The sequence below is a fragment of the Podarcis raffonei genome, chromosome 6, assembly GCF_027172205.1.
Source record: "Podarcis raffonei isolate rPodRaf1 chromosome 6, rPodRaf1.pri, whole genome shotgun sequence".
Classification (NCBI taxonomy): Eukaryota; Metazoa; Chordata; class Lepidosauria; order Squamata; family Lacertidae; genus Podarcis; species Podarcis raffonei.
Window position 1 is genome coordinate 56,735,139 of NC_070607.1, and position 254,827 is coordinate 56,989,965.

Consider the following 254,827-nt stretch of genomic DNA (forward strand, 5'->3'; position numbering starts at 1 on the left):
CAATCGTCATATGCTGTGTAGTGGTTTCAACAGCACCAGCCCAACAGTACCAAATGTATTGCTATCTCAGCACAAAGGCGGCACAAATTTCCATTACTGGAGCACAGGTACAGAGTTTCCTTACTTGCACACTATTACAAGGATCCTGTGGCTGAAGCCTACAGCCTGTTGCTACTACACAGAATAGCACAATACCAGGCTCATACACAAATAGGTCAGGGGGAAGAGAGAGGCAATTGTAAGGCTGGGGGGGGGGGAGGTTTACACAGCCAATCCAAATTCTTTATCAAGATTTGGACTCCGTTAATAAAGAAGAGAGGGTCCTAGATTAGTTTTGTGTTTGTTTTTTTAATTTGGGAAGCTTTAAATGCAGTAAACACAACAAACTGTAGAAGTAACAAAACATAACAAGTTTTAAAACACAAACAAATACAATAAGGTGAAAATGTTGTGCATTTTTTGATATCATCTTCAAAAGATAATGATGCCTTAGTGATTTTGACTGAAATCTTGCTCTGTACAAGTTTTGCACTGTCAGGGCTTTTATATGTTCCAGCAGAAAACATTAGTCAAGAAGGCAGAGGAATTAAGCCCTAAGACTTCAGTGAAATGAACCTGAAGCCCAAACATTTTATTCTTCTCAAATGCTTTTTGAAGATAGTGAGATGCCAATAACTTAAACACAGATAGGCCAACAGATAATTTATCTTGCTTGCTTCAACGAGATATTACATTTCAACCCAAAATATAAATCTCCCACAAATTATAGGATAAAATCTATAAAATAGATAACATCTACAACATTAATATGCAAAATTAAAGTTCCTTTAATAAAAAGCCATATTAACATATTTTCACTCTCATAGAAATTTCATGTTCACTCATAGCCAGTCAAGGAAATTAAGGACCCCCAAAGCCCATTCTCCTATTTCTATGCAATTTCAACCTGTGCTCCTTCAAGATGATTGTTTTCCTCCAGTTTCCACTCAGGGGCAGGAATCTTGCTTCAAGAGCGGGAGGCAGATCTCTGAGATAGCAGTCTGAGGCAAAGTATGCCATTATTATAAGAGAGGCATACCCCTGGAGGTTTGAGATGAGACAGAATTAATTCTACCTCTCTTAGGGAGACAGACTGCATTGATTTAATGGGAAACAATTGCGATCTGGACTACTGGGATGGAACTGCAATTTCAACCGACTATTCAGCAAACTGATTGCTCCCGTGAAGTAAGGCCTTACGAAGCTTTCCTCATCTGATTCCTGCGACAGGCACCTGCTGCTGCTTGCGAATCTTGTTGAAGAGTTCCATGTACTGGACCATTGTGTCAGCCGAGCTGTAGATGCTGTCGTGCTTATTGCCAAACACAGAAGGGATTCCGGGAGCGTGACTTCCCATGAAGCTTTGCATGAACTCCATTAACAGGTTCCAGCAGTCGTTGGCTACCACACACGGACAGTATTCCACCTGGCAACAGAAACAAAAGCTCTGAAGCAGCCAGCAGCCAACAAGAACTCTCCAGCGGGCAGTTACGATTCCATCCCAACCTCTCAAAAAGCATAATGTTTAGCAGCAGTGGAGAGGCTCACCCGTTCTTTGCAAGAAAGATTGCTGGGGGTTAATGGAGATCGTGAAAATCCTGAGGCGCTTGAGAACTTTCAAGCAGACACTCTCAGGTTCTAGCTCTATTTAGGGTTGTATCAAACACTGCTGTTTCGTTCAAGCAGCAGATTTCCATTTGTACTATGGAAATTTCCTCTCCGTTGCAGCCCCCACCCCCGTGTACCCTCAAAATCTGCTCCATATGGTTGCGGGGTGCTCCAGAATAGATTTTGGAATTGCATAGTGCGAGGAAGGGGAACTCCCACTGTGCAAACAGAACTCTGGTCATGCAGCACTGGCTACAACCCTTAAGCTTGCATGGGCTTATCACTGCAAGATTAGAATAAATGCCAAAAGCAAGGGCAAATTCAGTGCCTTTTCGGGGTGGAGTCCAGAATACTGGAAGTGTGAATATTATAAAGCAACCCCCTTCTTTCTGACTCATAGCAATTTTTTTTTATTATAAATAAGCGTAAGACTAAAATTAGCCAAAGTCACAAAACGTTTGCTCATGTCACAAATGTTGGATTAATTCTGGGTTCTGATCAAAACCAGGCTTTGGCAAACCTCTCGGGGGTGGGGAGAAACAGTTCCAAAGCTGAGGAATTGCCAGTCAAGTTACCTCCCTCTAGGATTTTACTGTTCATCCTCAGCAGATGGAGACACAGCTCTCAGCTGATTAGAGACAATTACTGAACCCAGAGGAGGAAGTAGTATTTATACGGTATAGCTGCAATGCCTAGGTAATTGACAAAGTGACACAGCAAATAAGTGCTAGGTACTGATATGAAAGTCTCAGCTTTTCAAGCATATGCCTTTGGTTCTGATCATTGGATCATTTCTTTGGCTGAGATCAACAAGGCCACCTTGTCATTTGTTTTAATTGGCATTCATTGCACAACAAAGGTTTAACGCTACAAATCCAAAAGAAAAGCTTTGTGTAGGTTTGTGTATGTTCAGAGCTTGCTAACCACTACCCAGTCAGTTCTCCAAGGCATTGGACTAGCCTTGTTTAAAAATCAAAACCATGCCCATAAATCGGCATAAACAACTCAAATTTAATTTGTGAATCACACCTTCTCAAATGCATTTTGATTAGTTCAGAACCAAAGATAGCACATCCTGTTCACAGGAAAATGTTTCATCTGTAAACAGGATTAGGTCTTTGATAATACTTTTTTTAAATTGTTGAAATTAAAAGACCTAACTGTCTGGATTGCCGAGCCAAAGTTCAATTAGTAACATAACCTCCATTCTAACAAATGTTTTACACTTTGAGCACAGGTGTAATATCCCAAGAGACTCTCCTGTCAACAATTCTGTTGTAGCATTCTGCGTTAATGGCAGTTTCTGGACCAAGCACAAGGGAAGCCCCATGTAGAGTGTATTCAAGTAGTGTAGCCTTGAAGTTACCAAGATGACTCAGTGCAGGAATGGTTGCAGCTGTCTGCCCTCTTTGCCACCAAGGACAAGGTTACATACCTGCTCCTTCAGAGGGAGCGCAACCCCATCTGTGGCAGGCAATGGACCAGTTTCTCAGACACAAAAACCACTTGCCCACAGAGCCTCTTTCTTGCCAGGATTCAGTCTCATCTTATGCCCTCTCATTCAGCCCACCATTGCATCCAGACACTGGCCCAGGATCTTCACTGCCTCTTGCTTTTAATGGACAACTAGGCTATGGACAACTAGAGCTGAGTGTCACCAGCATATTGATGGCACCTTGCTCCATTTGCCCCAGTGATAGCCCCTAATGGGATCAGAGATAGAAATGGCAAAGTCTGAATCTAGCAGTGTAAAAACAGCCACCAACACACATACACCATTACATTGCTCCAAGACTGCTCAACTTCTGGGGCACTGCCATAAACTCCACGATAGCACTGGTATGCATTAGCTTTTTAAAACGTCTTGAGGAAAAGCAGCAGTGGACTCTGCTGGGGCACTGACAACTGCCGAAGGATGTCACCCCACTGACACCAGGCTTTCCCTCAACTGAAACAGCTCAGTGACCTCGAGCTGTCAGCTGTCTGAATCTGCTCCGCCAAGAATTGCCCATCCATCCACCCAGTTTTCATTTTTCATGAACTAGGCATATATCCGCCCCCTAAAAAGCTCATGTTATACAATGCCTACAAAACACTCTATGGAGAACAGTTACACAGCTAATGTGCTACAACTGGTGCTTAGTAAGCTCGTTGTAACGGGATCACTTCTTTTAAAGCCTGTGTGCCAAGCAAATCAACCAACTTGTGGACCCTCAGGTTGAAATAGTCACGGCTTTGCACAGAGATAAAAGATCATGAAGGGAAAGACAGGCTTCTCAGCATGTGTGGAGAAAAAATGAGTACAACATAGCAATTCCCTTTTTGAGATACAACCCCTTAACCAAAGTGGGGTGGGGTGGGGGTCTGGACAGGGATATGGGAAGGGTTTGTGTAGGTTTCATGAACTCTGGACCACCCTGGTACCCTGCCTGTGTGCACAACCAGCTTTAGGCTCTGAGGGGAGAAACTAGGTACTGTAATGTCCTATGGAAGGACTGGGGAACCTGTAGCACTTCAGATGTTGTTTAATTCCAGCTCCCAAGAGCCCCAGTTAGCATGCAGTCCACACCACCTCAAAGGCCCACAAAGACCGTCTCACCTCCTATATACTTATTAGACATGTTTCCTGATTCAGTAAACTGTTTGCTATACCTGTCCTGAGCTGGAGCCATGTAATATATTACCTCATATGCTGACTTCCCCCCCGTTTGAGGAGCATCCTTACCTCCACAGATATACCACGGGCGCTGGGCCCCATGGTAACAGTGCCAATCTTCACCAAGAAATCGCAGTACTGGTACCGGGTTCCCCGGCTCTCTATCTTGTTCCCTTTGGCATTCTGAAAGAAGCCTTTCAGCTTCACCATAAGCACGTCAAAGTTGGCATCCGCTATGAGGCAAGGACCATTTTCAAAGAGAGCGAAGCAGCTGAGGGGATATTCGGAATTGTGCATCACATACATCAGCTTGGCAGCCTGCCCTGAAACAAGAGCAGCATTACTTTCACTTCAAGGTTGTTATTCCTTCCCTCTTAAGATGCTTTAAAATGAAACATCTGTTACATTTTCCTTTGTCTCTTTGCTGCTTGACAACCACTGGGGCTGTTACAGAATCTCTATGTCGCGCTGGTTGCTGAATGGCTTTTCCAGGCTAGCAAAACACAATCAATGTTATTTTACTTAAAGAACCACGATCTTGAGATAAATGAGCATTTGTTCTTTCTAGAGTACCGATATATACTTCAGATACACATCCGCTTAACCTCCTTACAAAAGTACACTCAACAACATTCTTTTGCAAGATGGAGAGAAGAGGGGTTTGACTATAATTTGAATTTGCAGGATTTGGGGTATATTTGTGGCATATTTCTTTCCAGTTTTGAGTGGTGTGGGTTGTATTAGACCTGTCTTTTATATATGTTTGGAATGGATGTGATTTTAGACTTCATTCTATTCTGTTTTTATATCTGATTTTAATGTCTGTAATGTAAGTTGGTCTGGGTTTTTTTTTTAAAAGGCAAGTACAATGATGTGTTAGCAACTGATGCAACTGTCCCCTGTGCTGCAACTGTTTTAGGATTCCAAATAAGATGCATCTTTATAACTAATCTAAATGAGGCTTTAGAAATACCTCTTTAAAAAATCACTGCAGGGTTTCGCTCCAGATTAAACTAGTAGTTATACAGGCAGCCTAATCCGATCTATTTTTAATTCAGATGCTCACTGTCACTGGGCTTACTCCCAGATATGCTTACAGTACAGCTCTAGTGGTGTTTTGCTGTTTTTCCTCCACAGTTTTAATGTGCTTAGTGAAAGCCAGGAGTAGGGCATTGATTCAAGCTCTACTGAGGAACTGTAGAAATATATGTATCTCCATGCTAGCAACCATGGATCCAGCCATGTTTATGAACCTGAGGCAAAAGGATGGGCGCCCAAGTACACTGCTGACATCTAGAGGGAAAAATAATTAACTTATGAGAAAGTGGCAAAGAATATTTGCTGGCAATCCAGAACGGCAAACTCCCTGAGCCATATTCCAGGGTAATGAGGAATACACTGAACGTTTCCAAGTTCCTTCAGGAAATCTGGCTTCAGCTACCTCTGTAAAACCTCAGCTCTGCTAATTATCTTCCAGATGAATTTAATTCAGGTCTAACAAGCATCACATAGCCTGTAAAATATGTTTTGCTTAGATTAATGGAACCTTGAATCAATCATATGTCATTTGGAAGACACAAACATTGCTGAAATGTTCATTTGTCAACAAGTTTTTGTTCTTTCAAAGACTTACTTGCAGGGTTTATCTGATGATGCTAAAAGTGCTTGGCACTAGTGGGTTGGATCCTGACTAATGATGCAAAGGTCCACTGAACTTTGTTTCCACTGCAGTCAGTGGAACAAGCAAGGATGCTGAAAAGGGTGTGTGTGTGCAAAGAGATACATCTATACCAGCCCAAAGGACAGTGGGTACATGAGATTTTAGTTTTTTAAGTAAGTCTCGATCCCTTTTAGAACAAAGATTATGAAGCAAAATGTATAGGTGCCATTCAAAACCCATTGCTTTGTGAGATATGAACCCACTGTGATCGCTGAGTGCTAGAGAGAAATTTAGATTCATACAACTTGAAGAGAAGACCCCCCCAAACAATTTCAAAATGACCCAGGAAGTCCTTCCTTCACTGTCCAGAGAAAGGACTTCCTGGTTCATTCTGAAGCCGTTTTTAGGACTTCCTTGGCCACTTTAAATTTCTCTCTCTAAATTCCTACAATGGAGAATAGACCAGTTCATATGGAAGTGATGTTCTCAAGATTCCTTAGTAGAGAAGTGATAGTTGCAAAAGGTAGCAGCAAAGACAGGAGTTCATGTTCTTTCTGATTCAGGTTTAGTTTCATGCCAAAACTGCTATTTTTCTGAGTTTGTGTATATTTAAGAAAAATACTCTGCTAATACAAATACAAATAAAATCAATCATTAGTATATTGATGATACAGGGGCTAGATACGGTGTTTGAGAAAGCATAAGTTACAGCCCTGCAAAGTACTCCAGTGCTGCCGTACTTTTTTTTCTTTTTGTGGGGGAGAGGGGATAGTAATGTATGACAACCCTGCAGTGTAGTCCAGGACTGTTAGCCAGCCTCTGGGTGTGTTGGATTTATGTATGTATTTAGGAAAATGCAGTTAAGGCCACTGTACCAGCAACACGGTTTGTGAGAGGAGAATTAATTAAGCTTTTCCATCCTTGAGGGGGAAATAGGGAGATTCTTGAGGATGGGTTGTTGCTACTTGCATAAACACTAAAATGGGTACACCCTTGTTAAGGGCTCAAATCCTTTTTGGTAAATAAAGAGAATGAACAGTAGCGGTTTGACCTGCTGTAGATTTAAATTGTAGGAAATTAAATGCTTACCTTGATTGCCCATTGTGGAGGGTGCAGTGTGGTATGTTTCGCAGTCTACACAAAAGGTTCCCTGTTTCTCTGCTCCAAGCAGCTCAAGCTTTCTTGTTAAAATTTCAACTGTTTGCTGGACACTCTTCCCCTCCGTCACTGGCATCTGGGAAACACTAATACAGGAGAAAGGGTTTCAACAAAAAAAACACCCCATTGATCAAAATCATAGCCACTATGTACTTTAGTTCTTTATATGCTACCCAAGGAAGCCCATGTTTGTGACATCTTTATTGTCAATATTAACATAGCACTACCAGTGCATATGACCCCTTTGCAAACTAGATTGTAGTAAAAACAAATTTAAGTTGTTATTACAGTGGTAGCTCGGGTTACATATTCTTCAGGTTACAGACTCCGCTAACTCAGAAATAGTACCTTGGGTTAAGAACTTTGCTTCAGAATAAGAACAGAAATCGTGCAGCGGTTGCCCAGCAGCAGCAGGAGGCCCCATTAGCTAAAGTGGTGCTTCAGGTTAAGAACAGTTTCAGGTTAAGAACAGACTTCAAGAACGAATTAAGTTCTTAACCCTGAGGTACCACTGTTTATCTATTTTTAATTGCTAACTGCTTTGGGATGTTTCATGGGCAGTGATAAACAAGTAAATAAACAAAACAAAAAAATTGTCTGCCCCAAGAGGCTTACCATCTAAGTTTCAATAGTGTGGGAGACATACCTGGTTTTTGTAGAATATCACACAATTTATCTCAAGCCACTTCTAAAAACTCAAATAATTAATAAATGGGGACTTATGTATATAGGCTAAACTGACATGGAAGAGTGTGGAGTGTTAGCTCAAGCCACAAAAATTCTCATACTGTGTGGAATCTGCTTTATAACCAAGAGCATTCTGTAACTACAAATACAGACTTATTAACAGTTACTTGCAATAGTTACAACTAGGAAGACAGACTGGAAACTAGAAGAGAGTTGCTGTTCTCCCACTGGCTGGGTTGATATGCCGCAAGTAACTGAGATACTGCAAGTGTGTGAGTAAACATTTATGGCCTGGTATCTTTTATGATATTATTTGCAAGGCTGTATAAAGCATTTGAATGAGACTGAGAGTGAGGTAGACCAGACAAAATCTGCTTGTTTCAGATGTTTTCCTACACACCTTGAATGTGCCATGCACTGGGTATCACTGGCAATGAGGCGCAAAACTAAACACATTGACAATAATTTATTCAGTTGGTTTTCAAGGCTGGTAGATGTACACACACACACACACACACACACACACACACACTTGTAATGGTGTACTAGTGAAGAAACATACATTTAGCATAGACACGATTTTTACCATTTAAAAAATGTTGCATGGCTGGTCCAGGTTGTTAGAAGAGAAATAAGGTACACAGTGTTTTTTCTTTGTTTTGAACCTGCCCATTTACTAAGATTATCACCCAAGGTCCTACCTGAGAGCCCCAAGTTTGAAGCGTAGACAAGACCTTCTCATGAGCATATGCCCAGGTTGAAGAAGAAATATTTGCTTGACACCTCTTTTTTTTGCTAATGTAAAATGGTTTTATTTGAAAGAGCTTTTCATCATAGATAGCATAAGGATGCTCTTGTTGTTTATATTTACTAGTTCTTGAGACTGATGTGTTGCATTTGGTTTGTTTTTCCTTTATGTACCACTGGGAGGAACCCAGAGAGAAGAAACACCATGGTGCCCCTTTAGCAGCACGTCCAGATGCCTTCATCTGCCCCACCTGCAATAAAACATATCTCTCCCTTATCGGTCTCTACAGCCACATCTGGCAATGTAACTCTCCAGTGGTCCTGCCCTTACATGAAAAGAAGCCCAGTGCAGCAACAGTATCATAAAAACACTGTCATTAGAATTACTTTTTGAAAGTCAAAAACATTCTAGGTTATAAGCATTCTAAAAATAGTTTAAAAACAATAGACTGATCTAAGCTAATGATTTCAGGATTTCCCGGAACAGTATCTTTCAGCCATCCATTGGCTCAGTAAGGAGGAATCTTTTCAAATTCCTCCTAAAAATCAATAATCATAGAATCATAGAATCATAGAGTTGGAAGAGACCACAAGGGCCATCGAGTCCAACCCCCTGCCAAGGAAACATAATGAGGGAGGGCATTTCACAGGTGAGGAGCTGCCACTGAGAAGGCCCTGTAATGGATCAACAACAACCCAGCAGCCCCCAGTTGTGGCACTAGCTACTTCAATATGTACCGGTATATTTTAATTGTAGTATAAAAATATTTTTTTATTGTTGTCTATATTTTTACATCATTCTCCTGTAAACTAGTGTGGAAAGGCTAACTATTTTAAATTAATTAGGGTGCAATCCAAACCACAACCAATGCCTGTCCCCCTCAAGCTGGTGGGGGAAAGAAGGGGGCAACTTGCTGTGGCAGCCTGGAGCTAGCACAGCAATCAGGCTCAATTCTGTCATGTGATATCAGTGGGGCTGTTTCCGGATCCAGCTCAGCCCTTCCCCAGAACTTCAAGGAGGCTTGGATTGCTATGCCCGTAATACTGAACTCTCTGGATTCTCATGGGAATAAAATGGGGAAAGAGAACTGTGTTTACCACTTTAACAAACAGCACTTGCCACCTTGGAAGAAAGGTGGACTTGCAATAAAATACTAAAAATCTGTAATTTATATATCTAAAGGTAAGTCAACAGCAATAATTGACCAGATCCCAGATGACCCTTTGTTAGACCTCATTGTACATTGTCTTCTCCCTTTTTATCTCCTGCCTTGAGTTTTCCACCTAGGTTGAGAGGATGTGTTACTAATGGGGCAACCTAGCCAGATGGGCAGGGTATTAATTATTATTATTAAATCCAGGGCAGGGGTGCGGTGAAGCTGTGGTGATACCAGCAAGCGCATGCTCTTGCCTACATCCAGCCTCTAATGTCAAATGCACCCACCCAAGGATCCTGACTCTCTGCGTCCTTCATCTTCTCAGCCAGAATGTCACAAACCGATCTCCTCCTTTCTCATAATCAGGCAACTGCCTCGGCTATTGCAACAACCCCCCATTTGCGGGGACACGCAATTCGTTCACACAGCCAGGTCACCTACTTACACCCTCCCCTCTGCTGAAGGCGTCTCAACGGCAGTTGCGTCTATTTGAACAACCCTGCCTCCCGCTGCTGCTGCTGCTTCACGAGCATCTCGACTCGCCTTGTCTTTAAAGCGCCGGTAAACCCAATTCTACTACAAAACCCGCCGCTCGCGTGTTCACACGTTACAGTTCTAAAACCTATCCTTCCCCAACTCCTTTTCGAAGTCTTTTCGGCTACTGATCGTCTCCCATCAAGCACCACCAGCCTGCTACAAACTCTGCGGCAGCAAAATGCCCGAGTCAATCAATACCCGAGTCAAAATGCCGTACCAGGTGACTCCCATGTTTCCGACGGCCTCCGCGAGAGACAGGGGTAGTCCTTGCAAAAGAAAAAGAAAGAAAGATCGATCGCGGCTCCAAGGCGCTTCCCTCCTGGCCTTTTAAACGCGTGCAAAGAATGCTCTTCGGGGCGTCTGCACAGGAGCCTCCTTGCCGGAACAGGGACGAAGAATCAGCCTCGCCTTCCACGCTCTCACAGAAGAAAGCCAAAAGGAAGTGATGCAACCGAGCTGAGAAAGGCCCCATCTAGAACCAGCCACCTGGTGCTCCAAGCAGGTAATGCAGAAGCATCGTCCAGAGAGGAGCAATGGGCATCTTATGAAGCCATCCTGCCCGATGAAGATCCGGGTCTGGATCAGTACCTGGATGAAATGGGACCAGAAGGTCGCCACGGTGGAAGAAAGGCGGGATTTTTTTTAAATTAAAAAATGTAATAAATAAGCGCTACAGCTATAAGCCGTAGTATGAATTGAGTGGGATTTTGGTTTGCAAAGCCAAACCGGTCTCAGCGCCAGCTCTAACCTGCGATGATATTGCAGGGTTGTGTTGCTGCCATGAGCTCCAGCTTCACACCCCACCTACACAGAGAGTATTCCTACACCGCAGGGTTGTTGTCAAGCCCCCAACGTCAACACCACAGAGCTGTTGTGGGGCATGTTTTTTCTCCGCCTCGGCTTGAAACACGGATCTGCAGTGTGAGGACAGGGGACTGCATCGCCACTGAAGTTTGAACAGGCAGAGCTATTCATATGGGGGTTTTCCTTTGAGGGGGAGGATGCTTCTTCACACGAAATAAGCTCTCCCTCAGCAAGGGAAAGCACACCCGACTTTGCCGCGGCCATTTGCCCCATAGCAGACACCGCAGCGCCGCCAGCGCGAGATCCCGGGATTCCTCCATTGATTGCTATGGGCAGCTGTCACTTCCGGCCCCGAGGGGCATTTTAAAATGGCTTCTCTGAGCAGAAACCAAGAGGGTGACCCACACTCGGGCAAACTCACAAAGACTCACTTAAAGACTAACACACTTTATTTATTTGTATTTTTTAAAAAAAACACACCACATTTTTATATTAAAGATTTCTTGGTTTGCTAAAGTATGTGCAATGTCTCTTTTTTCAAGTTACATTTTCTACAGATCAGTTTCATTTGTTGAGACATTAGTGTTACCTTAGGAAGAAAAGGGGGAAAGAGGTGGAGGGGGGCATGGTGAGTGGGGTCGGGGTCGGGTGGCAATGCTTCTGTTCTGCTTAATGTATGTGTGGGGTTTTGGGTCAGCGTCGCTTGTGCGAGTTCTCTTTACTATGCGCTTGTGTTCCAACCCCAACCTCTCTCACTACCAAAGGAGACTAACACAATTTATTTGACCGTCAACTTTCGCCATAAGCAGTGAGGCTTACTATGCCTCAACAGCTGGGGATGCCGCAAGAATCTCTGCTGCAGAGTTCAGCGGGAGCCCGGAAACCGCCTATCCAGGCAACGACGCGTTTCTCTGTATTCATAGCTCTGCAGTCGGGAGAGCGCGCATGCGCTTTGCAACTGCCCCTCCTCACACGTGTGCCGGCTCTTCAGCTCGGGGGGCACCATGCCGAAGGTGAAGCGCTCGAGGGGCTCCGGCGGGGCGGCGAAGGCGGCGTCCGTTCCGCTGGCCGAGCAGATCCTCCAGGGCGACTCCGTGAAGCCCGTGACGAGGGTGAAGCGGCGGGGCAAAGCGGGGAAGCATGGCGGCGGCGAGGACGAGTACGTGGACGAGAAGCTCTCCCGGAGGATCCTGGAACAGGCTCGGATCCAGCAAGAGGAGCTGGAGGCCGAGCACGGCGCCGCGGGCGGAGGCGAGCCCGAGAAGGCGAAGACCACCGTCCTGGGTGAGCGTCCCTTGGGTGGGGGGTGGGGGGCACTTGCTTTGCTTGACTCCAACCCCCTGCACCTTCAGGTGGGGCTGGGAAGGACCCCTCTCTGAGCGCCAGCCTCCTCCTCCCTGCTTGGTTCCCTCCAGGTGTCGCTGGGCTGCAACATCTGTTCTTGCTATGCTATCCCTGAAGGAGCGTCTCCACCCCCATCGTTCAGCCCGGACCCTGAGGTCCTCCTCCGAGGGTCTTCTGCTGGTTCCCTCACTGAGAGAAGCGAGGTTGCAGGGAACCAGGCAAAGGGTCTTCTCCGTAGTGGCTCCCGCCCTGTGGGACGCCCTCCCACCAGATGTCAAGGAAATAAACAACTACAATCATACCTCGGGTTACAGACACTGCAGGTTACGTTTTTTTGGGTTACAGACCGCCAAAACCCGGAAGTACCGGAACAGGTTACTTCTGGGTTTCGGCAGTCACACATGCACAGAAGCGCTAAATCACCCTTTGTGCATGCACAGAAGACCAAATCGCAACCTGTGTGTGTGCAGATGCGCTGCTGCGGGTTGCAAACATGCATCCTGCACGGATCACGTTTGCAACCCGACCGTCCACTGTATCTGACTTTTAGAAGACATCTGAAGGCAGCCCTGTTTAGAGAAGTTTTTAATGTCTGGTGTTTTATTGTATTTTTAATATTCTATTGGAAGCTGCCCAGAGTGGCTGGGGAAACCTAGCCAGATGGGTGGGATATAAATAAATTATTATTATTATTTATTTATTTATTTATCTATCTATCTATCTATCTATCTATCAATCATAAGTGGGGCTGGTGGGAGTTGTAGCTTGTAAAGCTCTAGGAGGCCTGTGGACAAACCCAATAGGCAGTGCTTAGTGGCCAGAGAATGCTAACCCACTTGGTTGGGGGAGGAACAGAAAAAAGTGACGAGAGAACGGGAAACATAGAATTTTTGGAGTAGAGTTGGAAGGGGCCCTGAGGGTCATCTGGTTCAACCCCCTGCATTGCAGGAATTTCAACTGAAGCATACCTGACAGATGGCCATAATAATAATAATAATAATAATAATAATAATAATAATAATAATTTATTATTTATACCCCACCCATCTGGCTGGGCCTCCCCAGCCACTCTGGGCGGCTTCCATAAAAACCAAAAATACAGTAAAATATCACACGTTAAAAACTTCCCTGAACAGGGCTGCCTTAAGATGTCTTCTGAATGTCAGGTAGTTGTTTATCGCTTTGACATCTGCTGGAAGGGCGTTCCACAGGGCGGGCGCCACTACCGAGAAGGCCCTCTGCCTGGTTCCCTGTAGCTTTGCTTCTCGCAATGAGGGAACCGCCAGAAGGCCCTCGGCGCTGGACCTCAGCCTCCAGCCTCTGCTTTAAAACCTCTCGTGAAAGAGAGTACCATTTTCCAAGGGAGTCCATTCCGCTATCGGAGGTCTTACCAGCGGAAAGATCTTCCTGATGTTTAGTTGGAATCTCCTTTCTTGTAACTTGAATCCATTGGTTTGAGGTTTACCCTCCAGAGCAGGAAAAAACGAACTTGCTCCATCTTCTGTGTGACAGCCCTTTAGATATTTGAAGAAGGAGCATTTCACACTTCAGTGCTTTGTTGCAGGTTCCACGTGTTATAGTTATAACTCTTTTTTGTTAAGTTTCCAATACCTGAAAGAAATAGCTGCATAGGAAGCTGCATTATACTAAGTCAAACCATTGTTCCATCTTGCTCAGTGTTTTCAACAGCAACTGGCAGTGGCTGTCTAGGATTTCTGACAGGGGACATTCCCAGCCTTATCTAGTGATGCCAAATATCAAACCAGGGCAGACACTCTACCACTGAGCCAGGATTTGTTTATTCTGATTAAATATCCAAACCTGTATTTGTTCTACTCTTTCCAGGACCTGCCTCAAAGGACAGAGATTCAGATACAGATGATGATGAGTGGCCAACACTGGAGCAAGCTGCAGCCATGGGGAAGGGAGAGTACTGTGATGAGGTAACTGTGAATCCAGAGGATGAAAAAGCCATTGAGATGTTCATGAACAAGAATCCGCCACTGAGGTAAACGCTGGAGTGCTCAAATCCTGGCAGTTGCTTAGACTTTATTTTTTATGTTGCAGTATTTATAGATTGCTTAGTGGTAAAAAGTTAGACATGGAAAGCAAGTTGACAAACAAAAATATAAATCATATCAGCAGATACACACACACACACACACACACACACACACTATACATGTCAACTTTACATGTCTGGGTAGGCTTCCCTAAACATAAATGTTTTTAGCAGGTGCTAAAACACTGTACAGAGAAGGTACTTGCTTAATGTCAATGGGCAGGGAGTTCCATAGTGTAAGGAACCAAACTTTTAGTATGGAAGTACCTACAAGCACAGAATGGACATTGTGTGGGACTTGTAAAAGTGCCTGAGTGAGCATATGTGGAGTAAAGCTGTTAATGTTTTTGTCTCTTTGAGTGAATTGAGCTTGAATTAGGCTATGTTGTTGGACAGCCTCTGGTAGGCAAGATGTATGTATACTCTTTCCCTTACCCCCTTGTCCATTCTCATTTATGCAGTTTTTAAGAATGTGTAATGTTCTACTTCTTGCATGACAGTTATCCAATGTAAAATTAAATGTGAGCCATTTCCTTTCTGGAAGGGGATAAAGGCTTGTTGAACTGTGTACAGGACTGTAAAACTATTTGAAATTGTTAGGCTTCTAGGTGACTAAGTTATCTCTGCTGTATGGTTTTACCTCCACCCCCACCCTGAGTTTCATCACTTCAATGAGCCCTGGGTGCAAGTGCCTGTTTTGTATTGGTTATACTTGAGAGGGTTCTGAGTGAAGAAAGAGAATATGAGAGAGTTTCACAGTGGTTGTTTTCCTTCCTTATGATCATTTGTGGTGTTTTATGTGCCTGTGGTACATGCAGATAGTCCATGAGTGGAGAAACTTTGACTCTCCAGAAGTTGCTGTACTGCAGTTTCCATCAGCCCCAGAAAGCATGGTCAGTGGCCAGGGATGATGGGAGTTGTAGTTCAGCAATATCTGGAGGGGCAAAGGTTGCCCACCTCTGATAGAGTTCCACATAAGCTGGTAGTCTCTGTACACACAGCAGATCTTGGTGCTGCTTTCTGAAGCCACTGACATCCCAGCAACAACTGCAGTCTTATGTAGTGGAATTAAAACTTGTTGTCAAGCTGTGTACAGGAAAAATATTTGAATTTTTTAGGCCCCCAGGTGACTAGGTACCTTGTGTTTTTCTATATCGGACTACCTGCACATTTTTGCTAATGTATGCGGAGAAGGGAACAATTGAGTAGAAGCCATTTAGTAGTACAGTGATACTTTTATGTGTGAACTGACCCTTAACAGAATATCTCATCTAAGAATTCTGGCACTGCTTTGCTTATGGAACTGGCATGATTTCATCAGATTCTCAGCAATAAGTAAAGTAAGCTAGCACCCAAGTATACTTTTCAATTCTGTTCTTGTTTTTGTTTTAACCAGCAGATGGTGCTTTAGTTATTATTTTAGGCATGCCGTCTTTGATACTGCACGGGTAGCAGGAAGCACAATTTTCAGCCCATTCTGTTTGGCATGCCCAGTAATGACCAAGTTTCCTTTCTCCAAGATTGGAATGCAGAGCAGGAACCTATGGCCCTCATATGACTTACCCACGTTAGAATTTCTTCATGCAAAATAGATTTGGGCTGACACCTCTCTTTTGGCATCATGTTATTTTTGTGAACTGAAATTTTAATTTAACCTTTAAAACTTTTGAGAGCTGCCCGTTCTTGTTGTCAATATCTTCATTGAGCTAGAACCCCAAGATCTTGATCCTCAGCAGATGCCTGTTGCCACCTTCAGGCTTATTTGTATTGCACAGCAGCCTTTTTCACTGAACAGTATGGCAGACAGTTCACTTAGCAAAGGTGGGTAGCCATGTGAGCAAGGGATATCACATGTGGAAACTTAATCTCCCCTGTTAAACGCTAGGCTGGGAATCAATCTTATTGTTGCCTCTGCTGCTTTGATTTGCCAATGAGCTTTCCAAGTTCCCTGATCCATATTGTTGCCTCTGGATACCCATTAGGCGCACCTTGGCAGACATTATCATGGAGAAGATCACTGAGAAGCAGACAGAGGTAGAAACTGTGATGTCCGAAATATCTGGTCGGCCCATGCCACAGCTTAATCCCCGTGTCCTGGAAGTCTACAAGGGTGTCAAAGAAGTAAGAGTAATGCTATTTCTGTGCAAATAGGTGTGTGTGCTTCTGCACACATCAGGTTGGACTTAGTCCAGCTGCTGCAGCGTTTAGAAATCTTAGTTTTGGGCAACTCTTTGCTTGCTCTGATTGACCACCCATAGCATGATTGGTGTGGGTGGGGAACAGCTAATGGCTGTGTTTCCATACTGGCACTATAGGTTAAGATGATGCATTATACATATGAATATTAACTAGAATTTGTTTCCATGCTGATAGACTGGTACAGATTTTGCTAGTATGTGGAAAATTAAGAATATCCTATCTGAATGCTTCTTAAAATACATTCACTGAAGATCTCTTAAACAATGGGTATAAACCCTGGAATAAAGTAGCCTTGTCTGCCTGTCCGTGTTAAATTCATCTCCCCCCCCCCCATTTCTTTTTCAGGTGCTGTCAAAATATAGGAGTGGGAAACTGCCTAAAGCATTCAAGATCATCCCAGCCTTGTCCAACTGGGAGCAGATCCTGTATATCACAGAGCCTGAAACATGGACAGCAGCTGCCATGTACCAGGCAACAAGGTAGGACTCCATCTGTGACACTGCAGGGAATAATGTGTTGTCTTGAAGGTTTCATCCTGACCCTTCCCATGAGCTGCCACAATTCCTTTGATTCTTGCTTTTTGCTCTGCTCATCCTGCAGTAGGTCGAATAGCCAAAATACAGCATTATGCAGCAGATGAGTCCTTATGCTCAATGACATACAGAAATGAAAGTCCTTGTTTCAATAATACTGATACTTATTTCTGCAATATCACTGACCTACACATGGGAAAAGTAAATGTGTGGATTGATTACAGAGCAGTTTGTGTTTATATTTCCAATAGCTCCTTTTCTTTCATTTGGGATCATAGCACTACACTGCACTTTTTAATGCATGCACATACACATCACCCTGTGCTTAAGTTTGCTGCTTTTCAGAAGTGGAACCCCGCCCCCATCAAATCCTGGGCACAAGATCAGATTCTGCCCCCTGTCCCACTCCCCAGTGTGTGGGCAGTCAGGTTGCTTTGATCTCACCACCAGCCCCCCTCCTCCCATCTACTCAACTACTCCTGCCCAGTATTGCAATGCATGAGGCTCCTCTTGTAAAAAGAAACCTGTTATTTCTATGGCAGCGTTTGAATGACCCTTGTCTAAACAAACTGTTAAGAAACTAGCAAAAAGGTACGAATTGTTGTAAGAAAGTACAGAAAGAGTAAGGTAATAATGATAAGTACAGTCATCACCAGATAGGTTATATGCATCGGGAAATGATAGGAAGTCTGTTCTATGTTAGCAAAAAGATAGGAAAAAAGAGATTGCATAAATTTAATTTAAATTTGATTTTTGTAAACATATATAAGATTATTAGTACACAATTGTTTTCATCTTGGTATATTGTGTATGTTATCTATGAATTTCAGTAAAGTATTTAAAATGGGGTTGGGGGAGACCTTTCTAGCACCATGTCTTTGAGCCAGGAGGACCTGAAACAGAGCATTAGGACCCAGAGCTCTTGAGATACAGCACAGTGGGCCCTGGGAGGAAGCTACAAGTGTAAATGCATCTGATGCTTCTTCCGTGTTCTCTCGGAGAGAGAACTTTGGTTCCTCTTCCTCTTTGGTGATACACAGTGCAGTGTGCAGCTCTGGCGAAAGACACAGGCCATTCCTAAAACGAATCTCCTCTTACACATAAACCATTAGGAATTGGTGTTTGTGGTGCATGACTAGTTGCCTGACTCTGATATATCTTGCATGGACATCTCTTTTCCTTTTTATGAGAACAAAATAATTTAAGGATCTGGCTTCTTGTGTGCGCTGCTGTCCTTGTTTCGGGTTGTATTTTAATTTTATACCATTGTAATTTGCCACTTTATTTGGTAAAGAGGAACCAAAACTGTGAAGGGTTAGGTTGAAAAGGCAGCATAGAAATGTGTAGATAAATAAAAATGATTCCGCAGCCTCAAAAGCTTGAAGTATAAAGTCAAGATGGGGGAGGGGCAGCAATGTGGAATGCTGCAGTTATACATGTATTGCATAGTGCAAGCACAAGGAGGGAAGTTGACCAGTTCCCCAACTATCCTAACTCGGGTCGCTTCTCTTTTTCTCCATTTCCACCCTCTCTCCCCAAATGCCTTTGTTCCTTTCCCTAGGATCTTTTCCTCTAACCTCAAAGAGAGGATGGCCCAGAGGTTCTACAATCTGGTGCTTCTCCCGCGAGTCAGAGATGACATTGCTGAATATAAGCGCCTCAACTTCCATCTTTACATGGCATTGAAGAAGGCCTTGTTCAAACCTGGAGCCTGGTTCAAAGGTGAGTGGAAAGTTGACCTTGGAGGACAAATACATGGAAATGAGGTTTATCCAGGGGTTCATATATTTCACTATAATAACACAAGAGCCTGCTGGATCAGGCCGACGACCCATCTGGTCCAGCATCCTGTTCTCACAGTGGCTACCCAGAGGCCTGAGAGAAACCCTCAAGCAGAATCTGAACACAAGAGCCCTCTCCCCTCCTGTGGTTTCCAGCAACCGGCATTTGGAAGCTTTGCTGCCTCTGGAACACAATTCACGGTAGTGGAAAATTATCAAAATATGCACTTGATAAATATGCATTTATCACATATTTTGTGATGGTTTGTTTTGTGAGGGTTTGTTTTTCAACAACAAAACCCCAAATACAGAATGGAATTATGAGTGAAATCATTACCAACCTGACACAAAGTGGAAACAAAGAAAATTGCTCATTCCTGCTGCTCAGTCCTCTCCCCCCCCCCAAAAAAAGTTGGCAGTTTTCTCTCTTGACAGGCTCCAGTCCCAGAAGTAAGACAGGCTAGGAGGAAAGCCTCAAGGGGAAGCTGCTTCTGGGTTTGATGAATTATTCTTAAACTTGATTTTATTGATAAATAATACTGAACTGTGCAGAGGTGTTGTTAGTGTGGTATGTGTGTGTTGCATATTCTTGCATCAGCCTTCTAGATGCGAAAGAACTGAATGATTCCCCCCCCCCTAAAAAAATAGTTTTAGCCTTTGATGAAACACTTTCTGTGTCTATATAAGAGATAACTATATGATGCTCCTTTCTCCCCACTTCCCTCATCTCCCCAGGGATCCTCCTCCCCATATGTGAGTCAGGAACATGCACACTTCGAGAAGCCATTATTGTGGGCAGTATCCTCACCAAGTGCTCCATCCCTGTCCTTCACTCCGGGTAAGAAGAGTTAGGCTAATTTCGAGGTGGAAGGGAAATTGCACTAATGATAACAATAATAAATAATTTTATTATTTATACCCCGCCCATCTGGCTGTGTTTCCCCAGCCACTCTGGAATGGTAGGACTGGATAGAGTTTCCTGCCCTTTCTCCCATGCATCTCTCCCCCCCCCCCCCGGTGCGGGGTCAGAAACACCTTTGCTGTCTTGGGGAATGTCTTCCTAAGCCTGCATGGGCTTCCCCATTACAGATTGTATTCTGAAGCCACGCTTGTAGCTGGGCTGAGGGTCTGCAGTGTGACTATCAAAGGAACTTGCCAGAGAGTACTTAACTAAACTGGGGCAATTTCCTTGTGTCACTTTTTCTCTTCCCTTGGCTTTCACGAGTGGAGGGTCATCCATTGATGTGGACCTGCAACAAAGCCTCATTTGCTCCTCCTCCTTTTCTTCCCCTCCTCCACCCCCACAGGGCTGCTATGCTAAAGATTGCTGAGATGGAGTACAGTGGCGCCAATAGCATCTTTCTCCGCCTGCTCATTGACAAGAAGTACGCCTTGCCTTTCCGGGTGGTGGATGCCCTGGTCTTTCACTTCCTCGCCTTCCGGACGGACCGACGCACCCTGCCTGTCCTCTGGCACCAGTGCCTCCTGACCTTTGCCCAGCGATACAAAGAGGACCTGTCCTCAGAGCAGAAAGAAGCCCTCTTAGAGCTGCTCAAGTTTCACAGCCACCCCCAGATCTCTCCAGAGATCCGCAGGGAGCTAGTGAACTCCAAGTGCCGGGATGTGGAGGGGATGCAGCCAGTGGCAATGGAGTGAACGGAGGATGGGAAGGGGGACTCCACAGATTGTGATCACAGCAGAACTTCTGAGTCAAAGGCAGCTGCTGGTTTGAACTTGAAGCTACAGCACGCTGGCGAACAAATAGGGTTTGTACCCTCACTGCTTTGATCCACAGAAGCCTTATTTATGCAGGGTTGAAAGTATTTGCAAGCCCTCTGCCCCCTTTTGACTCAACATGCATTCATGGTGATTAGAAACCAGCATCCCTCCCATGAGAAATGGGTCCCCCTTTTGAGGTCCTGGTGGATGCAAGTTGCTGATCAACAGCAGGGAGATAAACCGTTGAGCTGCAGATTAGTAGGGAGGAAAGAGCATCTACCAACTGCAGGGGGTTGTAATTGCTCTGTAGGATCTGGCCTCCAATGGAAATACTGGTAGTCAAGAATCTTACCCTTTTACAGCAGGGGGGACCAGTCTTGGTGGCCCGTGAGCTGTATCCAGCCTTTCTGGCCCGTTTGGCTCAGAGGTGGCGTCTGGCGTCTTGCTGCTGGTCTCGCAGGGGCTGTTGGGTTGACCGTTGCACTTCTGTGATGAATGTGGCCTGCTTTGCTTTTGAGGGTGACACAGCCCAAGCACCACACATTGTGTCTGAGAGCCATAAACTCCCGAACTGGCCGTCCACTTGCCTTTCCTAGTTATCAGTTGGGGAAAACTGCATTGGGGTGGGAAGTCTCTGGCCCTCCAGATGTTGGAATCCCCACATCCCGTTTGCTCCAGCCAGTGTTGCAAGTTGCCGTGTATGGTGGGAGTTGTAGTCCAGCTACATCTAGAGGGCCATAGGCTCCCCAGCCTTGAGCTAGGCCTAAGCTGTTTCTCTGAACAAGTCTTTGGGAAACCATCTTACACCCAGCTCAGCACAACTTGCCTGAGGCTTGTATGCTGCCTCTGAGCTGGGCGGTCTCCAGCACTGGAAGAGAGAGATGCTCCAGGGATGTGATGATATGAAGTCACCTCGGGCGTTGGGGTTGGGCTGCTCAACCCCCACATAGCTAGACTGGCTGAAGAAGACTTTGGACCCCTGGAACAAGTTAGCCATTGCCAATTGAGATGCACCGAGTCCCTGCTGCCCCATCCTTGGTTAATTTGATGCTCTTCCTATTTTTTCCCCAAATAAGCAGCAGCCATCATGTATGTCATCAGGTTACTGCAGCTGAGCACCCCATATTCTTGCCTCTTTCCCTGTCCCCTCTAGGTAGATGTTCCTAGCTAAATCTGTCAGCTGGGTATTTATACATTTGAAGGTTAGATTTTTGGCTTTCTGGGTTTCTAAGGCTATTCATAGTACAGCATTAAAAATAAAGGCATGCTAGAGCTTGGTTAATGCCCATACTGCTGGTATATAAACCCAAATGAGGTGCATAAGTTTGAAATTACACTTAATGCCAAGAATAAATATCTGAGTAACCAGCAACCTTTTTTCAGAAAAGTTATTAATTAAATTTGTATATTGTCCTTCATCCGAACAGCACAGGGCAGTTCACAACAGAAAAGTACACAATGAGAACACAAAATACATAAGAAAACAAAAGCAGGCCAATAATCCTGCTCTCACAGACACATTTAAAAAGGTCATGGAATGCTAATCAGACAAAGGCCTGTTTATAGAGAAAGGTTTTGATCTGGCACCTAAAAATATGTAATGAAGACACCAGATGAACCTCCATGGGGACAGCATTCCACAAATGGGGAGCCACCACAGACAAGGCCTGTTTTTGTACTGCCACCTTCTGGATCTTTCATGGAGGGGAAACATGAAGGGCCCCAGATGATGATCACAAGAGTCCCAGGTTGGTTCATGTGGGGAGAGGCAGTCCTTGAGGTATTGCAATCCTGAGCTGTTTTAAAGCGCTATATGTCAAAACCAGCACTTTGAATTGGGCCCATTAATTAATTGGCAGCCAGCGGTCTGGCCAGGATCGGTGTAATATGCTCAATACACATATTGCTGTGACAGAACATATGTGTAAAGAGCCCTGGATGTTCCAGTATAGAATACATATAGAGCATACATGGCTCTTCAACCGCATCTCCAGGTGCAAGGAGTTTTGCATGTTGCATTTTTGCCTGTCACACAACTGTTCAAGGTGAAGGATCTCCACTGGAGGCTTGTGGCTCCAAGCTCTTGCCTATTCCTTCCTCTGTGAGAGAAGTGCCTCTTCAAAAGATGGTGTTTTCTTCCTGCACTATTAAATGCAATTGCTTCCCAGTTAATCAAGGACACCTTGTTAAGTGATCAAAAGCTTCTTAAATACACCAACCACATTTGGTGACTAAAGATTGTGGCTCTGGTCTTTGTGTGTGCCCACCCCACCCACCACTTCCCTCCTCCCTCGTTACCAAAATGGTCTTGTAAATTGGACCATATTTCAAGTTGCAGCAATATTTAGGTTTTTGTGCTGAATTTGAGGCGTCCCCTGAGAACTAGAAACAGCTGTGAACAATCACTTGTGGTGCTTTAACAAGCCTGTTCCCATAATGGCTTCTTTCCACGGTATATTTTCCCTGGCTTTCCCTGGCTTCCCTCTATTAGCAGCATGGGAACGGCACTTTTCCCAGCTTGATAGCTAGGCAGTGGGGGAAAGTGGGCACAACTCTCTGGGGACTTGCCAGGCCAATGGGGGAGTGAAGGAAGGCTCTGTGCTGCCCTCTGGCTGCCCATCCTTGCTCTAGATGCTTGGAGTCTTGCTGCAGCTACGTTTCTAGCCTTGGTTAACAAGGAGAGGATATCCGAGGGCAACCCTCTCCTATTGGTAAGGCACCAGCAATGCTGGCCTCCTGTGCTTTGCAGCCCTAGGGCCGCATTAAATGTCTGAGCGTTGATGCCCATGTTCACAAAGCAGACGCTCTCAGTGCTATTCCAGCAGCAGCTGGGTAGAGAAGAGTAATTGGTTTTGAACAGCTTTTAGCTCCAGGGGAGATTTGGTTGAGTGGCTCCTCTGTGCAGTAAGTTTGTTTGCGCTGGGAAGATGTCCCCTAGGACAGCCTCTTGCCCGAGCGCAGATTACAGAGCAATTTGCACGTCTCCCATCTATCTACTTGGCATCACTTAGCCGAAGCGGTCACAGGCGAAAGCTGTTAACTCCACGCAGAGCTGGTAAATGAGCCTGCTGAAGCCGCCTAGTGCTGGTACGGCTGGAGATCTCCCATGCTTAGTGCCTAAGGCAAACCTGCAAGGATGGGTCTCAGACTGGAGAAAGATGTCATGCTAAGGATAAAGCTCTTCTGTATGCCAGGGCAGCGAGTGGCTTGGGGTAGAGCAGAAGGATGGCCAGCAAGCTGACTGTATCAGTGTCTTGGGTCACTTCCTTTGTATTGCTTGTAGGAAGCAGCAGCTGTGTGCTTGTCCTTGCAAAAATCATGAAGTAAATAGGGTAGGAGGGGGTAAGACTCATGAAGAGAGACAGGCATAACATAACACAAAGGTCTTACAAGAATACTGGTTGCTATAAACCTATATAGACTACTTGCTATCTAGAACAGCTAGCCAAAGTTGCTACAGCCAAGAGGCCTCCCGTGTTTTGAAATCAGCTTGTCAGAATCGAATTGTTAAAAGTGGATTACGTTAGCAAGGCAGAAATCAAGAAAGCGTTCTTGTTTTTTATTCTCAACAGGCCGATTTCTTAGAGGAACAAGTCAAGCAAGCTGTATTTTAGATGCATTTGGTTCTTTTCAGTCTTATTTCCATCACCCAGGAAAGACGACAAGAGAGTGCCAATTTTAAAAAATGCTTTATTGCAGTATGGTAAAATATCAGTAAGGTATAGTTTCCTTAACAGGAGGGTTTCGAGTGACAGTGACTATCATATTGACAAACTTTATTCAAAGCTCTAATATATCGTTGGGTGGATGTATCTATAAAATACATTCCTCTCGTCTTCAAACTTGTTTCAATAGACTTACTTATCAGAAATGCTGATAGCACATTAATTTTGACTAATCGGCATAAGCACAATGAGGGAAAAGGAAAGGCAAAAACATAGTAAGAGAGAGGCTTTTTCCTGTTGGCCAAGGTGACGGCTCTCCAGTGGTGTTTTAGGTAGCATCAGTTCATGTTTCTTTTTCCAGCTGGAGGGTTGAATAATGAAATGCCACTAGAATTCAAAAGACAAAGTTTGCTCCCATTGCTACAGTTCCCCCACACCAAAGGTTTCTAAAGTCTCTCATAAAAGCAGCATTTAGGAAAAACACATACACACCTTTTTCCTGAACAAAACACACAAGAACAATACAACTCTCTAGTCCAGTGCAGTCACAGCTCATTATATTGTAAACTCTTTAGGGGAAAGAGATCACTCTTGACCCCCTTTTTATTTGCTCAGAATAGATTTGTATAGCTGGACTTCCTTCTCCTCCATCACCCATCCCTTGCATGTAGCTCTCCTGCCCTTTTTTGTTTCTTTTTTGGCAGTGAAGACAGGAGGGATTTGTACATACAAGTATAGCAGCACTTGTTGGGTGTACTCTGATCGGGAATGACCATAACTCTATCAAAGTAAGCAGCCCAGAGAGGTATGAAGGAGGACGAGGAAGGACATTAAGGCACTCTGTTATATGGCAAAAGGGATGAATCAGGACGATATACCCTACTGAGCTTCTGATCGTGCTTTGTGGCTTTGTATGGTTTGATCCTCACAATAAATAAAGTAACTCGGGTCTCACAGGAGTAAGAGAAGGCAACTGGTGCAGCAAGTAGAAATTTTCCCCTTGGGTTTCTAGTGAAGAGGGGATTCTCCCCAACCCCCAATATTTTATATGGAAAGCAGCACTTTACAAGCACCTACAAAAAGCGAACCAAAACCCACTTATTTCTCCTGAACGGGCTAAAAGACTCTGAAGGGTTAATGGATTGTGATACTATTAATAATCAAAGGAGAACTAAGACTTCCTTGGGACTGGTAAAGAGATTCCAGTGCTGGACTTTAAATATAGCCTGGTCTCTCTACCAGGTGCCACACATGGCTGGGTGAGCAGAGCGGCTTCAGCCAAGGATGTCTCAGGTGCATGTTTCAACTTCTTCATGTGAAGGTGAAGGAGGTCTATATAACAAAAGTGCGTTTTCTCTCTTGACACACATGCAACAGGCATGCAGCAAAGATTGGGACAAAACAGCAGTGATCAGCAGCGCGTCCTCCAATGAAGCAAACCCAAACTGAAGAACTTTTGAACTGACGCTAAGCTCACCTATCCTTCTCAAGTTCAAGCGTGGCTCAAAACACCACAGGAAGGTCCCCTGATCCTAGGAAAAACCAGGCTAGCAAGGCAGAAACAGTCCAACTGCAAGGGGTCTATTCCCTTTTGGAGTCCCTCCCACGCCATTCCTCCAAGACCCAAATCCCACACGATCTCATTACAAAGGTTATGCTCATGGGGTCATTTTCTCCCACTCCCCTTATTCTTCGGTGATCACATGGCACAGGCAGAATGTTCCGGGAGGCTTCTTTTCCTGCGTTAAGTTCTACTTGCTGGGAGCTGGGTGATTGGAGGGAGGGGCTGGTCACAGGTTGATGTCTGTGACATCCGTAGGTGTGCTGGTCAGGCTGACATCCTGGCTGTCAGGGTAAACGGCATCCTTGGAGGGGCTGTACTCTTGGCGAGGCTGTGAGGTCTGTTTCAGGTTCTCTGCTAAGGCCACCTCAATCTGCTCCTGACAAGCTTTCAGGCAGTCCTGAGAAAGAAGAGAGAAGAAGGGGGTGCTGTTCATTTCCACTTAAATTTTCACTGCAGCAATAACAGAGCTCCTTCAAACATCTATGCTTTGGTTGGTTTGGACGATAGGCTTTTTGCTCCAGTGAAGGAGCACATTCACTGTGAATTCATTCAATATCATTCAAAGGGGTTTGCGGGGCAACTAGCATCCTAGTAGAGATCTGATTATTCTATTATGTATGAACAGGAAGGTCTTATGAAGTAGGGTTAGAAATACCTTATCCTTGTTCCGTATCCTAAGCCTGAGACCAGGCTCAAGCATTCTATATAGGTGACCAGTACCTGACGGCGGAGGCTATGCTTCTACTTGAAAAAAATTAAGTGTTTCAAATATGAATTCCAGCAGGCTAAATTACCCTAGTTGTGCCTCCACACATCTAGCAAATATTGAGTCTGAATGCGGCTTCTGTGAGTCTTTCCCTTGGAGCCTTTTGAAAATACTTATTAAAAATTCAATGGCAATAGTCTCAGTTTGCAGTTCTCAAGACTACGATGCCTGTTAGATCAGACCAAAGGCTCATCTAGATCTCACAGTAGCCAACATGGTGCTTTTGGGAAGCCTGCAAGCAGGACAGGAGAGCAACACCATAGCTGGTACTCTGAGACATGCCACCTATGAGAATGGAGGTGGTACAAAGTCACCCAAGCTGCTAGCCATTTCTATATCCTGTAGGGGCGAATTTCACAGTTTATGTGTGAAGAAATACTTTCCTTTGTCTGCCCTGAACCTTCCCGTGTTCAGCTTCATTGAATGACCTCTAGTTCTGGTATTATGAAAGGAGGGGGGAGACTTCTCTGTTTCGTTTCTCCACACTCTGCAAAATTTAATACGCCTCTACCCCGCTTCTCCTTACTTGCCTTTGTTCTTAAACATAAAAGACCTCAAATGTTGTAATTTTTCCTCACTAGCGAGTTGCCCTTTTCTGAACATTCTCCAGCTCTATGATACCCTTTTTGAGATGTGGCCACCAGAACTGAACACTGCAGTCCAAGTGCGGTGACAACATGCGTTTGTGTAACACTTTTCTGATCTTGGCAGTTTGATTGTTAGTCCCTTTTTCTAGTGCTCCCTAATACAGATTTTGCCCTTTTTAGCGCTGCTGTACACTGGGTCAACATTTTATTCAACCTAACACACCAAAATCTCATTCCTGGTCAGTCACTAACACTTCACACCTTACAAACTTTAATGCGAAGTCAGAATTTGCCCTAATCCTTATCATTGCTTTTTCTGCTCAGGGCTTGCAAAGCTGTGTTAATCAGCTGATTGATGGCACTTGAGAAGTCCTGTGCAAGGGGATTTGCAAGCTCTGAATTCAGTGCTTCCCGAGAAACAATAATCAGCTGATAGTCAGTGACAGGGAAATGCTGTCCACTTTTTTACCTTTGTGGTTTGGTTTCAAACTGCACAGGCAAAAAGGGAATCACCAGGTGTCACTGTGATATCAGCTGATTGACAAGTGGGTGACCCCACCCACCAAACTTCGCACATTGGGGGGGGGCCTTGGCATGGAGATAAAGATCTGGCCCACCAGCCAGATCCAATTCCCCAACCCTATCCTAGAGAGTGATCTAATTTATTGTGTTTATTTTACTTATATTTATTATGCAAAGCTAAAAACTTCAAAACTGTCAAGCTTGTCTCTTACTTATTTGCAACTGGCACCCATCCTTGTTACTAAGGAATTTAGAAAATGGAAACATTTCCACGGACAAGTAAGGCATTGCAAAAAATTCCCCTCCCCAAACCACTGATTGCTATATTAAGTACCTGAAATATGTAGGGTTTCAACCCTAACTACTCCACACATGGCGTATGTTCAGTCCCACCCCCAATTCACCCACTCCCCAACTGTGGAAAGCTTCCATTATAATCTATAAGCCTGTCTTAGAATATAAGCCCATGAACTTTTTAGAACAGTGGTTCTCAATTGGTTGGTCCATGGAACATACTTGTCAATTGTCCGGGATATCCCGTTTTGGGGGACAGTGCTCTCATATAGGTCAGAAGACATGTGCTCTGTCCCACCCCGCCGCACATAAAAACTACCACAGAGATATCAAAATTTTCAAATGTAGGGAGTCCATGGCCTGGCTTTTGAAAAATGGGGTCTGCACTACTTAGCTAATTGGGAACCACTGTTCTAGAACTTTCTTTGAAGGCTAATTGCTTTTACGTCATAGCACTAGGACGTGTTCAGCAGTACACTGAACCCCACCCCACTTTGAATGCACTAGCCTGCATGTGACTGAAAATGCTACTGCCAAGGCATTAATGCAAGGGGAAATCTTGACCTTACGCTTGGGAGGAGCCGCATACAGCAACGATTTGAGATGAGGAAACCCCTCTCGTTTTGCAATGAGTCACAGTGGTGAGCCCCAATGAACCCCATCGCTGCTGCACCTCCTCTAAAGGCCAGGGTTCGCCCTCTTGCCCCAGATTACAAGAAAACTGACATTTTGCACTGCAGAGCGCCGGGGTTCTGATTGGATCCCCAGCCGGCTCCCCGAGGCTGGGTCCATTTGCAGGATCCTGCCACATACATAATCTTACAAAGAATCCACGTTTAGTTCTTAGAAATTGACAGAGGATGTGGCAAGTAAAAATAGCAACACCCAACACTCCTTCCCCAAGACAGTTCCAGTAACTGTGGCCTCTAAAACCTCCACCCAACAGAAGCCAGAGCTCAGCAAAGGCCATTCTAAATTTATTGGCCAGTTTGTGGGTGCAAGGGAAGGAACGGGAAGCAATACTATGAAAGGAGGATTGATTAAAGGAATTCAGAAGCACTTGTATGGGAACCAAAAGCTGCTTTTTTGTTAATTGAACCTTGCAAGTCTGTTTTGCAGAGGGGATTCCAGCACTGTTCAGAAACCGAGGGACTATTAAGAGTGGTAGAATGCATGTGCTGCATGAAGAAAACCCCAAGTTGAAATTCAAGTTTCTTCAGGGCGGTCTTGTACCCTGGAGAGGTGCTACTGCTCAGTGGAGAACAAGGCAGCTAATATCTTTGGCGCTCCAGATAATGCTGAAATACAACCCCCATAATCCCTAACCACTGGCCATGTGAAAGAGCTGAAGGCCAGAAACATCTGGAGTGCCATCGGGTTAGCACTGATGAACCAATGGAAGGCACCCTTCTAAAGAACTTGTGATCTTGCAATGTGGCTATGATGAACCAGTGCTGTATGTCTACAGGAATAGCATGGCCTATTGACAGCCATAAAGAGTCAAACTGACCCTTCAAAGCATGTTTCTGCACTTCTGGAAGTGTCCAGTGAGTTGTAGGCAAGAGAGATGCCAGCACAAGACATGGGGCAACTCAGGGATGGAGGGTGGGCAGTAACATGCTGGCTAATGTGATGTAACACCAATGACAAAGCAATTCGTATCTAAATGTGTTTACCCTCAGCTAACCCTGACAAGCAATTAATGAAATGGATGAAACGGACATATTGATAGGAAAGGAAAGAATGCAGGTGTGGAGAAGATATAGGAGGTATAAGGTAAGTTCAGATCACACAAATCCTATTCTACATCCTTTTCATTTGTGAGCCAGTCTCCACTACCCTCAGTCTCACACTTAACTTTCTTTGACAGTGAGGACTAGAAACATGAGAACAAAAACTCAAGTCTCGGGATTTTAAAAGTTGTGCCAGGTGATGTGGCTTGCAACAGACAGATACCCAAAACAGGAAGATTGAATAACTACGGACAGCATATCGCAGTATGTACAAAGTCCCAGACTAGCAGCCTAAACTCATGTTCTGAAGTAGATACAGAGCATGTTCTCCTGACTCCAAGTAAAAATCAAGGAAAACTGGAATGCAGCAGAAATCAAAGGTTGATTATGACTGAAGTTGTTATCTAGCCTTGAGGATGCATGTTTACTACAGAAGATGAACTGGCAGAGAAAAAAAATAGGTACTGTCTGGCTCGCTGGAACCTGCACAGTAACCAACAGCTCAAGAGGTAACCAAAAAAACCCAAACCATGAACCCTTTGACTGATATTAACCAAACTTCTTGGTAGGCCCCAAGCACAACATCTTAATTGGACTGGTACCTTTGTAGGCAAAACATCATGGAAGCATCTATTAAAATGAGGCAGGCCTAATATAAATACCAGAAAGCCTACCCAGATATATAATTTAGTGATGTATGCTTCTTTAATATGAAGTAGCATTTTCACCTCAAGAGGGCCAACCAAGTGAGAACAGAGCCACAGTTTGAAGCCCCTACCCACTGAACCTTCAGCAAAAGCCTGTTAGGTGTGGCAGATGAGATGGCAGGGGACACCACAAAGAGGCATCTTCACCCCGAGCTTGTCTTCTAATTAACTTCAAAAAGACACAAAGAGCAGAAGTGCAGCCAAAAGGAATTGGGCAAAGGAAAGACCCTCCCAATCAGCAAGATAAGCTCAGCGTTCCAACGTAGGCTAGGCCCAAGCTTCTTTGTGGCACCAAGCCTTGGCTACTTTTAGTGCTTCTAATCTGCTCTTTATGGGTCACTTTTGTAATCCTCTCCCCACCTTCCACCTGTTCTCTGCTGTCTTCGATCAACTGTGCTCACAGGACCAGCATTCAAACTCCGCCTCATTCACAGCAGCAGCTTGCAAGCAGCTGGCTGCGGGCAATTCAGAGACTAGGGCAAGAGGCCAAAGAAAACCCAGCAAGAGATAAGTTTCTGCTCCACGACTGTCAAGCAGCGATGGCTGGATCTGCGGGAGAGGTCCAATCCCAGAGCCTTCGCTCCGCCTTTCAGCTTCCGCCAGGTAGCGGGAGACATGAAAAGCTCAGCTTCCCCCTCCTCTCTGATGCCCCTCTGGCACCCAGGGAGCGCCCTGGAATTCTGCTTGAAATGAACTTCTTTGGACTCCATGCTTGCCCCTGACAGGAATCTGACACCGCGCCACATGAACAGATGCTAAGCTGGTTCTATCCCTTCCCCATCGGCCAGCCCAATCCCTAACACCTGTCCATTGAGGTGAATGGCTGTTTTTCAAAGGCCTCCTGTGTACCCGGGACAAAGAGGAGCAACTGATCTGGGACCTCATGCAAGCCATCGGTGGGAGAGCCACCTGCATCATGCAGCCATCACCCATTCAGCAGCGGGCCAGGAGCTGGCACGGCACATTTGGGAAACGTGGTTGGGCTTTAGAGAAACAGCCAAATTCATGTCAACCCCCACCGGCCAGGGAAGAGACACAGCCACTTGCTGCGCTGGCTCTGGACCAAGAAGTGAACACTAGCTTGGGAATCAGGAGGGAAGGGAAGGATAGAGAGGAAAGCCTGCCAACCATGCAGTCTTTGCATTGAGTAGGCGAAGAAAGCCAACGGTGTCTTCCGTTTCTGGAGGATGCAAGCCCTTCCGCATCAGACGGGAGTTTAAGAAAGAATGGGCTCTTCTCAATGGATACCCGGACATGATGAAATAAGCTGTTCCGTGCAGAATCTTGTGCCAAATTAAGTAATTAGTCTCCAAGCTGCTGAAAAAAGGTCCATTGTCGACGTCACAAACTGGGATGGCTGCTCTTACAGCAGGGGTGGGGCGGGGAAGAAATGCAGCCCCCCAGACCTCTCTGCCAGGTCCTTAGGAGCCTCCTCAGGCCACGCCCCTAGCTGGCCCTGCTTTGTATCCTGAGCATTTGCAGGAATGCATCCTGTCTCCTGCTTGTCTGGATGGAGGATAAAGAGGGCTACAAACGTTTGTAGAATATAGCTTGCAGTACAAAAGTGAAATTTACATTTGGTTCCCCACCCATTTTGCCTCTAGCCAGGGCCAGAGCTTGTATGTGGCCCCTGAAAGGATGTCCATAAAGGGAACACAGCCCTCCGGCTGAAAAAGTTCCCCCACTCTGTCTAATGGGATAACACAGGTTATGGAACTGCCCTCATGCCACATCTGGGCTGCCCAGATTTCTCCTTCCACTGCAGCTTTTCACGCTGTATCCATCTAAGGGGGACCAACGGAGAAAGGAGAGGCTGGTGAACTCCAGAAGGACACCTTGCACAATATTTCTGGGCAGCATGAACAGGACGATAAACTGAACCACAAGAATTGTCCATGTCCAAAGGATCATTTCAAAGGATGGTAGTGTACTGCAGATACTTGTGACTACCCTCTCTGCACCTACAATAAGATGGCGCTATCAGCAGTATGTCTGTCCCATTCCCTGTTTATTTCTCTCTGATATAATGGGCCCTTCCTGCCTCACAGGTGTGCACTTAGGTTACAAAATAAGACAGCAACTTTCAGTCCTGAAGCCTTTCTTCCCAAAAGAGCAGCTACTCCACCAAGATGAATGGAGCAGAGGTTCTCTCCAAACATACGTCTCCTCATGTGCTTTGTACACTTAAAAAAAGAGGTGGCTGCAGCTCAGGCACTTCCTGGACTTAATGCTACTACTTTTAAAATGTATTCATTGATGTGATATGCTTTATTGCTACAGGTTTTCCTGGCCTTATTTCCTGTCTTGGACATCTAATTAACATAAAGGTTGGATTGAAATAATTGTCATCATAATACTGCATGGCTGTCGTCTGCCTCTAAAACAAAGAGGTTGGCAAGTAGAAGATGAGGCACATTAGGTCCATCCAATAGTTTCTGCAGAGAGATGCCAAATGCCACTTCATAAGTAAAAGCAAGATCTCTGGGCTTGGGCAGATGAAGCCAGAGTAAGCTTGCCTTGAGTCAAACAGCAAAATACAAGCAGGATCCCAACTCCCCAGAACCAGAGCCCTGTTCCCCACTGAGCCCATACTCACCACCTCTGTGCCAGTAATGCTAGCAAGCAGTTCCGTAAGCTCCTCGCCAGAAAAATCATCGGATGAGGTAGAGAGGCCATGGACTGCCGCTCCAATGCTTCCAGTAGCAATCATGGATGGGGGATACATAGCAAATGTGTAATCTACAAATTCCAGAAGGAAGAAGAGAGGGTGTCAGGAGAAAGGATGACACGAATTCTTTGCTCACTACCGCTTCCAGCCAAGTTGTGATAACAGCACCCCACAAACAAACACATTACCATTAAGGCCTTTCCTATTGTCCCTGAGAGGTCCTAGGACTTCCCACCATCCAGCTACAGTATCTTAAAAGCACGCAATCCATTAGCTTACAGAAATAGTTTGCCAATAGAATATTATGAGCAGGTTTTCCAGGAGTGGCCTGGCCAATGAACAGGAGGAACGCTGAAGTCCTCTTCAGGCATTTCTCATGTGACGGAAGAAAGTGAGTTGAGAGGAGCTCCCACCCCCACCGTGTTGAGGTGTTAACTTCAGATGGACAAATGGATTTTACCATTCTATTTGGTGGGCTTACACATTGCATTCTCATTTAAATCAAACAAAGACAGCACTCTGCAATGTTGTTGTACAAACTGTCCCAGCCCAAAAGACTATCAAGGGAGAGCCAATTACTTTAGTAGCCAAATGCTAGATGCTTCTGAGAGCAGAGTGCTGGGGTGGATGTGTCTTTAATATGCAATGTGGCTTTTTGTGACAAATTTCAACAAGGAAACCTTATAAACAATAGTTTGCCTAATATTCATCATCCTTGCCTTTCAGTCATGAGAAACCAAAGAGGTCAAAGGTTCTAGTATCAATGGGGAAAAGCTGGGTGTCTCTGAAAAATGAGATCCTAAGATGCCACTGATAATTTGTTTAGTATAGCTAGGGATAAAAATCAAGTTCTGTTTCATTTTAGCCCTGTAATTTAACTATGCTCCACCATTCCAAGGAAGTATACCTGTAGCACACAATGCAATGAACGTCTGTGCATGCTTCTTCACCAAGTCCACCTTCTGCTGGGGAAGCGAGAGCCGCTGGAGAATATGATCCAAGAAGTCATTGGCTATCACTGACACTAGGTCCCACTTTAGCTTCTCAAGGACTAAAAACTCCCAGTCCTGAATGAAAACACAATAGAGTGTTAAAATAGAATGGGCCTTTTTGACCAACTTCAAACTACAAAACAACAGTGGTTCAAAAGACACATGATGTATTTCGTAAGACATATCAATTACAACAGCCAATGGTCGGGGATGCAAGGGACCTGCTTTGCTGGAATAGTCCTGTGGAGATAATGTGGAATCTGCTAGCATTCATAAAGATAGGAAGATATTGAATCCTGCTGCAAGCAGAGATCACACAGTGGCTTGATGTATTAGCCAAGAACTGCAGCTTGTACACTACTGCACACTAAGTTTCATAACTTCTGCCCTTGATTAACCACAGAATGCCATGTTGTCCAGATCCAGAACTATGGTTAGTTTAAACAAGCCAGCTTCAGCCACCGTGGTTTGTAGCTGGCTTGTTTGAAAGTAGCTGCAATTAGTATAAACCTCAGTTTGCTTGTCTGGATGACACAACAAACAGGAGTTAGGTAAGAGTGGAGGCAAACATTTCTGAACTCCCCCTAGCCACTTGGCAGGACAAGAGAATGGCCAAACATGAGGTTCACTCTTTCCCATACATGTCATACAAAACTATAGTGAGTGTGACATGAGAATGTGGCCAATTGCTCTCTGCCCTCTTCCGTCCTTTAGTTGGAATTGCAGGCAAGTATGCCTTCTGCTATTGCTCGTGGTATATGTTGACCACTCTTCCTCTCTACTCTCCTAAGGAATGAATTTACAGGTTTAAGTAGAAAGCAGAGCTATACAACATCCAAACCCACTAATGATTTGTCATCTAAGCACAGAATACAGTCAATTAGACACATCAAAGTGGACTGGTGCACTAGCCCTGTGGAGAACAAACTGCATTCTAGGCTAACATTCACCAGTCAATGATGCCCACAGAAACTCCATGATGCAAGGTGTGCATGTGTTATTAAGACCCAACACTTCAGAAGTTCAGGTGCTTTTGGGGTCAGCAGCATGGAAGCTGCCTTCCTCTTTTGCTTAAAATGGTATCCCATTTTTATCGCCTCCTTCCACTTGTAGCAATGCCAGTTCATGGCAGTTTCCAAACTGCTTTAGTTGTAGGAAGAAGCAAGCCTGGCAATTGGAAAGGGAACAGAGGAGCTGCAGCGCTTTGCTCGAAACAGCAAACATCCTTTTCCTGAACTTTCCCCTGACACTTCACAGGCTCAGTTTGGGTCACTTAAAAGAAAACAACCACCAACACAGAACAGAAAACTGAGCATGCCGGACAGCAGTGATGTTACATAACTACCGCTGCAGTTCTTCAGATAGCGACAGGGGACCTGAATGCTTGCATAGCTGTGAACAGAAAGCCCCCACCCCAAACACCCACTTTACCCCAGTTTCTCCCTGAGGAGGTGCCCCCGCTCCAACACCGCAAACTGCTAAATTCCTCAAGTTTAAAAGCTATGCAGAGATCTGACACAAAAACCATTTAAGGGAGAAATTGTGGCATTCTGCATGCACGTGTCTCCCCTCCAATTTGCCTAATCAGCAGATTTTGTGCCTAAAGCCCAAACTGCATTCTAAACTCAAGAAAGCTGGATCCAAACGGAGTACATTGCAGTTAGATCCCATTTACTTCAATAGGAACAAAGTTTTAAGCCATGACTAACAAGTCGTGTTGATTTTACTGGGACCCAAGGGCAACTAATTTACTCTGGATCAATCCCAGAGCGATTCAAGAGCGGTTTTGCATTTCTTCTGTATCAAAATCCCTGGAGAGGGGAAAAATACAGACCTGGGCAACTTATGTGGAATTTGCACATGACCCCTTCTGAATCTTGGACAGGGCTAAACACACAACGTTCTGGAATATACTTTGCGCATGCCTGCCCTTGCTTTCTCATCAAGATTTTTTTCTACATTTTTTTCCATGGAACCCTTAGTTTACTTTCAATACCACAACTTCCTCTATAGACATTTCTCAATAGGCAGCTGATGAGCTGCATCAGGCCTCTAAAGCATCTCCAACTGGCTCTCTGGTTCTTGCCTGCCTTCACCACCCATTACTCTCTCCCACCTTTCTCCAAAAGCCTGCAGTGGATGCCACTAGGCCAGCTCCAGCCACCATGTTTTCTTATGACGCTACAGCTGCATGATCAGTCACTTGGGAGACATGGTGACCAGGACTGGGGTAGCAGAAGCTACTGTGAGCCACAGATATATGGACAGCGCTACATCACAGAGACACCATTTAAATTCTTTGGGTTTAAGATCCTGATTCTGAAGATGTCCCAAAGGCACTCTAACGGTGCAATTTTACACCATGTGTTACTTTATGGAACAGATTCCCTCTTCACATCAACAACAGCATATCCACACATCAAACTAGCAGAAAAAAACTGCAGAAAAGGACAACTATCCCAGATGCAGTTTGCCACCCAACCCTCTCAGCAAGAGATAGTGAAACAGGGAGGAAAGGAGTCCATTGTGCAAATAGGAAACTTCAGTTGAATGTGCACTGTTGCCTCTTCTGCAAGAAAGGAAAGCTAAAGGTGCTATAATCCTTGGTGAAAACTGAAACAACTTCAAGCAGTACCCTTCATAGCTTAGGGTACAGTCAGCACCCACAACCACATTACCAAGTTGAAAAAGAAGTATGTGTACTGGGTGGCCTTAAGAAACAGAAGCTGCCTGGTTTTTGCTGGCAGATGAATGAAGCGATAGAATCCTGAAGTAGCAGATTGGACCATCAGGCTGCAGGCAGAGGGGTGCCATTTTTTAAATGCTCCCCAATGTAAATATTCACCACAAATATTCTGCTCGAATATATGTGGTGCCTTTATAGATAAAAATACTAGCGTATCAGAGAGAAAGATCCTAAGTTAGCCCTCTCTTATTGTTATGCTTTGTTCCCCATTTGTAGGGAATGTTTTATATCGGGGAGCGTTAAAAATGTGACATGCACACATTCTTTGTAACCTGAAGTGGAACAGTTCGTTCTACCACTTCATGCCCAGGGAAGTTCATAAAGAGCCAATTAATGCCCAACAGATTTCTAAAACACTGGAAAAGTTTTCTTGCTCCCCATGGTGATGCCATGGCTTATGATCTTTGGGAAGAAACAGTCTCTGATCTCTATGGAGCAGTCCAGAGCATCTTAGAGAGCAAAAATCCCAAGTGCTAGGCAGACCAGATGGTTATTGAATGAACTGTGAAAGCAGATCCCATCAAGCCAAAGACCTTGTGACCTGTTGACATGAAATGCCCCTCTAGCCATCTCTGCAGCTAAATGTGCACGCAGCAAACTGGCTGAATGAATGAAGTGCAAGGCAACTTAGATAATACCCGTGGACGGAAACCCAGCTTCCTTCAAGTGGATAAATTCCTTGTTGCATCATTTCCTTCTGCTAAGAATAACTTCATCATGATCTTGAATGCTGAGCTGCTGTCAAGCAGGCATCCTCCTCTTCTGCAAGAGGAAATTGACCTACTGGGAAAGTGAGGCGGCTTTCCTTCCAGGAGCGGCTGAGGAGCTGGCTTGATGCTACATCCTGATAAGGCACCAGGATGTAGCCATTGTCCAAACCTTGATGAAGACGCTTTCTCCTTCCTATCCCTGGATCACTCTCACTGCCCCGTTGTGAAAGTAGAGAAGCATGGGACATTATTAGCACACAGGAGGGAAGTAGCAGATCTCTGCGGTTGTGTAAGTGAAGCATTAACACTCTCAGTCCCAGGGGCAGATGCCACCCAAGCGTTATCCAAGGGAGCCACTAACCCTCAGTCACCTGAGAGTCCCTTCCTGAAGACCAGTGTTTCAAGTGCAGGTCTGGGATCAAGGGACAAATTACCATCGCAACCTGGTCTCCTGGTTGTTCACCCACTGGCTTCTAATAACAGAAATCTTCTATTTTGTTTCTGCACTAGGCAATGTACAGCGACTCTGGGTTCATCTTGTGTTAAAGATCCGCTTCCTAGCATGTGTGATGCCTTTAAATAGAGAAACCCACCTTTTCTTCTTACTCCTGGAGACAGGCAGCTGTAGCTCACAGAAATATGGCCACAATGCATAGTTTTCCAATGGGCAAAGGTGGCCAGTCTCAAAACATTGAAAGCTGCTTCTTTATATCTGATCAACACATTTGGCCTAAGAACACTGCCTAGTCTGGACTCCTAACTGAAGTGGGAAGAAGCTGAGTCAAGAGGAACCGTCTCATTCTTCTTACAACTATTTTCTTGCTCTATAGTACCCAATGAGCAGAACCTTTGTCTTAGTAGCAATGGTTGTACTTGGCTATCTGTTGCTTCTACAACATCCCCCATCTTTACAGGTTCAAAGGAGTATTAACAGCCCAGAGTAGCTGGGGCAACCCAGCCAGATGGGTGGCATATTTTTTATTATTATTATTATTATTATTATTATTATTATTATTATTATTATTCAGTCAGATATCAAGATGAATTAGAGGCATTCATGAGTGAACAGGAACTGCTTGCATGGCCCATCCTACAAGATTAGGACCAAAGGTACAGACAAGTATGAAATTTAAATTCACAGCAGACCTAGATACCTTGCTAGAGAAACTTTTGAACACTAATGGGGCAGAACCTCCCCACCCCCGTGAACACGTAGTACAGCGGTAGCCAGCATGGTGCCCTCCAGATGTTCTGTACTACAACACCCATCATCCCTGTTCATCAGCCTTCTGGCTGGGGCAAAACATCTGGAGGGCACTACAATGACTAGCCCCGGCCTATTAAAACCCAGCAATGCTTTCTGTACAAGCAAACCTGCAACCACCTAGCCTGTACCAAAAAGGAAGGCCCATGGAAGCCATGGGGATTCCCCTGCTTGCATCTGCATTCAGAAAAATCCTAACTGCTCTGACATCATAGCTCTGTTCTTCTCTACCCACACATTCTAATTTGTCAGACAAGGTCATTCACAGATCATCTCAGCCTCCTTTCAGAAAATTCCAACCAGGTGGTGATTACCAATGTTCGCCTCTATAGGCAACCTTTCTGAAAGAACATCTGGCACACTGACATGCACTGCAGTCAAAAAGTGGCTGTATATATAAAGCCAGATTTTAAAATATTTAAATCAGATTGCAAAAAATTAACTGCATAAGCCTAGCCCCACAATCTGTGGGTTGGGATGTAGCCACTGCTGCACAAGACATGGCAGACTGAATGCTACTCTGCTAGCGGAAGCCAGAGTAGGGTCCTGAAACTGAGCATTACAGGGGTGGGATAAGGCTGGATCCTAAGCAATTCCATTCTCATAAAAGGGGCCTGGCATGGGGACCTCAATTGTGCCAGTCTAGAGATGGTGCAGCAAAAAATGAAAGACAACCTGCCTCCTTTTGCCCTGGTCAGCAGAAGCAGCAGAGCTTTGGATGTGGTGGCCCCCACATTTCCAATTTAGGCTTAGGATTGTTCTGCCTGGATTTCAGTTACATTAAGTATCATCTAAAACACACACAATATAAAATGGTATCTGAATGTAATACAAACAAGCACATTAAAAGGCTACATTCATCATCTTTTAAAAGTAAATCCACCACACTTTATCAAGAATATTGTTAACCTACTTCTCTATTAAGAATGACCCAAGAACAAAACACTGTACTTTGGAAATCAAAAGTTTAAGCATGACCCAATGGGCATTATATTTATTATTGGGCAAATTGTGAATATTTACCCCCAGCCTTTCAAGCACAATTTCCAGCCCTTGCTTAAGCAAAATCCTGGTTACGTAGTCTTCAAGTAAACAATTTTGCTTAGGTTCCTTACATGTGCATAAGGACAGCAAAACAGAAAACATACCTAAAATAAATTCTGTAGTGGAAAATGGGAAACCAGAGATTTTGTATTATGTGAATGACTTTGTTTACATGTTTATGAAGCTAAACAGAAAAATGCTGTCCTAAAGATTATAAAAGCAAGACTAGAGATGCTGTATTATGTATAGAAGCCCTATTTAGTGGCAAACTGATTATGATTTAATGCTTAAAAGCAACCAAGTAGAATGTTTATATGTTCAGGAAATATATGAATTAGGAAGTTGGAAAATTGGTTTAAATCAGTTGTTTAGTCCCTTTGCTTTGGTGGTTTAAACATCCCTGATTTAAATCAATCCATCCTGCTGATGTCAATGGATTGCAGTCTCCTAAAGTACAGTCCTGCAGAAGTCCCTCAAAGGGAAGACACAACTTTCCTTTCCCAAGGGGACTTGTTCTAAATGCTAAGAGCTCTTCACTGCCCTGACACACCAGCCAATCTTTCACCCCTAATTAGGCTCTCGATCCTAAATGCAATTATTAGGGAGGAAGGCCTTCTGTACACAACAGGACTTACCTCTTAGCAAACATGCATAAGATAACACTGTAAGTAACACTGCAACTCATGCTTGAATTTAACGTGCCTCCCAATAGAAGCTTTTGGTCTCTACAAGTCCAGCGCCACATTCAATCCAAAAGGTTCTGTCAGAAGACCCAGTGAAAACTCAGCAGCAGAGAATCTTTGGACTCCTTTTTTAACATTTTCAGAACATGCATTGCATTAATATGAAGTCCGCAGTTTGAAAGAACTGTCAGGTTATTAACCAGTGCACCCATCATTGGCTAAAAATTTAGATTAGCGCCCACAGCAGAATCCCATGCATGTCTTCTCAGAAGTATGACCCATTGAGTTGAATGGTGCTTACATCCAGGTAAGTGGGTACAGAACTGGAGCCTTAGTCTAACAACTGATGACTTACCTGTTGGTAGAGAAACTATTTGCCATCAGATCAGCACCAGAGAATATGGCCATACCTTGAGAACAGAGAATCCTGCCCATACTTATGGAAGCTCTAACTGAAGAAGTACCATTATCCATAGGATACATTTATGCCTGTTCATCATGCTACTGATTCACAACTAGACCGGCTACTGACAATGGCGATGCTGCTATAATGTCTGCACTTCAACAAGGACCGTTCAGTTCAGTAAATCAGATTTTGCTACCTCTGCAAAATTCAGTGTTTGTCCCAAACATTCCAGGGCAGCCAACATCAAAGGGACAGTGCAAACAGTTACTGGATTCAGAGTAGCGTGTTCTGTCCCAAATAGAATTGGTTAGCTAGTGTGTCCTCTTCAAACACTGCATCCTGCACGATTCCTTGCTCATTGCAAGATAATATGAGAGAGGCACAGGCTTCTTTCCAATATAAATTGTGCATTGGGAACAAACCTGGTTAAATGGGATGAGTGAAATCTCAGGTGAACTGTGCATACAAAATAATCAACAGCCGAGTTATTACGATGGGGACATAATCAAGAATAGAAAAATGGTGGTTCCCACAGGCATGGAAAAGCATCATGTCTACTTGGGTGTAGCAGGAGAAAGGAAACATATAGGATGCATGGAAAACAGCAACTAGAGCGCCAATCCATGCTTAAGTGGCAGCGAAATTAGGCCTGTGGAAACAGGGAGAAGGAATCTTGGAACTGAAGAGGAAGAAACAGCTTACCAAAACTTCACGCGGGGTGATGGAATTGTCTGTGTAAATGCAAAGTTTCTCCACTGTTAAAGGCATGGTTTCTCGCAGCTTGGAGGCCAGGAGCATACACACAGCCCCGAGAAGCTGCAAGTGGTTTTTGCGGGTGGGGACACAGGACAGGTAACGATCCACGTAATTCATGGCCAAGGGGAAAACCTCTTCTTCGCACTTCTGTTCCTCACAAACCTGACAAAAACAACAAAAGAGAGGGTTTATAAATAAAACAGTCATCCACTGTGGCCTCTGTATGAAGGTTTCAAAAATAGTTGCTATCCAAGTGCAAAGATAAAGCAAGACAAACTTAGTGACTTCACTGAGCCATACTTTCTTTTCTGTAAAATGGGAATAGTTCCCTTCTCCATAGGAACCTGTAAAAACACATAAAAGTTGACACAATCAAGACACTCAGGTACTGTAATTTTCAATTTTTTAGAGAAGGATTCGTAGCATTTTCTAACAGAAAATATCCATGTCATATGGTGATTTTATGATATTAACTACTTAAACCATGCTGTTGTAGCACTCTGATTTATTGATTTATATTTTACCTCGTTATTTTTCTTGAAGAGACAGTGAGGCAATTTACTGCTCTGTAAAATATGCGTATTAACAAACCAACTTAGTAAGCCTCTCTTTTTATTAATCATAACCCCACCTTTCCACCAAACAAAGTCAAGGGAACTAACAACATTAATAAAAACAACAACAGAACAATCCCTGGAGCATTTACCTAGCAGAGGCATTGAACACCCTCAGATTCCATATATTCAAGTTTCATGTACGAAGTGCAGAAGTCCAAATGTTTCAGATTTTGAATATCGAGTGAGGAATTGGGGTTTGAAAATGCTGGTAGCATCTCACACACAATGAGTAAGAGCCCAACCATTCAGACCCATCTTATCCCAAATTCCTCTGGCTGCAAAACAATATGAGCCCAACCTTCAACCTCTTAAGACTTGTGCCATTGATTTGACTGGTGCTTGCCCAAAGGAAGCCATCAGATGAAGACAGTACTGTATTAACTAAGACCTTTCTCTTCAAATGCAAACCAAAAAAACTTCTGACTTCCAGTCCCTTATTCCGACCACTGGCTAGACTGTTACCAAGGCGCTGCCCACACTGAATTAAGTCAGCTTAGTAAATGAAACACTGAGGTTTCTCCTTTTGCAGAAGCCCATTTTTCTTTGCTGGCAGTTTTCCTACATCCTATGAGGCAGTTTTTGTATGGATTTGCTGTCATTTTTGCGTCATCATTTTTCTTTAAGTGACATTGAAGCAATTTACACTTCTGTGAGATGGGTGCAATAAGGGAGGAACTTTCTAAGCTTTTGATATTAACCTCAGTCATCCGTTTTAAATATCTATGAAATTAAAAAAACAATAGCTCAGCCCTACAAATAAACCAACAAAATGTCATACTTCAAAAACCAAAAACTCTTTATTAGTCTACCTGCCTACAAGGACAGCCTAAAAAGTGTGCTTTGGGGAATCAATTACTTTCTATGGAGGCCACTCTTACCTACCACAGGCAATTGGGAAAGCTACTTTTTACAAGCCTGAATTTATTAACTTCCTGACACACAGGACAAATGACAATTTATTCTGAATACTTTTCAAAAGCAATCGTTTGCAGGGAGGAGGGGAGGAAGTATATGCATCCACACAGCACTTGCCTCTTAAAGAAATCAACTGCAAGGCAAGCATAACAGCCCTGTCTCCCATAGGCTCTTCAACAAGTGCTGCTCTCTCCATTTCCAAGTCTGGGAAAGCTTTGCCTGTTGAACTTCTGCCTGCAGAGCAGTGCAACCTGAATAAAGGCAGCGAACCTACCCCAGTTCCATTTCTGATACTAACCCACAACATTTATTTGCCTGACATGCGGAGCAAACCTTTACCCGACTTTTACTTTTGATGCAATACGTTTAAAATACCGCCCCCCCCCAAGGTGGAGACGATCTTAGTATTTGTGTCACCCTGTACTCGCAGCTTCCCTTGCCGCTGCCTCTTCATCCTGGCCCTCGTTTTGTCAATTTGTAGATTTTAACTGCGGGGAGATTAATCAACCCCATGATCTTGCGCACGAACCGGGCGAGCGACTGGCGACCCCTAGAGGTCACGTTGCACACTGCGGAGGAAAGGTGCATGCCAGGGTGCTTTTGAACTGCCCCTGCACCGAAAGACAGAACCGGAGGGGGACACACAGGCCTCTTGGAGCTCTGCTTTAGTCATTCCCATCCACGCTCATCACGACCCACCGGCCTCTCTCCAACCCAGGCAAGCTGGCCCACGTACCCGCCTGCTTTAAGACGCATCGGTTCCGGTTATAATAGGTCTTCGATCCCCCTCACCTACTGCTCCAAAACGTCCCCCCACCCCGTATTCAGAAGAGGCTGAATCCCCCACTCCGGCTCTCCCGCCGGATCCAGCCGATCGCAAGGCCTCAATCCAACGCGCACTTCACCTAGGGGCGCCAGTTCCATCGAACTGCACGAGATTTACTCCAGAGTAAGCACGCCCAGGATCGGGCTGTGATCCTAGACGTCCTCGCCCAGGGCAACCCAAAGAGCCTTACTCCAGAGTAAACCCGGCCTTAATGGGAAGTAAGGGAAAGGGTGTCGTGCGAGCCGGGATCTGATCCCGCGAGCGGAAGGGACAACGCAGGGCATGAGGGGGAGGGGGGGCAACGGGATCCCGGCACAGACCTCCAACATCCAAAAAGCCAACATCTTCCGCATGTAGGGCTGGATCTCCTTCTGCACGCACTGGAAATAGGAGACCCGGGGGCTGTAGCGCTCTTCCTGACTCAGGAGGTTCTGCAGGACCCGGCGGTCCCTTAGCAGCTGCGGATCCCGCTTGGCCCGGATCACCCCCTCCACGCACAGCAGTTCCATGTGTCCGGATCCGGGGATGGGAGGAACGGAGGAGCGGAGGGGATCCGAAGTGCCGGTGGGGGAATCTGGCTGCTGCAAGGCGGGGAGCTCGGAGGGAGGGAGGGGAGGGCTCTCTCGCGCTCGCAGCCCGGGAGCAGGCTGGATCACCCAGCGGCAGCACCGAGCCCAGCAAAGCAGCCTCCCCTCCCCCTGGCTAGGCTCCTCCAGGCTCCCGGCTGCAGAGAGGCGAATGAATGTGCGGCGGCGAGAGCTGCGGAGAGGCGGAGCCGGGGCCCGGATCCTCCTCCTCCTCGGGAAGGTGGAAGGAGGAGGTCTGGTCTGCTAGGCTGACTGATGCCTCCCTCCAGGCCACGCGAGGCAGCTGCCATCATAGGGGAGGAGAGACCTCCTTGCCACTCCACCCCTGCAAACTTTCTTTTCCCCCTACCAGAATGTTCTTTGCAGCAGAGGCTTTCAGATTTGCAACACCCCCCCCCTTTTCTCCATTGTCATTTCATGACCTCTTGCTCCTTACGCTCCGGCTTCCTCCTGACAAGCCAGGGGCATATTCTATTCCTAGGGATCACGCAGTGCGCGCTTGGCAGGGAGAGGAATGCCGCCAGGCTTTGTTGCGCATCGCTTTGCCATATGAATGGAGGAAACGCCGTCCTGCAGAATGGCAAGGCGCAACATCCGTTTCCAAGGAAGGGCCTTGAGGACGGCTCTGGCTGCAATAGCCCCGCCGCCCGCTGTTGGTTCCAAAGACGGGGTTCCCACGAATCGGATTACGTCCCTGTGGAATCCCAGATCTCTCAATGGAGCTGATAAAGGCTCCGCATTGCCATGCTATCTTGCAATACTCCCATTGCATTCTGCAGCTGCTGTTTTGCCTCTTTTCAAGGCTGTGAGAAAAAAAGAGGCTGTAAATTGGTAGTGGTGCAATGGCTAAATGTTTGCAGCTGCAAAAAGCAAAAACAACAGCAGAAAATACTGTGATAGCCTCTGGCATCTATATCAGCAATGTAGCCAGTTTGCTGGTTTAGGGAAACGAAAAGCAGAATCTATGCAGGGAAGGGGATCTTGTTCTCAGAGATATGTAGGGCCAGATTATGACTTTTAGGGGCCCTAAGCACTGAAAATATTACGGTGCCCCCCCATATGTAATACAAAATAAAATCTAAACTAAAATGAAATGAAAGTTTAAAAATCCCATAAATTTATTGCAGCATATGACAGGATCTGATTTCCTTGTACAGGTGCGCACACACACAATTTTGCACCCCTGCTTTGCTGGTTCCCTACACACAAAATGGGTCTGCCTATTGGGTAATCCACCACTGGTTATATGTGGTCTCCAAATAAGTGGACTATGGCTTAGGGTTACCAGATGTCCCCGTTTCCCGGGGACAGTCCCCGGATTTGTGAATAAGTCTACGGACAAATTCCATCCGCGGAATGTCCCTGGATTTCATCTAATGTCCCTGGGAAACACAGCAGGGCAGTCTCAGGAGCCCAGAGCAGTTGGCTCTGGCTGGCTTCAGGAGCTGCTCAGAAGTCCCCATATGATGGTGGTGCGGGGGCTCTAAGATGCAGGTTCCGGGCTACCTCCACCTTCCCTCACCCCAGCAACTCAGCTGTGAAGGGAGGCTTCATGCTGCCTATCAAAGCAGTCTCCCAACTTCTACTTGCATGCAAGCAGGAGCGGGGCAGGGATCTCTCAGCTGTGAAAGGCGGCTTCACGCTGCCTATCAGCTTGTGTGCAAGGAGGAGGGGGCAGGGATCTCTCAGGCAATGGGAAGCCTCCCTTCCCAGCTGAGGGATCCCCACCCACTCCTGCTTGCACGCAAGTAGGAATGGGATTGGGGCTGCTCCGATGGGAAGGAAGGCATTGCGCTGCCCGAGCCTCACCGCCACTGCTCTTGGCCCTCCTCAAGCCTTCCATGCCTGATCCACCGCGCACCACTTCACCACCACCACCACCACCACCACCAAAGAACCAACAACTCGGGGCTGCCCAGGCTCACGGAGAAAGGAGATAGAAGCCTCGGAGGAAGGGGAAATGTGGCGGTTGAGGTCAAGGTGGCAGCTGCCCCTCTGCCACCGCCATCGCTGCAGCATCAATGTCTTGAACGTGTAGTATTTATTTAGAGTGTCCCTGGATTCATTGAAAAAAATCTGGTAACCTTACTATGGCTATGTACTCATTACTAGCTTAAAACACAAGTCTTTCATTTTCTCAATTCAGATTGAAGCTGGTTTGGGGCGGGGGAATGCATCAAAATACAGTGGATGTGTACACATTGCACTAGCCCCCGCTGCTAGTGTTGAAGTCATGTATATGTGATGCTACCCATAGCCCATATCCTGTAGTTTCTTGACAAATGCTGTTTGATATGTTTCCCTTCAAACCAGATTCCATCCAATTTGAAAACGTAATCCATAATCACTGCAGTTAAGCTGAAGTATAAACATTTGAGACAGTCATTGTGCATGCACAGATGAACAGGAGTTTGTAGGGTGGGTGTTTTTTGTTTTTTGCTTGCAGGTGCAGAGAAACTAAGCAGGTAAGGCATACCGGGCAGAGACACCTCTGCTCCTCTGTGGTGTGTAGAGCAGTGTGCAAGTGTGTAACTTGCAACACATCAGATGGAAATTACCTTGCTGTGCTTGAAGCTGCTAGTGTGCACAAAGCCAGTATTTCATAAGAAACAAGATGAACACAGGATAGACATGGAGTGTGGTTAATGTCATGTGTGCATTGCTTGCAAACCAGTAGTGGGATTACACTGGATACAGAGTAATACGCAGTCTAAGAAGCATGACATAGTTCATTCTAAGCTAGTTCATTCAGAAGCAAGTGTGATGAAATAAACATGACTTATTTGCATTTTTTTTTATTGTTTCTATGGAAGCCGCCCAGAGTGGCTGGGGAAACCCAGCCAGATGGGCGGGGTACAAATAATATATTATTATTATTATTATTATTATTATTATTATTATTATTATTATTAATGTGTGGGACACTGCTTTCCATTGCTTATACATGGCTGCTTACAACAGTTTTTAGGAAGCACCTTTTCAGCACTAATACAATTGTTTTTTAGTTAGGGTAACCATCTTTGCCCAGTGCAGTACTGCACACAAGATTCTAAATTTCCAGAGATATAGTCATGTTGCCTATCTCTTGAAACAAAAGCAGAAAAGAATCTTATGTTATTATATTATAGTTTTCTGTAATGACATTATGATACTAAGCATTTTATTCTCAACCCTTTCCCTAAGCATCTCTAACACAAAAGTTGCCTTTTTAACAATTGCTGCCCAATGAGTTGATGTTTTCATTGACTATGTCCCAAGGTCTTTTTCCTGAGTAGTCGCATCCTGTTCTGATCCCATCAGCCTATACTGTATTTTAAGTTGCTCCCCCATGTGCATACACTACATTATAATGAAACCTGCCATTATTTGCCATTTTATTGCTCATTATCCAAATTGGAGAGATCCTTTTGAAGCAGATCACAGTCTACTTGGATTTTCACCATCTGCAAACTTGACTGCTTCCCCAGCTCCAGATCATTTATAAATGTTAAATAGCACCAGTCCTCAGCACGGATCCTTGACACATTGCTCTTTATTTCTCTCCCATTGTTCATTTCTACCACTAAGGAGGGGCCTACTGATTATGGGGCAAATTCCAGAACAGTAACCATTGTAGCAGCAAAAGGATTTGCCTGCCTTAGAGGACAATCACTTCTAAGAAACAAATAGTTGTCCTGTGGCACTACCTTTCACATGCAATGTAATGAATTGCTTTACTGTGGCACTAGCTTTCACATGCATTAGCCTGCTTCCTTAGACAAAGTATTTTTTGAAAATGAAGAGGACAGGTTTAGAAGACTGAACAGACCTTGAATACTAGAGCACTAAACATATGAATAGCTGTAGGAGAGAGAGAGAAGGTTTCTAGGACAGAACTAACCACCTTTGTACTGAATAAAGCCAACTGGCAGCATCTTCTGGACCTAATAACATTTGCTATGCAATCAAAGACTTATTCAGATAGTTTGATATATCCACACACACACACACACACACCCTGCCACTCTCAACAATGCCCTTCTATGTTGGCTAAGCATGGCAATTCCAGAGAATTTAATGGTCACAAAGGAAAGTATTTCATTGGAAACTCAGCCTGTTGACTTATTACCTGCTTAAAACACACCTAGGTCATTCTTTTTCTCAATTCAAATCAAAGCTGGTTTGTGGGGGAAACACATCAAAACACAGTGTTTCATTAGAAACAACAGGATAGATGCAGGATAGAAATGGACTAGCTAGTGTGTATATATACCATTTCCCAAGCCAGCAGTGGGAGTACATTTGCTGGAAGCTGTGCAGAGTGGCTGGGGCAACCCAGTCAGATGGTCGTGGTACTAACAACAACAAAACCAACAATTAATATCAAGTAAATAGGAGTATTGGAGCCTCAGCTTCACGATCTGTCCTTCCAGGGAGCACTCAGGGCTGATTTTACCTATCCATTCTTAAGGAAATGAGCCCTGAGTGCTCACTGGAAGGACAGAGGCTCCAATACTCCCTGGAAGAGACCCTGATGTTGGGAAAGATTGAGGGCACAAGGAGAAGGGGACGACAGATGGTTGGACAGTGTTCTTGAAGCTATGAACATGAGTTTGACCAAACTGCGGGAGGCAGTGGAAGACAGGAGTGCCTGGTGTGCTCTGGTCCATAGGGTCACGAAGAGTCAGACACGACTAAGCGACTAAACAACAACAACAAATAGGAGTGTGTGCATAGCCTAAGATACTTGGGGATACTGTCTCCCAAGTCACTCTCACAGTTCTTAAGGAGATATGCAGGGATGAAGCATAAATAAAAATTGCCAAACTGTTAAACTCATCTCCCTTTGGCAAGGGATCCTGCCATAACACATTTAAATATTTACCACATGGACCACATTATTAGTCTTTCTGCCCCTGCCCCAGTTTATTGACTGCTGATGACAAAAGCATGGAGATGCTTATGGGGAGAGATTTGTGCAATAAGCAGTTCTCTATATTATGGCCAGAATGGGAATAATTTGTCATGTGAAGCCTCACCCCCCCTGCATATTTCTTGGTGCAACAATAATATGTATTCCAGGTCAGGTTGAGAAGGATATAAATAATAATTAGGACTCAAGTCTTAAATTTGATAGCAGTTCTCAATGATAACTTCAGAGCTAAAAACCGAGATGGGGGATGGCAGCTGGTCAAAGTCTGGTCTAGACAGAGATTACTGTGATGATGACAAAACTTTACTCATGAAGCTTCTCTGGAAAGCTTAGTAATTAACAAGTAACAAAAGCATGGAATAATAATCAAGAAAACTCCAAGTAATATGAACACAAATACAAACAAATAAAAATACTCCATTAGCAAGTGCTGTGTCAATATAATTTCAGAAGGTGATATCACACTCATAAATCCATCTTTAATAGCTTATGCTTGGATTGCATAAACTCTTCCAGCCTCTGTGGCCATTAAATATTTGAAGAATCCATGAGCCTAATATCTGTGTTCACCAGCGCAGGCCAGTCAGCTGAATTTAAACTATGGTTACCTACCATTCCACTTTTTTGGCTGACATTGCTTGGTTTGCACAAAGGCATCAAGTTCTACATATTCAGTGAAAAAAGGCAGAGCCTGTATTCTTTGCCAAACATTGGGAAACCAGAGCACTGGATTCTCGTTCCTTAGGTTTTCTGGATCATGTATTTTGAAACTGAAGAGCCAGGCCACACACTAAACACAGTCATCCCTGGCTTTATCCAGGGTTGGCTCCAACTCAGCATGGAATATTCTGAAGCAAAAGCTAGCAACACTTAGAAGAACAGTAAGGAGGAGAAAAAAATAAGGTTGTTGCAAAATAGACCAAGTGTTCCCTCCAGATGATGACTTGGCAAAACCAGGGCACCCAAAGCCACAGTATCAGGCCAAGATGGCAAATTATAGACTGCAGCAACCCTGAAAAGCCCATTGAATGGCTATTTGGAAGGAAGGGAGAGGATGTTAGGGAAACAAGAGTTTGTTCATTGTTGAACAAGGATGGACAACTTCCTGGCTTTCCTGGCGCAGAACTTGGCAATCAGAAAAGGAAATTCTTGTAGATTTTTTTAAATGGCACTGGGGGTTTCTGGGCTTCCAATATAACAGCTATGTTTTTCTTTGATGAATCATAGAGAATTATCAAATTTTTTTGGTATGTGGATGTTGGAAGAATAATAGCCAGCTTAACTAAGGGTGACAGATCTCAAGCAATTGAAGTGGCCGGCTTTAGCAATCTGTCAGGAGGATGCTGACTGCCTCTTAAGTAGAATGCACAATTAATGTAAATCAACCTGTTTATGTGTATAATTATGATGATTTACAATAATTAGGGATCTGGCAAAACTAGAGATTTTCCCCCAAATGGGATTATCTTTTCCCTTCTGTCACAGTCTAAATGCTGCACAGAGATGAACCCCAAAATGCTGAGAAGTGTTCAGTTCCATGGGCTTTTTTGTTTTGTAAAATTGAGCAGTTAGACGGAGATCCCAATAGATGTAATCCCAGTTGTAGAAAGAACCAAGTTATTCACCCTACAATAAAAACAATGTATGGAGTATCTGAAGAATGTATGGAGTATCTGAAGAATATAGCAGAAAGAACTATGATTCATTATTGCCAGAGGCCCCTACGCCTACAAGGTGCAAGAAATTTCACAATCAAACCCCGCTTTGTCGAGGAAGGTAATCACAGATGTATCATGCATATCAGCAACTAATCAAACAGTGAGCAACGCGACTCCTATCTAACATGGTTTGAATTAGTACAAGGGTGTTTACGCACATTCCCATTTATGTCCAGTGTACCCAAACTGCTGGTTTGGGAAGCAGTGAACATATGATGCTAGGCACAATTCACAGCTATCCTGCTCTTTGCCCTGGACCAGCTTTGATCTATACTGAGATCTATACTGATCTATAGCTGCATTTTAAGATGGTAATGTGTACACAGCCCAAGTGTTAAAATGGTATTTCTTTTCAACATTCAGGTATCAAATACAGTGGCCTATTCTGCAAGCATAGTCCTCACTGATGATCTGGATTAGAAAAATGATCTCTACTTTTTCTTTTCTTTTCTTCTTTTTTTTGTCTACAGGATAAATTCCAGCTATTTGTGCTGCAAAAGAGACGTTTCAGATTCCATTCCTGTGTGCCTGCTCTAAGCAACACACACACAGCCTGGCAATGAACAAGGATCCCTGCTCCCTTGTTAAGGGTATGCTGCTGTGTGGTCCCACACATACTGCAGGAAGAACGGCATTGGCTATGAGTCGTTGGTGACAAAGTCGGTCTGTACTGAAAAGGAAAAAAATAGACATTTCAGCATCCGCCTCCAGCCATAGCATTTTGTGTACAGACATACCAGTATATAAACACAACTTTTTGTCAAGTCGGGGTCTGGGGAGAGAGCTAGGGGCATCCATGACTGAGAAGGAACAGTTTTCTTTCCCACTGCCAGATGGTTATAATAAAACTCCCCCAAGCTAGGTAGTTCAACCAGTTGTCCCTGGACCAAAGCAAGAAAACCTTTGCTCTATAGTATAGGTGTAAAACTCCATCTATTACATCAACAAGAAGAAATAATGCTTTCTTGACTGTTGACTACTCTGAACCCTATCTCGGAATTTAGAAGAAGAAGAAGAAGAAGAAGAAGACGACAAAGAAGAGTTTGGATTTGATATCCCGCTTTATCACTACCCTAAGGAGTCTCAAAGCGGCTAACAATCTCCTTTCCCTTCCTCCCCCACAACAAACACTCTGTGAGGTGAGTGAGGCTGAGAGACTTCAGAGAAGTGTGACTGGCCCAAGGTCACCCAGCAGCTGCATGTGGAGGAGCGGGGACACGAACCTGGTTCACCAGATTACGAGTCCACCACTCTTAACCACTACACCACACTGGCTCTCTGACACCACACTGGCTCTCTGTGTTTAAATGACACTGGCTTTAAATGACAGCCATGTCCATTAGGAAATCTGCCTCATGACATCTCTTCATGAAGTTCTCAGAGTCCACATTCTGTTCATCCTTCCCTCTTATAAGCATGACTAAAACATCATTAACAATATCATAATGAAACTTCTTAATATATCAACATGAAAACCTAGCCCACACATATCATCATCATCATATTATGAAGACTAGGGTCGGAAATACCCCAGATGACTCTTAAAAAGAAAGGTAGTTTTGTAATATTATTTATAATTTTCCACTTTGGGCACAGGATCACAAAATGTTTATTAAATTTGCAACCACTTCCCCTGAAGTCTGCAGGTAGTACATACTAGCAAGAACTGTATCACATGGCTCCTTTCCTGGCTCCCCCTTCCATTAGAGAGAGTGGAGCAGTCAGATTCTGAGTATTATCAAAAGACAGCAAATTGTTACTTATTTAGTTTATTGTATTTTTACCACCAAGGAAGGGGATGTGTTTGTGGGATTCCCCCCCACCAGGTTCCAAAATATCTTATCCTGCCTTGGATCCTTTGCCCTTGATTTGGGGCGGCAGGGGTAGGGGTGCCACTTTGGGCTCTGCTTCAGACAGCAAAATGTCTAGGGACAGCGCTGATGGCATGAATATTTCTATTGACTGAGGCAGGCTAGTGTGCCTGGAGCTTGTTAAGACTCTGAACCCTCCATCCACTGTCTTCTTTATCACCGTTCCTCATCAGTCTGTATTTGTGTAAATCCACAAATTTTCACAAAGAGATCACACAGGTGATCACTCATCTAAAAGAAGCTGACTCTACAAAAGACTGATCTGAACTTCCTAGCTGTCTTGGAAGGGGAAAGCTAACATATCTATGCCTATGCTCGTTTTATTGAAAACTGAGGTCAGGAAGTTTTACTCCCAGCTGATGATTAAAAGCAGAAGTCTTCTACCCTAGTTATATAAAAAAAGTAATTCCTCATACTTTTTCCTGTTGCTTTCAACTTAGTGACAGATGGATCCTAAAACATATTTGCTTAGACAGGTGACTCAGGTCCTAGCAAGTACATTCAGGGTTGCACCTTAAGGGTGTAACTACACATTCTGTCGCCACCTGGTGTCTTGAAACTCTGTCAATTGATTCTTCTTTGCAAAACAGCAACAGGGGGACAAATTGCAGCTGGCAGCAGTGCCCCCATCTACTACTTTCCTCTGCTAATTTGACTCTCACACCTTCCTTCCCTGCCCCCAGCCGTGGTTCTGGCTAAGCAGAGTGATTCAGGCAACTGATTTAGTGTATCTTGTTAGTACATTTATTACCACTATTATTTATGCCAAGGGTGGGGGAAAGTGCTTGCATGGTTTTCTGCCTCAGCTGCCAACATAATTTGACCTCACCTTGGGGACAAGGGACACCATTTGCTGCTCTGCCTCAGGCAGCAAAACGTATTTGGCTGACTCTGCTGTTTGTGATGCTCATCTTAAAGAAATTGGCCAACATGCAGGGGTGATGGCAGAGTACAACTGTGCCTCCACCACAGATTACAGCAAATAACTGCATGGAACACTGTTTCTACCAATGGCAAAAAACCCTGATGGATGCAGTAAAATATTGGAGGGATGAAACAACCCCAGCTTCCCTCCACATCCTCCAAAATGGTGGGGACAGTAGAGAACAGTTGCAACTCAATTGTTTAAGGCTCCCCAAGCAGCTTACATGAAATAAAATAAAAATAAAAATTAGGATTTAGTGTGGTGGGAATGAATCAAAGAACATTTGCTAGTTCTCACCCTCAAAGAATTCATGTGTGCAACTGTATTCTTATTTAATGTAGCTAGTAAGCTTTCCTTACCTCCATTAATTATCTGTTGTCCATATGACGTTCTCCTCTGCCTTCCCACACGTTCTGTTCCCTCAATCCAGATATTCCCATACCAGGAATACTCTGAAATGGAGTAAAAGAAAATCCAGGTTGAGGGAGTGGAAAATGTGGAAAGGCAGTCATTTGGAGAAGAACATCTTATAGACAATGGAGAATTAATGGAGGTATAGGAAGCTTCCTAGCCATATTAAACAGCTGTATGGATGAACTCCTTTAAGTGGTGAGGAGGCTGTGTTCATCCCCTTGTGGGGAGGGGGTCTTGCTTTGAGCTGCAAACAGGCTGGCTTCCAAGACTGCAAGGTGGTGAACTGACCTGAAGGACAGCCTTCAGCGGAGACCAACTTCCTTTCCCTTAAACTGATCTCGATCCAAATAAAGATGGAGCAGAGGGCATCATTGCCACATATCTTTCCACTGCAGTGCACCTAGAAAACCTCTACAACCCATTTTTGCTAAACCTACGTTTGCTGCCACCTCACCCCCCCAGTGTTTTGTCTTAAAGCATATTTCCCCTGTTATATTTAGTTATTGAAGCCTTTGGCTGTGTACACACAAACATTTACTCTGTCTCCAGTGCACTCCCAGTGCTGCTGTTTGGCATTAGCTGCGATCCACTGGATTAGCTCTGGTGGTACATTTGTAGCACGCTGATCTCCCTGCTGCCTGGCAGCAGCGGCTCAGCTGGTTCAGGAGGGTCAGGTGAGTGCCATCTCACTATCACACCAACCACTACGGCCACAGGATGTTACCTATGTAAAAATATGAGCAAATGGCCTTGGGGGGCAGGGTTTGGTCACTTCTAGTGGCTGATTTTCACTTTTCATCTGAATGGCTGCCTTGATATGTTACGCCATAGCATGCAGAACATTTTAAGCCACTCCTAAGTCTGCAGATAGAGAGGTGACTGATTTGCCTGGCAGGCTGCAGTCATTTTGCGTCAAGGGAGATTGCATATTCTCAGCATTTAAAGCAGGATATTTGGTACCTTGGAACATGAGATCCATCCCTAAGCTTAGCTGCTGTAATGCAATTGCAACGTGGAATGCAGCTCCATGCATTATCATGATGGACACTGATTGTATTGCACCTGAGATCGTGGGTGTAGCCAGAATTTTTGTTAGAGGGGGCAGGACTTTTTGCGGGGGGGGGGGGGGCAGAACCAACATGATTGGTCAGTTAGTTAAGTATTTCTATTGTTTAACTTGATCCAGCGGGTCCCCCACTTTGTCTGTGCCCATGCCTGAGATGTCATCAGTGGCAAGTGATTCTTAGACAATAGCCAAACCTTGCCCATTACACTGACACAATTCTGTCTGCCCTCTGAACACCCACAGCCATGTTGTGGCTTTCAAAAGTAAGTATATTTATTTATTTATTCACATTTTTGCCAAAGCAGAAAGGCATAAAAAATAGTAAAAAGTAAAAAATGATGGGGCACAATCATTTTGTGAGCTTCACTCACAAAAGTACTCAGAAAGGTAGCTGGCTTTCCTCTGCAAAAAGGAAATGCACACGCAGTCATGCACACAGGGCTCCAATGAACACATAAAATGATTTTTTTAAAACAACGAAACACATTTACAGTGGTACCTGGGGTTACAGACGCTTCAGGTTACAGACGCTTCAAGTTACAGACTATGCTAACCCTGAAATAGTATCTCGGGTTAAGATATTTGCTTCAGGATGAGAACAGAAATCGCGCAGCAGCGGTGCAGTGGCAGCAGGAGGCCCCATTAGCTAAAATGGTGATTCAGGTTAAGAACAGTTTCAGGGTAAGAACAGACCTCCAAAATGAATTAAGTTCTTAACCCGAGGTAGCACTGTATATTGCTTTCCCAAGGGATGTAGGGGATTGCACAAAGCAATGCACAAGAATAAAGCAGCAACTATCATTTTTAAAATGCATTTTAAAATGCTTTACATTGTTATTGGAGGGTGAGTGCTCCTTCAGTGCATCCCTCAAAAGTGAGAATGCACATTTAACCTTATTTTTAAAAGAAGCAAACACCAGTAAGGTTCCCTCAACCACTCTAGCAATGCTGTATTATTTTATGAACATATTGCTTCCCATTTTTTTTTAAAAAGGCTGTGTACTTCTTTCTCTAGATTGTACATCTGATCTTTCAGAGGTGTGATGTAATATCCTTGCATCACTATTGTGACATCTTGCTTGGGGTGTTGTACGGATGAAGCAATCAATATGCCCCATCCTCAATATTTATTTGCAGTGAGAGCAATTTGTTGGAGTGAGAAAGACAACTTGAGAAATGTAACTGACTCTCTTTTTGAAAAGCATAACTATAGGTTATTATTTGTTTTCTCTGCAGCAGGAGCGGGCAGACTTCAGTCTTGCTGGGTCTACCTTTTAAAAACTGGAATCCCAATAGCTGTGTCAACATTTTTCAGAATACATTTTTCCGAGAAAATTTCTGATGTTTGTTTTTCTTACCCCACCCCCAGACAAAGGAAGATGTTTGGCAGATCCCCCCCAATATCCCCCCCCCCATATTCTCCACCATTTTTGTCTGCGTGTGTGTGTGCTGGCCACCATCTTTCTCTCACAGTTCCAGAATGACATTATGCCCAGAATATTGTGGGGAATGCAAAATGGTCATAGAATCATAGAGTTGGAAGAGACCACAAGGGCCATCGAGTCCAACCCCCTGCCAAGCAGGAAACACCATCAGAGCACTCCTGACATATGGTTGTCAAGCCTCTGCTTAAAGACCTCCAAAGAAGGAGTGAAATGTTGTTTCCTCCCCGCACCCCCATCAACCACCCACTTCTCTGGAGAATTTAAAGAGGCCATTTGTGCATAGCTGTATTTGTTGTAAAGCATCTCTTCTCAATTGAGACATAACACCAATCTTTGTTTATATGTTCCTAATTGCACACTTAGAGAACACTTAAATAACATAAGAAGTGTGGCGAAGGATCAGATCAAAATCTAACTGATTCAGCATTCTTTGCAAGTATCCCAGCAACCAGTGAATCCTAAGTTATCCACCAGAAATCAACTAGTTGTCCATGATCTGCCCATTCATATTCTACACACTACAGCAGTTGCAAGTAGACAAATTAAGCTAGAAACTGTAAAAGCTGAATGAGGTGTGGAAAGCCCCTTTAGCTTATTTATAGTGAATTCTAGGGAGTTCTCTGTGGCAAGTTTTATGCAAATAGGGAAAGAGCTCTCAAATCTGTATTTTTAAGTATATTCCTGTAAATTCACCTTGTTATTCTCCAAGGCATCACATTGTTTAGATTCTGTCTATTAAAAAAGAAAAAAGGAGGAATTGACATGAATTGAGTAATTTAATTGCATTTGTAGTGCTACAGCTCAGCTCTCCGATTCAGTAGTAAATGCTACTGGTTTCAATTCAGTATTCATATTCAAGTCAATATGTTTTGCACTGATGTTTTAGTTACCTTTCCCTACATACAGTTTTTAGCACAACATGTTTGCATTTCTCATGCATTGTGCACAATGCTTACATCTTCTTCAAGTTTGCCAAATAGCTTGGAAGGAAATGCCTGGTTGCTTTATCTTCCTTGTGGGCCAATTGCCAAGTTCTTTTGTACAAAAAGTGTTGGAGCTTGTATTTTTTTAAAAAAATAATGCTGGCTTGTTTGCTTCTTTGTTTTTGGTAAAAGCATCCTAATTTTCACTTAGTGTGCATGTTTGATCTGCTTTGCGTAGCACTAATGCAGTAAGAATTTCAGCACATCATTTCACACCATAGAATCATAGAATTGGTTGGAAGGGACCCCAAGGGTCATCTAGTCCAACCCCCTGCAATGCAGGAATCTTAGCTAAAGCATTTGTGACAGATGGCCACCCACATGCTGCTGTGGACACTACCAGATGCCTTGGTTATGGAGTGTTCCTTCTGGTTTGTTTGATGTTGCACCAAGCAATTGCTATCCCACACTTTCCAGTCCATTTCCCCATCACTTTCCTTATTGCAAAAAGTCTAATGCAGGGGTTGTACAAGAGCCTGAAATCCACTTTAATTGCAAATTAAATCCACCTGGCTTTGCTACTATGCAATTGAATCCCACCTGCAAAATAGTGGAAGTCTGGAAGCGGCTTTAGAGACTGCAATGCACATATATGTCCTTCCTTTTTAGCCATTCCCCACAGGTTTTGGAGGCAGTCAGAGTGGGTGACAGTAGAGCAACATGGCAACAACAGCTGTGGCAATTGTTCTTGTGCCCACTTATCTGTTCACTTTCTTCACCCTGCTGACCTAAAATCAAGTGCAGGTTCAGCTGATCCCCTAATCTAACATTAACCACAGGGGTCAAAATAAAGCTTTAGATATTACTTCTACACCATCAGGAATGCAACAGGCTCTCCCCTAAGGCCAGTCCAAGGCACTGCCATCTGCCGTATGGTTCCGCTTAGGGAGCAGAATTATTCTTTCCAGTAGTCCTAAAGGTTGCATTTCTTCTGCAGAGATATCGTATTTCCCCACAACAAATTGCAGTATTTTATGCCGGGGAGAATGTGATTCTCCCCTAAATTCTGCAACCATTCTTACTATGATTCCTTTGTGGCAAGTGACTGCACAGGTGTCACAATCGTCACTGACATTTTTTGTGATGTACTTAGTGATAAGAGATAACAAATGCTCTCATGCAATTTTGTGAAGCTTTACATTTTTATTTTCCACTATTTTATTGTTTCATCTTTTAGTCTTTTAAAAATGTATTTTCTATTTTAAAAATCCTTCAGAGGTTGTCCAGTTTTCTTCTTCCACCCCCATCCCTTTCTCTAAAGTGGAGAACATCCAGCCATTTTGTAAGTTGGTGTCAAAAAACTAGAGAAGCACAGTTGTTTCAGCTTCATCCCTTGGCTCTTACTTTAATTCACTATTAAGGGTTGACAACCAATCTTCTGTTTATTATTTTTGCCTCTGGCTTCGTATCTGGCATTCTGATAAATAACCTAGGTATTTTATTAAATAAACTGAGGGGAATTAAATTCCCCGCCTCCACATTCACCACAGTACCTTGCCTGATTTTTCAGATTGCCCCTTGACCCACCAGGCCCCTCCTTGCCTTTAAAAAAGAAGCAAGCAGCAGGGGCGGCCTTCATTTCTAACTTGCCAGAACCCAACCTCTGCTCCACCCACTTGCTCATGTTAAGTTCCACTCACTGAACTGGTATTTTTAACTTGGCAACCCTATACATGGCATTGTGCAATAGTGTTTGGCTCCCAAATATGCCTTTGCTGGCCATTAGCTATTAACAACAGGGCAGCATCCACTGAGAATCTCATCACCTGAAACTGTAGCCTACCTGAAACTATAGGTGTTGCAGCCTCTGAGCTTTCAGGCACAGAAGGGGTGTGCCAGATCAGCCCCTGTGACTGGCAAGTAGTAGAACTTAGAAAAATTGCTCTCCCTTCCGGCCAGTTTTGCAGCCCAATTTGCAAACCGCGAAAGTGGAGGGCCATTTTGGCTCGCATCCCTTTTTGCAGGTGGCGAGGCCCGGGCACCTGTTTTGAGAGCGAGCACACAAAGCTCACCATCTCCTTACTGCTTCTTTGCTAAAGTCTTTTCTTTCCCAGAATGCTACACCATTCTGGGCCCTCACAAGCAGCTGCCCACCACAGATCACAGCACTGCCATCCTTGCCACTCACAAAGTCTGCTTGGGGACCACTGATGTCAACGGGTCTCACCAGACAGTAATTTCCCTGGACCTTGCTTAGATATAGTACAGTGGTACCTCGGGTTAAGTACTTAATTCGTTCCGGAGGTCTGTTCTTAACCTGAAACTGTTCTTAACCTGAAGCACCACTTTAGCTAATGGGGCCGCCCCCTGCCGCCGGAGCACAATTTCTGTTCTCATCCTGAAGCAAAGTTCTTAACCTGAAGCACTATTTCTGGGTTAGCGGAGTGTGTAACCTGAAGTGTATGTAACCCGAGGTACCACTGTATAATGGTTGGGAAAGGACAGTTCTCTTCCTCCCTATGCAGCACCCATTGGGTCCATAACATGCCAAGCATACTTTGTAATAGTACAGATTGGAATAGGGGTGGAACAGGCTTCTCCACCATTCACCGCTTGCCAGAGTCTGGTCTCTACACTAAGCCTAGCAGCACAAGTAATGGCTTGTGCCAAAGCAGTTAAAACCTCACGCAGTCAGCTCTCCCTGTACACTGTTCTTTGCATGCTTCAGCTTTTTAGATTGGTGACATCCTGCTGAAGATACTGTGGGTGACTGGGTGCAGGCTATGATCAAGTGAAAGATGAAACCCAACCCTGCAATCAGCAACATGGCATCCGTGGCCCCACTCCTTTTTAAAGTAGTGTGTGAATCTCAGGCAGAGAGGTGAACGGAGGGGGGAAAACCCACATGACAAGCTGAGTTTTCATTTCCCAGGCTTCAGCTCAAAATAGCACAGCAGACATCATTTTTCTGATTCTGGGGATGTGCCCAGCTTTTGATTTGCACCCTTTCTTTCTTTGTTCTCTACAAGGTTGCTCCAGACCAGCAAGAAATGGTTCTTGCAGAAGTCTTCTTGTTTTGAAGATGGTAATGGGGTTCTGCAGCCCCGTGTCCTCTTTTTGTTCGTTTTCACTCTTGGAGATTTTCTTATTCTTCTCAATTCTCCATGATTCATGCTGGAAGACTGGCTACAGCCCCAGATAGTCACAGAATATAAATTTTCCTTGTGGGGCTTCCTGCTTCATCCCATACAAAGGTGGGAGGGCGGGTTTGTGTAGGAACAATTGCTGGAGAACTGTTGTCTACTGGGCATAATGGTTGAATCAGAGAAAGATACACTTTCACATATAGAAATATTTTGAGTGTGCTTGCCTATCTTCTAGGTAGAGAACCTATAACAATAACTCGGGTCTTCAAAATCCATTGGATGACCCAAACTATCCACAGTATCATTCGGTAAACCTTCCCACTTTTCTCCTTCATCTGAGAGGAGCTCAACAATTTCAGATCAACTGTATCCTGAAGGATCTTTGAGAATTGTATCTGTTTCCAGGGTCCCCAAAACTCCTCTGTTCATATTGAGATAACTTATTGGAAGAGGCTGGTTTCTGGAATCAACAGATGTGGACTGGATGTTGGAACTGGGACAAAGAAACATGGTTACAAAGAGAGGAGAGTTTTGGATCTTGGATGGTTGCAAAGGAGTGGGTTCAACATAGCAGATACATAGAAGCATACCTAGGGATTGGTGAAACTGACCTTGGCTGAGGGCATAGGCTTGGGTGGGTGCACAAAAATCACTTGCAGACTATGGAGTGTATGGTGTCTATGTGTGTGGTGACATGCCGCCACTGTTGTCAAATGTGGGAGAAGCATTCCATCCTTCTCACACTGCCGTACAAAGACGTGCAATTTTTCGCCCTTCCTCCTCACCTCACCCTCCCTCTGGACACGTCAAGTATTTGGGTCGTGTAAAACGTAGGAATTTCTAATGAGGCTATTGTAGTAAAGTGATTTTTCAGGTGGGGGAGGCACTGCCGATACAGCTCCCTTTCCTTTGTGTTGAGGCTAAGCTTATGAAGTAAGTATTTAAAAATTATCTATGGTTCATGCTAGAACAATGTCTCTAGAGAGTGGTCTTCACGATATACAAATATTCATGTGGGGCTTCATCTCAAACAGAGGAGAATCAGGGTCTGGCTGTGGGAATATTTGCCAGGGACACATTGGGATTAAGCAATATAGTCGGATCAAAGGACATGGCTGAGACACTTTCACATAGTGGAATATTGGAGGGAGTGGGTGCCCATCTTTTAAGTAGAGAACCTGAAGCATCAGAATGGCTCTTCAAAAGCTATTGGATACCCCCAAATTCTCCACAGTATCATTTGATAAAATATTATTTCCTTTCTCTTCTCCATCTCATTGTTTAATGGTCTTGGGTCAACAGTCTCATTTTGTAATTCTACATCTCAAAGGACCCTGCAGCCACAGCACTGTCACATGGGTAGCCATAAGACCCAGACTGAGATAGCTCACTTGAAGAGGCTGATTTCTGGAATCAAGGGATGCAGACCCAGTTGCTGTAACTGAAGCAGAAAATGTATGCTTACACAGAGAGTGCAGTTTTGGATTCTGAAAGGGATGGATGCAAACGAGCGATTTTGATACGGGGGTGAATCAACTTTCCTTTGTGTTGAGCTAAGATTTTGAGTGATTGTGGAGTTTGTGAGTTATAGCCTTTATTTTATTTAAAGAAATATATTTTAATTCTGTAAATACATAACAGAGCATGGTAATATAGGGTTAGAATAATAGAATGATAAAGGTAAAGGGACCCTGACCATTAGGTCCAGTCTTGGCCGACTCTGGGGTTGCGACGCTCATCTCACATTTTTGGCCAGCATGACTAAGCCGCTTCTGGCGAACCAGAGCAGTGCACGGAAATGCTGTTTACCTTCCTGCTGGAGCGGTACCTATTTATCTACTTGCACTTTGACGTGCTTTTGAACTGCTAGGTTGGCAGGAGCTGGGACCGAGCAACGGGAGCTCATCCCGTTGCGGGGATTTGAACCGCCGACCTTCTGATCGGCTGGTCCTAGGCTCTGTGGTTTAACCCACAGCGCCACCCACATCCCTAATAGAATGATAGAATTGTATAATTGGAAGGGACCACAAGGGTCATCTAGACCATGCTGTCCATGCAAAAGCAGAGTGAACTTCTGCTCATATAATAGGACTTCACCATCCTCTCCTCCCTTCTACAGCCTCCTGTGTTCCCTCAAGATCTGCTCCAGAGTGTTGGGTATTCCCCAGAATAGATTCCGAAGGCACCCTGGTGGAGATGACTGTGGAGTCCTGTTGCATGAACAGAATTCCATTTCCACAATGCAGCTTTCAGTCATTATAAAACAAACATTAAAACATACAAATTACATAGTTCACTGCTTACAAAATAAATTCCTACCAACACTTTTGGACTGGCCCAATAGATTCAAGCTTTTCATGATATAATTTCATAAAAGCTACATCCGTATCATTTATACCAAGTTCATTTCTTATATGCTGCACCACAGGTTAATGCCTCTCTAACACCACTATTTCATTTGTGTACTTTGAAAGCCTGTAAGCTTAACAATTTCAAACTGATCCAAACATTTCCTGCTTTTGTTCTACTATGTTTTTGATTACACTTCCAAAATTATTGCATTTGTACTTGTATATACAGCTGGTTCTTATATCTCCAATGAAATAACAGTTTTCACATAATTCTATAAGCGTAACAACAGTTTGGATTCTACTTTTAACTGGAAAAACTCAATTATAGTTATCACCAGCTTTGTTTCTTTCATACATTTGCACCACACGCACAATATATATATATATATATATATATATATATATATATATATATATATATAAAATTGCCCTTTGCCTCCTGACATATTCAATATTTATTTTCAACCTTATATATTTTATAAATTTTTCATGTTGTCAAATGCCTCTGTTCTCTGTTTAGCCATCTTGTATCAGTTTTCTCTTAATTGCTACAGAAAGCAGGATCCTTTTCTAAATAAAAATTGCCATCCTTCATCAAGAAAAAACTGCACATACTCATGCCATTTAAACTTAATATTTGTAACAAATGTTTGTATTTTAAAAATGATCATACATAATTTTTATATCTTACGTTCTTCCTCCAATATCCATTTCTCAAATTCTTTTTCCCCCTTCTCATCACAAAGGATTAATATGATAATAAGTCAGTGGTCTTAGTTACACGCTCATAATGCTTTTGATTTTTGTATAAACCATTTCCCTAATTTATAAGATTTTATATATCTTTTATAATTACTAATTCTAATTGAGCTGAACTTGTTATTGACCTACTTTCCATATGCAGTTTCCCATTTTTTACTATTTCTGTTACACATTTGTTCGTAGTACTTTCTGTTTTCATTTAAATAAGCAGATGAACTTTTAAAAACCCCTTGCACAAAAGGCCAACCTATTGCCTATGCTATTGATTACCTGCTCCTGAGAATCGACACCATTGTATTCCGGTTTTAAACCTTACATATCATCCCAGCTTTTAAAAATTGCTTAAGTTGTAGCAATCTTTTGACCTTCCATCTCCATTTGAGTTTGAACAGACAAATAATTTTGTATCACCTAGTTTGGACATCCAATATGTAATGTGGTTGATGAGACCACTACTGGAGTTTTGTGACTATGTATAATCCTGGCCCTCTTCATTAATTGTCTGTTCCTCTACTACCTTATTGCCCATTCTACAATAAATTTATTTAATATTTGTCTTATATTGTTCTCCTTAAAATGTACTGTTCTCTGCAGCAATGATGGTGATGCAAGCTTTTTATGGAAAAATGAATGGATAGAGGAAGTTTGTGCATTAGCTCTAGGTGGCAGGTATAATAAGAATTTTTACAGGGAAAGGATAATGATTCCCAGGGGCTCTATGTAAAGGGCAAGGAACCTTTTCATCAAAATAAAATAAAATAAAATAATAAAATAAAATAAAATAAAATAAAATATGAACTATGTGCATTGGTGTTGGTAAAGACACACATGCTCTTTTGAAAAAAACAACCAGAAAAATACATATGCCCCTCTGGAGAGCAATATTAGCAAAGATAGCAGCAGGTGCTCTTCGTGAGGAAAAGGAAGAGTAGATGGGTGGGTAGGCAGATTATCCTAGGAAATGTAGACACAACTGGTGCTACATAGATAAGTGGGAAGGCTGGGGAGAAGAGTAGCTCTTCCCTGAAGACTGCTATTCATGATATAGGAACAAGATAATTAGCAACGAAAATGGGTAGCAACAGTACTATAGAATTAGCAAAATTGAAAAAACTCAAAATCCACCCACCCCCAAAAAGGTGGTGGCATTGTCCAGAAGTTTTCAGTTCCCCATTCTTTGCAGCTCTTTAACACAGAATTAGGGTGCAAACCTAAAGCAGAGGTCTAAGAGAACTGGAGGCAGGTGAGCACTGAGGTTTTGGATTTCTGGGGTTCCCATTGGTTTTCAGCTAAATACTGAGCAGCTGGAGATTGCACAAGGTGTGTGGATTACCATGAAAAGCAAGGAGATGGAAGCAGAAGACAAAACTTTATTTTCTGAGATGTTCTTCATGCTCTGAAATCCCAGTTGTATCCTTGGGGAAAATCACAGGGTCAAATTCCTATGGACCAAACCAGTTCTAGAAAACATTTATCCTCCAGGGTGCTCTGTTCCTTTCCCATGAAATGTGTTGGTTCATTCAGCTTTATTTGTAGCCCACAATGATTCACTTTCTGCTTTGGACACAGTCCATTACGGATAGTTATACAGTACGCCATGTTTGAAAAATCACACAGTTGCATGTATGAAGTCACCATGAAATGGAGGGGCAGGGGGATGGGCAGGGAGAGGAATAATCATGCTGCTCTTTGCATTTCCCCCCTAGTAAAATATTAGGCTGGCTGAGGGCTCCAAATTAGGAGCTAGCTTTTTTTCTTCATTTCAAATACAAATTGATGAAACAACAGAGCAGCACAGGAGAGGTGACAGTGGCTACAGGAATAGCCCTATTACTAAGCAGAGTGAGGAAGCTCATGACAAGAGGCAGGTTTTGACCGTATAGCAGCAGATTGCTGGTTAGGTAGTTCTGTTAGTTTTTTTGCCATCTGGAGGGGGGCACCATTGGATTTTCTGACTCCTGCACCCAATATCTCAAGCTACCTCTAGGTAGCCTTGCTTTTGGGGGGCCTTCAACACAAAACAAGGGGGAAAGAATGAATTTTATTATGAGCATATTAGTACCATAACTAGGCACGGGGGGGGGGGGGGATATAACACTACTGTGGCTCTACAGAAATATTGATGAGGATGGTAATAAGGAAAGTGTATAGTTCAGTGCAGGCATGCTGAGGGCTTGTGTTGCTCACCATTTTTATCCTGCTATTCAGCCAAAAGATGGTGCAACATCAGACTACCTACCACAAAGTTCATGTTCATGTCATAATATAAGAACATAAAGGAGCCCTACCAGATAAGACCACAGGCCCATCCAAGTCAGTGACCATTACTTCATCTTGCGGTAGTGCAATGCCCTGTGGCACTGCAATTTATGATTAGTCCTGGGGCAGTATCATCAGTCAAAAAGCTAGACACAAATGGCTCACCACCCATGACTTGGATTCTTAAGCCTTGGCACCAGCAAGCTATACTTTGATCAAGAGAAATCCCAAAGCACAAAAAGCATATATTTTACATAATGATTCCACCATAATCATGCTCTAGACAATCTTCTGGAAAGGCTCTCAACAAAACAAGAGTCTGAATGCACCTTAAACTGAATTCAAACGGCCACAACTTTAATCAAACAAAGTTTGGGGACATCAAAACCTGTCCCACCCGAAGCTTTGCAGAGTTCTTCCGAAAAGCAAATGCAAGCCTGCCTCATTTTTCCACTTGCTTTGACATTGCACCAATGCTCCCACACACCACTAGTCTTTGTCAGAGCCTGAAATCAGTGAACATATTTAGAGTTGCACAGCTAGCTACATTACACTCTTGCCTTTTCTTTTCAGGTCCATCACCTACAGCATGCTTAGGACTAACTCACAAGTTGAGGCTGAAATGTGAAGAATGTTTAAAATTAATTTGACTGTCACTGTTGTCAGCACCAGTCACCTGTTGGAGCACTGCAAGTGAGACACTCAAAATTTGTCACATGTACAGCCCAGCAGTCGAAGGTAGTCAAACCCAGCAGTGGAACTGTGGCTCCACATTGCCAGTTTGTTCATGCATGTGCGAAGGACAGCACAGGATGGCTTAAGGTTGTAAAATGTTGGTGATCTGGTGAAACATAGCTGCAGAGTGTCACTTAGTTAAAATGTTTTACAAAACAAAATGTTATTGTGGTAGAAGTATATTGGTGAGGACAGAACCTTAAAAAAAAATCCCTGCTAGTTTCAGTCCTAGTCATCATTAATATGATTATGTGTTGACTTCTTTTAATTCTTTTTTTTAAAGGAAGAGTTTAGTTCAGGCTTTCATAGCCTAAGAGGAACCACACAAGCCAGCAAGGCTAGCAGAAAGGAATCCTGACTGCCTCCAAAGATAGCAATCAGTGGTAGTCACCTCTGTTGACCTCCACCACATGGCTACTGAAACTGCAACGGCAAACTGACAGGGTGTGGCTGGGCACAAGCCTCCGTTTCTAATGTGAATTCTTCTGCTTGAGAATAACAACTGGAAATGGCACACACAGGGGGAGGGGGACTTCAGAAAATTTGTTGTTTTCTACAGGGGACAGTTCCCTCCCACTCCTCCAAAAGAATATGGGTGGTGCAGGCCTATCTGTCCTTACTTGGCAGTAAGTCCTGCTGTGTGCAGTAAGCCTGCGCAGGATTGCAGCCTTAACAATTGTGTACAGCTGGTTCTTTAGAAGGCTCTGCCTTGCCTCTGCAAGCATGGAATGAGGCACTAGCTATATCATACCCTCCGTCACATCACAAAAAACACACAAACAAACAAAAAATGAGGCACCATCTTCCGGGGCTGCACTCTGATGCGTGTCACGTGACCATGCGAGTTCATGGTCCCCCAAAAGTGCTTTTAGGGCCTAGATCACGGTGCAAAATTGCATGAGATCGTGATGCCTGGGTTAAACATGAATGATGGTTTGCCCCAGGGATGGGGAATACAGTGGTACCTGGGGTTACATACACTTCAGGTTACATACGCTTCAGGTTACAGACCTAGCCCAGAAATAGTGCTTCAGGTTAAGAACTTTGCTTCAGGATGAGAACAGAAATCGTGCTCTGGTGGTGCGGCAGCAGCAGGAGGCCCCATTAGCTAAAGTGGTGCTTCAGGATAAGAACAATTTCAGGTTAAGAACGGACCTCCGGAATGAATTAAGTACTTAACCCGAGGTACCACTGTATGTGGCCCTCCAGAAGGTATCAACTGTGGCCAAAGCAGTTGATAGGAGGATGAACAGGATGATAGGAGCTGTAGTCAACAGCATCTGGAAGGCCACAAGTTCTCCATCCCTTGTTTAACATGACTGGCAAGCCAGACATTGCCTTAAGCAGATATTTTAATTAGATCGTTGTCTTCTTTTCCTTTCTTTGGGCTTCTTTTCTGAACTTTAAGCACAAGGTCTTTTCAGAAGCTATCTTCTGCTCATACTAATCAAGGCATCCCAGCTCCTGCATTATCTGAGGCAGCCCTTCGACATGACACCCTTCAGCCATAGAATAGTTCAAGATAAGCAAAAGGGCTTTTTTGTCCTACTGCTTCCCCAGCCTACCATTTACTGTCTCAGTTTCTTAGAATCCATCTGGTTTCAAAAGAAGACAGGGGAAAAAAACCCAGCAGCCTGTTGACAGGGACTGATAATGCTTCATCAACAGCTGGTTTTCTACTTTATAACGCCTCCAGCGTAGGGCCCAACTTGCAAAGAAGGTTTTAACTTCTCTGCACATACCTTTATGACCAGCTTCTGCAAACCAAGTCATGGTATCTGACCAAGTAGTAAAGGTAAAGGTACCCCTGCCCGTACGGGCCAGTCTTGACAGACTCTAGGGTTGTGCGCTCATCTCACTCTATAGGCCGGGAGCCAGCGCTGTCCGCAGACACTTCCGGGTCACGTGGCCAGCGTGACAAAGCTGCTCTGGCGAGCCAGCACCAGAGCAGCACACGGAATGCCGTTTACCTTCCCGCTGTAAAGCGGTATCTATTTATCTACTTGCACTTAAGGGTGCTTTCGAACTGCTAGGTAGGCAGGAGCTGGGACCGAACGATGGGAGCTCACCCCGCCGCGGGGATTCGAACCGCCGACCATGCGATTGGCAAGTCCTAGGCGCTGAGGTTTTACCCACAGTGCCACCCGCGTCCCATCTGACCAAGTGAATAGTGGCAATTCTCTGTGAAAAGATTCACACATACTGAAAGTAGACTGTATTATTCTGGTAAAAACCAAGCTAGGAGAATCTGAGACTCACTAGATGGTTAAGAATTTGCATTATTAACTGCAAGTTCTTGAGATGAGATTCAAACATCTCAGCTGTGGATTTCTTAAGCAGCCCTAGGCATAGCACTGGTGCATATAGGGCTGGGCCCTCCCAAGTTATTACCTAGACGCAGCACCAACCTACCCATGAGGCAAGGTGAGGCAACCGCCTTAGGCACAGGGGCAGTAGATCTGGCCTCCAAGGAATGCATCAGCAGCAGCAGCTGCCACTGCTGCAGTGGCTAAAGTATGCTCCTTGGAGATGAATTTGCCGCCTCCCAGGATTTTTGGATTCATGTGCTTTAAATGTAGTGTATGTACACAGTCAGGGTCAGGCCAGTGTATCATGTATATGATTAGAGATGCTCATTGTGCTTTTATTTTATATTAAAATATATATTGGCCCTTTCTACAACAAAATGGTACCAATTCCCAAGTACGGTGGTACCTTGGGTTACAAACTTAATCCGTTCTGGAAGTCCGTTCTTAAACCAAAGCATTCTTAAACCAAGGCATGCTTTCCCATAGCAGCGGGGGACTCAATTTACAAATGGAACACACTCAACAGGAAATGAAACGTGTTCTGCTTCCAAAGCAAAGTTCACAAACCAAAACACCTACTTCCGAGTTTGCAGCGTTCTTAATCCAAGTTGTTCATAAACGAATCTGTTCTTAAACCAAGGTACCACTGTAAATATGTTTAGCATTAGAGCACCAAAAGCAAACTTCATTTTCTTCCAGTAGCCATGATGATGCTTTGATCAAATGAGTTTAAAGTATTGAAACTGCACATGCTCAGAGTATTGGCATTACTTTTTAAAACCAGGGTGGCAAAATGTCATTTATTTGTTTGATTTAATCTATCAGGAATACAGAATAGTGGTGGGGTGAGAAGGGAAATGTTCAGTTTGTGCTTTCGGAACTTAATAACTTTCTATGTTGATTTCCCAAGATTTATATACTGCTTGATTGTAACAAAACATCAAAGTAGTTTATAGAAGAAAACAATAAAATTATCAGTAAAAGCAGTCAAAAACAACTATTTAAAACATTCAACAAACAAATAAATAAAATCAATGAGAGACTTAAAACCAGATTAAAACATGTCAAGATTCTACATTTCTGGATAGGGTTGCCTATACATACTGTAAATGGTTTTAGCAGGCACCGGAAAGAATGCAGTGTCAATAAGCAGGGAGTTCCAAAGTTTGGGTGATGCCACACTAAAATATTGATTTCTTACAAATGCGGAACAAGTGTTACGTGGCACCTGTAACAGGGCCGGTTCTGCAGATCGAGGTGGTCGAGTGGGCATACATGGGGTAAGGCAATCTCATAAGTCAAAGGTTCCAAGCTGTTAAGGGCTTTATATACCATCATACCTCGGGTTACAGACACTTCAGGTTGCGCGTATTTGGGTTACGGATGTGGTGAAACCCGGAAATATCAGAACGGGTTACTTCCGGCGCTTGCGCATGCGCAGAAGACCAAATCGTAACCTGCGCATGCGCAGACACGGTGCTGCGGGTTGCGGACGCTGTGGGTTGTGAACGTGCCTCTCGCACAGATCACGTTCGCAACCTGAGCATCCAGTGTATTAACACCTTGAACTTGGCGCAGCAGCAAACTGCCAACCAGCAAACTGCAGAAGTGTTATATGCTGACAGGGTCTCACTTCAATGTTAATACTGTAATACTGTAATACTGAAAGTAACTGAAAGGTTAACTGTGTGCCTCACAGCTGAAGTAGTGTAATACACATGGCCATCTAATGCACACAGGCATAGTAAAACCTCATGGAATTAGCTAGTTGCATTACAATTCAGATGTTTCAGTTCAGTTTACACAATTCAAACATCTCACCCCAAACTACACTATTCAGACAATATAACGCCAGCTTATGTTGGCAAAATATTTCACATACAACTCAGTAATCAAGAGCCATATAAATGCTGTTATCAGTACCACCACCTGCAAACACATTCCTTGCACTACATTTGTGTATCAAAGTATCATTTTTTGCATACCAAATACATTTTATCTGTCACACATGATACTCCTGCAAGGCCCAATCCAGCTACAACAGTGTGATATATTACCTTGCACACATAAGGGATAGGAGGAGAAGAATGGATTTGTTGTGCGGGCGGAGAACAGTTGTTGGCTCCACATCTAAAAAAATGTAACTGGATGTGTACTCGTAGCACAGGAGAACAGAACTGGAAACATTTTGTGGGTTTTTTTATAGATATTTATTAAAGTTTTCAAAGTTAATACAATAAAAAAAAGAATCAAAAAGAAAAAATAACAAAAAATAGAAAAATACAAAAAAGTTTAAAAACACATAAAGTTCACAATACTTATTTTTCATTAACATATGTCCCCGACCTCCTTGTACCTCCCTTTTTTGTATTCCGGTTCAAATTGTTAGTTCAGCAAATCCTTATCAGTAATTTTCAGCCTATTTCTGCACCTTTTCCCCCCCCATATCACTCAAAACATTACAGCTGGAAACCACTTAATTTCTATCCGACATCATTCTAACATTCATTAATTTTACAATATTTCTGTAAATAATCCTTAAATTTCTTCCAGTCTTCTTCCGCCAACTCTTCTCCTTGGTCACGGATTCTGCCAGTCATTTCTGCCAATCCCATGTAGTCAATCATCTTCATCTGCCATTCTTCCAGAGTGGGTAAATCCTGTGTCTTCCAGTACTTTGCGATAAGTATTCTTGCTGCTGTTGTAGCATACATAAAAAAAGTTCTATCCTTTGACACCAATTGGCAGACTATGCCCAGAAGAAAGGCCTCTGGTTTCTTCAGGAAGGTATATTTAAATACCTTTTTCAATTCTTTATAAATCATTTCCCAGAAAGCCTTAATCTTAGGGCACGTCCACCAAAGGTGAAAGAATGTACCTTCATTTTCTTTGCATTTCCAACATTTATTGTCGGGCAAATGATAAATTTTTGCAAGCTTGACTGGGGTCATGTACCACCTGTATATCATTTTCATAATATTCTCTCTTAAGGCATTACATGCCGTAAATTTCATACCAGTGGTCCACAACTGTTCCCAGTCCGCAAACATAATGTTATGACCAATATCTTGTGCCCATTTAATCATAGCAGATTTAACCGTCTCATCCTGAGTGTTCCATTTCAACAGCAAGTTATACATCTTTGACAAAATCTTAGTTTTAGGTTCTAACAATTCTGTTTCCAATTTTGATTTTTCCACCTGGAAGCCGATTTTCTTATCCAAATTATATGCCTCCATTATCTGATAATAATGAAGCCAATCTCGCACTTTGTTTTTTAGTTTCTCAAAACTCTGCAGTTTCAGTCTATCTCCTTCTTGTTCCAAAATTTCCCAATATTTCAGCCATTTGGCCTCCATATTGAGCTTTTTCTGAGCTTTCGCTTCCATTGGTGACAACCACCTTGGGGTTTTATTTTCCAATAAATCCTTATATCTAATCCAAACATTGAACAATGCCTTCCTGACAATATGATTTTTAAATGCTTTATGTGCTTTAACCTTGTCATACCACAGATATGCATGCCACCCAAAAACGTTGTTAAAACCTTCTAAATCCAAAATGTCTGTGTTCTCAAGAAGCAGCCAGTCTTTCAACCAGCAGAATGCTGCTGATTCATAATAAAGTTTAAAGTCTGGCAGGGCAAATCCACCCCTTTCCTTTGCATCAGTTAATATCTTAAATTTTATTCTGGGCTTCTTACCCTGCCAGACAAATCTAGAAATATCTTTCTGCCACTTCTTGAAACAGTCTATCTTGTCCACAATTTGCAATGTTTGAAACAAAAACAACATTCTAGGCAATACATTCATCTTTATAACTGCAATTCGACCCAACAAGGAAAGTTTCAAATTTGACCAAATTTCTAAATCTTTTTTTCACTTCCATCCAACATTTTTCATAGTTATCTTTAAACAAATTCCCATTTTTAGCTGTCATATTAATCCCCAGGTATTTCACTTTCTTAACCACAGTCAAACCTGTTTCATTCTGAAACCTCTCTCTTTCAGTCAATGTTAAGTTTTTCTCTAAAACCTTAGTTTTTGACTTATTCAATTTGAATCCTGCCACCTGACCAAACTCTTGAATTAGTTCTAAAACCCTTTTAGTACTAGATTCTGGCTCCTGTAACGTCAAGACTAAGTCATCTGCAAATGCTCTCAATTTGTACTGTTTGGCTCCGACCTGTATACCTTTAACCAACCGGTCCCTTCTAATCATGTTCAGCAGGACCTCCAGGACCGATATAAAAAGCAATGGGGAAATTGGGCACCCCTGTCGTGTCCCTTTTTCTATCTTAAATTCTTCCGTAACTACGTTATTTACAATTAATTTAGCCTTTTGTTCAGAATATATTGCACCAATACCGTTTTCAAAACCTTGGCCTACCCCCATACCCTGTAAGTTCTTTTTCATGAAACTCCAAGAGATGTTGTCAAAAGTTTTCTCCGCATCCACAAATATCAGAACCGCTTTAGTGTTTATATTCACTTCTAACTTTTCCAAAATGTCAATTATATTCCTCAGGTTGTCAGATGTCTTCCCGGGAGAAAGCCCGCTTGGTCCTTATGAATCTCTTCGATCAATACTTTTTTCAGTCTCTTAGCCAAAATGTCAGCAAAAATTTTGTAATCCACATTTAATAAGGATATGGGATGGTAGTTCTTAAGTTGGGTCTTTTCAGTCTCTGTTTTCGGTATAAGTGTAATATAAGCCTCTTTCCACGACTCTGGTGCCCTTTTCCCTTCCAAAATTTCATTGCAGACTTCCTTCAAAGGTTGCAATAGCCACTCCTTCAAAGATCTGTAATATCTGGAAGTCAGCCCATCCGGTCCTGGAGACTTGCCTAATTGCATATTTTGGATGGCACCTTCTATCTCCTGATCAGATATTTTGCAATTCAACATTAGTTTACTTTCTTGTGAGATTTTTTGTAATCCATTTATCTTTAAAAATCGGTCAATGTCCATTTCATTCTGTGGCCCTTGTGCGTATAGTTGTTTAAAATACTTCTGGAAGCAATTTCTAATCTCAATTGGGTTATGTATATCTTTTCCTTCTAAATTTGTGATGGTATTTAATTTTTGTCTTTTTTTCAATTGCCAAGCCAATAGTTTCCCACATTTGTTCGCTGACTCAAAAGTCTTTTGTCTCATTTGTTTAATTTTCCATTCTATTTCCTGATTCATCAATTCCATATATTGTACTTGATATAATTTTATTTCTCTCAAGATCTCCTGCGACTTTGGCTTTACTCTCAATTTTTTCTCCCCTTCTTTTATTTTCTCCAAAATGTTATCTTTTTTCTCATTTTGACTTCTCTTCTTTATTGCGTTCTGTTGTATCAAAAACCCTCTCATCACAGCTTTACTTGCGTCCCAGATTACTCTTTTTTCAACATTGGTAGTCATATTTATTTCAAAATAGTCTCTCAAAGTTTTTTGGGCCTTTTTATATACTTCTTCATCTCTAAATAAGGTGTCATTCATCCTCCATCTAAAGGAGCCGGTTGTTATTTGCTTCATCTCCATCTTTACAGCGTTATGGTCGGAGCAAGTTTTGGGGCAGATTTCTACTTTCTTTATCTTTGGTGCCATTCCTCTAGTAATCCATATTTGGTCAATTCTAGTCCATGTCATCTTGGCTTCAGAGAAAAAGGTTCCCTCTCTTCCCAGGGGGTTCTTAGTTCTCCAAATGTCAATCAAGTCCATATTGTCAGTCAATTCAAAAAAAGTTTTTGGTAGTCTGCCATCTTTGGTGACTACCTGTTTTTGTGCCTTGTCCATATTTGTAGATACTACTCCATTCATATCCCCCATCAGAATTATATTATAGTCCATATAGTCCAACAGAATCTCATGCAACTTCTTAAAAAATTCAGATTGCCCCTCATTTGGTGCATAAATTCCTACAATCAAAAATTTCTCTCCTTGAAGTTGTATTTCAATTGCTATAAATCTTCCTTGTTCATCTTTAAAAATTAATTTCGGTGATAATTTCTCCTTTGCATATATCACAACTCCTCTCTTTTTAACTTTATCAGATGAAATAAATTCTTGTCCCAATCTCTTGTTGATGAGTATTTTCCTATGTAGCCTCATTACATGTGTTTCTTGTAAACAAATCAAGTCCAATTGTTCTTTTTTCAATATATGAAAGACATTTTTTCTCTTTCAAGGCAAATTCAAACCATTACAATTCCAACTTAGAAGTTGCAGAGCCATGGTGATGGGGTTACTTCGCTTTACCTCCTACTGCTCCAAGTAACTCTTCTTGTTCTGTCGGTGGTGTCTTTTTCCCTGGACTATGCAGTCCAAAAGATAAATTTGCTATGTCAATTGTTTCTTTTTCCAGTGCTCCTGGTTCTTCTCCGGATTCTGCTTCTTTTTGCAAGTCTTCTCCGTAGTCTTTCAAAAATCGGTCTTTATCACTAACTGTTCTGATTCTTGTTTTTCTTCCTTTATACTTAAACGATAGGCCTTGAGGAAATTCCCACCTAAAGGGTATTCCGTTTCTTCTCAGCAGGGTGACTAGGTCTCCGTATTTTATTCTTAAGTCCAGAAGTTGCTTTGGTATGTCCTTAAAAATTTCCACTCTCGAATCTTCAATTTCTAAAGCTCTTTGATAGTGCAAGATCAAAATTTTATCTCTCTCCTCTTTTGTTCGAAAGATGATCAGACAGTCTCTTACTTTGTTCTTCCTTTGTCTTATGCCAAGTCTAAATGCAGTCACTATCTTGAATTCTTCTTTCTCTAATTCCTGTTGCCAGAAATCTGTAAATTCCTGTGTTAGAAAATCACCCAGACTGTCTTTCTCCCTTTCTGGTACCGCCCTGATTCTTAAATTCCTTTCTTTATCTCTTAATTCAATCATAGAAAGTGTCAGGTCATGGTCCTCCAATTTCTTGTATACTGGTGGTATCTTCTCTTGAGTAGCCGTCGCAATTTCCCTTGCTTCCTCTGCTACCTTTCGGGTCGAGGCAGATTCTTCTAGTAATTTTTCGATAGACTGTGTGTTAGAGTTCACCTTCTGTCCCAAATTGTTAATACTTGTGGTATTCACATCAATTTTAGCAGATGCTTCAGTCACTTGTTTATTTGTCTCAGCTACTTGCTTAGCCAAATTTTCCAAAGATGCATTAATTTTCCCAAGTGCCTGTGCCAGGACGTCTTCAGACATAACTTTTATTTTAGCCTGTGAAGGTGCAACCCCTGAAGTACCAGATGCTCCAGATGTTGAAGCCCTACGCTGATGTGTAGTGTCAACTCGGTACTGTCTGCCAGACCTCGTTGTCTTTTCCTGTGTCAACTCTAATTTTCCTTTATCATTTGCCATAACACACTCATGAAAATCCAAGGTCGCTCCCACGGCTGGTGAAGATTGTTTTGAATGGAAAATTTCCTAAAGCCCAGTTGTTGTTGCAACAAGAGCAATGTTCCTCTAGGGGGACACAGTTACCGTCCAAAATTTGCTACTTTCTTGAAACAAATTTAGCTCTTTAAAGTCCCCCAACTCCCTTAAAAAAAACGGCAGTTTCAATGTAATTCAATGTTACTTTAAAAATCAGGAGAAGTCCAGAAACACTGTATCCGTTTTGCAGAGTCAATTCTCAAGTTCATAAATTGCCGACAGGCTTTTCCACTAGCTGGCTTATCCTATCTGAGGGCAACCCGTTCCCAGGGCTTAAGCAGCGGATTTAACTTTCCTTCCCCCCTTTTTCTTGCAGATAAGTATTCTCAATTCTTTTTCCCCTCCACTCCTGCAATCTGGAGGGGAATCAATCTTCTTGATGTCAAGATCAACGTCTTTTAAACAGTCTTTTAAAATTTCAAGGTTTCCACTTTACAGTCTCTTTGCTTTGATCTATTTACAAGTCCGGAAGGCAGACTTCCTGTTTATACCTTCCGTTTCGGCACCAATTTGCTCAAAACTTGTCTTGATTTCTCCAATTAAATCAATAAGCCTACTCACGGGTAGTTACTTTTTAAGTCCGAATGTTCCAAGAAGAAGGCAGCGCTCTCCGGCAACGGCTTCGCGGCTCCACTCCACGGAAGAAGCAGACGACTCACAGCACAGCGCCACTTCCCTGCTCTGCTCTGGAGCCCAAAACTGGACTCCTTCGCCGATTTGGGGGGCGCAAAAGGTGCCTGCCGAGCCCCACGGTCACAGGCTTCACCCGCCTGTGATTTTTAAAGGGTCCCCGCTGCGCCGTAGCGGTGTAGACCCAGTTTCCACGGAGCCAGTCCCCTCCGAATTAGAGGGAATCAGCCATTTTCCGATGGCGCCACCCCGGAAGTCCAGAACTGGAAACATTTTGAAATATTAATAATCAAATACAATTAAAGGGTCACAAAATAGCAGTAAGGCTAACATCACTGCTATACACCAGGATCTTTATACTGATGACTACAGGGGCACAGGAGGCTAACCTGTTGTCCTCCATAGGTTGCTGAACTACAACTCCCTGACCTTTGGCCATTCTGACTGGGGTGCTGGGAGTTGTAGTCCTTCTGGAGGGCATCATGTAGAAATCCTGTTAACATGGAATGTCACCATTGTGCTACCCTATGGAGTTGCACAGACAATGTGTGCAACAGCATGTCCTGATAACAGTTCCCACATTCTTACTTAGGTAATGTAGCGCATGTACAACTGGAAGTGTAGTAACCATACTGGGGAGAGGCAGATTCCTTCCCCACTCTGAGATAGCCTTCTTCGCCACTTGCTGTGGCCAGCAAACTGCTGTCAGGTTATGTTTGGCAGACAGTGGGTGATCTGGATGAGCTGAATGCCTTTGTCTGAGTGCACAGATGAGAACAGGAAAACTGAAATCCTTTAGAGTCATGCAGAGGGGCCCCTAGTCCTTTCTGTGGAATTTGGAGGTGCCAACTCAGGGGTTGCTTCTTGTTTGGCAGCAGTTACAGGAACAGATAAACAGACGAAACAGCAATTCACACCATGTTGCAAAGCACATCAACATCGAATTGTTCAGCTGCAGTATGCTGCGCTGTAGATGAGCCATTTATTACGAGCTGGACAGTCCACCCACCCACCCCCGCCACCATATTTTCTGCTGTTTCCCACTATGAAATATATTTTAGCTTTCACAGGCTGTTTTTAGCTATTATTTTACCTGACTTCATTTTCTGTTTTCTGCTGCTCCTTATTTTAAAGTGATAGTTTTTATTAGTGTCCTTCGCCTCCTTGGGTGCTATGTAGAAAGGCAGAATATAAATCTGAAGAAATACAGAAGCTTGTGTTGTGTGCAACCTATGGCCATGAATTGCAACAGGTTAATTATGTGTTCAGGGACAAAATATGTTGTACAGTATATGTGAAGGTATGCAAAGTCTGACCAAATGATTTAAGGGCTGCTGGTTGCAGTTGTCACCTCATTCCATGTCCCAAGCATCTAATTCAATAATCAATAATCTTGTCACAATGTCATGTAAATAATTTGGTCAATTGCCTTGCAACTTTTTTACTCTGTCATTGTTGCTACTCCACCCCCCTCACATTCTCCATCAACTTTATCAGTGTTTTTAATGTTTGCTATTCTATTCTGAATCCAACTTTTCAGAATCCAATTCATCACAACTTTTTATTTTATTTTATTATTTTATTTTCAAGAGGACCACGCATCTTTTTGCCCTCACTTTACAGATACCTCTTCAAAGTTATGTTTCCTTTTATTTACAAATTCTGTCCACCCACACTGCATAACTGTGGCCAAAAAGGGACTTGTGTGAATATAATGACATAGCTAAAATTATTTTGGGGCATTATTTGACCCTATGGAAAGATCCTGGCCAAGTCCAACTGACCAGATTGTCAAGCCGTGATTCCTAAACTGATTGTTGTTGTTTTTTTACCCTCTTGTCCAAATACTTGAAATTCCAAGATGTGCTGAGTATTTTGTTGAACTGGGGCTGCTTTGAGAACTGTGTAACCCACTTGTGCTATCATCCTTGCTTCTAAAGGTCTGCTTCTGAACATTTCAACAATCCGCTGAACCAAGCCACAAGAATTGCCCTCACACTGAAGAGGTGAGAAGATCTAGAAAGTGATATAGGTCACATGGCTTCCCTGTTCTGCTGAGTCATCTTCCAGCATCCCAAACTCAGCTTTAGGTTTGATAGAAGTACTTGCAGATCCTTCTTCTACCAGCTGCTGTGGTGATGCAGGAAGTAGGGAACTGCTCCCCAGAGTCTGAGACCCACAATACCCAACACTGGTGTGTGTGTGTGTATGCAAGTGCCTATTTATAGACTGTGTGGAGCCAAAGATCCCATGGCAAACACAGTCCTGCCAACAGAATTAAAGCTAAACATGATCACACAGAACATACATTTCAGCTATCTTTATTCAAGTCACAGTTTCTCTGTGGTAGTTTGGATTGCCTTCTTCTTTTAATTAAAGGAAACCCATGCAGCAGAGAAGAAGCGTAGAGTTTGATCACACTTGTGGTTTGCTCTAAACATCCTATGCCATCTCAGCTCAGTGTGAACTGAACCCAGCTGCTCACAATTGATCAAGGATCAGGTTAATACAAGCGTCCTGAATGCATCGTTACAAAATGCTGTTTATTCAGTGCAGAACAGCCATTTTGTGAACCAGATGATTGCGGTAGCCAATGTGGGTTTCTCATTTTATGTTCATGTCCAGGCAAACTTTTCTATAAGTGTATGTTGTAAACAAGGCCTAGCCTAGGTCCCCCCAGGACAATCTTGGGGATAGTAGAAGTGGCCATAGAGTACAGTCCTTTATTTGAAGGCCAGTCTAGATTCAAGCCTGGTTTAAAGATAAAACAAGGGAGGAGTCTTGAAGCTGCCCATGACAGAACTGTATAAAATTAGGCATGGTACAGTGGAACCTCAGGTTGCGGATGTAATCTGTAATGGAGGCACGTCCGTAACCCGCAGTGTTCATAGCCTGCAATGCCGCGTCTGCGCACATGCGTGACGCGATTTGGCACTTCTGCGCATGCGCAAGCGGCAAAACCCGGAAGTAACCTTTTCCAGTACTTCCAGGTTTCCCGCGGACCACAACCTGAAAACATGTAACCCGAAGCATCTGTAACCCGAGGTACCACTGTACAGAGAAAATGAATAGAGAAAAGTGTTTTCTCCCTTTCTCATAACTAGAACTCATGGACTTCCAATGAAGTTGGATGTTAGAAGATTCAGGACAGACAAAAGAAAGTACTTCTTCACACAGGAGGCAGTGATGGTCAACAGCTTGGAAGGCTTTAAAAGAGGATTAGACAAATTCATGGAGATAAAGGCTATCAATGACTTCCAGCCACAGTAGCTCTGCTCTGACTTCATTGTCAAAGACGGCATGCTTCTGAATACCAGTTGCTGGAAACCACTGGAGGAGAAGTGCTGTTGAGCTTGGGTCCTGATTGTGAGCTTCCCACAGGCATCTGATTGGCCACTGTGAGAACAGGATGCTGGACTGGATAGACTATTGGCTTGATCTAACAGGCTCTTCTTGTGAAAAAGTGTTGCCATAGAAATTAAACAGCTGGAGACATTTCTGGAAGCTAAGCTAAGCCAAAGGGGACATCTCTGTCTCCTCCACCACCACCCCCTTGGCCTGGATATGGTGTCAGCAAGGTGCCTCCATGCTTTAGGGAGCACAACAGTCAACCCTGGAGCTGGAGCTGGAGCTAGGCACTGGTCTGTGCTTTAAAGCACTGGGTCTGAGTGTTGTAGGTTTTGCTCTAGCACTCTCCCTGCAAAAAATCATGCTTTACCACTGAATTGGAGCAAATGGCAATCTGGGGAAAACCTGAATTGCTTTTAAAGAGTGGGGTTTTGTGGGGACAGCACCGAGCATTTTTTAAAAAAGTGCTCAGACATGGCACTTTACACCTGTGCCTAGGAAGCGTGGGGCAAAAGGTAAGTGTGGATGAGGCCCCAAAAGTGTGACTTGTTTGCTCTGCTGGTCCAGTGTTATGGCATTGAGGAGTCCACCTGGAAACTAAATGAGAGAGCAAGATCTACGAGAGTGCTAATGCTATAAACCTTCCACCTTCCACCTAGCATATATATTTGGGTAAATGATTATCATATCACAACAGTGCCATAGTCTCCCCTGGCCTTCATTCGAAGGAATGTGCTGGGACTCCGAAATCTCTCACTGCTCAGAGATCAGGGAGTGTATAATAGAGATCAAAACCTTCTGTCTGGGATAGGACAGGTGGGTGCATGGAAATAGAAAAATTATGGGAAGTACTTTTGAAACCAGGGATGTTTATCATTCTAAAAGCTATTTGAAACAGACAAATACAAGATGTTCTGCTCTGTGTCTTGTTCCATTTAATTTATTTCATTTTATTTAAAATGTGTCCTGTGTGAAGCAGTGTCTTGTCTATCCCAGAGCCTTAGGGTTGCAACAGCATGTTAAAAAACAGAACAGAAAAAAATAAGCCAAAACTTAAATCAAAAGGAACCTGCTTGGTTTACCTTCATTACCAAACTCATTGTGCTTGGCTAGGGATCAGGTCAAATCTCCTTATGTAAAGGAAATTCTGACATTGTTAAGCAGTTGCTTTTACTCCAGTGATGTATGTATGTATAAATCATTCTTAGGGACTGTAGGGAAGGAGACCATTTTTGAGGCTAACATTACGGATTCACTGCTGTGATGGTGATGCGTGGCTTGTGGATGTGATCTACCCCACACCACTGCTCAGTTATGTATCAGCTACACATCAACAGGGACTCTGAAAGTGTTCTTAAGGTTGTGAATATGCGGGAGGCTCAAGATGGCTCAGCATTAAATGAAATTCTAAATTTAAAATGGATCCCAACAAGACACAGTTCATGATGACAGAATGGCAGAAAAAAGAAGAAGTTGACTGTTTGGGACCTGGCCTCTTCATCCTCAAAACCACAACTCTCCCCCGCCTGCCCGCAAACATTAGGTCTCAGCTCAAGTCAGAAATGGTCATCTGTCTGGGTTCATGCCTGGTGTTCTTTTGGATTCTGGATTAGCTCAAAAAAACAACAGATCTTTAATAAACACAGCTTAAAGTCCAGTGCAAGTTGAATTGTAAAAATGCAGACATTTTTCTGTGCCTCCCAATCAGTAGTTTACAAATTTCTTTTGCAGCCAAAAATATCACCCGCAAGCACCTGTTTACTTGAGGAATAACTTGTGCGGAAACTAGCAGGTAAAATCTAAATAGACAAAAAGCTATTTGTATATAGGTTGGGTTTTTTTGAAACACACCATTGCTTCCAAGCAGGTTGAACATCTATTTTCTGCCTCTTCATTTGCACCCCTGGAGGAAGTAAGCTGACAGTAATGGCAAGTCCAGTGAACTGAACATAGTTCTGCTTTTCATTGCCTCAGCCATCATGTTAAAGGGTTTGTATGATGGTCAGTTTTGGCTTAGTCTTTTGCTCCTTTCTATAAAATTGGTGTTGATAGTTCATCTCCTCAGGGAAGAGCTCTTATTCCCTAGAATAGCACATTTTGCTCTGCCACTTAGGCTTCCATGATTATTAGTACTAGCAGGCTGCTAATAATCATACAGGCCATCTTTCTAATATTAGGTGCACCCAAATATGCAGAAGTCTAATTTATTATGAAATATAATAAAAGCAGGATCCTTTAATAATAACTGTTCCATGTGCCCAATGTATTTTGAGTGAAAACATTATTCATCTGTGTGTGGTAAAATACTTATCATAAAACAACACATGTCTTATAAATAAATCATTCTTTCAAAGCATCCTTCATCAACACAACACTTTGATAGTCTACCTGATAATTCTAAGATCAGAAGTGATTAAAAGTAAAGCATGCTCAGGAATTTCCAGGGCATGCATTCAGTCTTTTTAAAGGTTTTTCATTTAATGTGTAAATTATATTCAGATAAATATTTATGTGTTCAACATTCCATCCCATTCCAGCCAAATAGGTGATTGAATCTTGTGCAATATTTCTTCACTTCAAAGCAGCTGTGGGAGCTGCTATTTGACAGGGACAAAGCGGCAAAGAATGGGGTTGGCTTTCCTTGATCTGAATCCTCTCATGACAGAGGGCAGACAGAGGTACACCCACTGAGACTCTACCCCCCTCAACGGAAGTTGGGGTGTGTTATGGATTCAGTAAACAGCATGGGATAAAGGGTTAAAAACTCCCTTGCTTAAAATTAAATATTCTTAGGATTAGGCTTGCTTAGTTTTAGTTACATTAAGGCTGTAATCATATACTTATTTACCTGGAAGTGCATCCCTAACAGACCCTCCAAGTGTCCCAATTTTCAAGGGACATCCCTGATTTGGAGAACCCATCCCGGTTTCTGATTTGATCCCAGAATGTCCCATTTTTCCTTAGGATGCTGCTATTTTCTTTGGAGAAATGTTGGAGGGTACGGAGTTATCCATCCCCTGAGCCGTCAGAAGGCAATCCTGTATAGGGAAGGTTTTTTAATGTTTAATGTTTTATATATGTTGGAAGCTGCCCAGAGTGCTGGGGCAACCCAATAAAATGTGTGGGGTATAAATAGTAAAAATATCATTATGGAATGGGACGTCCCTATTTTCATCAGAGAAATGTTGGAGGGCATGCCTTAACTCTTGACTTACTTTTTAGTAGGCAGTCACAGACTTTCACTGTCAAATCTCTGATGAAAAGAAGAGACAAGAGTTCAGCATGTGTATATACATTCTGAAGAAACGTTCCTCCTGTCCCCATCAAAATCTCCAGAACAGTTCCCAAACTGACTAGTGGAAATTCTGTAGGCTTTCATAAAAGAAACTACAGCAGATGTAGACAGGCACCTGGTATTTTCCATTGCTGCCTCTACTGTACAGTACTAGGTAATAGTGTGTCCCTGTCTGACACTTATACTTCTAGATATGACAGTTTTTTAGGCATGACAGCAATTCTCTTTGGCCTTCACACTAGAAAAATAAAAAAGTAAAGCACACTTGAAAGACTCAGAAACCTAAAAACAAATACTTTAAATCACTTCCATTTTTTTCCTGATTGTGATTTTTAAGGGTGTTGCTAATCATCATTTTGGGCCATATACTACTGGAACTGTGCAGCATGAAGCCCAAAATTCATGGACATACTGCAGAGCACCCTTGCACCAGGGTGTTAATGACAGGAGTTTGCAAATCCTGAAGACAGAAGGAATTTCTCCCAAATCGGGGGATGCCTTGGAATAACTATTTTGAAGGGTGGTACGTACTGTACATAAATGCCTAAAATAATTAGGATTGCTTAAGGCTTCATCAGTTTTTATGCTTAAAGGCTAATCAGTATTAACAGTGATTCCATGTGCACACAAATAGTTTCTTCAATGCTGGAGGGTAGTGGGAGACCCTTTAATGTGGCTTTTTTCCTGTGGAATTGAAGCCTTAGATTAGCAGTACCCGGAGGTCCAGCGGTCCGCCAACCCCGTGGCCAGAGGGGAAAAACAATTCCAGAGACTTCTTGGTCAGAGAAAAGAGATTTATTGCAAATCTGTGCACAGAGACAGTCAGCAGAATATAGTTTCTGAAATCTGACTGTGTTGTTACCATGTTCAGCAAGCATTTTTATACCTGAAAGCATTCACCCTCCTCCCATACCTCCCCCCCAATATTTGCTGGCTAAGGCTGCTAGCTAAGCACTTCCTCTGCTGGTTAAGCATTTTCTCTGCTCAGTAAGCACCCCCTCCCACCTTCTTGTACACGTGTCTTTCTTTTGCTAGCTAAGCATTTCCTTCGTATCTCTTCTTATCTTGCATTACTTAAAGCAGAAGTAAAGCAGGAAACATCTTGCTAGTGGTTTTTAGTTGACAGCAGTTTTTGGCTAGGCAGGAAACGACCTTCTGACCTGTAGCTAGCATCAGCAGTTTCAGATAGCTGGTTAGACAGGAAACGGTCTCCTGACCTGTCTGATTTAGGCTTTGCAAATAACTGCATTTTTTGAGTTTGAGCCATCCTAGCAGAGTGCCGGAATTTACTATGTGTAGATAATATTAATGATTAACCGTTCCCCTCTCCCTTCACTCCCTCCTCTTCTTCTGAACAACCTAATACTTAGGTTCGTTCTGGGGTATGGGCCTATACTCCCTCATCACAGCGATGACTGTGGGTCCTAGCTTCCGTGACAGGAGTCTTTGCATCATTTGCTGCAAGCATTGCAATAAGCAGGGGATACAGAGGCAAAGAAGCAAAAGGATTAATAGCGGTCCTGCCAATAATACTATAACATTCCTGAGCCAACTGCCATCAGGCAGCCAGGAATACAACCAACCCCATGCATCACTCCCTGTGGCTTTCAGCGGGTTTTCAGCTATCATTGTTTCCATGTGGTTGATGGTGACTGAAATATTATCTAGGACATATCTATTTTATTGCTGAAGGGCCCACTGATACTCGTGCTCTATCAGCTGCCTTGCTTTTTGGGAGGTTGTGTCCCACCTCTCTGAGGAGGAGCCTATTATCTTAACCAATTTTCCCACCTGTCCTTGTGGATGCTTAATACTCTCATGATTTCCTCCCAACATACTGTATCCGAAAGGGGCTTCTCCCTCTACATATATTAACATATACCCACAGGAATATATATCCACCCTTGCAGAGGCCTGACACACGGAGTGACCATATCAAAGAGTTCTGGCCCCAATATCAAAAGTCCTGGCGGTGCCTCAGAATTTGCTGGGAAAAAAAAAAGTCTCTACGTTGGGGACGCTGCCCGCGGGCGTCCCTCCCATCCACTTGTCCAGCCGTCTGGCGCTCTTCTGGAGATGGTTAGCTTCAGAGGATCATCAGGATTTGGTGTAACTGTCCAGTCTAAAATAGCCTTCTTCACTTAAGTGTGGTGGACCCAAGGGGTGAGGTCAGCAACTTTAACAGCAATGGGCCTGGGTCCACCTGTTGAGATAAGAGAAAACTTGGGAGAGTGACTGTACATAATTATTCAATTGCACATCTTGGCTAGCATATGGAGTTAACATTCTAACATATGGAACTGGTCTTCCAAACAGAATCTCAAAAGGAGACAGGTGGGTTTGCTTTGACGGGAGACTGCGGACCCTGAGTAACGCCAAGGGCAACATGGTCACCCAATTAGACCCGGTTTCCTGTGTCAGCTTGGACAGCTGATTCTTTAGAGTCCTGTTCATTCTCTCTACCTTTCCAGAACTCTGGGGTCTATAAGCAGTATGCAGCTTCCAGTTGATCTGGAGCGCTTTTGCCAGTCCCTGTAGGACGGCATGAACAAATGCTGGTCCATTGTCAGATCCTATGGACCTTGGCACTCCATAGCGAGGGATGATTTCCCTAAGCAGGCACCTGGTTACTTCAAATGCCTTTTCAGTCTTTGTGGGCCATGCTTCGACCCATTCTGTATACGTGCAGGTCGCCACGAACAGGTAGCGGTATGGTCCACAGCGGGGCAATTCAGTGAAATCCACAACAAGGTCTTCCATGGGTGCAGTTCCACTATGCTGAATCCCTGGGGGAGCCAGTGGTCCGGTTCTGGGATTATTCTTTTGACACAGCAGGCATTTCCTGGAGATCTGGGCTGCCAGTTGATAAAGGTGGGCTATATAGAAGCATTTTTCCAGCTGCTTGGTTGTAGCATCGGGTCCTATGTGGGTTGAATCATGGTACCTCTGAATAATCTGCCGAGAAAGGGACTCTGGAATCCATATTCTGTCATCATGAGTAAGGTAACATCCTTCTTTGGACATAGTCAGCCCCTGGGCATCTGCAGTGTCCCTCTCCTTTTGGTGTATATTGGCTTATCAGCGGTGTTCAAGATCCTTCCAGGGACCAGTGCTCCAATAACTGACGCTGGGGGCTGGTTCCCGGGCTGCTTCCTTGGCCACTCTGTCTGCTAGTCGATTTCCTCTGGCCACTTCTCCTAGTCCAGTTTTGTGTCCATAACAATGGATAACTGCCACTGCCTTGGGCTCCCATACAGCATCCAGAAAGTTCAATAAGGCTTGTGGGTGGGCCACCTGGTTTCCTCTGGAGGTAAGCAAACCTCTTTCCTTCCATAAGGCTCCATGGGCATGTAAAGTCAGAAAGGCATACTTAGAGTATAAATGTTTATCTTCCGTCCCTTTGCTAGGGTCAGGGCTCACTGGCTGTTGCCAGCTTCCCAATTTTGGCACAAAACCCTTTTCGCTGTCCCTTGGTCCTCATCCACGAATAGAGTAAAGGGTTTCTCAGGGTTTGGGATGCCAAGCGCTGGGGCTTGCTGTAGTGCCCTCTTCAAATCCACGAAGGCTTGCTGTTGTTCTGTGCTTCAAACAAAGGGGTCTCTCTCAGTTCCTCTGGTTGACTCATGTAGAGGCTTGGCAATGATGCTGTAATTAAATATCCATATCCTACAAAATCCTGCAGACCCCAGAAAGCCACAGAGTTCTCTGCAGTTCTTTGGCTCTGGTATCAGGATAATAGCCTGCTTCCTTTTTTCACTGGTAACAAAAGGGTGTTCCACTGTGATTGGCATTGCCTCAAGATCCTATGTTGGAGCAGTCGCTCTAGATGCACCTACACTCCTTCAGTCGCCCTTCGTGGGATGGGATACTTATTTACTGCAACAGGATTGACAAATGGCTTGGGCTTCACAATTATTGGTGGGATATTCTTTGCCATTCCTGGGGGGTTCACTTGTTCCAGAATACTGGCGGGGATGGGTCCCTCCTCTTCTTTTATTATCATGAGGCGCCAGTACTCCCTCAGGGGTGCCTCCACAACCAGTTCCCCAAGTGACATAGTGGACAATGTGGCTTCTCCCGATGGCTTAAAAGTAATTTGGGCTTGCAACTTTACCAACAAATCTCTTCCTAATAATAGAATAGGGCATTCTCTCTTCCAGTGCCCTTCCTGTCGGCAGATGGCGCACTGATTCCTCCCCAGACGGCTTCGCCCTCCTCCCCGGGCACTTCCTCTTTCCTGAGGGGTGGGTGTGGTAGCCTGTAATGCCGTCAACTTCCTTGTTTGATACTACTTCAACATCTATTCCAGCCCATGATCGATGCACCCCTCATGCTTTTGGATTTTTTCTTTTGGCGAATATTGGACGCTGCCTGAGCTACAAAGGCAGCCTTTATAATGGGGCGTTGGCAATATCATCTGGGTTCTCCTCAAAGGTAGGGTTCTAATTTCTCCAATTGCACACATCAGCACTTGAAAAAGGCACATGTTGGACTGTATAAGTGCATGGTGGTGCTTCCCCACCCTGTCCTGGGGGGCTGGTGGGTCATACACTCTGCATAGAGGCATCATTGCAGTCCCACCCTTTTTCTGTGCCTTATGGGACTTATGGAGGGACGCACTGGTTGCTGCTTCTATCCATTCCTTCTGCCATTACTTCCCTTGTGTTGGGAAACATCCTGCTGCTGCCAACAAATGGGAACTAACATCCACTTCTTTCGCATAGGGTTGTACATACTGTTGCAATCTCAATGTCTGATACTGTGTCCACATTTTTCCTTTCTTTGCTAACTCAATTAGTCCCTTCATAAACTCCTCATCATCCTCTTCCTCTTTGCTCTCTAATTCATCAACCTTGGAGGGTTCAGGCTGAGGGCCGGCTCCTCCCTAGTCCTGGGGCCCTGGGCCTGGGGGATTCGCTAGAGGGGCAGTTGGTGGAGCATAGGGTGGCGGCGGTTTAATGACTTCCCCCTCTTCTCCTTCTGGCTCTGGTATCACCGGGGGCTTTTCTGACTTCCCTGCCGGTCAGACTGCACAAATTGTATTTTGTGGGGCGTCGCCTCGGCAGGCTTTCAGCCATGGTGGATTCTTTTCTACATTGGTTTTCCAAGTAGAAATATAAGGGATCTGGTCTGGGTGGACGTTCAAGATATTTTGATATAGTGGGCTGATTAGTTGCAAATCAAAGCTCCCCTCCGAGGGCCAGTTAGTTTGTTGGGGCCAATCAACTTCACACAATGTCCTCATCCTCTGTCTTCTCAATTTGAACCCCCAATCATCATGCTTTGTGGCCGCTTTCCAGTTCTTTAAAAAACATTCCAGAGGACTACATTGGCTTGCCCCAGACCCCATTTTTTTTTTTTCTTTTTCAGATACCCCGCACCTAATGGGCTGTAAATTCTTTCACACTCCACGCACTACAGATTGTGACCTGCCGAGGTCGCCCTGGCAGAAAATGCACAACCCTGCAATCGCTCGGCCAAGGGGACGCTAAGCCCCGACCCACACTTGACAACAATTCAGTCACTGGGGTATCCGACATGCAACATATAACATACAAATCACACCATTATAATTTCAACATGCAACACACAAAACACACCAATACAATTTCCCCTCTGTTTCCCTTTTACCCAACCTTACTGGCGGCACTCTACTGCAATCGGCCAGTTCCCTTCCTGGCGGCCCTCTGCACAACCAGGTGAGGCTTGATCAGACCTCGCCCCCCTTTTCCTTGGGGCCCACGCCCTTTCCCTTGGGCTTACCGTTTTCCGCTGCGGATTCCCTCCTTCGGCCGTCCTCTTTTCTCTCCCGACTGGGTGTCTCGGCTCAGGCACAGCGTGGCGATCTCCCCCTACAAACTGGCAGGGTGCGCGCTGGAGATTGCGAGCCCTGGTCCTGGTTGCTCACCCGGTCGAGTCTGGCCCCTCGGTCCACCTTTCGTGGGGTGGGGACCCATCCCGGACGAGCCCCCAAAACTGAAGCCTTAGATTAGCAGTACCCGGAGGTCCAGCGGTCCGCCAACCCCGTGGCCAGAGGGGAAAAACAATTCCAGAGACTTCTTGGTCAGAGAAAAGAGATTTATTGCAAATCTGTGCACAGAGACAGTCAGCAGAATATAGTTTCTGAAATCTGACTGTGTTGTTACCATGTTCAGCAAGCATTTTTATACCTGAAAGCATTCACCCTCCTCCCATACCTCCCCCCCAATATTTGCTGGCTAAGGCTGCTAGCTAAGCACTTCCTCTGCTGGTTAAGCATTTTCTCTGCTCAGTAAGCACCCCCTCCCACCTTCTTGTACACGTGTCTTTCTTTTGCTAGCTAAGCATTTCCTTCGTATCTCTTCTTATCTTGCATTACTTAAAGCAGAAGTAAAGCAGGAAACATCTTGCTAGTGGTTTTTAGTTGACAGCAGTTTTTGGCTAGGCAGGAAACGACCTTCTGACCTGTAGCTAGCATCAGCAGTTTCAGATAGCTGGTTAGACAGGAAACGGTCTCCTGACCTGTCTGATTTAGGCTTTGCAAATAACTGCATTTTTTGAGTTTGAGCCATCCTAGCAGAGTGCCGGAATTTACTATGTGTAGATAATATTAATGATTAACCGTTCCCCTCTCCCTTCAGAATCATACTGAGACAGGATTCCACAGGCTCTTTTTTTAAGATAAGGGATTGTCTCCACCTTGAACTATTTGTTTATGCAAGTGTTTCCAAGAGAAAGGCCCCATTTCCAAATGCCTCTACCTATCATATCACAGAGAATACGGTACTTCCTCTTTAGGAGACAGCTGTTGGGAGGGGTCATCATGCATTATCACTATGATGCTTTTAAGGTTGATATGATGATAAGCAGGAGTTGCCAACCTTTTAGGGCCTGTGGGCAAATTTGCAAACCAGATTAGCTATTGTGGGGGCCACACACACATTGCAACCATGCACACACCACGACCCGTTACAATGGTTACAACAAAATGCTTCTTTCAAGTCTACTTTCACCAGGGGAAGGACCCCTGTAGATGTCAGGGTAACTTTTGCCCATTCAGTGTTTTACATACATACATACATATATATCACCACTGCATATGATTTTTTCATGGAACATGATACTTCACTGAAGATATAAGCAGGGAAAGTACTGTGGTAAAGGAAAAGAACAATGCAGAAGTAAAGTTTGGCATTCAATTTTCCCTTTATTCATATGAAACCACAGCTAAAAATGCAGTATGACCTTCTTCAGGCTATTCCTAGTTTTGGTAGGGATATGGGAAGATGCTTCAAATAATCTGAATCAGGGATGTGGAACTTGTGGCCCTTCAGGTGTGGTTAGACTCCAACTGCTATCATTCTTGAACCATGGGCATGCTAGCTGGGATAGGCAGATGGAAAGTGGGATCCCAGTCCTGCACTAGATGCTTCGGTCCTAAATCCTGATGCCACCTTAGTGCCACAAGATGCATGAAGCTGCGGTTTCTGCAACACTTTACTATAATATTATCTTCATAGCCATGTGACTGGTAGAGGCTGATGTGAAAATGCCTACTGTTCCACACTAAAAAGCAAAAGCAAGTGAAACCAAGATAGGAGTCTCCACCATAGCACAAAAGATTTGAAATATGTCTCAAATGTATACTGAACACCACATTGTTATGACATTAGTTGTGGATATGTAAGCAAATCTACTTTGGAGCAGGAAGGCTGAAGTAACTCTTGCTCTTTTAATGAATGACAACACTGCAATGACTAAGGAATAGACTATGCACAGCCCTGTCCTTACTGGGTGGACAAAGGACAGGGAAAGCAAATCCAGAAAATGTGCTCCATCTGTGCAGAACAGTAATGGGCATGGCAAGGTAGGTCCCTGATCCTTTCCCCATGTAGCTTAAAGGTAGTGGTTTTGATGAAAGCTGATTTTGCTTATCTACGTTACATGCAGCATGCAAAGAACCTTACCCATTGCCCTCCTGCAACAACTTCTACTTCTGCTCTCAGATAGGAAGTTGATTAATTTCTATTGCAGAAAGAAAATCAGATTTCAAAACCTTGGCAAATGTTCTCTAAGCTCTGTTAACTCTTTAGAAGAGGCTGCTCCGCTCTGCATCTGAGACTCCTACAATGTAGCACTAAATGTCCCCATAAGTAGATACAGAGGGCTTTGCTTTTGGGTGGGGATAGCTGCTTTATTTGCATATAAAGCACGTTCAACTCACATTTAAAGCATAGGATTCCTCCCAACAAATCCTGGGAACTGTAGTTCCCCCTCATAGAGTTACAATTCAGAGCATCTTTAACAAACTATAGTTCCCAGGATTCTTTGCATTGGGTGTTCTTTTAACTGCTGAATTACAACTTATCCCTAAACTGAAAACTATGGAGAGACTTGGTCTAACAGAGATATTGAATTCCTGTCTCATTACATATGCTAATCATCTGCATACTATCCCTTGTAGGACTTTTTCCTGTAGGACTAATTGCAGTCTTTAACAGTCATCAACAGGTTTACCATACCCATTGAGTATCACCCATCTCCTACTACCCTCCTTGGGAAAACCCCACCCCACCCTCCCACTATATATAAGGGTCTGGTGACTTCTGTTTCAGTGTATCTGAAGAAGTGTGCATGCACACGAAAGCTTATACCAAGAACAAACTTAGTTGGTCTCTAAGGTGCTACTGGACAATTTTTAATATATATTTTAATGTATGGTGCGGCTCCGCTTAGCAACCTTGAGAAGGACATGATCTGGTAGTAGCCATTTTCCCCACTTTAAAAGGTTTGTGTAGACTCTGAGGCTGCAGAACAAGAGTACACAGCCTGGGGGGGGGAGGAAATGTTCAACAGGAAATTCAAATAAAAACAGAAAAGGCCACTCCAGATGGATGATGGTAGATCTAGCTGCTTTATGCTTTGTTTGTTTGTTTACTTCACATGAAAACCAGAATGAGGAGCTTGTGGTCCTCCAGATGTTATTGGACTACAGCGGGCCAGGGCTGATGGGAGTTGGAGTCCAACAACATCTGTTTTACAAGGACTAGCTGAGTTCTCTTGATGGATTGGTGCTGAAAAATAACAAGCTTTTAAAATAGTCTGAGGTGTAGCAATAGATGTCCCAGGATACCGCTGATGTCATGTAACTGCCAATGGGCATCTAACTCCTGCAGACTCAGTCCATATAGTATTCATTACTACAACGGGAGCAGCAGCGGAAGGGGAAACAGGATCAGCATAGTTGCTTGATACAGGCAAGATGTAGTGAAATCATTTGTGGCCTGTATTGAAACAAGTACATTGGCTCCCAGCATGTTGCTGAGCTTAATTCAAAGTGCTGTTTTTAGAGCCCAGATGCTTGTTGGACTGCCTTCTCCCATACAACTGCACCTGTCTCTGAAATTGTGGCCCGAGGCCTTTCTTCAGGTACCTCAGCCATCTGAAGTACGTATGACATGTGGTGACCATAGAGAGAGACAGAGAGAGAAAGAATAAAGAGAGGGAGAGCCTTTTCAGTGGTGACCCCTTGTATTTGGATACCTTTGTAAGGGAGCACCATTTGGTACCTATAGTACTATAGTTTAGAGGCCAGCCCAGAGTTTTAAAGACTGTTAATATATATATACGGTGTGTGTATACACACACACACACACACACACACACATTTTTTAAAAAAATCTGAATGGACTGTTACTGTTTTAGCTGTAACTTTAGTTTTGTATATTTTGTCTTTTTATATTAAATTTTGACTTATATTCATACTGTTAGATACCTTGGGAACATTGTGACTGTGTTGAAAGTTTGGGATATTTTAAGGCCTTTTCAAACAAGCATATTACTTACTTTTAAAATTTATATCCCAAACTTTCAACATAGTCACTATGTTCCCAAACAAGACTTTTCAGAACATCTGCTTCTGTCGTCTTGTATCACCGCTCTGAGGTCAGCCTTTCCAAATCTGATGCCCTCCAGATATTTTGGACAGCTATCCAGTCTCAGCCCCAGTGAACACAACTGATGGAAATTGTAGTCCAGGTGGGCATCAGGTTACGAAAGGTTCTTTTAAGCCAACTGCATTTCCAGTCTAGTTTCATGCACAGTCAGGCTAGGAGTTGAAAGAGGTGAAAGAAGGATGCTAGAAAATGGTGGCAATGAACCTGGAAGAGTAAGGATAATGGAGAAACCTGGCTACAAGTTTCTTTGCCTGATGGGAACATAGGCCTTAATTTTGAGTCCGACCATAGGCCCACCTAGTTCAGCATTTGATAGGGAGTTTTGGGTAGGAGTTTTTCGCAGTCCTTCCTGAAGTCTGAACCTGGGACTTTCTAACAGCTCTGCCACAGTACTGCCCTTCCCCATGTTTGTGACAGCATCACTGGAGATATGTCGCTGCCATCATGTTACAACTGCCCACCTGTACCACCCGACCAGTAATACTGTTGGGAATCATTTTGCATGAAACTCTGTAGTTTGGCCCTTTGTCTTCCTTCTGGCAGGTGCTTTCACCGTCCTTAGTATAGGCCCCCTGTGCTCCACCTGCAACACCAATTTATCTTCAGAGGTTCCCGCCTTCTGACTTCCCACCTCTGAAAGACTATGGGTGGCTAATTTCCATCCCCTGTGTCAGCTGTGGTTTTTCTTGGGTATTCACCGGCATTCGCTTCATCAGAAGTAAGCCCATTGTCTCAAGTGGAACAGGTGTTTGGTTCTTTCCCCCAATGTGAATTTTTGTTTATGATTATATCATCAAACCCAATCAACTGTCAGTGCCAGATGAGAAGACCCTGCTCCTATCAAAGAGGAAAAGAAACCAGGCCTGTGAGCAGTGACAGTTGTTCACAGGTGAAGCATGAACTGCAGCCTCTTGCAACCTGTTCACCCCCTGCAAAAAAGATGGCCCCTTGCCTGTTCTTTTACAGGTGGAAGCTATCTTAGACATCTGTTGCCAGATGACCCCATTTTCCAGGGACGTCCCTGATTTAGAGAAGCCATCCCGGTTTCTGATTTGATCCCAGAATGTCCCATTTTTCCTTAGGCTGTCTCTATTTTCATTGGAGAAATGTTGGAGGGTATGGAATTGTCCAACCCCCAACCTGTCAGAAGGCAATCCTGTATACGGAAGGTTCTTTAAATGTTTAATGTTTTATTATGTTTTTCATATATGTTGGAATATCTTACTGGGTTGCCCCAGACAAGTTGTGTGGTGTATAAATAGTAACATTATCGTTATGGAATGGGACGTCCCTATTTTCATTGAAGAAATGTTGGAGGATATGTGTTGCCAGAGCAGAGAAAATGGACGGTGGACAAAATAGCCAATCCCAACATTTACCTCCCCAACATTTCTCTGATTAAAATAGGGATGTCCTAGGGAAAATCGGGTCATTCTGGTATCAAATCAGAAACTGGGACAGCTTCTATAAATCCGGGAAAGCCACCGAAAATAGAGACACTTGGAGGGTCTTCAAGGGAGGAGAGCACTGTTGTGCTCAGATCCTGCTTTCAACCTTCCCATTAGCATCTGGTCGGCCACTGTGAGAATAGAATGCTGGACAAGATGAGCCACTGGTGATTGAGCCTGGGACATTTTGCATGAAAAGAGGTGCTCTGTGATAGAGCTATGGCCATTCTGCCAAAACAATGGGGAACTCAAAACAATGCCCATGTTATTACAATCTAAATAGCCAAGACCCTAAGAGCTCTTTGGATCCACCAGCCTTCTGAAGTATAACAAGTCATGATCCAAGATACATGGTGTTGCCTGGTCTTCTGAATGCAAAAAGCTAGGAAGGCGGCACAGAAACCAGACAGAATGCAAAATATAAGACAACTGTTCTGGAAAGTGCCAACTAAGAAGATTTATCTTACAGATCAACATGTTTTGGAATGCAAGTTGTTTCTTCAGAAGCAATCTATATATAATCTATATAAGTCAACTATTCCCTTATTCACACCGGCCTTTTTCAACCTATCTTTGGTTGTTTTTTGTATTCACTTAAAAACTATTTTTAGCTGTTTTTATGGTATGTTTGTAAATCACCTTGAGACACACATAAAAAACAATTCATGAGTTAATGAAGAATGATAATAGTAATACAAACAAAATTATATACAATTGTATTTAGAATACTTCTATATTTTTAATTATTTGCATATTGCTTCTTTTGTGTTCCAAAATATGTTGAGCTGTAATAAATCTTCTTAACTGGCATTTTTGAGAGCAATTACCTCTTTTGCATAGTCTTTCCTGTCTTTGGAATGCCCTCCCCCCCAAAAAGACTCACCTGGATTCAAGTTTGTCATTTTTTCAGTGCCAGGTAAATACCTTTTTATTGCTCTGGCCATTTAAGGTGTTCTGATGTACATTTTTAACTTACTAGTGTGGATTTCAAGCTGTTTTAACAACTGCTACTGCTGCTAATGTTATAGGTTTTAATGTGATAATGTGATAATTTGCTGTTTTAAACTGATAATGTTTAGTTGTTACCTGCTCTGCAAACCCTTTTAAAGAGTACCACATAAATGTACGTAAAGAAATAAAAGTCTCATAGGACTCCTGATCGACAGCATCTCAAGGTGTATTAGCATTCAATATGTTATCTTAATCTGTTTTGGCAGGGATGCATTATTTATCCACCCCAGACCTCATTCCCCAGATAATGCTTTATACTTGTCCCCATTGAATTCAATTTTACTGTTTGAAGCTCTTGTTTAGCTTGATAATTTCTTATTTTTATAACCTTTCCAGAGGATAAGTTTATAGATCAAAAAATGTGTGGCTCATTAGTTACTCAAGAAAGTCAAGATGTTTTCTCTTAAGGAAGGAGTTCTATGTGAGGGACATCACATTTGCCCAGAAAGCTGCAAATATATTGTTAGTAGGGAAATGTGATTCCTTCTCCATCTAGCACTGGTCACTAGGATTTGAAGTGCTCTCTGGAATGCATTGCATAAGCACTGCAGGCTCTTATTGGACAGCAACTGTGACATTGTTGATGTCATACACCTCAACTTCCACCCATACCCATGCAATTGTGTGATCCTAACAGCACACTGGAGAAAAAACGCTTACAGAGGGGCAATACCAGAGGGCTTGTTCGCACATGCATGTACATCACTTGCTTTCTCTGAATTTGATGATGTATCTGGCTCCATGATGAAGCAGTATTTCTCTATTTATTTCAAGATTTATACAGGCAAGGCCCCCACCCACCCAAAGAAGCTCACACCAATATAAAACATAAAACAAATACTACAAAATGTACCATATGGTTAATTAAGTCAGACTAATAATAAAAATAGTACTATTAACAATAATTACCACCATCACCTTCACCTTCTAGTGTTAAAAAAGCAGCAGTCAAAAACAATTCAGAGCCCCACACATACTAATTTAAAAATTTGAAATATAAACACCTTCCAGGTCCATTTAAAAGCCAGTAAAATAGGGGTCATGTGTACTTGGAGAGGGAATTCCACAAATACATAGCCACCACTGAAAAACCCTGTATCTACTGCTCACCAATCTGACAGGTCACAATGGCATGCCTATGATCAGGGACAGGTCTGTATAGGTGCAGGTGGCCCTTTAAATAGCCTGGTGAAATGAAGAGATATGAAGTTCTGTCTGTTGTGTGAGTTTTGGAAGGAAGGGTTCAAGTGCATGCCAGAACTTTAGGACGTGGGTGGCACTGGGACGCGGGTGGCACTGTGGCTTAAACCACAGAGCCTAGGGCTTGCCGATCAGAAGGTTGGTGGTTCGAATCCCCACGACGGGGTAAGCTGCCGTTGCTCGGTCCCTGCTCCTGCCAACCTTGCAGTTCAAAAGCATGTCAAAGTACAAGTAGATAAATAGGTACTACTCCAGCGGGAAGGTAAATGGCATTTCCGTGCGCTGCTCTGGTTTTCCAGAAGTGGCTTAGTCATGCTGGCCACATGACCCGGAAGCTGTACGCCGGCTCCCTTGGCCAATAAAGCGAGATGAGTGATGCAACCCTGGAGTCGGTCACGACTGGACCTAATGGTCAGGGGTCCCTTTACCTTTACCTAGAGCATATTAAAACACGATGTCGCTGTAGCACAACAAATCCACTTTTTAAAAACCAGGTCTTTTTTGCGGTTAGGCAAGTGACAGGGAAATGCACTGAAAAGTGATGGATTGAATGAATGATGAACGGGAAGACACCCTGCAGGCAAATCAGGATGGATGCTTGTTGCTGTGTAACTGCCCTGTAAACCAGTCAGAACACCAGCTCAATAAAGAGGGGACTTGGTCTAACCACCTTGTAAACTTTGGGCATGCAAATAAGAATGAATGCCAAATAAACATACCATCCGGAGAAGCCCCCAGGGCTTTTTTCCCCAGCCAGAACTCGCTGGAACACAGTTCTGGCACCTCTCAGGTGGGCGCCATTGCCATTCTAAGAGAATGAGGGAGGCGTACATGGTGAATTCCAGCACCTATTTTTCTAGAAGAATAGCACTGAGGAGCTCACATATATGCAGAATATTGCTTCAGGGAAGTGCCAGGCTTGTCGGAGAACTCACACACAGAATTTACACCAAGAAGGAGAGCCCCCTTTTTGGTACTCTGCAGCAAACCCTCCATGCTTGAAGTTACTCCAGAATGTTTATGACACTCAGAGAGAATATGTTTTAATCTCCTACTCCCATGCCTCCCTCTTACTCCTCCAGTCATCAGGAGGAAATGTATTTGCCTAGCTTTAATGGCAACATTGCTTTTTTATTTAACAAACAGCAGTATGACGCTTCTGAGAATATTTCTCTGCACAAGCTACTGGCTTTTTGGAGCACCTACCAAAGGTAAGGTAAAGGGACCCCTGACCATTAGGTCCAGTCGTGTCCGACTCTGGGGTTGCGGCGCTCATCTCGCTTTATTGGCCGAGGGAGCCGGTGTACAGCTTCCAGGTCATGTGGCCAGCATGACTAAGCCGCTTCTGGCGAACCAGAGCAGCGCACGGAAACGCCGTTTACCTTCCCGCCGGAGCAGTACCTATTTATCTACTTGCACTTGGACGTGCTTTTGAACTGCTAGGTTGGCAGGAACAGGGACCGAGCAACGAGAGCTCACCCCGTCGCGGGGATTCGAACTGCTGACCTTCTGATCGGCAAGTTCTAGTCTCTGTGGTTTAACCCACAGCGCCACCTGCATCCCTCTACCTACCAAAAGGGGTCAGTTAAAAATAAAACAATAGGCAGTGGAGCTGGGGGTAGCCAGGCAAATTCAGCAGAGCAGAGACAAGTCTGCAGACAAGTCTACAGGGACCAGCTGACAGGGTCTAAGGAGACAAATATAGACCCAGAGAGGAAGAGCAGGCAATGCGAAGGAGGGAAGGGGGAAGGAAGGGAGATTATATATGTCGGCTGTCCCCAGAGTAGTGAGGGTGAACAGACAGCAGGCAGTGAAGCCTATCAGTGTCTCCCAGCTGGTGCAGATCCCCAGGGATGTCCCGCAGGGTGCTGTCTTGACAGCAAGGCTTTGTGAGGCTTTATCGGCAGCTGTTTCTTGGTCTCTCTCAGCTAACTGTACAGCTCCGAAAAGGGTGGGAGATCAGCTGCACAGAACCAGTGGTGTGTCCCCAACAGATGTGGCTGATGGTCCCCTATCTTTGCCCATTAGTTGCCTCCCTGCATTCTTTCCCTGCTGTCTATGAATGACAACCTTTCCCACCCAGCAAATAAGCAGATATCTTTGTTGCACATGTATCTTTGTTGTACTTAACTATACTGAATACTTTCCCTCCATTTGCAAATGCTTCTGACCTCATTCTGCATTTTGGGGAAGTGAGACAGACAAAGCACTGCCAGGCCCCTTGCCCATGTTTATTCAGAGCATCTGGCTGCGTACATGCCATACATTTAAAGGACATGGCTTACACCAAAGAATGCTGGGAACTGTAGCTTATATATATATATATATATATATATATATATATATATATCTTATAGAGCTACAATTCAACCCCCTAACAAACTACATTTCCCAGGATTCTTTGAGGGGGAAGTCATGCACTTCAAATGTGCTTTAAGGGTATGGTATATACACAGAGGGTTTTGCAGCCAAGTCACAGAAGGCTCAAGAGAACCACAATTTTTAACTCCCAAGAAGCTCTGTCCTTTGGACTGGGATGCCTCCAGTAGCCTGTTGTGGGCCACCTAATAACCCTTGCTTGTTGAGACTTTCTCACCGTGCTTCAGGGCTTTGTTACAAAGAAGAGGGTATTTATCAGTAGAAAAACACATGCATTTCATGACAAAAGCTCCACCATCTCCCATGGAAGGGTCACAGGAAGCAAGGCTGGAAAAGACTGAAGACATGTTGCCAGGCAGAGTAGGCGGGCAATTGTTCCGACTCAGCGCAAGGCTCCTTGTCCCATATGCAGCAAACATGAAGAGAAGCAAGAAACATAAATTTTAAACCATTCACCTTAAGATGTGGGTGTTTAAACATCAAACCCATTTCCAAAGCCATGTTTTAAAATAGCACATTCGATGCTCTGCTTCTGTCTCCTTACTTCAAAGGAGCCAACAGCGCACATGTTGCAGAGCTCCTCAAAACGTTGCAGCAGCACAGCAGCACAGCCAACAACAGGCCCAGTTCCAATGGGAGACCAACTCAGGCATTGGCCAAGGTCCCTAGGAGATCAGATGGGCCCCTCACTGGCCGCTAAAGATGTGCTGCCACTCAGCACTCTTTCACCTGGCCAAGGGGTGGTGTTTTAGCGGTGCATGGGCTGTGGTCCCACTTTGAAATGAGAGTCCAAGTCTGCAATTCATAAATCTGTTGGCCGGAAAGAGGGGAGGAGTGTGGCACTGGCAGCATTGTTTCAAGGACCCCAGGAAGTCTGGTCCTGGCCAAGGATGCAAATTTTCTCTTATACACATTTTTTCTGGCCCAATATCACCAGACAGCTGTCCCACAACAACCTCTTTTGCACTGGTTCTGGTCTGGCCCAGTTTATAGCAGATCTGCTCATTGTTCATCTGTAATCTAACTAAATATTGCAGATGAACAATGAGCAGATCTGCTATAAACTGGGCCAGCAGTCTCCCTCAGGAGACATACATCTAGAGGGTCCCCCAAGTACCCTGATTACAGGTTTCCTTTTTGGAATCAAAATACTTAACTCATTAACTTATGTTATATTTTATATTGGCATTGCAAAAATTGCTCTAATTGAAAAAAAAGGGGGGATGGTTTGGCTGCAAAGACCCCCCTCTTCTAAACACATATAACCTTCAAGAACTGAACTAATTAAAGGCAATTTATGAATGGAGTGACCACAGGTGAGTGAACAGGAAACAACTAATTAACCACTTGATAATAAAGGGAAAAAGTAGAAGCTACTAATTAAAGGGGTACTAGTCCCCTAAACCCTCAACTGTACTGAAATTTAACTTGTTTTCAACAATGACACCATCTGGGTTATGTGTAAAAACCAAGTGAACAAAGGACACCCATTTCAGACTAAACAACTAGTGTGGAAGGAATTAAACTTCACAAAATCTCCACTCTTTTAGTGTATAAGTAGAAGAACCTCATGATGTGCCAACTGGGAAGAACACCCTCCCCCTACACAACTCAGAACACACACCCTGCAATTCACCACCCTTCCTGTGGTTTCCTGAAGGCTTTGTAGTTGCTTTGTCGAAGATTATTGTGAGAAACCCTAATGTGGTAAAGTGCGAAGATAAGCGGCCCCTTTTGGGGAAAAGAGATAGATGTCAATGCAGGTCGCAGGGAGCAAAGCTGTCAATGGTGTAACCTTGCAACACCTTTCTCTTTGCAAAGCTTTCAGAAATGCATACAACAGAGGATTGCAGTGTAGCCAGCTAGGCTCTCACCTAAACCATGATTATGCAGAGGTTACCATCCTTCCTGCCTTTCAGAACTCTAGCTTAATGTAGTTGCTTCTTTGCATTTAGAAAACAATGCCTAATGTATTCTTTGAGTTTGTGCATGCACAGTTTGCTATAATGGGATACACCATACAGAAGGATTGTATTCGCTTGTCTTTGTAAGTGCTCATCTGTTGCAAATACGCCATTACTTGTGGGCACAGGATGGGATCCACAGGGTGGCACAGTGGAGACATGGGGTTTCTCTGGTCTGGGGTATCCATGTACAGTTTCAATGAAGGTTTCTTAGACTTTTATTCTATCCAATCTGGGTTGCTAATTTTCCTTTCCAAGCTTGAGTCTTTTAGTTGCCAGTAAATCAGATCTCCTGTGCTCAACTCCTGTGTTTTTAGTAGCCAGCTAAAGATGCTATGCATTTTAATGACGCTGAGGTTTCCAGTACAGTGGTACCTCGGTTTAAGAACAGCCCTCTTTACGAACTATTCGGTATATGAACTCCGCAAAAACCAGAAGTAGTGTTCCGGTTAACGAACTTTACCTCGATTTACAAACAGAAGCCGAACGGTGGAAGGGCATCGGCAGCGGGAGGCCTAATTAGGGAAAGCGCACCTCGGTTTAAGAACGGACTTCTGGAGCAGATTAAGTTTGTAAACCGAGGTACCACAGTATCATATTTATACTTCAGATCATAGGCATTGTAAGTCTGAGGAGGACCAGATGATATGGACTCAAGTATCTACAGCTCTGTACATACACCCAGTTATTGCACATCCAGTCCATTCCTACTGCTGGTTTGGGAAGCAGTGTACATGGTGTTAGCTATAATCCACATCTAGCCTGTATCCATCCTATTTTTTAAAAAAATTAAATACTATTTTTGATGCATTTCCCCCAACCAGCTTTGATCTAAATTGAAAAAAAAAACCCACGATCTAGATGCATTTTAATCTGATAATGTAAAGAGCCTTAATACTTGCCACATCTATGGTTGTTGACTGCATACTTTCCTGAAGGGATGAGGAACCTGTGGCTCTCCTGATCTTGTTGGACTCCATCTCCCTTCAGGCCCAACCAGGATGGCTAATGGCCAGGGATGATGGGAGCTGTGATTAAACTGTTACGAAAAAGGAGCAATGCAGAAGCAAGCACCAGGTGGCTGGAATGGTAAACAGGATCTGGATGCTATTGGATTGTACCGTGGGAACGAGGGACAGTTTGTAAAGTGCTCTGAGAGCCGGATGTTACCTCAGAGCAGCACATGACCCTGTACTGGAAGTACATGGGTGGAGTTTATTCTCTCTCTGCGTTGGGAAGCAGAGTGTGCAGACATGTTTTCTCTGTACTGGTGAAAGACAGGAATAAAGACATGTAGATATATTTCTGTCTGTCTCTTTCCCCCTCCCTGGGAGAGGAGTGGGAGGACTGGTGTGTTCTCCTTCACGTTGAGGAGAATCGCCGATTGGAGACCTCCTTTGATCTTGCCGGGAGTCGCAGACGGGAGGTCATAAGGAATCAAGCCGGGCACCTGGAGGGTGGCCAAATTCCTCTGGACTAAGAGCTAAGCTGGGGGCTCTGCTCTTTTGGCTTGGATTCCGACAACTGGTAGCAAACCGATGGATATCTGATCTATGAGGATCTGCATGAGAGGTGAGAGGTCGATGAATCGTTGCCATCCTCTGCACCTAAGGAGATATAGAAATGCGTCTGCCTGCAGCCAGAGGCTAAACAGAACAGACAGCTGGACACCGAGAGGAGTGTGTTTCAAGGCAACGGAGCCTGGAAAAAAAGGTATGCTGCATTTCGGGCAAGAGAGAATGAACGCAGAAAGATTTATTTTCTGGTTCACAAGCTGCGTAAGAAAAACAGCTCTGAAAGAGCAAGCTTGCATACCAGGAATTCCTGTGGTTTAGATAAGGAGTTCCGTCCTGAGCAGGTTGCTAGGCAACGTCTGCCAGTTACTGAGTGGCCTAAAAAGAGCCTGGGAAATCGAAAGTGTATCTGCGCAGCTGTGCAAGGGTTTTGAAAAAACAGCCCAAAGGTTTGCCTGCCAGTGAAGCAGTAAACAAAGACTTTTGGAGTATTACTGGCCTGAAAGCGAAAGTTGGCTTAAGGTTGAGTGTAAAGCTGACCCTTGGATTCAGCATGGATGCCAAGAAGGGGGGAGTGCCCCTGAGTGCCGTGGTTCTAGATGAACACAGCCGGCATGCTGCACTGGAAGAAAAGGACAGGGGGAGGGAGGAACGGAGTTCTAATTCCCCCACCGATGAGGCTACTGGAAAGGATGCTGTAGCTTTGAAGGCTGTGCAGTGTTACAGTTGTGGACAGGCTGGGCATCTTCAGCGGAGCTGTAAGAAGCCACGTCAGCCAAAAGGAGCGAAGGGCCGCTCAGCAAAGCCTGAGGCGTCAGGCAAAGGTCATACCAAGCCTATGGTGGAACCTGCAAAGGCTTTGATGGCGAAAGGAACCACGCCAGACGTTGGGAACGCGTTTATTATCGACACTGCAGCGACGGTTCATATGTCCCCACACAAAGAACTCTTTTCAACGTTTAAGAAGCGAAGCTTCACTGTGACACAGGCCAATGGTCAGGAGCTGGAAGCGGCCGGCGTGGGGACTGTCTATCTAAAGAGTCTGAACTTGACAATAAACAAGGTTTACTTGGTTCCTGAATTGAAGTTCAATCTGCTGAGTGTTTCGCAGATTGCAAAGAGAGGACTGAAACTGTCCTACGATGCTGAGAGCTGCGAGATCTACAAAGATGGAGAGTTATATCTTTCTGCCAAACAGAAGGATGGACTATATTTGTTGACTTTTGCACAAAGTGATTACATGGAATGTAATTCATCTGTATCTAACCTAGTTTCTCTTGCAGGTGTGAGCAAGAAGAAGACCGGAGTCAACAGAGCATTTCAGCGGGTGTATGCTGATGTGATTGGTCCTCTAGAACCATCTAGAGGCAATGCAAGATATTATCTTGTGTGTGTGGATCATTTCTCTAACTATGTCTGGGTTTATGTGTTGAGAAAGCCAAAGGAAGCCTTAGAGAGGTTTCAGGAGTTTTGTGACAAAGTTAAGAGTATGCATGATGCTAACATTGATTGTCTATTCACAGACAAGAAGCAGATTTTTCTTTTACAGGATTTCCAGAGGTTCCTGCAGAAGAAGGGAATAAGACACAAGGTTTCTGTTTCAGCGGAAGCGTGGAACAGGGGTGTCTGTGTACGGGTGAACAGAGAATTGCAAAAGGGGATGGAAGCGCAATTGCTTAGTTCACATCTGCCACATGAGTACTGGGCCGAGTCTCAAATGTCGTTCTGTTATACGAAAATGAGAAAGGTTTCAAAAGAGTTGGGAAGTTCTCCTTTTGAGAAACTGTTCCACAGAAAACCTTCTGTTGCCCATTTCAAGGTTTTTGGGTCTCATGTGAGAACAGAAGCTCCAGGTGGAGTAAAGAATGCCAGAGGCATTTTTGTGGGGTATGAAAAGGGTCTCTACAGAGTAATTTTGTCTGAATCTGGTCAGGTGATTCTCACAAAATTTCTAGAGAGTGCTCCTGAACAGGAGAGAGTGATAGTGCACACATTTCCCACTGAGGACGATTCAGATGATGATGATTTCACTGATTTCAGCTGTACTGAAAGTGATGACACTGATAGCTCGGAGAGCTCAGTTGTCACAGTCATTGAGAGGAAGTCTCACACAATGGATAGGCCTTCACAACTGAAGGATGAACCACTGTTTACCATTGGAACTAGTTCTCCAAAGAGTCCTGAGACTGGACCAGTGAACAGAGAGGATCAGCACCTCATACGGAGGTCTGAGAGAGTTACAAAGGGTCAACCACCCAAGAGGTACTCAAAAGAGTTTGCTAACTTAGCTGTTGCATGTGTTGCTGTTGTAAACAACCGAGGACAGGTTGGAGCTGTGTCTAAGTCAGAGACAAAGACACAACAGAGAGTTGCTAGCCAAGGTAATGCAGATGCACTCATTCCTTGGAAACCAGACAACCAGAGAGGTACACTGGGGAAACCAGTGGCGGGGAGTTCCAAGGGTGGAACTGAAACAACAGGGGAGTGTTATGTGTATGACAACTGTTTGTTTTCTTCTCTGGATCATGCTTTGCTTGCTGCAACACGCATTGATTCTTTTGGGGGAGGATGTTACGAAAAAGGAGCAATGCAGAAGCAAGCACCAGGTGGCTGGAATGGTAAACAGGATCTGGATGCTATTGGATTGTACCGTGGGAACGAGGGACAGTTTGTAAAGTGCTCTGAGAGCCGGATGTTACCTCAGAGCAGCACATGACCCTGTACTGGAAGTACATGGGTGGAGTTTATTCTCTCTCTGCGTTGGGAAGCAGAGTGTGCAGACATGTTTTCTCTGTACTGGTGAAAGACAGGAATAAAGACATGTAGATATATTTCTGTCTGTCTCTTTCCCCCTCCCTGGGAGAGGAGTGGGAGGACTGGTGTGTTCTCCTTCACGTTGAGGAGAATCGCCGATTGGAGACCTCCTTTGATCTTGCCGGGAGTCGCAGACGGGAGGTCATAAGGAATCAAGCCGGGCACCTGGAGGGTGGCCAAATTCCTCTGGACTAAGAGCTAAGCTGGGGGCTCTGCTCTTTTGGCTTGGATTCCGACATAAACAACATCTGGAGTTGTGCAATGGTTTTGCACCCCTGCCCTTCTGGAATACCCGGTGTGGACTCTGTAAATTCACCAAAGCTGTTTTTGCTGTATCAGCCTTAATTAGACATCAAGGTCCAGTCTGCATTAGTGTGGATTGCACACAAGTGTACACTGTTTAATCATCAACAATATTATTTCCCCTTGATACACGGAGGTCACCCATTCAGCTCTTTTGCCTTTCAAATATATTCTGCAACACTAGTTCACACATTACTGCATCCATTAGGTTGCCACCTCATCAAGTAAAAGAAGATAAAAGAACCAGAACCTCTTCCCAACCAGATGATTTCATTCATTGTAACCTCCAAATCCCAAAGTTCTTGGCAGAAGAAGAGAGAGGGAAAAGACAGGGCAACCAAATCTTCTGAGTCACCCATCAGACGTGATACAATTACTAAAAATCTCTAGTGGTTCTCGGCAGTCCAGGCTTGGGGCTTTCTGTCAAAGCTGTGGGTCCACATGCTTCTTTGATTAGACATGGGGCTGTGACTCAGAAACTGAGCTGCGTTTTTCTAATTTACCAGGAATATGACTGTGTACTTTTACTCCCAACACATCTCAGAGAGTTTGGTGGCGAAACACATAAAATGTCTCAGACTTCAGAAGCCATTAGGTGAGCAGGATCAAATGTCTGTCTCTGACTATAAGCTGAAGGGTCCTAGCCAAGTTCACAGAAGTGCTGAGTCAAGAAGGAATAAGGAAAACGGTCCAAGGAGGAAAAAAGCATCTGTCCTGAGAAAACGGCACACCAGGTGTGTCCAGATGCTGAGACTCTAGCATATTCACTAGAGAGCATGGCTGGGGAAAAGGTTACATCATCTTTACCCTCACCCCCCGCCCCCAAGGCAGAAATGCAGAATGGTGTGAACAGCAGTATGTGGGGTGCTGTCTGGTCACTGAGAAAAAAGAAATTAGTCAGCCTAGGAAGCTTTATGAGGTTTGAATACCATAAAAAGGTAGAATGTTAATGCTGTTGCCTGGTGACAACTAATCTGTGGCTCTACAAATGTGCTTGGATTACAACTCCCATCATCTCAAATCATTGGCCAGTCTGCGTGGGCCTGGTGGGAGTCCAGCAATGTCTGCCCACAGGTTCCCCACCCCTGCATGGTCTTTCAGTGCTAACTGTACAGGTCCCCTATTTTGTTCTGTTGCTCAGAGAACAGATGCAGATTTACTCTAAAGTTGCTTTGCTCTGCTGGTAAGTGACACATCAGCACCAGGTGGCTATTAAAAATCACACAAGTCAAAGGAGAGCCACTGTGTAGGTTGCAGAGGCTGCTGGATTGTTGGGCTTGGATATGGGAAGTGCAAATTCAAATACCAGCTCTCTCATGCAGCTTGACTGCATGGTGGTCTTGGATAAGTTGTCAGCTCACAGTCTAACAAAAACTGTGAGGGGAGAGAGAGACTGCTTGCCGTCAGGGGGTGGTTGGTTCACCTGTGCTGCCCTACCTTCAGCCCAGGAAACCATCAAAAGGGAGTTGCTGCCATGGGCATTATATGAGAATGTGTATTTTAATGAATAGAGTGAAAGATTAGGAATCATGGGGGTGAGGAGAGTATGTGTATGAACTTAACAGTGCTTAGTTTATCTTTTGGTTGCTATTTTGTTAATGTTGTTTTATACAGTGGTACTTTGGGTTAAGTACTTAATTCGTTCCGGAGGTCTGTTCTTAACCTGAAACTGTTCTTAACCTGAAGCACCACCTTAGCTAATGGGGCCTCCCGCTGCTGCCGCGCCGCCGGAGCCCGATTTCTGTTCTTATCCTGAAGCAAAGTTCTTAACCTGAAGCACTATTTCTGGGTTAGCAGAGTCTGTAACCTGAAGCGTATGTAACCCAAGGTACCACTGTATATTATAAATGATGCATTGATTTGTTAATCATGTAATGTAACTTTTGCTTTAATTGTGATCATAGAATCATAGTGTTGAAAGGAACCACAAGGATCATCTAGTCCAACCCCATAAAATGCATGAATCGTTTGCTCAACATGGGGGTCGAACCCAGGACTCTGAGATTAAGAGTCTCATGCTCTACCGACTGAGCTATGCTTTGTTTACAGTGTTTTATAGATTTTACAGATTAATGGTTGCAATGATTTGTTAATTATTCTATAGGATTTATGCTCTATGTGTGATGTTCTACTATGTTAAATCATAAAAAAATCCTTCCAGTAGCACCTTAGAGACCAACTTATTTTTGTTATTGGTATGAGCTTTCATGTGCATGCACACTTCTTCAGATACCAACACGGCTACCTGTTCAATAATGTTATTCTTATTTATTGTTTGTAAGATGCTTTGGAATTCATTTCAATGAAAAGTGGCATAGAAATATAATAAAATGAAATCAGATTTTTACTTGCAAGTGGCAGTAAGCTTTCCTTCTGAGTTGAAATAGGAATAGATGAACAGTTAACTGGTCGAAGTCTGCCCCCTTGTGGCAAAGAAATATTAAAAGACTGGGAAAGACAGTGCTTCCGGACAGGGGCATCTGGATATTGCAAATGAGTTACTGGCAGCATATTCCTTTTAATTCAATGGATTTTCCACAGAAAAGATAGATACAGATTAAATGAAAAAATACAGGCTGACATTTTGATGGATGCTGCAAAAATATAATATGCATGAGCAGTACCCATCCCAATATAAACACCTGTCTTGGGGCACCCAGAGAGCACGTAAGTAATCCGAACTTAAAAATGGAAAGCATAATGCTGGTGGTCAATAAAAGAGGTTTAAAGATTGTCTCAAGGCAAATCTAAAAAAATGTAGTATACACACTGACAGCTGGGAAACACTGGCCTGCAAGCGCTCCAGTTGGAGAATAGCCTTTACCAAAGGTGTCATGGGCTTTGAAGACACTCGAACTCAGGACGCAAGGGAGAAACGTGCTAGGAGGAAGGCACGCTTGGCAAAACCACACTGTGATCAACCCCCGTCTGGAAACCAATGTCCTCACTGTGGAAGGACGTGTGGATCCAGAATTGGCCTCCACAGTCACTTACGGACTCACTGTTGAAACTGTGTTTATGGAAGACAATCTTACTCGGCTATGAGTGATCACTGAAGAAGAAGATAAGCGAACAGGGTGGCTACCACACTTGCCATTATTCTGGAACTGCCATCCTTTGTTCACTCCCTTTTATCCACATGGCACTGTTGCCAGCCTGTTGCATTCCAGCATTCTCTTCTGTTGCCCTCCCAACTTTTTTCAGGCCTGCTCTGAGGAGATCCACCCAAGAGAGCCCCAGCCCCTTTAATACAGTGGCAGTGCCAGGCTGTCTAATACAGACAAGCAACCCTAATCAAAACTTTTCGTGGGTCCTGTTCTTTAATTAGAAGCTTCCTCTTTGTGGCTTCTTCCATTAATCAGTACTCAGCTTGGCTGTGGCATTACTAATGAACGAGTCACACAGTGCAATCCTATATGTGTCTACCCAGAAGTAAATTCTATTAAGTTGAATGGGGCATACTCCCAAACAAGTGGAAATAGGATTTCAGCCTCACTCCCTGTCCCAGATGGAATGCTAATCGGCCCAGGGTCCAACACTCTAACTACTACCCCACACTGGCTTTACCGAAAACAAATAATTCATCATCTAAGGTAGGCATCCCCAACCTGCGGACCTCCAGATGTTTTGGCCTACAACACCCATGATCCCTAGCTAACAGGACCAGTGGTCAGGGATGATGGGAATTGTAGTCCAAAACATCTGGAGGGCCGAAGGTTGGGGATGCCTGATCTAAGGTTTACAGTCTAACAATCAAAATTCAAAACTGACAGGAGGCAGAAGGAATAGTTCAAACAGTTTTTATATGATAACATACAAGGACGTTGTTGCCAATTACTGAATGCAGAGGCCACTGACAGGAGGGCCTGGCCAAAATTAAGGGGTAAATTTTTAGAAGCTTCTAAAAGAAAGAGAGTGTAGCAGCATTATCTATATGAGAAGGCAATTGATTCCAACAGGAAGGAAAATAATGATGCAAATAGGCAGATGAACTAGAGATTCAAGATTCTCCCAGACCCCTGTCCAAATATTAAAAAGGAAAATTACACCTATCTCCCTGGGCCAGGAGAGGTACAGTGTTATTCAGATTATTATTTTTAAATTCGTTTGACAACATCAGACAACAGATGGAACTGTAGTCCCTCTTTGCAACATTTCTCACAAATCTTTAGCAAAATCCATCTCTAAGCAATGCAACAGTCTTTAAAAACAATGTTAGATGTGTACATATATATGTTTGATCTGGTGTGGCACCAATCAACTGGCCAGGTTTGAAATCAGCAACATTCAGGAACTGATTGCAGAACACAATAAACATATATGCACCGTGCCTTTGAGATGGTGCCTGTAAATATAAATCACAGTCTAAGTTGGCATGCAAAATATATGTGGGTGTGCACACCATACTTTTCAAAATGGTTGCTTATGAAGTTTGCAGGTAAACATCGTGACTGACACAGATGCACCCATGCAATCTCACACTTTGAACTCAGGATGTGGCTCCAGGAACCCAAGATGCAAAATATAAAACAGCACCAATATTGGAGGAATAATAGAATAACGGAAGCCAAAAAAGCAACACCAGTGGAAGGAAAAGCAAAACACCACAAACAGTAACGCAAATAAAAGCATGAGAAATGCCTATTCTAAAAGTCTCATTTTGCTGTATGTTTAAAAGCCAGTTGATTTAAAAAATAAAACATATCATCCCAGACAACCAGTAGTCAAATCTGTATTTACTCTTTCAGGTCCTGAGTATTACCCACATGACTGTATAGATCCCTTTGGATTTCAACATGAAAACATCTTATTTTAACCATCCCAACTTGTTTATAGCATCTGGAAGGCAAAACGTTAGCAAGCCCTTAGGACATGAATTCTTTTTTTTTTGCTATTTACATTTAAAGAAATGGAATCACTTCCTACCTCATAGCTGGCAACCAAGAACTCTTTTGATACAGATGTACATATATTTAAAAAGTAATCCAGCGTTTCCTAAGTTCCAATTTATATTTTCATGGTCATCCTCTTGGCTTCCATCACTACCAGGAAATCAGTGTTGGCTGGAATAGGTGTTGCGCTTTAAATCAACACAGTATAAGACCTTTAATTTTCTGAGTTCTGACAGTTGTTTACATTTCTGCATTTCGGTGACGCCTTTTCTCTGCCACATGCATTGTACTTGAACAGGAAGTGGGGAGAGCAGAGGGGTTGTAGGAGGTGGGTTTCCTGTTGCACAGTCTGTAAAGCACACAAGTTTTGATGCTCAGTGGAGTTTTGATCAAAACATCACCACCTTTGAAGATAAAGTGAAGCTGAAGGGGAGGGGGGACCAAGCAGGAAAATTAATGCTGAAAAACTAAACAACACCACAACATTCCCAGTGTTTGGGAGATCTAACCAAGAGGTGGAAGCTATTTATATACTAATGTTTTAAATATTATACACAGCCGCTGCAGAAACTCACAAATGGTGGTTTGAGAGCCACCCATGCAGTCTGACAGCTTAGGAGCAATGGATATTGGAGACAATGCAGCAAAAGAGGTAAATGGATGGATGGACACCACAACGTTGTTTTTGTTGAATAAGTTTGGATGATCAGCTCAAGAATTCAAACAGCTGCTCGCGTCATTGCTCCTGAACATGCATCCTCTTACTGGCAAGTGGTTTGTTGTTGTTGTTGTTGTTTAGTCGTTTAGTCGTGTCTGACTCTTCGTGACCCCATGGACCAGAGCACGCCAGGCACCTCTGTCCTCCACTACCTCCCGCAGTTTGGTCAAACTCATGCTGGTAACCTCAAAAACACTATCCAACCATCTCGTCCTCTGTCGCCCCCTTCTCCTTGTGCCCTCCATCTTTCCCAGCATCAGTGTCTTCTCCAGGGAGTCTTCTCTTCACATGAAGTGGCAAGTGGTTTAGAGACGTCCAACTGTACTAGCCTGAGGGACTATGGGAGGGACTGACTGTTCTTGGCTCTTAGATTTATATATAAGTAGCCACTGCCACTTATGTCAAAATTATATGAGCGAGCCTTTTGCGTGGCACACCAGAAGCTGGGAGCTGAGGTGGCTCTGGTGCAGCAGCATTTTAACTGTTGCACCAATACACATGTCAGGGAATAGCGCTAAAAGAGACACAGGAAATTTCTTACACTGAGTCAGGCTACTGATCCATCCAGCTTGGTATCACTGACACTGACTGGCAGTAGCTATTATGGGTTTCAGGCAGGAATCTTTCCCAGCCCTTCTACAGATGCCAGGTTTTGAGCCTGGGACCTTTTGCATAACTCCACCAAGTTATGATTCTTCCCTTTCTGCTGTCACCTGTGAGTCCTTCTGCTCAGTTCTTTAAACTGATGTTTTCATGCATAAAGATGTGAAGAAAAGAAAACTTATGGAAGTGCAGCTACTATTTAATCCCAATGTTAAAAGCAGCACATACCCAAATTCTCTGTTCTGTGCAACTATTAAAAGTACAGGAGCCATGTCCACCTTTGCCTTGGATCACCCTATAAAGGTGCTCAACCCCAGTCAGATGTTTTAATAGTCATGAGAGGTAGGCAGCAGTGTAGTGGCAGGCTGATATACACACATTCACTGCAGTGCTGAAAAGACCCCTGCTCAGACAACTATACATGTGGAGGGCTTTCTTCCACACATTCAGTAACCTTGCTCTTCTTCCTGCATTTGGGAACCTACATTTCTGTGTTCCTGAACATAGAAAGATGTCTTATGCTGCCTTAGACTACAGTGGTACTTCGGGTTACAAACGCTTTGGGTTACAAACACTTCGGGTTACAGACTCCACTAACCCGGAAGTAGTACCTCGGGTTAAGAACTTTATCTCAGGATGAGAACAGAAATTGCGTGGCAGTGGCGCAGCAGCAGCGGGAGGCACCATTAGCTAAAGTGGTACCTCAGGTTAAGAATGGTTTCAGGTTAAGAATGGACCTCTGGAACGAATTAAGTACGTAACCAGAGGTACCACTGTATTGATAAATCTAGCTCAGTATTGTCTATAGAAGTTCCCTCAACATGTGTAGAGAGGGCACCAACAATGAAATTATCACTCATGAACCAAATTAGTCTAGACAATACAGAAGAGATTAATTACATGTTTATTGTCTCCTAAAATTTTTGCTTCAGGCTCTCAGTAAATAAAAAATTATAAAAACGCAAATGAACACAGTACATTTGTATCTCACAATGGCAAAGAAGATGATTTGGGAAAACTATGATATGAAAACAGTAGCTCTCTCCTGACATTTGCCTCCTCACAGCACCTCTTGCAACAGATACTTCATCATATACACCCTTTGAACCTGGGCATTCTATTTAGCTATACAGTGGTACCTCGGGTTACATATGCTTCAGGTTAAATACGCTTCAGGTTACAGACTCCGCCAACCCAGAAATAGTACCTCAGGTTAAGAACTTTGCTTCAGTATGAAACAGAAATCGTGCTCCAGGGGCATGGCGGCAGCGGGAGGCCCCATTAGCTAAAGTGGTGCTTCAGGTTAAGAACAGTTTCAGGTTAAGAACGGACCTCCAGAACGAAATAAGTACTTAACCCGAGGTACCACTGTATTGGCTAATAGCCATTAGCAGGCAGGACCTGCAACAAAATGTTGCAATCTGTATCGGCCCTGATAAGAGTTCCAGCAAGCCAGACATGATCCCTCATGGGATACTCCATTCCTTTCTCCTCCCCCAACTCATAACTCTGTACTTTTTTTGTACTTGTGCAAACTGTGGGGTCTCCTGAAGTCTTCTGCTACCTCATTTTTGTGCATGAAGGGGCAATTTTGGCTACATTAAGATTGGCACTGAGTTTGCTATGTGTATGGACCTGCATAACAGGGGTTGGACTAGATGACTGTTGGGGTCCTTTTCAACCCTACAGTTCTAACCACATGTTAGTGTGTAGAGTCTCCCTATTCAGGTTTCCAGCCATTTTGTCAAATCCTCTCTTGAAGCCATTTAAGCTAGTGAAGACCATCCTATGGAGGTTTCATTGGAGGTGGGTGGGTCATGGATACTTTAGTTGTGATTCCTGCATCGCAGGGGGTTCACAGAATTGTAGAGTTGGAAGGGACCCCAAAGGTCATTCTAGTATTAGGAGAAAGGAAGGAAATTTCCCCAGGGAATGCATATAGATGTGATAAAATGTGAACTTCTAACATGAGAAATATTTATTTAGACAACTGTTTTTGTGCACTTTACTTCTTCTGCTGTGCTGTGTGCATGGCTCCTAAACCCAACCACGCCTACAATATTAAGAGTGATAACTTTCATAGGAGTAGCTGCATTAGTTTGTTGCAGCAAAGAATACAGTGAAGTTCTGAACCTCCTTCAGCACTAGGTTTACTTCACTACTGTCTAATGTTATCCTGAGTTGCACAAAAAAAAACAGGCTGCACATTTTAGATTTCTCTGCCCCCTTCCACCTACGTTCACAACCCCCTTTTTTTAAAAAAATCATTTTTATTTGATTTTACAGATATAAATTGATAACGATACCAAATACATACCCGTGTATAGAGAATTCTCTGAATCTCGAGACTTCCCCCCCATCCCCTCCATGAGTCCTATTGCCAACATTTTCAACTGCGTATCATTCCGTACTCTATATTTTATATCCATCCATATTATCCATAATATTTGTCACGTTACAAGTGAAATTAAAATCCTGCTAATGTTTTCATCTGCTTACAGTGGTCTCCTAAGTAAATTATTGTTTACGACACCTCTGAAGCGCGCGCACTCGGCCACGTGAGGAGGAAAACATTGCAGGCACCTGAAGCAAAGCCCAAATTTTTTTTATGGAGGCAAAAAAACCAAAACCCTCTTCGTTGTCATCCCTATTCAGGACCACTTTTGCTTCACCGTCTCAGAAACGTTTCGCTGGACCAGCCTTTAACCCTCTCGATCAATAGTAGTACAGCACCTGAGGGGAGCGCCACCGTGCCGCCTCACCGCGAACTACAACTCCCACCATGCTGTTCGTAGAGGCGCATGCGCGCATCCTCCCATGGATCCAAGATGGCGGACACGGGGACCGGCGGCTCTGGCAGCTCGGGCACGGTAAGGCTGGGGCTCCGGAGCTCTTTTTTGGGGGGGGGGGGCACGACCCAACTGCGGGCCCGCTCTGTGGTCACCAGGTGCCCGCCTCAGGCTCTCAGGACAGCGCGGGGCGGCGTCAGGACACCGAGGAAGGGGGAGGTTCTGAGTGGGAGGCGGGCGCCTCTTGATTTGCGGGGCGCCATTGCTTGCTGCCGATCACTTTCAGACTGCTCTGGGTTTCGGGGGCAGCGCTTTTCCATTCCCTCTTCTGCGATTCTGCGCTTGCAGAAAGCCAGATAACGTTGCAAGCAGGTGGCCACCCAAAACATGCGCGCAAAAACACCGCTTTCTAAGATCACGAGAACTGTGCACGAATCTTGAGGTCACGTCTGAACACACGCGTCCCCCCCTAACTTCTTCCCCCTTTCCGGAAGCTGCCTAATACTGAACCATGCCATTTCTTCACCTTGCCTGCCCAGTACTATGTCCCCCTGACGCAACATATCTACCCAAGGCGGGGGTCGCTGGCGGAAGGGAAAGGCAATTCTGAAAGCTGCTGCTTGAGATCCTCTTTAACTGGAGAAATCAGGGATGTTGCTTTTGCACACCTGTTCCCATGAGTAAGCATGAGGCTAATTCCTTGCTAATTTTGCAAACTTGGAAAGTAGAGAGAGCACTGTCAGAAGTGGGACGTGAGAGCACATGTTGGACTTTGGGAGAAGGACCCATTTGAGACATGTTTAGCAGTAACTGAGGGTGGGACTCATGTAACAAACTCTGTTAGTGGAAGTGCAAGGGCCTTCTCCCCCCCACCTACCCTACCCCCGGTGCTCCTGAAATTGGCTTGGGAAGCAGTCAGGAGAACCCCCAGAACAGTGGAGGGAGGATCATTCCATTTGCAAGCTGATACACTTGTGCAAATGGAACATTTATAATAGCACAGTGTTGAATTCCACCCTAAGTGGTGGTGTTGACAACTTCCGCATGCTCCTTATTTATGTGCTCCCTTTACTAATCACATCCTCCTTGATTGGGTTTGGTTCCAGCAGCGATCAGGTGGCAAACACTCTTCAACCCCGGCAGATAACTACTATTTGGCTCGAAGGAGGACCCTTCAAGTGGTGGTTAGTTCATTGCTGACAGAGGCTGGGTTTGAGAGCTCTGAGAAGGCTGCTGTGGAGACCATGACAGAGATGCTCCAGAGCTGTGAGTATCCCCAACTGTGTAATACTGAGAAACCTCCACTGCTAGTATTAGGCACATTAGTCTTAACCCTCTCCACCAATGACAATAACGGACATGGGCATATGCAATTTCTGCAGGAGGAGCTGACCAAAATGGGGGCTCTGCTTCTTCAGGAGCGGCTTGAAAGGGAGATGTTTGGCAGCACTTTCACCTTCTGTGTGGTGCTGCAACAATTTTGGAGCTGCCATTTGACATGCTTCCCATCAAGTAGACAGCATGACCCTGCATACCAGTTTCACTGCCAAAACTCTGTTTTGAGCAACTGAAGCCCTTTGGCGATTGCTTGACATTACGTAACAAATTAGGAGAACTGTGATCTTGATTTGCCTGACAGACCACTGGGAAACATAAGCTGTTTGGAACAGGAACGCTTGGTGTTGCTTTGCTTTCATGTAGGTGTCCAAGTTTCATGTACAGTATTTTTTTCACATTGCTGTGTGTTTGGTGGTGGCAAGTAGCAAATGGCATCAAATATCTTTACCTTCTCCCTTACTTCTGTTCTTAAAACCTAGAGCAGGCTTCCTCAACCTTGGCCCTCCAGATGTTTTTGGCCTACTACTCCCATGATCCCTAGCTAGCAGGACCAGTAGTCAGGGATGATGGGAATTGTAGTCTCAAAACATTTGGAGGGCCGAGATTGAGGAAGCCTGACCTAGAATATTACACACACACCATTACCAATTCTTGTTTTATATATTCCTTACTATTTTCTTTGGGGGGAAAGGATTCATTTTATAAAAATTGCTGAGCACTCCACAGTAGAATACTATGTTTCTATCGCCCCCCCACTTCCTCTGCAATCTAAATTCTATGGATGGATGATTGTCTCTAGAAATTCAGCTTCCCTAAATTCAGAATAGTGCTAAAGTGAGCATGTGATGATATATCTTGACTCTCAGTTCTGTGGTGATTTTTGCTTTGCCAGACATTTCAGAAATTGGGAGGAGTGCCAAATCTTTCTGTGAACATACTGCGAGGACTCAGCCGACCCTTTCAGATATTGTCGTCACCTTAGTTGAAATGGGTGAGTGTCAGGATTACATGGTACAGGCATGGCAGTTGCGGAGAGGTCAGAAGGGATTGTGTAAGTGTAGTCATTGAGCAGATACAGCTATTACTCCTACAGTGGATGTACCATTGATTGGATGCTTGATCCATTGAGCATGAAAGATGGGTTGCCATCCTTTGGGAATCTTTGGGAAGGATACCAGAGTCCTACTGCCCAACCCCTTTTCCTGCTATTGAAGCTCCGTGTCACCTCTTTGTGCAGAGGAAAGTTCAATCCATTCACCACCTCATCTTCCTCCTTACTGTGGATGGCGTACCTCCATTCGGCCCATTCGGTGTTTTAGGCACTCATTCATTCATTTGAATATATATTCAAATAAACCTATCTGCTATTCTGTTTGGATCCTTCTAGAATCAGAGAAGGGAGAGCAAATGCTGGTGAATTAATTAATACTTCCCTCCCCACATAGTGTAGCCATAGTGCCAGGGCTTCAGTGGTGGATGAGTTAAGATCGCATTGTGGATTGGCTTGCTAGAATGACTTTTCCTTTCTTTTGTTTTAGGCTTCTTTGCTTTCTTCTGTTTCAGGCTTTAATGTGGAAACACTCCCTGCATACGCCAAACGGTCCCAGCGGATGGTGATCACTGCCCGTATGTGAGCTCTTGCATGCATTTTATTTTATTCATACTTAACTTTATAAAAGGAACTTTAGCCCAGTAATTGGGACATGTGCACTGTTGCTTTGGAATTACGTTGGGCCAGTATCTTTTTCCTATGTCATATTCTCAGGAGGGAAAGGAGTGGTTTCTACAGCAGACTCATTCAGTTGGAGAAGCAGTTCACTATTTTTCAATTTAGGCTCTGTGGATCCCTTTAAGATGTTCTTGTTGGCTTTTATCACAGACTGAAACTCAGCTTTATTTAGTATTCTGCCAATTGTATGTTGCATGGCTGCTGAAGCTATTGCATGATCATTATTTCATTAAATATTTCTTAAGAAGCACATCTAAGGCTGCAGTTTTAAGCACACTTACCTGGGGAGTAGGCTCTGTTGAATTATGCGGAACTTGATTCTAAATAAATGTGTTGCGTGTGACTTGGGCCTTGAATGAGAACAAAATAACTTAAGGCTTCTTCATACTTTTGCAGAGTCTTAATATTTTTTAGTTACGCCATATCTGTAGGTAAATATATGCTGAAACAGAGTTCCAGTGACTGAAGTGAAATTTTGGCTGCAGTGCTATAAGCACACACATTTGGTTTCAGTGAAATGTTTAAGGTTTTAAGGGCCAGAGACCAAAAGTGAGGGAAGCAATTGATGTCACTCTTACCTTTGTTCAGTAGGCTGCATTCCAGGCACACAGATGCCAGAGGTTTCTACATACACAAACACTTCACACATCTCTCCATATTCCATCCAGGCAAGCAAGAGGCATTCTTGCAGCTCAAGCACACAATCCAGCCAGGCAAAAGCACTTGAGGAGAGTGCAGAGCTGAGCCAGTGAGGGGTGTGGTTTGAGGAGAGTGTGCATAGCCTGGACTGAGTCCCAAGAACCTCCTGTACAAATTTGGAGGGCTCCAGGCCTGAAGTTCCCCATTCCTGCCTGAGGAGTGCAGGCATAGGCAGAAAAAAGTTTGCCTAGCTCTGGCCTAAATAGCTTTGTTATATCGGTTGTGCTAAGTTGAACAGAGATTGCCTCCCTCTTAAACTCAGCTGATACCACTGAGGCAGAGGCTGCCATGACTGAAATTCTCTTTCCAATTGCAGCACCTGTAACAAATCAGCCCGTGACTCCAAAAGCTCTGACGGCAGGACAGAACAAGCCTCACCCATCCCATATCCCTGGTCACTTCCCAGAGTTTCCGGATCCTCACACTTACATCAAGACACCAGTAAGTAGGTCTGCCTTGCTTAAAAAAACTGACCAGAGATGGTAGACAAGTTGTTGTGAGACACTTTCAGCCTTTGGGGATGACCAGTGTTTTAAGTCCACTGAGCTATTCCTTTTCCGTTATTTCTGAAAATGGTCCTAAATAAGAGGATTTGGTTGTCTACTGGATAGATGTCAACTTAACTGCACAGGAGTGGCTGGATTGCCACCAGTGACTCTAAGCAATACAGATTCGAAGTCTGTGTATAGTCATTGTCGCCTCCCTCTCTTTGCCTTACAGACGTACCGGGAGCCTGTGTCGGATTATCAGATCCTGCGGGAAAAGGCTGCTTCTCAGAGACGGGATGTTGAAAGAGCTCTGACACGCTTCATGGCAAAGACAGGAGAGACACAAAGTCTTTTCAAGGATGATGTCAGCACCTTCCCTTGTAAGACAATCAATCCAGTGGCAGGGCACATTGTTTCAAGTAAGATGCTGTGTGTCTAGCACAGCCTTCATCCACCTAGCCCCCTCCAGATGTTTTGGAGGGCCAGCAGGGACATTGTGGTCCAAAACATCTCACGGGCACCAGGTTGGCCTTTGGGCTGTCCTATATTGTAAATGAACCCTCCTCAAATGAGCTGCATTTGCAATAAGGCAAATTACAAATTACAAATATGAACATTGTTACATTGTTGTAACTTTGCCAAAAACTTCTACATAGCTACCACAGATGGTGACATCTTTACTTGTAGGCTGCTGGTGGTGACAGGTTTACGGTATAACTTTTTCCTTGACCTTGAAAGCTTGCGTAGTAGGAAATAAATCTCAATGGTCCATGGCTTTCTTTGAGTTTTGTCTCACTTCCAACCTTTTAGGCCGGACACCTGAGAGATGGATCTCAGTATCTGAGATCATGTCTTCTTCCTTCTTTATCCCTAGTGATAGCCGCCAGGCCTTTTTCAATACCCTACTTGACAGCTCTGCTTCCTTCTGAATTGGAGATGCAGCAGATGGAGGAGACGGATTCATCCGAACAAGATGATCAGACAGACACAGAGAACCTCCCCTTGCACGTGAGCACGGTAGAGCCTAGAGACTCGGTTCGATTCAGCGTGACGTTGGCTCCAGATTCCTGGAAACACTGTATTAAACCGTCACTTAAGTGCAAATGAGATGTTGCAAGTGGCATTTGTTGGGCAAATACATTTTATGTACATAGTTCTGGCTGCAGAATATGCTTGGGGCAGAAGGCAAGTGTGGGCTTCTGTGAAATGCACTCCCTTCTCAGCAAATGTTCGCATCCATAGAAGGCTATGAAGCTTTGCATGGGGTGGTATGGGGAGAAGAGGAGCCATGTCCTTGTTGCTGGAGCAATTAGGCCAATGCCTCACCCCAATTCCGTTGCTCATCATCGGTGGTAGGAACAGAACATGGATGGGATAAATATAGTGGGGTGGTGCATGTATCCCCTTGCCCCGAACCCTCGCTGTGATCCCTTGTTCAGGATAATGCCTGAATCTTCAAAGTTTAGGAAAATTCATTTTGAATTCCATAACACATTTTTGTTGCCTGCCAGCAGAGGGCACCCAACTCTTCTGTGTGCCAGTATTGATTGCTCGCTGCTTTGTCTCCTGCATGTCCTTGTTGCTTTCTGCCTTGCTTGTTCTTGTGTGTGCTGATTTGCCAGCTGAGACCCTGACATTGTTCACATCTTGTCTTACCTGCCAGGATGACCCGGGAGCTGAGAAGGAGAATGCATCAGTATTACAGCACAACACCTCACTTTCTGGCAGCCGGAATGGAGAGGAGAACTTGATAGACAATCCCTACCTTCGCCCAGTGAAGAAGCCCAAAATCCGCAGGAAGAAGTGAACTGTGGCAAGATGATGGGTGGGATAGGAGGAAGATTTTGGACCTCCTGTGGTCCTTGCAACTGCTGAGATGTGGCATGGGAAAGGCAGAAAGATGCTGCTGGTTGAGGGCCAAATGGAAAAGCAGTCTCTCTGGTTCAGGTCCTTTTCTCCCCAACAGTTTGTTATATAACTTAAGGTGAAGTCTGAAATGCTCACCTAGAAACATGGAAATCTATCTGTCTCTTCCAGGGAACAGCTTGCAGTACTTACAGCATCTCTTGCCATCCTCAAGTGTACCTTCTTTTTTTTGAGGACTGCAGACAGATTAGCAGGAAATGCAAAATACTTCCTCACTTTTTGCCAGGTCTCCTGGAACTTCAGAAGGAGAATCATCTCTCATCTCTGCTTGCCTTTCATATGTGCTACTCATCCTGGGATTCATGCCACATCACCTTGCTAAATATGACATGTTTGGATGAGGGGTAGCCAAGGGCATCAGCTGGATATTCACTGTTGTGCCTTTGCAAAAGATGAGGCTGTTCAGAACCACACAATTTCTAAAGTCTGTGTGCTTGGAGCTGAGGGTTTGGTCTGATCTTATCTCTGGTTTGAATTGTCGGGAGAGCTGAGCAGAGAAATTTGATGGTGGCAGAGCAAGAAGAGAAACATCCCAGCAGATCTGCAATGCTTGACAGCACAAGACAACTCACTTTTTACAAGTGCATGTTGATTGCGGATCTTGTTTTCACCTGGATGAGAGAGCTCTTTGTTTAGAATCATATTGCCTGTGCATTGGCTCAAAGTCTTAGATTTATATTCTCCTTGGCAATAAAGCAGCAGTTTTTCTACCTTTCTCTTGTCTCCAAGTAACGTTGACAAAGGCTGTATTTCTGTCTGTGATAGGAGACAGGGAAAAAGATGCCACCCAGAATGCAATTATAAGTTGTCCACCCTCCTTGATGTTGATGGCTGGGGGTGTGGGTGGAGGTGTTAGGAATGTTCATGGTTGCCTCTACTTCAGTCTCCCATCAGCAGAGAGAAGCGAGAAACTACTCTCTTCCCCCAACACCTTCCATCCTGGCCAGCATGTGCCAGCAAGGCCTGGGATGTAGCAGTAGATTCTGCATCACTCCCTGACTCCATCTTCAAGTGTCACTTGCTATTTGTATTATATGCCTATCAGTACACTATCCTAAAATATGCGATTGAAAAGAAAAAAAGAAAAAGACCACACCTTGTTTTTTTTTCTTCAAAGTTTCTGATTACCTTTGGGGAATTTAGTTTTACATCACCTGCTTCTGGAAGGAAATAAAGAACAGTGAGATTGCCTAAAGAAACCTGGTTCAGATGTCATGTCCTGATTGTCCAAGCTATGGTTTGGAGAGTTGAGAATATGCTGTAGCTTTTACTCTCAGTCTTAACCCCTCAGGTGCCAGCTCCCTCTATTTCTTTGTTTCCTCTAACCATAGTTTGACATGACGTCTCAGTCAGGTAGACTGTGGTTAGCACTAACCTCCAAAACATGATTTGAAACAGTTGTTTGGATGCACTCCTGGTTAGCTGTAGCAATTGTTTGGAAGATAGTCTTAACTGGTTTGCGCTAGTTGGTTTGTGCTAGTTGGACTCTGGTGATAACTTTACTATTCTGTTTGGTGAGTAATAATTCAAATTAGCATCAATCCACTTTAACCTCAGCAACACTAATAAGAAGAGCTTCCAAAATGTGGTGCTGAACACGACCTGCAAATTATGCCATGTAAAAGCAGAATTGTGCTGTAGCTTTGTAGCTTCACAATGGGCCTGTTTGTAAATACTCGGAGCTCAGTTAATATCCTGTTATGATTTGTTTGCAGCACCTCTCTAGTGCAAGTGCAAATTACAGCAGCTGCTCTCTAAATCTCTGTATACATCTGCTCTGCATTCCTCATACCTGTGGAAAATACTAGTTTAATAGCACTATCTCTTCATCTACCCAGTTAAGTAAGCTGGTAACAAAATTCCTCTGCTGATTTGCCAGATAATTCAATGCTCTTCTAGCTCATTAAGAGACATTAGAAAGTCATGGTGCCCTTTAAATGTGTAGAGTTGCCCCAAATGATCAGCTATTTTCCTCTAGGTCCTTTTAGTTGTTGGACTAGAGTGCTCACCATCTCTGACCACTGGCCATGATGGCTGGGGCTGATGGGAGTTGGAATCCCAGCAGTATGTGGAGGGCTCCCCACGACTCTGTAGGTGCAGAGTCAGCGAAAGGAGGGCTCCAGCAATAAAGAACTGGTTGGTGTGGAAGGGAAATAAACTTAGCAGAGTTTCTTTTCAAAATATCCCAAGAGCTTGCACTTATTAAACAGTCATTTTTGCTATAGCCTTCATTCCATAATATCCAAGCAGCTTTTATTGATATCTCATTCCCTTTCCTTCAGTGTAGCCTGTGAGCCTAAATGGATTCACAGATTTTGGCGAGTGTAACATTTGCTGTCTGTTGGTGCTGTGAATCTTTCTATTGCTGGGTTGAACAAACTGTGGTGCTCCAGATATTGGACCCCCAACTTCCATCAGCCTTATGGTGAGGAATGATGAGTGTTGTAGTCCAAAAACATTGAGGACCACAGGTTCTAGAAGATAAGCTGCATTGCTTTCCCCTGCCATTAAAAAAAAAAAAAGGAAAGGAAAGGAAAGTCTTTCACATATCAAATTATTCTGTCCATGGAGATCTTGGGGAAAAACTGTTGTTATCCATTTTCATTTGCCAAAAAACTCTTTCACTGTCAATCCTGCTGATATACTTGTATGTACAAATGTAAATAAAGACAGTTGTATATTTATACATTTATATATTTTTGGTCACTGGTTAGGTTTTTGGGCGATTTAAAATGTTAGCCAGATATACACAAATAGTGAAAATAGTTTATTTTTTCAGTTCATAATAAAATGGTGCCTGCATAAGTCAAACTGAGTCTTTGTTTTATATGACTGGTCTTGCATGGGAACTGATTGTCCATTCTCCTTGAATCTCATAGACATCTGCTACCTCTCCATAGCATTGAGGAACGCATGACTAGCTTTTAAACTTTTCCTGTGTAGCAGCATCTAAATTTGAGCCCTCGACTGATGTCAGTACTTTTTCACATTCTGTCCTGCTCCCCCGCCCCCTGAAAGCATCAGTGTAGCATTTCAAAGTAGCATCTCCTTCAAAGAGTAGGGAGAGGACATAACAGGTTAAAGCCTATGAAATGGTCCAGTAGGAAAGAGATTCTTAGTTGAGTTGCAGAATAACAAGCTCCAGAACCTGTCTTAACAATGACAATACAAATTGGGTGTCTAATGCAAAATCAAAGAATGTTGGCTTATCTAGCTAATATTTTGCTTCAAATAGAGGCAATTAAAGATTAAACTCTAAACAGATTAATTCTTGCAAAAAAATTAAATGTGACTGGTTTTAGGTTGTCCCAAATTACTGACACTGAAAGTAGTGGAATTTATTTTTACGAATCAATAGCTTGTGTTCAACATAAACCATAGTGTTTAGTAGACCTATTGAAATAGGTTGCTAGAAGTCATGACTGACTTAACTTGAGATGAAAGAAGGAGCGATGGTAGATTTTGCTTGTAAGCCCAAAACGAAATGGTGCCATAGAAATAATGTAATCACATTTGTCTGCATGCACCTGTATGCAGGTGCACCTCTTGGTAGCAGGAGGTGTGATCCCAGGGTTTGAGAAGGTGGAGCTCACTTCACCCATTTCTATTGGCGCTGTTGACTTCTAGGTTAAGGTTAATGACTTTGAGACCTTGGGACCTTGACCAACTAAGATAGAGAGTACCAGTAGCTTCAAGGCTGATAAGCCTGCATTTATGTAACCATTTTGTTGGTTCCCCTCATATTTCAATAGTCAACGTAACACTTGATTTTGAGAAACAGAAAGAAAATGGACTTTCCTGCCATTTTCATCATCACCACCATCATTCTTTATTTAAAGTTCTGTCTTGCCTTCCCCCCAAAGGAGCCCAAGGTGTCAAACAACAGAACAGCAAAACAATGCAATAGCAAATTTAAAGCCAGACAAATATTCTCACAGCTGATTTCAAGGATTTCTTGGAAGTTTATTTTAGCCACCAAATTTCTTGGTGAACAGGAATGTTTTAAAATTACCCCTCAATATTAGTAGGCATTCCACAAATGGGGACCCACCCACCATGTCCTGGGTCGGAACCATAGCTAGTCTTACTCAACAGACAAGCTGCGGTTTTTGAAGCTTGGAATAATTGCTCAGGAATCCACTGATTCAAAGAAAAGTACTGTAATGAAGTAATAGCTCTGTAATATGGTGGCTGGTTCCAGCCAGAGAAGGGGATGGGGGTTACTTTGCAATTCTGAAGTGCGTTGCAGAGGAAATGCTCAACAGCAAAATGCCTGGTGAGAAAACGAGAGATTGGTTTGGAGTTTGGTGTCAGCAATATTCTGATGGCACCCAGCTCCAAATCTTGTTTTCATTCGGTCTATGTCATACAGGTAAGTATGCTAGATACGTGGCCATGGAGAGTGGATGTTTGCTGACTCACGATGACTAATAAATTGTAGCAGACACTGATAATATGCTTCAGCAAATGTAAGGCTGCGGTCACATTCCCATTTAATGTAGACTCACTGTCTCCAGCTCTGGTTTTTAGTCTGTGTTCACAAGACATTAACCAAAATGGATATGTATTCTATACTTCGTTGTATGATACTACAGTTGGATACATTGTTTCTCAAACCAGCTTCACACTGACTGGAGTCCTTCAGTCCTCTCTAGTCAAAGTGTGAACACCGTGGCACAGGGGAAAAGACATTCTGTCAGTGCCCCCTGGCGTGTAGACAAGCAGGAACAAATGGAATCTGCAGGTGTGAGCAACTGGGCAGGGAGCGAAACAGCTTTGAAAGGCACCAAAAACCCCCCTTATGAAGGCAGTAATGGGAACACCCTTAATGGTCAAAGTACAGGCACGTTATATAATCATGGACTGGGCTTATTTCCATTTTTGTGACTTTGCTGAACTGAGACTTGTGAACGTTTAACTTGCTTTTAGCTGAAACCCTTGGCAACCAAATGGGGCTGTTTGCATACTTGAAAATTACCCAGAAGAAAATTTATAGGCACATTATAAATTTCATAATCCTTTCCTCTCTTTCATTGCCTCTTAATGCATGCACCAAAACATGGACAGTGCATTGCTTTTTAGCAGTCCTGCACTTTCTTTGGATGTCTCCCACCCAGCACCTTAAAGCTGCTATAGCAGTTTCCCAGGGGCACATGAATATATGAAGCTACCAACTAGTCCAATTGTCTATAGTAGTTGATAGAAAGGTTGTAGCTCAATGGAACAACCTTGCATGTGAAAGGTCCCAGGTTCAGTCTTCAACATCAGCTCCATGTAGGGCTGGGAATGCCCTGCCTGAAATCCTGGAGAGTTGCTGCCAGTTAGTGTTGAGTGGCAATACTGAATTAGATGATCCAGTGAGTCTGACTCATGATAAGGCAGTTCACTATATTCCTTCTCTAACCTGGTGCTCTGCAGATCCTTTGGATTACAACTCCTGTAATCCACTGTCCATGCTGGTGGAGCTAGTGGGATTGGAAGTTGAGAACATCTGGAGGGTATCAGGTTGGGGAAGGTTGGTCTACACTGGCTCACAGCATCACAGGCAGAATGCTATTTCCAGCCCTTGATCCCGTTTTTCTCTCGAGATGATGGAGGTCAAACCTGGAATTAATCTGCATGTAAAGCAAGTCTTCTTGTCATTGAACTATGGCCCTTTATCTTGCTGCTTCAGCTCAGCTCCACCACCCCTGGCTCTGAGTCTAGCTAATCACTAGCTTTTTAAGAGTTCGGAAAAAGAAAAAGTCACTAACAAAGTGAACATGCCTTCAAATGCAAAGTAATAATTTAATAAAGTGTTGAATACCAGTCTCATGATATACCTGGCCAAGATCTCAACTCTGTAGGCATACTGAAATGTTATCATGTTTGGTGTAACACTTCATCATTTCACTGTCATGAAATTATTATGTATATGACTGAGATCTACTTTTTCATCTATGGCGAGTTCTAAGTGCGTGCTAGCAACATAAGACCTATGCAACATATATTAGTGGCCCAAGTTTACTGAGATAGGGGCGGCTAGTGAAATATGACAAGCCATCTATGACCCTTTCTATCACACTGAAAGCAGTACGACAAGGCTGTATATTGTCTCCCTGCTTATTTAACTTATATGCATAATTCATCATGCGAAAGGCTGGGCTGGATGAATCCCACGCCAGAATTAAGACTGCCAGAAGAAATATCAATGACCTCTGATACGCAGATGAAACAACCTTGATGGCAGAAACTGAGGAGGAATTAAAGAACCTTTTATTGAGGGTGAAAGAGGAGAGCGCAAAATATGGTCTGAAGCTCAACATCAAAAAAATGAAGATCATGGCAACTGGGCCCATCACCTCCTGGCAAATAGAAGGGGAAGAAATGGAGGCAGTGAGAGATTTTACTTTCTTGGGCTCCACGATCACTGCAGATGGTGACAGCAGTCACGAAATTAAAAGACGCCTGCTTCTTGGGAGAAAAGCGATGATAAACCTACACAGCATCTTAAAAAGCAGAGACATCACCTTGCAACAAAGGCCCGTATAGTTAAAGCTATGGTTTTCCCAGTAGTGATGTATGGATGTGAGAGCTGGACCATAAAGAAGGCTGATTGTCGAAGAATTGATGCTTTTGAATTATGGTGCTGGAGGAGACTCTTGAGAGTCCCATGGACTGCAAGAAGATCAAACCTATCCATTCTTAAGGAAATCAGAATCATAGAATCATAGAATCATAGAACTGTAGAGTTGGAAGGGACCCTGAGGATCATCTAGTCCAACCCCCTGCAATGCAGGAATATGTAGCCTGAGTTCTCACTGGAAGGACAGACCCTGAAGCTGAGGCTCCAATACTCTGGCCACATCATGAGAAGAGAAGACTCCCTGGAAAAGACCCTGATGTTGGGAAAGATTGAGGGCACAAGGAGAAGGGGATGACAGAGGACGAGATGGTTGGATAGTGTTCTCGAAGCTACCAGCATGAGTTTCACCAAACTGTGGGAGGAAGTGGAAGACAGGAGTGCCTGGCGTGCTCTGGTCCATGGGGTCACGAAGAGTCGGACACGACTAAATGACTAAATAACAACCATCACACCACTGAAGTTGCTAGTAAGGGTTAAAATCACACTAAAGGGGGGGCGGGTATGGTTTCTATCCCGAACTGGTTGCACATCATGGCTGGTTTAAGGAATACAAGGGTTTTTTATGGAAAAAGAAGTCCCAGTGGAAGAGGCCCAGTATTTTATAGGTTCAAGGAATCAAACCCTTTCTGCAAGGAACAAATTCAGCACAGATCCAGTCCATGGGGTGGGATGTTGGTGGGAAGGGTGTGTGGACTGCATGCATAAAACATCATCTGCAGAATACTTTGACCTGGTTGTGTTTTTCATAAAAAATGTAGCAAGCAAGGCAATTGGGCACTCAGTAAAAATACCCACGTTACCACACTGTGAATCTAGATAGATAAAATAACACAGTATGGCTTAATCCCCACCAAGTCTGAATCTAAAGAATTAGGGGTTTCTTCTTACTGATTTCATTATGATTAATTACTATTTTTTAAAAGTTCAGTAGACGTGTTTTGCTGTGATCCTACCTTCTCAAGAGTCCAGGTGTGCAGGTTCCACGGTGATAAGAAGGCCTTGCCCCCCTATAAAGTGCTGCTCAGAGCTTCACCTGGCGCTCCTTCATGTGAAAGCAAGATGGGGAAGGTGCTGCTGTGGGTCGGTGAGTCATTTATAATATTTTGTAGACTGCCTCTCTTAAGATTTGTAAGGTGGGATTTCATTTCACAGACACCAAGAATGGTGCTTTGTTAAGCTACGCAGCGCAATTTTCCCATTACTTTGGACTCTCTTCTCTGCTTTTTGCAGGTTTGGCTGTTTTGCTGCAGTTGCAAATCAGTAAGTACTTATTCCATTCCTTAACTAGCGATGAGCAGTGTGTTTTTGTGTGTGCAGAAGATGCAATTAATTAATTAATTCCCTGCCCATCTGGCTGGGTTTCCCCAGCCACTCTGGGAGGCTCCCAACAGAATATTAATAATAATTTTAAAAAGCGATAAAACATACTCTACCCAGCATGGTGCTGTCAATTGAATTTTGGACTTTAGAAGCTCAGGTTTACTCTCCTTCTACCTTAGCCATCCCTGGTAGACATGTCTCATTACTTTAGAGTCATTTCAAAGGTAAAAAAGGAATAATTTATATTGTAAGCCATCAAGAATCCTGGGAATTCCATGTGAAAGAAATATTTACAAATAATCAGAACTGCTATTTAACTCAAATTAACCAGTGCCCCCCCATATTTTATTCAAGTTGGCACTCCTGGTTGTATATATATACTCAAAGTCTTCTCCCTCACCCCACAATTTATCATCTTGCTACATGCAAAATTTGCCTGTGTGACGAAGATTTTTGGCAAAATGGTACAAATTAAAATAGCCACATCCCATCTTTCCAAAAGTTTGTCCCCTAAGGGTTTTGTTTTTGCCTGCTACACAGTCCTTGCATGCTTACCTGGCATATAAATATATGGGTGGGAAGGGATTTTAATTAAAAAAATTAGATGTAATGAGTATTTAAAACAGCTGCTTCATTGTTTTGTTTCTTCCGATCAGGCTCGGCATGCAAACTTGTATGCTATTTCACCAACTGGGCTCAGTATAGGCCAGAGCCAGCCAAATACTTCCCAAACAATGTGGACCCACAACTCTGCACCCACCTGATCTATGCTTTCGCTACGATGAATGAAAATAAGATTGCCCCTTATGAATGGAATGATGAAGACAGGCTCTTCCCAGAGTTTACTGCACTGAAACAAAAGTAAGCAGCAATGCAAAACCACAGAGCAACATTTCATATATGGATGTCTGTTTAGGGCCATGTAACTGTCAATTTGGGACACGGGTGGTGCTGTGGGTTAAACCACAAAGCCTAGGACTTGCTGATCAGAAGGTTGGCGTTTCGAATCCCCGCGACGGGGTGAGCTCCCGTTGTTCGGTCCCTGCTCCTGCCAACCTAGCACTTCGAAAGCACGTCAAAGTGCAAGTAGATAAATAGGTACCGCTCTGGCGGGAAGGTAAATGGCATTTCCGTGCGCTGCTCTGGTTCGCCAGAAGCGGCTTAGCCATGCTGGCCACATGACCTGGAAGCTGTACACCGGCTCCCTCGGCCAATAAAGTGAGATGAGCGCTACAACCCCAGAGTCGGTCACAACAGGACCTAATGGTCAGGGGTCCCTTTACCTTTACCTTTAACTGTCAATTTATGTGCCAGGATGATAGAAATTCTTCTGAGCAGTGTCCCTTTACATGACGCATTTCAACTAATGTGGTGATGCCAGCTGTTTCAGTCTTTGCTTGCTGCTGTGCATTACAGCAGCTTTTGCTGTGCCATCATTAGCTAATATTTAGGAACTTTGCTTCTAGCTGCAATATAATATTTGCAGTGCACTGTGATTGATATTTAATATTAGGCCCACAATTCTTGAACTCTTATTGCATCAGCTAGAGAATGGATGTGAATTCATACCTGCTGGCAGAGGAATGGGGGGCGGGGCAGAGGGAGACCGCCCCCAGCACCATCGGGGAGGGGGGTACCATCGTGGCTCCACCACAGACATGCGCAGCGCACCCCCCACTGCACCAGGCATGCCACGTCCCCAGGATGCATGCCACACCCCCACAGGCAGCATGCCACACCCCCGGGATGCACGCCACTCCCCCATGGACAACGTACCATGCCCCTGTGACGCACGCCAGCCACGCCCCCACCTGCTCTCTGCCCCCGGTACTGGAGCATGCAGCTTTGCCACTGTTCATACCAAAATGGTTCTTTGCACGCTAATACTAATATACTAACCGGTAGTTTGAAGAGTTTTACTGAAAGGCATTAATGGTCCATGGCAGAGTGAAGGGCCTGACCGCTAGATCAGGTCAAAAGTATACATTCTGTCCTCACATTGACCAACCAGATGCCCATGGAAAGGCCGTGAGCACAATAGCATTCTCTCCCCTTGTGTTCCCCATAGTATTTAGAGACATACCGCCACTGATCCTGGAGGCAGCAATGAAACACTGTGACTAGCCTTATTCATCATGAATTTAAAGGTTTCTGGGTTGGTGGCCATCACTGTATCTTGAAGTAGCAACTGTGTGAAGGAGGATTTCCTTTTGTCCATCTTGTGTCTCCCAACACTTAGATTCTTTGGTTCTAGTATTATGAGAGAAGAGGAAAACAACCTCCTTGCCCTCTTTCTCCAATCTACGCAATAATTTTGCACACTCGGGTGTAGTGACTAGCACATGGAAGTTGGTTTGGGTTTAAATATCCACTCAGTCCATGTTACTTACCAATTGGTCTTGGGCAAATCCCCACATTTTAGCTTGACCAACACTGTTGTTAGTAGAATAAAATAGGATAATTCCATGTAAGCTGCTTTGGGCTTCTTGTAAGAAAGGGAAGATACAAATGTGATAAAGAAATAAGCATTGGGTTGGATCCAACTAAAGTTAGACACACTTAGGTCCTATAGAAATAAATGTGTGAAAAGTTAGTTGGTTTCAGTGGGGCCTAAATGCAACTCCTTTGGGTTAGATTCATCCGATTGATGCATGTGCCGTATAAATACATAATTGCACAGGGAATGGTGCTGTACTGTTGTGTATAATACTGTCTTGAGTGTATAAACCTATATCTTTAAAACGTTTCTCTATTCACTTTAATATATTAATATATTCTGTGCCTTTTAGGAATTCCGAACTGGTTCAGCTGTTGGCTATCGGAGGGTGGAATTTCGGCACTCAGAAGTGAGAACGGCTTTTGTTTATTTACCTCTACACTGACAAAGAGTTCAAATTATGAATCAACCAGATGGTTAGAAACCACACTAAGCTCTAGCAGATGTTAGAAATTCTGAAAATTCACAGCAATAAAGAGAAATTAAGTAGTCTGTACGAAAAGGCAGGGCTAGAGCTAAGTATTAATTTATTTGCGAACATGTTCTTGCAAGTGTTCATACATTCTCTAAGGGAGGCATTTTTACCTTAGCACCACAGTAAAAATGCAATACTAAGAATGAGATCTGTTCCTTTTAGATTCACCACAATGGTTGCCACAGCTGCCAACCGAAAGACCTTCATTGATTCAGTGATAGCATATCTCCGCAAATTTAATTTTGATGGGATTGACTTGGACTTTGAATACCCGGGCTCTAGAGGCAGCCCCCCTGAGGATAAGCAACGGTTTACCATCCTGATTCAGGTGAGGTACCAGCCCAGCATTCTCTCACAGATCTAGTATACTTCCATAGCTAGCTTAGCCTACTGAAAGCTTTTAACAAACATAGAAATCTCATAAGTAGAATGGATGATATATGCTGTTAAGTTGTTTCTGCCCCTAAATGGGCTATATACCAAGAACCTCAACTTATATACAAGGTTCCCCCTAAAGTTGCTTATCTAACCCTGTCTTGGAAATAACAGAAACCCAGCATTTTTTGGGATTGTGTTAATCAGCATGTTGCTGATCTTTGCAGATTAAAAACAGATTAATGTTTGGGATATATTGTTACCATTTTCAGAGCTAAAATGTTTTCCTCTCACTATCACAAAGGGGAAAAAATATACATTAGAATCTGGCAATTGCTGAACATGTGAAGAGGAACTTAAAAGTCCTTTGCTGCTAAATGGCACAGATATAAAGCTAGATCAGTATGAGGCAGACCAGATTATGAGCTTAGGCTCTGGCCTTTCAGATGGATCTCTTGAGATGAAAGGCAAGACGCTGGACTAGCTCAGCTTTCTGACTTAGTTACTGAGAGAATCCCTGATAAAGACTCTCCTCCCTGGAAGAGAGGGGAGTGGTTGTGGGCGGGAGCCCGAGCACCGCCCCTAGCAGGGGGCGTTAGCCCCCTGCCTCCACCTCTTCTGGCTGGCGCCCACGCCCCTCGGCAGGCACCCAACCAGGTGCCTCTGAGGGGGTGTGCTCAGCAGCCTTTTGCTGCAGCGCTAGCCTCTCCCCGGCCTCATTCTTCGCTGTCGTCTCGTCGTGAGCCATCACACGACCCTCGGTGACATCAGGGGTGAGCCTATAGTTGGATTAGCATCAACAGGCTCCACCTACTGGTGAATAAACCCACTTGTTTTAGAGGTCCAATGCCTAAGCCAATACCTTTTCACTGCTGTAATCAATAAAGTTGTGGCCTTTCCTTGCCCATTAACTGCATATCATGTGTCCTTGTGTATTCATTTCACATTGCGGGGGTCGGGTCCTCGAACCACAAATTGGTACTCTTGACTGAGATCTCTGATACCATTGTCAGTTTTAGAATGGTCATTTAACCTCATGGTCAGAAAGACAAATGACCTTCTAATAGGCATGTCTGACTCCACGTTTAGGGTGCCTAGGCATCCTACTGTTTGGGCACTGTCATTTTAATTTGCATCAGTGCCCCACATTGATGCAATGCATTGTAGGAAATTAAAATGACCACAGCTGCCTAGTTCCAGAAAAAAATGACACGTGTTTGCTCTTGCTCCGCTAATAGGTATTCACTAATAGTTCCTCCTCCCTCTTTAGGAAATGTTGGAGGCCTTTACAGCTGAGGCTGCCAGCACAGGTCGCCCCAGACTGCTAATCACAGCAGCTGTGTCTGCAGGGAAAGGAACCATTGACGCTGGGTATGAAATAGCCGCAATAGGAAAGTAAGTAAATGAAAACATGCATTTTCTTCATAATAGCCCCCTTCTATGACTTTGGCTTCTCTTAGATACACTCCTAGTGCCTGTGTCAGAATGTTGGCTGTTAACTCTGCTTCTTGTGCAACTTCCTCCAGGCTCCTGGATTTCATCAGTGTGATGACATATGACTTCCATGGCGGCTGGGACACCTTCACAGGCCACAACAGTCCATTGCATGTGGGATCCAAAGACCAGGGTGACTTAAAGTATTTCAACTGTGTAAGGAGATGGAGAATAGATTTGACCAACTCCCATAGAATAAGACAGATATTAAATCCCACAACCCCCTCCATATCATATTCTTTTTTTTCCAAAACAGGAGTTTGCAATGAAATACTGGAGAGACAACGGTGTTCCAGCTAACAAGCTTCTCATGGGATTTCCCACCTATGGACGCACTTTCAGGCTTACTACCAGTGATACATCTGTGGGTGCTCCTGCTTCTGGGGCTGGCTCTTCTGGACCTTATACTAGAGAAGCTGGGTTCTGGGCCTACTATGAGGTAATGATTTGAGGAAAATTCAGGTTGTTTCTTCATTGAATGAGTATTAATGCCTGCCATCAATTCCATGCACGAATGCATTCATTCTGGGTAAGTATTAATGCATATTCATGTAGCTCAGTGGCAGAGAATCTGCTTTGCATTCAGATTGTCCCAGATTCAATCCCCGGCATTGCCAGATAGGGCTACAGAAGGACACCCCCGTTTGTATTCCTGGAGCTGCTGCCACCAATTGGTGCAGACGGTACTGAGCTAGATAGATGAATGAATGGTGGGACTTAGAATCATAGAATTGTAGAGTTGGAAAGGACCACAAGGGTTGTCTAGTCCAACCCCCTGGAATGCAGGAATCTTTTGCACAAGGTGGGGCTTGAACCCACGACCCTGAGCTTAAGAGTCTCATGCTCTGTCAACTGAGCTATCCCAGAAGGGCACATAAAGCAGCTTCCTGGGTTCTTATGAATGGGCAGCCAGCCCATTGGCCACTCCCTACACATTTGAAATGATTGCACAGGAATGACAGGTTCCCTAAAAACAATCCATAAATTGCTAAAATGGAAGGTTCAGATTGCATGTGCAGAGAAGCCTATGCATCTTTGGGTACAAGCATAGGCTCCTATGCAAATTTATTATAATAGGAGGCTGTTATGTACTGAGTTGAATAGGATCCAAACTGCAGCAGTCTGATTGGTCCTAGAACAATAGGATACAAAAGGCAGCAGTCTGATTGGTCCTAGAACAATGCAGCAGTATGATTGGTTGGCAGGAACCACCCAATCATGCTCCAGATAGAAGTGAATCCACAACTTGATTGGCTTACAGTAGAATTCTGAAATTAGCCAATCATGTGCAGCCCATTGTGTAAATAATGTATATAAAGCAGATACTTTGAGGGGACATTCATTCATTCATTCCTCCTCACCACTATGAGCTGAATAAAGAGCATGAAATCACTTTGCGACTCTGAGTATATTTCAGAGGCTAATCAAATTGAATACCAATTGAGTACAATTACATTTTAAAGATACAAATAAATTCACAAAGGAGCCATCTTCTGCAAGTGACAGGCGGAAGCAGCTGCAGGTATGATCCTAAGCCTCTCACCATATGATAATTTCTAAGCACAATGAGTGTCATTGTTTTCTTGACATGACCGTTCTACTTCTTCATTTTGTCCTCTTGCTAATATCATAACATTTTGGCAGATCTGCACATTCATAAGAGATGCCACGGTTAGTTGGATTGAAGACCAGAAGGTGCCATATGCCTACAAAGGGAACGAATGGGTTGGCTTTGACAATGCCAAGAGTTATGAGTACAAAGTAAGAACCCTTTTTGCATACAACTTTCCCCCTTACATTTGGTTTGTCACAGACATCCTTATCAGCATTCTGAACTTTGTGTGTTCTGTCACGTTTTGTGCTATCACAATTTGCATGTTGTAATGTAAGTGACTTCTTCCATGCAAGGCTTCCCTTTCCAAAGATTCAGTGTGTGGGAAACCAAGGAGTTCCATGTACAAGCAGATGCCATTTCTGTGTGTGCATTATTCCATATTGTTTTGTGAAATTGTAATGTTATATGCTGAAAACTGCCCCGAGTAGTCTTTTTAAGGGTGGGGCATGAATGTTTTAAAAAGCAACTAAATGAAATACAAGTCAGATGGTAATATGAATAGCACAAGAAGAGGCCCAGTGCAACTGAAGCTTCTTCCTGATGTGAAAATGGCATCATGGGAATGTCATGATGGATGATGATGATGATTCTCTTGCAGACCCAGTTTGTGAAGGATAATAAGTTTGGGGGTGCCATGGTATGGGCAATTGATTTGGACGACTTCAGTGGTGGATTCTGTGGTGAAGGAGCCTACCCATTAATAAACAAACTGAAGAGTCTCCTTGCAGGAGGTAAGGCATCTAAATGTAGCACCAAAGGCCATCTTGTGCTCCACTGTGTATGAAGCAGGATCCTCCAAGGGCTCTCCAAATACAAAGTGGCCCTAATTACCACAGTGTGACATTCCTTCCTTGGGTGGGTGGGGATGTATGTATGTATGTATGTATGTAGCCAGTAGGAAGAATGCCAGCAAATTTGATTCCCTAGCATGTATCAAAGGGACTTCAATGCAGAGTGTGAATGGATGAAGTTCTTCCCAATGTCATTTGATTTGTACCTGGCTACGCTCAGTTGAGGCTCACTGGGGACAAAGTCAGAGATTTTCCTCGGTTGTCAGCTAATCTGGCAACAAATTCCTACCTGGTACCAATTTGTAGGTCCTTAGTCTATACAAATTAAGTTTGCTATTGCCTCCTGCCCTCTAACTTGTGACCAAGTGCAGATTGTGTAGCTTCTAACATCAGGCCAGCTCAGTAGCCTGATGAAGAGTTCAGAAGAAGCAGAAATTTTGCTCATTGTTTTGTGATGTTTTGGTTGTTCCAAAGTATTGGTCAGTTGTGGATTTTGGTTTCGTTCTTATGGAACAGCAAGCTACTTTGGTCTTTTTTAGCAATGAAAATGTAACCTATCACTTGCCCATCCAGTGATGTACACCAGTATGCCTGTTGACGTGAACCTAGATCAGAGGTCTCAGGTGAATCTCAGAGTAATTAGTTTTTAAAGATTAAATGCCATTTCCCATCAAAACAGGAGCTTAAATGTATTTCTCAAAAGCCAGTAGAGCAATAAGATATTACTGACAGCTTAAAATACTGAACAAATCCAGAATTGTCAAAGTAGCCACATAAGTCAAAATACCTATTAAATGCATTCGCGATTTCCACATGCCTTTCTGAACATCTGTACTTCTTATTGTTAGGCTGTGGTGATGTTCCAACTGTTGATCCTCCCACCATACCTCCTGATGAAACTACTACTCTTCCTGATGAGGTAACACCACCTCCTGAAGAAACCACTACTCAGGTTCCTGATGAAACAACTCCTAAGCCAAGTGAAAATCCTGATGAGGGTGGTGAGTTTGCTGTGGACAAAAGTTACAGTTAGCGGTGTAGGAAGATGGAGGGATGGAGCAGCTCATGGGCTGGAACAATTTTTAAGCTGGCTTCTGGTGGCCTAGCAAGTGATTGTCAAGATGTGATAAAATATGTCCACAATTTTATTTGTGCATATGTGTGTGTGTGTGAGAAACATGTATAAATGGAGAGCCATAAACACTCAAAATGTATTTAATACGATATCTGTATTTTAGTTGTCAAGGTGATGTTCTGGCATAATATTCTGCCAACATTTGCCACTTGTCCTGCACACTTTGGTTTCTGGCTCCACTCTCTGAAAGGTTGACCATAAGTAGGGAAAGGAAGGTTCTCTTTGCTTCACATTTTTCCTATCTTAAATTCAGTTCCCTACATTTTGCAGCAATTTGCAATAATAAAAAAAACCTCATGAAAATTCATCAGCATTTTCATACGAATTTCTCCTAATAAATACATTTTTAATAGACAGTTCATAGACACATTTTTGCAAGCCATTTCCCCTAATATAATGCATTTTTAACTAATTTATTTTTATTAATTCCTTCATTTTATGCATACCTTCATTTTTATGCATATCTCCATTTTTTGCATATCTCCATTTTTATATCTTCCCCCACATATATGCAGTTTTGTAAACATAGGGTTCCCCTATCTTGAATACTGCAGTCGGCAACAGTATCCAGACAGAAATTTGAAAAAAAAAATTCCACAAAAATAGCTCAAAAACGATGATTTTGGCAAAAAAGCTCAACAACTTTGGGCAGAACTGAAAAAAGCTCAACACTGAAATATGGCAACCCTACTAAACATCGCTTGATTGGAGAACTGCATCAAAAAACTTGGATAAATGAGAACTTTGAAGGATAGCTGTGTTTGGGTTCACATATTATTTCAGAAACAATATTGGTTACCCATTACTGAACTATAGCATTAAATTGGAAATGGTAGGCTTGGGGAACGATATCTCAAAGTTGTGTGACAAACTAGCTCTGGGATTTTGTGCTGTAGTCCCCATTCCTTCTAGCCCCAGACTGTCTTTAGAACTAGGAAAGATTGCATAATTGTTATGTCTGCCGCTTAAAAATCCTCCATCCAGACACGCTCTTAGAGGATAATGACGGAATAAACTCTGAACATGACTTTGTGTCAACAATGGCACCATCTCCATTTTCTCACCAGGCCATTCCTGCAAAGTTGTGTGCTATTTCACCAATTGGGCTCAGTACCGCCCTGAACCAGCCAAGTACTTTCCAAACAACGTGGACCCACATCTTTGCACTCACCTCATGTATGCGTTTGCAACTATGAACGACAATAAGATTGCCCCTTATGAGTGGAATGATGAGGACAGGCTCTTCCCAGAGTTCCAAGCGCTAAAGCAGAGGTCAGCTTTTTCTTAGACACAACATTAAGATGTAACTGTGATGTGGGTAAAAGAGGTGCTTAACTTTTTGTAAGATGCTTCAGAGCTGTTCTAGAAGCTGATACAGAAGCTGTGGGTCCACCAGACATTTCTCTAGCCTAAACTGATACAGATATTGCAGATGTACCATCTGACCTGGTGGTAATGATGCATTGGTAGCAGTAGACCTCATAAAGAAAGAACTTGTTCCATAATCTAAACTTGACTTTATATAAGCATTAAGTAGAAGTCAGCGGGAAATTTTGGCAGGCAGAAGATATAAATAGTGAGCAGCTTAGTTTTTACAAGAACAGTATCTATAGATTTTCTACATCAAATCTGTTTTCAGTTTTTGTTTAAATATATATATTTCCTTTTCACAGAAATTCTGCCTTGGTGACATTGCTGGCTATTGGAGGGTGGAACTTTGGTACACAGAAGTAAGTTTTCTCTATAACTTTGGAAACATGAGTGGTAATCAGCATACAACTGTTGAACATAATAGTATTTGACAACTGACAGACTGTGAGTGGAATCAGACTCCTATAAGCTAAGCAGTGCCATCTGGGATGCCCTTCCTCAAGATTCCAGGTCTGTTTGACCTCTCTGTACTTTTTGTAACAGGAGAGTAAGAGACTGAGAATGGCAAGTGCAAGGAGAAGGGAGAGCTATTCTCTGACGTGCCTAATTCAGTCACTTCCTTCTTAGATGTGACAGTGCCCACAACTGTATATACATCATACACTTAAAGCACATTTGAAACAAATTCTTTCTCTCAAAGATTTCTGGGCACTGTGGTTTATGTCTCATGGAGTGACAATTCCCAGCCACCCTTAACAAATTATGGTACCCAGAGTTCTTTGAGGGAAAGAGCGTTCTTTAAAGGTATAATGTGTACCCAGCTATAGACAGCTGTATATTTACATTCACGGTTTGCTGCTTTCTTATTCCTTCCTTAGGAGATGGAAGGCAGGAATGGAGGCAGATGCCTGGTCTGTATTGGTAGTAAATTGAGGTGGTACAGTCCTGAAGCGTATAGTGGACTGTACCATTTCAGGCTGCAGATCAATAATGCCATTTTTAAAATGTTCCTTTCCATATTAAAAATACATGAGAGACAGATTATGGTTTAGCCTGCATTTTAGTGTTCTATCCTTTGTACTTGAAGAAAACTCTTAACACAAAGTGCACTAAAAATTTGAAAGCAACCCTCCACTCCAGACTGAAATGGTACAGCCCTTTTTACCACCTCAGGGCTCTTTTTCCCTTCTTTTACTGCATACGTTGACCAGACCAGACTGGGGATATCCATGGGAGAGGTTAGTCCATTCTTTCCTCAGATGCATTCTGGCCTCTCCTTCCCCACTCTCCACTTTCAGGTAACATGAAGAAATAAGGAAAGTTTGGCCTTCCACCCTCTCTTGCAAGGTGCTGCAGAGCAAGATGTAGTGGGGGGGGGCAAACCTGTCAGGAATGATTGGTGAGTGCTAGCAGAGATAAGAGGCCGGGAATCCAGCCATATTTACAAAGATTTATTGGTTTCTTCTCGCTATTTACAAGAGCTCTAAAAGTCAGCCTCCATCATGGTGAGTCAGTTGCCTCGACTGAAGGAGCTTTCCTTTCCCCCAGCATATCCACTTCCTGAGCCCAACCCCCTTCCTTCCTCTGTTACGAGAGTGGCTGGGCCCCGGAAGTGGCTCCCCCCTCTCAGATTCATTGCCTCCTGACAGCCCTTCGCCACCTTCCTCGTCCAAGGAAGAACAGCTGCTAATTAACGGAGGTTTATCTCTGTAAGTCCCCATTCTCTCCCCCTTCTCTGCCTCCAATTCCCTGACAAAACCCAAACACAGATTTATGCAAAACTAAATGCCATATAACTGAGGGTAGGACTGTGGCTGATAATGGAAGTATCTCAACTGCATAAAGCAAAGAAAGCAAGAAAACAAAGCTGAGGAACAGAAAAAAATAGTCTGTAAAGCAATGTGCAATTGGATTGGCTGACAGGGAAAAAATGAACAACAAACCAAAAAACAAAACAAAAGGAAAGTTACTAGCAACAGATGCAAGAAAAACAGAGGTGCAGAACTGTACCTTGGTAAATTGGATGAAGGTAGGCTATACTCTTGCCTAGGAATGCTCTTTTAAGAAGGTGCTGCCAGACTCTGCTGTTGCTTTTGTTTCCCCCAGATTCACTACCATGGTTTCCACTGCAGCCAACCGCAAGACTTTCATAAACTCGGTTATAGCATACCTCCGCAAATTTGGCTTTGATGGGATTGATCTGGACTTCGAATATCCAGGTTCTAGGGGTAGCCCCCCTGAGGACAAGCATCGTTTCACTATCCTGATCCAGGTATGAGATCAGTAGGTTCAGCAACCCGGCTGGTCAGGCTTCGCAGTTGGGGAAGAAAGCTTTGCTGCTCAGAAGAGGTTTGTAGAGACCTGTAGAAATAGGACTGTGTCACTTAACAAAAGGCTGGGATAATAGTTCATTCTCTTCCTTTAGGAAATGGTAGCAGCTTTTGACAAAGAGGCCAAAGAGACTGGGAACAACAGGTTGTTGGTGACAGCAGCTGTCTCTGCTGGTAAACCGACCATTGATGCTGGATATGAAATTGAAGAAATAGGAAAGTAAGTGGAGAGAAAAAAAGAGCTTTGTTAAATGCAATTATAGTAATGCTTAATTGATCAAGCCTGCTTGGAATTCCAGTCCTATGGCCTGTAAACCTTATCACTCGATGCTAAAGGAAGCTACATACAGAGGTGTGCTCCCTTGCCAATTATTGCTTCACATGTTGCCAGAGCTGAGACTGCCAACTGGAAATGAGTACCAAAGGCCAAATGTCCTGCGAGACTTGTTGCATTGTTTGGCCTCACATGGCTGATTTTTTTAAGGCATACTGCCCTCCGCCCCCTCCAGATCAAGACCATGAAGTGAAGGCAGGTGGGAAGGTGTTTTTAACAATTTGCAACCACCATAATCCCAATCAGAGTTGCCCTCCTTCATCCTTGATGTCAGTGGGAGAGCTTTCCTTCCATTGTGAATAGCAAGTGCAGAAGGGGAGCTTTTTACAGTTAGAAGCATGGTCCCCTACCATGGTTCTCACTCTCAGTCCTCACCTCAGCAGCCTCTGGGCAAGGCCAGAAAAGACATGAGCATCAGAAAGAGTTTGGCCTTGACTGAATTTTGACTTTCTTTTCACCCCACATTCTGACTGATGGTCTCTCAGACCCATGGCCCCTTGCAAGTGAGGTTGATAAGGTTCTGAATGCACCAGAAAAACGTTTTTATTGCAAGAATATGCTGATGTGAAAAGTTTATTTCACTCTGTGGTGGGTGCGGAACCTCCAATTAACAAAACCTACCTAGACTTGGTTGTTTGAATCAGCCTAATTCTAAACTGCACTTTTCATTTCAGACATCTGGATTTTATTAGTGTGATGACCTATGACTTCCATGGTGGCTGGGACACCTTTACAGGGCACAACAGCCCACTCTACGTTGGTTCAGCTGATATTGGAGACTTCAGATATTTCAACTGTGTAAGAATATAAAGCACGGTTTATTTTCTTTAGCGGGTTGCTTTGTGTTGTAACATGGAGTCCTTGGAGCACCCCACAATTGCCTAACTTTGACTCCCATAGGTTCAGGTCAGGTGTCACTAACATGAGACTTTAGCTAGGAGATAGAAGCAAAACAGTGGCCTGTAGGCCTGATCTTTATTGTTGCAACAAGACTTCCCACTACCACAAAGGCGAAGCAGCCAGAAGCCCCAAACAATGGTTACACCAGTATTTTAAAGTTTCCCAAAGTTTCCCATAATACATCTCAGGATGCATCATCAAGACATCATGGATATGTCACAGAAAAGGTGTGGTCTTCGGTAGATTGTGAGATCCAGGCATGCCCATGTCACTCAAATATAGTCTTTCACACTTACGCCATCACAGTACAAAGGAAAGTATTTACAGTTCCCTGGTTGCCAAGTCAAGTCAAATACACCCCTTTGTCTTGTCGGGGCTTCATCCCACTATGGGATGGGTAGGCATTGTGACTGAGATGGTTATCTGTCTGGCGCTCTTGGGGCAAGATATCACCGGTCATGACTCCTTAGGAAGGCCCTGCAAACATGACTGTAAATCTCTTGGGGGTTATGGTTGGCTCATACACCTCCTAAATGCCATTGGAACTGAGAAGATTGATACGAGTGATTTCTTATGAATTTCTAAAGTCTTCCCATTGAGCCAGTACGTAGATACATTTATCAAGTGAATTGCTACATTTAGTACTGACACTTCCCCTGTTTTCCTTTGTTGGAGACCTGGGGCTCAGAGGCGAGTCGCAGACTCCTGCAAATTGAGCTGAGCTTCCCTTGCAGATGCAATGCCTTTGTAGATTGTAGATGTTGTAGATGTCGCTGTGTGGGGTGGGGAGGTCTCTCACCCCCATTCCAATTTCCCGGTAACAGTGTTGGTAAACAACGATTGTGAGGTTAATTCACATTGTCATATTTGCAGGAGTTTGCCATGAAATACTGGAGAGACAATGGTGTTCCTGCTGGGAAGCTTATGATGGGATTTCCCACCTATGGACGTACCTTTAGGCTTACTACCAGTGATACATCAGTGGGCGCTCCTGCTTCTGGGGCTGGCTCTTCTGGACCTTATACTAGAGAAGCTGGTTTCTGGGCTTACTATGAGGTAAGATGCTGGAGAAGTCCTAGGGCAGGATGCCTTTTAGGTTATGGTCCTATGTATGCTTACCTGGCTGAGAATAAGTCCTATTGAATTCAGTGGAGCATGCTTCTGAATATAGAATTGCACTCTAATACAGTTACAATCTTATGCCTGCTTACTAAGAATTAAGCTGCATCATAACTATACTTTAGGACTGCACTGCACATGGTTTGCTGCCATTCTCATGTTTTTCCCCAGAATATATAAACCAAATGAGCCAAAATTATTTTATATACATGTACCTTCAAAATTTTGAACCTAACACACTGGAATATTTTGACAATATCACGCTACAAGTTTGGCCCAAAATAAAGATCATGCTGTCTTTCTACTTGCCTTCTGGATTTGGATAAATTACAATTTTTCTTAGCAGCTGTTATTATGGTTGTGTGAGGTTATTTGCTGAATTTCTAATATTTTGGTATTTGCATATATCAGAGTAGTTTTACCCACACAACAAATCTGTAGGGGAATTCAAACCTCCACTGTTACAACAGCTGCTTAGTCTGCAAAGCAGCTTTTATGGTGCAGTCATATTGTTCCTGTAAGGGCATTTTAGGAGCTCTAGGATGCTGTCGCCCTCCATCTCCAAAAGTCAACAGGGACGTCTGCTGTGTTCCTCTCTTAACTGGGACAGAAAGTTCTGTTTCTGTGGTTTCCATGAATTAGATCATTTAAAACCAAATAACTTCTCTGTTGTGACTTTAATTTCATGTTCCTCCTGATGAATCTGATTCAAATCCATTAATCTATTAATACCGTACTGTGCTTGCAGATCTGTACCTTTATAAGGGATGCTACAGTTAATTGGATTGAAGACCAGTGTGTTCCCTATGCTTACAAAGGTTCTGAGTGGGTTGGATTTGACAACAAAAAAAGCTATGGATGCAAAGTAAGGCTGCCTTTGTTGACTATGACCTTTTATTTTATGCCTTCTTATTACCCACAGTGCTGTACTAAATGCCTGTGTTGCATAATTTGAACACAGGAGTTGCTATTTCTCATTTACAGATCTAAGTGACCTTTAGATGTTGTCCCAGCCATTTAGGAGCTGGAAGATGTTTTCTCAACTATTTGTTTATTCAGAGCGCTGAATTGAAGTATATTGATTTATTTATATATATCATACACAGAAATACACAATAAAACCATAACATAAAATGACTCAACCACATGGGTAGGGTTTTATTGCATGTGTCTTTCCCATGGAATCTACATTGTGCTGTGGGTGCTGATTGCCTAGAAAAACATTTATACCCCCATATGGTTGGGTCCTTTAAATGTTCTCCCAGCCGTGGGGAAAGGAAGCTGTTTACACATGACTGGCAGAATGTTTAGAGGCATCAGCAGTGAAGAATGGAGTTGCATATTGCAGACCAGGAATAGCCATTGTGGGTTGGACTCCCATCAACCAGCATGGCACATGGCCAGGGATTATGGTAATTCATCCATTTACAGCCCTGTGATACCACTTTAAACAGTTATGGCTTCTCCCAAGGAATTCTGGGAACTGTAGTTTGTTAAGGGCACAAAGGGTTGTTAGGAGACCCCTGTTCCAATCACAGAATTACAATTCCCAGAGTTCCCTGTGAAGAGAGATTGGAGCTCTGGGAGGGGAAGAGGGGTCTCCAAACAATGCTCAGTACCCTTAATAAACTACAGCTCCCAGAATTCTTTGTGGGAAGCCATGACTATTTAAAGGGGTATCATAGCGCTTTAAAGGTGCAGTGTGAATGTGGCCTTGGTTGGCTACATAGACCAACCCACAAACATTCAGGATACAAACATCAAGACTAGATTAATGGCTGATGTAATTTTGCCAAGTAGCCTGTTTGGCAGTTTTCCTGGTGTCATACTGGTATTGAATTAGTGGGGTTTTCTCAACAATCTTCACTGCTTGCTTGGGGGCAGAGCTTGTCATAAAGCATTATCCTTTTTGTTTATAGACCCAGTTTGTGAAGGACAACAAATTTGGTGGTGGCATGGTGTGGGCTATTGACCTGGATGACTTCAGTGGCTCATTCTGTGGTGAAGGACCTTACCCTCTCATAAATGAGCTGAAGAACCTACTTTCAGGCAAAGGTAAGATGGTACCAAAGGATCATTGGAGGTAGGGAAGTTATCAAAAGCCAAACAGTTATTTAGATTCCACACCTGACTCTTTGCAGCTATGTTTTAGTAATGGGAAAGATGCACATTCATTGTCCAAACCGCCCAGTGGCAAATGTTTTGGAACCAGCACATGGTGTTTAAAAGCTCATCTCGCCACATGATGAAGAACTTAGTGTGTGCAATTTAAATGAAGAAAGAAGCAGATGAACTTTTTGCAGTGCATGCATTCCTTAAAAGTCAACTGTGTTGACTTTCACCAGGATGTATGGGGGGAAAAGGCACAGTCACTTCATGTCGCATTTGTTTCTATGGACCATCACACCAAATCCTACACAACATAGCACTTCATTTTGAGGAAGATGGCTTTTCCATTTCTAGTTTAGTTTTAAAGTACCAAGCTAGCCGAGTGAGAAGCTCCTTTTAGAACATGCATTATTTTGAATGCCCAGCTACTGTTGCATGGCTTAAAATAATAGTTAGCAAAATGAATCTCATTGTATACAGAGTTTCTGAATTTTATTAGAAAATAATTTATACAGGATAATAAGCTTTGCCTCCATGATGTTTTATACAAACATATTATATAATGCTCTGACACCCAGTCACCTGCATTATGTGAGAGTAACAATACTTCCTGTTATGGAAAGTGCAGCTCACTACCATTCCTCCTTCCTAAAGCAAGTGGTTTTTATACTCGTAGACTATAATGGTTCTAGGAAGAAGTTATTGGTGGATGAAAGCAAATGTCTGATTCCTGATTTTGCATGTTTCTTTCAGTTTGTGGTGACCCAGGAAGCACCATAATACCATCAACCACTCCTGAACCTATTACTACTCCGGGGCCTACAACCACACCTGATCCAGATGCTCCCACCACTCCTCCTGGAACAGAATTTTGTGCAAACAAAGCTGATGGCATGTATGTTAATCCAGTCGATCCCAATAAATTCTACATTTGTGCTGGAACTGCAACATTCCCCATGTCTTGTGCAGCTGGCCTGGTCTTTGATGAAAGTTGTAAGTGTTGCAACTGGCCATTGAATTAAGGACTCTCAGATGCAAGGTGCTAACAACAACAAGCTCTTCTTACAGTGCCTGTAGCACCTCCCTTTCCCTTCATATGGAGCAATAAAATTTATTCATGGATCTTGGTGCTTTGATGTTTTGTTTATTCTTTTGGGAGGCAGTGGGAGGAAACTGGCCGATTTTGCCCAATTTTAGGTGCACCAACATAACTATTGTATACGGAGATAAATTCAGTGCAAACATTTCACAACACTTGAAACTGTATGTGTGTATTTGACTGGCACACTTTCTCTGCATGTGAATGGTTTCTGGCCACCAAGAATAGATCCCTGAATAATACTTTTTTCAGACCATCTTTTAACGAGAGGAGTTGGGTGGAAGGATGTAAGTTGGAACTTTGGAGAGCTGGCAGCAAAATTATTTATTTTACAATGTATTTATTAGGAATATTTATAAACTGCCGTTCATCCAGGGATTCTCAGGCATTGTACAATAATTCATTGTTAGACATGGACGTTACTATTTGCCTAATTTATCCCCTCCCACAAGGGATCCTCAGATCCCCAACACAGGCCCTTCCCTCAGGTACTGACTGGTGGATCCTTGACTCCACAGAGACACAAGAACCCTTTGAATCCTAGGGGTTCCTTCTGTGTGCAGCAGCTACCTGTCCTTTACCTTGTTTCCAGCTCTCTGAGGACCCTGGTCATCTTTGCTTTTCCTTTAATCCTTTGTGCCTGAGTCTCTGCTGAAGGAGAGGTTATAGCTTGCTCTGCCTTTACACCTCCTGACCAGGCTTCCTTTCCTGGAGGACCTCTCTCTTTTCTTCTGCCCAGCCATTCCCAATGGTGGTGCTGTGCTCCCAAATGCCCAATGGTAACCTTTTTGTGGGGCCATAGTGAGTGCAGGAGTGTGCTGCCATTGCACGTCAAGGCCCCGAGCTCCCCACCCCCCATTTCTGGATAATAACTCACACGGACACCAAAATTTGGGTTAAAATTTGGCTAAATAAGGCCACAACTTTATTGGTTACAGATGTGAGTGGTATTGGCTTAGGCACTGGACTAGAACTGACTACAGTCATACCTTGGGTTACAGACACTTCAGGTTGTGCGTTTTCGGGTTGCGTTCCACGCCGAACCCAGAAGTACCAGAACAGGTTACTTCCGGATTTTGGTGCTTGCGCATGTGCAGAATCACTAAATCGCACTTTGCGCATGCGCAGCAGACCAAATCGCGACCCGTGTGTGCGCACATGGCTCTGCAGGTTGTGAATGCTGCAGGTTGCGAACGTGCCTCCCGCATGGATCACGTTCGCAACCTGAGCGTCCACTCTATATCTGACTCCTGCCTGCCATGCAGGTAGTCTAGAAAGGGTTAACCACCAATAGGGGGAGCCCTGTTGATGTACATCAACTGCGAGCTCCCCCAGGGTCCCTGATGGGGTCGTGGCATGGCCCTAGCCCATACCCAGGCTTCGGACAAGATCCACACACCCAGATTCCTTTAACGGAATACCCTTAAAGAGGAGGGGCAGGTGAAGGCCACAACCTCCCCTCCCATAAACCAGGTTTTTCCAATGCCTAACCACCAAACCTTACAAAGTTGTGACGATTGCTACAAGGCAGGCAAAAACCACATGGCTGGTGCCAATTTGCCAAGTGGGAAAATTCCTACCTGGTCCCCTCAACAGGCAACCAACCACGGTCCATAGCAAGGCCAAGATGGTGAACGCATGGAAATAGGGTGGGAGGGTGGGAGATCCGAAGCCCAAGTAGGCAAGAAGGGAGAGCCCCCTGGCCACAAGGCTGTTTAAATAGCCCAAGCCACCCCCCCGGTCAACCAGATTGGTTGCCTGGGGCCGTGACACAGCCAGGGACTCCCTGTAATGCGGGTGGCATCACCACGCCCCCCACTGTGTATAGGTAGAGTGTGAGGCCCGAGTGCAACCCCGCCCCGGGAAGGGGAGCGGATTTCCCACCACCATGACTCCCACGTCAAAGCAAGACACTGTGGAGACCACAACACGGCTGTCTCCTCACATTAATGTACAGCTAGTGATGGAGGAGAATTTAAAGTGAACGAAGTCCATACATGATTCAATTCATGTATGTTATTTTCACTAATTTATGCATTTTGTGCATACTTTCCCTAATCTGTGCACTTCTGTACACTTTTTTTTTTGGTGGAGCAGTGTGAATATCAAAGGAGGTTTTGAATCACAGATTCTTTTGGGAAATTCAGATCAGGTCTGTTCTCATTAAACTGAGAGATGGACTGAATCCCTAGAGGTGGATTTAAGGGAGTGCGACTGGTTTGGTTGCACTGGGTGCAGAGAGGGGGTGCTGCAAGGGGGGCCACAATTATAATGTTGAATGGAAGGGAAGGGGGGGGACACATCAGATATTGGGAATGCACATGGCATAATTGAATTTTGAGACCCACTGTTCTCCCCCCACCTCTAGCTACAGCAAGATTTTTTGCTCCTCTTCCCCAGCACCCCTGAAAGCCTGTACGCCAAAATTGTCGTGCCAGCACTTTTTGTGTGTTGCGTATTTCTGGTCAGAGCCAGAAATATTGAATATATGGCTATGATTGTCAGTCTGCAACTCAGAGAATGTATGTGGGCCTTTCACAGTTATGTAACTCAAGGAAGGAGATGCAACTGTGGATACCCCTGCTTCCTCTAGCAGGCTGGAAAGAGAGTGGCTAAAGGGGTGGGGGTGGGGGGACGGAAGAGGAGCCTAGGTAGAGCTGTACACTTTTCATGGCTGTTGAGCTGTCAAGGGTCCTGCATTCTCTACTCCAGTTGCTGGACAACCCTATTAGGACTCTGGGGCTTGCAGCGTTTGCCTGAATTTGCCCTCTTGGCTGCCAACACAAGTGAGAGAAACCTTATGAAGCGGCTGAGGGTCTCAAAGGCATTCCAGTTGCTATGCAAAGCTGTTTTTAATAAATGATGCTGGGGCCACAAGACCTTCTTCTCACTAGCAGAAATGAAGTATGAATGTGTAAACCAGAGGAATGGTTTGTGATGACATTACGACGTGTAAGATCTTTCACTGCTTGTTACTAGCAAGGAGAGATGCAAAACTGCTGGTTTCAGCAACAGCAGCTAAGTATCCCCCCTAACATCCAGCCCTGCCCAGAGATTACTTTTTGTATTTTGTCCATGAATTGTGCATTTGCTGATGGGGATGCAATTATGAAAAAGAGTCTTAAAAATATCTAGACAATGGAACAAATTCCTCAGGACACTATGTGCATTCAATTCTTTTAAGTCTACTTAACACAAACTTAGTTCTTTTAAATCAATTTCAAACTTTCATGTAGTGGCATCCTTTTAAACCTTGGGGTTCTGTACCACTATCCCTTCCTTCTCACATGCCAAAGTTAATTCATTGTAATGGTCTTATAGCCCAAATGCATCAACATAGATCACTTGCAAAACCAAGCATTGTTTATTGTCCTACTGCATTTCTTGCAATAGAATTTTATGGCAGAATGCCTACTACAAGACTCATCTATACAGCTCCAAATAAAACATGTTAAGTGTGTTTTAAGTGCAATATACAATGTGACACTAGATTGTGATGGTATGTCTTATGGAAAATTCAATGTATTTTAAAAAACGCTTTAAAAAGCATTTTCAGAACAGTTTTTATATGTAGATTCCACCACAGTTGCTAATGAGTTGAAGTAGTTTTGCAGTACTTGGACTAATAGGAACTTAAGAAGCTGTATTGTACATTACCAAGTCACAGCATCAGTCTATCTAGCCTAGCACATTATTATCTATATGGACAGGCAGCAGTTCTCCAGGGTTTCAGGCAAGGGTCTTTCCCAGGCCCAGTTGGAGATGTCAGGGACTGAACCTGGAGCTTTTGTATCCACTACTTTCAGGCACAGCAGTAACCAATGCTAAATGATCACATCAAGGACCAGTCCTGTAGCCAAGATGGGGCAAATCAGTGCACAGTCATTGTCTTTCCTGCTTGGCAGGGGGTTGGACTCGATGGCTCTTGTGGTCTCTTCCAACTCTATGATGCTATGATTCTTCCCCACCCTGAGCTGTGCTTTGTCCCCCCTCTGGATTATTAAAAATTGTCTTTTAAATATGTGACATGACAGGCAAAGACAGCCTCCATTTAAAGAATGACAACTTGTTTTAAGAAGAGGAGAAATTTAAGAATTGGAGCCTTTGAAGTATTCAGCAAAAAAGGCAGGGTTGAGCACACCGCAAAAGCCTCATTTGGAAGATCCACCACAAAGTCTGCTCACTCAAGATTTTCCCTGACTACGGGTGGATTTTTCATTATCACAATCACCCTATAATTACTTAAGTAATCTTGGGTGTGTGGGGAGGGGATGGAGGGTGGGGAAGCCTGCATTGTCACAGCAACAATCACAGATAACAATGGCTCTCAAAGTGAACCATTCACAGTGGGATCAGGTGTTAAACAGGGTTGTGTTCATTGCATTCATTATTTTCATTGCCATGATCCTACGCTTTGTCGAAGGGAAACTTCCCACTGGAGTAGAAATCATTTATTGAACAGATGGAAAGCTCTTTAATCTGAGCAGACTGAAAGCAAAGAGTAAGGTTACCGTAACTTCTGTCATAGGGCTCCAGTATGCTGATGACAACGTAGTGTGTGCATGCTCAGAGGATGTCCTCCAAACCTTCCTAAATATCTTTGCAGAAGCTTACGAAATGCTTGGCCTATTGCTCAACATCCAAAAAACCAAAGTGCTACACAAACAAGTACAAAATAACTCCTCTGCAGCACCACAAATCCACCTCAATAGTGTAACGTTAGAAAATGTCAATCACTTCTCCTACCTGGGCAGTTATCTTTCCACAAGGGCCAACATTGATGCCGAAATCCAGCATCGCCTGAGCTCTGCGAGTGCGGCTTTCTCCCAATTGAAGTGCAGAGTGTTTGAGGACTGGCACATTTGCAGGGAAACCAAAATGTTTGTTTACAAAGCTATTGTACTACCAACCTTACTGTATGCTTGTAAAACATGGACCACTTATAAATGCCATCTGCAACTCCTCAAAAGATTCCATCAATGGTGTCTCCAAATTTTTTTACACATCATTTGGGAAGACAGGCAAACTAATACCAGTGTACTGGAAGAAGCAAAGATCACCAGCGTTGAAGCAATGATTCTTCAACATCAACTTCATTGGACTGGTCATGTTGTGCAGATGCCTGATTATCGTCTTCCAAAGCAACTACTCTATTCCAAACTTAAAAATGGAAAGTATAATGCTGGTGGTCAACAAAAGAGGTTTAAAGACTATCTCAAGGCAATTTTTTATAAATGTAGTATAAACACCAACAACTGGGAAGCACAGGCTTGCGAGTGCCCAGAAACCTATGTCCCCACTGTGGAAGGACGTCAGCTACGGACTCATTGTTAAAACCGTGTTTATGGAAGACAATCTTACTCGGCTACGAGTTATCGCCAAAGAAAAAGAAAGAAGAAGAAGAAGAAGAAGAAGAAGAAGAAGAAGAAGAAGAAGAAGAAGACGACGAGGTCAGTCAGGGCCACAGTCGACCTTCCTCCCTTGATGGGTTGGTGGCCACTTTTCTAGATGGAGCTTCAGAGATATGAGCTACAGTTTCTCCTGCGCTTCTGAGGAACCAGCTGGGACCTGAAAAGTGGCAACTTTAAAAACGCATATCTTTCTTAAAGACAAAACGGAGACAAAGAGACCAGGAAATAGAGCTATTCCATGGTAAATAAAGGTAGCTGGAGCATGTGCATCAGTGACAAAATTATTACAATGCAGAGATTGCCAAGGCTGCTCCTTTTTCCAAGCCAGTCCTGTTTTAAGGCGTCATCAGGGACACACCAGGCCTCCTTGGCAACCAAATAGCCAAGATCTGTTTCCAAACAGCTGATCTTTCTCCCTGCTGAATTGGCAGATTCAGAGTAGATTTGGGACAGAGTGAACTGCCTTGGCTGACTTTAGTGATTAGCAGGCAGGTGATTTATAGGCCATTCATCATGGTCTGAAGGGCACACTGGCCCTTTTGACACCTGGCAGGCATGGAATTTAACAAGACCAGAAACCAGGACAGCTGATTTGCTCCTATCAATACCCTGTAGGGTTTTCTGCTTCTTATCAATATGGTTGCAAGGCAGTTCAGTGGATAACAGCCAAGGAGATCAAGGTTTTTTGTGACGGGCTGAGTTATGTAACTCACAGTGCAATCCTATACTGTACATAAGTCCCATTGAGTTTAATTTGGGCTGCCATATTCCAAAAATATCTGGACAAAGTTGTTGAGCTTGCTCCCCCCCCCGAAGTCCCCTCCAAAGCCTAAGTTTTCAGCCTTTTTTTGAATTTTAAAATGATTTTTAAAAAAATCTTAACCCTCACCTTGCCATATGTCTGGGTTCCCCCAGACATTTTGCATATTTTCTGAAGATATGCCCAGACGCCATTTTCCTGTAACTCAGACGTATGGCAGCCCTAGGTTACTCCATTCTAGGGTAGAGAATGGCAGCCTTTAGTTTGCTACCGAGCTTTTGTTAGCAAGTTGCCTTAGGCTGCAATCTTATGCATACTTACTTGAATGAAATCCCGACTGAAGTTTATGAGACTTAGGCTGTGCCCACATTCTCATTTACGCTGCATCCAGTACATTCTCAATGCTGGCACACGTTACATCAGCCACAATTCATATCTATCCGGTGGTTTCATATGAAATTCTAAGTTTTGATGAGTTCCCCCTTCCAAAATCAGCTTTAATCCAAATTGAGAAAAAGAACAACCTTGCTATGTTTTAAGCCTGTAGTGTGTACGCAGCCTTACTTTTGATTAAACATGCCTAGGATTCCATTGTGGTTGGGAATCAGGAGATAAAATTTGTCACAACTTTCATTGCAAGTACTTGGTGACGTAGCTGTCCCATGGGCTATTCAATGCCATTGCAATCTTTAGGGGACTTTGGGAGATTTTATCCTTGTGAAGGCTTCTGAGCAGCTGTTGACCTTGACTAAATGAAATTTTCTACCTGTGATATTTCATCTGAACGTTTTGGAAGTCTTATTTCCCTCATTGCAGGTGCCTGAGTCCCACAATGATAAGAGGGATTTTGCCCTCTACATAAAGCAGATCTTACCATTGGGAGTTGGGCACTCACAGTTGGAAAAACCGGGAAGATGGGGAAGGGTCTGTTGTGCTTTGGTGAGTATACCTTTCAGTTTTCAATCTTCCTACTACAATTGTTAGGAAGGACAGAGATTTCCTACAGAGTTGGTCTTAAAAGCCATAGGGTGAATGTGTTCTAGAAAAGGTTTCACACTGTTGTCTTCTGAGAATGAGCAATAATGTTCAAAGTGCTGTCACATGCTTTGGAAATCTTTTTATTAGAGTTATGCCAAATTTGTACCAACATAAAATATATGGGGGAAACGTGGAGCTACTGAGAGTGGGATTTCTCCAGTATTTTTGAAAGAAGGCATCTTCCTGAGGTGATCCCAGGTAGTCAGAATCTACTTAGAAAACACTTAGATAACACTATCTCATCATGTCATCATTCAGTCAGTTAAATATAGCTATGTGATGATGCCATGAAGCCAAATCAGAGTGAGGGTTGGAAACTCAGGCTTCTTGGTGATGCCAGGTAATCAGTTGGGTTTGATACACAGTGATGTTACAAAGCCAAATCAGAATGAAGGCAATGCTTTTGGTGAACAATTCTGTTCTGCCTTGCGGTAGAATCCCAAAAATAACCCTAAAAATGGGTATAGGGTGGTGCTGGTTCATCACACAGGTGGTGCATTGTGTGAAGCATGGCCCCTCCATTTTGATTCAACTCTATTTCCACATACTGATGAAAATATTTTTATCCGTTTCTAACACTTTTGCTTTTCTTTTGCAGGTTTGGCAGTTCTGCTGCAGCTGCAGCTTGGTGAGAAACTTTCCCTATATGGTTAATGAGACTAAAGTAAAGGTGGCTTTCTAGGGAGGCAGAGTGTTTAAACCAGCCATATTCACTATGCTATTATAGTCCACAAGGGGGCACACAGTGAATATGACTGCTTAGGTAACAAATGACTATTATAGCATTAAGGTGTCTGGAAGGGATAAAGCTCTTTAAAAGTACAGTTTATAGATATTTTGGCATGAGGATGCCATAGGGAAACAACTTTGGAATCTCAGTAGGATCAGTGAGAAGGAGACTAGACTTTCCTGAAGGATGGTGGAGTTATTTCAAACTATATGTGATTATTTCGTCCATTTTTTAAAAAACCACAGTACGGTCTTGCATGACACACATGGTGGGAAAAGGAGATGCTTGACCCTTCCACCTGTTCATCCTTGAAAATAGTCATGCCTAGCTATTTCCCCATCCACTGAGGAAAATATAAAGGCTTCCTGTGCATGTGTTTTTCCAACTTTGAACAACACGTTAAAACCCTCCAGTTCTGAAACAAAGTAGCCCTTCTGCCAATCCATGCATTTTTTGGGCTGGGGGGAGATGCCTGGTATACATGCACAAACTCTCCCTGTTTTAGAACTCTGAGCAGGGAGAGCTAATGCACAAGGAGGTCCCCTTTTACAGGCACCTTCCCTGTGTGGGCAGTGGGAGGTGGATGGGGGAGATGCCCAACAAGGGCTAATTTGCAGCGAGTGGCTATTTTACTAGCTAGAATAGTTTTTATAGCATAGTTGTATAAGGCACAAAGGGACGCAGGTGGCGCTGTGGGTAAAAGCCTCAGCGCCTAGGGCTTGCCGATCGAAAGGTCGGCGGTTCGAATCCCTGCGGTGGGGTACGCTCCCGTTGTTCGGTCCCAGCGCCTGCCAACCTAGCAGTTCGAAAGCACCCCCGGGTGCAAGTAGATAAATAGGGACCGCTTACTAGCGGGAAGGTAAACGGCGTTTCCGTGTGCGGCTCTGGTTCGCCAGAGCAGCGATGTCACGCTGGCCACGTGACCCGGAAGTGTCTGCGGACAGCGCTGGCCCCCGGCCTCTTGAGTGAGATGGGCGCACAACCCTAGAGTCTGTCAAGACTGGCCCGTACGGGCAGGGGTACCTTTACTTTATAAGGCACAATGACAGCAAGAATGAAAGTGAGCCCTGCAAATGTTGCTCATCTTGGTTTCACCCCCCTGCCCCTTTTCAGGTTCTGCCTACAAACTAGTGTGCTATTTCACCAACTGGTCTCAGTATAGGCCAGAGCCGGCCAAATACTTCCCAAACAACATTGATCCAAATCTCTGTACTCATTTGATATATGCCTTCGCCACTATGAATCAACATAAAATTGCTCCTTATGAATGGAATGATGAGGACAGGCTCTTCCCTGAATTTCAAGCACTTAAGAACAGGTCAGTATTTTCTTTCTCCAGAATGAAGTGAAAACAGGTGATTTTCCAAACATGATTTTCCATGTATGGAGGCACAAATAGTATTGAAGACGGAATCACATATAACTGTTTTGATGCAAACGTGAGCACAAATAATCACGAATGCACAATAACAAACACATTTGGAGAGGCCCATAGTCTAATTACTATGTAAGCTTCATGCAAGCAAATCAAGATGAATCAATAGGTCATCTGAAGAAACCCTGTCTATTTGTACAAGCACGTAACATGGATCCTTTTTTAAAGTTTCAGTTTCAAGAAATTGTTGCAAGAGATCTTGAAATAAAATAATAATAATAATAATAATAATAATAATAATAATAATAATAATAATGAATTACTTTGTGCCTTGGTTTTTGTTCAGCATCTCAACATTCCTTTAACATTTCACCTTTGACTCTGGAATCACCATGCAAGTTTCTAGACTGATATTCTCTTACATATTTTACAGCAACCCCAATCTTGTCACACTGCTAGCTATTGGAGGCTGGAATTTTGGCACACAGAAGTGAGTATCCTTTCCACATACATACTAAACTGTGACAGTATTAAGACTCTGAACCCATAGAGTGTGTTCCTGTTGAGCATTTGAAATGCAAGCAGACATAAGGTTCAGGCCAGAGTGATAGCTATGGACAAGCAATGATCTGAAATTAAATTCTGACACTGGTTGAGGAATAAGGTATGGGTTGTGATAACAAACCACTCCAACAGGGTAAAAGCAGCTTTTGATGAGGGGTTCCAGTGACCTTGTTATCTAGGAATAGGGTCAATAAAAGTGATGATGATTGGCATGATAACTGCAGAACTGTTTATGCTGTGCTCTAAATAAAAACACAAAAGCAACAAATCACAATTTTGTGCTACAATAATCTAGTTCTATGCCAATAATTCTGAATTCTGTATAAATTATTACAAAATGGACATATTTGCATATATTTCTTTCATTTGCACAAAGTAATCTGATATGGCTAACCAGAGGAGCTATCCAGGGTACTGGAAACTCCCTCTGCCTGACCTGTCCTACTTAGCCTTCCTTCTGGCTTCCGAGCATGAAGCAATGTCCAACTGTCATACTTCTATTGGGTTCCTCTTACATGTTTCCCAAGCCGCTTGCCCATGGGCAGCTTCTGCATGACTAGAGCAACATTTAAAGGACTCAGCCCTATGAATGGGGACTGATTGCACAGACTCCAGTCAAGGAATCAAGGCTTTGCCAGGAAGAAATGCCGGTTACATGGGCAAGATCTATATGACCAGACCCCTGACCAGTGGTCGGGCCATTTAAACATTACATGAGCTGTGTGGGAGATATTCTTGGAGAAGTGGCTCCAACATGGTTGTGATAAAGTTTATAAAGTACATAGCAGCATGCATTAAGTAAAGGAAGAAGTTTGCCGGAATTCTTAGGGTGTAAATTGTGCATTCACTACTAATCTTTCACTGTGCACTTGTGTTTTATACATACTCCTAATTATGAGAGTATGTGTGATATCAGTTGCAAAAGAGAGCATACATGCATTAAACAGGATATTATTTACTAAAAAGGGAATGATATCTAAATGGTATGCAAAGGCATGTGGGAAATTGTCTAAGAATCCCCTCTTCCTAGGTTCACTGAAATGGTTGCCTCAGCTACCAATCGTAAAATCTTCATTGATTCAGTGATTGAATATCTTTGTAAGTTTGGGTTTGATGGGATTGACCTGGACTTTGAATACCCAGGATCGAGGGGAAGTCCTCCCGAAGACAAGCAACGCTTCACGATCCTGATTCGGGTAAGAAACCAACACACTAGTTTTGATAATCCCCCACAATCTGTGCTTCAGAAAATCAGCAGTAATGTTTGATTCCCAAAACCCCTTTGAAACCACACTTTCCTTATGTCTTACAGTTGTACATAAAGTTTATGTGCAGTTATTCACTACGCCAGATTTATGCACTGCATGAAAGCTTAAATGATTGGGACAAAATATTTTTGGCATAATATTTTGTAGCCTTTTGTAGGCTTTTGTCACTTTAAACAACACAATTGTTAGATTAGCACTACTACACCAGAGCTGCACACTGTACAGCAGGTGATACTCTTCCTCCAAGGATTTAAAAGAATAGCAGCAGCAACAGCTGAAATATAAGCAATAGGGCATGACCAATAACTTAGTAATAATAATGACTTAAATGGGGGCAGGCATGTTGGTCACTTGCAGAAAACAATGGAAGAGAGTTGAGTGGCACCATAGGACACTAGTCTGTTAATCTTTAAGGCAGGAGTGGGGAACTTCTGACCTCTGAGCTGGATGTGGCCTGTGATGGGTTCTCAAATATCCCTAGGCCTTTCCTCCCCAGTCCTGCTCACATAGTGACAGGAGAAGATAGATGGAGGAAGAGAAGTCCCACAAGGCTCTGTCATTTTAAATAACAGCAGCTCTAAAAAAAGTTCACAAATTGGTTTGGGTGGGTAGTCATGTTGCTCATCATTAATCGTGCAAAAAAGTAAATCAATAGGTAATGCTCTTGCACTGTTATGTTTCACTCACAATTTAGAAAAGCAATTGAAGCAAGTCTTGGGACAAGAAACCCATTCCCACCCCCCCTTACAAAAATATTATGTTTTCACTGCAGGAAAAATGCTTTTAGATAAGAATTGTGGAATGAATGCAACAAATGTGCAACAAGCTATTAGTGTGGAATGTTCTAACATTTACAAGATGTCTGCAGTGTAGATCAAAGTGCTGTTTGGCAATTTAAAAAACAGACATACATACCAATAAGGTGGCTGATGAATTAACCATAAATTTATGTAACCTGTTAACCAATTTAGAAGAAGGTTTTTTTAAAAAAAAAAACATGCAAGAGTTTATAAGGAACATTAGGAAGGGGCAGTTTCAATGTCTCCTATAGAAATGTGTGAGCAACAGATACTCATGAGAAACAACAGTAAGGTTTGACATGATTCTCAATATCTCTCCATAGGAAATGCTGGCTGCCTTTGAGAATGGTAAATGTAATGGGAAAAGGCTTTTGATCACAGCAGCGGTTTCTGCTGGCAAAGGGACCATTGATGCTGGATATGAAATTGCTGCAATAGGACAGTAAGTACCAGGAAGTTCAAATGAGGATTTTAACTCTGCTCCTAAATCAGTGGTAGAATTTCCATTTTGTGCAGTTAAGTAGCAGTGTCACTGATGAAAACCTAGGAAGATTATAGAGTCATACCATAGCCTGGTATTGGATTTTCCAGCGTTTCTTATGTCATTACTCAATGACAGGGGTTCTCATATTTTTTACCTCAGGACATCACTTGAGATAACTGAAAACTACCAAGGCCCACCTTGGCTCAGAGCCAGAGCCAGTCACATATTGGTGGTGGAGCTTGGCCTAGAGCTGGCATTATCAACACCATTTTCTGCTGATATCTAATCACTCTCTTGAAATTGCTAAATTCTTCTTCTCCACAATTATTTTCTTGTGGCAAGGAATTCCATAGTTCAGCCTTCTTTGAGCTAAGTACAGACATCAGCTCTGGAGGTTTTGTGACTCGGAGTCCCTGTTTGGGGCAGAATCTGCTAATCCAGAAGTGCTGAGTGAAGACAGCTTTTTATTTTATATTTTCCCTTCTGCTTGCCCACATGCTGCTCAAAGTATTATTATTTTTTACTCTTGTGTTGCCATTTCTTCTCCCACTCTTCTATCACATTTCACTTGTACCCCATTCCTCTCTAAACTGTGAGTTTCTTTCACCTTTCCTCTCTACCCCTTTTACTTCCTCCTAGAGCAGCTTCCCTCTCATATCCTCTTCTCTTTTCCTAGTTTATTTATTTTTCTGTAAATATTAGTCTTCTGTCTTCAGCACCTCCTCTTGCCCTTTCCCTGCAGAGGAGGGAGACCTCCTTTTTCTCCTTGCTCCTGAACATCTGTCTCCTGACCACTGTGTGAGGAGCTGCAGGTGTTGGCACTGGACCAGCCAAAAACTACAGCATAGCTAAGGGGGCAGGGGCACAAGGTGGGTAAGTGAGGAGATACTGTGGCACTGAGGCCCACCTAAAAGTTGCCTGAGGCCCACTGATAGTCTCCAACTCACTGCTTAAGACACAGTGGTCTATAAGAAACCATGTACTAGCTATAGCAATGGTTTTGTTTGATTTATTCCAGACTTTTAGATTTCATCAGTGTAATGACATATGACTTCCACGGAGGTTGGGATACCTGCACAGGACACAACAGCCCATTGTATGTGGGATCCAAAGACCAGGGTGATTTAAGGTATTTCAACTGTGTAAGTAAAGCCTCCTGATCCTAGAAATGCTACTATTGTGTGTTTTTCACGAGACGGATGAATGTACTGAGTCCTAATTCCACCCTTCCCCTTTTCCTCAGGATTATGCCATGCAATACTGGAAGGACAATGGTGTCCCAGCTCAAAAACTGCTTATGGGATTCCCCACCTATGGGCGCACTTTCAGGCTTACTACATCAGATACAGGTGTTTGTGCACCTGTCTCTGGGGCTGGCTCTGCCGGCCCTTACACCCGCGAGGCAGGCTTCTGGGCCTACTATGAGGTAATTCACTTGCGTAACTCTCTTTCAAGCTCTGCTTGTCAGGCTTTTCATGCAGGTTAAATGCGATATGACTGTGTATATGGTTAGTTCCTGGGTCAAAGGGGGAGTACTTGAAGAGGGAGCTTTCTGTAGAAGTGAGTAGGAGGAAGAAGCCAGTGTGTGCCCAGAGACCTAGGAGTAAGCAAGGCTCTTTGTCTGCTGTAAAACAACTCAATGACCGCTTGCTTTAATAAGCACTTTCTCTGCGTATGTTGGACAACCCGGAACAACAGCATCTTATTAAAAAATTAATTAAATGGCAATTCTAGAGAAAAGGGTGAATGCAGAAGTATCCTTAGTTGGAGCTGAAAGACTTAGCATTCCATGTCCTGTCACCATCTTGAGCTCTTGCAACATTGCTTAATGGCAACAGGTCTGCAAACCGCTAATAATGTCCCATGCAATATGAGAGGACTACCACATAGCGCAGTTGGCACGGACTAAGGCTGATAAACTCATGGATTGCATGTTCGCACAGTGCTGGCACATGTTCCCAAGTAGTCGCATTGTTGGAAAAACCCCCCGCCCACATGCTATACTCAGTCTTAGATTATTTAAGCACCTAATTAGAGAACCGGACTACAATAGTTTTGTCATAAATGTTTCTCTCTATAGTTATCATGCTTATGCCAGCATTTTAAACAGTATCAGACATTTACCTTATCAAATGTGATTTCTTGTGCTCAATAATAGGTGCTTAGCTGTGGCTTGCTTTTCTTATCCTCTGTTTCCAGGTCCACACCCTCTTTTTAGATTTGTTCTAGAGGTCCAGTTTGAAATATTAATGATTTACTCTGCACAGAGGTTCAGATCAAGGCCTTAGAAACATGTGGCCATTCAGAGATAGATGTGTCAGGGGATGCTCTGATATGAGAGAAAATCCTTCTCAGGAAACCCTAACCCTTATTAGTTTTTAGGTGCCTGAATCAGCACAAAACGGGGGCCAAAGCTGAGCCCACAATGATGTCCTCTGGTATTAAGATTTGCAGAATGATTTTTTTTTGTAATGTTTTCACAGATTTGCACATTTTTAAAAACTGCCACAAAAGAATGGATTGATGACCAGAAAGTTCCATATACCTACAAGGGTAATGAATGGGTTGGATATGATGACATTTGCAGCTACAAATACAAAGTAAGATGAATGTGTTTCATTTTCTTTTTACCATTTACCTAAAATTAGGACATACGTGGACTGCATGTTTGAACTGACATGGGATTTAGCAAAGATGTGAATTATTGCTGTCCAAATAAGAAGTGGTATGAGTTACAGATATGAAATGAAAAGGAAAAATGCCATGGAATTTTTTATTAAATAGCTTTTTGTTTTGTTTTTTGCCAGGTCAAATACCTGAAAGAGAACAATTTTGGAGGTGCCATGGTTTGGGCAATTGACCTGGATGATTTTCTGGGTACATTCTGTAATGAAGGAAAATATCCTTTAATAAATGAGCTGAAGAGACTTCTTGAATCAAATGGTAAGCTGTTTCCAGAAGGGTAGCCATGTTAGGATCTTGTGGCATCTTAGATGAGCAAATTTCCTATGGCAGAAGTGTTCATGGGATGGATACAGTTGATGGCATGAGTTGCATGAAGTAGCAAACAGATATACAAACAAAAAGGGTGATGGTGGGAATGTAGAGGAGTGAGGTAAGAGGAAAATGAAATGCAGAAAGAACAGACTGTGTTGATTACCTGAAAGCAAGATAGTGACAGTGACAAATTAGCAAGGCAGCAGTGATCGTGATGACACCCTGGCATTAACTTAATCTCAGTTTAAGCTACCAGTGACAGAAATGAATTGCCTGATAAACTATAGTTCAGCGGTTTCCCACTGAAGTTTCCATCTGTAACTCCTTTGTTCAATGATCTAGGACACTTGGAAAACTTATTCCTGCTCAGTTATGTTATTGTTAAGTAAATAGGCATGGTTAAGTAAATAGAATATTTGACTTACTGTTTAAATAATGGTTCCAATATGGCTCCAAGACTAGGAATGGTTATACACTGCTCCTAAATCACCAGAAACAGTGTGAATGCTTAAGGATTCAGTCTCTGGCACATGGTCATAAGTGGTGACCTTGCACTGCAGCAATGTCAGGATCTTAGCACAATTGCTACGCCTCTGCTGCTCACACAAGGACACTCACATTGGCAGTGCGGAATGGAGCAAGGTTTCCCTTTATTTTTTTATGTTGCATTCCCTGGGCTTCTCATACTTAGGACATAATATCCCGGGATTATTTTAACCTCAGAATGATTCCACATAGGGCCAGATTTAGATTTGATGAGGCCCTAAGCTACTGATGGTAATGGGGCCCTTTATATGTCCAGCTGTCCTTTGTCAACAACAAAATGTCGCTGTTTTTTGTGTTGAATATATGGTATACAGTGGAACCTCGACTTACATACACCTTGTCTCACGGACGTTCCAAGTTGCATCCGTGGCAAACCTGGAAGTAAACACTGGGTTTGCCGTGATTTGTGCATGCCTGGAAGCAGCTTCTGCCATCTGCGCATGCGCAGAAGTGCGCTACCGCCAGATTTGTTGACCATTTTAATACTTTATTTATTTGTAATTAAATTCATTAATGGTTTTATTACAATCAAGCAGCATATACTTGTGAATCAATCAATCAATCAATCAATCAATCAATCATGAAGCCATTTTCTAAAGTGTGAGAAGAGGACCATGCCTGTAAACAAACAGTGGAAATAAGCAATACCGAGTTGGGGATTCCCCTTGATATATCCATCATATGATCCCATATAATTATGAACATACAGAATCCTTTACAGGGTTCTGTGTTCAATGGGAGTCACAAATTCCTAAGCCATAAGTCTGTCTCCCATGTGAAGTGCAAGTCAGCCCCTAGTTGATCATGTACCTCTAAGAAATGAATAGCATTTGCAAGAAGACAAGTAGACTGGACATCTTTGGTTTACATAACACACACAATGAGCTTTGCCTGGGAGCACTTTCCTATTTATTTATTTGTATCTAAATTGCTATGACCTGTTTGCATAAACACACCTTCCCCGGGTGGCTTAGTCTTTTAGTATGATTCAGTAGGAATATGATTTTCTCACTACGTTGTTAAATATTAATTTTAGAGCCTATTGTGCCAGACTGCCCTGGTGGTGTAACTCCATCCCCTCCCACAACTACTACTACCACTAATGGAGATACAGGTCCTACTCCTCCTCCTCCTGCAACTACAACTGTGGGGCCCCCAGTGCCTGGTAACTTTTGTGCCAACCAACCGGATGGTATCCATGCGGACCCAGAAGACAAGACCAAATTCTACGTATGCGCTAACCATCAGAGTTACAGTTTCAGCTGCGCAGCTGGATTGGTTTTCGATGACAGCTGCAAGTGCTGCAACTACCCTTAAATATTAACAGGTGGTTTCCATCAAGGAGAGATTATGTAGCCTTGTGGTCCACAGCAGATCCCTTTGCCTACAAATAAAATCTACCAGGCATGGCTAAAGTATGTTTCTGCTGATGTCTTTTTGGTAAAATATATTGGCTGGGTGTCCTTACTTTCATTCATGATAAATTTAAAGAAGATGTGACTTTTTATGTCCCTGAGCAAGATGTCATGGAGCTGAATGTGGCTCACCCAACATAGGCTTGTGCATAGGAGGGAATCACCAAAGGGACTTGGAAATGGGGAGGGCATAATCCAAAGGCATACGATGCAGCAATTTTGTTAAAGTTAATACTAGCAACAGAGGAAGTTTTCTTTATCTAGCCCAGCACTGTCTACTCTGACTGGCAGAGATTCTTTAGATTTCCAGGCAGATAGTATTTCACAATTCCTGCTACCTGATCTCATTTTGTAGTTTTCTGTTGTGAACTGCCCTCGGATCTTTGGATGAAGGGCAGTATACAAATTCAATAAATAATAATAATAATAATAATAATAATAATAATAATAATAATAATTGGAGATGCCAAAGATTAAACCTTCAGCATGCTAAGCATACCTCCCCAGTCCAATCTCAGTGTGGTGATTGCTTAGATGTGAAACTGCCCAGGAATTCCATGTATTCTGCCTCCCATTCCATCACAGAAGAACAAACAAATAATAATGAACAGTATCTTAATTTAGGCTGGATTCTGCCCAAATTAATAGTGCTGCACCTCATCCCAATCTTTGAGTGATGCAAGATTCCAGAGGTTCCAGGTGTGCTTACCCAGGGTCCATGTTTCCTTTTAGAAATGAGGCACAGTGGAGACTGTGGTGTCTTTATGATATGTGTTTATTTATATAACCTGAGCCTACGATGCAGGGGTTCACAGCATTAACCCCCTATGATGGAGGGGTCCACAACATTAACCCCACAGCATTAACAGAAACAAGAGGGTCTTGTTTCTCCCATAGCTGCAGCCTTGGATTCAAATAGACACCAGCCATGGGTCTAACCCTCTCTGCAGCTTGCTGCCTTTACCAGACTGCAACCTTTTCCCTCCAGGTCACATCCCAGCCAACTCTAAATCCTTTCTTTTGTTCTTCTGAGCAGGAGAGTTCCCAACCACTTGCCATCTAGTACAGAGCCTTTCTGTCTTAACGGCTTTCTTAATGGTTTAGCACCTTCATTTTGTCCTTCTAATGGTCCATAATCTCAGTTGCTTTTCTGCTCAGAAAATTGGCCTATCTTATACACTGTATTAACAATTGCCTTGATTAAATTCTCACCCCTACTGGACCCAGGAATTTAGAGAAGTCTGGTACCCACAAACTCATAACAATATCAGTCTGTTGAGAACTGACAACCCAGCTTTTAACATGCCAAAATACCCTTGCTGAGATCCAGAATAAATTAACAACACAACATGGGCATGCAATACTGATGAAGCTCTGTGGAGTGGTGGAGTTACCGCTACATCTGCAATCTGGTTACTCAGCAGAAGGTGGTGGTGGGGAAAGGTAGATTGGGTCTGGAACAGGCTTTCTGCTGGTGCCACTAGTTGGGAGAGTAGATTGGGCAGACCCCATTTCAGGGTCTTCTGTGGGGCTGCTCTGGCAGCGATATCCCTGGCTAGCATCTTGCATGCCTGCAGATTCAGTGGGTGGGGTGGGGTGGGCAAGGTCTGGGTTGGTGGGATTGCACTGGCTGAAATGACCAAAGGAATTCCTCCACTCAGTGCTTTTTTCTGGGGGGACACAGGATGCACATACCCCCTGCACCCAGCAGGGGGGCATGGCTAGTCCCCTGTACCATTGGGGGAATCCCAGTCATGTCATGGCCACAGCCGACCAATCCGGTTGGCTAGGGGGCGTGGCTAGTGGCATTTAAACAGCCGCATGGCCGAGAGTTCACCCTTCTGTTCCTGCTTCCTGGAATCTAAGTTTGGCCTCATCGAGGGGCAGTATTTCAATATGAGTAGGAAAATGAGAGTACCCCTAAAAATTTTTAAAGAAAAAAAGCACTGCCTCCACTCAATCCATACCACATATGTAAGAGGGGGTGTATGTTGAAGTGCATTAAATATCAAGTTACAAAAAATAAAATATAAATAGCAGAAGGGCAGCAGTCAAACAAAGAGGCACAATTAAACTCCAAAGCAGCAGTAGAAGATCATGCCACAGTTCAATCAGAAGCACAGGCAAATAAATTATTTTTAATCCCTCTCCTGCAATTTAACAAGGATGGCAGTAGATGGACATTTCCAAGGCTGGCTGGCCCAAGAACAGATGGCACTTCAGGAGAAGGGAACTTTGGTGCCCAGGCCCCATTGTTCAACTTCTGATTGCCTTTTGTAAGCTGCCTTGGACCCCATTTTGGAGGGAAGGCATGGGATGTGTTGTGAACATTAGTTCTACTCAGAGTGGACGTATTAAGCAATTTGAGTAACTTAGGTCCCTTCATTTCAGTTGGCTGGGTTCAACTACCCAGTTCCATTAGCAGAAGAAGAAGAAGAAGAAGAGTTTGGATTTGATATCCCGCTTTATCACTACCCGAAGGAGTCTCAAAGCGGCTAACAATCTCCTTTCCCTTCCTCCCCCACAACAAACACTCTGTGAGGTGAGTGGGGCTGAGAGACTCCAAAGAAGTGTGACTGGCCCAAGGTCACCCAGCAGCTGCATGTGGAGGAGCGGAGACGCGAACCCGGTTCCCCAGATTACGAATCTACCACTCTTAACCACTACACCACACTGGCTCCCACTAGCACAGAGGGGTTTTTCCAACTCTCTCTTCCCCTTGCATGCCCCCAAGTCTGCTCTGGAGGGTCAGAAAATCCCTAGAACAGCAGTTTGGGAGAATGCTCCAATGGGCAAACAGAAATGTTTGTGCTAATGGTACAATTAGAGCAATGTTGAATTCCCCCAGTAGGTCTACTCTAAGTAGAATTTATTTAAGCTTGTCGGGTTGATTCCAAGTAATAATTTATCCCTGTCATATACGGTGGAACATTTGCACACACAGATATGTAAATCTGTATTTATTTGTGACATATATAAGCAAATGTAAAACAGTTCATAGCATAGAGGAACCTCTACAATTTAAAAATAATGTGCCCAACATCAAGAAATTGAAGTGTTCACCAACACTGGGTGGGCCACTGCTAAATAGTGTTTACAGTAGATGGCAGTCTTGGAATGTTAATCTTAGTCCACTAGCTCAAAGCATCACCTCTCTCTCTCTCATCATAATAATCAACAACAACATCCACTGAGTGTGTTGTAAACTAACATGGGCTATAGGTAGATGAGTGGAACTTGATTTGTGCAGTGGAGTTTTCTTGGTTTCTCTGTGCATTGCATTATCCTATGCCCCCTAAAGAAGAAGAAGAAGAGTTTGGATTTGATATCCCGCCTTTCACTCCCCTTCAGGAGTCTCAAAGCGGCTAACAATCTCCTTTCCCTTCCTCCCCCACAACAAACACTCTGTGAGGTGAGTGGGGCTGAGAGACTTCAAAGAAGTGTGACTGGCCCATGGTCACCCAGCAGCTGCATGTGGAGGAGCGGAGACGCGAACCCGGTTCCCCAGATTACGTGACTACCGCTCTTAACCACTACACCACACTGGCTCTCCTGAGGGCCAAGTGACCCTCTGAATAGCTCGTGTGCAGCAGGGCATGGGGATGCTGCAGAGGGATGAAATTTGTAGCTGTGCACACACTTTCAGAAGTGTACACTGAAAGCACATGGGGTGGGGCAAACAGGCGTGATTCCCATTTGGCTAGAGATGATACAGATGATTAGTGCCAAGTGGTTACAGGCATACCATTATACTTTACTTCCTTGTCTGGTATAATGTATTCCTTTAGGGAAAGTATCATATTTTCTTCTTAAGGCTGCATTGTTAAGGGCAAACCTCTTGTGATAATGAGGAGCAGCTTATTAACTATGTGCACGAGTTATGCATGATGACTAAGATATTACAGTGGTACCTCAGGTTACAGACACTTCAGGTTACAGACTCCGCTAACCCAGAAATATTACCTCAGGTTAAGAACTTTGCTTCAGGATGAGAACAGAAATTGTGCAGCGGCGGCACAGCAGCAGCTGGAGGCCCCATTAGCTAAAGTGATGCTTCAGGTTAAGAACAGTTTCAGGTTAAGAACGGACCTCCAGAACGAATTAAGTTCTTAACCCGAGGTACCACTGTATTGTTAAACACCATGGTGATTTTAAAAAATGCATAAAATTAACACTGAAAAACTTTTGCAATAGCTGAACTTTGTAAACCTTTTGTGGCCTGGGCAGCCTGGAACAGGTTCCCAGGTCTTGTTCCTCTCTAAGGAATCAAGTCCAGCCTTCATGGCATTTAACCATGGCTCAGCAGCCTCTGAGGTTAAACTTTGGACCTCTTGGAAGCTTGAAGGTTCCCAAACCTTCTCTGAGTTACTAACAACAGCTGTATCTACAATGACTGTTTTAGCAAACTCTTCAGCATACCTTTCGGCTGGTTTCCCCTATGTGGCCCTTTCAGATCTGCACCCTATATACAACTATGGGCCTGGGCAGGCTGCAGGTGGCAATAGAAAGCAAACTAAAAATGCTTTTGCAGTTCATCAAAACTATCCAGCAATATCAAGTTATAGGAAAACTGGTGCTATTAACAGTAATCCTTCTAGTTGGTTAATTGGTTCGGCAGCTTCCATGCATATGACGTGTGATGCTAATTATTTTCCCCAAGCGTTAAATGATAACTAATCAGAGGCAGCTACAGGAGAGCTATGAGATTCAGATGAGGGTCAGATGCCTTGTCAATCCCAGCAGCTATATAAGAGGAAGACCCGGCCTGCGGCCTACCCATATGGTGGGTCCATACTTCACATAGCAGATATTATTGCTCAGGTATACCAGTGTTCAGTGATGTTTTTTCCAGCAAATGTACCATGTGGGTGGCATGTCTGCATCTTTAATCAGCTAGGAGCATGATTATATTATCCACAATTTATTTATTTGCTTCAGAAAGCAGCAGTGTCATCATAGTTTCCATAAAATGTGGCGTCATAAAGTGAGTGATAAAATGGATTATGTTTACATCACTACTACAAGCCCTAAGTTCACATGCACCATTTCCATTAATTCACTGGGTAGCCCTGGATAAATGGATATATCTCAGCATTCGGCTTCAATCCTATGCACACAACTTTAAGTGCCATTGAATAAAGTGGGTCTTATCTTTTAGTAAACACACACAGAATTGCTCTTTACATTCCCAGTCTGTAAGTGTAAAAAGTACTATGGAGTTGGTTCATTCAGTTCAATCCTTTGCCCCAAGAGCATCATTAAAAGATAGCTATAGCAACTTCTGTAAAAAAGGACCTAATGAGGAAGTCTTCCAACTTCATTAGGCGACAACTCTGTTCCTGGTTGGTTCTATTCATTTGGCTGTTTTTGTAGCCTCTCAACTCTACACATCTATAAAATTGTACTTTTTTTTTAATCCTTCCAACTAGACCATCACAATCTCCATGGTCATCATCATGTGGTCTTCAACAAAATTACTTTCTGGTCTATCCAAAATATTCTCCAACTTTCCCTATCTTATGCTATGGCTTTTGTGTTGTTCGCTTCAGTTGACCAGAAATAGAAATGTGAGCAATGTAACCTTCATAATAAGTGTATAAAAACATTTCCCTCTGAATAATTGTTGTGGAAGAGTCTAACTTTGGCTTTGCATACGTGAAGGCAAACCAAGGCTGTTGAATAGGAAAGCCAAATGGGTATTTTCAAAACAATAGAAACTGCTTTGCTGTGGATATGGCAGGCTAAGTACAAACAGAGGGAGGTGGCTGGTGAGGCAAGAATAAATAGCCTTGACTTTCTTTCATTATTAGATGAAGTTCAATCAGTCAAGCTACTTGTCACGTTCTGAAGGTTAAGTTGACACCATGCCCAGTTAGAACATTTCAAAGAGTTTGCTCTGATTGATCAAATGTTTGCTCCACTCTTGCCAATATTTATCTTTATTCAAGGGGCATTCAGCAGAAAGATGCCAAAGGGAGGAATACTGAAGAAGTACTGAGTCATTACACTTCTCTTATATCACCCTATCCAAATCAACAAACCTGAGAAACTCAGATGTTGAACATCTGAATTGCTCTATGACTGGCTCAACAAATAGCATCATCAAAATGGAACCACCTAATTAAACCAGGGCTGTGGAACCTGTGGCCTTCCAGATGTTCTTGAACTAGAACTCCTATCATCCCTGATTTCCCCCCATGCTGGTTGGGACTCCAACATCATGGTCCAACACCATCTGGAGGGCCAGAGGTTCCTCGCCACTGTATTAAAACCCTGGGCACTTTGAATATTAGTGCTATGTTTTATTTCCAGCCTGCCATCAACATGGAGAGAGAGCATCACCTGCTGATTCAAAATTGATTATGAAACCTGCTGCTGCTATTTGACTAGGAGCTGCAACAAAATATATCTGAATATGCATAAAAGCAGAAACCAGTGACATCATGTTCTGCACCATTTTTCAAAAGCATGCAAAAGCTGACCCTGACTGTATTTGTCATGCAAATTTGTTATGAGGGTATAATTGCAAACAATAAGAGAATTTGTTGTCAGGTGAAATGTACACACATTTTTGCTGGGCCCACTAGGATAAGACACCTGCAGTTTTATTTGTTATTATTTTATTACATGAATATCCTTCTCTCCCCCTAAGGAGCTCAGGGAACATAGATGGGTTTCTTGCCTCTTTTATTCTCACAGCACCCCGTGAGAATAAAGTAGGGTTAGGCAACAGGGGATGGAAATTCAGTTCACATTTAAAACAGAATCTATAAAATTTGCAAAACAATATGAGAACTACAACACAATCATCTTTCAAGATTCGCACTTACCCGAATTTTGCAAGGGAGTTCTCCAACGAAAAAATGTTTACAAAAATGCATATATTTGGAAAAAGTGTGCATCAAAATGAATGCAATCATACCTTGGATCCCGAATGCCCTGGAACTCGGACATTTTGGCTCCTGAATGCTGCAAACCTGGAACTGGTAGTTCCGGTTTGAGAATGTTCTTTTGGAACCCAAACTTCTGATGGGGCTTCTGTGGCTTCTGATTGGCTGTAGGAGCTTCCTGCAGCCAATCAGAAGCAGTGATTTGGTTTTTGAATGTTTTGGAAATCGAAGGGACTTCTGGAATAGATTCTGTTCGACTTCCAAGGTACAACTGTATCTTAGTGAAAATAACACACAAGCATGCATTATATTAGGAGAACTTGCTAGCAACAATAAACTTCATCCAAAAATGTGTTTATTAGGAAAAATTCAGACTAAAATGCTGAAGAATTTTCACCAGGACAAAAATAAAATAAAAAATTGCTGCAGAAATGTAGAGAACTGAATTGAAGATTGGAAAAATGAGAATCTGAGAGAACCAAAATGGACACACCCCTCCCATCCTGGTAGTGATTGTTCCAAGGGCAGTTCCCCTAGTCTGACCATTATATCCCATGGGTTCTCTTTAGGTCTTTGCCAGGGTAGAGACTTTTGAAGTGATAGTCAGATGCTCAAGTTGCTGTTGCCCTTGAATACATGAGATTTTATTGATTGTTCTATTTGTCTGGGTAGTATGCAATCTGGTGGGTGCACCACAGGTGTGTGGGTTCCACAGTGATAGCTGATATTTCAGCCTCCATATAAAGCCTTGCTCATCTCCTGATCTGGACTTCCATTCGAAGTCAGGAGGAAAGATGGGGAAATTTCTGCTGTGGGTTGGTAAGTCACTCTTGCATTCTCGAGACCTGCCAACTGTTGAAACCAGATTTTTTTTAAAAAACATCCCTGGAAAGCTTTGCATTATGACATCTTTCCCTATTAAGTTTTGTGTTAATACACAAACTTTGTTAAAACATTTGCTTAAGGGCAGATTCAGTGGGTGACCAATTTCTTTGTGGTCAGGGTCATTTGATGGCCCGATATGAGATCAGGAAGTCTTATTACTGGCAACCCACTTTCCCAAAGGTGGGAATTCCAGAGGCATCTCTGAGTTTAGGTTTCTTTGTATGAGAAAGCACCAGTGTTTTGATAGCATTTAATTCGTTCACAAATATAGAAGCAGCTCATAGTGGAGTCGACAGGAAAGCTGCTCATCTTGCACCAACCCCTCAGAGACAACAATTGCACTCCAGGGATATTTCCACTTCATCAAACACACAGTCTCCAAATTCAAAAGGCCAAACTGTTTCTCTGCCATCTCCCTTAGCATTGGGGCATGGGGAGGCGGGACACAAGAAGGAGCTTGGCAGCTGATTCAGTGAAGGTTGCCTGGCCAGTGTAAGTACCAGAGCTGGGAATGTAGCACAGCTTCAAGTCCTCCTACTGTTGGCCATGGGATAGGTTTGTATTCTTAGACATAACACACTTTTGGCCTCTGGGTAGCTTTATGGACACTGGGAAAACATTAACAATGGAATGGAACCCTGCTCGTGGTGTTTCTCACTTTCTCTTTTCCTATTATTCTTATTCTGTCATTTTCTTTTGCAGGCCTGGCCATTTTGCTGCACCTGCAGCTGGGTAAGCAGCTTATTCATTTTATTTGTTTGTGTCTATGTGGCTGCATTATATATGTGAAGATGCATCATGACCTGATTCCCACTAATGGAAGGAACTGTACACTGATAAATAAAATCACACTAATGAAACATTTACAAGATGCCCCCTTCCCCCAATTTCTCTGAAATACAGAAATAGGGGCACAGTAGGGACAATGATTTACTAGGAGCAGGCAAGAATGTACAGACTGTTCCTGGGACAATAAGAGGGACAAGGGAGTACATGGCACTCATGGGGATAACTGAGCTCAAGGTTGCAATGACATTTTGTTGTCACAGGGAGAGGGACTGGAAGATGAGGGAGAGGGAAATACCTCAGTATAAAATACAGTGGTACCTTGGGTTACAGACGCTTCAGGTTACAGACGCTTCAGGTTACAGACTCTGCTAACCCAGAAATAGTACCTTGGGTTAAGAACTTTGCTTCAGGATGAGAACAGAAATCGCGTGGCAGAGGCGCAGCAGCAGCGGGAGGCCCCATTAGCTAAAGTGGTACCTCAGGTTAAGAACAGTTTCAGGTTAAGAACGGACCTCTAGAACGAATTACGTTCTTAACCCGAGGTACCACTGTACAGAAGTCCAGCTCAGATGATATGTAAAATCTAAAAATCCTTAGTTTAGTCATATTATTGCTGAAGAAAATGCATGTAAGAACAAACCCTGTGTGACTTGAATCAGTCATTGAATGTGTGACATGAATAAGCCACAAGCAGAGGTTTCTTCTGCCTAATTAACTGTGGTTTTCTTTTCTCCATCCAGGCACAGCTTATAAACTCGTGTGCTACTTCACCAACTGGTCTCAGTATAGGCCAAGCCCTATGACGTATTTCCCGGAAAATGTTGACCCACAGCTTTGCACCCACTTGTGTTATGCCTTTGTTACTATGAAAAACAACGAGATAGCACCTTATGAATGGAATGATGAAGAATTCTTCCCTCGGATCCAAGCATTGAAGGAGAGGTCAGAATTATGAAGTTGTGTTAAGGTAGCTTATCTGAATCCTGCTTATAAATACAGGGTGATAAACAATGATAGAGAAGACCAGTTGAGTGATATCCAATGAAGTAGTTTCAATAGTGCTAGGCCTCTGGCTGCTCCTCCCTCTCTTTTCCCCACATGCCCCTTGCTCCCTCCCCATATCAGTTCTGGAGAGTTGGGGGAACCTACAGAACACATTTGAGGCATGCATGGGTGAAGGAGAGGGAGTGGAAGTTCTAAAGTGCAGCCAGAAATTCATACGCTAATAGAACTACCTTGTTGGAAGCCACTCATTTAAATCAATGGGCATAAATAAAGTCCACTGATGTCACACTGTAATGACTTAGTTGGATATTACCCATACTCTGCAACAGCTATAAATGCAGAATAAACTATCAGCACAGCACCACTGCAGACACACATCTCCTTCTTGTGCCTGCATCTGTGGCACAGAAGAATTTGGTTGCTGTTGATTCTTGTCTCTGAAGGTAGTGGCAGAGTAAATTTTGGATTTCTTCCACTACTTCACTCTATAATTCTGTTCACATGTTGCATGCAACTCATTTTGGTAGAAGTGAAATCTGCTGTTGTGCCTGCATTCATGGGAGTGACATAATATGTCAAACAAGGGTGAGATCTCATGGATTCCATCTGGTTTCAGATATTGGGTCATCAGTGCTGCATTGCGCATGCTGCATAATTTCATTGTATGGCAAAGGGTGATGTGAGCAAGTGGCTACCAGTGTCAGTGTGGCCGCACAGCCAGATTTTATAGTTCAAAGGTGCAGTGCAAACACTGTCATTTTTCTTTATCATTAAAGAAAATAGTGTTGAGGGAGGGGTGTTTAAAACCAGCAAAATAATTGTGCTGTTTGTACTGTGTCTGCCTTTTCTCACAGGAATTCGGAACTGGTGACACTGCTCTCAATTGGAGGATGGAACTTTGGCACCGAATTGTGAGTCTTTTCCTATTCATTTTATGCTGGCACCACTGATGGTGAGAAGGTTTCTGATAACACCATACATAGCCTGATTCCACTTCATGGGACATTACGCCTTGTTCTGCTATGTGCCAAAGGTTCATTGAATTCTGATGAAATATGTAACCCTACTTATCGTAGGTTTTAAAAAAATAATACTCTGCAGTTTTCCAGTAATCATGCCCAAAGGAATGATTTTGAGCCTGGTTGCTGAAAGGTGTTAATTGCTCAACACCAATTCTTGTCACAATGCCTATATTCTTAATTGGTGTACTGTTGTGGAGATGCCCTCTGTACATGGCCAAAGGCTTTTGTCAGCATCTAATAAACAAACCATTGTTTATGCACACAAGGTAAAACTTTGCAGATCCTGTCTCCTGCTTATCTGCATTGAGTAAAGCCAAGCTGATTTGCATTGCACTGAAGTGTGATATTACTTCAAAGATCAGAAATGCTCTTTGTCAAGATTTATAATTTGTATTCAACAGAGAAATGAAGCATTAATGTAATAAGGCGTGATAATGAGTACAGTGATGATGGCAAAAATGGGTTTTGGAAAATATTGAAAGGTTGTGGTTCAGCATGATTATGTTCAGCACATGCTCCAGCTCATATGAAGCACTTCTAAGTCCCAGATATTCCTGAACAAAGAATTAATGAAGAGTGCTTAACTCTGCTGTGTTGTGCTCTAAAGTTTGTTTTTGTCTGCACTAGCAGAAAAAAAGAAATCATATTTAAGAGTGGACTTCTCCACAGGTTCACCATCATGGTTTCTACAGCTGCGAACCGCAAGACCTTCATAAATTCAGTGATTGCATACCTCCGTAAATATGGTTTTGATGGAATTGATCTAGACTTTGAATACCCAGGCTCTAGGGGAAGCCCTTCTGAGGACAAGCAACGCTTTACCACCCTGGTTCAGGTAGGAATGTCACCTGAATACACCAGTTGCAAATATTCTTGACAATTTTACCTGCTTTACTCAAGACATTAATAAATTCATTTATCCTGTTGAATAAGCATTGCTCACCATTCTTGTATCATAGGAAATGCGGGATGCCTTTACACAGGAAGCTGCAAGAAGTGGGGCGTCTAGTCTACTGATCACAGCGGCAGTGTCTGCTGGTGTGGAGACGATTGATGCTGGATATGAAATTGCTAAGCTAGGGCAGTAAGTAGAATTCTCAAGATACCATGGGTCTAATTCAATGTGAGCTTGCACAGTTATTGTATGCAGAAAGTACACCCTCTCCTTTTATAAATACAGGAAAAGGTTGAAATCATAATGGCCATCTTTCTTAAATACAACATATTTATTATGAGTATCAGTAAAATAAAAGGCACAATTAATGCACTCTTTGTAAAAACACACATTACTAGGATCGGATTTGAGGAACTGCACATGGGTTCCTCAAATTTACCAAAACTGACAATTCTCTTGAAATGAATGGGATTTCCAAACCAGTGTTTTTAAGATCAGGGTTTTAATATCCCTTGTAAAAGATCCTGGGAGATTCATTAGGTGTGGATGAGTGTTGGGCTGTTGCTGTTAGGATTGCAGTGGCTCCTCAAAGTCTGAGAGATTGCTGAGATGGATGTTTTAATGGCTAAAGGAATATATTTTTATCTGATTTAGAAGAGTAATGGACACTTTTTATTCAGAATGTAGTCTATATTGTAACCATGTAACACTGCAAAAACGTGTTTTGGCAATTGCTTTTCTTTCTTAACAAAAACAATAGTAGAAAAAAGTAATTAAAAATGGGAGTAGGATGGTTTGTGCTCCCCCCTCACTCATAGCCATAGGTTGTATCCAGTTGTGACCCTCTGCTGATGGAAGGCTCTTGGGCCTACTACAAGTTTCTGTTGATGGAAATGAGGAAGACAGTTTTCCCTGATTTCCTCTTCTCTCTGCACTTCCCTCAAATCTGTTCAAATGGGTTGGTAGATCTTTTGGAACAACATAGTAGGCTGTGTGAGGGGAAAGAGGGAATTCACAAACCCCTTCCAGTCAAGTGACACACACCTCTCCCATTGAATCAGAGAACCTTCTGTCAGCCAGGTTGGACTTCTGATCCATAGGACTGAACTGCATATTTTCCATATCTTACAAGGGCAAGGGGAAGTCTATGTATATGGGAGTCAGATTCAGTAAGTGCAAAATGATGCTCCATTTGACTGGTGGCATTTTAGCTCATTTCCCTACAAGAGCAAACCGCAATGACAAAGTGGTTGAATTCAGTGCCCGTTGACCCACTGCTTCCTAACGGATGATTACTGATTTGCGTCAGACTCATGGATTTCATCAGCGTGATGACGTATGACTTCCACGGTGACTGGGATAGTACCACTGGATGCAACAGCCCCCTGTACTCAGGTTCTGACTGGTGTGACGTCGACTATTTCAACTGCGTGAGTAAAGATCCCTTGAAGCCCCTTTCTTCTCTATCTAGTAAGATTAAAATATATTGTAAAAGATGCACCTCTTTGTGTTTTGGCAGGCGTATGCGATGGAGTATTGGAGGGACCAAGGGGCCCCGGCTGAGAAACTCCTCATGGGATTCCCCACCTATGGGCGTTCTTTCACGCTCAGTAATAGTGGCAGCACAGGTCTCTGTGCTTCAGTCTCTGGTGCTGGTCCCCCAGGGCCGTATACAGAGGAGGCTGGATATTGGGCTTACTTTGAGGTATGAAACCTGAGAACATGATGCTTTGTAATAATGAATTTTATAATTACACATATAAAAGGTTGAGGTTTGTTGCTGTTACTGAGAATATTTACTGTTGCTGTTACTGTGATGCAGTTCATATTTGCATTGGGGGGAAAAGGTCCACAAACCTCCTTCGTCCTTTCTTGAGATACCAGAAGAGTTGAAAGACAAACTTACTTGTCCACCATCGTTTCTGCATTACAGTTGTACCTTGGAAGTTGAACGGAAACTGTTCCAGAAGTCTGATTGACTTCCAAAATGTTCGGAAACCAAAGTGTGGCTTCTGATTAGCTTCAGGAAGCTCCTGCAGCCAATCAGAAGCCGTGGAAGCCCCATCGGATGTTCAGCTTCCAAAATAACGTTCGAAAACTGGAACACTCACTTCCAGGTTTCGATTGTTTGGGAGCCAATTTGTCCAGGAGCCAAGGCGTTTGAGATCCAAGGTATGACTGTACATGTCAAGCAGTGGCGTAGCATGGGGGGTGCAGGGGGGGGGGGGCGGCTGCACCGGGTGCAACATCTGGGGGGGGGGCACGGAAGAGACTCGAGTGCAAATTACTTGCCTTGCCCCGGGTGCTGACAACCCACGCTACGCCACTGATGTCAAGTCTTCAGTGAGTCTAAATCAAGCTGCCTAATTTTCAGCCAAGCATTGTTCAGTTATGTGGATAGCTACCTATCAGGGATGCTAAAGTATTGGATTTCCTGTATCAGCAGGAGCTTAGACTAGATGGCCTTTGACTCAAAGCAAAATAGCAATAGCTTATTTGTTTCAAGGCAAGTCTTGGATAATCTCATTAATTTCCTGTTTTTGATAGGTGTGCGCTTTCCTAAAGGATGCTGAAGTACGATGGCTGGAGGATCAAAAAGTCCCATATGCCTACAAGGGGAATGTATGGGTTACATATGATGACATTTGTAGTTATAGACACAAAGTAAGTCTTTTTGTTTGTTTTAAAACTTTATTTACTAATTCTACCTCTAAAATATTTATTTCTGCTGTTGAGACATACATGATTACACTTGTTACTGAAGGGAGAATGATTGAACTTTGCCCTCTTTTTCCTTGTCATACAATTTTATAAATGTCTAACATGTCTCCCTGTTGCTAAATTAGCTGCAGGGAGAGCAGTAAGTTCAACATTTGTACCATTGTATGATAGTTGGAGGAGATTTTTGTCTGGTCCATGCTTTAAATGAACCAAACCAATTTGTACTGCCTGAACTAATAGCCAGACCAGAACATAATTATCCCTCAGATTCCACACTTCTCCAAATGTTGTGATAAACTTCTTGGCTCAAATAACATATTTGGATGCATGAAAAAAAAGATATTTTAAGATAGAAATGAGTTTAAGTTTTATATCCATATTTTGTGATAAAATACATATTTAGATACAAATGTTCATACGGACCTGTTGTATGCAGATATATCACAGATTAATGCGGAAATGGGATGGAATAAACTTGAATGAACACATGTACAATTGATACAGAACGATTTCTCTATCCTCACCCTTAATCTTATCTTTTCTAAATTTAGAAGCCCCTAAACCCTGGAAGGTCTAATGGGTGGGTCAAAGACAGTTCTTTTTAATGAATTAATTCTATGGAGGGTAATGATATACTAACTGTTATATCATCTATTTCTGCCTACCTTTTTTGGGTGATTCCATTGCATCTGTTTACATTTGATGGCAAATCAGAATATATAGTCAATTTTTACATTTCTTAAAATTGTAGGTCAAATATCTGAAAGAGCTTAAGTTTGGAGGTGCCATGGTTTGGGCCATAGACTTGGATGACTTCCGTGGTACTGAATGTAATCAGGGAATAAATCCTTTAATAACTGAGCTGAAGCGATTGCTTGAAACAAATGGTAAGAGAGGGTGATGGAGTGCAACTTTTTCATCTTCTCTAGTATTGAGATGGGAACGAAAAGTGCATAACATATTCTGAGCAAGCCTGAATTGTTGGTGTCCCTCTTGCTGGCCTTTCCCAATAGTTACAATAATGACAACCTAAGCGACTGTGTTGGAGCAGAAGTACCTCTATATTATTACTTGGCTGGTTTGGTGCTTGAGAAGCCTTCTCTTTCACCCACACCAGGGGTTCTCAAAATTTCTAGCTCACTCAAGAAGGCTGGGGACCATGCCCACATGTATTGTAAACGTGCATTCACAAAATGGTGGTGCCGAGGCAGAGCCAGTCACAAATGGTGGAGGATGGAGCCAGAGTTTGACATAATCTGTTGTCAGTTACTGACATCATATTCTGTTGATATTTAATGCCTCTTCAGAAATGGTTCCTTCTTTTCTTCTCGCCCTCAGCCCATCTGTCCCTTTTGCCTCCCTCCTTCCCATTTTCTCCTTTCCTTCCCTCAGACTTGGCTAGCCACTCTGCCCATTTCCTTTATTTTATTCTTTTCCTTCCCCCTGCCTCCATCTTAGCATGTTAAAGCCTTGTTCTCTAACCAGCTCCTGCACACACACACACACACACACACACACACACACACACACACCTCTGCACTGCACATGTTGGGGATGGTTGCTGTTGGTCCAACCAAAAGCCTATGGTACATCCAGCAAATGGGCTGTGGTGCTGAGGCCCATTACTGGTTCTTAGCCTACAGTTTGACCAGCTGGAGAGAATATCTGACATCTGAGAGAGAGCTATCATTTCCTTGACTTGGGGAATGGACTTTGGTACGGAACTGAAAGACTCTGTAGTCTTCTCCCTCAGTTGCATCCACCATGCACATGCAGTGGGAATAAGGGAGATGAGGAGAACAGGGAAAAGAGAAAGGTGCCTCTGTGTGTATAAATGAGAATATCACAACTGTTAACGCTAGCTGTTCAATTTTGTTTCAGATCCCATTGTGCCAGACTGCCCTCTGGTTGATCCTCCAAGTACACCTACGGTTGATCCTTCAGTTACGCCCACAGTTGATCCTGTCGTCACGACGCCAGGGGATTCAGGAGATGAAACTTTTTGTGTTGGGAAAGTTGATGGCATCCATGCAGACCCCAAAGACAAGTCAAAATTCTACATTTGTGTGGGAAACCGGACTTTTCAATTTAATTGTGCAGCTGGCCTGGTCTTCAAAGACAGCTGCAAATGCTGTGACTACCCATAATATGAACACTACCCCAAACAAACAACAAAGATCAGGCTTACTGTGGAAGTCTCCTCTTCTCCTAAATAAAATTGTGAAACAGCCATGGGGTTCCAGTACACAATCATTTCAAAGGCAGTACACAATAATAAGAACCATTATTAACACTATGCATCAAAACAGGATGCGAGTCACTGATTTTCTAAGGCAGTTTAGAAACAATTTGCTGCTTTAAAGTAGTGACTTGCATTCTGTTTTGATAGAGCAAACCTTAGCACAACAACTAGAACCATAGGAAATTGCCTTATTTTAGGTCTGTTTTCATGTCCACATAGCCCAGTATTGGCTGTAGCTCTTCAGAGTCTCAGGAAGAGGTTTTCCCCATCACACACTAGCTGGTGCTTTTTTCAAGTAGAGATGCCTGGGATTGTGAAAAGTCAAAGTTAAACCAGCAACAGCTTATGTAAGACAACCACAATATGAGAACATTAATTGCCTCTTTGCTGCTTGCTGGCAGACACCTTTCTAGCTCTCCTTACTCAAATTTGTGATCTCCTCCAGCATTGTTCAGATGCAGGCCTTATTCTGACGTGCCTTTCTCTATTTAAGATTGAGTTTCAGTGTGTCTTCCCACCCACATCACCCACCATAGAGTGTTTGCTAGTGCCTAGTTCAACTCGTTGAATAGGGAGAAATGGCTTCACTAGCCATCTCAGAACTTTGGCAGAATAAGATTTGTTGTCTATTAAGTACGCTCCTATTCAATGTACTCTGGTATACTGGCTGCTACTGAGATCTTCTGCATCAGCTCATGTGGTCTCCCACTGAGCTACTCAGCTTATAATTATACTCTGCTTCCGTAAGTTGTCCTCCATCAGCAGGGTTTTGCATAGGATCTATGGGGAAGGTGATTTCTCTTTTGTGTTTCACAACTCACGCAAGATAGTAAATATTGGGTGCATATCACTTTCCAGAACTCAAGAATCCAAGACTGAATATAAGAAGGCACATGATGGTTTACAGTAAGTCAAACTACAGTAAATGAAGATAGGAAGTTGCTCTGTCCTCCAGGCATCTTATGAGAAATATCATTGCAGTCTTGAGGCTTGAACTTTGGGACACATACAAGGCCCGTTTCCCATGACAGGATGACTTTTAGCTTAGTTATTGCAATGGAAATCCACATGGAACCTGATCTGTGAATGAGCTGGCTGCCATCATACTTGTGGCTGGAATACCTTGGGGACAGCCTGTAGCCACCCACAGCCTCGAATCCATCTATATAAAGAGTAGGATTCTTGACACTGATCCATTAACACAAATCTTTCCCATTTGAGATGGCATAAACAAATGGAAAATCAAGAGTGATTTTAATACATCTAAGCCAGGGGGAGCGTGTCCTATTTCACCATGAACATGCTGCCATGCTGCTGAACCATGTCACAACCCTTACCTGGGAAGCTGTAGAGGTAGTACTCCAACCAGTGCCCCCGACAGTGGAGAAGATCTCATGAGATCTTGCTGGAAACTGGTGCTGCTGCTGGCAATGTTTCTTCACTGGTGGTGGAGGTGGTGGGGAGGGACTGATTTGCCCACAGGGGCACTGCCTCTTTCATTTCTACTGCCTGAGGCGGCTGCTTCAGTCTGCCTCATGGGTGGGCTGGCCCTGATCTTAGTTATCATTTGTTCTGGCCATGAAGAGCAGATTTACTTTCCAATGGAAAGATTTTTGTGGAAATTGTTGTTGTGTTAATTAGATTTTAAAATTTCAGTGATGAAAAACAGTAATATTTCAATTATCCAGCTGCTGTATAATGGAAATCAACATTGCATTAAGCAGTGTTCTGTCAGGGCAAGCATTTCAGCTTTTCTGGTGAATCATTCTCCCCTCTGCTCCCTCCCCTTATTCTCTGTGTTCTTCTGAGTCTCCCAGAGCCAACTAAAGGGGGTGAGTGGGGAGCAAGGGGGAAAGGCAGAGTATGGCCTTCATCATGGCTAGTAGCTATTGATAGACTTTTCCTACATGAATCCTTCATAGGATCCCTCACAGATCCCATGAAAGACCCTTTGTCTGATATGAACTTAGTAGTTTACTCAGACATAATACTCCAATAAAAGCTGCTCAATCGCCTACAATTATTTCAAATGATTACTGCTAACAAGGTAATATTAAGAGCTAATATTTGGGTTACAATTGAGCTCATTTTGCTACGGGCAGGAGAATTAACAGCGTGTTTGTTTTTTGCTTCTGAGGCAAACTTTCAAGGTGAGAAACTGTATGTTGTGCAGCATACAGGATATTTGGATGGAACAATGAACAAGTGATAAGATCGTTACAAGGTCAAGGACATCACAAGTTGTCTGTTGTCCTGTGGGTGTGGGAAAAGGAAAGACAATCTAGCCAAAGTCATTAGCCAGAGGAACAAGGATGCCTGAGGGATTGCATCCTCTACCTCTCAGGATGCAGAAGATTCACCTAACTTAACAATTCTTTAAAGGGCCTTAAGCTTCTGGAAGCTTGTTCTGCCTTCCTATCCTGAAAGAAGTCTGCTACAACAGTTGCCCTTTGGCTGTAGAGGCAAGGCTGAAGGCAATGGTTCCAGCCACTATCCAAGGGCTTTAGGCGGTTGCACTCCTTTTCTTTTAGCAAGACTTATGTTGAAGTCAGAATCACTGCCATAAAACACTACCTGTTTGGGTGTTCACTGAAGGTTTAAGCATATCCATTTTAGAGGGAATCTATGTACTGTGAGAGGCAGACTGGCTATGAAGGAGGCTATGATATGATAAAGGAGGACTGTAAGGAATAGGGGCCAAGGCTTTAGTGCTTTAAAAATAATGTTACTCAGTGGTAACACTGGATTCACAGTTACACCGAAAATTCATGGATGGTGAATTTGGAGGTATGTGTGTGCATTTGTGCCAGTTTGGAGAATTTCTCCAGTGGAAGGTTGAAACTCAGGAGGAGCTCAAAAAGAACATTCTCAAAACTTTACCTTACCTTACCTTTTTTTTAAAAAAACCTCAACCCTAAGAATTTCATTGTATGAGCTCCAGAAGAGGTGTCTCACTTGGTCTGTGTACCAGGCCAGTCCAGGGCTAATGCAACTTTACAAAGTTGTGCTTCTCACGAGGAGGAGAAATCGGTTATCTTGCTATTCATCAGCGGCTTTATTTGCTTTCTGAGTACCAGCTGCTTGTCATTATTGTATTGTGTTCCTGCAGATCCTACACTGTGTCAAACAAGGTGCTTTGTGAGGTAAAGTTTGAGAAGAGGTAGAGATTCCTTGCAAAGCAGTAGGATTATTTCATACTCAATCAGGTATTGAGGATCTTGTTACCTTTTAAGAACTTATGTTGGAAGTCTGAGCTATGCCAGTGTTTGTGTATGTGTGAAAGAGAGAGAGCAAGAGAGAGCACTTTTCCACATTTCTATGTGTCACTTATTTTCAGAAGGGGGATCAGTGTCTTGTACCTTTAACAGCTTTATGAAAGATGGAACATTCAGCATCTTTGCTCTGCTCTGCAATACAAGCTGCATGAATCAAACTTCTCTCTTCTAGGCAGGGAAGATTAACAAATTAGCAAATTAAATTAAGATGAACAAATATGATTAACAAATTAAAAATGGGTTCCATGTTTCAGGCTGTAGTTAATATTCTGTGCTCCTGAGTGTGAAAAAGCCGAAGAGCCCTGGACGAGATAATGCTAGAATATATTTGAATAACGCTCTCTCATGGAACAATTTCAGGTCATGGATGCAAACAGATTAATCTTAATTTATTTGTAAATATTGTTGTGGTGGAAATGGACATACCTGTGTGGGATCAAAGGTCTCTTCCTGGACCAGTTGCATAACTGACAGAGAGGGATATCAATGTCTCTTTTGGCAGTTACTTCATACCATGTTTCATCACAACATTTCTGTCTTATGACTTCCTTTTCTTTTCAGGTATTGCCTCAGAATATCAAGAATATAGGGCGTGGAGAGTGAGGAAGCAAAATGTATAAAAAGGTGCTTTCTGAGACGTGCAGTAGGCAGAGACTGAATGCTACAGAGAACCGTGCTCTTTGAATTGCAGGATTTTGACAGGTCTGTAGCTGCATGAATAACCATCTAAAATTAAAAGGAGTTCTGTGTAGGTGTTTAGGCTTTGTTATGTGGGTTGGATCTCATGCTGAATTGGTGGAAGGTGCATTTATGAGAATGCAAATTACTTAAAGGGTGTGAACTATTGAATGAGTATTGGCAAAACATATGGAATGGTGCTGTCATATAATTTCTAAGTTTTCCATTACTGCAATATGCTACAGAACCCCCTGGATCAGAGGTGGAACATTCCATTTTTCTGCTTGAGGCAAAAGGGGAAGTGCCACCCTGCCCTGCTGCTGCTGCTACCACCACCACCATACCTGCCGCCGCTGCTGCCACTGCTGCCTCCCACTCTGTCACATTCACCACTGGCGGAGAAGCGCTGCCATTTTTGGGCAAGCTGGCTCTGATCCTGGGAGAGATCTCACCCCAGAAGGCTGTAAAATCAGTACCTGGAGAGCTTCTTCTGCCTGAGGCAGTGGCCTCACCCTGTTTAGTGGTTGGGCTGGCTGGGCCCTAGACTCATTAGAGTTGTTTTGCTGTTACAGTCTAGAGCAGGGGTCAGAAAACTTTTTCAGTGGGGGGCCGGTCCACTGTCCCTCAGAACTTGTGGGGGGCCGGACTATATTTTGAAGGAAAAAAAAGAACAAATTCCTATGCCCCACAAATAATTGAGAGATGCATTTTAAATAAAAGCACACATTCTATTCATGTAAAAACACACTGATTCCCGGACCATCTGCGGGCTGGATTTAGAAGGTGATTGAGCTGGATCTGGCCCTCAGGCCTTAGTTTGCCTACCCATGGTCTAGGGTTCAGCTGTCTCTCTTGGGTTGCCACCTTTCTTAGAGTTTTATACCCTGTATTCTCCTTATTATGTTGCAATGTTTTCATTATAAGCAGCACCTATAAATTGTTGTAAGCTTGCAAGTGCAACCTGTCTCTTTTTAAAGCATGTATAGTACATAATTTTCTGAAGCACCATATAAATAACTTTTGCTGTTGTGGTTGTTGTTGTTGTTTTAAAAATTGTTCTTTGCTAATGTTAACAAACTAGCCAGGCAGCAGTCCTATCATCTTAATCAAAGCTCCAACGCAGAATGTGTAGCTGATTGCTACAGGGGACACAGGTGCACCATGGGACTATGGAAGGGCTGTAGATTAGTGGTACAGTACATGCTTGGTGTTATGTATTGAAGTTCTCACCCTGGCCACCAGGAGTATCGTGTATATAGTTTTCACTCAGGTCCACATCAGCTTTTTTATGTAGACGGAGAACTAGTCATATATATACTAGTCACACACACAGAGAGACAGACACAGCACTCAGGGGTGTGTTATTAAGCATGGGCAGATTTTGTATTAAGGCAGATCCATTCATTTTACTGTATCTCCATCCCTCTTCCTGCATTTTTGCCTAGGTGCAAGTGTCAGTATGGGGAAGCTACTACTGTGTGCAGGTGAGTGTTGTATTAGTATCTGTGTTTCATGATAACTAATAAATAAATAAAACAATGTCATATAAATGATGTGGGGGAAGAGCTCCTTGTTATATATAATTCCATAAGTCTTTCTCCAAGGGTTTAGTTTTATCAGGCAACACCTCCTCACACTACTTTCTTCTCAAGAGAGAAAAGATACAGAGGTCTGTATCCTTTTTCTTTGGGGGCTAAAATCAGCTGGTACTCCAGAAAATTGAATTGTACTTACACAATTCCTGTCCCATGTAGGCCGCTATGTATCAATATGTGGAGGCCAGGTGCACGAGGATTGGAATAAAGGATAACTGGATCTGGTGGGCGGACTGTATTTTGACTTCCTCCACCCACTGTGGACTATTTTCACAGGTGGGTGTACCCACCTGTCAATCACTTGATGCCAGTGTAACACTGGATGCAAACCACATCAGCATAGACACGGGGCTTTGCAGGCACTGCCAACCAGCTGATAGGCACTGTTCTGTCCCACAGGCCTGAAAGTGGGCCCGGGCAAGTGGTTTATTGCAGGGATTCCAAACAAGGATGACAAAAGCGCCAGAGAGACTTACAACACAATGCAGAGATTCTTGCTGCTCCGTCTTGGAATGGACATTGAAGTAGCAAGCATGCCATGGCTGTCCATGCCCGACCAAGCATTTCTGTATTACTTCTACAGAAATTGGACTTCTGGTAGCAGTAGTCTAATTAATCCCACCTGCCTGAAGGCCTGTTCCCAACTCTCATCCATCCATCCATTCATCCACCCATCTGTCAGGTGAAGGAATAGGTGACAAGGGTCCAGGTTGCATGGGTAGCTCCTGACTTCCATCTCCCTAGGCCAGCAGCCAAGCACTCAGACAGCAGATAAGCTTATCAAAGGAAACAGATACACATATGTGAGAGCAATTTCACAGCAGGTACCAATTAGTCCCAGGGTTATCTTGACTACCAAGATAGCATTTATAGGCTTTCTGGGACGTTTGGCTTTACACAGGCATCTCATACATACCTCATGTTTGGCAGGAAGCCACAACTTTATCCGCCCCAAAGCTGATGTCACATATGGCTTCAGATGGATAACAGGTTCATGTGATTGGGAGAAAACAGCCTAGTGGGGCCAAATAAGGATTCCTGCTGGGTCAGAGACTTCCCACCACCTGCAGCAAAGGAGGACAGCATTAAATCCCCCCAGCCTCCTGTGATCTTATTAATTATGATCTCCCCATCTGATACAATTTGCATATAGCCCCCACCCCATTCCGGGCAAATGCCAAACCCATTTAATGCCATGTTTTGTTTGCCCCCCAAAATGCATATTTTGCCAAGCTTCATGGAAACCTGCTTGCCATCTGCCTACATTTTGAGTAGAATGGACAAGAATTACAGTGCCTTCTTAACACTCACATCTAATGTTCAACATTCTTGTTTCTTTTGCTTTGCAGGTTTCATCCTTCTGCTGAATCTGCAGCTTGGTAAGGCTAACTTCCTTTCTGCTTGTTTGCTAGGGACTAGTTCTAAAAATTTGACAGATCTGCCGTGTGCATAGCCTGTGTGCATTGCTCCCAGTTGAGGCAAAGCAGGAACACTTATTGTTGGGTAAGATCACAGCTCCATATATGGGGCTCCTTATTTCAAAATGCTAAAGCCCTGCAAAGCTCCTTTATTTAGAGTACCACTATTTCATCAAGAGTCCAATCAAGTTAATGTAGGATTTTTCTAAACTGCTCAAAACAGTTTGTCTTATACACACAGACATGTGATGAGGAAATGGCTTGATATAAGTCTGGGTAACTGAGGTCGAAACTCCAACAGCTGCTGCTCCTAGCCAAATAAACTTGCATCAACTCTTCTATTGTGTTTTCTGGGGTGGTGGAAGTTTCCACAACAATCACTTCCCACATGTCTAGACCTGGAAAGTTGCTGGCTCTATAGCTTTCGTTTTGTGTGGAGCTGGTGGTTCTGCCCTGCAAGAGGGTCAAGCTCATGATGAGGATTTGAAGGAAACTGTAGAAAACAGCGTGGGTTGAATTCAACAAAGTCATTGTGTGAGGGAAATGGAACTCCTATCCCTTCTGCTCCCCACACCCTCCCCAAAAATCCAAAAAATAGGGAGAACCGCTAGAGCAGACATGGGAGACTCAAAAGGGCAAGGAGGAGAGAAAGTTTTCATTTCACAAACAGGAGTCATTCTACTTGTGCGCTGACTTCACTGCGTAGGACCCTGCATTACAAACTGCATGTAGTATGATCTTTTCTAAATATAACCTTTCGCCTTCTCTTTCCAGGTTCTGCCTACAAGCTTGTGTGTTATGTCACTAACTGGGAACAGTACAGGGACCCGCCAGCCAAGTTCACACCAGATAATATAGACCCACATCTGTGTACTCATGTGATCTATGCTTTTGCTGGCATGGACAACAACCGACTTACCACTATAGAATGGAATGACGTGGAACTCTACAAGAAACTTAATGCCTTAAAGCAAAGGCAAGCAGCTCTCACAATGAATGTATTCACATCATGATGTTTGTTTAATGGCTGCTTCTAGACAATCCCTGACAATAGCAGCAGATGTAGAAGCAAAAGAAGGAAGAGTCTCATGGGGTCCCTTCATGAATTATGTGTTTAATAAATTAATTAAAGTACTTTTAACCCACACCTCACCACATGATTTCAGAGCAAGGTACAATACAAGTTAAAATACAACCAACACAATTCCAGTATATGTAGTTGAAAGAGCAGGCAAGAACACAACACATCTTAAAAATTACAGTATATAAACTCTCAAGGAAACCACCCACAGGTTCCTTCATTGCAGAAACAGTACATTGATATTGTTCTCAATATCACACAAAAGCACAGGTACACCGGCAAGTTTTTACCTCACAGAGATAAAAGTGTCTCTGCCAATCATGCTTTCAGGGGGAGAGCATTTCTTAATTAAGGTGCCACCATAGAAAGGTCCCCATCCTTTGTCACCACATAATGTTTTCCCCTTGGAGGCGCAACAATAAGAAGGGTCTCCTTCTAAGATCTGTAAACATGGGGAAGTGTTCCTTTAGAACTAAGACTTTTAAAATATTCATCTAAAAATATTAAGGGTGGAAGTGCCAAACAAGAGTTTGAAAATATGTGTTTCTTAGAGATACTTGTCCAAGAGCTAGGATTGGCTATGGCTCCTATGGAGCATACACATGATGGTAAATCTGTACTTCTTGCTATGTAATGTGAAAAAAGTAATTTGGAGATGCCTGGCATTCAGGGGGGGTGGGGTTGGTTGGAGTGATGGCTGATGTTTCCCTGTGATGATCATTTTTTGCATAGTAGGATTCTGTAACTATGTTTCTGAAGACACTTGAGAGTGGAATGATAGTCATCAGGACACATATTCGTTTTGTTCTGCCCTGCCTTAATCTCTGATGAAAGAGCTTTTGCAGGTTTTTGAAGCACCAGGTTGGGGAAGACTGCCTTGCAGGAATGCAAAAGACAGTTATGAAAGGCTGCACGCTTGTTCTTTTCACTGTAATAGCATCTGCTTGGACAGCCTTCTCTGTCCTTGCTTGGAACTGCCAGCAATCTCAAGAACAACAGCAAGCTTTTAAGTTCTGTCTCACTTTGGGCTCTGTCCTTGGGAGCTGCTTTAATTTCCCCAATGGCCCTGAAAAACTTTTGGGATTCTGCCCACACCCCTGAAAATGAGCTAGAGGAGCTCTCAAAAGCTCTTTGGTTCTGAAATCTATATCCTACAATTATAAGGAGCAACTGGTGATGGAAGTCTTGGATATTTTGAGGTGGAGAGAGTAAAATTCCTTTTTAATTATCACAAAATATTTGTGTAATGTTAATTCCACTGTATCTTTTTCTTGCTTTCTAGGAATAATAAGCTGCTCACATTGCTGGCGGTTGGAGGGGGAAGCTTTGACAACCAGAAGTAAGACCCTTCTCCTTCTTATACTCATAGAAAGAGCAGAGAGTGTTCATGAGATATAGCTTCCTAAGAAATTTGTGATTTGGGACACCCGGCTTAAGGCATTTTGGAGAGCTTGAGTCTGACATAAAGAGCATTTCCTTTTCTGAGAAATGAATGTCCTTCAAAGATCAAGGAACATTTTCCCTCTTTTGTTTCTGTGTACACTATTATTCAGTGCGAGCCTCCTTCCCAGAGACGCAGTACAGGCAGATAGTGGTTTTAATAAGAGAGTCTTTTTTTTAACGGATTAAAGAAGAGGGGGGAAAGGAAGAACCCCCCCACAACAAATGCAAGCTCCTTCTTCTCGTTGAATCATTCCACTTCCCTCATTTCTTTTCACTTGGAGAGGTTTGGTTGAAAAATCCCCCTAAATTTGGCCAAAACCCCAAAAAGAGTAAAAAGGGACTACTCCTAATTAGTAGAATGGGTGGGAGGGCACTGTGATGTAAACTGGCCTCACTCCACTCATAACTTGGGGTGGAGGAGTAATTTGATTCAGTTTATATTTAAAGATGAACTTACCAGCCAAATGGCCTGGCAGGCTGCCTTTTATCCTTGTCCTTGTGTGCATCCAGGAGTCCTGAGTCTTGTCCTGGGTGTGGGGCCAAGCGCCACCATTGACCAGTTGATCCCACACCCAGAAGAACACCCAAAAGGCCCTGCCGCCAGCGGCCAATTTGGCGGCAGGCAGATGATCCGGCCTGCCATTCGCCGGTTCATGGGAGTGGGCTTGGGCCCTGCCCACAAAGCCGTAAGGGGCAAACGGACTTACCAAATTCATACTTTTTGAAAAATTATATAAACTGAAACCTTCAGAATTCATACTTCTTCAAATTTTCCAGTGCGATTCCCCAGGTTATGTGTCCAACAATGCACATAGTAGACTAAAGTGTGCATAAAAATGCCTTATATTGGTGAAAATTACATCCAAAACTGTATTAGATTAGGGAAAATTTCTTGCAAAAATGTGTATAAAACTGCATATAAAACTGTTTATTATGAGAAATTCACACTAAAATATTGAAGAATCCTCATGAGGAGTTTCAATTTATTTATTCATTTTTGTGGATTGTTGCAGAAATAGAAGTGAATTTAAGATTTTAAAAATGAGAAACTTGGAGAACCAATATCGACAGATTGGTCCATCCTTAGTCCCTACTGATATCAAAGCTCTTCCATTTTATAGCAGCTGTTCATGATGCCCAGCAAAAAAATAAGAGTGAAATATAGGGTGATGCAAGTTGTAAAAGGCAGCTGTCAAAAAATAACACATTTCTTCCAGGTTCACTTCCATGATATCCTCTCCAGCAAATCGGCAGACATTTGCCACCACATCAATCGATTTTCTCCGCAAACATGGGTTTGATGGTATGGACCTTGATTGGGAATATCCAGGTTCCAAAGGCAGCCCTGCAGAGGATAAGCATCGCTTCACCATCTTGACTCAGGTATGAAAATAAAATAATATAGATGTCCATCCCAGCTTCAGCAAAGGGTGCTGGAAGCCCCTAGGGAGATAGCATGGATCATACTTACTTTGACAAAAATGGTCAAAACCTTTCTTAAAAACAACAGTGAATGATTGTAACAGAGTTTCTTTATTTTAAAATGGTATTTAAAATTAATTTCCTGGAATGTATACTGTAGTGATAGAACATATGAGTACCTCTGAGCATGTATAGAGTGCTTTTGTAATCACAACCAGCCTCCATATATTTATTCTTCCACATGAAGAACAATGGTTGGTTTGGGTCCCAGTGACAAACAGTGTAATGCTATGAATATCTACTCAGAAGCAGGTTCCATTAAATTCAATGGGGCCTAAGTGACCATACCTGAGAGAAAGCACTATTAAACTTAATGGAATTTTCTTCTCAGTACACTTGTATAGGATAGCACTGTGAATTACTAAATATGACAAAGAAGACTCAACCATCAAGAAGAAGAAATGCTCAGATGCAATCAAATAAATAAAAATAAATAGGCATGCCCAACTTGTGTGTGGAGATTTATCTTTATTTATTGATTAAGTTTATATACCATCCTTCATCCGAAGATATTTCTCATCATGATCTGTATGGGTGGAAATTTCCAGCCTGCAAAAGGCCAGCTGTCCTTTGAAAGGTGTTCTGTTCAGTTGCACGTGAGCAGCACCCAACTGATCCTGCTATTTCTCTCTGAAGGAACTAATAGCTGCTTTTGAGGAAGAGGGCAAAAGAACAGGACGCCCACGGCTGTTGCTTTCTGCTGCGGTATCTGCTAGCAAAAACACCATGGATGCTGGATATGAAGTTGCTGCCCTGGGGAAGTGAGTCACATGGTTTCTGCTAAGCGACATGCCCTGCGTCAGAATCTCTGTTGAACACCAGCTCTGAATGCTCTAACTTCTAGGTTTGGACAAATTGCTAAAGAACTCAGGAGAAAGCCGTTCAAATGAAAAGCCTCTGTTTTTCCTCCCTTCTCTTTCTGCTTTATTGCTATTATTATTACTTATTAAATTTGTGCTGCTGCTGAACCTGTACACAGTACACTACACTGGCTCTCCCAAAGATCCAGCCCATTTCAATAATTTTGAACCTCCTCTGGGGTTTGATGTCCTGGTTTTGTAGGCTCTCGTAAACAGTGGTTTGTAGGGTGGTATTTATTGACCATTGTGTCTATGCAGCCATACTGTGCTGTAGGCTTTATATAAATAAATCTGGGCCTCATTCTACAGTGCCTTTGGAAATATTTCTGAGGGCTTTTAAAGGAGCTACTACATCATGCTTATGTAATCACAGGTTGTTGTTTTTTAAATTATTTGTCTATGAATCAAAATAACTGTCTTATTATTATCACTAACAGTGTGGCTGTTGGATCATAGATTCCTTAATGTTTGAAGAAATTGTTCCTTCATCTTGCCATTCCTTTCTGTGTGCATCCAGGAGTCTTGATTTAATCAACGTGATGACCTATGATTTCCATGGAAGTTGGGCACCTCAAACAGGACACAACAGCCCCCTGCACAGAGGTCCACCTTCCTATGACTCAACGCCCTTCTTCAACAGTGTAAGAACAAACAACACATTGTTGTTGTTGTTTAGTCGTTTAGTCGTGTCCAACTCTTCGTGACCCCATGGACTAGAGCACGCCAGGCACTCCTGCCTTCCACTGCCTCCTGCAGTTTGGTCAAACTCATGCTGGTAGCTTCGAGAACACTGTCCAACCATCTCATCCTCTGTCACCCCCTTCTGCTTGTGCCCTCAATCTTTCCCAACATCAAGGTCTTTTCCAGGGAGTCTTCTCTTCTCATGAGGTGGCCAAAGTATTGGAGCCTCAGCTTCACGATCTGTCCTTCAAACAACACATAGCCCAATCTTAAACTCATAGCTAAATTCCAGTGACAATTTCCCCCACTCAATGCAGCAAAAACTGAATCAAGCCTAAGCATTAGGGTGGCCACTTGTACACCACCAAAAAGGAGGAGATGCGTCATGAAAAAGACCTGAACAGATTTTCATGTCCTAATTTATATGTCTAGATGCAAAGTTAGAACCAATGTCTATAAATTCAAATAGACATAGAAAACATTTTACCATAGTGGGGAAGATGGGACCAAGTGACCTGTGTGCTAGCTCAGTCTGCTGTCCAGGAGCTGTTACTGGGTGACTTCAAGACCCCTGCTCTCCCTTTGCATGATTCCTTATCTTTAAACTGGGCCTGGACTGGACAACTCTTCAAAAAGAGGACTTCCTCAAAGAGAGGACTCTTCTCTGTCCAGTGGAACACATGGCCACCCTAGCAAACATGGGTGGGTGATTGATGATGAGGCTCAAAATACATGTTCTGTGTAGCTGCATGAAGAATTCCTCTTTTAAAAAAAAGAAAGTTCAAAGGCAGACTATATCTGAGTGAATTTCAGCTCAAAAATCACCTTCCCCAAGCTCCCCCAAGCTCCCCCAAGCTTTTTTTTTCATTTACAAACATTTTTGGAAGACACAGAGACCCTGACTTCCCACAGATGACAAAGCAGCTTGAGGAGGTTGATCCAAAGAGGGAAAGGGTTAAGCAGCCCCTCACTGCCTGCCCTTCCTCTCAGCTCCTCCCAAATACTTTTGTCTTTTAAAAAAGTAAACTCACCGAGGAAAGAATGACAGAAGTCTGCATAATTTGTCTGTGCTTCAGGAATATGCCATGAAATACTGGAAGGACAATGGAGCGCCAGCTGAGAAACTCATGATGGGCTTTCCAACATATGGACAGTCTTTCAAACTTGCTAGTTCACGAACCGACGTTGGTGCTCCAGCCAGTGGTGGAGGTTCTCCTGGACAGTACACCAAAACTTCTGGGATCTTGGCATATTACGAGGTAAATGGGCCTTTGGCGCTTTATTACAGAATATTGACGACTGAGAGCTACTATAATGTAACTGATCATGTTGGGGAGGCAGAGTCAATTCCCACAGCTGTAAATCTCAAAGGGTGGGCTTGGGCAAATCATTTTCTCTTAACACATCTTATTTTGACAGGGTTTTTGTGAGGATAAAGTGGGATGATTCTGTGGAAGGTGCCTAAGACATAACCAAAGTCTTAGGCAGCAATCCCATGAATATTTATTTGGGAGCCATGCCACGGGTACAGCCCTGTTCAGGCCTTCGCCTGAATAAATGTGGACTAAAACCAGGGAAGGGACAGAAGTGTCCATGTATGTTTCTCTGTTTCAGACCTTCCTGAACTGAGAGGGAAGATCTGAAAGCTGACACTTAAGTGCCTTCAGCAGAATGTGCTTGGCATCTTCACTGTGCTTGGGCTCCTTGCCTTATCAGGGTTTCTGGTGGGAGGAGTCTAAGCACCTATGGGAACATTTGGGATGGCACTTGGGTATGCATTTCTGCTCTCCGCTTTCCATTTTCAGTCCACAAGCATTTAGAGGAATGCCTGATTGGGGGCTTCAGTGTTCCGTCAATAATGCATAGGACCAGCATGTAGAGCTGCAATCCATTGCTAGGGAGCACCTGTTATTCAGTGCAGTGGGATGTACTTCAGAGCCAACAAGTGTAGGCTCACACTTTTAGAGAAAACCAGAACAATTTGGTTACCATATACTGGAGTGGGGAGTCTTGTCCAGCTCAAGGGCCACAGGCAAATATTGGTAGAGTGATGGATGCGACTTAACTTAGCAAAGTAGTTTACCTTCCAGCCACACAAAATCCATAGGTTTCATCCATCCATAGGCCTCCATCCAGACAAGCTTAAGGTGTGATCACATGCCAAGAGCACATTCTAGCCAAGCAAAGGCACTCATGGAGGGTGTGGTGCAGGGCCATTGAGGCGTGTGCCCTGGGGAGAGTCCTGAAGGTCAGAGGGAGAGGCTGTGGAAGGTCTCATTTGGCTGTCGTATACAGTAAATTAATGCTGCAGACCATCAAACGCTGTACTCTTCTAGCTATAAAATAATCAATGATTCTGACAGGGAAGCTTGGACTGATTAACTTTTAGGATTATAGACTTTGTTTTTATTTTTGTTCATACCCCCTTGAGTTTCTGCTCTTTATCTAAACAGGGATTCTATCATTTTGACAGGTGTGCCCATTTTTAAAGGGAGCTACCAAGGGCTGGATCGAAGAACAGAAGGTTCCTTATGCTTTCAAAGCTGGAGACTGGGTTGGATATGACGACGAGAAGAGTTTTCAGTTTAAAGTGTGTCACTGCCTTGTGATAATTGCTACATCCTATGAGAATGAAAATCCTTTAGGCCCTCTAGCTGCTAACCAAATTTACAGCCACATTCTCACAGTCATGGGCTGTATCCAATGCCGTTATTCCACTAGTGCAGCAGACTCATGCAATGGAACTTCCCCCTTTTCTCCTATCCCTAGTGGCCCCTGACATGAAAAGTTTACAGCATCCTCTGGAACAGATTTTGAGGGCACACAGGGAGAGGAGCGGAAGTGGAATTGGAAGTCCAGTTGCATGGGTGGACCTCTGTGTACACATGTTCTTTAAGGCTCCATGTTATTTAAAATCTTCTTCCTTTCCCATGATACACCGTTCTGTTCCTCAACTCCATTCTTCCCCCTCTAACAGACAATCCGAATTCTGGGGCCTCTGAACATGTTTTTTTTTTTTTAGTGTTCAACTCAAATATTTTTTGGTACTTCTGGAAACCCTGGGATCCCCCAGGGCATGCTGATACCCTCTTTTATTTATAAGTAGCATTGTTTGAGTACCATCCTGTTGGCTGGCACACAACATTTTGGAAGTAGAAGGAGTGTACAATATTAAGAATTGTCTGCCTCATTCTTATTTCATCCTGGGAGTAAACAGAAATAAAATTCTGCTTCATCCCCTACGCAAAATTAATGTTAGCAGCTCCAAGTGCTCTTTAGCCACCCTCTGTGGTTACCTCACAGAAAGAAGGAGCGTCTTATTTATGTCACCACAGAGTGGCACATTCCCGATTCACAAAAAATGGGTTACTGAGCCACTGTACGTTAGCTCAATTTCCTTTGAATGTTATGCTTAAATGTAAATTGTATCTTTTTGTAGACTGCTTTGAGGTTGTTGGTTTTTTCTTTTTACAATCAAGTGGTATATAAAGTGTCATCTAGTTCAACTCCCTGTTGTGCAGGAATCACAACTAAAGCACACATGACAGGTGGCCATCCAATCTCTGCTTAAAAGCTTTCAAGGAAGGAGAGTCCACCGCCTCCCGAGGGAGTCCATCCACTGCTAAACAGCTCTTACTGTCAGAAATCTCTTCCTGATGTAAAGCCAGAATTTCCTTACGTATATTGTAAATGTGCTGCAGTGTCCAGAAGGAATTTGTAGTTGCCTGTTATTAGCAAATGGTAGAAGAGGCATGTTATGTGACAACTATTATGGAATGGGTACATAAGCACTAGTCTGTGGGTTATTTACAAATGTCCCCCCCCTCAACTTCTTTGCAGGCTGAGTTTCTGAAGAGGGAGAATTATGGAGGAGCCATGGTTTGGACTCTGGGGATGGATGACTTCTCTGGCAAATTCTGTGGCCAAGGAGCCAATGTCCTTGTGAATAAACTTAAGGGTCTCCTAGGAAACTGAGGTAATGACAAATTAGGCTGTAAGGCGCATGTTTCATTAAGCTACCAATCTAACGTCCAGTGAAGTTTGAATTAGGCATACTAATTGCATCAGAGTTTCAACCCTTATTTTCTAACCTCTCTTTTTAGATTTGAATGTTTGGAATAGTCTTAAGGGGGTTCATGTGATAAACCCTGCAATATGAAAGCATTTTAAATATTACACACACACACACATACACACACAGAGTATATGGTCTCTCAGCTGTAGTCTTCTAAGTGGCTCACAACATGAATACAAGCCACACAACAAATAAAGTTGCTAAAATTGAAATTAAATTGAGACAAGAAGAGAAACCCACTTTGAAAGGGCAGCAAAAGATCAAATAGAAAGTTAAGCAAAGCTTGTGCATTGCCTACTTACCTGGAAGTAAAGGCCACTAAGCTCAATGGGACTTGAGTTACTCTCCATGTGGCCCCAAACTATATGCACCCCATGGATGCTATTTAGTAAACAACAACCAAGCATGCAGAGGCCTATGGAATGCACAGTGTCATGTCTGAGTTGGTCTAGAGTCTGAGGAAGTGTTCCAATACAGGGTTAAATGTTTCAGGGTTGTTTTTGCTCTGCTATGCTCTTGATAAATAGGAAATCTTGCAAATATCTGATATGCTTCTGACATGCATTTGTTCTCCTATGACAGAACATGAAGTATCACACCAAGCAAATAGAGGAATGCAACGTGTTGTGGAACAAAGATGGATCCATGTTATATCTCTCACCTCCTTGAACCTTTGCAAGCGAAAAGATACTTCAAGATATTCGCTGCCTATCAGCATGTGATCATCCAGACTTGAGCAACCTGTTGTGGAATCTTCCATTACAAACTTTTGTTTGAGTCTGCTGCGTGTCTCATTTTTCTTCCTTTACTGTTAATCAGATTTTGAATATCGTGAGATTTATGCAGAATTGGAATGCACATGCTCTTTTTAGGCAACCTTGATTTTCTATTTCACTATGCAATCTAATAAAAAAAAATTGCATTTACTTGTACTTTAAATCATTTTAAATTGTGGCATAATGGTGATGACAATTAAGGCATTTCTTTCAGGCATTTGATATTTATAACTTAAAAGAAAAGCTGACCAACATAACTAGGTGCCTCTCCCTTAGCTATTTGTTTCCACCTGTCTTTAAAAGAGAAAGTTTATAAAAATCAAAGACACAGGGAGCTTCACCTAATTCTAGTTTCCAGGAAGGTGTTTGTTGCTTAGTGAGTACCTGAGTCTTGCTGTCAAGGTCCAAAAGAGGATCAGATGGCTTTTTGCTTGGTTAAAAGGCAGAGGCAGCAGTGCTTAAACGAGGAGAGATTATTATTTAATCAGCCTGAAATGTAAGAAATTGTATTTATTTTGAGAAAAAATCTAATCATCACTCCCTCAGTTTTTTTAAATGAACCCCAAAGTGTATAGCTCTACTCCCTGGAAGAAAGATCAAGGACTGCTATGGGAGCCAGAAATTCAACTAAATTCTGCTGCCCTTCTGATTGGCTAAGAGACGGAAAGTTAGAGTAGTGTTATGACTTTGCAAGACACTAATCTAGACAAAAAATGGGAACACTTCCCCTTGAGGTTTGAGATCGTTACTTAGAAGACAATGCCAGAGTTTTTGTTAGGAGGAAGTTTTAGGATTTAAGTTGGCTGTGGAGTGATCAAGGGAAAAAAGTGTCAGTCTGTTAAATGCAGCAAGTTGGAAATGGGGGGTGGTGGTGGTGGTGGTGGTGGCAGAACTCAAGTTGAGCTGCCTGTTTTGAATAAGAGATTGTAGCCATGAGAGAGGCAGGACCCCCTTGGAGTGTAATGCTTTGAACCCCTGCATTGTAGGCTCAGGTTGTATATATGTGTAAATAAGCCATACATCATAAAGACACCACAGTCTTCACTGTGCCTCGTTTCCAAAGAAAACCCTGGGTAAGCATCTGGAACCCTTGGAATTTTGCAACACTGGGAAATTGGGGTGGCGTGTAACAATAGTGTCTATAAGTGAAGCTGGGGAGCAGCAGGAGGAAGAAAGACATGGAAATTGGAAGAAAAAGCTGGAATAGAGAGTGCTGCAGAAGATTTGGACTCCAGGGACAAGTTGTTGGACAATAAGTCCTATCATCACTGACTATTGGCTATGCTGGTCAGGGTTCATGGCAGCTGGAGTTCAACAACATCTAAAGGGCCACAGATTCTCCATTCCTGATTTAGCTTGTGTTCTGTTTCCAGTAACGGTCAGATTCAACTGGAGGCTCAAAAGCAGGGCCTGAAGGCTTAGTAAATCATCCCCATAGTTCTTAGAGGACAAGAAGTTCTGTGCAAGTTCATTTTAGCTTTCACAGCTCCACTCTGTCAGTTTGACTACATTGATTGTTGTTGTTTAGAGGCTTCTCAAAGTCTCATTTCCAGCATCATCAGCAATGGTTTTAGATTGCAGTAGCAAAACTAGAGGAAACTACTAGCTATGTTGCTGTTATTCAGCTCCACTTTGAGCTTAGGCTCCCACTTCTCTGCTATATCGCGTTCTCCTTTTTTCAACATGAAGTTCAAGACCGGCATTAGTATAGAGTCTTATCTTGCACTGATATAGTGTCATGGAGGTGTGCCTTGCAGAAACAGCCTTGGGGATTTTAGAGATATATAATCTCAAAGTGACTTTTTATGGGGGGCTGAAGGCCAGTTGCATAAATTTTTGGCATGGTGTATGGCTGCAAGTCACAAACTAATGTTCCCCTAGGGTTTTTTGCTTTTTAAGCTGTCATTTAATGATAACCACTTGTTGGGCATGAAGAATGGCAAATTGTGCAAGAATACTTTGGCCCCATTTGGACACAAATATCATTGCTTATTTATCTGACATCTGCATGTTGAGCCGTGTGCCTTGCATGCTATAAATAGTTGTCTAGAAAGGCTATTAGAGCCTCTTCACATATGATTACTCAACACTTGAGCAAGTTTAGACTAGGAATGGACAAATCCGTCCATTCTGTTTTTATCTTAGTTTTCTGATCTTAAGCTCGCTTTCCACATTTCTGCATTGGTTTGCAGGGTTATTTTCTTTAAAAATTTCTCCTGAAAATATCATTTTAATGTTATGTTTTAATGCTGGGACCTTGGAGTGAAGAGTGGGCTGTTGTTGTTGTTGTTGTTGTTGTTGTTGTTGTTGTTGTTGTCCTTTGCCTACACAGAGGCTGACAACACTAGGGTTTGTTTTCAGCTTAACCACATATGTTATTGGGTTGTAAGATTTCTACAATTGAACATTAAGTGATTAATTGAACATTCATTAAAATCATTGGGACGTTTGCTGTCGACGTTTGCTGACATCCAAATCTGTCAAAAATCAGAAAAAGATAGGCCTTTGTGGTTCTCTTCATACACACAATGTAATTTTTCATAAAGTCAACACTTTTTCCATCCTTGAATTTAGATCTGTTTTCTGTCCCGGGATTTATTCTTCAGCCACCTGTGCACTTTAGCTGCCAGATGTATGCCCCTTTAGCAGGTGTGTGGCTCCCATACTGATAAGTGAGCAGTTTATAAGGCTGTGTTGGATTTCCCCAAATGGGCCATTTCCTCTGAAAAACAGATGGGGAAGATGCTGCTGTGGGCAAGTGAGTGATCCTGTGTGTAATTTTACGTCTTGAGAAACATAAAGAGACATTTCTTCCTAGAAACAAGGGAGGTGAACTTTGAGCTTAGACTTGGGAATGAGAACACCATCAGGTTTGCTTATGAGACAAATAACCCTGGAAACGAGGTGTTTAGCAAATTGAGTCAGATGGTTTTATGCATACTGTAATGGTGTTTTGTTGTTTTTTAATCTTTTGTAGGTCTGGCCATTTTGCTGCACTTGCAGCTTGGTAAGCAGGATTCTTTATTGCTCATAAATTTATTCCTCAAAAATAGATGGAATATCTGAGACAAATGGAGGGTGGGGGAGATGCTTTCAGGTTTGATATTGTCGTTTTCATTTCTGCCCCCTCCTGGAAGCTTGCAATACTAAGGGTGTGATTATGAGTAGCAGCAACCAGCACAAAGGAATGTAATATTAAGAATGAGAGACTGTATCTTTGCATTATATAAATCCACAGATTTCTGTAAAGGAAATATATGGTCCCTCATTCTGGGGGTGATAGGAGTTGTAGTCAAAAACACCAGCAAAGGCTGGGCTAGAGACTATAACTTTCTAATTGAGCATTGTGCATGTATCTTAATCACAATGAGTTTCCTAAATCAAGAGGTAAGCGCACAGGGCCAGACTGAACTAAGTTGTTGCACGAGCAGAATGAGATCTGCTTGTGCAATGGGACTTTGCTCTGGAAGGCTGAAGGAAAACCTAGAACAGGTTTAAGAGGTGGGAGGAGAGGGACAAAATTCCTGTTGCGTGAGCTGACCTCATTCCATTAACACATAAAGTATGCCAGTTTTAGAGTCAGTTGCTTTGATTTCCATGTTGTTCTTGCCTATGACATTCACATCACAATGTTCTTTCTTACCTCAGGATCTTCTTACAAGCTGGTCTGTTATTTCACGAACTGGTCCCAGTACAGGCCTGATCCTGCTAGATATAAACCAGCAAATGTGGACCCCTGCCTGTGCACACATGTCATCTATGCCTTTGCTACTATGAGCAATAACAAGATCGCCCCCTATGAATGGAATGATGACGTCCTCTATCCACAGTTCAATGGTCTAAAAGAATAGTTAGTAAATTCTTTAAACACTTGGTAATTACTAAGAATGAACACAGATTGGTTAATCTCAAAATAATAAGGCTTGTTTGGACCTGATCTGATTTTCTAAGCCCCCTAGTTGTAAATGTTTGATTCAGTTTTTTGAAAAAAAACAACAGCCCTGGAAGGTTAATATTAGCTGCTGCAGAGCTGCAAAGTACTCTCTACTATCTGCTCACTAGGCCAATGGCCAGAAGAGAGAAGGGCAGACAAGTCAGTTCTGGGCATAGCTGTCAAGTGTCCCTTATTTGAAGGGACAGTCCCTTATTCCAGTGCCATGTCCCACTGCTGTCCCTTATTGATGGATGTCCCTTAAATGTCCATTAAATGATGTCCCTTAAATTTCAAAGGAAGCAGCTCCTCTCCCTCCCTCCCTGCTGGCCAGCGAGGAGGGAGGCTCCAACTGTGTTGCTTGGCTGTGTTGCTCACCTAATAAGAAGTCTAAGAACGACTGGGGGGTGGAGCTTGCATGCCTTGTGTGTGGCTAGTTAATGCAAGCTGAGGGGTTTTTTGAATACTGGACGCCATTTTGTTGCACATGCTGCTGCAAACTTTGCAGTGCAAAGCCAGGCTGGGGAACCATCTTAAGTTGAGGCTGCATAGGCCTTGTGGTGCATGTGATTCAGATTCTATTCAGTTGAACCTCTGGTTACAAAGTTGGTTGGACAGTGTTCTCAAAGCTACCAGCATGAGTTTGACCAGACTGCAGGAGGACAGGAAGACTGGAGTGCCTGGAACAGGTGGGGCTGCAGGTCCCTTATTTTGGCTGCTGGTCCCTTATTTTCAAATCTGTAAGTTGACAGCTATGGTTCTGGGCACTGCTACAACAGCCCAGAGTCTCCCTAGTGCTAAAGAATCTATCCTGTGCTATTGTCTAATATAGGGATCTCAGATCTGCAGGAGTCTTAGTCCAGGCAACCCATCACTGTTGAAACCCGCTTTAAAAAGGTAAAGGTAAAGGACCGCTGACAGTTAAGTCCAGTCGCGAATGACTCTGGGGTTGAGGTGCTCATCTCACTTTACTGGCCAAGGTAGCCGACGTTTGTCCACACAGGGTTTTTCCGGGTCATGTGGCCAGCATGACTAAGCTGCTTCTGGAGAAACCAGAGCAGCACACAGAAATTACCTTTCCGCTGCAGTGGTACCTATTTATCTACTTGCACTTGACATGCTTCCCCTCAAAAATATGAGACTGACTTATACTGTGTCAGAGCATTAGTTCTGTAGTCAAACACTATTCACACTGATTGGCAGCTGCTGTCAGGCAGAGGGCTCTTCCTCATCATGAGATCCTTCCATTGGAATGGCCACTGGCTGATTATTATTATTATTTTGCATACAGTACATGCTCTCTACTCACTGAACTGACTGTTTTATGCCTTTTGCCTGCCAGTTCCTTCTTGTATCTGTGTCCCAGAACATGCCACCTCTCCAGGACTCAGGGAAAACTTAACTTGACATTAAGCACATTATTTAGTATAGGAGAGTCCCAACCAGAGAGTCTCAAGGGAGGTCCTAGCATGGGCAGAGAAGCTGTTACAACATTAACAATCTGGAAATGCTGTGGGGACAATGGCTTGATGTACCTGTCTGCATGTCTATTATTTGCACTGGGAGGTAATCTCTTCTTAGTACCAGTGACAGCCTTCCTCCCAGGGCACAAATAGGGGTTGTGGGGAGGCTGCTGCTCGATATCAATGGATCGAAGTCCCTTCCCATGATTCTGTGGCCCCAACCCAGATCACTCCTCATGGCTATTTAGTAAAAAAAAAAAAAAAAGAACAAGCACACAGTCCTATGATCAACACAGTATCTAGTTTGGTCCTCAGACCACGCTTAATGGCAGTTCACGAAACAATAAACGATGATGGGAAAAGCAACAATGGCATATTATACATTTATTTCCTAATTTTTCCAATCCCTTCCATAGCAATGAGAAAATGGTTACTCTTTTGGCGATTGGAGGATGGAATTTCGGCACCCAGAAGTGAGAACTTTTCTTTCACATGTATAATGAACAAGATGGGGAGGGGAGGGGGGTAGTTTGTGGCTACTGCTGCTGGCCTGCTGAGGAAGAGGCAATGAATGGATAAAAGGGATGTGGAGGATTTTCACGAATCTCTGGTGGATAGAAAGATAAGACCACTGTGGAGTTAAAGGAGGAGAGTTGGGTTTTTTTTTGAAGAGTCAGAGGGAAGTATGGGATAAACAAGTACAGTAGAAACATTTTGTGGGGAAGGAAGTGGTAAGAGAAGCTGAAACAAGCTAGCATTGCTTAATTTTGTGGTTCATATCGTGTATATCCTCATACTTTCAGTAACTTAAAAACAAATCCGGTTTTGTTAGGTTCACCACAATGGTTGCTACAGCTGCTAACCGCAAGACTTTCATCGATTCAGTGATTACGTACCTTCGTCAGTATGGGTTTGATGGGATTGATCTGGACTTTGAATACCCAGGTTCTCGGGGCAGCCCCCCTGAGGATAAGCATCGTTTCACTATTTTAGTCCAGGTGAGGAAGCTTTGCCCAGCATCCTGTGAACATCGTGCCTTGCTCTCTTTGCATAAACAAATGTAATACGGTATGTGAATGAGTCGATTATTTCAGATCCTGAAATCACAAAGCAGATGCTGATTGATATGGTTGCTCAGTCACACATTACCTTTTCTCATGTGATGGGAGTTATCCTCAGCCAGGAAGGCTCCCATCAACAACAGACACGCTTGTCCAAATAAAGCACTAATTCCAACTAAATGTTGCTAGAAATAAGGTGCCACTGCCAATTACACAATCACATAATAGAATATCCTTTCCTAGAAAAAGGAATATACTTCACTCCATTTCCAGGTTTATAAGAATGTTAAAATAATTTGAAATTTCTTCATATTTAGCTATGTTTAAATGACAATCAGCTGAGTGTACTACTACTACTACTAATAATTTATTATTTGTACCCCCCATCTGGCTGGGTTTCCCCAGCCACTCTGGGTGGCTTCCAACAAAGATGAAAAATACATTAAAATGTCACACATTAAAAACTTCCCTGAACAGGGCTGCCTTCAGATGTCTTCTAAATGTCAGGTAGTTGTTTATCTCTTTGACATCTGATGGGAGGGCGTTCCACAGGGTGGGCGCCACTACTGAGATTAGTTAGATAAAGAAGCAATCTCAGAAACAATGGCTGAGCTTTCTAAATTCCTCCTTATATGTACATAATGGCACCATAATGGCACTTTGGTTCATATACCAAAGTAGTGGAATTTCTTCATATATATATAAAAAAGATGTTGTTGCATACCACCAATTTTTGAAACCTTGCACACAATGAATTAGCTAGAACTGAATGCAGCTGTTAACTTTACTCACCCATGCCCTTCTCCAGGAAATGCTGGCTGCTTTCTCAAGTGAAGCCACCAGGAGTGGGCAACCCAGACTGTTGATCACAGCAGCTGTATCTGCTGGCAAAGCAACCATTGATGCTGGATATGAAATTGCAGAGATAGGAAAGTAAGTGACAATGTGCTAAATTGGGGACTTGTGAAAATAGGACAAAGCAAGGCAAAATTCATTATTCATTTGGAGGGAATTATTAATTATATTAAGGAAAAGGTGCATACAGAGAAATATATACATGTCAACAATATGAGACAATATATTTGTGCAGTCTTGCCAAAGATTTAAACTTGGTTGTTTGACATTCAAGAATTTAGATGCAGCATTTTGAATTCTTTGAGTGACCACTAAAGGTCTAGTCACAGTTCAATATAAGTGGCTGCAATATCCACTTACCTGGGAGTAAGTCCCGTTTAACTTTATTAAGTTTACAGATAGATATGCATAGGATTGCAATGCTGGACCCAAAGGACACTAAGCTTTAGCTTTCTAGTCAATGTCCTCTTTAGCTTGTTCTGTGATAAAAATGAACAGTGTAGTCAACTTGAACTTCATTTGTTGGGAAGGTTGGATGAGAATTTAACAACTGGACAAATATCCTTGCAGAAAAGGGAAGCAGGAGCTGAGGATCATATAGCTAGCTGTTTAGCAAACTACAAGTCAGATGTACACCATATTGTTCAAATGCATACAGTTTTTGTATGGTTTCATGCAATCTTCAAAAGCTAATGTGAAAGAAAATTGGGTTCAGCCCACCAGTATCAAGAGGATCTTTATTTCAGCGTATGGATCCATTAGGCAAGTTGTTATTACTCTGCTTTTTATTTATTTATTTGCACAAGGGTTCTAGATTTCATCAGTGTGATGACCTATGATTTCCATGGAGGATGGGACACCTTCACAGGTCACAATAGCCCCCTGCATGTGGGATCTGCAGATAAAGGCGATTTTGTGTACTTCAACTGCGTAAGGAAATGCTAACAAACTATTGTTTGCTCAGAGCCGGTAAAAAAAATGGTCAGTTCATACCTATATTTATTATGTTCATATTGAAAGGAATTTGCCATGAAATACTGGCTAGAAAATGGGGTTCCTGCTCAGAAGCTTATGATGGGGTTTCCTACTTATGGCCGTACCTTTAGGCTTACCACAGCTGACACATCGGTTGGCGCTCCTGCATCTGGTGCCGGATCCATTGGACCTTACACAAGGGAAGCTGGTTTCTGGGCTCATTATGAGGTAAATGAAACATTTAAAAAGGACCAAAGTTTAAAAGCATGCAGTATTTAAAAATATCTAAGCAAAGTGCATTTTGTCTCTCAGCAGTTATAATCCTGTTTTACAATACTAATGTCTTGCCGTTCACCCATCCGGGTTGCTTATAATCAAGATTACATACAATTGTTTTATATAATTCCACCACATCCATTTTCATCCTCTTTAACAGGTTCCTTAATATGTTCTGATACTTTTTCTTGAACTTCAAAAACTGCTGTGGACTTCGCATATGGGGGAGAAGTTTTTCCCATGCACTAGAAAAGGTTTCCAGTCCTCCTAAAAAGATTCTAAATTTGTGTCTCTCATCAGTGCCATTGATTTTGCCATCTCTGCACAATCCATGATTTTCACCAGCTGTTCTTCCTTTGAGGGCATTCTTTCCTTCTTCCACTTCTGTGCCTAAAGATTCCTTGTCACTGTGGTTACATGCATAAATACAATTGAAGCTTCCTTTGGAATTTCACTGTCTAGTATCCCCAGCAGGAAGGCTTCTGGCCTCTTGGGAAAAGTCACTTAAAAAAAATAATCATTATTGATCAGGTGCATGGTTTTTCCTCTTTGGTATAATTACAGGAAATGCTGCTAGGAATATTATATTAGGCACAGAAGTGCACCTCAAAGGATAGAATATATTTCACTGATAAAACACCAAGTGCCTGTACAGTTGTTTGCTGTTGTTTGCTAACATGAATGTTCCTTGGCAGATTTGTACGTTCTTACCAGAAGCGACAACCGTCTGGATTGAAGATCAGAAAGTCCCTTATGCCTTCCTGGGGAATGAGTGGGTTGGGTTTGATGATTTAACCAGCTACAAGTACAAGGTATGTTATTTTTTTTCTAGTGCATCTAACAGATTGATCTGTACCCACACTCAAAGTACCTTGCAAGATTTACCAGTGCAATGTCTGAGCTTTATAACAATGCTTGGTGCATATGTGTGTGTGTATATGTACTGCCGACACTGATCTTGGGATATTTTTTTGCGAGTCAGCTGCTGACATCATTGAATCAACTTTAAGTTAACATTGACTTTTAGGAATGTAGTCAAGCCCTTAGATGCATTGATCTAGTCCAGTGTTTGTCTTTCCCAAACCCCATGAGTCTAAAGAACAGCACCCCAACAATTCATGTCATGTTAGTGCGTGCAACTGACATCAAATGTGATGGGAATATCTTGTACTTGCTTTCTGCGCAGGTTGAATTTTTGAAAGCAAACAACTTTGGAGGGGCAATGGTTTGGGCCATTGACCTTGATGATTTCCTAGGCACTTTCTGCAATACGGGGCCATATCCTCTGATATCACATTTGAAGACACTCCTTGACATACAAACTCCAGGTAGGTCAATTTATTGAGAAGAATTCTGCACTAAGACGTGTATATGCATGTGCGCACATGCGCAGAGCGCCATGCTGCAATCTGGAGGTGCAAGGAAACAAGTAGCCAATGATAAACAAATTATGTGATGTGCAAAGACACTTCCCAATATGTTTTTGCAAAAGGGGGGCAATTTAATGCACACCCAATCCCCTTTGAAACCTCTGTGGGGATGTTCCCTCTAAGTGACTGGCTTTGCACTTTAGTACAACTCCAATGTATTAAACAACTTCTCTCAAGTGTCTTCTCTGATTATATTCTCCACCCTTAGGTTGTGTATCTCCACCCCCTCCAACAGTCCCACCTCCTCTTATTTTCTGTGAAGATAAAGCTGATGGTATCTATGCCAATCCGGATGACAAATCAAAATTCTATGAATGCTCTGGGGGCAATACTGTTTCCAAGAGTTGCGGAGAAAGTCTGGTGTTCGATGAGAGCTGCAAGTGTTGTAACTGGCCTTGAGCCTGTGGCTACCAACAGTCACTAAATAAAGAGATGGAATGGCATGCAAGTTTTCTCAAAGAATGTATAAACCAAGTGGGCAGTTCCTAATGATAAGAAAAAATAGATGGGAGGAAAATGAGCGGAGGAAATAAGTGACAAATGGACCTTAACAGGTGATGGGAAACACTTTACAAAGTGCTGGAGTCCACTGTGGTTTGGGTTAAACACACACACACACACACACACACACACACACACACACACACACCTACCTTTCAGGGTCAATTCAGTTTCTTCAATAAGACCTCAGGATGTAGGAGACAGCTAGTAGCAGTATTATTGTGCCAGAAAAGCATAAATTGATTTCTCCCTTATATTTTAACCCCCCCAAAGGTTTTTTAAATGGATGTTTTTAGTTTAACTGTTTTCTGGGACAACTGGGGCCCTCTCCTTTTACTCCTCTACTTCCTAGAGAGGCTTACAGCCCATCATGGATATGTTGAAGGCTGCATTCCTATGCATCCTTGGGTATGACCCCAACTGATCTCAATGGAACATACTGAATAAACCATAAAACAAGTACTACCAAGTTACTTCATAACAGGTGTGGATATGGTTGCAACAGGCTTAATTTAAGTAAACCTTGCTTGCCTCTATAGATGCCTATTAATAAATTGTAGAAAAAATATTAGAATAGTAGGAACACATAATCCAGCCCTTATCATAGGGGGAATATTCATTATTTGTATCTTATGCCTCCCAGGTCTGATGTCAGTGGTATTTGCATATATAAAGTTGGCATAAAGCTTCTTACAAAATCTACCTGAGCAGTTTAAGCAACTTGCAAACACCTAGGAGCTGCTGCAGGACAAACTGTGCTGCTGCTAGCAAACCTCTTTCATCAGAGTACTAGACATAGCGGCTTTCTTTAGCAACAGGTGAATTGTATCCCAGAAAATGGGAACTGACAGATTTGAACTCTAGTCTGCGGGTTATTGCTTCCAGATAAAACTGTGTATAGCCAAGGCAACACTAGGCCATACTCTGATGGCTTGCAGTAAACTGTGGTGCGACCAACATGAAGTCATGAAAACCTGAAGGGGAAAGATTTGCCTAGGAATATTCTATACTCTCTGGCAAGGAGTAAAAAGAGCCTATGATTCTAGACAGAATGGAGTTACACATTCCGTATCAGATTAACTGCCAATGAAATTCATACTACTTGAGTGATATGCTAATCCCTTGAAAATGAAAAACATACACACTGACCACACAGAATAATTTTCTGAATTTTATTATGCAGTAAAACAAATACATTTGGCTATTAATGACACATTACCAATTATAATAAAAAGCAAGGGACTGGATGGGTAGTAGAACATCAAGCACTATATGGCCTTATTTCACTTTGAATTTTTCTCTGTCAACTGTAAATATTTCTTCTTTGCTGTAAGGCACATGGTTTTACAGACTGTCTAATCTGGACCCTCTAGCTTGCAAGATGTATAAGGGAAGTCGTACTTAGGAACTGTAGGAAATGATATATCAGCATGTGGCTCCACTGGAATCACAAGGCTCCCACGTGAAACAGTTAAGTGTAAACAATGTTTAGAGAAATCGGGAGTTCCCAAAGGAAACTGCAAGTTCCATAAATAGGGAGGGTTATATAGATATATTGGGTTATATCCAACATTCTGCACATGCAACAGAGTTTTGTTTGTGCAATAGCATTTTCTCTCTCAGAGCACCCCCTGAACCTGCTGGGGGGGGATGAGTAAAGGAGAGGAAAAGGAAGTCCCACTGTGCAAGTGGGCCACTGCTTGTGCAGTGTTTGATATAACCCACTTTATCCTGATGCCATAGATAAGACAAGAACAGCAACAAATAGCAGGTTGTGGGCTAGCTATATACTATCTACCAGTGCTGAGTGAGAAAGCTGCAGTAGTCTATCAACATGTTTCTTATCAAGTATGTATTTCCTCCCATGTTGTAGAACAGATCAAGGAACAGATTGTATGGATGAGCCTACAGTTGTTCACAATGAAATATTCATATACCATGAGTACAAGTTTATAACATATTGCAAACACATGTTCCTAAGTAAAGTACCTGTGCCTCAGTTCAGACATAACAGGAAACCATGGTTTTTCACTTTGAGAACAAGTTAAAGAGTCTTAAGCTCACATGATCCTTCCCATCCCTCCTCTTTCATGCAAGTCAAGGAGAAGATCAAAAGCTTCCACAATTGAATTAAAAGAACAATAGTTCCTCATGATGCCAGAATTTTTGAAACTCTGGTTTGTTTAAACTCTGAATAGTGAAAACTAGCAAAATTAGAACTGTGGTTTCTGATCTCATTTTATTAATCCAAGTTTGGACATCTCAAGAAACTGGTTAGTTAAAAATATAAAGGTCTCCTCTCCACAGGCATGAAAGCAGAGAAGGAAGGAGAGATTGCACAAACCTGAGGTTCATCTAGGGAAACCATGGTTTGCTGCTTGGTATGAACCAAGCCTCTCTTTCCCCCAGCAGAGGGTCTCTTTGTGTAGGCGGTGCACTTTTCAGTGGTAAAGCAGCAAGAGTGAACAGCATTAAGAATCACCTCTCCCCTGTTGCCTACATCAAATTTCAGCCTCTGTAACTGCATTATGCAAAAGAAGAGAACATTGCATAAAAGAAAATGCAGAGATGGAAAGCAGGCACTGTTGTGCTTAGACATACATACCAGGCCACCTATCATCATATCATACACAATAACAGCAGATAAATGAGCCACATGCTTCCAGGGCCTCTTGTGATGCAAATAGCATGAGGAGGGTCAAGAAGTAAAAGGTACAGGAGATTCTGGATCTGGGAATTTCACCAGGATGTGCTGCTGCAGGCAGTAGCGACTCGTATTTGACATGGCTTTTGTGGGCACTGTGACCTCGTATCTCAAAATGTTGGCAAGATTTTCCAAAGTTGGTCTACAAATTAAAGTGAGTCAGTGACTATCTGTGCTTACAAATTCTCCAAGCCTAACTGACTGCAAACTGGGAGGACTGGCACATGCAGCAAGGAAGGAAAACTGAAGGGCTGGAATAGCTGTTGTCAACAGGCAAGAGTCAAGACACTTACATTTTAAGATACTTTTTGGCTTCACAGTTATGAGTGCTTCACATAAAATCAACAGTTTTGAACTAGGCAATAAAACTAGGAAGGTAAGAGGCATAACAAGACAGCTGTTTATGAAGCAATCTGGTAACTGAATCAGAGTAGCAAACAACTAACAAAGTCTAAATTTCCCTTAACAAACAAACAAACAAACAAACAAAGGCAAATTGGTAGTTCAAGTACACAGAAGAGGAACGACTCCAACCAGAGTAATTAATCACTGTAGTATATGCTCAGGTAGGCCACTAGGTTCCGGTGCTTCCTAAACTCTTTGTCCGAAAGCAGCTAAAACAAATACAAATATAAAATATATTCAGTGTTGTTCAAAAACCCAATAAGCACAATAAAGAAGCAAATGTTTTAGTGCAGATTTCTATCTATAGCTCCATGTCCAGAAAACAAACCGTATGAGACAAAGGAATTCCACAGAAAGAAATGTATGTTATTGTCTTCTGAAAGATCTCTTATTCCTTCCCGGGTCCTTCCCAAGCAGTCTGAGACTCCAACACCTTGTCTCTGCTCTGCCCTCTTTATACCTCAGAGGGTTCTAGGAGACCAGGGGGCGGAAGCTGGTCACAACAGGAGAGAGACCCCATTGGCTTCTTCAGCAGATTGCCTCATCTCTGCCTCTTGGCCCCCAGACTCTCCAGCCTCCACTTCTGCCTCTGATTCTGGACTGCTGCCTGCCACAGCCTCTTCCTGCTCACTAAACCCTGTTACTTCATCAGCTTCTGGCACCTACTCCTCCCAGTCTGCTCCCTCTTCTCCCTCTGACCACTCATTGTTGTCCCACCACCAATCCCCTGGTTCTGAGCCTTCACCCTTTAGGGGTTCTGTTGGGGGTTCCCCAGCTGGTGCCTCCCACCACTCTTCTGTACCCAGCCAGTTCATGACAGATACAGCCCTGAAAAAAATGGCTCTCCCTTGCTGAAATCAAGCCTGTTTGAGATTCTAACATTCTTAATCCCCAAATTGTCACAATGATCATTTAGAAAACTGTATCTGTTATGTACTGAGTTGAATAGGATCCAAACTGCAGCAGTCTGATTGGTCCTAGAACAATAGGATCCAAAAGGCAGCAGTCTGATTGGTCCTAGAACAATAGGATTCAGAATGCAGCAGTCTGATTGGTCCTAGAACAATGCAGCAGTATGATTGGTTGGCAGGAACTACCCAATCATGCTCCAGATAGAAGTGAATCCACAACCTGATTGGCTTACAGTAGAATTCCGGAATTAGCCAATCATGTGCAGCCCATTGTGTAAATAATGTATATAAAGCAGATACTTTGAGGGGACTTTCATTCATTCCTCCTCACCACTATGAGCTGAATAAAGAGCATGAAATCACTTCGCGACTCTGAGTATATTTCACTGGCGACGAGGATGGGATCCCGCTGAGCTGACTGCCACACACAGCACCGCAGCACCGCCACCTGCCGCACCGCTGCCTCGCACCGTGTATCCAGGCTTCAGCTCCGGGACACAAGGAACTCAGAATGGCAACCGACAACAGCTTCTCGCCATTCAACCCAGCATCTGGAGACTGGGAAGCGTACGCCTCCCGTTTCACCTTCCTCCTAGAAGCCAAAGGGGTCACCGACGAAGAAGACGCCAAGAAGAGGGCGATATTCTTCAGCGTCTGCGGAGAGGAGACGTTTGAAATCGCCCGGGCTCTCCTTGCGCCTGAAGACGTCGCTACTGTTCCATACAAAACAATAATGGAACAGCTGAAGGGGCACTTTTCGCCGCAGCCCTCAGTGGTGGCTCGTCGAAATGCCTTCTACGCAAAGCGGCAAGCCCCTGGGGAAACCATAACTGGGTTTGTGACCTCTCTCCGCCAAGCCGCCCGGTTCTGCAACTTCTCAGAGCTGGAGAACATGCTTCGTGACCGCCTCGTCGGTGGCCTGAAGGATGAGAAGCTGCAACGACGCCTCTACGCTAAGAAGGACCTAACGTTCCAGGTCGCTCTGGAGGAGGCCCTGGCAACGGAAGCTGCTGAGAGGTCGACACAAGAGGCACGGCCGAGCCAGCTGTCCCAACCGAGGGTCCACCACGAAGACCTCACCGACGACTCAGGATCCGACAGGGAGGAGGTGCACCGAGTACAGCAGCGCACTCAAGCAGCCCACATACCACAGCTGCCTCGACGAGAAGGAGGGAACTGCGCAAGCTGTGGAGAAAGTCACGAGAGGAGGACCTGCCGTTTCCGCAACGCAGAGTGCAGGCAGTGCAGAAAATTGGGACACATCGTCCGGGTGTGTCGGGCTCGGCCCACCCGACGCCAGGCACCAGATGACCAATCCAAGAGCCCCAGGTCCCGGGGCCCAACGCACCAAGGCAACTCGACAGAGCTCACGGACTTCCAGGTATACCAGTTGCCCCACCCCAACGTAGAGAAAATTTATGTTGACGTACAGATAGAGGGGGCCCCATGCCGCATGGAGCTTGACACGGGTTCAACTCTATCCATAATCTCGGCAAGGACCTTAAGGAAACTGTGTCCTACTGGGGGTCCCAAACTCAGGCCGGCCCCATTCACCCTCCGGGACTTCCAAAAACGTAAGGTCCCCACAATGGGGGTGGGGACCTTCAGGGTGCAATACCGAGGGCGGACGCAGCAACTGGACTTGCTTGTGGTCAAGGGCCCCTACATTAGCTTACTGGGATTGGCATGGTTTGGACCACTGGGGCTAGCCGTCACCGGGGTGAACCACACTAGCTTACAAGTGGACGTGGACGCCATATGCAAGGAATTTCCGGGGGTTTTCGATGGGAAATTGGGACAGTATACGGGCCCCCCCATTGCTCTACAGCTTGACCCCGCAGTACGACCGGTCAGGCTCAAGGCCCGCCGGGTCCCGTTCGCCCTGAAACCCCGTATAGACGAGGAATTGGACCGGCTCGTGGAGCAAGGAGTGCTGGAGCCGGTGCCTAATGCCCCCTGGGAAACCCCAATCGTCACGCCCGTCAAGCCTAATGGTTCAGTCCGCATCTGCGCAGACTACAAATGTACCATAAACAAGGCCCTCACGGCCCATGCATACCCAGTGCCAGTGGTCAGCCATGTTCTTGCCACCCTGGCTGGGTCGAAAATTTTTGGCAAGCTGGACTTGGCCCAAGCATATCAACAGCTGCCAGTAGATGAGGCCACAGCAGAGGCACAGACGATTGTGACGCACAGAGGAGCATTCAGGGTAAAGCGGCTGCAATTCGGTGTCAGCGTGGCACCAGGCATATTCCAGAATCTAATGGACTCTCTACTTAAAGGGATTCCTGGCGTCACCCCCTTCTTCGATGATGTGTTGATTGCCGGGCCCACACCAGAGGAGTTTGAGGACCGCCTCCGCACCGTTCTGCACCGTTTCCAGACGGCGGGTCTCAAGGTGAAGCGGGAAAAATGTCTACTAGGAGTGCCTCAGGTGGACTTTCTGGGATTTATGGTGGACGCAGAAGGAGTCCACCCGACTGGGGACAAGGTACGGGCCATTTGTGATGCCCCAGCGCCCAAGAACAAGACTGAACTTCAGGCCTTCTTGGGACTATTGAACTTTTACCATTCCTTCCTTCCCCACAAGGCGGCGGTAGCAGAGCCCCTACACAGACTCCTGGACAAGCGGGCCCCTTGGGTGTGGGGCCAGCGCCAGGAGGCCGCATTCCAGGCAGTCAAGGACTTGCTTGTCTCAAACTCGGTCTTGGCACACTTCGACGAGAGGCTGCCGGTGGTGCTAGCATGCGATGCCTCGCCCTATGGAATTGGCGCTGTCCTGGGACACCAACTCCCGGATGGAAGAGAGGTACCGGTGGCATACTTTTCCCAGACACTCAACGCAACCGAGCGGAACTACTCGCAAATCGACAAGGAGGGTCTGGCAATCGTGAAGGGAGTAAAAAAATTCCATGATTTCTTGTACGGGCGGCCCTTCACCGTGGTGACTGACCACAAGCCGTTGCTTGGCTTATTTGCCCCTGAAAAGCAGACCCCCCAAGTGCTGTCTCCTCGCGTCCTCAGGTGGTCAATTTTCCTTGCCAGCTACCAGTATGCACTGATTCACCGTCCGGGGAAGGCGATGGGCCATGCGGATGCCCTCAGCAGGCTACCACTACCGGAAACAGGCCCCGACCCAGCACCTGCACAAGAGGTTATGAGCCTGGAGCTGCTTCCCGACCGCCCCATTCAGGCACAAGAAGTTGCACACCATTCCAAGAAAGATAGGGTCATCTCCCGGGTCCTGGACTGGGTGTGGAGGGGATGGCCCAGCAGCAGCCCCGGGCCAGAATTCGCCGGCTACACAACCCGCAAACATGAACTGTCGGCCCACAAGGGGTGCCTGTTATGGGGAAGCAGGGTCGTTGTTCCCCAGCCCCTCCGCAAAAGGGTCCTCACAGCCCTACACGAGACACACCCAGGGGTAGTAAGAATGAAGGCCCTTGCCAGGAGTTATGTGTGGTGGCCGGGGATCGACGGAGAGATAGAGGCCTGGGTCAAACACTGCCAGGCCTGCCAAGAATCCCGCCCAGATCCCCCAAGGGCCCCAGTCCAGTCCTGGGAGTCCGCCCGAGCACCATGGTCACGCCTGCATGTGGACTTCGCTGGCCCCTTTCAGGGGAAAACATTCTTCATAGTGGTGGACTCCTACACCAAATGGCTGGAAGTCGCACTGGTACCGTCCACTTCTACGTCTGCAGCCATCCGGGTACTACGCAGGCTGTTTGCAACCCACGGGCTCCCTGACACTCTCGTCTCAGACAACGGGACTGCATTTACGTCAGGAGAATTCCAAACCTTCACAGCGCAGAACGCCATCCGCCACATCCGTTCGGCGCCATTCCATCCTGCCACCAATGGCCAAGCAGAACGCATGGTGCGGACCACCAAGGACACCCTTCGCCGCATGACGCAAGGGGATTGGGAGTACCGCCTTGCCACATTCCTTCTAGCACAGCACAGCACCCCCAGCTCAACAACTGGCCGGAGCCCCGCAGAACTACTAATGGGTCGGCGCCTTGCAATCAGATTGGACCGCATTCACCCCGATAGAGCTCAGGATGAGGTAGTGGTGGGGGAAGGCAGGAACCCCCGGACCTTCGAGGCCCAGGACCCAGTGTACGCAAAGAATTTTGGGGCAGGCCCAGCATGGGTACCCGCCACAGTCACCAGGGTCACTGGCCCCGTGTCGTACGAGGTGCTAACAGATGGGGGGCAATGCTGGCGCCGCCACTGCGACCAGATACGGCGACGATTCCCGGGAGAAAACCAGGAGGAGGAAAGGTCAGAGGAGTCCCAAGGGAACAGAGGGGCAGTGAGGCCCATAGAGCAGGAGGGGCCAGCAGGAGAGGCAGAATCAGTAAATACAGAGAGGACCTGCGAGGCCGAAAGGACACCGGAACCAGAACCACGACTGAGCGAGCCGGTTGCGCCAGACCAAATAGCCCCATCACAGCCAGCATCCTTGGAACACGAGCCAGAACCTGAACCCCGGACCAGGGAACACCCCAGGCCGCAACGCACACGTAGGCCGCCAGCGTACCTCGAGGACTATGAATGCGACCTCCCGGGCAGGACTGGAACTTAGAGGGGAGGGGTGTTATGTACTGAGTTGAATAGGATCCAAACTGCAGCAGTCTGATTGGTCCTAGAACAATAGGATCCAAAAGGCAGCAGTCTGATTGGTCCTAGAACAATAGGATTCAGAATGCAGCAGTCTGATTGGTCCTAGAACAATGCAGCAGTATGATTGGTTGGCAGGAACTACCCAATCATGCTCCAGATAGAAGTGAATCCACAACCTGATTGGCTTACAGTAGAATTCCGGAATTAGCCAATCATGTGCAGCCCATTGTGTAAATAATGTATATAAAGCAGATACTTTGAGGGGACTTTCATTCATTCCTCCTCACCACTATGAGCTGAATAAAGAGCATGAAATCACTTCGCGACTCTGAGTATATTTCAGTATCTGAATTTCATACCTCACTTCTCAGCGTTCTTTTCGCTGGCATAGGTATTAAAGACCAGTCTGGAGCCCCAAACTTCCCTGGCCAGGTGACATGCCTGTGTGGCATGCCATATGGGTCATATGTTCCAGGTCTAGAGAGAAAAGTCCTTGCATCATTTCTTCAATGAACTAATATGCTCCATTATGCTGTGCACTTTACACATTCCACATTAATACACTGAGATAATGTCTTCATATATTGTGCTTTATTCCGTCATGTTTATACTAGACTGGTAAATTTAAGAGTTATTTTTTTAAAGATGACTGTAGCTACATCTCAACAGTGATTTGGGTAAATTGCAAAAAGCAACTAAGAATAGGCAAGAGATTAGGGATCCCTGGAATTTTTTATTTCAGGGTTGTTATTTTTTTTACAAAAATGAACTTTGGCTCTCAGTGCCCATACAAAACCATGTAGGAAATAATGTCTCATGAAAATAATGTAAAATAGAGTCTGTATTAGTTGCAGCTTTTGTACCAGGGCAGTCCAACTTTCCATACCAAGTGGGCTGCAAGAGTACTTTTACACAAAACCTATGGGCCACACACTGAATTAAATTTCTATATTGTAAATTAAAGTGTTCACAATATATTTAATATTATTTAATATACACAATTGATATATTTAATTAAATATACATAATTAAATACAAGATTTAAAGATTTAACATATTTAGTTACTAAACAAATTCAGTTCACAAACAAGTATATGCACTTTTGTTTAACAATGCATGATGCAAAAAAATATTTTTAAGGCTTTAAGATGGCCTTTCTTGACTGTTGCCAAGGACTGCATGCAACTTGTGGGCTGTGGGCTGGACCACCCTGTTTTGGTTAGTAAACAAGTATAGCCCCATGTAGAGTGTATTACAGTCATCTAATATAGAGGGCATCAAAGCATGATTATAGCCAGGTTATTCTGGTCCAGGACTAGATGGTGAATCAGCTAGAGCTGGAAGTAGCCACTCTTTGCCTCTGAAGCCACCTGGGCCTCAAGTGACAATGCTGGACCAAGGAGTACCCAAAGCTCTGATCTTGCTGTTTCAGGAGGATTGCAACCCTGTCTAGAACAGCCACCTCATCAATTTCAGGGCAGGGAATCACCCACCAAAAGCACCTCCATCCTGTCAGGATTCTGCATTACATTATCAGTTTGGGTGACTATAATCCTTGGCCCCGCTTGAGCTTTCATTAAGACCTTGCTGCTCTCATCATAAGGGGAAGCTTTGTAATTCAAGAAATGAAAAATGGTACCCAGGATAAAAGTCTTTGTCCAGAAGCTTCTCAGAAAATCGTGGCATATTGCTGCAAAAAGAGACATGTGTCGGCTGGTGGCGCCTATGGTGGTCTCTGATCCATATAGACTGGTATGCAGTAGGATCAGGAGTCACATGCTATAAATGGAGCATATAAAATTAAGTTACAAGACAAATCCTCTATTAAAATATTGTTATAGAACTGGCGAGGGGGTTGCCCCGCTAAACACTAGAAACGAATAAATACTAGGATTTTGATTAACTGGGATATTAAGGTTCAGAACTGTGCCAGACAGGGAATTCTGGGAATTCCTGAGCTGGCTTATGCAAATTCTCCTGGCTGGCTATGGGGAAGAAGAGCAGGCCTGTTAGCATTATAAAAAAGGTGCTGATAGGCCATAGGAGGATCCTTTGGGCTGGGGAGCCAGATGTCAAAGGTTGCCGGGGTAACTATGTGTTTGAGGGGGCAGGAAAAGTGAGTTTGGAAGCAGGGATTCCTGGGAAGAAGACGGAAGAAGTAGGGCAGAGATCCATCTTGGAGAGGGAGGTGAAAGGGTCTCCTGCACGGTTGTGGACCATGCTGTAATTCACACACTACAGATTCATTTTGAATTGACAATCCAGGAAGAAGGTGGAGTTACATACTCATTAAATTCCACTCAGTTCATTGAGGTTTACAGCATAGTCCTAACCAGGTCTATTCAGAGTAAGTCCTACTAAACTCAATGGGTCTTACTCAATAATGTGTGTCAAAGACTGCAGCCCTAATTTCCTTTCCTGGGCAAAGGAAAGTTCAGCAAATATTGTAATTCAATGGCAATACTAAATTTCTTACATTGAAGCTGCCTTATCTTGGGTCAGTGAACTGGTCAGTGCACTGGTCCATAGTACTGTCTACTCTAACTGGCAATGGTTATCCAAGGTCTGAGCTAGAGTTCTTTTGCTCTCAGCCCTCATTCTGCATGCAAAGCATGTGTTCTGCCACCTTGAACCCTGCATGATGGAGAACAGAGAATGCCTCTTCTAAGAGGATGCTTGCTGCAATATCCCTATTTATCACTTAAAGCAAAGAATTACTGCTTTTTTCTTTAGAAAATGCTTTTTTCATCATATTTAATTAATTGCTCAATCAGCTACAACTCATACTATTTATCAATTAAGATTTCATTAGTGGCACAATACATGTAACAAATAAAGATTGCAGTTTAAGAACTGGCAAAAGCAGAGCCTTGTAGCACCTAAAGAGCATGGCTCAGGACATTTTTAAAAACCTGCTGACATCTAATTCCATAAACAGCTTACTTCAGGACAGACATGCTGAGGCCAGATTGAAATCAATGGAATTATTCCAGGACTATTGTAGAGGAAGTATAATAGACTATATAAAACACAGTACAGTAACGACTGAAAGCGGTCTTTACCTTGCTGAGTAGTCCAAAACGTGGGGTTGTTCTTGCTCCCATGGTGTAACCTTTAGTACTCTCTGGTCTGCGAGCCAATTGGTATAGAAGGTTGTCCTTCTATTAATTTTTATTTAGGAAAGAAAAGCACTTTGGTTATTACAATGCTACACATTTTATATACTTTACTATTTGTTATATTCATACATCACCCTTCTTCCAAGGAGCAGTGTACATAGTTCCTGAAACATTTAATCCTTAAAATCCTGTGAGATAGGGGCATAGGCGCCAACTTGAACAAAGTATTGAGGCACAATGCAAAGGGCAGCCCATTTTTAGACGCAGTTCCACTGAGAGTATGGGTACCAAATTTCCTTTCTTTACTTCAAAGTGAAGATACGTAAAGAGAAAATACAGCTAAATCAAATACAGTATAGTTTACCTCTGCATAGTTATAAGCTCCAGGTCCACGATCAGGATCACCTTTAATTGGCACATTCTCATTGCCTAACCGATCTGGAGGGTAAAAAATGGGGAATATTCTTCTCTCCTGACACGATCCAAATGAGTTTCGTTGCTGTGCAGCTGCAAAAACCAGGAATAGTTATGAGTGCCATTTAGAAAGAATACCATCCGACTTGCAGCATGTACTGCTACTACCGACAAATGATGGGATACAAAAATAAATAAAGGTATGGCGTGTTTTTCTGCTAATTGTACTGTCATCAGCAGTGACTTGTGAGGGGGAGCAGAAGCTACAGTGTCCTCCTAGCAGTGATGGGAGGGGATGTGGCAGCAAGATTGGGGAAGCCCCAGGTTAGTGGTGGTGACCCTGCAGATGCGCACTTCCCCTGAAATGCCCCTTGTACTGAATTCAGCCTGGGAGCCAACTGCGGTCAAAGCATATTGGAATAATGGTGGACATCTAACTTCAAATGAACAATGAAATTCCATTATCATACACAGTGGTGGAAATGTTTGAACAACTAGTAATCAATAAGAATTAAAATGGGATGTTTTATACGCAGGGATGGAAATAAACAGAAATGACAAGTGAACAGAAATGACTTCTTCAGCTCCAGGACTGAGAATTATTTTTTGTGTGATCTCTTTTCATTGTTAAATGTTAAAACATAAAGCAAGAACCACTCTGACCTTGGGGTCCTACTGAATTCTACTGGACTCACTCCCAGTAAAGTGTGTAAAAGAGGTGGACAGCTCAGCTGGTTAGAGTAGGGTGCTGATAATGCCAAGGTTGCAGGTTTGATCCCGTTATGGGACAACTGCATATTCCTGCAATGCAGGGGGCTGGACTAGATGATCCCCAGGGTCCCTTTCAACTCTACAATTCTGTGATTGCTACCCTACATTGCGTAAACATGAAAAATTTGCTGTGGCTCCAGTCATGACGAAGACTGCTCTGCATGGTCTGCTAGCATGCCCCAGAATCCTTTGCAACATGCAGCTGATTCCTGGGCAGACAACTGCAAGTTTTACAGTATCACCAGAGGGTAAAAAACCCTATTGGTTTACCACTACCGTTGGCGTGTATTTCTCATTTGGGGACTCTAAATGGCCATATGTTTAGGTTGTGTACACACTCGAAAGCACGTTCTGTAGAATTCAAATAATTCTATGTAACCCCACACAGAGTTACATTTCCCAACAACGCCAAACACACTACAGTCCCCGGAATTCTTTGAGGGAAATTATGTGCTTTCAATGTATGTGGCGTGTAACTACGGCGAAAGAAAGGGGTGGGCTAAACTGTCTCAGGGAAAGATCCCGTTTCAGCTCAGCAAAAGCTCCCTTTTCAGCAGATGCCCATTCCCCGGACGGGGGAGAAGGGAGACGTGAGCTCGCCTGGCGCACCTGGGCGACCTGCTCGCCTCACACTCGTTCTGGCCAATCCGTGCCCGCCTCACCTGAGAGCTCCCACGTCAGCTGGCGTTGTCCCATGACCAAGCTGAGGGCGCTCCTCTTGTCTGTCGAGCCTCCCTGTTGCCATGGAAATACACCGAGGTGGAATCTATTCGCAACGCCCGGAAGACCTAAGCGGTAGTACGTCATTTCGTCCGAGCTATGGTCAAAAGCTGCTGCAGGGAGAGAGGACCAGGAAAAGCACACACGTGTGTTTACTCGCCGGGCGCTGGGGAGGTTCAACCACGTGTTCCAAATATATATATTTCTAAGTGTAACTAGTGCTTATTTTATTGTAGCCATCCTAGCTCTTCTCCCATTTGCGTGCGTTTTTAATTCCTAAATTGGCCCATTTGGCTCAAGTCGTCTTCTTCTGACTGAGAGCAGAGCGAGAAAGAGAGTATACACACGTGCTGTTTTTAACAATGGTGGTGATGAGGGAGGATGTATCTTATAGGTAGGAGGCTCCAATCTCGGACCTGCATTCAGTTACAGGGCTTACCCCGGAGCATGGGAAGTAGTGCTGAAAAGTAGAAGGAGCTTGGACTACGACTCCTATCACCCCTGAGCATTGGCTAAGCTGTGTGGGAATGGTGAGAGTTGTAGTCCTACAATAGCGAGGGACCCAAGGTTGTAGACAGGTGCAGCCAGAACGAACCTGTTCTCCTTGATCAAAACAAATTGGTGATGGAGGGGCAGTACCACCTTATGCATCATAGAGGAAAGGTATAATAAACAAGTTATGCTGCTTGTTGAACTAGAGCTTAATCAAGTCAGGTTTTTTTCTCTTCTAATTTCTGAATGATTTATGGGTTGGCTCAAATGCTTGCATTAGTCAAATTGCTTTAATTTAGTTTAATTTAATTTAATTAATAAAAATACCTCTTCTCCCAGGCCTTTGACTAATTAAACAATCTATGGCCTTTAATGATTCATCCTGTGTGTGCACAGGATGGGTATTCTTTTCGTTTGCTTCTATGGTATGTATTTTTGTGTTTTGATATTGTAAACCAACTTTTGATCCTCAGGTGAAGGCTGCTGTAGAAATTTAAGAAATAAATACACTTAAGCTGGGATACCACTTCAAGAGCAGCAGATTGGTGCTAAGTGCTATGCAGCTGGAGAACACTTCCTTCCATTGCTAAGATGCTGTAGGGAAAGAAGTCAGTAATGCTACTTTAATTATATTAAAAATGGTGAGAGGGACTTATTTATTTGTTTACCATCATTAGTGTGCCTGGTATTTTGCAGAGTGCAAAAGGACAGATCCTTGCCCTGTGGAGCTTACAGTCTCACAGTCTTGACGGAAGGGAAGGAAGTGGAGGCAGGGCTAAAGAGGGTAAGAATATGTACTTAGGCTTGGTTGTTGTAGGGCATGGGGACTAAAGTCTTTTCAGACCAATGCCATGATCAGTACTGTGTGGCATGTGCACCTTTTTTAGTCACTCTTGATCATTAAGCATTTTTGAGACTTAATGGGTTCTGCTGCCTCACACACCTTTTTGCTTTGTTCCCTTGCCTGCTTCTCCTTTTTGATGGTGCTAATGCACCATAGTGACCTCTACAGCCCTGTTGCTTGATGACTGAAAATTATGGAGTCAGGCGTTTTTAAAAATTACAAAATGGTAAAGAACCTCAGGACCCCAAAGTCCAGTCAAAGGTGACTATGGGGTTGGGGCACTCATCTCGTTTGTCCACAGACAGCTTTCCAGGACAGACCTTTATAAGTACAGTGGTACCTCGGGTTAAGAACTTAATTCGTTCTGGAGGTCTGTTCTTAACCTGAAACTGTTCTTAACCTGAGGTACCACTTAAGCTAATGGGGACTCCCGCTGCCACCGCACGATTTCTGTTTTCATCCTGAAGCTAAGTTCTTAACCTGAGGTACTATTTCTGGGTTAGTGGAGTCTGTAACCTGAAGCATCTGTAACCCGAGGTACCACTGTAGTCTAGCCTGCCATTATGTTGTTTGCCACAACACTGCCTGCTGACTCTCCCTTGTCCTACTATTCCTAGTCATTTGCCAATCCCTGACTCATCTTTGCACCATTCTCTTGCAGATCCTTTGTTCAGGACTGCTTAACTTTTATGTACAGCACCTAGGACACTGTTGGCACTTGATGAATGTCACATTGAGATAGGTGGGCCTGAGTATGAACTCTGAAATATTAAGTGGTATGAACTCACACAGATGATAAATTCTAAATAGATTATACTAACTAACAGCATGTACCCGGCAAAACCCCCACAAAAACTGGCTTACCTGGCCATACATTTGAACCTGACTTCAGTGGCATGGTAGAGCATAAATCTAACAGGGAAGGATAAAAGTAGCTGATCTCTTTCCCCCTCTCAAATAACAGAACTGTGGTTCTTTTCAGGGACAGCCAAGTCTGACATCATACATACTATAGAACTGTAACCCTTGGATCGCTTTGGTCTAATTATGACATAACAGTCTACATCAGGGGTCAACAACCTTTTTCAGCCGTGGGCCGGTCCACCGTCCCTCAGACCATGTGGTGGGCTGGACTATATTTTTTGGGGGGAAATGAACGAATTCCTATGCCCCACAAATAACCCAGAAATGCATTTTAAATAAAAGCACACATTCTGCTCATGTAAAAATATGCTGATTCCCAGACCGTCCACGGGCCGGATTGAGAAGGCAATTGGGCTGCATCCGGCCCACGGGCCCTAGGTTGCCTACTTCTGGTCTGCATCATTTTTATAAAACAGTGGAGGGGTAGTGTCATCAGGGCACAACTTCTCTATGGAAGAAGCTGTTTCTTTTATAGTCATGAGACATATTTGGCATGATGTGGAGTCTCTGTTTTCTAGAGCATTGATCTTCAGTTGTGGGTTGGACCCAATATTGCATCCCAAGGTGCTTTAATGTGGGACATATCAGCAGTGCTACCACCAGACAAATATATGGCATTAAATAAATGATTCCGCAAATGCATTTCTGGGTTATAGGTGAGCCCGAAAAAGTAGAAGACTACAGTTCTAGAGTATGAGTTACAGCACAGTATTCCTCACTTGAGTTTGAGGGGCCTTACCAGTTGAATCAATCTTATACTCAGCTGAGTAGGGGATTGCAGCTATACACGGTTGCCAAAACATTTCCTCCATCGCTGCACCCTTTTGGGGAATGACCACAGTTTCCAGTTTCCATCATTCCTGGAGAATCAGGTTTCCCCTTCAGATGCCCTGTGCCATCCAAGATGACTCAACTTTCAGACCTCTGCTCTTCGATCATGATGGTAAGTGTAAAGGATGATGAACATATACTGTATACAAGCAGAATTGCTGCAGAATGTTTTTCCACAGCTTAATTCTGTGCTGGCCATGATGTTCACAAAGGCACCAAACTAGGCAAATGACAGGCTATGCTTTGGATGCTGCTGAAGCAATGTATTAATTATATTTAAGTGTCCTTTTCATTAAACACAAAATTAACAGTTTGTTAATAATGAATCTAAAGAAATAACTGGGATGTGGGTGGCGCTGTGGGTTAAACCACAGAGCCTAGGATTTGTCGATCAGAAGGTCGGCGGTTCGACTCTCCGTGATGGGGTGAGCTCCCGTTGCTCAGTCCCTGCTCCTGCCAACCTAGCAGTTCGAAAGCATGTCAAAGTGCAAGTAGATAAATAGGTACCGCTCTGGCGGGAAGGTAAACGGCGTTTCAGTGCGCTGCTCTGGTTCGCCAGAAGCAGCTTAGTCATGCTGGCCACATGACCCGGAAGCTATACGCTGGCTCCCTCGGCCAATGAAGCGAGATGAGCGCCGCAACCCCAGAGTCGGCCATGACTGGACCTAACGGTCAGGGGTCCCTTTACCTTTACCTAAAGAAATAACTAGGTAATACCAAAACATTATAATGAAGGAGATGAACACACTAGGGTTTAACTTGCACGCTTTTATTTCTTAATTTTCTGCCATGAGTTTAAATTGAAAAGCCTAGGTAAGAGCTGGATAATCTGGTTTTATGCCCAGTTGCAGCATTCACAGCTTGTATCAAAGACCAAGCCAGCCTGGCAATTCTGCTCATAGGTGACTCCATTCAGACAGTGCCAGAAAGCATTTCTGTTGTTGGCCACGGGGTACAGACCATTGGCTTTGCCAGCACAGAAACCGCTACCACCACTGCTGCCACTGCCAGAACTTCCACTGCCAGAGCTTCCACTGCCACTTCCTCCACCACTAGGAGCAGCTGTGATTGGAGGATTGGGTTGGGCAGGAGCAGTACAGCCTGAAATAGAAAGAAAGCATCACACACTTAGATGTACAGGATCAGTACAGGATCAGAAGCAATGATTCTTCAACATCAACTTCGTTGGACTGGTCATGTTGTGCGGATGGCTGATTATCATCTTCCAAAGCAACTACTCTATTCCGAACTTAAAAATGGAAAGCGTAATGCCGGTGGTCAACAAAAGAGGTTTAAAGACTGTCTCAAGGCAAATCTAAAAAAAGTAGTATAAACACAGACAACTGGGAAACACTGGCCTGCGAGCGCTCTAGTTGGAGAACAGCCTTTACCAAAGGTGTCATGGACTTTGAAGACACTCGAACTCAGAACACAAGGGAGAAACATGCTAGGAGGAAGGTGCGCTTGGCAAATCCACATCGTGATCAACTCCCGCCCAGGAACCAATGTCCCCACTGTGGAAGGATGTGTGGGTCCAGAATTGGCCTCTACAGTCACTTTCGCACTCATTGTTAAAACCGTATTTATGGAAGACAATCTTGCTCGGCTACGAGTGATAGCCAAAGAAGAAGAGGACAGGATCAGTATTGCATGTATTCTTCCTTTGTCCCTAATTAGTCGTTATTTAATTTAATTATAGTCAGAACCTCTTGAAATGGTAAAAGCTTGGTGGAACAAAAATGCCTTTACTAAAAGGTCTAAAAACAATGGGTAGGATGACTACTAAACTTGACTTCTGTGCTAGGCTATAGTTTCCAAGATCAGTTTCACAAAAGCAGAAGGTATTGTTGTTTGTCATTGCTCTAGTCTTTTCTCTCTTGCTGCCTTGTTTGCTTGAAAACTGCATGATGCCACCTCTCCCATCTCCCTCCAAAACCTCCTTCAAAGCTCACCTTTTTTGTGAAGCCTTTGGCTGAACCCCTTAGTTCCCATGCTCTGCTGAATTAGGGGATCTGCCAGTTTCTGTTCTCTTAGTTTCTCATTTTTCTAATCTTAATCCAGAATGTATCCTATGATGTGCATGATGCTCCATGCTCGAACCATTTGTATGTGTTTTAAGAAAAGTGGTGCTTTTTTTTATTATTAGCATTACTGAGACATGACTGTATTGCCATTTATCCAAATGTTAATTTGAGAAAGCGTCTTGTTGCTGGTACTTACTGGTGCTTTGAAGACCAAGGGCATTCTTCAGGGCAGTGATCAAGGGGTATTTGCCTTGGTTACAGAAAGTTCCAGTGAAGTCATCCAAGTCAATGGCCCAAACCATGGCACCTCCAAAGTTGTTCTTCATCAGCCATTCAGCCTTTGAAGAAAGAAACAAAAAAACCAGTCCTGAACCTACCAGGACATTCTAATGCACCAGAATGAATGTATGCTTTTGTGAGATGGATACCATACCTTGATCTGGAAGCTCTTGATGTTGTCATAGCCCACCCATTCATTGCCTTTGTAAGCATAAGGGACATCTTGAGGACCATCCCAAGCTTGAGTGGCTCCATTCTTCAGGAAGGTGCAGATCTGGAAAGGAGCAGACACACAATATTACCAGCTTACATGCTTGAAGAATAGCTTGCCACAGGGCTTGGGGAGGAGATGCTTTGTGCTATAACTGACTTATTAGTTTTTAAACATGATTTTAAAGCTGTTTATCTTTGTCAGAAGATTCCTCTGATCTTATGTCTCCATTGCTTGAATCTGTAATGCACATTAAGGAGTGTGTCAAGAACAAAGCTAGTCAGGTTTTATCTCCCAGGAAAGAAATTTAAAACAATTTTAGCACGAACTCAGATTTCATATGTTGCCTTCAAACAGAAAAACTATGGGTTATTTGGAAATGTTTGTTTGACACAGTTCTTCTTGCACCTAATGCTGCAATAAGCACTGTATAAATTAAAAAATAAACACAGTTACTGCCAGTAACCTACAGCAATCTTATATTTAATTTGAGTTTATCTTGTACTGCTGTTTTTGTACATTTGAGTTATGAAATATTTTTTGTCTGTGTTCTGCTATTTTTAAAAATATAGTTGCTTGAGAAGTTGGCTATTAACACTTTTGGAATGCATAATTCCAGAACAGTAACCTTGTGCTATCATAGCAGTTAACTAGTTTATTCTTGCATGAAATCATATAACAATAGCAATAGCTAATTTCATGAAATGACTATAAAATAATAATAAAATTATTTGCAGTACTATTTCATGCTAAGAAACGGTCCAACAATTGACCCATAATAAATTGAGACTTTTCTAAGTGTTCCTCCCACCCTAGCCTCTGCTGAACCATAAGCTTTTTATCCCCTAGAAAAAAGGGAAGCTCAGGACAGGCATTCACTGCATGGTGTTTTACTTTATTTTATATCTTTCTTGCCCTCCCCCATAGATCATAGTTCATTGGTGGGTCTCTGGGAGAAGATGCTCCACCCGGTATCTAGGTCCTGAGATGTATAGGGCCACGTATGTCAAGGCAGGCACCTTTAACTTGCCTCTGTAGCATAGTGGAGCTATTTTGCAATAGGCAGCCCCTAATTGCAGCTTCTAAACCAACATCAAAGGCAGCCCCACTTACAACACATTACAGTAAAAATCCATTTTCAGCCCATGGGTTATTGTGACCAAGAATAGCTGTAGCTGATATATTAGATGAAGCTGTTTTAAGACGTTTCTTGCCATGGAGGCAATTGTGATAGATCTAGGAGCACCCCATGCTACATACCTGTTCCTTCAGACTGAGTACAATAATCTCCAAAACAGACGCTTGCTTAATCCTCATCTCATCTTCTATCTTGTTGAGATAACAAAATCTGCCCCTAATTTCTCACGGACATAACTTTGTGGCACATACCTCATAGTAAGCCCAGAAGCCAGCTTGTCTTGTATATGGTCCAGCAGGTCCAGCCCCAGATGTTGGAGCACCAACAGCTGTGTTGGATGGGTTGCTGAGGATGAAGGTGTGTCCATAAGTTGGGAATCCAACAATGAGCTTCTCAGCTGGGGCACCGTTGTTCTTCCAATAGTTCATGGCATATTCCTATAAGGAAAACACAGTGCTAAAATGTCTCCAAAGACATAGTTGGAAGTTTCCTTGAGCGAAGTTCCTTATTTAAAGCAGATCTCTTTATTTCTAGTTCCCCTGCCCTCCAATTAGAACATTTTGGGTCAGCTTTATTTCCTTTAGTTTTGGGTCAGCTTTATTTCCTTTAGCTGATTTAGTTATTAGTGACAAAGCTTCTGAAATATACTTACAACATTGAAGTAGATGTTGCCGCCAGTGTCTGCAGGACCTCTGTACAGAGGGCTGTTCTCTCCAGTGTATCCCTCCCAGGAGCCATGGAAGTCATAGGTCATCACATGGAAATAGTCCAGGTACCTGTTGGGGAGGTAGGTACGTAGGTATTCAGAGATGGGTTCATTTGTGGCCAATATGCTATCTTACCAGGTTGACAATTAGAATTGTGATATTGATATTGATAATCTATAGCTGGTCTTCTAACTTCTATGCAGAAAAAGCCCAAAATCTGTAAGTAGGGCAATACCTTTATTAGGTCAGCCAAAATGTCACAAAATAGTGAGCAAGCTTTTGAGTTCTCTAGAACTCTTCATCAAGCTGAGAGCAAAGCAAAGATCTGTGTTAAGGTGGAGTTTAGGAAGAGAGCGCAGACCTACCCAGCTACCCTTTTGCTTTATTGAGGCAGAAAAAGGTGATATCTCTTTATCCATTGCTCACTCAGTATGCAGATGCCAGGCACCTCTAAGCAGTAGCTCAAGTACATCTGCAGTTCAGTATACTTACTGGCCCAGCTGAGGAATTTCATAGCCTGACTCAATGTTGGAAAGTCCACCTGCCACAGCAGCAGTGACCATGAGCCTGGGCTTGTTGGATTGTTGGGCTTCCTGCTCAAAGGCTTCCCGCATTTCCTATGAAAGAGAAGAAGAGCTGTAGCAATTACTTCTGCCTCATGCTGTATATTACCCTCCCACTCTTAAGGAGGAAACCCCTGTTTCATATGATAAGCACAGACATTGAGAGAGTCAATAGCAAAGTGGTAGCTGGAACATCTGAGGGTCTGCAGGTAGGTAGTTACTAGGACATGGTGGGGCAGTACTCTTATTTTTCCTGCAACATAAAATAGGAAGCTAGAGTGCAGCCGTCCTGTGTCCCATGCAGTCATATGCATAACATTCAATTTATTCAGAGATTCTCTGGAGTCTTTTCTGCCCATCTTGCTTGGTATACATAGAACTGAAAAATCGCAGGTACATCTATGTATTTGATGCTAGCCCTTAGATATGTAAAATTTCCAGGTGTCCACCTTTCTGGTGACTTAAATATCTCATGCTTGTGTACGGGAATTGCTTAATTGTCCACAGTATCTTTTGCAAGGGAGGGGGTTAGAGTGAAAACCAGAGTACGTTGATTCCGCCTATAGTGACCTCCTGGCTCTGCCTCCCATTAGCTGCCCTACCCACAGCACCATCTCTAGCTTACCTTAACCAGAACAGTAAAGAGGGCCTTATCCTGAGCTGTGCTGCCTCGAGAGCCAGGGTACTCCCAGTCAAAGTCCAACCCATCAAATTCATACTGGCGCAGGAATTTGATGACTGAGTTGATGAAAGTCTGACGAGTTGCGGAAGTGGCAACCATTGCATTGAATCTAAGTAAGAACCAGAGAAGTGGAGAATTAGGGGAAATAACTACAACCAGCACTCACTCCACTCAGCAAGAAAAGACTTGATAAAAAGTTGCAATGGACTACCCAGTCCAACCCCAAATCTCAAGACACTGCAACCCATCCACCCCAAAGCAGCTGTCAGAATTGTGAAAATGGTGCACCAAATTTATACACCAGGGATCCCATAGTCAGGTACCAAAAATCAAATAATTGTAAATGGTTCAAATAAGTGAGCGAAATCCAATCTGCTGGCGAGATAAAAACCTCCCGTATCAACATTTGACTTGCGAGCCAATTCCTTTCAGATCTCAAATTAAGGTTATGATAATTCAGACTTTGAGTCCTTGAGTCAAACCCCATCACTGAATTGTCCCAAGAAAAATGTTATGGTGCTTACGGAGCTGTTCCAAAGTTCCAGCCTCCAATAGCCAGGAGAGTCTTGAGTTGTCCATTCCTTGAAAAAAAGGAGTAAGAGAGATTAAGTTCAGTTCTGTATTTTTTTTATTCAGCATCCCCTGATGATTACTTTTCCTTGGGCAGAAGGGACACTATTGTGCTATAAAATATTGACTGTGACACATCTCATATAAGGCTATTCAAATAACCATTTTTGTTTGTTTGTTTGTTTGTTTCACTCTTTCCTGGAGCAGTGAGAAATCATTCCGATTTCAAGGGTGCTGATTATTTAGACCCATTTCAGTGTAGTTTCCACTGAAATAGCATTGGCAACCCTATTGATTCTATGTGGCATTTGATATCATTGACTCCTAGATCAGTTCTGTTAATGTGTTGTCTAGTTCACAGGGTTCTACTCTGTGTCCCATGCTTTTTAACTTCTATATGGGATTTGGAGGACAGTGTTATCAGCATGTTAACATAAATAACAAAGAATGAATCCTGATAAGATAGAGGTACTGATGGTGGTTTCTGGGTCTGGGAATTGTGTAGATTGCCTGTCCTGAATGAAGTTCCACTTCCCGAAGAAACAGGTGCATAGCTTGGGAGTGCTCCTAGAGCCATCATTTTGACTAGAGGCTCAAGTGGCCTCAGTGGCTAGGAGGACGTATTCCCAGCTATGGTTGGTCTGCCACATACAGCATTTTCTAGACCAGGATAGCTACCTGACTACAATAGTACATGTTGTGCTAACCTCACATTTAGAATACTGCAATGTACTCCACGCAGGACTGCTCTATGTGGGTCTTTCAGATAACAAAGTTGCATTTCCAAAAAAAAAAAGAAAAGAAAAAGAAAAAGAAAAAGAAGGTATACAACAACTTTCACTGGAATTTGTATATAAATGCATTTGTATCTGAAACAGGTCTGGTGCTGCTTGATACATTCTAGATTTGTTGTATCTTACTGCAACAACTTCACAAGAGAAGCCCTGTGGTTTCCTGCCTTATGCTGTATAATATCAGGCATTTGCTACCAATCATGCAGATGCTTTCAGAGAGGCACTCTGCAGAAAATGATCTGCAGGCAATTTAAGAAAATAAATTAGAACCAACTTGTCATCAGGCAACTTACTGGTTTTTCAGCCCGTTGAAAGATTGGTAAAGGGTTACATCATTCCACTCAATGGTGGCGATCTCGTTGTTCTTCATGCCAGCAAATGCATAGATCAGCTGGGTACACAGGCATGGGTCAATGTTGTCAGGTTTGAATTTTCCCAGGCCTGGTCTGTACTGGGCCCAGTTGGTAAAGTAGCATGTCAGCTGGTAGGCAGAGCCTATGTTTAAGAGAAAAGTTGTGATAGTAGTAGGATATGTTCCACAATGAACCCAGTGTGGCTGGGGAAATCCAGCCAGATGGGTGGGGTACAAATATTATTATTATTATTATTATTATTATTATTATTATTATTATTATTATTTTATTATTATTATTATAAGCCAGGATTTGGGACAGAGTTTTGGGCCTCATTCAGAAGAATAAACAAGAACTCCTCACCCCAAAAACCCCAACAGGGTATTTTGAAATAAATGAAGGAATGCACATTACCATGTAAAGGGGGAGGGCATGAATTCAACTCAGAAATTATCTCATTATGTTAATGCTATTCCTTAGGAACAGGCAGATCCATTTTGTTTATCTCCCAAAATAAGCTCCTGAAAGTGGCACTAGTGGCATAGGAGATGCTCAACACAGCTCAATTGCTTTCGCTCTACCTGTTTATTACTTACCCAGCTGAGCATTCAGCAAAAGCGCCAGACCTACGAAGGAAATAAAGAGTAAAGAAATAAGCCATTGAGGTAGGTGTGTGTGTGTAAGAGAGCCCAATCATATGGACTTAAGAATGAAATTAATGATGAACCCAAGAATGTTTTGCATTAAATAATAATGGCTCTGAAATTTTTTTCCCGCAAGGAAAAACAAGCAGTTTCCCCTAATATGCCGTTTTGGATGTTAGTTTCACTAATATATGTGGTTTTATGCACATTTCCCCTTAATATATGCATTTTTGTTTGGTTGGCAAACTGCATCACAAAATTTGGAAAAGAGTGCATTTTGAAGCATAGCCGTGTTTCAGTTTGTATATTGGTTTGAGAAATGCAGACAGGTAGTCAATAAACTGCAAACAAAATTGAATTTCCCCTCCATCCCTACTCAGAAGTAAGTCTTATTATGTACAATGCAGCTTTCTCCCAACTAACTGTTGATAGAATTGCAGCCTCAGTCACATTTCAGACTGGCTCATTCATTACAGTGTTTAAAAATAAAACTCAATAACACAATGTATAGACATAAAGTGGTCATTATAGACTTACCGGTAAGGAGAAGCAACTTGGCCATGGTTGATCTGTGTACCACTTTTCCATAGTTCTCAACTGCCTTTTATAGACGACATCCTTATTTAATCACATGGCTCCTTATCAGAAAAGATAACCAAATCAGCTTTTTGACAAAGCTAATTGGTAGTTAATGGATTAATAAATAGATATTTCCATCTCACCTCTGCAGTTTGCCGTTATTTTCCTACAGCGAATTATGTAAACCTGCTGCCATTATGGAAATGACAGAGCTACAATAATAGCCTCATGGACATAAAGCCTGTTTGGGAATGTGTTTGCTCTAATCTGTATGGAGTTGATAGTGGCTATTAATGCTTCTAATTGTTATAACAATGTTTGAATTGCTGTGTAAACAGTGTTTCAAGGAATATGACTGTGGAATGTTAGTGGAGAGAATGACGATAGATAAAATTATTTCAAAGTGAACTGCATGGCAGGTAGACCCAACAAGGTTTTGTGTGTCTATCTGGTTTGCTGGCACTGCCAGCTTTTGTGGAGTCACATTTTTGATGTCCTTGCTCTATTCAGCCACTGATTTTCTTGTGGTCAGTTGGCCTTTGCCTTTACAAAGACTCAGAGCTTGGTTCCTCTGCTCTTAAGGGATGCAAACCTCTACAATGACTCTGGTCAAACTCTTTAAGGGAAAAGTTAATAGTGAAATGGCATTTACAATTAGTGGATGGATTTCAAGCACTTGTTTTTACTATAATCAGTCTGGGGCCCTGTTGTAATAAAATATTTGGATTTATGTTCACTTATACTGAAATCCTAAATTTGGGTGGGATCCAGAGGACTTCATCATACTTAAGTCCAATGTTAAGTTAGCAATTAACAGCAATCAGTTTAAAGATACAAACTGGTATGATAGTATTTGGAAAGTTAGAAAACCAGTCTAGGTCATCTGCATAGAAATCTTTACTTTTATTTCTTGCATATATGCTACTGGAAATTATTCCAAAGTTAATTTTGGTTTATGTGAATCTTTAAGTGTTATTTCCTTTTAATATCATTTGACACACATGCAGAAAGTGTTCAGTGATTTGCTGTCTTTTATTTAAGAATATTTATGAATGTGGAGTCCTGAAAAAAAAATATTCCTGAACTTTAGAGTCATCCAGAGAAATCAATCCAATGTCCTGTATTCATTTGGTGCAATGTCATGACCTTGCTGCACAGTGTTCTGTGCTGCTACAACAAAGCCACTATCAAAATGTCAATAGAACATTTATTAATAACCTTTATTGGAGATATCCACCAGCATCATAGCTTACATTTGAAACCCTTTTATCAAGTTTGCACTTGTGACACCCCTTAGAAGGTTACCAGAGGCTCCAGCTTTTGGAGGCCCAATGGCTTCCAAGAGCAGGTGCACAGCTGCTGTGGTGCTTGCATTTCTGTGGGCCAGGACCTTATAAAATCACAGACAAACAAATATATGTGGTACTAGTCATAAGTGACCAGTGAAATACCAATATTTACACAGTGCTTCAATTCAGCCAAATATTGGTTCCTAGTCCCTTTTCTCCTTGTCATGTTACTGGCCTTTAACCTCTGCGCAGCACCAGTATTTTTCCTTCTTGTGATTCCTATTGTACTCATTTTAGTTCTTTTATTGTCCGTATATACTACAATTATTTTTTGCTGACCTAATAAAAAAAGCCCAGATAACATAGTTCTTTTTTAATGGAACGGTCATGTGAAAGCACTGTAGTGAATGTGAACAATGTCTCTTTATAGGTGACTTTCATTTTGCATTTTAAGTATTCTTTAGCATTTGGAATATTAAAGATTATTAAAGATTATTAAATAAGAATATTAAAGATTAAAGCTTTACGTCTTTAATATGAAATCTCTTTGTTATACAGTTGATGCACAACGCACGTGAGGGTTATGTTCTGGGGATGGTGCTTCAAGCCAAAATTGTGCCTAGTTAAACCAACCCTGGAACTGCCCCCAGGCAAGAAACCCTACGTTTTCTAAGCCATTGTGCCAAGCAAGCCTTGCCCCCCCCATAAGGCAGAGGGCCTCCCAGAGCATATTAAGCAAAGAAAGAGCTTAAAGCTCTTTCTGCACCAGGTTTGCCCACTGTGGAAATAACTTTTAAGCTCTTTGCTTTGCATGCGTTTAATTTGTGCCACGTCAACTGGCTGGCAACCAAGCTCTTAAAACTCTGATGAGGCAAGTTAAATGCATGTAAGTTGTGAGTCGACTGTACTCTATGACAGTCCTCCCCAACCTGGTTCTAGATACAGGTAGGTAGCCGTGTTGATCTGATGCAGTAAAAAAAAATTAAAAAATTAAAAAATTGTCCAGTAGCACCTTAGAGACCAACTAAATTTGTTCTGGGTATAAGCTTCCGTGTGCATGCACACTTCTTGGGATACACTGAAACAGAAGTCACCAGACCCTTATATACAGTGGGAGGGTGGGGTGGGATTTTTCTCAGAAGGATAGTAGGAGATGGGTGATTGACTCAATGGTATGGTAAACCTGTTGATGACTGTTAACGACTGCAATTAGTCCTACAGAAAAAAGCAAGGGATAGTATGCAGATGACCAAAAATAGCTTTAGCATATGTAATGAGACAAGAATCCAATATCTCCAGGTCTCTCCATAGTTTTCAGTTTAGTAATAAGTTGTAATTCAGCAATTTCTCTTTCAAGTCTATTTCTGAAATTCTTTTGTAGTAAGATAGCTGCTTTGAGATCCTGTATTGAATGTCCTGGGAGATTGAAGTATTCTCCTACTGGCTTCTCTGTCTTGTGATTGCTTTGGCGTAGGGTTTGGCCTGTTTGTCCAATATAGAGAGCTGAAGGGCACTGCTGGCATTTGATGGCATACACAATGTTAGAAGATGAACAATTAAATAGGCCTGAGATGGCATGTTTGATGTTTTTGGGTCCAGTGATGGTGTTGTCTGGGTGTATGTGGCAGCAAAGTTGGCATCTGGGTTTATTGCCAACTTGAAAGAGAAGTTGCTGAATTACAACTTATTACTAAACAATAGAGATATTGGATTCTTGTCTCATTACATATGCTAAAGCTATTTTTGGTCATCTGCATACTATCCCTTGCTTTTTCCTGTAGGACTAGTTGCAGTTGTTAACAGTCATCAACAGGTTTACCATACCATTGAGTCAATCACCCATTCTCACCACCCTTCTGAGAAAAACCCCACCCGACCCTCCCACTGTATATAAGGGTCTGGTGACTTCTGTTTCAGTGTATCCAAAGAAGTGTGCATGCACACGAAAGCTTATACCCAGAACAAACTTAGTTGGTCTCTAAGGTGCTACTGGATAATTTTTTAATTTATTTCCCCAACCTGGTGCCCTTCAGATGTTTCAGACTACAACTCCCACTGGCATGGCCAATGGCTAAGGATGCTAAGAGCTGTTTTCTGCAACTGGGTTTGTGATTAATCTCTCTCATCGCTGACCATGAGCTGCAGTCAAGAACAAACCTTGGCAACAGCTGATGGTTAGGAAGAAGCCGAGTGTCAGGGACTGAACTGAAGAGGAGGGCTGGGAATTGCCCCCTCCTCCTCTGCTTCCCTCGGAGGATGAGTGGGGGAATCGCCCCCCTCCAGTAGTTTCAAGAGAAGAGGGAGACAGGATTGAATTACAGTAGAACTCAGAGCTGCCAAGTTATGAGGTGTTAGGAGAAGGAGGGGGAGGGGGAGACCTGCCAGCAGAGACGTCATTGGAAAGCATAGAAGAGCCACCATCCCCGCATACCCACCGCTCAATTAGAATTGAAGAGCAAAGGGCTCACGCCATTTGCCTCCTGAGGCCCGTAGCCAAGGACTGTTGCTGGGGAAAGAAGGGGAGGAGCTCAGAGTGAGCAATGTCACTATAGAGTTAAGGACTGGATTCTTTGTCTTGCACCACGGTGACTGAACAAAACCATAAATGTTGTCAGGAGTCTTGATAACAAATGAGCATAGTTAATGAAAAGGAAGATTTATTGCAAAAAAAACAGATTTCACCGGAGCGGCGATCACAGCCTTCCATTCATAAAGATGTCCCTTCTAAGGAGGGTGTTTCCGGTGAGACCAGAAACAGCCGGACTTCCTCTTGTGACGTATTCTGTCTTGAAGACCCCCCCATATGCCTAGATCTTGGGCTAAGGGGGTCAGCTCTCACCCCTTCCTCATTCTCTGAGAGTGTACTTCCATGGTCTTTCCTGCTCTCTGAGCTGCTTTCATTTCTAGTCCCTGCCGTTTGCCCTTCACTACTGCCGGCTGACTCTCCGCAACTGTGCTATCAGTTGGCATTCCTAAGGGTGGGGGAGTTGGTTCTCTGCTATAATCCTCCTGTCTTGCAGTTAACCCTCTCTCTTCCTGGCTCCTTCCTTCACTGGGAGCTGGCTGCAAACTTCCCTTGGAGACTGGCTCATGCATGACAGATATGAACTTTCTGGTTTCTTCCCTGATCCTTGATGCTACTGGGGGAGGAGAGAATCCCCCATGCCTGAACCTAGATTCCCAATGACACAGTAAGCTAAATTTTGACTTAGCTCAGCACAGGTGTAAAAAAGAATCTGGTATAGCAAAGTGAATGTGAACTCCTCTGTGAGAGCCCACATATAGAACTATAGAGTTGGAAGGGACCACATGGATCATTTAGTCTAACCCCCTGCAATGCAGGAATCTTTTGCCCAATGTGGGGCTCTGTATGGTTCTGGTAAACCATAGTTTGGCTTCCTGTGTTGTTCAAACCATCTCCCTCTCTCTTGCTTTCACTCTAAAATGAATTACTTCTGGTAGGCAGGCCCAAAGTCAATGGTTATACCCAATACCTATGCCAAACCTCTTACACCTGTAATCAATAAAAGTTGTGGTCTTATTTGACCCAAAGTACTGTTTTTTGCCTGGTTACTGTATTCTATAAGACTGGGTGGGTGGTGGTGTGGTGGTGTGGTGCCTGGGCATGCAACATTCAGCTTTCTCTTGCCTCTGCGTCATGAAACTCAAGAGGATATGATCAGAGGCATAGGAAGATACCCGGTGCGGAAAATTTCTTGTCACCCCCCCCCCCACATTGATTTTTTATTTTTATTTTGCCTGCAAAAATGGGTTTACATTATTTCATATTTTCTTACAAAGGAATGTGGATTCTGGGCCTCTGATAACAAGTAGGCGACTATGAACAGATACTTAAATCTACAGGATGGATTGTGTTATGGCTTATGTTATTTTATTTATATTTATTGATTATTTATTTAATAAAATTTATTTTTTTAAAAACCTGCAAAGTGGTTTACCAAAACAAAAAACAAAAAAAATCACAGCAGTAAAATCAAGAAAAATTAACAATCCTACCTTAAAACATGCAAAAGCTAAAATATTAAGATTAAAATTATTTCAATTTCCTAAGCATCTAGGTTTGCTTGTCTAAAGGAGAATGCTTTTAGCAGGTGCCCGAAAAGAGTCTAGCAAAGGCATGTGCTTTGTTGCAATAGGCGGGGAGTTCCAAAGTGCAGGTGCTGTCACAGTAAACAATGCAGTACAGATATTATGTGGAACCTGTAGTAGTGCTTGAAACTACTGAAGGGGAGGTTTTATTTATTGTGATTTGACCATGCTCTGTATTATCTGAAAAGGAAAACATTTATTTAAAAAACAGGACTGCACAGCAGCAATCTAATTTCATCATGATCAGTGGGACTTATTCCTGAGCCGATGGTGCATAAGATGGGCTGCAATCCTATGCACCCCTTGCATCCAACTTGTACCTAACACTCTGCACAAGCCTGCCCCAGAGAATTGTAGAGTTGGAAGGGACCCCTGAGGGTCATCTAGCTAAACCCCTGGGGCAATGCAGGAATCTCAACTAGACCATCCCTGACCGATGGCCATCCTTCTTCTGTTTTTCCTCTCAGCCAGGACACACAACAGATAAAGACACAACAACGGAGACTGGAGGTGGGGGCGGGAAACCCAGCAGAGGGTAGGGCAGTTCATAAAAAACTTTTTTTTGGAACATGCCTTCTCCAAAGGTCTTATCTTACTAAACTAGGGATTATATAGCTATATCTGAACTTTTATGCATATCAGTTAATATCTTGACCCTGCTGCACTGAATTGAAAATTCAGCCTTCACGACATAGGAAAATAGCCAAGTAAACAGCTATTTTTGCGGAGGAGGGTCAAGATATTAACTGATACGCGTAAAATTCCATATATAGCCATATAATCCCTAGTGTAGTAAGATAAGACCTTTGGAGCAGGCATTTTCAAAAAAAAGTTTCTTATGAACTGCCCTAGTAGGGCAGTAATTGCTCCTTGATAATTTGTCACCCCCTCCATGGTGGCACCTGGGGCGGACCCCCCCCTTCCTACACCCCTGGATATGATCACTTCCTCCCAAGGGTCCCAGTACTTCCACTTTGTGAATCAGTTCCTCCCTGTTGGTGAGGACCAGATCCAAGACAGATGATCCTCTTGTTGCTTCTTCCACCTTATGGGAAATGAAATTGTCAGAGAGGCAATGGAGGACTTTGTTGGACCTTACATTCATGATAGAGTTGAGTTCCAACAGATATTGGGTAGTTGAAGTTGCCTATAACTACTGTATCTCTCCTTTTTGAATGTTTGGTAATCTGCTCTAGGAAGGCCTCATCCAAGTCTTCAGTCTGGCTTGGAGGTCTAAAGTCAATGTTGTTTCCCTCTCCTACAGTTTTAACTATCTTGGGCCAACTGAGTATGCCAGTTGTATAACACAGTTAAATTTGGGGTGGGAAATCTACATAACTCAAAAGTTTGCATATCTACAAAGCTTTGTCCAATAAAATAAATTGTCTGGGACCAAGCATATCTTTCTAATAGGGATCTGCTCTGTGCTTTAGGATTTCATGGTCAGTCAGTAGGGGCTTGTGGATAGACAGGCTTGCCTTGTAGTGAAAGGCTGGGCTATCTTTTCTAACCTTGACACCACATTTTCTACTTTTGCAGCCATTATTTTCTTTGGTAGCAACACCTCTGAGATGGCTACAAAGTGTAATGTTAGATCTAGATGCTATAAAATATAACGTGGTCGTGAAGATTAATTCATATTGATTCACCTACCAGTATATTAGGAACTTTGTATTAATTTCCAAGTGGTCAATGGGGAAAAAGTTTGGGAACCACTGATTTATGCTATAATTTAACATTGCTTTATGACAGATTGCATGAGTGCCCCCTCCCCCTGTTTTCAGTGGTGCCTGGTACCTCATTGTCAGTTTTTGGGTGCCAGGCTATGACATTTTTGATTTACCCAGCCCTTTGGCAGCTAAGTTAGGTTCTGACCTTTTGGTGGGATGGGGTAGGACTGGTCTTATTGTGTAATTGGATGAACATTTTAGGGATTTTGTATTCTGGACTGTTTGTTGGATTTTTTTTACTGTTGGTTGATTTTATCTTTTTGTGCTTTATCTTCTTAAGTTGCTTCAATACTTTTTGTATAAAATGCAGATAATGATAGTTTATGTGAAAGGTAAATTTCTTTGAAGGTTTGTTGTTGTTGTTGTTGTTTTGCATTGCGGGGTCACCTGTTTTTGGATTCCCCTCTGTTGGGGGTCAGGTACATGCAGCTTCTGCAGGCCACATGATAGTGGCCTAGATGGCAGGCTGTGAGTGTCATGGAGGCCACATGGGTGCCACCACCCACATGGGGCAATGTTGCAAGTAACCAAAAGCAAAGGCTGGATAACATAGTTTTATGGGTACTGGTTCAGCAGTCAACCAGCCAGCCAGTATCACAGGAAGCTCCCCTTGGATTATGAGCTATATTTCCTATGTAACTTTAAAGGTAAAGGGACCCCTGACAGTTAGGTCCAGTCGTGGACGACTCTGGGGTTGCAGCGCTCATTTTGCTTTACTGGCCGAGGGAGGCGGCATACAGCTTCCGGGTCATGAACCAGAGCAGTTTACCTTCCCGCTGGAGCGGTACCTATTTATCTACTTGCACTTGGTGTGCTTTCAAACTGCTAGGTTGGCAGGAGCAAAGACCGAGCAATGGGAGCTCACCCCGTCATGGGGATTCGAACTGCTGACCTCCTGATCGGCAAGCCCTAGCAGGAGAAGCAGGTGAAAAGAATAGCAAAGCCTGCATGTCATGTCACAGAGGAAAGAGCCATAGGTTTTGCTGAATTTTATTTCACTTTTACAGCTACATGGAATGTCGGATTGGGAAGGCTATGGAGTTAAAAAACCTGATCACTTCATGCCCAGTTGCAGCAGGAGCAGCTGGCATCAAAGACAAGACCCGTCTGGCAATGCTGCAGGTAAGTCCTGCCATTCACACAGTGGTAAAAGCTGTTCTTGTCTGTTGGGTCTGGGTACAGGCCTCCGGCTCTGCTAGCACAGAATCCACTGCCTCCGGTGCTGGGGCTGCCACCAGAGCCACTGCTTGGGCTGCCACCAGATCCACTGCTTGGGCTGCCACCGGAGCTTCCTCCACCACCGCTGGGGGCTGGTGGGATTGGCTCAATGGGCTTGGATGGGGCTTTGCAACCTGGAAGAGAAGCAGAGGGTAAGCCATCTCAAATAACCACTACTGGCTCAAAATGTGAATTCTACATCATTCTGAACTTGATTTAAGGGATTCTGCCTACATGACATGTGTTTGGCTTTTTCCACAAAGAAAACCTGCGTTGTACTTTCTCCCTAGTGTGTGATCCACATCAGTGTGAATAGAGAAGGTGATCTCCTGATCTGCAACTCCCATCAGCCCCAGCCAGGCTGGCTAATGGTCAGGGATGATGGGAATTGTAATCCTAAACATCTAGAGGGCACCAATCAATCATGAGCACAAGGAAAAGGCTTTTAAAAATCTTATTTAAAAGACCTCTGATTTCTCATTCTACTCTAGATCTGTACAACTTGTGATCCATTGGGCTGAATGCAGGTCACCAGCTATAAACTGTGGCCTGGCAGTTTTTTGAGAACTTGTCTTTTTCTGTTTCCAAGCAGGTAGGAAGAACTGAAAGTTAATTCAACCTCTGCTTGGCTGTCATATACAGATGGTGGGTCATGAGTTTTACAGTCCAGCTCAAATCCTTCCAGAACTTGAGGGTCCCTGTGGCTGTAAATCTAAAGTACTTGGCTATCTGTGGAGTAGGTCAGGAACTACAGCTCAGTGGTAGAGTACATGCTTTGCATGCATGAGGTCACTTCTTCAACCTTTGGCATTTTTAGTTTAAAGGGTCTAGAACCTGGTGATGGGAAAGACCCTTGAGATCTGTGGTCTAGATGACACTGAGCTAGATGGGCTGATAGTCTGTCCTAGCATAAGGCAGCTTCCAACGTTCTTAATTTATGAATACATAGGTTCTGCATTCAGTGCCAGTGATATGATCTCCAAAATATACCTTCTCTTTCACTCTGGCTTGCCGCAGCCCTTTCTCCCCAAGTCTTATCGGTTCCTGATTCTATAGGTGTGGTGAATTCTTCTTGGTTGTTTTGCCCCCATCCTTTAATAATGCATTCTATTTTTTGGCCCTTCGAAACCTTCCAAATCCAACTGTTCTCATTCTCTATTTTGTTTTGTTTTTTTAAGTGCTACCATTGATATCGAAATGTATTGAGCATGTTCTAAAAGTCACTTAACTAAAAGTGACTTAACTGACCTTGGTACCTCAATTTGGAGGTTAATTCTAAAATAAGCAACAGTGACTTGTTTTTCAACATTATGAACTATTGTTGGAACTTTGGCTTTCACAGTCATTTTGAGAGCTTTTCCTGCTGCTGCTACTTACTAGCACTCTGCAGTCCAAGAGCGTTCTTCAGGGTGGTGATCAAGGGGTATTTGCCTTGGTTGCAGAAAGTACCAGTGAAGTCATCCAAGTCAAGAGACCAAACCATAGCACCTGCAAAGTTGTTCTTCTTCAACCACTCAGCCTGTCAGATGCCAAGAAAGATGCCCAAGTCAATCTACTATTTAGAGAACCTGTACTTGTTGGCATTATATCAGCCATAGTCCTCATACCTTGATTTTGAAACTCTTGGTGAACCTACCAAGACATTCTAATGCACCAGAATGAATGTATGCTTTTGTGAGATTGGTACCATACCTTGATCTGGAAGCTCTTGATGTTGTCATAGCCCAGCCACTCATTTCCCTTGTAGGCATAAGGCACATCTTGAGGAGCATCCCAAGCTTGAGTGGCTCCATTCTTCAGGAAGGTGCAGATCTAACAGAGGAAATGAAAAAGGCACCTTGTAAATCATTGCGGGACTCTGTCTTGGTTGCTGTCTCATAATGCTATGTGCATAGTGCAGAGAAGTGAACTGAAAGTATCACTGCACAAATCTGCATAGGCTTCATAAAGCTTATAAGTATTTCCTCCATGGCTTAAAAAGGAGGCACAGTGTGTATCAAGAGTTGAGATTACCTTGTTGGCTGCACAGTGAGAAAAGTTATTATCTTGTCCTCAGTTATCTGAAATTCCTGCCTACCCCAAAAACCAGTGTGCATTAGCCACATTACTTCATCTCAGTATAATCTTGAGCAGAAATGCTAAAACCCAGGTGCCCTAGCTAGTGATATCCATACAAAAAATGGTCCCATGGTTCCTATGGAGGAATTTTTTTCTCGCTTTCTGTCTGGCACTGAGAAAAATCTCACCAGCTACTAAGCTTTAGAAACATTTTTTGCACCACTGGTTTTCTGCAAACAGCATATTTTCCAAGCTATTAGGCCAAAATTTAGTTGTAGCATCTTTGTAGGATTTCTTATTTGATTGGCCTCTCTTTAGAATTATATTCATCATCTGTGTAGTGTAAATTGAGTGACGCAAATAAATGTTTTAATGGATTGTGGTGGGAAAAGTGAACAAACCTCATAGTAAGCCCAGAAGCCAGCTTGTCTTGTATATGGTCCAGCAGGCCCAGCGCCAGTTGTGGGAGCACCAACAGCTGTGTTGGATGGATCGCTGAGGATGAAGGTGTGTCCATAAGTTGGGAATCCAACAATGAGTTTCTCAGCAGGGGCACCATTCTTCTTCCAGTAGTTCATGGCATAGTCCTACAAAGGCAAATCATGTGTTACTGTCTGCTTGCAAAGTGGAATGTTAATTTCTTCACACACACACACACACACACACACACACACATACACACACACACACACACACACACACACATATATATATATATATATATATATATATATATATATATATATATATATATATGAAGGCTGTAAAAGCAGGCTTCCAGCTTGGGATGAGTGAATCTGCCAGTTGCAGATTTTCTCTCTCAGTTTCTTCTTTTTACACCCTTAAATTTGGTTCTTCACATTTCTGTATCAGTGTATGGTTTTCTGTTAAAGCACTTTTGCCTTATACACATGTTTTTTGCAAAGCAATTTTCCCTAATACAATGCCTTTTTGTATGTTATGTTCACTAGCATATTATTTGTTAACGCACATCTTACCCTAGTATATGTACTTTTAACACATTATTTTTCTGAAGAATTGCATTGCAGTATTCAGGAAAGTGTGAATTTCAAGGGATGGCTTTGTTTCAGTTTACATGTTGTTTCAAAAAGTGCAAATTAGGCAGACTGACCTTTAAATCTCTCCCCCAGCACTACTTTCAACTTATACTTACAACATTGAAGTAGATGTTGCCACCAGTGTCTGCAGGACCTCTGTACAGAGGGCTGTTCTCTCCAGTGTATCTCTCCCAGGAGCCATGGAAGTCATAGGTCATCACATGGAAATAGTCCAGATACCTGTGAGGAGATTAAATGTATCTGTGTCCAATTCTTCTTCTTCTTCCTCTTCTTCTTCTTCTTCTTCTTCTTCTTCTTCTTCTTCTTCTTCTTCGCAACTATTTGTAATATGTTGAATAAACCCTATGCTTCTAAGGCTTTTGTAGTCTCACCTTCCATAAACATTACCTCTCTAGACCATAGCCCATTTTCTGCTATGCACCACCATTCTTTTTTCTGACTATATATGATAGCATTTGATGTATAATTAGACCCATTTGATGTATAATTAGACCCATAAATGCAGTTCCATAGTGTAAGCCCATCACAGGCCCAGTTTGCTCTTCAAAACGGATCATTATTGTGACTTTAACTGATTATATTTGGAATATTTGATCATTGGTTTTTTTTAGCCAACCTTCTTAGGTTTGTCCTTCAGGATGAATATCTATAGCACTATCAATGTTTTGGTGCTTTATTAAAGTGATCAACAGAGGAATTGTGGCTGCCTTGTCTCCTGAAATAACTCTGTGTACTAGGATTGGCTGTAAGGTACACTGTTCTCCTAAAACCAGCCAGTATGCTAATACTGCAGCTGCCTCTATGCCAGTGATCAGATGATTCAAAATTACATTAATTGTAAGGGTATCTTCACCTATGCATATACAAAAGACAGAAGTTAAACTTAGAGAGAGAGAGAGAGAGAGCGAGAGAGAGAGAGAGAGATACAAAGCACCTAAAATACTGTACTTACTGGCCAAGCTCAGGAATCTGGTAGCCTGACTCAATATTGGAAAGACCAGCAGCAACAGCAGCAGTGACCATGAGTCTGGGCCTGTTCACTTGTTTGGCTTCCTTCTCAAAGGCTTCCAACATTTCCTACAAAGCAAACAGTAAGGTAAATGTGAATTTTCTGACAGAGCCCCACACTCTTGTTACTGTTCGGGTTTTGAACCAATCCTATGAATTTTAGTCAACAAAATCATTAAAGTGACAATTTCAGACTATAAAAAATGCCTATGAATAAAAATTTCTTGAAAAAAGTAAGAGGCGAGGAACCTGTGGCCCTGCAGATGTTGGTCTACCACCAACCCTAACCACTGGCCATGCTAGCTTATGCTGATTGGAGCTGTAGTGAAACAACAACTGGAGGACCAGAAGTCGCCCCACTCCTGTTTTAGGTGTTGTCACAGGAAGCACCGTTTTAGAAGAGGCGCCCACTTCTGTGTGAGATAGATGAAAGCCTGTCTCTTCTAAAATGATGCTCACCAGTTTTGGGTTTTGTAGATAATGATATTAAAAATAAAGACCCCATCAATCTGAGGCAATTTTTAATTGATAGCAAGGTTTTAAAAGATTGATAAAACCTATTAACTGAGTAATGGGACAGTCGTACACATGCTAACTTAGAAACAGGCTCCACCATCTTCTGTAGGGCTTACACCCAAGTGGTTGTGTGTAGGATAGCAGCATAAATGTTGTAGCCCTATGTAGCATTATTGTTATGCTGCTGTGGCAACGGGACCACTCATCTCTGCTGGTGAGAGTGACTTCCTTCCTTGACTTTAGGGCAGCAGTAGGCAATATGGTGTGCTTTATTGTGGACTACAACTCCCATCAGCTTAGCCAGCAATGGTCAATGGTCAGGAGCAGTGGGTGTTGTGGTCCACAGTATTTGGTTTTAGCCACCCTAGGCTAGGAGAATAAAGGCAGAGATAAATTGATGCTAAACTATCCAATCTGGCTTCTCCCTTTCTGGGTGGTGGTGGTGAAATAAGAACAACATAATCAGTGGTTTTACCTTAACCAATAAAGTAAAGAGGGACTTATCCTGAGGGGTGCTGCCTCTAGAGCCAGGGTACTCCCAGTCAAAGTCCAGCCCATCAAACTCGTACTGGCGCAAGAAAGTAATGACAGAGTTGATGAAGGTCTGGCGGGTCTCAGGAGTGGCAACCATTGCAGTGAATCTGTAATGTGGCCATAAGAGGGTAGAAGATAATTACCTACTTATTATGTGCATTCTCCTCTCTATTACTAGGATGAAGTATGCAAGCGTTGCTTCAACTTACGGTGCTGTTCCAAAGTTCCAGCCTCCAATTGCCAGAAGAGTCTTCAGGTCCCCATTCCTGTCATGGAAGAGATTGCAGAGATTAAATCTACCCTATTTCTGGAACAAGGAGTTGGTGCCATCTTGCTATCCATTTTGTGTTTGTTTATATAATCTTGAACCCCATTTTCTTATGACAGATGATCTGTCAAGTAGTCTAGAATGAGTCACTTTTTATTATTGGTTTGCATCCCAACATCAGCTGACAACCTTGTAGTATTGTAGCTCCACATGTACTCAAACTTTCTTGCTTCTTTGTTCTATGTAGCGCTAGGCTTAGCTAGGTTACAACACTGGCCATTGGATCCCTCTGGGCAGGAAGGCATATGATAGTGCTTTCTGTTCCAGTTGAGCCTCATATAAACAAGGCAGAAGCAGAATGTGGGAAGGGTGGGTGACCATTATTCATGGATACTCACTGGTTTTTCAAGCCATTGAAAGATTTATAAAGAGTGACGTCATTCCATTCAATGGTTGCAATCTCATTGTTGCGCATCCCAGCAAAGGCATAGATCAGGTGAGTACACAGACAAGGGTCAATGTTGTCGGGCTTGTATTTCCCAAGGCCTGGTCTGTATTGGCCCCAGTTGGTGAAGTAGCATGATAGCACATAGGCAGAACCTATCAAGACAAATAGGACAGGTTATAATAAAAGTTTAAATGGAATCGAGCAAGACTGAAGGGTGAGGAGAAGAAAGACAAGTGTGTATTTTCTTTAGCTATAATAAAACATGTATACCTGCCAGATCTTAGTCTATATTGCAGATTTGGCATGTCATTATAGTAGGTGCAGAGGAGCATTCATTGCTGTGATATCTAGGAGGGATTGCTGCAATATTCTTAGAGATAGACACATGCAGCTTAGTGTAATGTAAATGCACTAATTTTCTAAACATATTTTCTTTCAAAATATGCATTTCAAAATCCCCTTTAATGGTTTTGAAAGCTGGGAACTGTGTTGCAACGTTTAGAGAAATGCAAAATACTATAAAAAGCTATGGGCTCCACTGAAAAGACCGCAGTCTGCCACTGTGGAGACTGTGGTGTTTTTATAATATTGGGTTTATTTACACATATATGCAACCTGCACCTATGATGGAGGGGTTCACAGCATTAACACCCACAGAGGCTCTTGTTTCTCCCAAAATTACAGCCTTGGATTCAAATGGAATCAAACATTGCTCTCAAGAGGTGCTTTACCTCTAGGTCACATCACTGCAACTCAACTCTAAACTCAGGCTTTGTCTTTCTAACTATCTATGAGTTGAGGGAAGGGCCTCACCCATTTGCTGCCTCACACAGAGCCACTTTCCTTTGTTTTCCTTAATGGCCCATCACCCAGGTTGTCACTCCAACACAGGAAGTGGCTAGGTGACACTTAGACATTAATTTAAAGAGCTGCTTTCCATACCTATTTGTGCATTCAGCAGGAGCACCAGACCTATAAAGAAAAAGGGAATAATTTGTAAATTAAATATGTATAAACTTTTATGAGTTGTTTAGAAATCATAGTGTATCACTATTTAACTTTGAGAAGAGTGGCAAACAATTTCTGTTTTGATGAAAGACATTGTTGTAGGCCTTATATTGACCGCTATATTATATAGTTATTCAAACACGATTTTAAATAGAAGCACATTAACTGCTTGAATTTTCAAATGAATTGTAATGGAGGTATAATTTACACTGTGCATGCTACTTGGAGGAGGAATAATTAATTTTCTTCCATAATTTGTACCTCAAAGGTATCCATGGACTTCATTGCTAAGTATTATGCAGGAATTTTCAAAAACTGAAATTAATAGTGGGAAAAGAAGGGGTTGATATAACTGAATAAAAATCTGCAAGATTTTCAGTTGTCAGTATTACAGGGAACATACTTGGGTCTCCAGGAATTTTCCCCAACCTTATCTGGAGACACAAGGGTCTGAACCAGGGACTCTTTGCATGCAAAGCATGTGCTTTCCCACTGAGCGATGGTCATTCTCCAATGGAGGAAATTCCTGATTTCCAAATATCCCGAACAAAGAAAGCTTTCTCTCCACACTATGGAATGGAGGGAAGCAACACTTCTGGTTTTGTAAGGAAATATGGTAGTGAATGAAATCTTTGCTATAAAATAGCAAGAATAAAATAAACTTGCTCAGCTATTTTGAAATCCATTCAGTTAATTAAAAGTTGTTCTCTTTTAAATAATAGAATATGCACAAAAAAGGAAAGAATGAGAATTACAGAATGAGTTTCTTCCACCAGCAGAGAAAAGATACACCATTTTATGAATTTCAGATTTGTACTTACCGGTAAGAAGCATCAACTTGGCCATCTTGGTCTCTGTACTGATCTAACGTTGTTTCTCTCTTCCTTTTATACCATACACTTGCCCTTCTACCTGTTCAGTGCCTTGTGACCAAAGCATCAGGTGATTGGGACATTCATCTAAAATTATTGGCATGCAACAAATTCCAGTACCAGAACAAAGACACAATTAAAAAACCAAACTTAAGAAAACATGGTTATCAATATTTTTTATTTTACCAGTGCTATTGGGATCCTGGTGGAATTAGATTACAGTGTTTAAGTCCCTTTAATTGAATGATAACATATAGAAGTCAGGACTGTATATTTGCTGTGCCAGTTTGCTTTTGATTACACTTATAAATTGAGAACAAACAGTTATATAACCTGTTTACCAAGGACTTCCAGCTGTTTGTCCCAGTTACCTGATTGTTCCCTTGCAAAACTGAACTGTGTGCATGTATTTTGTCTCTTTGAGGGGGCCGATCTAGGGTGAAGGGGAGAGAAGTGACTAGAGGAGAAGGTTCCCCCAGCATTTGCTCAAAAATCCAGATGTGTCCAGAAGCCTAGAAAGGTTTGCAACAATGGTTATAAATGGATAACTGACGATTCCTTAATTAGTGAGAAATTACGAGGATCTCCCAACCAGGAATATTCTCTGCTTCCGTGGTCTAGGTTTAACAAAACCATGGTTAGAAAACTGGTTCTCAAGTCTTGTTAGGCTTTCCTGTGTCACAGACGTAGAACCTGTGACCCTCCAAATAATGCTGGACTACAGCTCCTATAAGGGACATGGGTGGCGCTGTGGGTTAAACCACAGAGCCTAGGACTTGCCGATCAGAAGGTCAGTGGTTCTAATCCCCGTGACGTGGTGAGCTCCCGTTGCTCGGTCCCTGCTCCTGCCAACCTAGCAATTTGAAAGCACGTCAAAGTGCAAGTAGATAAATAGGTACCACTCTGGCAGGAAGGTAAATGGCGTTTCCATGTGCTGCTCTGGTTCACCAGAAGTGGCTTAGTCATGCTGGCCACATGACCCAGAAGCTGTATGCCGGCTCCCTCGGCCAATAAAGCGAGATGAGTGCTGCAACCCCAGAGTCGGCCACAACTGGACCTAATGGTCAGGGGTCCCTTTACCTTTACCTTTTTACAGCTCCTATCACCATTGAAGAAGAAGAAGAAGAAGAAGAGGAGGAGGAGGAGGAGGAGTTTGGATTTGATATCCCGCTTTATCACTACCTGAAGGAGTCTCAAAGTGGCTAACATTCTCCTTTCCCTGCCTCCCCCACAACAAACACTCTGTGAGGTCAGTGGGGCTGAGAGACTTCAAAGAAGTGTGACTGGCCCAAGGTCACCCAGCAGCTGCATGTGGAGGAGCGGAGACACGAACCCGGTTCCCCAGATTACGAGACTACTGCTCTTAACAACTACACCACACTGATCATGCTGGCTGGAGTGTATGGGAGCAGAAGAGTCTCCTGGATCAGGGCAAAGGTCCTTCTAATCCAGTATCCTGTTCTCACAGTGGCCAGTCAGATGTCCATAAGCAGGATCCGAGTGCAACAACACTCACTCCACTTGTGATTACCAGCAACTGGTATTCAGAGACATGTTGCCTCCAACAGTAGAGGTGGAATGTAGTCCGTGTGGCTTGTACCCTCCATGAATTTATCTTACCCTCTTTTGTTGGAGCAAATTCTATAGTTTAATTATGTACTGTGTGAAGAGGTCCCTGTGGTTTTTTTTGTCTGTCCTAAATCTTCCAACATTCACCTTCATTGAATGACCCCAAGTTCTAACGTTCTGAGAGAGGAAGAAAGACTCTATCCACTTTCTCTACATGCATAATTTTATACACCTATATCATGTCACCACTTACATGACTTTTCCCTAAATTAATTAAAATGGTATTGGCCTTTTTCATAGCTGCCACACACTAGGTAAACATCTTCATCAAGCTACCCACTATGATGCCAAGGTCTCCTTCCTCACCAGTCAACTCCAGTTCAGACCCCATGAGCATGTATATGAAATTAAGATATTTTTTGTCACAGTGTGCATCATTTTACACTTATGTACTGTTTGGAGAGATCCTTTTGGAGCTCTTCACAATCTCTTTTTGTTTTAACTATGCTGAACAATTTGACATTAGCAATCTTGGCTTCCTTGCTGCTCACCTCTAACTCCAGATTATTTATGAACAAGTTAAGAAGCACAGATCCAAATACTGACCCTTGGAGGACGCCACTTTATTTATCTCTCCATTGTCCATTTCTTCCTACTCTCTTCTTCCTGTTTCTTAACCAGTTACCAATCCACAAGAAGACCTCTTCTTTCATAACTGCTAAGCTTACTCAGAAGTGTTTGATGAAGCCTTTTATCAAAAGCATTTTTTTGGTGTGTTGGTGTCCAAGAACTTCTGAAGAGCACAGGTTTCCTACCCCTGTCCTAAGTGAACCACTAACTTCTTCTCCCTTGTAGTGATTGAGAAACAGTCATTTTTTAAAAAGGAACATAGGGTGTCAACAAGTGTTGCATTACAGGATCTGCTGAGGAAGTCAGGAGTTCCTCTATTCTAGGGACTACAGAACTCAGTATGCGTCGCTTTCAGGTGACCTTTTTATTGAATTGTCCGCACAAAGTTTGTGAGGAGGTCATATGACATTTGTTCTTTGAACATTCATTCAGCTTTGTGGTGGAGGTTATTATATGATATTACATTAATCAACCATTATACCACACTTTCCAAAAACTTTTCCAGCCACAAAAGTCCATATTTTTTGATGCAGGCTTGTTGTGCAAGAGCACCAAATACACTTTAATTGCGCTACTTGAATTTACCCAGTATGCAACTGAATCCCACCCACAAAATAGTGACAGCCCGTAAGTGTCGTATCTGATAGATTTTCTACTTGGAATGCTATATCCCACTACAGTTTAGGCATGGCAAATTATTTCAGCTACTTGCGCAAAACAGCTGTATTTCAGGATCCATAACAGGAAAGAAAGAATTAACATAAAAGGTGAGGTTATGCAATGATCTAACCATGCTGTGTGCCTGGTTTCACAGTGAAACTAACAACCAAGCATACCAATGAATTGAATGCTGGCTTGAGCTAACAGTTTTGCTTGTTTCCTGTTTTCCTTGTCAACATTTTGCAATTTGTAAATTATATGGTATAAAAAATAATATTTTTGAGTTTCAAATTCAGATTGTTACTGAATAATTGCCTCAACACTAGAAATTCAAATGTTTCAGAGTTGTCAGCATGTCTTTGTCTTGATTTTGGTAGAAATCAAATGTGAAGCCTCATAATAATCTGTCAATCTTCAAATACCATCTACCTTTACACAAAAAAATGTCTAATAAAGTCAAGTATCCGTTATCAAATACTATTCTGTTTATTTCATACAGCTGCTGTAGTGCCAGCCACTGGGTCAAGAGAGGGTGAGCAGGGCAGGATAAGATAGTGGGAAGATCCTTAAGAAGCAGGAGACATGCAGTTGAGGAGCACCAGTTGCCCCATCATGAATGTCTCAGGTTGGCTGTGGTCATGAGCTTTCTTTGCCCAAAAGCCTTGGTAATGAATGTGAAATGGCCAGCATTGGTAGCCCATTAGGGAAAATAGCATGGGTGCATATTCCCAACTGTGTTGGGCATAACACTGCCACACCCTTCCGTCTAATGTGTCCACATTTGTGTGATCAAGCCCGCTGACAACGATGATGGCATTTTAACAACCAAAACCCCAATTTCTTTGAGGAAGAATGTATATAGTTGTAGGCAGTGCTTTCTCCCCTAAAAAAATGTTTAGGGGTTTTCTCATTTTCCTACTCATATTGAAATACTGCCCCCCCCCTCTCTCTCCTCTTAGATTCACAAAAGGTTTAGTGGTATGCATTCCCCCAGAAAAAAGCACTGGTTGTAGAGATGGGGGTGAAATTCTATTGTGCTTGCATTTAAAAATGAACCTAATGAATTTGCACTTTCCAAAACAATATGAAAACTGAAAAACTGTCATCCTGCAAAATTCACACTTAGCTGAATTTTGTGCTGCAGTTATTCAACCAATGTTTCCAAGAGTGCACATACTAGGGGAAGATGGGCATAAAAATGCATTTCTTAGTGAAAGTAACATACAAAAAT

At 43.2% G+C, this 254,827-nt stretch overlaps 12 protein-coding genes across 17 annotated transcripts; 7 read left to right on the plus strand and 5 right to left on the minus strand.

Annotated features, from left to right (window-relative positions):
- Positions 1–332: 332 nt before the first annotated feature.
- MED20 (mediator complex subunit 20) lies at positions 333–10,849 on the minus strand. Of its 3 annotated transcripts, none has more exons than XM_053393139.1 (4): positions 10,467–10,849; positions 7,053–7,207; positions 4,373–4,626; positions 333–1,465 (listed from the first exon to the last, which is right to left on the minus strand). In XM_053393139.1, exons 1-4 carry the CDS (start codon positions 10,478–10,480, stop codon positions 1,250–1,252), a joined length of 639 nt encoding a protein of 212 aa, XP_053249114.1. In that variant the 5' UTR covers positions 10,481–10,849; the 3' UTR covers positions 333–1,249. The 3 variants fall into 3 exon arrangements, with proteins under 3 accessions (XP_053249114.1, XP_053249115.1, XP_053249116.1); XM_053393140.1 differs by having other exon boundaries at positions 10,448–10,472; XM_053393141.1 differs by lacking the exon at positions 10,467–10,849 and having other exon boundaries at positions 4,373–4,621; positions 7,053–7,160.
- Positions 10,850–11,999: 1,150 nt separating this feature from the next.
- BYSL (bystin like) lies at positions 12,000–20,881 on the plus strand. The gene is made up of 7 exons (XM_053393143.1): positions 12,000–12,337; positions 14,243–14,405; positions 16,442–16,580; positions 17,004–17,137; positions 18,753–18,913; positions 19,708–19,810; positions 20,280–20,881. Exons 1-7 carry the CDS (start codon positions 12,058–12,060, stop codon positions 20,626–20,628), a joined length of 1,329 nt encoding a protein of 442 aa, XP_053249118.1. The 5' UTR covers positions 12,000–12,057; the 3' UTR covers positions 20,629–20,881.
- Positions 20,882–24,361: 3,480 nt separating this feature from the next.
- Positions 24,362–45,107, minus strand: CCND3 (cyclin D3). The gene is made up of 5 exons (XM_053393144.1): positions 44,477–45,107; positions 41,745–41,960; positions 34,105–34,264; positions 33,126–33,268; positions 24,362–26,317 (listed from the first exon to the last, which is right to left on the minus strand). The coding sequence occupies exons 1-5, from the start codon at positions 44,663–44,665 to the stop codon at positions 26,147–26,149; spliced, it is 879 nt and encodes a 292-aa protein (XP_053249119.1). The 5' UTR covers positions 44,666–45,107; the 3' UTR covers positions 24,362–26,146.
- Positions 45,108–115,821: 70,714 nt separating this feature from the next.
- TAF8 (TATA-box binding protein associated factor 8) lies at positions 115,822–123,224 on the plus strand. Of its 4 annotated transcripts, none has more exons than XM_053393146.1 (8): positions 115,822–115,913; positions 116,942–117,098; positions 118,063–118,161; positions 118,734–118,796; positions 119,915–120,039; positions 120,319–120,466; positions 120,961–121,103; positions 121,750–123,224. In XM_053393146.1, exons 1-8 carry the CDS (start codon positions 115,845–115,847, stop codon positions 121,891–121,893), a joined length of 948 nt encoding a protein of 315 aa, XP_053249121.1. In that variant the 5' UTR covers positions 115,822–115,844; the 3' UTR covers positions 121,894–123,224. The 4 variants fall into 4 exon arrangements, with proteins under 4 accessions (XP_053249121.1, XP_053249120.1, XP_053249122.1 ...); XM_053393145.1 differs by having other exon boundaries at positions 115,857–115,913; positions 116,939–117,098; XM_053393147.1 differs by having other exon boundaries at positions 115,857–115,913; positions 116,939–117,098; positions 120,961–121,094.
- Positions 123,225–129,761: 6,537 nt separating this feature from the next.
- On the plus strand, positions 129,762–147,624 carry LOC128416067 (acidic mammalian chitinase-like). The gene is made up of 19 exons (XM_053393149.1): positions 129,762–129,897; positions 130,614–130,818; positions 132,747–132,803; positions 133,092–133,257; positions 134,575–134,699; positions 134,831–134,954; positions 135,055–135,237; positions 136,443–136,559; positions 137,012–137,144; positions 138,053–138,205; positions 139,407–139,611; positions 140,013–140,069; positions 141,817–141,982; positions 142,136–142,260; positions 143,049–143,172; positions 144,148–144,330; positions 145,142–145,258; positions 146,313–146,448; positions 147,256–147,624. The coding sequence occupies exons 2-19, from the start codon at positions 130,739–130,741 to the stop codon at positions 147,522–147,524; spliced, it is 2,520 nt and encodes an 839-aa protein (XP_053249124.1). The 5' UTR covers positions 129,762–129,897; positions 130,614–130,738; the 3' UTR covers positions 147,525–147,624.
- Positions 147,625–154,686: 7,062 nt separating this feature from the next.
- Positions 154,687–164,920, plus strand: LOC128415117 (acidic mammalian chitinase-like). The gene is made up of 11 exons (XM_053390982.1): positions 154,687–154,711; positions 155,409–155,438; positions 156,654–156,858; positions 157,349–157,405; positions 158,510–158,675; positions 159,871–159,989; positions 161,050–161,173; positions 161,275–161,457; positions 162,515–162,631; positions 162,839–162,974; positions 164,611–164,920. The coding sequence occupies exons 1-11, from the start codon at positions 154,687–154,689 to the stop codon at positions 164,889–164,891; spliced, it is 1,443 nt and encodes a 480-aa protein (XP_053246957.1). The 3' UTR covers positions 164,892–164,920.
- A 7,753-nt stretch (positions 164,921–172,673) lies between these two features.
- Positions 172,674–181,426, plus strand: LOC128415118 (acidic mammalian chitinase-like). Its single transcript, XM_053390983.1, has 11 exons — positions 172,674–172,698; positions 173,467–173,496; positions 174,294–174,495; positions 175,413–175,469; positions 176,250–176,415; positions 176,540–176,664; positions 177,785–177,905; positions 177,995–178,180; positions 179,023–179,139; positions 179,948–180,083; positions 181,078–181,426. The coding sequence occupies exons 1-11, from the start codon at positions 172,674–172,676 to the stop codon at positions 181,341–181,343; spliced, it is 1,431 nt and encodes a 476-aa protein (XP_053246958.1). The 3' UTR covers positions 181,344–181,426.
- Positions 181,427–185,284: 3,858 nt separating this feature from the next.
- Positions 185,285–198,936, plus strand: LOC128416070 (acidic mammalian chitinase-like). Its single transcript, XM_053393151.1, has 12 exons — positions 185,285–185,415; positions 186,837–186,875; positions 188,336–188,365; positions 189,179–189,380; positions 190,768–190,824; positions 192,146–192,311; positions 193,047–193,171; positions 193,788–193,911; positions 195,028–195,210; positions 196,425–196,541; positions 197,792–197,927; positions 198,609–198,936. The coding sequence occupies exons 2-11, from the start codon at positions 186,851–186,853 to the stop codon at positions 197,924–197,926; spliced, it is 1,164 nt and encodes a 387-aa protein (XP_053249126.1). The 5' UTR covers positions 185,285–185,415; positions 186,837–186,850; the 3' UTR covers position 197,927; positions 198,609–198,936.
- A 2,599-nt stretch (positions 198,937–201,535) lies between these two features.
- On the plus strand, positions 201,536–209,192 carry LOC128416068 (acidic mammalian chitinase-like). The gene is made up of 11 exons (XM_053393150.1): positions 201,536–201,560; positions 201,780–201,809; positions 202,451–202,652; positions 204,613–204,669; positions 205,029–205,194; positions 206,066–206,190; positions 206,919–207,042; positions 207,133–207,315; positions 208,059–208,175; positions 208,550–208,691; positions 209,002–209,192. Exons 1-11 carry the CDS (start codon positions 201,536–201,538, stop codon positions 209,190–209,192), a joined length of 1,362 nt encoding a protein of 453 aa, XP_053249125.1.
- A 1,260-nt stretch (positions 209,193–210,452) lies between these two features.
- Positions 210,453–225,316, minus strand: PIFO (primary cilia formation). The gene is made up of 7 exons (XM_053393152.1): positions 225,165–225,316; positions 222,907–223,077; positions 221,424–221,566; positions 221,003–221,101; positions 219,580–219,719; positions 218,300–218,417; positions 210,453–212,612 (listed from the first exon to the last, which is right to left on the minus strand). The coding sequence occupies exons 1-7, from the start codon at positions 225,196–225,198 to the stop codon at positions 212,541–212,543; spliced, it is 777 nt and encodes a 258-aa protein (XP_053249127.1). The 5' UTR covers positions 225,199–225,316; the 3' UTR covers positions 210,453–212,540.
- Positions 225,317–226,808: 1,492 nt separating this feature from the next.
- On the minus strand, positions 226,809–234,624 carry CHIA (chitinase acidic). The gene is made up of 11 exons (XM_053393155.1): positions 234,558–234,624; positions 233,973–234,002; positions 233,317–233,518; positions 232,184–232,240; positions 231,603–231,768; positions 230,907–231,031; positions 230,360–230,483; positions 229,959–230,144; positions 228,513–228,632; positions 228,276–228,417; positions 226,809–227,156 (listed from the first exon to the last, which is right to left on the minus strand). The coding sequence occupies exons 1-11, from the start codon at positions 234,580–234,582 to the stop codon at positions 226,891–226,893; spliced, it is 1,443 nt and encodes a 480-aa protein (XP_053249130.1). The 5' UTR covers positions 234,583–234,624; the 3' UTR covers positions 226,809–226,890.
- An 8,078-nt stretch (positions 234,625–242,702) lies between these two features.
- LOC128416072 (acidic mammalian chitinase-like) lies at positions 242,703–250,753 on the minus strand. Its single transcript, XM_053393153.1, has 11 exons — positions 250,687–250,753; positions 249,800–249,829; positions 248,808–249,009; positions 248,351–248,407; positions 248,083–248,248; positions 247,036–247,160; positions 246,179–246,302; positions 245,406–245,591; positions 244,639–244,758; positions 244,324–244,465; positions 242,703–243,080 (listed from the first exon to the last, which is right to left on the minus strand). Exons 1-11 carry the CDS (start codon positions 250,709–250,711, stop codon positions 242,788–242,790), a joined length of 1,470 nt encoding a protein of 489 aa, XP_053249128.1. The 5' UTR covers positions 250,712–250,753; the 3' UTR covers positions 242,703–242,787.
- Positions 250,754–254,827: the final 4,074 nt, after the last annotated feature.

Bases quoted from the DNA above. Each gene is read 5' to 3' on its own strand.
- MED20 (XM_053393139.1), bottom strand. The intron at 4,627-7,052 runs GTAAGCATTTAA...CTCTTGTTTCAG, and splicing joins CTCCACAATGGGCAATCAAG to GGCAGGCTGCCAAGCTGATG. The intron at 1,466-4,372 runs GTAAGGATGCTC...TTCTGTTGCCAG, and splicing joins CCCGTGGTATATCTGTGGAG to GTGGAATACTGTCCGTGTGT.
- BYSL (XM_053393143.1), top strand. From the start codon at position 12,058: ATGCCGAAGGTGAAGCGCTCGAGGGGCTCCGGCGGGGCGGCGAAGGCG. The intron at 12,338-14,242 runs GTGAGCGTCCCT...TACTCTTTCCAG, and splicing joins GGCGAAGACCACCGTCCTGG to GACCTGCCTCAAAGGACAGA. The intron at 16,581-17,003 runs GTAAGAGTAATG...TTTCTTTTTCAG, and splicing joins TCTACAAGGGTGTCAAAGAA to GTGCTGTCAAAATATAGGAG.
- CCND3 (XM_053393144.1), bottom strand. From the start codon at position 44,665: ATGGAACTGCTGTGCGTGGAGGGGGTGATCCGGGCCAAGCGGGATCCG. The intron at 41,961-44,476 runs GTCTGTGCCGGG...TGTTTTTGTCAG, and splicing joins TGGCTTTTTGGATGTTGGAG to GTTTGTGAGGAACAGAAGTG. The intron at 33,269-34,104 runs GTATACTTCCTT...TGGAATTTGTAG, and splicing joins CATTGCATTGTGTGCTACAG to ATTACACATTTGCTATGTAT.
- TAF8 (XM_053393146.1), top strand. From the start codon at position 115,845: ATGCGCGCATCCTCCCATGGATCCAAGATGGCGGACACGGGGACCGGC. The intron at 117,099-118,062 runs GTGAGTATCCCC...TTGCTTTGCCAG, and splicing joins GACAGAGATGCTCCAGAGCT to ACATTTCAGAAATTGGGAGG. The intron at 120,467-120,960 runs GTAAGACAATCA...CTTTATCCCTAG, and splicing joins TGATGTCAGCACCTTCCCTT to TGATAGCCGCCAGGCCTTTT.
- LOC128416067 (XM_053393149.1), top strand. From the start codon at position 130,739: ATGAATGAAAATAAGATTGCCCCTTATGAATGGAATGATGAAGACAGG. The intron at 145,259-146,312 runs GTAAGGCTGCCT...TTTTGTTTATAG, and splicing joins AAAAAAGCTATGGATGCAAA to ACCCAGTTTGTGAAGGACAA. The intron at 146,449-147,255 runs GTAAGATGGTAC...TGTTTCTTTCAG, and splicing joins GAACCTACTTTCAGGCAAAG to TTTGTGGTGACCCAGGAAGC.
- LOC128415117 (XM_053390982.1), top strand. From the start codon at position 154,687: ATGGGGAAGGGTCTGTTGTGCTTTG. The intron at 157,406-158,509 runs GTGAGTATCCTT...CCCTCTTCCTAG, and splicing joins TGGAATTTTGGCACACAGAA to GTTCACTGAAATGGTTGCCT. The intron at 159,990-161,049 runs GTAAGTACCAGG...GATTTATTCCAG, and splicing joins GAAATTGCTGCAATAGGACA to ACTTTTAGATTTCATCAGTG.
- LOC128415118 (XM_053390983.1), top strand. From the start codon at position 172,674: ATGGGGAAATTTCTGCTGTGGGTTG. The intron at 174,496-175,412 runs GTCAGAATTATG...CTTTTCTCACAG, and splicing joins ATCCAAGCATTGAAGGAGAG to GAATTCGGAACTGGTGACAC. The intron at 176,665-177,784 runs GTAAGTAGAATT...GATTTGCGTCAG, and splicing joins GAAATTGCTAAGCTAGGGCA to ACTCATGGATTTCATCAGCG.
- LOC128416070 (XM_053393151.1), top strand. From the start codon at position 186,851: ATGGGGAAGCTACTACTGTGTGCAG. The intron at 195,211-196,424 runs GTAAATGGGCCT...TCATTTTGACAG, and splicing joins GGATCTTGGCATATTACGAG to GTGTGCCCATTTTTAAAGGG. The intron at 196,542-197,791 runs GTGTGTCACTGC...ACTTCTTTGCAG, and splicing joins AGAAGAGTTTTCAGTTTAAA to GCTGAGTTTCTGAAGAGGGA.
- LOC128416068 (XM_053393150.1), top strand. From the start codon at position 201,536: ATGGGGAAGATGCTGCTGTGGGCAA. The intron at 201,561-201,779 runs GTGAGTGATCCT...AATCTTTTGTAG, and splicing joins GAAGATGCTGCTGTGGGCAA to GTCTGGCCATTTTGCTGCAC. The intron at 204,670-205,028 runs GTGAGAACTTTT...CGGTTTTGTTAG, and splicing joins TGGAATTTCGGCACCCAGAA to GTTCACCACAATGGTTGCTA.
- PIFO (XM_053393152.1), bottom strand. From the start codon at position 225,198: ATGCCACTGAAGTCAGGTTCAAATGTATGGCCAG. The intron at 221,102-221,423 runs GTAAACTATACT...AAAAATTAATAG, and splicing joins GAGCTTATAACTATGCAGAG to AAGGACAACCTTCTATACCA. The intron at 219,720-221,002 runs GTAAAGACCGCT...CTCCATTTATAG, and splicing joins GTTTTGGACTACTCAGCAAG to CATGTGACTCCTGATCCTAC.
- CHIA (XM_053393155.1), bottom strand. From the start codon at position 234,582: ATGGCCAAGTTGCTTCTCCTTACCG. The intron at 234,003-234,557 runs GTAAGTCTATAA...TTTCCTTCGTAG, and splicing joins CAAGTTGCTTCTCCTTACCG to GTCTGGCGCTTTTGCTGAAT. The intron at 231,032-231,602 runs GTAAGCTAGAGA...TCTCTTTCATAG, and splicing joins TCTTTACTGTTCTGGTTAAG to GAAATGCGGGAAGCCTTTGA.
- LOC128416072 (XM_053393153.1), bottom strand. From the start codon at position 250,711: ATGGCCAAGTTGATGCTTCTTACCG. The intron at 249,010-249,799 runs GTATGGAAAGCA...TTGTCTTGATAG, and splicing joins CCTGCTGAATGCACAAATAG to GTTCTGCCTATGTGCTATCA. The intron at 247,161-248,082 runs GTAAAACCACTG...TTTGCTTTGTAG, and splicing joins TCTTTACTTTATTGGTTAAG to GAAATGTTGGAAGCCTTTGA.